The sequence below is a fragment of the Drosophila miranda genome (assembly GCF_003369915.1).
Source record: "Drosophila miranda strain MSH22 chromosome Y unlocalized genomic scaffold, D.miranda_PacBio2.1 Contig_Y1_pilon, whole genome shotgun sequence".
In the NCBI taxonomy this organism is placed as follows: Eukaryota; Metazoa; Arthropoda; class Insecta; order Diptera; family Drosophilidae; genus Drosophila; species Drosophila miranda.
In genome coordinates this window covers 34,864,866-35,153,223 of record NW_022881603.1, presented here as the reverse complement: position 1 = coordinate 35,153,223, position 288,358 = coordinate 34,864,866, and the positions used below count along the sequence as shown (strand labels likewise).

The 288,358-nt window shown below is 44.3% G+C and overlaps 14 protein-coding genes, 3 long non-coding RNA genes and 11 pseudogenes across 20 annotated transcripts; 14 read left to right on the top strand and 14 right to left on the bottom strand.

Moving 5' to 3' along the window:
- The first annotated feature begins 109,217 nt into the window (after window positions 1–109,217).
- Window positions 109,218–110,767, top strand: LOC117191760 (annotated as a pseudogene).
- Window positions 110,768–114,267: 3,500 nt separating this feature from the next.
- LOC117191637 lies at window positions 114,268–114,772 on the top strand. The gene is made up of 2 exons (XM_033396448.1): window positions 114,268–114,572; window positions 114,634–114,772. Exons 1-2 carry the CDS (start codon window positions 114,268–114,270, stop codon window positions 114,770–114,772), a joined length of 444 nt encoding a protein of 147 aa, XP_033252339.1.
- Window positions 114,773–114,782: 10 nt separating this feature from the next.
- On the top strand, window positions 114,783–120,932 carry LOC117191755 (annotated as a pseudogene).
- Window positions 120,933–136,765: 15,833 nt separating this feature from the next.
- On the bottom strand, window positions 136,766–137,045 carry LOC117191765. The gene is made up of 2 exons (XR_004474062.1): window positions 137,006–137,045; window positions 136,766–136,946 (listed from the first exon to the last, which is right to left on the bottom strand). It is a non-coding gene; the product is annotated as an uncharacterized LOC117191765 (long non-coding RNA).
- Window positions 137,046–138,892: 1,847 nt separating this feature from the next.
- LOC117191761 lies at window positions 138,893–151,616 on the top strand. Of its 2 annotated transcripts, XM_033396535.1 has the most exons (3): window positions 138,893–138,965; window positions 139,036–139,350; window positions 150,671–151,616. In XM_033396535.1, the coding sequence occupies exons 2-3, from the start codon at window positions 139,121–139,123 to the stop codon at window positions 151,392–151,394; spliced, it is 954 nt and encodes a 317-aa protein (XP_033252426.1). In that variant the 5' UTR covers window positions 138,893–138,965; window positions 139,036–139,120; the 3' UTR covers window positions 151,395–151,616. The 2 variants fall into 2 exon arrangements, with proteins under 2 accessions (XP_033252426.1, XP_033252427.1); XM_033396536.1 differs by lacking the exon at window positions 138,893–138,965 and having other exon boundaries at window positions 138,984–139,350.
- A 1,240-nt stretch (window positions 151,617–152,856) lies between these two features.
- Window positions 152,857–154,542, bottom strand: LOC117191759 (TWiK family of potassium channels protein 18-like). The gene is made up of 6 exons (XM_033396534.1): window positions 154,163–154,542; window positions 153,750–154,101; window positions 153,458–153,696; window positions 153,258–153,384; window positions 153,115–153,211; window positions 152,857–153,060 (listed from the first exon to the last, which is right to left on the bottom strand). The coding sequence occupies exons 1-6, from the start codon at window positions 154,465–154,467 to the stop codon at window positions 153,029–153,031; spliced, it is 1,152 nt and encodes a 383-aa protein (XP_033252425.1). The 5' UTR covers window positions 154,468–154,542; the 3' UTR covers window positions 152,857–153,028.
- Window positions 154,543–155,193: 651 nt separating this feature from the next.
- Window positions 155,194–163,313, top strand: LOC117191756 (annotated as a pseudogene).
- LOC117191758 lies at window positions 158,924–160,862 on the bottom strand (annotated as a pseudogene).
- LOC117191762 lies at window positions 163,084–164,743 on the bottom strand. Its single transcript, XM_033396537.1, has 2 exons — window positions 164,644–164,743; window positions 163,084–164,573 (listed from the first exon to the last, which is right to left on the bottom strand). The coding sequence occupies exon 2, from the start codon at window positions 163,929–163,931 to the stop codon at window positions 163,338–163,340; it is 594 nt and encodes a 197-aa protein (XP_033252428.1). The 5' UTR covers window positions 163,932–164,573; window positions 164,644–164,743; the 3' UTR covers window positions 163,084–163,337.
- A 14,820-nt stretch (window positions 164,744–179,563) lies between these two features.
- On the top strand, window positions 179,564–182,160 carry LOC117191757 (annotated as a pseudogene).
- A 16,282-nt stretch (window positions 182,161–198,442) lies between these two features.
- Window positions 198,443–200,364, top strand: LOC117191763 (annotated as a pseudogene).
- LOC117191764 lies at window positions 200,152–201,615 on the bottom strand (annotated as a pseudogene).
- Window positions 201,616–213,751: 12,136 nt separating this feature from the next.
- Window positions 213,752–215,848, top strand: LOC117189533 (annotated as a pseudogene).
- A 57-nt stretch (window positions 215,849–215,905) lies between these two features.
- On the top strand, window positions 215,906–216,681 carry LOC117189549 (phospholipase A2-like). Its single transcript, XM_033394695.1, has 2 exons — window positions 215,906–216,211; window positions 216,267–216,681. The coding sequence occupies exons 1-2, from the start codon at window positions 215,943–215,945 to the stop codon at window positions 216,538–216,540; spliced, it is 543 nt and encodes a 180-aa protein (XP_033250586.1). The 5' UTR covers window positions 215,906–215,942; the 3' UTR covers window positions 216,541–216,681.
- Window positions 216,682–216,921: 240 nt separating this feature from the next.
- LOC117189550 (phospholipase A2 large subunit-like) lies at window positions 216,922–217,651 on the bottom strand. The gene is made up of 2 exons (XM_033394696.1): window positions 217,330–217,651; window positions 216,922–217,261 (listed from the first exon to the last, which is right to left on the bottom strand). The coding sequence occupies exons 1-2, from the start codon at window positions 217,572–217,574 to the stop codon at window positions 217,018–217,020; spliced, it is 489 nt and encodes a 162-aa protein (XP_033250587.1). The 5' UTR covers window positions 217,575–217,651; the 3' UTR covers window positions 216,922–217,017.
- A 262-nt stretch (window positions 217,652–217,913) lies between these two features.
- LOC117189526 (transcription elongation factor SPT5-like) lies at window positions 217,914–222,115 on the bottom strand. Its single transcript, XM_033394668.1, has 12 exons — window positions 222,012–222,115; window positions 221,503–221,902; window positions 221,308–221,432; window positions 221,114–221,251; window positions 220,594–221,044; window positions 220,451–220,521; window positions 220,231–220,397; window positions 219,997–220,169; window positions 219,686–219,939; window positions 219,412–219,607; window positions 219,028–219,346; window positions 217,914–218,963 (listed from the first exon to the last, which is right to left on the bottom strand). Exons 2-12 carry the CDS (start codon window positions 221,872–221,874, stop codon window positions 217,987–217,989), a joined length of 3,243 nt encoding a protein of 1,080 aa, XP_033250559.1. The 5' UTR covers window positions 221,875–221,902; window positions 222,012–222,115; the 3' UTR covers window positions 217,914–217,986.
- Window positions 222,116–228,619: 6,504 nt separating this feature from the next.
- Window positions 228,620–234,986, top strand: LOC117189525 (annotated as a pseudogene).
- A 3,273-nt stretch (window positions 234,987–238,259) lies between these two features.
- Window positions 238,260–243,831, bottom strand: LOC117189534 (annotated as a pseudogene).
- A 1,918-nt stretch (window positions 243,832–245,749) lies between these two features.
- LOC117189540 lies at window positions 245,750–249,721 on the bottom strand. Its single transcript, XM_033394680.1, has 2 exons — window positions 249,623–249,721; window positions 245,750–248,139 (listed from the first exon to the last, which is right to left on the bottom strand). Exons 1-2 carry the CDS (start codon window positions 249,633–249,635, stop codon window positions 247,106–247,108), a joined length of 1,047 nt encoding a protein of 348 aa, XP_033250571.1. The 5' UTR covers window positions 249,636–249,721; the 3' UTR covers window positions 245,750–247,105.
- Window positions 249,722–250,034: 313 nt separating this feature from the next.
- On the top strand, window positions 250,035–251,821 carry LOC117189535 (protein 60A-like). The gene has a single exon (XM_033394670.1). The coding sequence runs from the start codon at window positions 250,222–250,224 to the stop codon at window positions 251,599–251,601; it is 1,380 nt and encodes a 459-aa protein (XP_033250561.1). The 5' UTR covers window positions 250,035–250,221; the 3' UTR covers window positions 251,602–251,821.
- Window positions 251,779–255,422, bottom strand: LOC117191636 (annotated as a pseudogene).
- On the bottom strand, window positions 254,121–255,138 carry LOC117189547 (partner of Y14 and mago-like). Its single transcript, XM_033394693.1, has one exon. It carries the CDS (start codon window positions 255,077–255,079, stop codon window positions 254,468–254,470), a length of 612 nt encoding a protein of 203 aa, XP_033250584.1. The 5' UTR covers window positions 255,080–255,138; the 3' UTR covers window positions 254,121–254,467.
- A 7,457-nt stretch (window positions 255,423–262,879) lies between the features above and the next one.
- On the top strand, window positions 262,880–277,080 carry LOC117189537 (protein ALP1-like). 2 transcript variants are annotated; one of them, XM_033394674.1, is made up of 5 exons: window positions 262,880–263,108; window positions 275,741–275,809; window positions 275,872–276,271; window positions 276,344–276,446; window positions 276,534–277,080. In XM_033394674.1, exons 1-5 carry the CDS (start codon window positions 262,992–262,994, stop codon window positions 277,075–277,077), a joined length of 1,233 nt encoding a protein of 410 aa, XP_033250565.1. In that variant the 5' UTR covers window positions 262,880–262,991; the 3' UTR covers window positions 277,078–277,080. The 2 variants fall into 2 exon arrangements, with proteins under 2 accessions (XP_033250565.1, XP_033250564.1); XM_033394673.1 differs by having other exon boundaries at window positions 262,881–263,108; window positions 276,528–277,080.
- On the top strand, window positions 263,085–264,657 carry LOC117189544. 2 transcript variants are annotated; one of them, XM_033394689.1, is made up of 4 exons: window positions 263,085–263,177; window positions 263,240–263,639; window positions 263,712–263,814; window positions 263,894–264,657. In XM_033394689.1, exons 2-4 carry the CDS (start codon window positions 263,312–263,314, stop codon window positions 264,264–264,266), a joined length of 804 nt encoding a protein of 267 aa, XP_033250580.1. In that variant the 5' UTR covers window positions 263,085–263,177; window positions 263,240–263,311; the 3' UTR covers window positions 264,267–264,657. The 2 variants fall into 2 exon arrangements, with proteins under 2 accessions (XP_033250580.1, XP_033250579.1); XM_033394688.1 differs by having other exon boundaries at window positions 263,888–264,657.
- Window positions 264,415–264,966, bottom strand: LOC117189557. The gene is made up of 2 exons (XM_033394704.1): window positions 264,762–264,966; window positions 264,415–264,703 (listed from the first exon to the last, which is right to left on the bottom strand). Exons 1-2 carry the CDS (start codon window positions 264,787–264,789, stop codon window positions 264,429–264,431), a joined length of 303 nt encoding a protein of 100 aa, XP_033250595.1. The 5' UTR covers window positions 264,790–264,966; the 3' UTR covers window positions 264,415–264,428.
- LOC117189603 lies at window positions 274,655–275,255 on the top strand. The gene is made up of 2 exons (XR_004473477.1): window positions 274,655–274,778; window positions 274,838–275,255. It is a non-coding gene; the product is annotated as an uncharacterized LOC117189603 (long non-coding RNA).
- A 2,821-nt stretch (window positions 277,081–279,901) lies between the features above and the next one.
- On the bottom strand, window positions 279,902–280,461 carry LOC117189604. The gene is made up of 2 exons (XR_004473478.1): window positions 280,379–280,461; window positions 279,902–280,319 (listed from the first exon to the last, which is right to left on the bottom strand). It is a non-coding gene; the product is annotated as an uncharacterized LOC117189604 (long non-coding RNA).
- A 3,314-nt stretch (window positions 280,462–283,775) lies between these two features.
- LOC117189548 (partner of Y14 and mago-like) lies at window positions 283,776–284,873 on the bottom strand. Its single transcript, XM_033394694.1, has one exon. It carries the CDS (start codon window positions 284,810–284,812, stop codon window positions 284,201–284,203), a length of 612 nt encoding a protein of 203 aa, XP_033250585.1. The 5' UTR covers window positions 284,813–284,873; the 3' UTR covers window positions 283,776–284,200.
- Window positions 284,874–288,358: the final 3,485 nt, after the last annotated feature.

The window sequence follows — 288,358 nt, the reverse complement described above, 5'->3', positions numbered from 1 at the left end:
TAGATCTCAGAGACTACAAAAGCTAGAGCAACCAAATTTGGTATCCACACTCCTAATATATCGGACCGAGACGAGTTTGTTTCAAAAATTTCGCCACACCCCCTTCCGCCCCCGCAAAGGACGAAAATCTGGGATATTCAAAAATCTCAGAGACTATTAAGGCTAGAGTAACCAAATTTAGTATCCGCACTCCTGTTAGATCTTACTATAAAACGTGTATCTCAAAATTTCGCCCCACCCCCTTCCGCCCACACAAAGGACGAAAATCTGTTGCATCCACAATATTGCACATTCGAGAAAACTAAAAACACGCAGAATCATAGATAATGATCATATCTATCAGATTGCTGAATCTGGATCAGATCAGATTATTTTTATAGCCAATAGGAACAAATCAATTTGCAGTGGCTACGCAGCGCCCGACGTCACGCTCAGACTGATTTTCTGTCTCTCTCGCACGCACTCTTTGTCGTGTCGTTTAATATTAGCGGCGTCTGCCGGAGGAGAGCCATACTGACTTAGTATCGGGTATAACCGTAGAGTTGCGGTGTCCGCAGCAACTCACAACGTTCCCCTCGTTATACCCGATACTCAAAATGAGTATTGGGGTATATTAGATTTGTGGTAAAAGTGGATGTGTGTAACGTCCAGAAGGAATCGTTTCCGACCCCATAAAGTATATATATTCTTGATCAGCATCAATAGCGAGTCGATTGAGCCCTGTCTGTCTGTCCGTCGTCCGTCCGTCTGTCCGTCTGTCCGTCCCCTTCAGCGCTAGTGCTCAAAGACTATAAGAGCTAGAGCAACGATGTTTTGGATCCAGACTTCTGTGATATGTTCACTGCTACAAAAATATTTCAAAACTTCGCCCCGCCCACTTCCGCCCCCACAAAGGACGAAAATCTGTGCATCCACAATTTTAAAGATATGAGAAAACCAAAAACGTAGAATTGTAGAGAATGACCATATCTTTAAGACGCGGAATCTGAATTGGAGCGTATTATTATTATAGCCAGCATCAAGAAAACAATTTCATTTTTTCTCGCCCTGTCTCTCTCTAACACACACGTAGCATAGCGGCTTTGCTTAGAGTAAAACATTAGCGCCTAGATCTCAGAGACTACAAAAAGCTAGAGCAACCAAATTTGGTATCCACACTCCTAATATATCGACCGAGACGAGTTTGTTTCAAAATTTCGCCACACCCCTCCGCCCCCGCAAAGGACGAAAATCTGGGATATTCAAAAATCTCAGAGACTATTAAGGCTAGAGTAACCCAAATTGGTATCCGCACTCCTGTTAATCTTACTATAAAACGTGGATCTCATTTCGAACAAATTCAATCTCAGAGACTATTAAGGCTAGAGTAACCAAATTTGGTATCCGCACTCCTGTTAGATCTTACTATAAAACGTGTATCTCAAATTTCGCCCCACCCCTTCCGCCCACACAAAGGACGAAAATCTGTTGCATCCACAATATTGCACATTCGAGAAAACTAAAAACGCAGAATCATAGATAATGATCATATCTATCAGATTGCTGAATCTGGATCAGATCAGATTATTTTTATAGCCAATAGGAACAAATCAATTTGCAGTGGCTACGCAGCGCCCGACGTCACGCTCAGACTGATTTTCTGTCTCTCTCGCACGCACTCTTGTCGTGTCGTTTAATATTAGCGGCGTCTGCCGGAGGAGAGCCATACTGACTTAGTATCGGGTATAACTGTAGAGTTGCGGTCTCCGCAGCAACTCACAACGTTCCCCTCGTTTTTTCTGCTTTATACCCGATTCTCAAAATGAGTATTGGGTATATTAGATTTGTGGTAAAAGTGGATGTGTGTAACGTCCAGAAGGAATCGTTTCCGACGCCATAAAGTATATATATTCTTGATCAGCATCAATAGCCGAGTCGATTGAGCCCTGTCTGTCTGTCCGTCCGTCCGTCTGTCCGTCTGTCGTCTGTCGTCCCTTCAGGCGCCTAGTGCTCAAAGACTATAAGAGCGAGAGCAACGATGTTTTGGATCCAGACTTCTGTGATATGTCACTGCTACAAAAATATTTCAAAACTTCGCCCGCCCACTTCCGCCCCCACAAAGGACGAAAATCTGTGGCATCCACAATTTTAAAGATATGAGAAAACCAAAAACGTAGAATTGTAGAGAATGACCATATCTTTAAGACGCGGAATCTGAATTGGAGCGTATTATTATTATAGCCAGCATCAAGAAAACAATTTCATTTTTTCTCGCCCTGTCTCTCTCTAACACACACGTAGCATAGGAGGCTTTGCTTAAAGTAAAACATTAGCGCCTAGATCTCAGAGACTACAAAGCTAGAGCAACCAAATTTGGTATCCACACTCCTAATATATCGGACCGAGACGAGTTTTGTTTCAAAATTTCGCCACACCCCCTTCCGCCCCCGCAAAGGACGAAAATCTGGGATATTCAAAAATCTCAGAGACTATTAAGGCTAGAGTAACCAAATTTTGGTATCCGCACTCCTGTTAGATCTTACTATAAAACGTGTATCTCAAAATTTCGCCCCACCCCTTCCGCCCACACAAAGGACGAAAATCTGTTGCATCCACAATATTGCACATTCGAGAAAACTAAAAACGCAGAATCATAGATAATGACCATATCTATCAGATTGCTGAATCTGGATCAGATCAGATCATTTTTATAGCCAATAGGAACAAATCAATTTGCAGTGGCTACGCAGCGCCCGACGTCACGCTCAGACTGATTTTCTGTCTCTCTCGCACGCACTCTTTGTCGTGTCGTTTAATATTAGCGGCGTCTGCCGGAGGAGAGCCATACTGACTTAGTATCGGTATAACCGTAGAGTTGCGGTGTCCGCAGCAACTCACAACGTTCCCCTCGTTATACCCGATACTCAAAATGAGTATTGGGGTATATTAGATTTGTGGTAAAAGTGGATGTGTTTAACGTCCAGAAGGAATCGTTTCCGACCCATAAAGTATATATATTCTTGATCAGCATCAATAGCCGAGTCGATTGAGCCCTGTCTGTCTGTCCGTCTGTCCGTCTGTCCGTCCGTCGTCTGTCCGTCCTTCAGCGCCTAGTGCTCAAAGACTATAAGAGCGAGAGCAACGATGTTTTGGATCCAGACTTCTGTGATTTGTCACTGCTACAAAAATATTTCAAAAACTTCGCCCCGCCCACTTCCGCCCCCACAAAGGACGAAAATCTGTGGCATCCACAATTTTAAAGATATGAGAAAACCAAAAACGTAGAATTGTAGAGAATGACCATATCTTTAAGACCGCGGAATCTGAATTGGAGCGTATTATTATTATAGCCAGCATCAAGAAAACAATTTCATTTTTTCTCGCCCTGTCTCTCTCTAACACACACGTAGCATAGGCGGCTTTGCTTAAAGTAAAACATTAGCGCCTAGATCTCAGAGACTACAAAAGCTAGAGCAACCAAATTTGGTATCCACACTCCTAATATATCGGACCGAGACGAGTTTGTTTCAAAATTTCGCCACACCCCCTTCCGCCCCCGCAAAGGACGAAAATCTGGGGATATTCAAAAATCTCAGAGACTATTAAGGCTAGAGTAACAAATTAGGTATCCGCACTCCTGTTAGATCTTACTATAAAACGTGTATCTCAAAATTTCGCCCCACCCCTTCCGCCCACACAAAGGACGAAAATCTGTTGCATCCACAATATTGCACATTCGAGAAAACTAAAAACGCAGAATCATAGATAATGATCATATCTATCAGATTGCTGAATCTGGATCAGATCAGATTATTTTTATAGCCAATAGGAACAAATCAATTTGCAGTGGCTACGCAGCGCCCGACGTCACGCTCAGACTGATTTTCTGTCTCTCTCGCACGCACTCTTTGTCGTGTCGTTTAATATTAGCGGCGTCTGCCGGAGGAGAGCCATACTGACTTAGTATCGGGTATAACTGTAGAGTTGCGGTCTCCGCAGCAACTCACAACGTTCCCCTCGTTTTTTCTGCTTTTTATACCCGATTCTCAAAATGAGTATTGGGGTATATTAGATTTGTGGTAAAAGTGGATGTGTGTAACGTCTAGAAGGAATCGTTTCCGACCCCATAAAGTATATATATTCTTGATCAGCATCAATAGCCGAGTCGATTGAGCCCTGTCTGTCTGTCCGTCCGTCCGTCTGTCCGTCTGTCCGTCCCCTTCAGCGCCTAGTGCTCAAAGACTATAAGAGCTAGAGCAACGATGTTTTGGATCCAGACTTCTGTGATATGTCACTGCTACAAAAATATTTCAAAACTTCGCCCCGCCCACTTCCGCCCCACAAAGGACGAAAATCTGTGGCATCCACAATTTTAAAGATATGAGAAAACCAAAAACGTAGAATTGTAGAGAATGACCATATCTTTAAGACGCGGAATCTGAATTGGAGCGTATTATTATTATAGCCAGCATCAAGAAAACAATTTCATTTTTTCTCGCCCTGTCTTTCTCTAACACACACGTAGCATAGGCTGCTTTGCTTAGAGTAAAACATAAGCGTCTAGATCTCAGAGACTACAAAAGCTAGAGCAACCAAATTTGGTATCCACACTCCTAATATATCGGACCGAGACGAGTTTGTTTCAAAATTTCGCCACACCCCCTTCCGCCCCCGCAAAGGACGAAAATCTGGGGATATTCAAAATTCTCAGAGACTATTAAGGCTAGAGTAACCATATTTGGTATCCGCACTCCTGTTAGATCTTACTATAAAACGTGTATCTCAAAATTTCGCCCCACCCCTTTCCGCCACACAAAGTCTGGGGATATTCAAAAATCTCAGAGACTATTAAGGCTAGAGTAACCAAATTTGGTATCCGCACTCCTGTTAGATCTTACTATAAAACGTGTATCTCAAAGTTTCGCCCACCCCTTTCCGCCCACACAAAGGACGAAAATCTGTTGCATCCACAATATTGCACATTCGAGAAAACTAAAAACGCAGAATCATAGATAATGACCATATCTATCAGACTGCTGAATCTGGATCAGATCAGATCATTTTTATAGCCAATAGGAACAAATCAATTTGCAGTGGCTACGCAGCGCCCGACGTCATGCTCAGACTGATTTTCTGTCTCTCTCGCACGCACTCTTTGTCGTGTCGTTTAATATTAGCGGCGTCTGCCGAGGAGAGCCATACTGACTTAGTATCGGGTATAGAGTTGCGGTGTCCGCAGCAACTCACAACGTTCCCCCTCGTTATACCCGATACTCAAAATGAGTATTGGGGTATATTAGATTTGTGGTAAAAGTGGATGTCTTTAACGTCCAGAAGGAATCGTTTCCGACCCATAAAGTATATATATTCTTGATCAGCATCAATAGCCGAGTCGATTGAGCCCTGTCTGTCTGTCCGTCTGTCCGTCTGTCCGTCCGTCCGTCTGTCCGTCCCCTTCAGCGCCTAGTGCTCAAGACTATAAGAGCGAGAGCAACGATGTTTTGGATCCAGACTTCTGTGATATGTCACTGCTACAAAAATATTTCAAAACTTCGCCCCGCCCTTTTCCGCCCCACAAAGGACGAAAATCTGTGGCATCCACAATTTTAAAGATATGAGAAAACCAAAAACGTAGAATTGTAGAGAATGACCATATCTTTAAAACCGCGGAATCTGAATTGGAGCGTATTATTATTATAGCCAGCATCAAGAAAACAATTTCATTTTTTCTCGCCCTGTCTCTCTCTAACACACACGTAGCATAGGAGGCTTTGCTTAAAGTAAAACATTAGCGCCTAGATCTCAGAGACTACAAAAGCTAGAGCAACCAAATTTGGTATCCACACTCCTAATATATCGGACCGAGACGAGTTTGTTTCAAAATTTCGCCACACCCCCTTCCGCCCCGCAAAGGACGAAAATCTGGGGATATTCAAAATCTCAGAGACTATTAAGGCTAGAGTAACCAAATTAGGTATCCGCACTCCTGTTAGATCTTACTATAAAACGTGTATCTCAAAATTTCGCCCCACCCCTTTCGCCCACACAAAGGACGAAAATCTGTTGCATCCACAATATTGCACATTCGAGAAAACTAAAAACGCAGAATCATAGATAATGACCATATCTATCAGACTGCTGAATCTGGATCAGATCAGATCATTTTTATAGCAATAGGAACAAATCAATTTGCAGTGGCTACGCAGCGCCCGACGTCACGCTCAGACTGATTTTCTGTCTCTCTCGCACGCACTCTTTGTCGTGTCGTTTAATATTAGCGGCGTCTGCCGGAGGAGAGCCATACTGACTTAGTATCGGGTATAACTGTAGAGTTGCGGTCTCCGCAGCAACTCACAACGTTCCCCCTCGTTTTTTTCTGCTTTTTATACCCGATTCTCAAAATGAGTATTGGGGTATATTAGATTTGTGGTAAAAGTGGATGTGTGTAACGTCTAGAAGGAATCGTTTCCGACCCCATAAAGTATATATATTCTTGATCAGCATCAATAGCCGAGTCGATTGAGCCTGTCTGTCTGTCCGTCCGTCCGTCTGTCCGTCTGTCCGTCCCCTTCAGCGCCTAGTGCTCAAAGACTATAAGAGCTAGAGCAACGATGTTTTGGATCCAGACTTCTGTGATATGTCACTGCTACAAAAATATTTCAAAACTTCGCCCCGCCACTTCCGCCCCACAAAGGACGAAAAATCTGTGGCATCCACAATTTTAAAGATATGAGAAAACCAAAAACGTAGAATTGTAGAGAATGACCATATCTTTAAGACCGCGGAATCTGAATTGGAGCGTATTATTATTATAGCCAGCATCAAGAAAACAATTTCATTTTTTCTCGCCCTGTCTTTCTCTAACACACACGTAGCATAGGCTGCTTTGCTTAGAGTAAAACATAAGCGTCTAGATCTCAGAGACTACAAAAGCTAGAGCAACCAAATTTGGTATCCACACTCCTAATATATCGGACCGAGACGAGTTTGTTTCAAAATTTCGCCACACCCCCTTCCGCCCCCGCAAAGGACGAAAATCTGGGATATTCAAAATTCTCAGAGACTATTAAGGCTAGAGTAACCATATTTGGTATCCGCACTCCTGTTAGATCTTACTATAAAACGTGTATCTCAAAATTTCGCCCCACCCCTTTCCGCCACACAAAGTCTGGGGATATTCAAAAATCTCAGAGACTATTAAGGCTAGAGTAACCAAATTTGGTATCCGCACTCCTGTTAGATCTTACTATAAAACGTGTATCTCAAAGTTTCGCCCCACCCCTTTCCGCCCACACAAAGGACGAAAATCTGTTGCATCCACAATATTGCACATTCGAGAAAACTAAAAACGCAGAATCATAGATAATGACCATATCTATCAGACTGCTGAATCTGGATCAGATCAGATCATTTTTATAGCCAATAGGAACAAATCAATTTGCAGTGGCTACGCAGCGCCCGACGTCATGCTCAGACTGATTTTCTGTCTCTCTCGCACGCACTCTTTGTCGTGTCGTTTAATATTAGCGGCGTCTGCCGGAGGAGAGCCATACTGACTTAGTATCGGGTATAGAGTTGCGGTGTCCGCAGCAACTCACAACGTTCCCCCTCGTTATACCCGATACTCAAAATGAGTATTGGGGTATATTAGATTTGTGGTAAAAGTGGATGTCTTTAACGTCCAGAAGGAATCGTTTCCGACCCCATAAAGTATATATATTCTTGATCAGCATCAATAGCCGAGTCGATTGAGCCCTGTCTGTCTGTCCGTCTGTCCGTCTGTCCGTCCGTCCGTCTGTCCGTCCCTTCAGCGCCTAGTGCTCAAAGACTATAAGAGCGAGAGCAACGATGTTTTGGATCCAGACTTCTGTGATATGTCACTGCTACAAAAATATTTCAAAACTTCGCCCCGCCCTTTTCCGCCCCCACAAAGGACGAAAATCTGTGGCATCCACAATTTTAAAGATATGAGAAAACCAAAAACGTAGAATTGTAGAGAATGACCATATCTTTAAAACCGCGGAATCTGAATTGGAGCGTATTATTATTATAGCCAGCATCAAGAAAACAATTTCATTTTTTCTCGCCCTGTCTCTCTCTAACACACACGTAGCATAGGAGGCTTTGCTTAAAGTAAAACATTAGCGCCTAGATCTCAGAGACTACAAAAGCTAGAGCAACCAAATTTGGTATCCACACTCCTAATATATCGGACCGAGACGAGTTTGTTTCAAAATTTCGCCACACCCCCTTCCGCCCCGCAAAGGACGAAAATCTGGGGATATTCAAAAATCTCAGAGACTATTAAGGCTAGAGTAACCAAATTAGGTATCCGCACTCCTGTTAGATCTTACTATAAAACGTGTATCTCAAAATTTCGCCCCACCCCTTTCGCCCACACAAAGGACGAAAATCTGTTGCATCCACAATATTGCACATTCGAGAAAACTAAAAACGCAGAATCATAGATAATGACCATATCTATCAGACTGCTGAATCTGGATCAGATCAGATCATTTTTATAGCCAATAGGAACAAATCAATTTGCAGTGGCTACGCAGCGCCCGACGTCACGCTCAGACTGATTTTCTGTCTCTCTCGCACGCACTCTTTGTCGTGTCGTTTAATATTAGCGGCGTCTGCCGGAGGAGAGCCATACTGACTTAGTATCGGGTATAACGTAGAGTTGCGGTGTCCGCAGCAACTCACAACGTTCCCCCTCGTTATACCCGATACTCAAAATGAGTATTGGGGTATATTAGATTTGTGGTAAAAGTGGATGTGTTTAACGTCCAGAAGGAATCGTTTCCGACCCCATAAAGTATATATATTCTTGATCAGCATCAATAGCCGAGTCGATTGAGCCCTGTCTGTCTGTCCGTCTGTCCGTCCGTCCGTCTGTCCGTCCCTTCAGCGCCTAGTGCTCGAAGACTATAAGAGCTAGAGCCACGATGTTTTGGATCCAGACTTCTGTGATATGTCACTGCTACAAAAATATTTCAAAACTTCGCCCCGCCCACTTCCGCCCCCACAAAGGACGAAAATCTGTGGCATCCACATTTTTAAAGATACTATAAAGCCCAAAAAACAGAATCGTAGAGGATGGCTATATGTTCTAGAGTGTAAAATCTCTACCAGATCGTATAATTATTATAGCCAGAATCAAGAAAACAATTTCATTCTTTCTCGCTCTGTCTCTCTCTAACACACAGGTTTCATGGTCGGCTTTGCCAATTGCAAAATATGAGTTCAAGGGTCTCAGAACCTATAAGAGCCAGAGCAACCAAATTTGGTATCCACACTCCTGTGATATCGGACCTTGACCGTTTCGTGTCCAAATTTCGCCACACCCCTTCCGCCCCCGCAAAGGATGAAAATCTGGGGATATTCACAAATCTCAGAGACTATTAAGGCTAGAGTAACCAAATGTGGTATCCGCACTCCTGTTAGATCTCACTATAAAACGTATATCTCAAAATTTCGCCGCACCCCCTTCCGCCCCCACAAAGCACGAAAATCTGTTGCATCCACAATATTGAGAATACGAGAAAACTAAAAACGCAGAATCATAGATAATGATCATATATATCAGATTGCTGAATCTGGATCAGATCAGGTCATTTTTATAGCCACAAGGAACAAATCAATTTGCACTGGCTACGCAGCACCCGACGTCACGCTCAGACTGTCTCTCTCGCACGCACTCCTTGTCGTGTCGTTTAATATTAGCGGCGTCTGCCGGAGGAGAGCCATACTGACTTAGTATCGGGTATAACTGTAGAGTTGCGGTCTCCGCAGCAACTCACAACGTTCCCCCTCGTTTTTTTCTGGTTTTTATACCCGATTCTCAAAATGAGTATTGGGGTATATTAGATTTGTGGTAAAAGTGGATGTGTGTAACGTCTAGAAGGAATCGTTTCCGGCCCCATAAAGTATATATATTCTTGATCAGCATCAATAGCCGAGTCGATTGAGCCCTGTCTGTCTGTCCGTCCGTCCGTCTGTCCGTCTGTCCGTCCCCTTCAGCGCCTAGTGCTCAAAGACTATAAGAGCTAGAGCAACGATGTTTTGGATCCAGACTTCTGTGATATGTCACTGCTACAAAAATATTTCAAAACTTCGCCCCGCCCACTTCCGCCCCCACAAAGGACGAAAATCTGTGGCATCCACAATTTTAAAGATATGAGAAAACCAAAAACGTAGAATTGTAGAGAATGACCATATCTTTAAGACCGCGGAATCTGAATTGGAGCGTATTATTATTATAGCCAGCATCAAGAAAACAATTTCATTTTTTCTCGCCCTGTCTTTCTCTAACACACACGTAGCATAGGCTGCTTTGCTTAGAGTAAAACATAAGCGTCTAGATCTCAGAGACTACAAAAGCTAGAGCAACCAAATTTGGTATCCACACTCCTAATATATCGGACCGAGACGAGTTTGTTTCAAAATTTCGCCACACCCCTTCCGCCCCCGCAAAGGACGAAAATCTGGGGATATTCAAAATTCTCAGAGACTATTAAGGCTAGAGTAACCATATTTGGTATCCGCACTCCTGTTAGATCTTACTATAAAACGTGTATCTCAAAATTTCTCCCCACCCCTTTCCGACCACACAAAGTCTGGGGATATTCAAAAATCTCAGAGAGTATTAAGGCTAGAGTAACCAAATTTGGTATCCGCACCCCTGTTAGATCTTACTATAAAACGTGTATCTCAAAGTTTCGCCCCACCCCTTTCCGCCCACACAAAGGACGAAAATCTGTTGCATCCACAATATTGCACATTCGAGAAAACTAAAAACGCAGAATCATAGATAATGACCATATCTATCAGACTGCTGAATCTGGATCAGATCAGATCATTTTTATAGCCAATAGGAACAAATCAATTTGCAGTGGCTACGCAGCGCCCGACGTCACGCTCAGACTGATTTTCTGTCTCTCTCGCACGCACTCTTTGTCGTGTCGTTTAATATTAGCGGCGTCTGCCGGAGGAGAGCCATACTGACTTAGTATCGGGTATAGAGTTGCGGTGTCCGCAGCAACTCACAACGTTCCCCCTCGTTATACCCGATACTCAAAATGAGTATTGGGGTATATTAGATTTGTGGTAAAAGTGGATGTGTTTAACGTCCAGAAGGAATCGTTTCCGACCCCATAAAGTATATATATTCTTGATCAGCATCAATAGCCGAGTCGATTGAGCCCTGTCTGTCTGTCCGTCTGTCCGTCTGTCCGTCCGTCCGTCTGTCCGTCCCCTTCAGCGCCTAGTGCTCAAAGACTATAAGAGCGAGAGCAACGATGTTTTGGATCCAGACTTCTGTGATATGTCACTGCTACAAAAATATTTCAAAACTTCGCCCCGCCCACTTCCGCCCCACAAAGGACGAAAATCTGTGGCATCCACAATTTTAAAGATATGAGAAAACCAAAAACGTAGAATTGTAGAGAATGACCATATCTTTAAGACCGCGGAATCTGAATTGGAGCGTATTATTATTATAGCCAGCATCAAGAAAACAATTTCATTTTTTCTCGCCCTGTCTCTCTCTAACACACACGTAGCATAGGCGGCTTTGCTTAAAGTAAAACATTAGCGCCTAGATCTCAGAGACTACAAAAGCTAGAGCAACCAAATTTGGTATCCACACTCCTAATATATCGGACCGAGACGAGTTTGTTTCAAAATTTCGCCTCACCCCCTTCCGCCCCCGCAAAGGACGAAAATCTGGGGATATTCAAAAATCTCAGAGACTATTAAGGCTAGAGTAACCAAATTAGGTATCCGCACTCCTGTTAGATCTTACTATAAAACGTGTATCTCAAAATTTCGCCCCACCCCCTTCCGCCCACACAAAGGACGAAAATCTGTTGCATCCACAATATTGCACATTCGAGAAAACTAAAAACGCAGAATCATAGATAATGACCATATCTATCAGATTGCTGAATCTGGATCAGATCAGATTATTTTTATAGCCAATAGGAACAAATCAATTTGCAGTGGCTACGCAGCGCCCGACGTCACGCTCAGACTGATTTTCTGTCTCTCTCGCACGCACTCTTTGTCGTGTCGTTTAATATTAGCGGCGTCTGCCGGAGGAGAGCCATACTGACTTAGTATCGGGTATAACCGTAGAGTTGCGGTGTCCGCAGCAACTCACAACGTTCCCCTCGTTATACCCGATACTCAAAATGAGTATTGGGGTATATTAGATTTGTGGTAAAAGTGGATGTGTTTAACGTCCAGAAGGAATCGTTTCCGACCCCATAAAGTATATATATTCTTGATCAGCATCAATAGCCGAGTCGATTGAGCCCTGTCTGTCTGTCCGTCTGTCCGTCCGTCCGTCTGTCCGTCCCCTTCAGCGCCTAGTGCTCAAAGACTATAAGAGCTAGAGCAACGATGTTTTGGATCCAGACTTCTGTGATATGTCACTGCTACAAAAATATTTCAAAACTTCGCCCCGCCCACTTCCGCCCCCACAAAGGACGAAAATCTGTGGCATCCACATTTTTAAAGATACTATAAAGCCAAAAAAGCAGAATCGTAGAAGATGGCTATATGTTCTAGAGTGTAAGATCTCAACCAGATCGTATAATTATTATAGCCAGAATCAAGAAAACAATTTCATTCTTTCTCGCTCTGTCTCTCTCTAACACACAGGTTTCATGGTCGGCTTTGCCAATTGCAAAATATGAGTTCAAGGATCTCAGAACCTATAAGAGCCAGAGCAACCAAATTTGGTATCCACACTCCTGTGATATCGGACCTTGACCGTTTCGTGTCCAAATTTCGCCACACCCCCTTCCGCCCCCGCAAAGGATGAAAATCTGGGGATATTCACAAATCTCAGAGACTATTAAGGCTAGAGTAACCAAATTTGGTATCCGCACTCCTGTTCGATCGCACTAAAAAACGTATATCTCAAAATTTCGCCGCACCCCCTTCCGCCCCCACAAAGCACGAAAATCTGTTGCATCCACAATATTGAGAATACGAGAAAACTAAAAACGCAGAATCATAGATAATGATCATATATATCAGATTGCTGAATCTGGATCAGATCAGGTCATTTTTATAGCCACAAGGAACAAATCAATTTGCACTGGCTACGCAGCACCCGACGTCACGCTCAGACTGTCTCTCTCGCACGCACTCCTTGTCGTGTCGTTTAATATTAGCGGCGTCTGCCGGAGGAGAGCCATACTGACTTAGTATCGGGTATAACTGTAGAGTTGCGGTCTCCGCAGCAACTCACAACGTTCCCCCTCGTTTTTTTCTGGTTTTTATACCCGATTCTCAAAATGAGTATTGGGGTATATTAGATTTGTGGTAAAAGTGGATGTGTGTAACGTCCAGAAGGAATCGTTTCCGACCCCATAAAGTATATATATTCTTGATCAGCATCAATAGCCGAGTCGATTGAGCCCTGTCTGTCTGTCCGTCCGTCCGTCTGTCCGTCTGTCCGTCCCCTTCAGCGCCTAGTGCTCAAAGACTATAAGAGCTAGAGCAACGATGTTTTGGATCCAGACTTCTGTGATATGTCACTGCTACAAAAATATTTCAAAACTTCGCCCCTCCCTCTTCCGCCCCCACAAAGGACGAAAATCTGTGGCATCCACAATTTTAAAGATATGAGAAAACCAAAAACGTAGAATTGTAGAGAATGACCATATCTTTAAGACCGCGGAATCTGAATTGGAGCAAATTATTATTATAGCCAGCATCAAGAAAACAATTTCATTTTTTCTCGCCCTGTCTTTCTCTAACACACACGTAGCATAGGCTGCTTTTCTTAGAGTAAAACATAAGCGTCTAGATCTCAGAGACTACAAAAGCTAGAGCAACCAAATTTGGTATCCACACTCCTAATATATCGGACCGAGACGAGTTTGTTTCAAAATTTCGCCACACCCCCTTCCGCCCCCGAAAAGGACGAAAATCTGGGGATATTCAAAAATCTCAGAGACTATTAAGGCTAGAGTAACCATATTTGGTATCCGCACTCCTGTTAGATCTTACTATAAAACGTGTATCTCAAAATTTCGCCCCACCCCTTTCCGCCCACACAAAGTCTGGGGATATTCAAAAATCTCAGAGACTATTAAGGCTAGAGTAACCAAATTTGGTATCCGCACTCCTGTTAGATCTTACTATAAAACGTGTATCTCAAAGTTTCGCCCACCCCTTTCCGCCCACACAAAAGACGAAAATCTGTTGCATCCACAATATTGCACATTCGAGAAAACTAAAAACGCAGAATCATAGATAATGACCATATCTATCAGACTGCTGAATCTGGATCAGATCAGATCATTTTTATAGCCAATAGGAACAAATCAATTTGCAGAGGCTACGCAGCGCCCGACGTCCCGCTCAGACTGATTTTCTGTCTCTCTCGCACGCACTCTTTGTCGTGTCGTTTAATATTAGCGGCGTCTGCCGGAGGAGAGCCATACTGACTTAGTATCGGGTATAACCGTAGAGTTGCGGTGTCCGCAGCAACTCACAACGTTCCCCCTCGTTATACCCGATACTCAAAATGAGTATTGGGGTATATTAGATTTGTGGTAAAAGTGGATGTGTTTAACGTCCAGAAGGAATCGTTTCCGACCCCATAAAGTATATATATTCTTGATCAGCATCAATAGCCGAGTCGATTGAGCCCTGTCTGTCTGTCCGTCTGTCCGTCTGTCCGTCCGTCCGTCTGTCCGTCCCCTTCAGCGCCTAATGCTCAAAGACTATAAGAGCTAGAGCAACGATGTTTTGGATCCAGACTTCTGTGATATGTCACTGCTACAAAAATATTTCAAAACTTCGCCCCGCCCACTTCCGACCCCACAAAGGACGAAAATCTGTGGCATCCACATTTTTAAAGATACTATAAAGCCAAAAAAGCAGAATCGTAGAAGATGGCTATATGTTCTAGAGTGTAAGATCTCAACCAGATCGTATAATTATTATAGCCAGAATCAAGAAAACAATTTCATTCTTTCTCGCTCTGTCTCTCTCTAACACACAGGTTTCATGGTCGGCTTTGCCAATTGCAAAATATGAGTTCAAGGATCTCAGAACCTATAAGAGCCAGAGCAACCAAATTTGGTATCCACACTCCTGTGATATCGGACCTTGACCGTTTCGTGTCCAAATTTCGCCACACCCCCTTCCGCCCCGCAAAGGATGAAAATCTGGGGATATTCACAAATCTCAGAGACTATTAAGGCTAGAGTAACCAAATTTGGTATCCGCAGTCCTGTTAGATCTCACTATAAAACGTATATCTCAAAATTTCGCCTCACCCCCTTCCGCCCCCACAAAGCACGAAAATCTGTTGCATCCACAATATTGAGAATACGAGAAAACTAAAAACGCAGAATCATAGATAATGATCATATATGTCAGATTGCTGAATCTGGATCAGATCAGGTCATTTTTATAGCCAAAAGGAACAAATCAATTTGCACTGGCTACGCAGCACCCGACGTCACGCTCAGACTGATTTTCTGTCTCTCTCGCACGCACTCCTTGTCGTGTCGTTTAATATTAGCGGCGTCTGCCGGAGGAGAGCCATACTGACTTAGTATCGGGTATAACTGTAGAGTTGCGGTCTCCGCAGCAACTCACAACGTTCCCCTCGTTTTTTTTCTGGTTTTTATACCCGATACTCAAAATGAGTATTGGGGTATATTAGATTTGTGGTAAAAGTGGATGTGTGTAACGTCCAGAAGGAATCGTTTCCGACCCCATAAAGTATATATATTCTTGATCAGCATCAATAGCCGAGTCGATTGAGCCCTGTCTGTCTGTCCGTCCGTCCGTCTGTCCGTCTGTCCGTCCCCTTCAGCGCCTAGTGCTCAAAGACTATAAGAGCTAGAGCAACGATGTTTTGGATCCAGACTTCTGTGATATGTCACTGCTACAAAAATATTTCAAAACTTCGCCCCGCCCACTTCCTCCCCACAAAGGACGAAAATCTGTGGCATCCACAATTTTAAAGATATGAGAAAACCAAAAACGTAGAATTGTAGAGAATGACCATATCTTTAAGGCCGCGGAATCTGAATTGGAGCGTATTATTATTAAAGCCAGCATCAAGAAAACAATTTCACACAAACAAAACACACACGTAGCATAGGCTGCTTTGCTTAGAGTAAAACATAAGCGTCTAGATCTCAGAGACTACAAAAGCTAGAGCAACCAAATTTGGTATCCACACTCCTAATATATCGGACCGAGACGAGTTTGTTTCAAAATTTCGCCACACCCCCTTCCGCCCCCGCAAAGGACGAAAATCTGGGGATATTCAAAAATCTCAGAGACTATTAAGGCTAGAGTAACCATATTTGGTATCCGCACTCCTGTTAGATCTTACTATAAAACGTGTATCTCAAAATTTCGCCCCACCCCTTTCCGCCCACACAAAGTCTGGGATATTCAAAAATCTCAGAGACTATTAAGGCTAGAGTAACCAAATTTGGTATCCGCACTCCTGTTAGATCTTACTATAAAACGTGTATCTCAAAGTTTCGCCCCACCCCTTTCCGCCCACACAAAGGACGAAAATCTGTTGCATCCACAATATTGCACATTCGAGAAAACTAAAAACGCAGAATCATAGATAATGACCATATCTATCAGACTGCTGAATCTGGATCAGATCAGATCATTTTTATAGCCAATAGGAACAAATCAATTTGCAGTGGCTACGCAGCGCCCGACGTCACGCTCAGACTGATTTTCTGTCTCTCTCGCACGCACTCTTTGTCGTGTCGTTTAATATTAGCGGCGTCTGCCGGAGGAGAGCCATACTGACTTAGTATCGGGTATAACCGTAGAGTTGCGGTGTCCGCAGCAACTCACAACGTTCCCCCTCGTTATACCCGATACTCAAAATGAGTATTGGGGTATATTAGATTTGTGGTAAAAGTGGATGTGTTTAACGTCCAGAAGGAATCGTTTCCGACCCCATAAAGTATATATATTCTTGATCAGCATCAATAGCCGAGTCGATTGAGCCCTGTCTGTCTGTCCGTCTGTCCGTCCGTCCGTCTGTCCGTCCCCTTCAGCGCCTAGTGCTCAAAGACTATAAGAGCTAGAGCAACGATGTTTTGGATCCAGACTTCTGTGATATGTCACTGCTACAAAAATATTTCAAAACTTCGCCCCGCCCTTTTCCGCCCCACAAAGGACGAAAATCTGTGGCATCCACATTTTTAAAGATACGATAAAGCCAAAAAAACAGAATCGTAGAGGATGGCTATATGTTCTAGAGTGTAAAATCTCAACCAGATCGTATAATTATTATAGCCAGAATCAAGAAAACAATTTCATTCTTTCTCGGTCTGTCTCTCTCTAACACACAGGTTTCATGGTCGGCTTTGCCAATTGCAAAATATGAGTTCAAGGATCTCAGAACCTATAAGAGCCAGAGCAACCAAATTTTGTATCCACACTCCTGTGATATCGCACCTTGACCCCCTTCCGCCCCGCAAAGGATGAAAATCTGGGGATATTCACAAATCTCAGAGACTATTGAGGCTAGAGTAACCAAATTTGGTATCCGCACTCTTGTTAGATCTCACTATAAAACGTATATCTCAAAATTTCGCCCCACCCCTTTCCGCCCCCACAAAAGACGAAAATCTGTGTCATCCACAATATTGAGAATACAAGAAAACTAAAAACGCAGAATCATAGATAATGATCATTTATATCAGATTGCTGAATCTGGATCAGATCAGGTCATTTTTATAGCCACAAGGAACAAATCAATTTGCACTGGCTACGCAGCACCCGACGTCACGCTCAGACTGATTTTCTGTCTCTCTCGCACGCACTCCTTGTCGTGTCGTTTAATATTAGCGGCGTCTGCCGGAGGAGAGCCATACTGACTTAGTATCGGGTATAACTGTAGAGTTGCGGTCTCCGCAGCAACTCACAACGTTCCCCTCGTTTTTTTCTGGTTTTTATACCCGATTCTCAAAATGAGTATTGGGGTATATTAGATTTGTGGTAAAAGTGGATGTGTGTAACGTCCAGAAGGAATCGTTTCCGACCCCATAAAGTATATATATTCTTGATCAGCATCAATAGCCGAGTCGATTGAGCCCTGTCTGTCTGTCCGTCCGTCCGTCTGTCCGTCTGTCCGTCCCCTTCAGCGCCTAGTGCTCAAAGACTATAAGAGCTAGAGCAACGATGTTTTGGATCCAGACTTCTGTGATATGTCACTGCTACAAAAATATTTCAAAACTTCGCCCCGCCCACTTCCTCCCCCACAAAGGACGAAAATCTGTGGCATCCACAATTTTAAAGATATGAGAAAACCAAAAACGTAGAATTGTAGAGAATGACCATATCTTTAAGGCCGCGGAATCTGAATTGGAGCGTATTATTATTAAAGCCAGCATCAAGAAAACAATTTCACACAAACAAAACACACACGTAGCATAGGCTGCTTTGCTTAGAGTAAAACATAAGCGTCTAGATCTCAGAGACTACAAAAGCTAGAGCAACCAAATTTGGTATCCACACTCCTAATATATCGGACCGAGACGAGTTTGTTTCAAAATTTCGCCACACCCCCTTCCGCCCCCGCAAAGGACGAAAATCTGGGGATATTCAAAAATCTCAGAGACTATTAAGGCTAGAGTAACCATATTTGGTATCCGCACTCCTGTTAGATCTTACTATAAAACGTGTATCTCAAAATTTCGCCCCACCCCTTTCCGCCCACACAAAGTCTGGGGATATTCAAAAATCTCAGAGACTATTAAGGCTAGAGTAACCAAATTTGGTATCCGCACTCCTGTTAGATCTTACTATAAAACGTGTATCTCGAAATATCGCCCCACCCCTTTCCGCCCACACAAAAGACGAAAATCTGTTGCATCCACAATATTGCACATTCGAGAAAACTAAAAACGCAGAATCATAGATAATGACCATATCTATCAGACTGCTGAATCTGGATCAGATCAGATCATTTTTATAGCCAATAGGAACAAATCAATTTGCAGTGGCTACGCAGCGCCCGACGTCACGCTCAGACTGATTTTCTGTCTCTCTCGCACGCACTCTTTGTCGTGTCGTTTAATATTAGCGGCGTCTGCCGGAGGAGAGCCATACTGACTTAGTATCGGGTATAACCGTAGAGTTGCGGTGTCCGCAGCAACTCACAACGTTCCCCCTCGTTATACCCGATACTCAAAATGAGTATTGGGGTATATTAGATTTGTGGTAAAAGTGGATGTGTTTAACGTCCAGAAGGAATCGTTTCCGACCCCATAAAGTATATATATTCTTGATCAGCATCAATAGCCGAGTCGATTGAGCCCTGTCTGTCTGTCCGTCTGTCCGTCTGTCCGTCCGTCCGTCTGTCCGTCCCCTTCAGCGCCTAATGCTCAAAGACTATAAGAGCTAGAGCAACGATGTTTTGGATCCAGAGTTCTGTGATATGTCACTGCTACAAAAATATTTCAAAACTTCGCCCCGCCCACTTCCGACCCCACAAAGGACGAAAATCTGTGGCATCCACATTTTTAAAGATACTATAAAGCCAAAAAAGCAGAATCGTAGAAGATGGCTATATGTTCTAGAGTGTAAGATCTCAACCAGATCGTATAATTATTATAGCCAGAATCAAGAAAACAATTTCATTCTTTCTCGCTCTGTCTCTCTCTAACACACAGGTTTCATGGTCGGCTTTGCCAATTGCAAAATATGAGTTCAAGGATCTCAGAACCTATAAGAGCCAGAGCAACCAAATTTGGTATCCACACTCCTGTGATATCGGACCTTGACCGTTTCGTGTCCAAATTTCGCCACACCCCCTTCCGCCCCCGCAAAGGATGAAAATCTGGGGATATTCACAAATCTCAGAGACTATTAAGGCTAGAGTAACCAAATTTGGTATCCGCACTCCTGTTAGATCTCACTATAAAACGTATATCTCAAAATTTCGCCCCACCCCCTTCCGCCCCCACAAAGCACGAAAATCTGTTGCATCCACAATATTGAGAATACGAGAAAACTAAAAACGCAGAATCATAGATAATGATCATATATGTCAGATTGCTGAATCTGGATCAGATCAGGTCATTTTTATAGCCAAAAGGAACAAATCAATTTGCACTGGCTACGCAGCACCCGACGTCACGCTCAGACTGATTTTCTGTCTCTCTCGCACGCACTCCTTGTCGTGTCGTTTAATATTAGCGGCGTCTGCCGGAGGAGAGCCATACTGACTTAGTATCGGGTATAACTGTAGAGTTGCGGTCTCCGCAGCAACTCACAACGTTCCCCTCGTTTTTTTCTGGTTTTTATACCCGATACTCAAAATGAGTATTGGGGTATATTAGATTTGTGGTAAAAGTGGATGTGTGTAACGTCCAGAAGGAATCGTTTCCGACCCCATAAAGTATATATATTCTTGATCAGCATCAATAGCCGAGTCGATTGAGCCCTGTCTGTCTGTCCGTCTGTCCGTCCGTCCGTCTGTCCGTCCCCTTCAGCGCCTAATGCTCAAAGACTATAAGAGCTAGAGCAACGATGTTTTGGATCCAGACTTCTGTGATATGTCACTGCTACAAAAATATTTCAAAACTTCGCCCCGCCCACTTCCGACCCCACAAAGGACGAAAATCTGTGGCATCCACATTTTTAAAGATACTATAAAGCCAAAAAAGCAGAATCGTAGAAGATGGCTATATGTTCTAGAGTGTAAGATCTCAACCAGATCGTATAATTATTATAGCCAGAATCAAGAAAACAATTTCATTCTTTCTCGCTCTGTCTCTCTCTAACACACAGGTTTCATGGTCGGCTTTGCCAATTGCAAAATATGAGTTCAAGGATCTCAGAACCTATAAGAGCCAGAGCAACCAAATTTGGTATCCACACTCCTGTGATATCGGACCTTGACCGTTTCGTGTCCAAATTTCGCCACACCCCCTTCCGCCCCCGCAAAGGATGAAAATCTGGGGATATTCACAAATCTCAGAGACTATTAAGGCTAGAGTAACCAAATTTGGTATCCGCAGTCCTGTTAGATCTCACTATAAAACGTATATCTCAAAATTTCGCCCCACCCCCTTCCGCCCACACAAAGCACGAAAATCTGTTGCATCCACAATATTGAGAATACGAGAAAACTAAAAACGCAGAATCATAGATAATGATCATATATGTCAGATTGCTGAATCTGGATCAGATCAGGTCATTTTTATAGCCAAAAGGAACAAATCAATTTGCACTGGCTACGCAGCACCCGACGTCACGCTCAGACTGATTTTCTGTCTCTCTCGCACGCACTCCTTGTCGTGTCGTTTAATATTAGCGGCGTCTGCCGGAGGAGAGCCATACTGACTTAGTATCGGGTATAACTGTAGAGTTGCGGTCTCCGCAGCAACTCACAACGTTCCCCCTCGTTTTTTTCTGGTTTTTATACCCGATTCTCAAAATGAGTATTGGGGTATATTAGATTTGTGGTAAAAGTGGATGTGTGTAACGTCCAGAAGGAATCGTTTCCGACCCCATAAAGTATATATATTCTTGATCAGCATCAATAGCCGAGTCGATTGAGCCCTGTCTGTCTGTCCGTCCGTCCGTCTGTCCGTCTGTCCGTCCCCTTCAGCGCCTAGTGCTCAAAGACTATAAGAGCTAGAGCAACGATGTTTTGGATCCAGACTTCTGTGATATGTCACTGCTACAAAAATATTTCAAAACTTCGCCCCGCCCACTTCCGCCCCCGCAAAGGACGAAAATCTGTGGCATCCACAATTTTAAAGATATGAGAAAACCAAAAACGTAGAATTGTAGAGAATGACCATATCTTTAAGGCCGCGGAATCTGAATTGGAGCGTATTATTATTAAAGCCAGCATCAAGAAAACAATTTCACACAAACAAAACACACACGTAGCATAGGCTGCTTTGCTTAGAGTAAAACATAAGCGTCTAGATCTCAGAGACTACAAAAGCTAGAGCAACCAAATTTGGTATCCACACTCCTAATATATCGGACCGAGACGAGTTTGTTTCAAAATTTCGCCACACCCCCTTCCGCCCCCGCAAAGGACGAAAATCTGGGGATATTCAAAAATCTCAGAGACTATTAAGGCTAGAGTAACCATATTTGGTATCCGCACTCCTGTTAGATCTTACTATAAAACGTGTATCTCAAAATTTCGCCCCACCCCTTTCCGCCCACACAAAGTCTGGGGATATTCAAAAATCTCAGAGACTATTAAGGCTAGAGTAACCAAATTTGGTATCCGCACTCCTGTTAGATCTTACTATAAAACGTGTATCTCAAAGTTTCGCCCCACCCCTTTCCGCCCACACAAAGGACGAAAATCTGTTGCATCCACAATATTGCACATTCGAGAAAACTAAAAACGCAGAATCATAGATAATGACCATATCTATCAGACTGCTGAGTCTGGATCAGATCAGATCATTTTTATAGCCAATAGGAACAAATCAATTTGCAGTGGCTACGCAGCGCCCGACGTCACGCTCAGACTGATTTTCTGTCTCTCTCGCACGCACTCTTTGTCGTGTCGTTTAATATTAGCGGCGTCTGCCGGAGGAGAGCCATACTGACTTAGTATCGGGTATAACCGTAGAGTTGCGGTGTCCGCAGCAACTCACAACGTTCCCCTCGTTATACCCGATACTCAAAATGAGTATTGGGGTATATTAGATTTGTGGTAAAAGTGGATGTGTTTAACGTCCAGAAGGAATCGTTTCCGACCCCATAAAGTATATATATTCTTGATCAGCATCAATAGCCGAGTCGATTGAGCCCTGTCTGTCTGTCCGTCTGTCCGTCCGTCCGTCTGTCCGTCCCTTCAGCGCCTAGTGCTCAAAGACTATAAGAGCTAGAGCAACGATGTTTTGGATCCAGACTTCTGTGATATGTCACTGCTACAAAAATATTTCAAAACTTCGCCCCGCCCTTTTCCGCCCCCACAAAGGACGAAAATCTGTGGCATCCACATTTTTAAAGATACGATAAAGCCAAAAAAACAGAATCGTAGAGGATGGCTATATGTTCTAGAGTGTAAAATCTCAACCAGATCGTATAATTATTATAGCCAGAATCAAGAAAACAATTTCATTCTTTCTCGGTCTGTCTCTCTCTAACACACAGGTTTCATGGTCGGCTTTGCCAATTGCAAAATATGAGTTCAAGGATCTCAGAACCTATAAGAGCCAGAGCAACCAAATTTTGTATCCACACTCCTGTGATATCGCACCTTGACCGTTTCGTGTCCAAATTTCGCCACACCCCCTTCCGCCCCCGCAAAGGATGAAAATCTGGGGATATTCACAAATCTCAGAGACTATTAAGGCTAGAGTAACCAAATTTGGTATCCGCACTCTTGTTAGATCTCACTATAAAACGTATATCTCAAAATTTCGCCCCACCCCTTTCCACCCCCACAAAGGACGAAAATCTGTTGCATCCACAATATTGAGAATACGAGAAAACTAAAAACGCAGAATCATAGATATTGATCATATATATCAGATTGCTGAATCTGGATCAGATCAGGTCATTTTTATAGCCAAAAGGAACAAATCAATTTGCACTGGCTACGCAGCACCCGACGTCACGCTCAGACTGATTTTCTGTCTCTCTCGCACGCACTCCTTGTCGTGTCGTTTAATATTAGCGGCGTCTGCCGGAGGAGAGCCATACTGACTTAGTATCGGGTATAACTGTAGAGTTGCGGTCTCCGCAGCAACTCACAACGTTCCCCCTCGTTTTTTTCTGGTTTTTATACCCGATACTCAAAATGAGTATTGGGGTATATTAGATTTGTGGTAAAAGTGGATGTGTTTAACGTCCAGAAGGAATCGTTTCCGACCCCATAAAGTATATATATTCTTGATCAGCATCAATAGCCGAGTCGATTGAGCCCTGTCTGTCTGTCCGTCTGTCCGTCCGTCCGTCTGTCCGTCCCCTTCAGCGCCTAGTGCTCAAAGACTATAAGAGCTAGAGCAACGATGTTTTGGATCCAGACTTCTGTGATATGTCACTGCTACAAAAATATTTCAAAACTTCGCCCCGCCCACTTCCTCCCCCACAAAGGACGAAAATCTGTGGCATCCACAATTTTAAAGATATGAGAAAACCAAAAACGTAGAATTGTAGAGAATGACCATATCTTTAAGGCCGCGGAATCTGAATTGGAGCGTATTATTATTATAGCCAGCATCAAGAAAACAATTTTATTTTTTCTCGCCCTGTCTCTCTCTAACACACACGTAGCATAGGCGGCTTTGCTTAAAGTAAAACATTAGCGCCTAGATCTCAGAGACTATAAAAGCTAGAGCAACCAAATTTGGTATCCACACTCCTAATATATCGGACCGAGACGAGTTTGTTTCAAAATTTCGCCACACCCCCTTCCGCCCCCGCAAAGGACGAAAATCTGGGGATATTCACAAATCTCAAAGACTATTAAGGCTAGAGTAACCAAATTAGGTATCCGCACTCCTGTTAGATCTTACTATAAAACGTGTATCTCAAAATTTCGCCCCACCCCCTTCCGCCCACACAAAGGACGAAAATCTGTTGCATCCACAATATTGCACATTCGAGAAAACTAAAAACGCAGAATCATAGATAATGACCATATCTATCAGATTGCTGAATCTGGATCAGATCAGATCATTTTTATAGCCAAAAGCAACAAATCAATTTGCAGTGGCTACGCAGCGCCCGACGTCACGCTCAGACTGATTTTCTGTCTCTCTCGCACGCACTCTTTGTCGTGTCGTTTAATATTAGCGGCGTCTGCCGGAGGAGAGCCATACTGACTTAGTAACGGGTATAACCGTAGAGTTGCGGTGTCCGCAGCAACTCACAACGTTCCCCCTCGCTATACCCGATACTCAAAATGAGTATTGGGGTATATTAGATTTGTGGTAAAAGTGGATGTGTTTAACGTCCAGAAGGAATCGTTTCCGACCCCATAAAGTATATATATTCTTGATCAGCATCAATAGCCGAGTCGATTGAGCCCTGTCTGTCTGTCCGTCTGTCCGTCTGTCCGTCCGTCCGTCTGTCCGTCCCCTTCAGCGCCTAGTGCTCAAAGACTATAAGAGCTAGAGCAACGATGTTTTGGATCCAGACTTCTGTGATATGTCACTGCTACAAAAATATTTCAAAACTTCGCCCCGCCCACTTCCGCCCCCACAAAGGACGAAAATCTGTGGCATCCACATTTTTAAAGATACTATAAAGCCAAAAAAGCAGAATCGTAGAAGATGGCTATATGTTCTAGAGTGTAAGATCTCAACCAGATCGTATAATTATTATAGCCAGAATCAAGAAAACAATTTCATTCTTTCTCGCTCTGTCTCTCTCTATCACACAGGTTTCATGGTCGGTTTTGCCAATTGCAAAATATGAGTTCAAGGATCTCAGAACCTATATGAGCCAGAGCAACCAAATTTGGTATCCACACTCCTGTGATATCGGACCTTGACCGTTTCGTGTCCAAATTTCGCCACACCCCCTTCCGCCCCCGCAAAGGATGAAAATCTGGGGATATTCACAAATCTCAGAGACTATTAAGGCTAGAGTAACCAAATTTGGTATCCGCACTCCTGTTAGATCTTACTATAAAACGTGTATCTCAAAATTTCGCCACACCCCTTTCCGCCCACACAAAGTCTGGGGATAATCAAAAATCTCAGAGACTATTAAGGCTAGAGTAACCAAATTTGGTATCCGCACTCCTGTTAGATCTTACTATAAAACGTGTATCTCAAAGTTTCGCCCCACCCCTTTCCGCCCACACAAAGGACGAAAATCTGTTGCATCCACAATATTGCACATTCGAGAAAACTAAAAACGCAGAATCATAGATAATGACCATATCTATCAGACTGCTGAATCGGGATCAGATCAGATCATTTTTATAGCCAATAGGAACAAATCAATTTGCAGTGGCTACGCAGCGCCCGACGTCACGCTCAGACTGATTTTCTGTCTCTCTCGCACGCACTCTTTGTCGTGTCGTTTAAAATTAGCGGCGTCTGCCGGAGGAGAGCCATACTGACTTAGTATCGGGTATAACCGTAAAGTTGCGGTGTCCGCAGCAACTCACAACGTTCCCCCTCGTTATACCCGATACTCAAAATGAGTATTGGGGTATATTAGATTTGTGGTACAAGTGGATGTGTTTAACGTCCAGAAGGAATCGTTTCCGACCCCATAAAGTATATATATTTTTGATCAGCATCAAAAACCGAGTCGATTGAGCCCTGTCTGTCTGTCCGTCTGTCCGTCCGTCCGTCTGTCCGTCCCTTCAGCGCCTAGTGCTCAAAGACTATAAGAGCTAGAGCAACGATGTTTTGGATCCAGACTTCTGTGATATGTCACTGCTACAAAAATATTTCAAAACTTCGCCCCGCCCACTTCCGCCCCCACAAAGGACGAAAATCTGTGGCATCCACATTTTTAAAGATACTATAAAGCCAAAAAAACAGAATCGTAGAGGATGGCTATATGTTCTAGAGTGTAAAATCTCAACCAGATCGTATAATTATTATAGCCAGAATCAAGAAAACAATTTCATTCTTTCTCGCTCTGTCTCTCTCTAACACACAGGTTTCATGGTCGGCTTTGCCAATTGCAAAATATGAGTTCAAGGATCTCAGAACCTATAAGAGCCAGAGCAACCAAATTTGGTATCCACACTCCTGTGATATCGCACCTTGACCGTTTCGTGTCCAAATTTCGCCACACCCCCTTCCGCCCCCGCAAAGGATGAAAATCTGGGGATATTCACAAATCTCAGAGACTATTAGGGCTAGAGTAACCAAATTTGGTATCCGCACTCTTGTTAGATCTCACTATAAAACGTATATCTCAAAATTTCGCCCCACCCCTTTCCGCCCCCACAAAGGACGAAAATCTGTTGCATCCACAATATTGAGAATACGAGAAAACTAAAAACGCAGAATCATAGATAATGAACATATATATCAGATTGCTGAATCTGGATCAGATCAGGTCATTTTTATAGCCAAAAGGAACAAATCAATTTGCACTGGCTACGCAGCACCCGACGTCACGCTCAGACTGATTTTCTGTCTCTCTCGCACGCACTCCTTGTCGTGTCGTTTAATATTAGCGGCGTCTGCCGGAGGAGAGCCATACTGACTTAGTATCGGGGATAACTGTAGAGTTGCGGTCTCCGCAGCAACTCACAACGTTCCCCCTCGTTTTTTTCTGGTTTTTATACCCGATACTCAAAATGAGTATTGGGGTATATTAGATTTGTGGTAAAAGTGGATGTGGACGTCCAGAAGGAATCGTTTCCGACCCCATAAAGTATATATATTCTTGATCAGCATCAATAGCCGAGTCGATTGAGCCCTGTCTGACTGTCCGTCCGTCCGTATGTCCGTCTGTCCGTCTGTCCGACTGTCCGTCCCCTTCAGCGCCTAGTGCTCAAAGACTATAAGTGCTAGAGCAACGATGTTTTGGATCCAGACTTCTGTGATATGTCACTGCTACAAAAATATTTCAAAACTTCGCCCCGCCCACTTCCGCCCCCACAAAGGACGAAAATCTGTGGCATCCACAATTTTAAAGATATGAGAAAACCAAAAACGTAGAATTGTAGAGAATGACCATATCTTTAAGACCGCGGAATCTGAATTGGAGCGTATTATTATTATAGCCAGCATCAAGAAAACAATTTCATTTTTTCTCGCCCTGTCTCTCTCTAACACACACGTAGCATAGGAGGCTTTGCTTAAAGTAAAACATTAGCGCCTAGATCTCAGAGACTACAAAAGCTAGAGCAACCAAATTTGGTATCCACACTCCTAATATATCGGACCGAGACGAGTTTGTTTCAAAATTTCGCCACACCCCCTTCCGCCCCCGCAAACGACGAAAATCTGGGGATATTTAAAAATCTCAGAGACTATTAAGGCTAGAGGAACCAAATTAGGTATCCGCACTCCTGTTAGATCTTACTATAAAACGTGTATCTCAAAATTTCGCCCCACCCCCTTCCGCCCACACAAAGGACGAAAATCTGTTGCATCCACAATATTGCACATTCGAGAAAACTAAAAACGCAGAATCATAGATAATGACCATATCTATCAGACTGCTGAATCTGGATCAGATCAGATCATTTTTATAGCCAATAGGAACAAATCAATTTGCAGTGGCTACGCAGCGCCCGACGTCACGCTCAGACTGATTTTCTGTCTCTCTCGCACGCACTCTTTGTCGTGTCGTTTAATATTAGCGGCGTCTGCCGGAGGAGAGCCATACTGACTTAGTATCGGGTATAACCGTAGAGTTGCGGTGTCCGCAGCAACTCACAACGTTCCCCCTCGTTATACCCGATACTCAAAATGAGTATTGGGGTATATTAGATTTGTGGTAAAAGTGGATGTGTTTAACGTCCAGAAGGAATCGTTTCCGACCCATAAAGTATATATATTCTTGATCAGCATCAATAGCCGAGTCGATTGAGCCCTGTCTGTCTGCCCGTCTGTCCGTCCGTCCGTCTGTCCGTCCCCTTCAGCGCCTAGTGCTCAAAGACTATAAGAGCTAGAGCAACGATGTTTTGGATCCAGACTTCTGTGATATGTCACTGCTACAAAAATATTTCAAAACTTCGCCCCGCCCTTTTCCGCCCCACAAAGGACGAAAATCTGTGGCATCCACATTTTTAAAGATACGATAAAGCCAAAAAAACAGAATCGTAGAGGATGGCTATATGTTCTAGAGTGTAAAATCTCAACCAGATCGTATAATTATTATAGCCAGAATCAAGAAATCAATTTCATTCTTTCTCGCTCTGTCTCTCTCTAACACACAGGTTTCATGGTCGGCTTTGCCAATTGCAAAATATGAGTTCAAGGATCTCAGAACCTATAAGAGCCAGAGCAACCAAATTTGGTATCCACACTCCTGTGATATCGCACCTTGACCGTTTCGTGTCCAAATTTCGCCACACCCCCTTCCGCCCCCGCAAAGGATGAAAATCTGGGGATATTCACAAATCTCAGAGACTATTAAGGCTAGAGTAACCAAATTTGGTATCCGCACTCTTGTTAGATCTCACTATAAAACGTATATCTCAAAATTTCGCCCCACCCCTTTCCGCCCCCACAAAGGACGAAAATCTGTTGCATCCACAATATTGAGAATACGAGAAAACTAAAAACGCAGAATCATAGATAATGAACATATATATCAGATTGCTGAATCTGGATCAGATCAGGTCATTTTTATAGCCAAAAGGAACAAATCAATTTGCACTGGCTACGCAGCACCCGACGTCACGCTCAGACTGATTTTCTGTCTCTCTCGCACGCACTCCTTGTCGTGTCGTTTAATATTAGCGGCGTCTGCCGGAGGAGAGCCATACTGACTTAGTATCGGGTATAACTGTAGAGTTGCGGTCTCCGCAGCAACTCACAACGTTCCCCCTCGTTTTTTTCTGGTTTTTATACCCGATACTCAAAATGAGTATTGGGGTATATTAGATTTGTGGTAAAAGTGGATGTGTTTAACGTCCAGAAGGAATCGTTTCCGACCCCATAAAGTATATATATTCTTGATCAGCATCAATAGCCGAGTCGATTGAGCCCTGTCTGTCTGTCCGTCTGTCCGTCTGTCCGTCCGTCCGTCTGTCCGTCCCCTTCAGCGCCTAGTGCTCAAAGACTATAAGAGCTAGAGCAACGATGTTTTGGATCCAGACTTCTGTGATATGTCACTGCTACAAAAATATTTCAAAACTTCGCCCCGCCCACTTCCGCCCCCACAAAGGACGAAAATCTGTGGCATCCACATTTTTAAAGATACTATAAAGCCAAAAAAGCAGAATCGTAGAAGATGGCTATATGTTCTAGAGTGTAAGATCTCAACCAGATCGTATAATTATTATAGCCAGAATCAAGAAAACAATTTCATTCTTTCTCGCTCTGTCTCTCTCTAACACACAGGTTTCATGGTCGGCTTTGCCAATTGCAAAATATGAGTTCAAGGATCTCAGAACCTATAAGAGCCAGAGCAACCAAATTTGGTATCCACACTCCTGTGATATCGGACCTTGACCGTTTCGTGTCCAAATTTCGCCACACCCCCTTCCGCCCCCGCAAAGGATGAAAATCTGGGGATATTCACAAATCTCAGAGACTATTAAGGCTAGAGTAACCAAATTTGGTATCCGCACTCCTGTTAGATCTCACTATAAAACATATATCTCAAAATTTCGCCCCACCCCCTTCCGCCCCCACAAAAAACGAAAATCTGTTTCATCCACAATATTGAGAATACGAGAAAACTAAAAACGCAGAATCATAGATAATGACCATATTTATCAGATTGCTGAATCTGGATCAGATCAGGTCATTTTTATAGCCAAAAGGAACAAATCAATTTGCACTGGCTACGCAGCACCCGACGTCACGCTCAGACTGATTTTCTGTCTCTCTCGCACGCACTCCTTGTCGTGTCGTTTAATATTAGCGGCGTCTGCCGGAGGAGAGCCATACTGACTTAGTATCGGGTATAACTGTAGAGTTGCGGTCTCCGCAGCAACTCACAACGTTCCCCCTCGTTTTTTTCTGGTTTTTATACCCGATACTCAAAATGAGTATTGGGGTATATTAGATTTGTGGTAAAAGTGGATGTGTGTAACGTCCAGAAGGAATCGTTTCCGACCCCAAAAAGTATATATATTCTTGATCAGCATCAATAGCCGAGTCGATTGAGCCCTGTCTGTCTGTCCGTCCGTCCGTCTGTCCGTCTGTCCGTCCCCTTCAGCGCCTAGTGCTCAAAGACTATAAGAGCTAGAGCAACGATGTTTTGGATCCAGACTTCTGTGATATGTCACTGCTACAAAAATATTTCAAAACTTCGCCCCGCCCACTTCCGCCCCCACAAAGGACGAAAATCTGTGGCATCCACAATTTTAAAGATATGAGAAAACCAAAAACGTAGAATTGTAGAGAATGACCATATCTTTAAGACCGCGGAATCTGAATTGGAGCGTATTATTATTATAGCCAGCATCAAGAAAACAATTTCATTTTTTCTCGCCCTGTCTCTCTCTAACACACACGTAGCATAGGCGGCTTTGCTTAGAGTAAAACATAAGCGTCTAGATCTCAGAGACTACAAAAGCTAGAGCAACCAAATTTGGTATCCACACTCCTCATATATCGGACCGAGACGAGTTTGTTTCAAAATTTCGCCACACCCCTTCCGCCCCCGCAAAGGACGAAAATCTGGGGATATTCAAAAATCTCAGAGACTATTAAGGCTAGAGTAACCAAATTTGGTATCCGCACTTCTGTTAGATCTTACTATAAAACGTGTATCTCAAAATTTCGCCCCACCCCTTTCCGCCCACACAAAGGACGAAAATCTGTTGCATCAACAATATTGCACATTCGAGAAAACTAAAAACGCAGAATCATAGATAATGACCATATCTATTAGATTGCTGAATGTGGATTAGATCAGATCATTTTTATAGCCAATAGGAACAAATCAATTTGCAGTGGCTACGCAGCGCCCGACGTCACGCTCAGACTGATTTTCTGTCTCTCTCGCACGCACTCTTTGTCGTGTCGTTTAATATTAGCGGCGTCTGCCGGAGGAGAGCCATACTGACTTAGTATCGGGTATAACCGTAGAGTTGCGGTGTCCGCAGCAACTCACAACGTTCCCCCTCGTTATACCCGATACTCAAAATGAGTATTGGGGTATATTAGATTTGTGGTAAAAGTGGATGTGTTTAGCGTCCAGAAGGAATTGTTTCCGACCCCATAAAGTATATATATTCTTGATCAGCATCAATAGCCGAGTCGATTGAGCCCTGTCTGTCTGTCCGTCTGTCCGTCTGTCCGTCCGTCCGTCTGTCCGTCCCCTTCAGCGCCTAGTGCTCAAAGACTATAAGAGCTAGAGCAACGATGTTTTGGATCCAGACTTCTGTGATATGTCACTGCTACAAAAATATTTCAAAACTTCGCCCCGCCCACTTCCGAACACACAAAGGACGAAAATCTGTTGCATCCACAATATTGCACATTCGAGAAAACTAAAAACGCAGAATCATAGATAATGACCATATCTATCAGATTGCTGAATCTGGATCAGATCAGATCATTTTTATAGCCAATAGGAACAAATCAATTTGCAGTGGCTACGCAGCGCCCGACGTCACGCTCAGACTGATTTTCTGTCTCTCTCGCACGCACTCTTTGTCGTGTCGTTTAATATTAGCGGCGTCTGCCGGAGGAGAGCCATACTGACTTAGTATCGGGTATAACCGTAGAGTTGCGGTGTCCGCAGCAACTCACAACGTTCCCCCTCGTTTTGTTTGTTCTCTGTTACAAAAATATTTCCAAACTTCGCCCCGCCCACTTCCGCCCCCACAAAGTACGAAAATCTGTGGCATCCACATTTTTAAAGATACTATAAAGCCATAAAGCAGAATCGTAGAAGATGGCTATATGTTCTAGAGTGTAAGATCTCAACCAGATCGTATAATTATTATAGCCAGAATCAAGAAAACAATTTCATTCTTTCTCGCTCTGTCTCTCTCTAACCCACAGGTTTAATGGTCGGCTTTGCCAATTGCAAAATATGAGTTCAAGGATCTCAGCACCTATAAGAGCCAGAGCAACCAAATTTGGTATCCACACTCCTGTGATATCTGACCTTGACCGTTTCGTGTCCAAATTTCGCCACACCCCCTTCCGCCCCCGCAAACGACGAAAATCTGGGGCATCCACAAATCTCAGAGACTATTAAGGCTAGAGTAACCAAATTTGGTATCCGCACTTCTGTTAGATCTTACTATAAAACGTGTATCTCAAAATTTCGCCCCACCCCTTTCCGCCCACACAAAGGACGAAAATCTGTTGCATGCACAATATTGCACATTCGAGAAAACTAAAAACGCAGAATCATAGATAATGACCATATCTATCAGATTGCTGAATCTGGATCAGATCAGATCATTTTTATAGCCAATAGGAACAAATCAATTTGCAGTGGCTACGCAGCGCCCGACGTCACGCTCAGACTGATTTTCTGTCTCTCTCGCACGCACTCTTTGTCGTGTCGTTTAATATTAGCGGCGTCTGCCGGAGGAGAGCCATACTGACTTAGTATCGGGTATAACCGTAGAGTTGCGGTGTCCGCAGCAACTCACAACGTTCCCCCTCGTTATACCCGATACTCAAAATGAGTATTGGGGTATATTAGATTTGTGGTAAAAGTGGATGTGTGTAACGTCCAGAAGGAATCGTTTCCGACCCCATAAAGTATATATATTCTTGATCAGCATCAATAGCCGAGTCGATTGAGCCCTGTCTGTCTGTCCGTCTGTCCGTCTGTCCGTCCGTCCGTCTGTCCGTCCCCTTCAGCGCCTAGTGCTCAAAGACTATAAGAGCTAGAGCAACGATGTTTTGGATCCAGACTTCTGTGATATGTCACTGCTACAAAAATATTTCAAAACTTCGCCCCGCCCACTTTCGCCCCCACAAAGGACGAAAATCTGTGGCATCACCATTTTTAAAGATACGATGAAGCCAAAAAAACAGAATCGTAGAGGATGGCTATATGTTCTAGAGTGTAAAATCTCAACCAGATCGTATAATTATTATAGCCAGAATCAAGAAATCAATTTCATTCTTTCTCGCTCTGTCTCTCTCTAACACACAGGTTTCATGGTCGGCTTTGCCAATTGCAAAATATGAGTTCAAGGATCTCAGAACCTATAAGAGCCAGAGCAACCAAATTTGGTATCCACACTCCTGTGATATCGCACCTTGACCGTTTCGTGTCCAAATTTCGCCACACCCCCTTCCGCCCCCGCAAAGGATGAAAATCTGGGGATATTCACAAATCTCAGAGACTATTAGGGCTAGAGTAACCAAATTTGGTATCCGCACTCTTGTTAGATCTCACTATAAAACGTATATCTCAAAATTTCGCCCCACCCCTTTCCGCCCCCACAAAGGACGAAAATCTGTTGCATCCACAATATTGAGAATACGAGAAAACTAAAAACGCAGAATCATAGATAATGAACATATATATCAGATTGCTGAATCTGGATCAGATCAGGTCATTTTTATAGCCAAAAGGAACAAATCAATTTGCACTGGCTACGCAGCACCCGACGTCACGCTCAGACTGATTTTCTGTCTCTCTCGCACGCACTCCTTGTCGTGTCGTTTAATATTAGCGGCGTCTGCCGGAGGAGAGCCATACTGACTTAGTATCGGGTATAACTGTAGAGTTGCGGTCTCCGCAGCAACTCACAACGTTCCCCCTCGTTTTTTTCTGGTTTTTATACCCGATACTCAAAATGAGTATTGGGGTATATTAGATTTGTGGTAAAAGTGGATGTGGACGTCCAGAAGGAATCGTTTCCGACCCCATAAAGTATATATATTCTTGATCAGCATCAATAGCCGAGTCGATTGAGCCCTGTCTGACTGTCCGTCCGTCCGTATGTCCGTCTGTCCGTCTGTCCGACTGTCCGTCCCCTTCAGCGCCTAGTGCTCAAAGACTATAAGTGCTAGAGCAACGATGTTTTGGATCCAGACTTCTGTGATATGTCACTGCTACAAAAATATTTCAAAACTTCGCCCCGCCCACTTCCGCCCCCACAAAGGACGAAAATCTGTGGCATCCACAATTTTAAAGATATGAGAAAACCAAAAACGTAGAATTGTAGAGAATGACCATATCTTTAAGACCGCGGAATCTGAATTGGAGCGTATTATTATTATAGCCAGCATCAAGAAAACAATTTCATTTTTTCTCGCCCTGTCTCTCTCTAACACACACGTAGCATAGGAGGCTTTGCTTAAAGTAAAACATTAGCGCCTAGATCTCAGAGACTACAAAAGCTAGAGCAACCAAATTTGGTATCCACACTCCTAATATATCGGACCGAGACGAGTTTGTTTCAAAATTTCGCCACACCCCCTTCCGCCCCGCAAAGGACGAAAATCTGGGGATATTTAAAAATCTCAGAGACTATTAAGGCTAGAGTAACCAAATTAGGTATCCGCACTCCTGTTAGATCTTACTATAAAACGTGTATCTCAAAATTTCGCCCCACCCCCTTCCGCCCACACAAAGGACGAAAATCTGTTGCATCCACAATATTGCACATTCGAGAAAACTAAAAACGCAGAATCATAGATAATGACCATATCTATCAGATTGCTGAATCTGGATCAGATCAGGTCATTTTTATAGCCAAAAGGAACAAATCAATTTGCACTGGCTACGCAGCACCCGACGTCACGCTCAGACTGATTTTCTGTCTCTCTCGCACGCACTCCTTGTCGTGTCGTTTAATATTAGCGGCGTCTGCCCGAGGAGAGCCATACTGACTTAGTATCGGGTATAACTGTAGAGTTGCGGTCTCCGCAGCAACTCACAACGTTCCCCTCGTTTTTTTCTGGTTTTTATACCCGATACTCAAAATGAGTATTGGGGTATATTAGATTTGTGGTAAAAGTGGATGTGTGTAACGTCCAGAAGGAATCGTTTCCGACCCCAAAAAGTATATATATTCTTGATCAGCATCAATAGCCGAGTCGATTGAGCCCTGTCTGTCTGTCCGTCCGTCCGTCTGTCCGTCTGTCCGTCCCTTCAGCGCCTAGTGCTCAAAGACTATAAGAGCTAGAGCAACGATGGTTTGGATCCAGACTTCTGTGATATGTCACTGCTACAAAAATATTTCAAAACTTCGCCCCGCCCACTTCCGCCCCACAAAGGACGAAAATCTGTGGCATCCACAATTTTAAAGATATGAGAAAACCAAAAACGTAGAATTGTAGAGAATGACCATATCTTTAAGACCGCGGAATCTGAATTGGAGCGTATTATTATTATAGCCAGCATCAAGAAAACAATTTCATTTTTTCTCGCCCTGTCTCTCTCTAACACACACGTAGCATAGGCGGCTTTGCTTAGAGTAAAACATAAGCGTCTAGATCTCAGAGACTACAAAAGCTAGAGCAACCAAATTTGGTATCCACACTCCTCATATATCGGACCGAGACGAGTTTGTTTCAAAATTTCGCCACACCCCTTCCGCCCCCGCAAAGGACGAAAATCTGGGGATATTCAAAAATCTCAGAGACTATTAAGGCTAGAGTAACCAAATTTGGTATCCGCACTTCTGTTAGATCTTACTATAAAACGTGTATCTCAAAATTTCGCCCCACCCCTTTCCGCCCACACAAAGGACGAAAATCTGTTGCATCAACAATATTGCACATTCGAGAAAACTAAAAACGCAGAATCATAGATAATGACCATATCTATTAGATTGCTGAATGTGGATTAGATCAGATCATTTTTATAGCCAATAGGAACAAATCAATTTGCAGTGGCTACGCAGCGCCCGACGTCACGCTCAGACTGATTTTCTGTCTCTCTCGCACGCACTCTTTGTCGTGTCGTTTAATATTAGCGGCGTCTGCCGGAGGAGAGCCATACTGACTTAGTATCGGGTATAACCGTAGAGTTGCGGTGTCCGCAGCAACTCACAACGTTCCCCCTCGTTTTGTTTGTTCACTGCTACAAAAATATTTCCAAACTTCGCCCCGCCCACTTCCGCCCCCACAAAGTACGAAAATCTGTGGCATCCACATTTTTAAAGATACTATAAAGCCAAAAAAGCAGAATCGTAGAAGATGGCTATATGTTCTAGAGTGTAAGATCTCAACCAGATCGTATAATTATTATAGCCAGAATCAAGAAAACAATTTCATTCTTTCTCGCTCTGTCTCTCTCTAACCCACAGGTTTAATGGTCGGCTTTGCCAATTGCAAAATATGAGTTCAAGGATCTCAGCACCTATAAGAGCCAGAGCAACCAAATTTGGTATCCACACTCCTGTGATATCTGACCTTGACCGTTTCGTGTCCAAATTTCGCCACACCCCCTTCCGCCCCCGCAAACGACGAAAATCTGGGGCATCCACAAATCTCAGAGACTATTAAGGCTAGAGTAACCAAATTTGGTATCCGCACTTCTGTTAGATCTTACTATAAAACGTGTATCTCAAAATTTCGCCCCACCCCTTTCCGCCCACACAAAGGACGAAAATCTGTTGCATCCACAATATTGCACATTCGAGAAAACTAAAAACGCAGAATCATAGATAATGACCATATCTATCAGATTGCTGAATCTGGATCAGATCAGATCATTTTTATAGCCAATAGGAACAAATCAATTTGCAGTGGCTACGCAGCGCCCGACGTCACGCTCAGACTGATTTTCTGTCTCTCTCGCACGCACTCTTTGTCGTGTCGTTTAATATTAGCGGCGTCTGCCGGAGGAGAGCCATACTGACTTAGTATCGGGTATAACCGTAGAGTTGCGGTGTCCGCAGCAACTCACAACGTTCCCCCTCGTTATACCCGATACTCAAAATGAGTATTGGGGTATATTAGATTTGTGGTAAAAGTGGATGTGTGTAACGTCCAGAAGGAATCGTTTCCGACCCATAAAGTATATATATTCTTGATCAGCATCAATAGCCGAGTCGATTGAGCCCTGTCTGTCTGTCCGTCTGTCCGTCTGTCCGTCCGTCCGTCTGTCCGTCCCCTTCAGCGCCTAGTGCTCAAAGACTATAAGAGCTAGAGCAACGATGTTTTGGATCCAGACTTCTGTGATATGTCACTGCTACAAAAATATTTCAAAACTTCGCCCCGCCCACTTTCGCCCCCACAAAGGACGAAAATCTGTGGCATCACCATTTTTAAAGATACGATGAAGCCAAAAAAACAGAATCGTAGAGGATGGCTATATGTTCTAGAGTGTAAAATCTCAACCAGATCGTATAATTATTATAGCCAGAATCAAGAAATCAATTTCATTCTTTCTCGCTCTGTCTCTCTCTAACACACAGGTTTCATGGTCGGCTTTGCCAATTGCAAAATATGAGTTCAAGGATCTCAGAACCTATAAGAGCCAGAGCAACCAAATTTGGTATCCACACTCCTGTGATATCGCACCTTGACCGTTTCGTGTCCAAATTTCGCCACACCCCCTTCCGCCCCCGCAAAGGATGAAAATCTGGGGATATTCACAAATCTCAGAGACTATTAAGGCTAGAGTAACCAAATTTGGTATCCGCACTCCTGTTAGATCTCACTATAAAACATATATCTCAAAATTTCGCCCCACCCCCTTCCGCCCCCACAAAAAACGAAAATCTGTTTCATCCACAATATTGAGAATACGAGAAAACTAAAAACGCAGAATCGTAGATAATGACCATATTTATCAGATTGCTGAATCTGGATCAGATCAGGTCATTTTTATAGCCAAAAGGAACAAATCAATTTGCACTGGCTACGCAGCACCCGACGTCACGCTCAGACTGATTTTCTGTCTCTCTCGCACGCACTCCTTGTCGTGTCGTTTAATATTAGCGGCGTCTGCCGGAGGAGAGCCATACTGACTTAGTATCGGGTATAACTGTAGAGTTGCGGTCTCCGCAGCAACTCACAACGTTCCCCCTCGTTTTTTTCTGGTTTTTATACCCGATACTCAAAATGAGTATTGGGGTATATTAGATTTGTGGTAAAAGTGGATGTGTGTAACGTCCAGAAGGAATCGTTTCCGACCCCAAAAAGTATATATATTCTTGATCAGCATCAATAGCCGAGTCGATTGAGCCCTGTCTGTCTGTCCGTCCGTCCGTCTGTCCGTCTGTCCGTCCCCTTCAGCGCCTAGTGCTCAAAGACTATAAGAGCTAGAGCAACGATGTTTTGGATCCAGACTTCTGTGATATGTCACTGCTACAAAAATATTTCAAAACTTCGCCCCGCCCACTTCCGCCCCCACAAAGGACGAAAATCTGTGGCATCCACAATTTTAAAGATATGAGAAAACCAAAAACGTAGAATTGTAGAGAATGACCATATCTTTAAGACCGCGGAATCTGAATTGGAGCGTATTATTATTATAGCCAGCATCAAGAAAACAATTTCATTTTTTCTCGCCCTGTCTCTCTCTAACACACACGTAGCATAGGCGGCTTTGCTTAGAGTAAAACATAAGCGTCTAGATCTCAGAGACTACAAAAGCTAGAGCAACCAAATTTGGTATCCACACTCCTCATATATCGGACCGAGACGAGTTTGTTTCAAAATTTCGCCACACCCCTTCCGCCCCCGCAAAGGACGAAAATCTGGGGATATTCAAAAATCTCAGAGACTATTAAGGCTAGAGTAACCAAATTTGGTATCCGCACTTCTGTTAGATCTTACTATAAAACGTGTATCTCAAAATTTCGCCCCACCCCTTTCCGCCCACACAAAGGACGAAAATCTGTTGCATCAACAATATTGCACATTCGAGAAAACTAAAAACGCAGAATCATAGATAATGACCATATCTATTAGATTGCTGAATGTGGATTAGATCAGATCATTTTTATAGCCAATAGGAACAAATCAATTTGCAGTGGCTACGCAGCGCCCGACGTCACGCTCAGACTGATTTTCTGTCTCTCTCGCACGCACTCTTTGTCGTGTCGTTTAATATTAGCGGCGTCTGCCGGAGGAGAGCCATACTGACTTAGTATCGGGTATAACCGTAGAGTTGCGGTGTCCGCAGCAACTCACAACGTTCCCCCTCGTTATACCCGATACTCAAAATGAGTATTGGGGTATATTAGATTTGTGGGAAAAGGGGATGTGTTTAGCGTCCAGAAGGAATTGTTTCCGACCCCATAAAGTATATATATTCTTGATCAGCATCAATAGCCGAGTCGATTGAGCCCTGTCTGTCTGTCCGTCTGTCCGTCTGTCCGTCCGTCCGTCTGTCCGTCCCCTTCAGCGCCTAGTGCTCAAAGACTATAAGAGCTAGAGCAACGATGTTTTGGATCCAGACTTCTGTGATATGTCACTGCTACAAAAATATTTCAAAACTTCGCCCCGCCCACTTCCGAACACACAAAGGACGAAAATCTGTTGCATCCACAATATTGCACATTCGAGAAAACTAAAAACGCAGAATCATAGATAATGACCATATCTATCAGATTGCTGAATCTGGATCAGATCAGATCATTTTTATAGCCAATAGGAACAAATCAATTTGCAGTGGCTACGCAGCGCCCGACGTCACGCTCAGACTGATTTTCTGTCTCTCTCGCACGCACTCTTTGTCGTGTCGTTTAATATTAGCGGCGTCTGCCGGAGGAGAGCCATACTGACTTAGTATCGGGTATAACCGTAGAGTTGCGGTGTCCGCAGCAACTCACAACGTTCCCCCTCGTTTTGTTTGTTCACTGCTACAAAAATATTTCAAAACTTCGCCCCGCCCACTCCCGCCCCCCCAAAGTACGAAAATCTGTGGCATCCACATTTTTAAAGATACTATAAAGCCAAAAAAGCAGAATCGTAGAAGATGGCTATATGTTCTAGAGTGTAAGATCTCAACCAGATCGTATAATTATTATAGCCAGAATCAAGAAAACAATTTCATTCTTTCTCGCTCTGTCTCTCTCTAACCCACAGGTTTAATGGTCGGCTTTGCCAATTGCAAAATATGAGTTCAAGGATCTCAGCACCTATAAGAGCCAGAGCAACCAAATTTGGTATCCACACTCCTGTGATATCTGACCTTGACCGTTTCGTGTCCAAATTTCGCCACACCCCCTTCCGCCCCCGCAAACGACGAAAATCTGGGGCATCCACAAATCTCAGAGACTATTAAGGCTAGAGTAACCAAATTTGGTATCCGCACTTCTGTTAGATCTTACTATAAAACGTGTATCTCAAAATTTCGCCCCACCCCTTTCCGCCCACACAAAGGACGAAAATCTGTTGCATCCACAATATTGCACATTCGAGAAAACTAAAAACGCAGAATCATAGATAATGACCATATCTATCAGATTGCTGAATCTGGATCAGATCAGATCATTTTTATAGCCAATAGGAACAAATCAATTTGCAGTGGCTACGCAGCGCCCGACGTCACGCTCAGACTGATTTTCTGTCTCTCTCGCACGCACTCTTTGTCGTGTCGTTTAATATTAGCGGCGTCTGCCGGAGGAGAGCCATACTGACTTAGTATCGGGTATAACCGTAGAGTTGCGGTGTCCGCAGCAACTCACAACGTTCCCCTCGTTATACCCGATACTCAAAATGAGTATTGGGGTATATTAGATTTGTGGTAAAAGTGGATGTGTGTAACGTCCAGAAGGAATCGTTTCCGACCCCATAAAGTATATATATTCTTGATCAGCATCAATAGCCGAGTCGATTGAGCCCTGTCTGTCTGTCCGTCTGTCCGTCTGTCCGTCCGTCCGTCTGTCCGTCCCCTTCAGCGCCTAGTGCTCAAAGACTATAAGAGCTAGAGCAACGATGTTTTGGATCCAGACTTCTGTGATATGTCACTGCTACAAAAATATTTCAAAACTTCGCCCCGCCCACTTTCGCCCCCACAAAGGACGAAAATCTGTGGCATCACCATTTTTAAAGATACGATGAAGCCAAAAAAACAGAATCGTAGAGGATGGCTATATGTTCTAGAGTGTAAGATCTCAACCAGATCGTATAATTATTATAGCCAGAATCAAGAAAACAATTTCATTCTTTCTCGCTCTGTCTCTCTCTAACACACAGGTTTCATGGTCGGTTTTGCCAATTGCAAAATATGAGTTCAAGGATCTCAGAACCTATAAAAGCCAGAGCAACCAAATTTGGTATCCACACTCCTGTGATATCGGACCTTGACCGTTTCGTTTCGAAATTTCGCCACACCCCCTTCCGCCCCCGCAAAGGATGAAAATCTGGGGATATTCACAAATCTCAGAGACTATTAAAGCTAGAGTAACCAAATTTGGTATCCGCACTCCTGTTAGATCTCACTATAAAACGTATATCTCAAAATTTCGCCCCACCCCTTTCCGCCCTTACAAAGAACGAAAATCTGTTGCATCCACAATATTGCACATTCGAGAAAACTAAAAACGCAGAATCATAGATAATGATCATATATATCAGATTGCTGAATCTGGATCAGATCAGCTCATTTTTATAGCCAAAAGGAACAAATCAATTTGCACTGGCTACGCATCACCCGACGTCACGCTCAGACTGATTTTCTGTCTTTTTCGCACGCACTCCTTGTCGTGTCGTTTAATATTAGCGGCGTCTGCCGGAGGAGAGACATACTGACTTAGTATCGGGTATAACTGTAGAGTTGCGGTCTCCGCAGCAACTCACAACGTTCCCACTCGTTTTTTTCTGGTTTTTATACCCGATACTCAAAATGAGTATTGGGGTATATTAGATTTGTGGTAAAATTGGATGTGTGTAACGTCCAGAAGGAATCGTTTCCGACCCCATAAAGTATATATATTCTTGATCAGCATCAATAGCCGAGTCGATTGAGCCCTGTCTGTCTGTCCGTCCATCCGTCTGTTCGTCTGTCCGTCCCCTTCAGCGCATAGTGCTCAAAGACTATAAGAGCTAGAGCAACGATGTTTTGGATCCAGACTTCTGTGATATGTCACTGCTACAAAAATATTTCAAAACTTCGCCCCGCCCACTTCCGCCCCCACAAAGGACGAAAATCTGTGGCATCCACAATTTTAAAGATATGAGAAAACCAAAAACGTAGAATTGCATCAATAGCCGAGTCGATTGAGCCCTGTCTGTCTGTCCGTCTGTCCGTCTGTCCGTCCGTCCGTCTGTCCGTCTGTCCGTCCCCTTCAGCGCCTAGTGCTCAAAGACTATAAGAGCGAGAGCAACGATGTTTTGGATCCAGACTTCTGTGATATGTCACTGCTAAAAGAATATTTCAAAACTGTGCCCCGCCCACTTCCGCCCCCACAAAAGGCGAAAATCTGTGGCATCCACAATTTCGACGATACGAGAAAACCAAAAACGCAGAATCGTAGAAGATGACTATATCTTCTAGAGTGCAAAATCTGAACCAGATCGTATAATTATTATAGCCAGAATCAAGAAAACAATTTCATTTTTTCTCGCCCTGTCTCTCTCTAACACACACGTAGCATAGGCGGCCTTGCTTAGAGTAAAACATTAGCGCCTAGACCTCAGAGACTATAAAAGCTAGAGCAACCAAATTTGGTATCCACACTCCTAATATATCGGACCGAGACGAGTTTGTTTCAAAATTTCGCCACACCCCCTTCCGCCCCCGCAAAGGACGAAAATCTGGGGATATTCAAAAATCTCAGAGACTATTAAGGCTAGAGTAACCAAATTTGGTATCCGCACTCCTGTTAGATCTTACTATAAAACGTGTATCTCAAAATTTCGCCCCACCCCTTTCCGCCCACACAAAAGACGAAAATCTGTTGCATCCACAATATTGAGAATACGAGAAAACTAAAAACGCAGAATCATAGATAATGATCATATGTATCAGATTGCTGAATCTGGATCAGATCAGATCATTTTTATAGCCAAAAGGAACAAATCAATTTGCACTGGCTACGCAGCACCCGACGTCACGCTCAGACTGATTTTGTTGTCTCTCTCGCACGCACTCCTTGTCGTGTCGTTTAATATTAGCGGCGTCTGCCGGAGGAGATGTAGTGGCCAGTGAAGCAAACCCAGATTAAATTCCCTAATAATTTCCCAGATATAAAGCAGATTCAAATCACGCGCCAACTTGATTAGTTCGAACACCAAGGCTTTAAAAAACAGCTACTTCGAATATGGAGCTTTAATTGCTCGAATGTTCTTTTTTCGTCTCTCGAGACCGAATTCCATGGAAGGGTCCCGTTAAAGCTCGTCTATGCCGCTTAAGCCGACAGCGACGGTGACCACGCACATCGAAACCATTTTTCTCCCAAAACACTTCGGTTATGCCTGTGCCAATAGTGGCAAACTCTAGTGGAAGTTCACGTGTCCCTGTATTACATAATACCTACCAAATTACATAACTGCAAGTCGGCGGAGAATCGACTAAAAAGCAAGATCAAGCTATATTGTGTGGTGAAAGTCCAAAGTGCTACGTAGAGAAAAAGAAGGTGATTATAGAGGAAAGCAGGTTTGGTTTGAGATTACAGAATCTCTTGGTCACTGGAGGTCTGCCGTGCTTTGGGCCTCTCACGCCTAACCCCCCCACGCAACCTCCAGTGTCTTATTTTTGGCCGCTTCGAATTACCAGCGTTTCCGTTGTACGGACGATCTGTATCGACCTTTGAATGCCCTATAAGCGTATCTTGCGAGATGCAACTCAACATCCTTGATGCGGAATCGACAACGCCTAGGAATTAAAGTGGAAATTTATGTCTGCTAAAATTGTGCAGAAGATGTGAATACAAGATCAGGAATCGGAATTTAGGGTGACCTGGGTCGTGGACAACATGTGATCATCGAGTCGTGAGTACGAACATACCCGCGAAATAGCAGGGTATAGCAGCGGTGCAGCGTAATGAAAGGGAGAGCGTGATAGCTCACACGCCAAGAGCGAGCTTTCGTTCGAAGAGAATTCGGACATATGCGTGCGTATGCACACACATATAAACGTGCATTAATTTGATCATCGACATTCTCTTTGCTTTGTCTTGTTCTTTTCTTTTGCTTGCATTCTTGTGTTTGCACTTCAATTAAATTTGACTTTAAATGAAAAATCATATAAACATATACAGTTATATTAAGGAATATCTTTCCTATAGAATTAATTTCTTTATCATATGTCTTAAGTCCTTTCCTAATCCACTCAATGTTAAGCCTTGATTCACTCTGGCAATGTCGGCCAAAATATCATTCTTTAATTCTTTACTATTTTTATACCCGATACTCAAAATGAGTATTGGGGTATATTAGATTTGTGGTAAAAAGTGGATGTGTGTAACGTCCAGAAGGAATCGTTTCCGACCCCATAAAGTATATATATTCTTGATCAGCATCAATAGCCGAGTCGATTGAGCCCTGTCTGTCTGTCCGTCTGTCCGTCCGTCCGTCCGTCCGTCCGTCCCCTTCAGCGCCTAGTGCTCAAAGACTATAAAAGCTAGAGCAACGATGTTTTGGATCCAGACATCTGTGATATGTCACTGCTACAAAAATATTTCAAAACTTTGCCCCGCCCACTCCCGCCCCCACAAAGGACGAAAATCTGTGGCATCCACATTTTTAAAGATACGATAAAACCAAAAATGCAGTATCGTAGAAGATGACTATATGTTCTAGAGTGTAAAATCTCAACCAGATCGTATAATTATTATAGCCAGAATCAAGAAAATAATTTCATTCTTTCTCGCTCTCTCTCTCTCTAACACACAGGTTTCATGGTCGGCTTTGCCAATTGCAAAATATGAGTTCAAGGATCTCAGAACCTATATGAGCCAGAGCAACCAAATTTGGTATCCACACTCCTGTCATATCTGACCTTGACCGTTTCGTGTCCAAATTTCGCCACACCCCCTTCCGCCCACGCAAAGGACGAAAATCTGGGGCATCCACAAATCTCAGAGACTATTAAGGCTAGAGTAACCAAATTTGGTATCCGCACTTCTGTTAGATCTCACTATTAAACGAATATCTCAGAATTTCGCCCCACCCCCTTCCGCCCTTACAAAGAACGAAAATCTGTTGCATCCACAATATTGCAGATTCGAGAAAACTAAAAACGCAGAATCATAGATAATGACCATATCTATCAGATTGCTGAATCTGGATCAGATCAGATCATTTTTATAGCCAATAGGAACAAATCAATTTGCAGTGGCTACGCAGCGCCCGACGTCACGCTCAGACTGATTTTCTGTCTATCTCGCACGCACTCTTTGTCGTGTCGTTTAATATTAGCGGCGTCTGCCGGAGGAGAGCCATACTGACTTAGTATCGGGTATAACCGTAGAGTTGCGGTGTCCGCAGCAACTCACAACGTTCCCCCTCGTTATACCCGATACTCAAATTGAGTATTGGGGTATATTAGATTTGTGGTAAAAGTGGATGTGTTTAACGTCCAGAAGGAATCGTTTCCGACCCCATAAAGTATATATATTCTTGATCAGCATCAATAGCCGAGTCGATTGAGCCCTGTCTGTCTGTCCGTCTGTCCGTCTGTCCGTCCGTCCGTCTGTCCGTCCCCTTCAGCGCCTAGTGCTCAAAGACTATAAGAGCTAGAGCAACGATGTTTTGGATCCAGACTTCTGTGATATGTCACTGCTACAAAAATATTTCAAAACTTCGCCCCGCCCACTTCCGCCCCCACAAAGGACGAAAATCTGTGGCATCCACAATTTTTACGATACGAGAAAACCAAAAACGCAGAATCGTAGAAGATGACTATATCTTCTAGAGTGCAAAATCTGAACCAGATCGTATAATTTTATAGCCAGAATCAAGAAAAACAATTTCATTCTTTCTCGCTCTGTCTCTCTCTAACACACAGTTTCATGGTCGGCTTTTGCCAATTGCAAAAATATGAGTTCAAGGATCTCAGAACCTATAAGAGCAGAGCAACCAAATTTGGTATCCACACTCCTGTTATATCGGACCTGACCGTTTTGTGTCCAAATTTCGCCACACCCCCTTCCGCCCCCGCAAAGGACGAAAATCTGGGGCATCCACAAATCTCAGAGACTATTAAGCTAGAGTAACCAAATTTGGTATCCGCACTTCTGTTAGATCTCACTATAAAACGTATATCTCAGAATTTCGCCCCACCCCCTTCCGCCCCTCACAAAGAACGAAAATCTGTTGCATCCACAATATTGCACATTCGAGAAAACTAAAAACGCAGAATCATAGATAATGACCATATCTATCAGACTGCTGAATCTGGATCAGATCGGATCATTTTTATACCCAAAAGGAACAAATCAATTTGCACTGCTACGCGCGCCCGACGTCACGATCAGACTGATTTTCTGTCTCTCTCGCACGCACTCTTTGTCGTGTCGTTTAATATTAGCGGCGTCTGCCGGAGAAGAGCCATACTGACTAAGTATCGGGTATAACTGTAGAGTTGCGTGTCCGCAGCAACTCACAACGTTCCCCTCGTTATACCCGATACTCAAAATGAGTATTGGGGTAATTAGATTTTGTGGTAAAAAGTGGATGTGTGCGTAACGTCCAAAAGGAATCGTTTCCGACCCCATAAAGTATATATATTCTTGATCAGCATCAATAGCCGAGTCGATTGAGCCATGTCTGTCTGTCCGTCTGTCCGTCTGTCCGTCCTGTCCGTCTGTCCGTCCCCTTCAGCGCCTAGTGCTCAAAGACTATAAGAGCGAGAGCAACGATGTTTTGGATCCAGACTTCTGTGATATGTCACTGCTAAAAGAATATTTCAAAACTTGTGCCCGCCCACTTCCGCCCCCACAAAGGGCGAAAATCTTGTGGCATCCACAATTTAACGATACGAGAAAACCAAAAACGCAGAATCGTAGAAGATGACTATATCTTCTAGAGTGCAAAATCTGAACCAGATCGTATAATTATTATAGCCAGAATCAAGAAAACAATTTCATTTTTTCTCGCCCTGTCTCTCTCTAACACACACGTAGCATAGCGGCTTTGCTTAGAAGTAAAACATTAGCGCCTAGATCTCAGAGACTATCAAAAGCTAGAGCAACCAAATTTGGTATCCACACTCCTAATATATCGGACCGAGACGAGTTTGTTTCAAAATTTCGCCACACCCCCTTCCGCCCCCGCAAAGACGAAAATCTGGGGATATTCAAAAATCTCAGAGACTATTAAGGCTAGAGTAACCAAATTGGTATCCGCACTCCTGTTAGATCTCTACTATAAAACGTGTATCTCAAAATTTCGCCCCACCCCTTCCGCCCACACAAAGGATGAAAATCTGTTGCATCCACAATATTGGCACATTCGAAGAAAACTAAAAACGCAGAATCATAGATAATGACCATATCTATCAGATTGCTGAATCTGGATCAGATCAGATCATTTTATAGCCAATAGGAACAAATCAATTTGCACTGGCTACGCAGCAGCCCGACGTCACGCTCAGACTGATTTGTCTGTCTCTCTCGCACGCACTCTTGTCGTTCGTTTATTGCGGCGTCTCCGGAGGAGAGTGTGGCCAGTGAAGCAAACCAGATAATTCCCAATAATTCCAATATAAAGCAGATTCAATCACGCGCCAACTTATTAGTTCGAAACCAAGCTTTAAAAACAGCTACTTCGAATATGGAGCTTAATTGCCGAATGTTCTTTTCGTCTCTCGAGACGAATCCTGAAGGTCCGTTTAAAGCTCGTCTATGCCGCTTAAGCGACAGCGACGGTGAACACGCGGATCAATTCCATTTTTCTCCCAAAACACTTCGGTTGTGCCTTGCCAATAGTGGCAAACTCTAGTGGAAGTTCACGTGTCCCTGTAATTACATAATACCTATCAAATTACATAACTGCAAGTCGCGGAGAATCGACTAAAAAGCAAGATTCAAGCTATATTGTGTTGGTTGAAAGTGCAAAGTGCTACGTAGAGAAAAGAAGTGATTATAGAGGAAAGCAGGTTTGTTTGAGATTACAGAATCTCTTGGTCACTGGAGGTCTGCCGTGCTTTGGGCCTCTCACGCCTAACCCCCCCCACGCAACCTCCAGTGTCTTATTTTTGGCCGCTTCGAATTACCACGTTTCGTTTGTACGGACGATCTGTATCGACCTTTGAATGCCCTATAAGCGTATCTTGCGAGATGCAACTCAACATCCTTTGCGGAATCGACAACGCCTAGGGAATTAAATGAAATTTTGTCAGCTAAATGTGCAGAAGATGTGAATACAAATCAGGAATCGGAATTTAGTGACCTGGTCGTGGACAACATGTATCATCGAGTCGTGAGTACGAACATACCCGCGAAATAGCAGGGTATAGCAGCGGTGCGCGTAATGAAAGGGAGGCGTGATAGCTCACACGCCAGAGCGAGCTTCGTTCGAAGAAATTCGGAATATGCGTGCGTAGCACACACATAAAACGGCATTAATTTGATCATCGACATTCTCTTTGCTTTGTTTGTTCTTTTCTTTTGCTTGCATTCTTGTTTTTGCACTTCAATTAAATTTGACTTTAAATGAAAATCATATAAACATATACAGTTATATTAGGAATATCTTTCCTATAGAATTAATTTCTTTATCATATTCTAAGTCCTTCCTAATCCACTCAATGTTAACCTGATTCACTCTGGCAATGTCGGCCAAAATATCATTCTTTAATTCTTACTATTTTTATACCCGATACTCAAAATGAGTATTGGGGTATATTAGATTTGTGGTAAAAGTGGATGTGTTTAACGTCCAGAAGGAATCGTTTCCGACCCCATAAAGTATATATATTCTTGATCAGCATCAATAGCCGAGTCGATTGAGCCCTGTCTGTCTGTCCGCTGTCCGTCCGTATGTCCGTCTGTCGTCCGTCCGCCTTCAAGCGCCTAGTGCTCAAAGACTATAAGAGCTAGAGCAACGATGTTTTGGATCCAGACTTCTGTGATATGTCACTGCTACAAGAATATTTCAAAACTTTGCCCCGCCCACTTCCGCCCCACAAAGGGCGAAAATCTGTGGCATCCACAATTTCGACGATACGAGAAAACCAAAAACGAAGAATCGTAGAAGATGACTATATCTTCTAGAGTGCAAAATCTGAACCAGATCGTATAATTATTATAGCCAGAATCAAGAAAACAATTTCATTCTTTCTCGCTCTGTCTCTCTCTAACACACAGGTTTCATGGTCGGCTTTGCCAATTGCAAAATATGAGTTCAAGGATCTCAGAACTATAAGAGCCAGAGCAACCAAATTTGGTATCCACACTCCTGTGATATCGGACCTTGACCGTTTTGTGTCCAATTTCGCCACACCCCCTTCCGCCCCGCAAAGGACGAAAATCTGGGGCATCCACAAATCTCAGAGACGATTAAAGCTAGAGTAACCAAATTTGGTATCCGCACTTCTGTTAGATCTCACTATAAAACGTGTATCTCAGAATTTCGCCCCACCCCCTACAAAAATATTTCAAAACTTCGCCCCGCCCTTTTCCGCCCCCACAAGGACGAAAATCTGTGGCATCCACATTTTTAAAGATACGATAAAGCCAAAAAAACAGAATCGTAGAGGATGGCTATATGTTCTAGAGTGTAAAATCTCAACCAGATCGTATAATTATTATAGCCAGAATCAAGAAAACAATTTCATTCTTTCTCGCTCTGTCTCTCTCTAACACACAGGTTTCATGGTCGGCTTTGCCAATTGCAAAATATGAGTTCAAGGATCTCAGAACCTATAAGAGCCAGAGCAACCAAATTTGGTATCCACACTCCTGTGATATCGCCACCTTGACCCCTTCCGCCCCCGCAAAGGATGAAAATCTGGGGATATTCACAAATCTCAGAGACTATTAAGGCTAGAGTAACCAAATTTGGTATCCGCACTCTTGTTAGATCTCACTATAAAACGTATATCTCAAAATTTCGCCCCACCCTTTCCGCCCCCACAAAAGACGAAAATCTGAGTAAAGTGGATGTGTGTAACGTCCAGAAGGAATCGTTTCCGACCCCATAAAGTATATATATTCTTGATCAGCATCAATAGCCGAGTCGATTGAGCCCTGTCTGTCTGTCCGTCCGTCCGTCTGTCCGTCTGTCCGTCCCCTTCAGCGCCTAGTGCTCAAAGACTATAAGAGCTAGAGCAACGATGTTTTGGATCCAGACTTCTGTGATATGTCACTGCTACAAAAATATTTCAAAACTTCGCCCCGCCCACTTCCTCCCCCACAAAGGACGAAATTCTGTGGCATCCACAGTTTTAAAGATATGAGAAAACCAAAAACGTAGAATTGTAGAGAATGACCATATCTTTAAGACCGCGGAATCTGAATTGGAGCGTATTATTATTAAAGCCAGCATCAAGAAAACAATTTCATTTTTTCTCGCCCTGTCTTTCTCTAACACACACGTAGCATAGGCTGCTTTGCTTAGAGTAAAACATAAGCGTCTAGATCTCAGAGACTACAAAAGCTAGAGCAACCAAATTTGGTATCCACACTCCTAATATATCGGACCGAGACGAGTTTGTTTCAAAATTTCGCCACACCCCCTTCCGCCCCCGCAAAGGACGAAAATCTGGGATATTCAAAAATCTCAGAGACTATTAAGGCTAGAGTAACCATATTTGGTATCCGCACTCCTGTTAGATCTTACTATAAAACGTGTATCTCAAAATTTCGCCCCACCCCTTTCCGCCCACACAAAGTCTGGGTATATTCAAAAATCTCAGAGACTATTAAGGCTAGAGTAACCAAATTTGGTATCCGCACTCCTGTTAGATCTTACTATAAAACGTGTATCTCAAAGTTTCGCCCCACCCCTTTCCGCCCACACAAAGGACGAAAATCTGTTGCATCCACAATATTGCACATTCGAGAAAACTAAAAACGCAGAATCATAGATAATGACCATATCTATCAGACTGCTGAATCTGGATCAGATCAGATCATTTTTATAGCCAATAGGAACAAATCAATTTGCAGTGGCTACGCAGCGCCCGACGTCACGCTCAGACTGATTTTCTGTCTCTCTCGCACGCACTCTTTGTCGTGTCGTTTAATATTAGCGGCGTCTGCCGGAGGAGAGCCATACTGACTTAGTATCGGGTATAACCGTAGAGTTGCGGTGTCCGCAGCAACTCACAACGTTCCCCCTCGTTATACCCGATACTCAAAATGAGTATTGGGGTATATTAGATTTGTGGTAAAAGTGGATGTGTTTAACGTCCAGAAGGAATCGTTTCCGACCCCATAAAGTATATATATTCTTGATCAGCATCAATAGCCGAGTCGATTGAGCCCTGTCTGTCTGTCCGTCTGTCCGTCCGTCCGTCTGTCCGTCCCCTTCAGCGCCTAGTGCTCAAAGACTATAAGAGCTAGAGCAACGATGTTTTGGATCCAGACTTCTGTGATATGTCACTGCTACAAAAATATTTCAAAACTTCGCCCCGCCCTTTTCCGCCCCCACAAAGGACGAAAATCTGTGGCATCCACATTTTTAAAGATACGATAAAGCCAAAAAAACAGAATCGTAGAGGATGGCTATATGTTCTAGAGTGTAAAATCTCAACCAGATCGTATAATTATTATAGCCAGAATCAAGAAAACAATTTCATTCTTTCTCGCTCTGTCTCTCTCTAACACACAGGTTTCATGGTCGGCTTTGCCAATTGCAAAATATGAGTTCAAGGATCTCAGAACCTATAAGAGCCAGAGCAACCAAATTTGGTATCCACACTCCTGTGATATCGCACCTTGACCGTTTCGTGTCCAAATTTCGCCACACCCCCTTCCGCCCCCGCAAAGGATGAAAATCTGGGGATATTCACAAATCTCAGAGACTATTAAGGCTAGAGTAACCAAATTTGGTATCCGCACTCTTGTTAGATCTCACTATAAAACGTATATCTCAAAATTTCGCCCCACCCCTTTCCGTCCCCACAAAGGACGAAAATCTGTTGCATCCACAATATTGAGAATACGAGAAAACTAAAAACGCAGAATCATAGATAATGAACATATATATCAGATTGCTGAATCTGGATCAGATCAGGTCATTTTTATAGCCAAAAGGAACAAATCAATTTGCACTGGCTACGCAGCACCCGACGTCACGCTCAGACTGATTTTCTGTCTCTCTCGCACGCACTCCTTGTCGTGTCGTTTAATATTAGCGGCGTCTGCCGGAGGAGAGCCATACTGACTTAGTATCGGGTATAACTGTAGAGTTGCGGTCTCCGCAGCAACTCACAACGTTCCCCCTCGTTTTTTTCTGGTTTTTATACCCGATACTCAAAATGAGTATTGGGGTATATTAGATTTGTGGTAAAAGTGGATGTGGACGTCCAGAAGGAATCGTTTCCGACCCCATAAAGTATATATATTCTTGATCAGCATCAATAGCCGAGTCGATTGAGCCCTGTCTGTCTGTCCGTCCGTCCGTATGTCCGTCTGTCCGTCTGTCCGACTGTCCGTCCCCTTCAGCGCCTAGTGCTCAAAGACTATAAGAGCTAGAGCAACGATGTTTTGGATCCAGACTTCTGTGATATGTCACTGCTACAAAAATATTTCAAAACTTCGCCCCGCCCACTTCCGCCCCACAAAGGACGAAAATCTGTGGCATCCACAATTTTAAAGATATGAGAAAACCTAAAACGTAGAATTGTAGAGAATGACCATATCTTTAAGACCGCGGAATCTGAATTGGAGCGTATTATTATAATAGCCAGCATCAAGAAAACAATTTCATTTTTTCTCGCCCTGTCTCTCTCTAACACACACGTAGCATAGGCGGCTTTGCTTAAAGTAAAACATTAGCGCCTAGATCTCAGAGACTATAAAAGCTAGAGCAACCAAATTTGGTATCCACACTCCTAATATATCGGACCGAGACGAGTTTGTTTCAAAATTTCGCCACACCCCCTTCCGCCCCCGCAAAGGACGAAAATCTGGGGATATTCAAAAATCTCAGAGACTATTAAGGCTAGAGTAACCAAATTAGGTATCCGCACTCCTGTTAGATCTTACTATAAAACGTGTATCTCAAAATTTCGCCCCCCCCCCTTCCGCCCACACAAAGGACGAAAATCTGTTGCATCCACAATATTGCACATTCGAGAAAACTAAAAACGCAGAATCATAGATAATGACCATATCTATCAGATTGCTGAATCTGGATCAGATCAGGTCATTTTTATAGCCAAAAGGAACAAATCAATTTGCAGTGGCTACGCAGCGCCCGACGTCACGCTCAGACTGATTTTCTGTCTCTCTCGCACGCACTCTTTGTCGTGTTGTTTAATATTAGCGGCGTCTGCCGGAGGAGAGCCATACTGACTTAGTATCGGGTATAACCGTAGAGTTGCGGTGTCCGCAGCAACTCACAACGTTCCCCCTCGTTATACCCGATACTCAAAATGAGTATTGGGGTATATTAGATTTGTGGTAAAAGTGGATGTGTTTAACGTCCAGAAGGAATCGTTTCCGACCCCATAAAGTATATATATTCTTGATCAGCATCAATAGCCGAGTCGATTGAGCCCTGTCTGTCTGTCCGTCTGTCCGTCCGTCCGTCTGTCCGTCCCCTTCAGCGCCTAGTGCTCAAAGACTATAAGAGCTAGAGCAACGATGTTTTGGATCCAGACTTCTGTGATATGTCACTGCTACAAAAATATTTCAAAACTTCGCCCCGCCCACTTCCGCCCCCACAAAGGACGAAAATCTGTGGCATCCACATTTTTAAAGATACTATAAAGCCAAAAAAGCAGAATCGTAGAAGATGGCTATATGTTCTAGAGTGTAAGATCTCAACCAGATCGTATAATTATTATAGCCAGAATCAAGAAAACAATTTCATTCTTTCTCGCTCTGTCTCTCTCTAACACACAGGTTTCATGGTCGGCTTTGCCAATTGCAAAATATGAGTTCAAGGATCTCAGAACCTATATGAGCCAGAGCAACCAAATTTGGTATCCACACTCCTGTGATATCGGACCTTGACCGTTTCGTGTCCAAATTTCGCCACACCCCTTCCGCCCCCGCAAAGGATGAAAATCTGGGGATATTCACAAATCTCAGAGACTATTAAGGCTAGAGTAACCAAATTTGGTATCCGCACTCCTGTTAGATCTCACTATAAAACGTATATCTCAAAATTTCGCCCCACCCCCTTCCGCCCCCACAAAGGACGAAAATCTGTTTCATCCACAATATTGAGAATACGAGAAAACTAAAAACGCAGAATCATAGATAATGATCATATTTATCAGATTGCTGAATCTGGATCAGATCAGGTCATTTTTATAGCCAAAAGGAACAAATCAATTTGCACTGGCTACGCAGCACCCGACGTCACGCTCAGACTGATTTTCTGTCTCTCTCGCACGCACTCCTTGTCGTGTCGTTTAATATTAGCGGCGTCTGCCGGAGGAGAGCCATACTGACTTAGTATCGGGTATAACTGAAGAGTTGCGGTCTCCGCAGCAACTCACAACGTTCCCCCTCGTTTTTTTCTGGTTTTTATACCCGATACTCAAAATGAGTATTGGGGTATATTAGATTTGTGGTAAAAGTGGATGTGTGTAACGTCCAGAAGGAATCGTTTCCGACCCCAAAAAGTATATATATTCTTGATCAGCATCAATAGCCGAGTCGATTGAGCCCTGTCTGTCTGTCCGTCCGTCCGTCTGTCCGTCTGTCCGTCTGTCCGTCCCCTTCAGCGCCTAGTGCTCAAAGACTATAAGAGCTAGAGCAACGATGTTTTGGATCCAGACTTCTGTGATATGTCACTGCTACAAAAATATTTCAAAACTTCGCCCCGCCCACTTCCGCCCCCACAAAGGACGAAAATCTGTGGCATCCACAATTTTAAAGATATGAGAAAACCAAAAACGTAGAATTGTAGAGAATGACCATATCTTTAAGACCGCGGAATCTGAATTGGAGCGTATTATTATTATAGCCAGCATCAAGAAAACAATTTCATTTTTTCTCGCCCTGTCTCTCTCTAACACACACGTAGAATTGGCGGCTTTGCTTAGAGTAAAACATAAGCGTCTAGATCTCAGAGACTACAAAAGCTAGAGCAACCAAATTTGGTATCCACACTCCTCATATATCGAACCGAGACGAGTTTGTTTCAAAATTTCGCCACACCCCTTCCGCCCCCGCAAAGGACGAAAATCTGGGGATATTCAAAAATCTCAGAGACTATTAAGGCTAGAGTAACCAAATTTGGTATCCGCACTTCTGTTAGATCTTACTATAAAACGTGTATCTCAAAATTTCGCCCCACCCCTTTCCGCCCACACAAAGGACGAAAATCTGTTGCATCAACAATATTGCACATTCGAGAAAACTAAAAACGCAGAATCATAGATAATGATCATATTTATCAGATTGCTGAATCTGGATCAGATCAGGTCATTTTTATAGCCAAAAGGAACAAATCAATTTGCACTGGCTACGCAGCACCCGACGTCACGCTCAGACTGATTTTCTGTCTCTCTCGCACGCACTCCTTGTCGTGTCGTTTAATATTAGCGGCGTCTGCCGGAGGAGAGCCATACTGACTTAGTATCGGGTATAACCGTAGAGTTGCGGTGTCCGCAGCAACTCACAACGTTCCCCCTCGTTATACCCGATACTCAAAATGAGTATTGGGGTATATTAGATTTGTGGTAAAAGTGGATGTGTTTAACGTCCAGAAGGAATCGTTTCCGACCCCATAAAGTATATATATTCTTGATCAGCATCAATAGCCGAGTCGATTGAGCCCTGTCTGTCTGTCCGTCTGTCCGTCCGTCCGTCCGTCCGTCTGTCCGTCCCCTTCAGCGCCTAGTGCTCAAAGACTATAAGAGCTAGAGCAACGATGTTTTGGATCCAGACTTCTGTGATATGTCACTGCTACAAAAATATTTCAAAACTTCGCCCCGCCCCCTTCCGCCCCCACAAAGGACGAAAATCTGTGGCATCCACATTTTTAAAGATACGATAAAGCCAAAAAAACAGAATCGTAGAGGATGGCTATATGTTCTAGAGTGTAAGATCTCAACCAGATCGTATAATTATTATAGCCAGAATCAAGAAAACAATTTCATTCTTTCTCGCTCTGTCTCTCTCTAACACACAGGTTTCATGGTCGGCTTTGCCAATTGCAAAATATGAGTTCAAGGATCTCAGAACCTATAAAAGCCAGAGCAACCAAATTTGGTATCCACACTCCTGTGATATCGGACCTTGACCGTTTCGTGTCCAAATTTCGCCACACCCCCTTCCGCCCCCGCAAAGGATGAAAATCTGGGGATATTCACAAATCTCAGAGACTATTAAGGCTAGAGTAACCAAATTTGGTATCCGCACTCCTGTTAGATCTCACTATAAAACGTATATCTCAAAATTTCGCCCCACCCCTTTCCGCCCCCACAAAAGACGAAAATCTGTTGCATCCACAATATTGAGAATACGAGAAAACTAAAAACGCAGAATCATAGATAATGATCATATATATCAGATTGCTGAATCTGGATCAGATCAGGTCATTTTTATAGCCAAAAGGAACAAATCAATTTGCACTGGCTACGCAGCACCCGACGTCACGCTCAGACTGATTTTCTGTCTCTCTCGCACGCACTCCTTGTCGTGTCGTTTAATATTAGCGGCGTCTGCCGGAGGAGAGCCATACTGACTTAGGATCGGGTATAACTGTAGAGTTGCGCTCTCCGCAGCAACTCACAACGTTCCCCCTCGTTTTTTTCTGGTTTTTATACCCGATACTCAAAATGAGTATTGGGGTATATTAGATTTGTGGTAAAAGTGGATGTGTTTAACGTCCAGAAGGAATCGTTTCCGACCCCATAAAGTATATATATTCTTGATCAGCATCAATAGCCGAGTCGATTGAGCCCTGTCTGTCTGTCCGTCCGTCCGTCTGTCCGTCTGTCCGTCCCCTTCAGCGCCTAGTGCTCAAAGACTATAAGAGCTAGAGCAACGATGTTTTGGATCCAGACTTCTGTGATATGTCACTGCTACAAAAATATTTCAAAACTTCGCCCCGCCCACTTCCGCCCCCACAAAGGACGAAAATCTGTGGCATCCACAATTTTAAAGATATGAGAAAACCAAAAACGTAGAATTGTAGAGAATGACCATATCTTTAAGACCGCGGAATCTGAATTGGAGCGTATTATTATTATAGCCAGCATCAAGAAAACAATTTCATTTTTTCTCGCCCTGTCTCTCTCTAACACACACGTAGCATAGGCGGCTTTGCTTAGAGTAAAACATAAGCGTCTAGATCTCAGAGACTACAAAAGCTAGAGCAACCAAATTTGGTATCCACACTCCTCATATATCGGACCGAGACGAGTTTGTTTCAAAATTTCGCCACACCCCTTCCGCCCCCGCAAAGGACGAAAATCTGGGGATATTCAAAGATCTCAGAGACTATTAAGGCTAGAGTAACCAAATTTGGTATCCGCACTCCAGTTAGATCTTACTATAAAACGTGTATCTCAAAATTTCGCCCCACCCCTTTCCGCCCACACAAAGGACGAAAATCTGTTGCATCCACAATATTGCACATTTGAGAAAACTAAAAACGCAGAATCATAGATAATGACCATATCTATCAGATTGCTGAATGTGGATCAGATCAGATCATTTTTATAGCCAATAGGAACAAATCAATTTACAGTGGCTACGCAGCGCCCGACGTCACGCTCAGACTGATTTTCTGTCTCTCTCGCACGCACTCTTTGTCGTGTCGTTTAATATTAGCGGCGTCTGCCGGAGGAGAGACATACTGACTTAGTATCGGGTATAACCGTAGAGTTGCGGTGGCCGCAGCAACTCACAACGTTCCCCCTCGTTATACCCGATACTCAAAATGAGTATTGGGGTATATTAGATCTGTGGTAAAAGTGGATGTGTTTAACGTCCAGAAGGAATCGTTTCCGACCCCATAAAGTATATATATTCTTGATCAGCATCAATAGCCGAGTCGATTGAGCCCTGTCTGTCTGTCCGTCTGTCCGTCTGTCCGTCCGTCCGTCTGTCCGTCCCCTTCAGCGCCTAGTGCTCAAAGACTATAAGAGCTAGAGCAACGATGTTTTGGATCCAGACTTCTGTGATATGTCACCGCTACGAAAATATTTCAAAACTTCGCCCCGCCCACTTTCGCCCCCACAAAGGACGAAAATCTGTGGCATCCACATTTTTAAAGATACGATAAAGCCAAAAAAACAGAATCGTAGAGGATGGCTATATGTTCTAGAGTGTAAGATCTCAACCAGATCGTATAATTATTATAGCCAGAATCAAGAAAACAATTTCATTCTTTCTCGCTCTGTCTCTCTCTAACACACAGGTTTCATGGTCGGCTTTGCCAATTGCAAAATATGAGTTCAAGGATCTCAGAACCTATAAAAGCCAGAGCAACCAAATTTGGTATCCACCCTCCTGTGATATCGGACCTTGACCGTTTCGTGTCCAAATTTCGCCACACCCCCTTCCGCCCCCGCAAAGGATGATAATCTGGGGATATTCACAAATCTCAGAGACTATTAAGGCTAGAGTAACCAAATTTGGTATCCGCACTCCTGTTAGATCTCACTATAAAACGTATATCTCAAAATTTCGCCCCACCCCTTTCCGCCCTTACAAAAAACGAAAATCTGTTGCATCCACAATATTGCACATTCGAGAAAACTAAAAACGCAGAATCATAGATAATGATCATATATATCAGATTGCTGAATCTGGATCAGATCAGCTCATTTTTATAGCCAAAAGGAACAAATCAATTTTCACTGGCTACGCAGCACCCGACGTCACGCTCAGACTGATTTTCTGTCTTTTTCGCACGCACTCCTTGTCGTGTCGTTTAATATTAGCGGCGTCTGCCGGAGGAGAGACATACTGACTTAGTATCGGGTATAACTGTAGAGTTGCGGTCTCCGCAGCAACTCACAACGTTCCCACTCGTTTTTTTCTGGTTTTTATACCCGATACTCAAAATGAGTATTGGGGTATATTAGATTTGTGGTAAAAGTGGATGTGTGTAACGTCCAGAAGGAATCGTTTCCGACCCCATAAAGGATATATATTCTTGATCAGCATCAATAGCCGAGTCGATTGAGCCCTGTCTGTCTGTCCGTCCATCCGTCTGTTCGTCTGTCCGTCCCCTTCAGCGCCTAGTGCTCAAAGACTATAAGAGCTAGAGCAACGATGTTTTGGATCCAGACTTCTGTGATATGTCACTCCTACAAAAATATTTCAAAACTTCGCCCCGCCCCCTTCCGCCCCCACAAAGGACGAAAATCTGTGGCATCCACAATTTTAAAGATATGAGAAAACCAAAAACGTAGAATTGTAGAGAATGACCATATCTTTAAGACCGCGGAATCTGAATTGGAGCGTATTATTATTATAGCCAGCATCAAGAAAACAATTTCATTTTTTCTCGCCCTGTCTCTCTCTAACACACACGTAGCATAGGCGGCTTTGCTTAGAGTAAAACATAAGCGTCTAGATCTCAGAGACTACAAAAGCTAGAGCAACCAAATTTGGTATCCACACTCCTAATATATCGGACCGAGACGAGTTTGTTTCAAAATTTCGCCACACCCCCTTCCGCCCCCGCAAAGGACGAAAATCTGGAGATATTCAAAAATCTCAGAGACTATTAAGGCTAGAGTAACCAAATTTGGTATCCGCACTCCTGTTAGATCTTACTATAAAACGTGTATCTCAAAATTTCGCCCCACCCCTTTCCGCCCACACAAAAGACGAAAATCTGTTGCATCCACAATATTGCACATTTGAGAAAACTAAAAACGCAGAATCATAGATAATGACCATATCTATCAGATTGCTGAATCTGGATCAGATCAGATCATTTTTATAGCCAATAGGAACAAATCAATTTGCAGTGGCTACGCAGCGCCCGACGTCACGCTCAGACTGATTTTCTGTCTATCTCGCACGCACTCTGTCGTGTCGTTTAATGTTAGCGGCGTCTGCCGGAGGAGAGCCATACTGACTAAGTATCGGGTATAACTGTAGAGTTGCGGTGTCCGCAGCAACTCACAACGTTCCCCCTCGTTATACCCGATACTCAAAATGAGTATTGGGGTATATTAGATTTGTGGTAAAAGTGGATGTGTGTAACGTCCAAAAGGAATCGTTTCCGACCCCATAAAGTATATATATTCTTGATCAGCATCAATAGCCGAGTCGATTGAGCCATGTCTGTCTGTCCGTCTGTCCGTCTGTCCGTCCCCTTCAGCGCCTAGTGCTCAAAGACTATAAGAGCGAGAGCAACGATGTTTTGGATCCAGACTTCTGTGATATGTCACTGCTAAAAGAATATTTCAAAACTGTGCCCCGCCCACTTCCGCCCCCACAAAGGGCGAAAATCTGTGGCATCCACAATTTCGACGATACGAGAAAACCAAAAACGCAGAATCGTAGAAGATGACTATATCTTCTAGAGTGCAAAATCTGAACCAGATCGTATAATTATTATAGGCAGAATCAAGAAAACAATTTCATTTTTTCTCGCCCTGTCTCTCTCTAACACACACGTAGCATAGGCGGCTTTGCTTAGAGTAAAACATTAGCGCCTAGATCTCAGAGACTATAAAAGCTAGAGCAACCAAATTTGGTATCCACACTCCTAAAATATCGGACCGAGACGAGGTTGTTTCCAAATTTCGCCACACCCCCTTCCGCCCCCGCAAAGGATGAAAATCTGGGGATATTCACAAATCTCAGAGACTATTAAGGCTAGAGTAACCAAATTTGGTATCCGCACTCCTGTTAGATCTCACTATAAAACGTATATCTCAAAATTTCGCCCCACCCCTTTCCGCCCCCACAAAGGACGAAAATCTGTTGCATCCACAATATTGAGAATACGAGAAAACTAAAAACGCAGAATCATAGATAATGATCATATATATCAGATTGCTGAATCTGGATCAGATCAGATCATTTTTATAGCCAAAAGGAACAAATCAATTTGCACTGGCTACGCAGCACCCGACGTCACGCTCAGACTGATTTTGTTGTCTCTCTCGCACGCACTCCTTGTCGTGTCGTTTAATATTAGCGGCGTCTGCCGGAGGAGATGTAGTGGCCAGTGAAGCAAACCCAGATTAAATTCCCTAATAATTTCCCAGATATAAAGCAGATTCAAATCCCGCGCCAACTTGATTAGTTCGAACACCAAGGCTTTAAAAACAGCTACTTCGAATATGGAGCTTTAATTGCTCGAATGTTCTTTTTCGTCTCTCGAGACCGAATTCCATGGAAGGGTCCCGTTAAAGCTCGTCTATGCCGCTTAAGCCGACACGGCCGGTGAACACGCGGATCAATTCCATTTTTCTCCCAAAACACTTCGGTTGTGCCTGTGCCAATAGTGGCAAACTCTAGTGGAAGTTCACGTGTCCCTGTATTACATAATACCTACCAAATTACATAACTGCAAGTCGGCGGAGAATCGACTAAAAAGCAAGATCAAGCTATATTGTGTGGTGAAAGTCCAAAGTGCTACGTAGAGAAAAAGAAGGTGATTATAGAGGAAAGCAGGTTTGGTTTGAGATTACAGAATCTCTTGGTCACTGGAGGTCTGCCGTGCTTTGGGCCTCTCACGCCTAACCCCCCACGCAACCTCCAGTGTCTTATTTTTGGCCGCTTCGAATTACCAGCGTTTCCGTTGTACGGACGATCTGTATCGACCTTTGAATGCCCTATAAGCGTATCTTGCGAGATGCAACTCAACATCCTTGATGCGGAATCGACAACGCCTAGGAATTAAAGTGGAAATTTATGTCAGCTAAAATTGTGCAGAAGATGTGAATACAAGATCAGGAATCGGAATTTAGGGTGACCTGGGTCGTGGACAACATGTGATCATCGAGTCGTGAGTACGAACATACCCGCGAAATAGCAGGGTATATCAGCGGTGCAGCGTAATGAAAGGGAGAGCGTGATAGCTCACACGCCAAGAGCGAGCTTTCGTTCGAAGAGAATTCGGACATATGCGTGCGTATGCACACACATATAAACGTGCATTAATTTGATCATCGACATTCTCTTTGCTTTGTCTTGTTCTTTTCTTTTGCTTGCATTCTTGTGTTTGCACTTCAATTAAATTTGACTTTAAATGAAAAATTATATAAACATATACAGTTATATTAAGGAATATCTTTCCTATAGAATTAATTTCTTTATCATATGTCTTAAGTCCTTTCCTAATCCACTCAATGTTAAGCCTTGATTCACTCTGGCAATGTCGGCCAAAATATCATTCTTTAATTCTTTACTATTTTTATACCCGATACTCAAAATGAGTATTGGGGCATATTAGATTTGTGGTAAAAGTGGATGTGTGTAACGTCCAGAAGGAATCGTTTCCGACCCCATAAAGTATATATATTCTTGATCAGCATCAATATGCGAGTCGATTGAGCCCTGTCTGTCTGTCCGTCTGTCCGTCCGTCCGTCCGTCCGTCCGTCCGTCCGTCCGTCCGTCCCCTTCAGCGCCTAGTGCTCAAAGACTATAAAAGCTAGAGCAACGATGTTTTGGATCCAGACATCTGTGATATGTCACTGCTACAAAAATATTTCAAAACTTTGCCCCGCCCACTTCCGCCCCCACAAAGGACGAAAATCTGTGGCATCCACATTTTTAAAGATACGATAAAACCAAAAATGCAGTATCGTAGAAGATGACTATATCTTCTAGAGTGCAAAATCTGAACCAGATCGTATAATTATTATAGCCAGAATCAAGAAAACAATTTCATTCTTTCTCGCTCTGTCTCTCTCTAACACACAGGTTTCATGGTCGGCTTTGCCAATTGCAAAATATGAGTTCAAGGATCTCAGAACCTATAAGAGCCAGAGCAACCAAATTTGGTATCCACACTCCTGTTATATCGGACCTTGACCGTTTTGTGTCCAAATTTCGCCACACCCCCTTCCGCCCCCGCAAAGGACGAAAATCTGGGGCATCCACAAATCTCAGAGACGATTAAAGCTAGAGTAACCAAATTTGGTGTCCGCACTTCTGTTAGATCTCACTATAAAACGTATATCTCAGAATTTCGCCTCACCCCCTTCCGCCCTTACAAAGAACGAAAATCTGTTGCATCCACAATATTGCACATTCGAGAAAACTAAAAACGCAGAATCATAGATAATGACCATATCTATCAGACTGCTGAATCTGGATCAGATCGGATCATTTTTATACCCAAAAGGAACAAATCAATTTGCACTGGCTACGCTGCGCCCGACGTCACGATCAGACTGATTTTCTGTCTCTCTCGCACGCACTCTTTGTCGTGTCGTTTAATATTAGCGGCGTCTGCCGGAGAAGAGCCATACTGACTAAGTATCGGGTATAACTGTAGAGTTGCGGTGTCCGCAGCAACTCACAACGTTCCCCCTCGTTATACCCGATACTCAAAATGAGTATTGGGGTATATTAGATTTGTGGTAAAAGTGGATGTGTGTAACGTCCAAAAGGAATCGTTTCCGACCCCATAAAGTATATATATTCTTGATCAGCATCAATAGCCGAGTCGATTGAGCCATGTCTGTCTGTCCGTCTGTCCGTCTGTCCGTCCGTCCGTCTGTCCGTCTGTCCGTCCCCTTCAGCGCCTAGTGCTCAAAGACTATAAGAGCGAGAGCAACGATGTTTTGGATCCAGACTTCTGTGATATGTCACTGCTAAAAGAATATTTCAAAACTGTGCCCCGCCCACTTCCGCCCCCACAAAGGGCGAAAATCTGTGGCATCCACAATTTCGACGATACGAGAAAACCAAAAACGCAGAATCGTAGAAGATGACTATATCTTCTAGAGTGCAAAATCTGAACCAGATCGTATAATTATTATAGCCAGAATCAAGAAAACAATTTCATTTTTTCTCGCCCTGTCTCTCTCTAACACACACGTAGCATAGGCGGCTTTGCTTAGAGTAAAACATTAGCGCCTAGATCTCAGAGACTATAAAAGCTAGAGCAACCAAATTTGGTATCCACACTCCTAATATATCGGACCGAGACGAGTTTGTTTCAAAATTTCGCCACACCCCCTTCCGCCCCCGCAAAGGATGAAAATCTGGGGATATTCACAAATCTCAGAGACTATTAAGGCTAGAGTAACCAAATTTGGTATCCGCACTTCTGTTAGATCTCACTATAAAACGAATATCTCAAAATTTCGCCCCACCTCCTTCCGCCCCCACAAAGAACGAAAATCTGTTGCATCCACAATATTGAGAATACGAAAAAACTAAAAACGCAGAATCATAGATAATGATCATATCTATCAGATTGCTGAATCTGGATCAGATCAGATCATTTTTATAGCCAAAAGGAACAAATCAATTTGCACTGGCTACGCAGCACCCGACGTCACGCTCAGACTGATTTTGTTGTCTCTCTCGCACGCACTCCTTGTCGTGTCGTTTAATATTAGCGGCGTCTGCCGGAGGAGATGTAGTGGCCAGTGAAGCAAACCCAGATTAAATTCCCTAATAATTTCCCAGATATAAAGCAGATTCAAATCACGCGCCAACTTGATTAGTTCGAACACCAAGGCTTTAAAAACAGCTACTTCGAATATGGAGCTTTAATTGCTCGAATGTTCTTTTTCGTCTCTCGAGACCGAATTCCATGGAAGGGTCCCGTTAAAGCTCGTCTATGCCGCTTAAGCCGACAGCGACGGTGAACACGCGGATCAATTCCATTTTTCTCCCAAAACACTTCGGTTGTGCCTGTGCCAATAGTGGCAAACTCTAGTGGAGGTTCACGTGTCCCTGTATTACATAATACCTACCAAATTACATAACTGCAAGTCGGCGGAGAATCGACTAAAAAGCAAGATCAAGCTATATTGTGTGGTGAAAGTCCAAAGTGCTACGTAGAGAAAAAGAAGGTGATTATAGAGGAAAGCAGGTTTGGTTTGAGATTACAGAATCTCTTGGTCACTGGAGGTCTGCCGTGCTTTGGGCCTCTCACGCCTAACCCCCCACGCAACCTCCAGTGTCTTATTTTTGGCCGCTTCGAATTACCAGCGTTTCCGTTGTACGGACGATCTGTATCGACCTTTGAATGCCCTATAAGCGTATCTTGCGAGATGCAACTCAACATCCTTGATGCGGAATCGACAACGCCTAGGAATTAAAGTGGAAATTTATGTCAGCTAAAATTGTGCAGAAGATGTGAATACAAGATCAGGAATCGGAATTTAGGGTGACCTGGGTCGTGGACAACATGTGATCATCGAGTCGTGAGTACGAACATACCCGCGAAATAGCAGGGTATAGCAGCGGTGCAGCGTAATGAAAGGGAGAGCGTGATAGCTCACACGCCAAGAGCGAGCTTTCGTTCGAAGAGAATTCGGACATATGCGTGCGTATGCACACACATATAAACGTGCATTAATTTGATCATCGACATTCTCTTTGCTTTGTCTTGTTCTTTTCTTTTGCTTGCATTCTTGTGTTTGCACTTCAATTAAATTTGACTTTAAATGAAAAATCATATAAACATATACAGTTATATTAAGGAATATCTTTCCTATAGAATTAATTTCTTTATCATATGTCTTAAGTCCTTTCCTAATCCACTCAATGTTAAGCCTTGATTCACTCTGGCAATGTCGGCCAAAATATCATTCTTTAATTCTTTACTATTTTTATACCCGATACTCAAAATGAGTATTGGGGTATATTAGATTTGTGGTAAAAGTGGATGTGTGTAACGTCCAGAAGGAATCGTTTCCGACCCCATAAAGTATATATATTCTTGATCAGCATCAATAGCCGAGTCGATTGAGCCCTGTCTGTCTGTCCGTCTGTCCGTCCGTCCGTCCATCCGTCCGTCCGTCCCCTTCAGCGCCTAGTGCTCAAAGACTATAAAAGCTAGAGCAACGATGTTTTGGATCCAGACATCTGTGATATGTCACTGCTACAAAAATATTTCAAAACTTTGCCCCGCCCACTTCCGCCCCCACAAAGGACGAAAATCTGTGGCATCCACATTTTTAAAGATACGATAAAACCAAAAATGCAGTATCGTAGAAGATGACTATATCTTCTAGAGTGCAAAATCTGAACCAGATCGTATAATTATTATAGCCAGAATCAAGAAAACAATTTCATTCTTTCTCGCTCTGTCTCTCTCTAACACACAGGTTTCATGGTCGGCTTTGCCAATTGCAAAATATGAGTTCAAGGATCTCAGAACCTATAAGAGCCAGAGCAACCAAATTTGGTATCCACACTCCTGTTATATCGGACCTTGACCGTTTTGTGTCCAAATTTCGCCACACCCCCTTCCGCCCCCGCAAAGGACGAAAATCTGGGGCATCCACAAATCTCAGAGACGATTAAAGCTAGAGTAACCAAATTTGGTATCCGCACTTCTGTTAGATCTCACTATAAAACGTATATCTCAGAATTTCGCCTCACCCCCTTCCGCCCTTACAAAGAACGAAAATCTGTTGCATCCACAATATTGCACATTCGAGAAAACTAAAAACGCAGAATCATAGATAATGACCATATCTATCAGACTGCTGAATCTGGATCAGATCGGATCATTTTTATACCCAAAAGGAACAAATCAATTTGCACTGGCTACGCTGCGCCCGACGTCACGATCAGACTGATTTTCTGTCTCTCTCGCACGCACTCTTTGTCGTGTCGTTTAATATTAGCGGCGTCTGCCGGAGAAGAGCCATACTGACTAAGTATCGCGTATAACTGTAGAGTTGCGGTGTCCGCAGCAACTCACAACGTTCCCCCTCGTTATACCCGATACTCAAAATGAGTATTGGGGTATATTAGATTTGTGGTAAAAGTGGATGTGTGTAACGTCCAAAAGGAATCGTTTCCGACCCCATAAAGTATATATATTCTTGATCAGCATCAATAGCCGAGTCGATTGAGCCATGTCTGTCTGTCCGTCTGTCCGTCTGTCCGTCCGTCCGTCTGTCCGTCTGTCCGTCCCCTTCAGCGCCTAGTGCTCAAAGACTATAAGAGCGAGAGCAACGATGTTTTGGATCCAGACTTCTGTGATATGTCACTGCTAAAAGAATATTTCAAAACTGTGCCCCGCCCACTTCCGCCCCCACAAAGGGCGAAAATCTGTGGCATCCACAATTTCGACGATACGAGAAAACCAAAAACGCAGAATCGTAGAAGATGACTATATCTTCTAGAGTGCAAAATCTGAACCAGATCGTATAATTATTATAGCCAGAATCAAGAAAACAATTTCATTTTTTCTCGCCCTGTCTCTCTCTAACACACACGTAGCATAGGCGGCTTTGCTTAGAGTAAAACATTAGCGCCTAGATCTCAGAGACTATAAAAGCTAGAGCAACCAAATTTGGTATCCACACTCCTAATATATCGGACCGAGACGAGTTTGTTTCAAAATTTCGCCACACCCCCTTCCGCCCCCGCAAAGGATGAAAATCTGGGGATATTCACAAATCTCAGAGACTATTAAGGCTAGAGTAACCAAACTTGGTATCCGCACTTCTGTTAGATCTCACTATAAAACGAATATCTCAAAATTTCGCCCCACCTCCTTCCGCCCCCACAAAGATCGAAAATCTGTTGCATCCACAATATTGAGAATACGAAAAAACTAAAAACGCAGAATCATAGATAATGATCATATATATCAGATTGCTGAATCTGGATCAGATCAGATCATTTTTATAGCCAAAAGGAACAAATCAATTTGCACTGGCTACGCAGCACCCGACGTCACGCTCAGACTGATTTTGTTGTCTCTCTCGCACGCACTCCTTGTCGTGTCGTTTAATATTAGCGGCGTCTGCCGGAGGAGATGTAGTGGCCAGTGAAGCAAACCCAGATTAAATTCCCTAATAATTTCCCAGATATAAAGCAGATTCAAATCACGCGCCAACTTGATTAGTTCGAACACCAAGGCTTTAAAAACAGCTACTTCGAATATGGAGCTTTAATTGCTCGAATGTTCTTTTTCGTCTCTCGAGACCGAATTCCATGGAAGGGTCCCGTTAAAGCTCGTCTATGCCGCTTAAGCCGACAGCGACGGTGAACACGCGGATCAATTCCATTTTTCTCCCAAAACACTTCGGTTGTGCCTGTGCCAATAGTGGCAAACTCTAGTGGAAGTTCACGTGTCCCTGTATTACATAATACCTACCAAATTACATAACTGCAAGTCGGCGGAGAATCGACTAAAAAGCAAGATCAAGCTATATTGTGTGGTGAAAGTGCAAAGTGCTACGTAGAGAAAAAGAAGGTAATTATAGAGGAAAGCAGGTTTGGTTTGAGATTACAGAATCTCTTGGTCACTGGAGGTCTGCCGTGCTTTGGGCCTCTCACGCCTAACCCCCCCCACGCAACCTCCAGTGTCTTATTTTTGGCCGCTTCGAATTACCAGCGTTTCCGTTGTACGGACGATCTGTATCGACCTTTGAATGCCCTATAAGCGTATCTTGCGAGATGCAACTCAACATCCTTGATGCGGAATCGACAACGCCTAGGAATTAAAGTGGAAATTTAAATTGTGCAGAAGATGTGAATACAAGATCAGGAATCGGAATTTAGGGTGACCTGGGTCGTGGACAACATGGGATCATCGAGTCGTGAGTACGAACATACCCGCGAAATAGCAGGGTATAGCAGCGGTGCAGCGTAATGAAAGGGAGAGCGTGATAGCTCACACGCCAAGAGCGAGCTTTCGTTCGAAGAGAATTCGGACATATGCGTGCGTATGCACACACATATAAACGTGCATTAATTTGATCATCGACATTCTCTTTGCTTTGTCTTGTTCTTTTCTTTTGCTTGCATTCTTGTGTTTGCACTTCAATTAAATTTGACTTTAAATGAAAAATAATATAAACATATACAGTTATATTAAGGAATATCTTTCCTATAGAATTAATTTCTTTATCATATGTCTTAAGTCCTTTCCTAATCCACTCAATGTTAAGCCTTGATTCACTCTGGCAATGTCGGCCAAAATATCATTCTATAATTCTTTACTATTTTTATACCCGATACTCAAAATGAGTATTGGGGTATATTAGATTTGTGGTAAAAGTGGATGTGTGTAACGTCCAGAAGGAATCGTTTCCGACCCCATAAAGTATATAAATTCTTGATCAGCATCAATAGCCGAGTCGATTGAGCCCTGTCTGTCTGTCCGTCTGTCCGTCCGTCCGTCCGTCCGTCCGTCCCCTTCAGCGCCTAGTGCTCAAAGACTATAAAAGCTAGAGCAACGATGTTTTGGATCCAGACATCTGTGAAATGTCACTGCTACAAAAATATTTCAAAACTTTGCTCGCCCACTTCCGCCCCCACAAAGGACGAAAATCTGTGGCATCCACATTTTTAAAGATACGATAAAACCAAAAATGCAGTATCGTAGAAGATGACTATATGTTCTAGAGTGTAAAATCTCAACCAGATCGTATAATTATTATAGCCAGAATCAAGAAAATAATTTCATTCTTTCTCGCTCTCTCTCTCTAACACACAGGTTTCATGGTCGGCTTTGCCAATTGCAAAATATGAGTTCAAGGATCTCAGAACCTATAAGAGCCAGAGCAACCAAATTTGGTATCCACACTCCTGTCATATCTGACCTTGACCGTTTCGTGTCCAAATTTCGCCACACCCCCTTCCGCCCACGCAAAGGACGAAAATCTGGGGCATCCACAAATCTCAGAGACTATTAAGGCTAGAGTAACCAAATTTGGTATCCGCACTTTTGTTAGATCTCACTATAAAACGTATATCTCAGAATTTCGCCTCACCCCCTTCCGCCCTTACAAAGAACGAAAATCTGTTGCATCCACAATATTGCACATTCAAGAAAACTAAAAACGCAGAATCATAGATAATGACCATATCTATCAGATTGCTGAATCTGGATCAGATCAGATCCTTTTTATAGCCAATAGGAACAAATCAATTTGCAGTGGCTACGCAGCGCCCGACGTCACGCTCAGACTGATTTTCTGTCTATCTCGCACGCACTCTTTGTCGTGTCGTTTAATATTAGCGGCGTCTGCCGGAGGAGAGCCATACTGACTTAGTATCGGGTATAACCGTAGAGTTGCGGTGTCCGCAGCAACTCACAACGTTCCCCCTCGTTATACCCGACACTCAAATTGAGTATTGGGGTATATTAGATTTGTGGTAAAAGTGGATGTGTTTAACGTCCAGAAGGAATCGTTTCCGACCCCATAAAGTATATATATTCTTGATCAGCATCAATAGCCGAGTCGATTGAGCCCTGTCTGTCTGTCCGTCTGTCCGTCTGTCCGTCTGTCCGTTCTTCCGTCTGTCCGTCTGTCCGTCCCCTTCAGCGCCTAGTGCTCAAAGACTATAAGAGCGAGAGCAACGATGTTTTGGATCCAGACTTCTGTGATATGTCACTGCTACAAGAATATTTCAAAACTTTGCCCCGCCCACTTCCGCCCCCACAAAGGGCGAAAATCTGTGGCATCCACAATTTCGACGATACGAGAAAACCAAAAACGAAGAATCGTATAAGATGACTATATCTTCTAGAGTGCAAAATCTGAACCAGATCGTATAATTATTATAGCCAGAATCAAGAAAACAATTTCATTCTTTCTCGCTCTGTCTCTCTCTAACACACAGGTTTCATGGTCGGCTTTGCCAATTGCAAAATATGAGTTCAAGGATCTCAGAACCTATAAGAGCCAGAGCAACCAAATTTGGTATCCACACTCCTGTGATATCGGACCTTGACCGTTTTGTGTCCAAATTTCGCCACACCCCCTTCCGCCCCCGCAAAGGACGAAAATCTGGGGCATCCACAAATCTCAGAGACGATTAAAGCTAGAGTAACCAAATTTGGTATCCGCACTTCTGTTAGATCTCACTATAAAACGTTTATCTCAGAATTTCGCCTCACCCCTTCCGCCCTTACAAAGAACGAAAATCTGTTGCATCCACAATATTGCACATTCGAGAAAACTAAAAACGCAGAATCATAGATAATGACCATATCTATCAGACTGCTGAATCTGGATCAGATCGGATCATTTTTATACCCAAAAGGAACAAATCAATTTGCACTGGCTACGCTGCGCCCGACGTCACGATCAGACTGATTTTCTGTCTCTCTCGCACGCACTCTTTGTCGTGTCGTTTAATATTAGCGGCGTCTGCCGGAGAAGAGCCATACTGACTAAGTATCGGGTATAACTGTAGAGTTGCGGTGTCCGCAGCAACTCACAACGTTCCCCCTCGTTATACCCGATACTCAAAATGAGTATTGGGGTATATTAGATTTGTGGTAAAAGTGGATGTGTGTAACGTCCAAAAGGAATCGTTTCCGACCCCATAAAGTATATATATTCTTGATCAGCATCAATAGCCGAGTCGATTGAGCCATGTCTGTCTGTCCGTCTGTCCGTCTGTCCGTCCGTCCGTCTGTCCGTCTGTCCGTCCCCTTCAGCGCCTAGTGCTCAAAGACTATAAGAGCGAGAGCAACGATGTTTTGGATCCAGACTTCTGTGATATGTCACTGCTAAAAGAATATTTCAAAACTGTGCCCCGCCCACTTCCGCCCCCACAAAGGGCGAAAATCTGTGGCATCCACAATTTCGACGATACGAGAAAACCAAAAACGCAGAATCGTAGAAGATGACTATATCTTCTAGAGTGCAAAATCTGAACCAGATCGTATAATTATTATAGCCAGAATCAAGAAAACAATTTCATTTTTTCTCGCCCTGTCTCTCTCTAACACACACGTAGCATAGGCGGCTTTGCTTAGAGTAAAACATTTGCGCCTAGATCTCAGAGACTATAAAAGCTAGAGCAACCAAATTTGGTATCCACACTCCTAATATATCGGACCGAGACGAGTTTGTTTCAAAATTTCGCCACACCCCCTTCCGCCCCGCAAAGGATGAAAATCTGGGGATATTCACAAATCTCAGAGACTATTAAGGCTAGAGTAACCAAATTTGGTATCCGCACTCCTGTTAGATCTCACTATAAAACGTATATCTCAAAATTTCGCCCCACCTCCTTCCGCCCCCACAAAGGACGAAAATCGGTTGCATCTACAATATTGAGAATACGAGAAAACTAAAAACGCAGAATCATAGATAATGACCATATCTATCAGATTGCTGAATCTGGATCAGATCAGATCATTTTTATAGCCAATAGGAACAAATCAATTTGCACTGGCTACGCAGCACCCGACGTCACGCTCAGACTGATTTTGTTGTCTCTCTCGCACGCACTCCTTGTCGTGTCGTTTAATATTAGCGGCGTCTGCCGGAGGAGATGTAGTGGCCAGTGAAGCAAACCCAGATTAAATTCCCTAATAATTTCCCAGATATAAAGCAGATTCAAATCACGCGCCAACTTGATTAGTTCGAACACCAAGGCTTTAAAAACAGCTACTTCGAATATGGAGCTTTAATTGCTCGAATGTTCTTTTTCGTCTCTCGAGACCGAATTCCATGGAAGGGTCCCGTTAAAGCTCGTCTATGCCGCTTAAGCCGACAGCGACGGTGAACACGCGGATCAATTCCATTTTTCTCCCAAAACACTTCGGTTGTGCCTGTGCCAATAGTGGCAAACTCTAGTGGAAGTTCACGTGTCCCTGTATTACATAATACCTACCAAATTACATAACTGCAAGTCGGCGGAGAATCGACTAAAAAGCAAGATCAAGCTATATTGTGTGGTGAAAGTGCAAAGTGCTACGTAGAGAAAAAGAAGGTGATTATAGAGGAAAGCAGGTTTGGTTTGAGATTACAGAATCTCTTGGTCACTGGAGGTCTGCCGTGCTTTGGGCCTCTCACGCCTAACCCCCCCACGCAACCTCCAGTGTCTTATTTTTGGCCGCTTCGAATTACCAGCGTTTCCGTTGTACGGACGATCTGTATCGACCTTTGAATGCCCTATAAGCGTATCTTGCGAGATGCAACTTAACATCCTTGATGCGGAATCGACAACGCCTAGGAATTAAAGTGGAAATTTATGTCAGCTAAAATTGTGCAGAAGATGTGAATACAAGATCAGGAATCGGAATTTAGGGTGACCTGGGTCGTGGACAACATGTGATCATCGAGTCGTGAGTACGAACATACCCGCGAAATAGCAGGGTATAGCAGCGGTGCAGCGTAATGAAAGGGAGAGCGTGATAGCTCACACGCCAAGAGCGAGCTTTCGTTCGAAGAGAATTCGGACATATGCGTGCGTATGCACACACATATAAACGTGCATTAATTTGATCATCGACATTCTCTTTGCTTTGTCTTGATCTTTTCTTTTGCTTGCATTCTTGTGTTTGCACTTCAATTAAATTTGACTTTAAATGAAAAATCATATAAACATATACAGTTATATTAAGGAATATCTTTCCTATATAATTAATTTCTTTATCATATGTCTTAAGTCCTTTCCTAATCCACTCAATGTTAAGCCTTGATTCACTCTGGCAATGTCGGCCAAAATATCATTCTTTAATTCTTTACTATTTTTATACCCGATACTCAAAATGAGTATTGGGGTATATTAGATTTGTGGTAAAAGTGGATGTGTGTAACGTCCAGAAGGAATCGTTTCCGACCCCATAAAGTATATATATTCTTGATCAGCATCAATAGCCGAGTCGATTGAGCCCTGTCTGTGTGTCCGTCTGTCCGTCCGTCCGTCCGTCCGTCCGTCCGTCCGTCCGTCCGTCCCCTTCAGCGCCTAGTGCTCAAAGACTATAAGAGCTAGAGCAACGATGTTTTGGATCCAGACTTCTGTGATATGTCACTGCTACAAAAATATTTCAAAACTTCGCCCCGCCCACTTCCGCCCCCACAAAAGACGAAAATCTGTGGCATCCACATTTTTAAAGATACGATAAAACCAAAAACGAAGAATCGGTGAGGATGACCATATCTTCTACAGTGCAAAATCTGAACCAGATCGTATAATGATTATAGCCAGAATCAAGAAAACAATTTCATTCTTTCTCGCTCTGTCTCTCTCTAACACACAGGTTTCATGGTCGGCTTTGCCAATTGCAAAATATGAGTTCAAGGATCTCAGAACCTATAAGAGCCAGAGCAACCAAATTTGGTATCCACACTCCTGTGATATCGGACCTTGACCGTTTCGTGTCCAAATTTCGCCACACCCCCTTCCGCCCCCGCAAAGGACGAAAATCTGGGGCATCCACAAATCTCAGAGACTATTAAGGCTAGAGTAACCAAATTTGGTATCCGCACTTCTGTTAGATCTCACTATAAAACGTATATCTCAGAATTTCGCCCCACCCCCTTCCGCACCCACAAAGGACGAAAATCTGTTGCATCCACAATATTGCACATTCGAGAAAACTAAAAACGCAGAATCATAGATAATGACTATATCTATCAGATTGCTGAATCTGGATCAGATCGGATTATTTTTGTAGCCACAAGCAAGAAATCAATTTTCAGTGGCTACGCAGCGCCCGACGTCACGCTCAGACTGATTTTCTGTCTCTCTCGCACGCACTCTTTGTCGTGTGGTTCAATATTAGCGGCGTCTGCCGGAGGAGAGCCATACTGACTTAGTATCGGGTATAACTGTAGAGTTGCGGTGTCCGCAGCAACTCACAACGTTCCACCTCGTTATATAATTAATATTGTTCCACAGCTACCGAAGCAGTTCATTGGGCCCAGCGAGCTCGTCAAGGAAAGTGTTTGAATTTGGTAATGATCATTAATTTCGTATTGAATGGAAATGCTGACCTTCGTGAGTAAAAAGGCTCAGTTTGCTATGAATTGTATTTTATATTCTTAAGTTAATGAACCTTTTGTTATATATGAATCTTTTGAATCTTGATTAATAGAACTATTTTGAATTAACATGAATTTGGAATAAATAACAACCATTCTGTCTAAGTACATAATGCCAATGATGCATCGAGTGTAATAATGCAGCGGTAGTTACGTTAGGGGCCATGCCAACATCGTTCCACGCATTGCCGAAGGTAGGGAGGGTATAGAGGAACTAGTGATCTCCTACACCTAGGATCACTAAATTAAATACGCGACTACCGGATTCCTTCTTGCCATCTATGCCGACCGGGGATTGATTACATTTGTTTTTTGTTTTTTTTGATCAAAGTAGATTCTGTGTCAGTGCACTTAAATTTTTATAATATGGCGAGAACAAGGAAGTATAGGGATAGGAAAGACCCCGACCCCATCCGGCGAGCTGAGCCCAGAGCGCAGTATAGTGCACTAACCCCGATTCCCTTTCCTGCTGAGGCTGCATTGCCAACAAGATTTAACCAGCCCGTAGCCGTAACATTATAAAATGGCGCCCAACGTGGGCCGAAGACGAAACGACGTGTTATAATCGGAAAAGTGTAGAAAAGATACGATTATTTCCAGATGAGGATAATTCCGAACGGTTGGAGTAACCTTCGTGCTTCACGGTTAAGCTCTGTTAATACATCCATTAGCCTGTTAATTAGAAAATTCGGTATATCGTGTAGACGTGTAGTCAGCTTTTGGAATGGAGATTTCAATTCGACTGAGTAGGGATTGGTCTACCAAGAAATGACGGCGTGAACTGTATAGATGTCTGAAGAAAATATTTTAGTAGAATAAAGATGTTAGTGCCGTGTATCTGAGCTGTGGAATTTGCGATTGCAATTCAGGATTTTGTATTGATCGACCCAACCAGACGCACGACCACTTTCAACTTTATAGGAACATGACTTGTTCGGTACTTGGAATGGCGGGTCTTAGAGAAACTTTGAGTTCCCGACGAGTATCAAACATAGTCTAATAGGAACCTTTAATATCCATTTAATTCAATAATCATAGAGGCAGAAGAGAGGAGTTACACATCGATGTAGAATTGGCATTTGTGGAAAAGACAGAAAATATTTTGCTGATTGGGAAAAAAAAAATTAAGAGGAAATATGGCCAGTAAAGATAATAGCTTTGAAACTGCATTAAATCAGCATGGCTATTGTCGCATTTGCCACGATAAACTTGAGAAAGATCAATTGTTTGCCACGACACCGTGTCAACATCAATTTCACCATTCCTGTTTGACCGATTGGCTTAAGAGTTCACCGAGTTGTCCAACCTGTCGCGGACTATGCACTACAGAATTGGTAGTTCGGGGAAATGTTGATTTGGCGACGGAATTAAATAACGCGGACCTTGCAGAGGTAGGAGATTCGAACACTGAAGGAATTCCCCTCGATGCGCCAGGGCCAAGTGGAAGTAGATTTCGAGGTAGAGGCAGAGTCGCTATTCCCAAGTCAAATATAGTAACGAGATCTAAGCAAAGGGAGGGAAATCCTACCCCTACAGACCCAACTAGCCAATCGCTGAATTCATCTAACGCCATGGATAAAAGTGAAATTGTTAATTTGGTAAGGTCAATGATGGGCACCCAACAAAAGACGTTGTTGGAGAAGCTAACCGCTCATATAGAGACAGCATTGAGCCATCAGCTGAGTTCGTTTCAATTGAGATCGGGACTTGCGGAGCAGGCTTCGAATTATCAGCATGTACCAGCAGACGTTAGGAGTAGAGCAAGCCAAGAGGCAGACTTAAGGAATACTAGCAATCGCTCTTCAGTTTCAATTTCACCAGAAAAGGTAGGACATGTTATTCAAAACTGGAAAGTAAAGTTTGACGGTAGTAAGGACGGTCTATCGGCCACAGAATTTATTTACCGGGTACGTTCCTTGACGGCACAGACCCTGGGAAACAATTTCCACCTGGTTTGCGATCATTTGCACTTATTGTTATCCGCAAAAGCAGGTGATTGGTTCTGGCAGTTCCATCGTAAACATGAAGAGTTCGCGTGGGAGACTTTTTGTCTGGCATTTAGGGATAAATATGACGATGCTGCCACTGATGTCGACATATGGCGTAGAATCGCGAAACGAAAGCAAGGGGAAAATGAACCTTTTGATTCCTATCAGAATAGTATAGAAGAGTTGGTGCATAGACTCGAGCGTAGCCTACCAGAATGCGACCTTGTTAAGCTGTTGATTGACAATTCGAAAAGTACACTTCATCACGAGTTACTACATTTGAATATCACTTCGATAAAGAAATTACTTTTAGAGGTTAAAAAGCACGAACAATTTTATTCGGAACTTCGAAACCCTTCTTACAAAACGCCTTTTGTAAGCCGGCGCAACATCTCCGAGATCTCTCCGGAGAGGGAACACCTTGAGGAGCCTGAACCAATAATATCAGCGATCATGCGTAATAAGATGTCCTGCTGGAATTGTGATAAGATAGGGCATAGATGGGATGATTGTGTGGAACCTAGAAGCATATTTTGTTACGGTTGTGGAACCAAGAATGTTTACAAGCCACGTTGCTCTAAGTGCCATCCTTCGGAAAACCGGCTGCGGGATGTGTCAACGAACCCCCTGTAGGCACATCCGTACCAAAACATAGCGAAAGCATCAGTCAGACTATAGATGAGGGTTTAGCTAAAACCGCTATGGACTCAGGATTTTTATCGGATAAACGACCAACTAGATATTTACCCTTACATGTAAGACTGTCAAATTACAAGGAAGCTAGAAATAGGATATTTGGCGATCTTTGTACCATATCAACTACGACAAAATCTAAAAGATCTACCCTTCGATTACGCAAATTTTGGAAAACAGTTGTTAGCACTCGACAATGCTTAATTGCTTCCATATTCAGTACGGGAGATAATCGTCTGTACACACCCATCACGATTGAAGACAAGGTTTACAACGCCTTGTTAGATTCTGGAGCGTCGGTTAGTTGCGTTGGCAACAATGCCGCCAGTGCTCTCCTTAACCATCCGAAATCACGTAAGTGTTCGGGAAGGGTTAAAACAGCCAGCGGAACCAAATGCTCGGTTGAGGGCATTTTCACAGCGACTATTACATATCGTAGTCTCACGGAAAGTATAGATTTTTTCATCATACCAAACTTAACCCAAGAGGTTTACTTAGGAATTAACTTTTTTAGGAAATTTAAACTTGCTGATCGACTCATGAGCGAAAGTGTCTCTGAGTTAGATATAGGTCCCACGGAGGATGAGGAAAGCTGTTACACAAACTTTCTAGTAAAGAGCAGGAGAGACTGCAAGGTGTCGTCGAAATTTTTCCTTCGTACGAACGAGACGGATTGGGCAGAACCAGCATTATTTCGCACTCGATCGACGTAGGTGATGCTAAGGCGATTAAACAAAGACACTGGCCAATCTCCCCTGCGCGCGAAAAACTTATGTTTGCTGAGGTAGATAACATGTTAGCTCTCGATATCATAGAACCTTCTTGCAGTCCTTGGAGTAGTAATTGTGTTCTTGTTCAAAAAGGTGATAAGGTTCGGTTGTGTTTAGACTCTCGCGAGATCAATAAATACACGAGGAAGGATGCTTACCCCTTACCACATATTGACGGGATCTTAAGCCGCTTACCTCCAGCGCGGTATATAACTGGTCTTGATATGAAACATGCTTTCTGGCAAATACCATTGGACGAGCCATCACGACCGTATACTGCGTTTACCGTTCCGAATCGTCCACTGTACCAATATAAGGTGGTCTGACAAATGCACCTCAGACCTTATGCCGCTTAATGGACCATGTCATACCCCCACATTTACGGAATCGAGTTTTTGTATATCTCGATGACTTGCTTGTTCTATCGGATGACTTTGATTCGCACTTGATTCTTTTGCAAGAAATCGCACTATGCTTAAGAAAAGCGAATATCACTATCAACGTTCGAAAATCTAAATTCTGCATGAGAGAGATTAAATATCTCGGTTTCAGAATTTCGGATGGTCAGATCAAGACTGATTCATTGAAGATTCAGGCAATCAACGACTTCCCAATTCCAACAACGGTAAAGCAGTTACGACGGTTTCTCGGTTTATCCGGATGGTATCGACGTTTCGTCGAGAATTATGCCTCCGTGAGCTATCCATTGACCGAGATGCTTAAGAAACAGAATACTTCCTTAATATGGAATGAAACCGCAACCAATGCTTTTGAAGAATTGAAACGAAGATTAACATCAGCTCCAATCCTCAGAACTCCTGATTTTTCTAAGAAATTCATCTTATTGTGTGATGCTAGTTCTTTTGGTCTCGGGTGCGTCCTAGCTCAAGAGAATGAAGAAGGCTTCGAAATGCCAATTGGATACATGTCGGTTAAGTTATCCAAAGCTCAACGGAATTATTCCGTTACAGAACTAGAATGTCTAGCAGTTATTAAGGGAATTAAGAAATTTCGAGCTTACATAGAAGGCCAGGAATTCTTAGTAATAACCGACCATGCAGCATTGCAGTGGTTGATGCGACAAAAGGATTTGTCTGGAAGGCTCGCGCGATGGGCTATACAGTTACAGGGTTTTGATTTTTGCATTGAACACCGGAAGGGTTCACAAAATGTTATTGCTGACACTCTGTCAAGGCAAAATGAATCGTCAGTAGATGAGTTTATAGATCTAGGGCCGATCATCGATTTAGAGTCCGAGCATTTCACTTCGTTGGAATATCTTGATTTAATTGAACGCATTCAGCAGAACCAAGAGAAACTTCCAGATTTAAAAATAACAGATGGCTATGTATACAAACGCACCGAAGCTTCGATTGGAGATTCTGAATCTGACCACCAGTCGTGGAAATTATGGGTACCCTCTGGCCTAGTCAGTAGTGTTATCAAACAAACCCATGATTCTCCTAGCGCATCACATGGCGGGATGGGTAAAACCGTTGAAAAACTTAAGAGATACCTGTTCTGGCCCAAGATGTTGGTTCCAATCCGAGAGTATGTGAATAATTGTGTCATTTGTAAACAGACCAAAAGTCCCAATATAGTATTACGACCACCATTGGGAAAGCCAATGCAATCAGAGAGACCGTTTCAACGACTCTACATGAATCTGTTAGGTCCATACCCTCGTTCAAAGGCAGGGAATATCGGATTATTAATAATCGTGGATCATTGTACAAAATTCCATTTCCTCTGTCCAATGAAACGATTCACTTCCGGAAAGATTTGCGAGTACTTAGAAAATTCCATTTTCTTTACGTTTGGAGTGCCGGAATCCATCTTAACGGACAATGGTTCTCAATTTCGATCAGGATTCTTTGAGGCTTTTCTAACTCGATTTTCAATTAAACATATTTGTACCGCTTTTTATTCGCCTCAAGCGAATGCAAGCGAGCGCTTAAACCGATCGGTTTTGGCGGCGATCCGTGCGTACGTGGGGAAAGATCACACTACCTGGGATCAACGACTGAATGAGATTAACGGTGCTATTCGATCCAGTCTACATACAACCACCGGATATTCTCCTTACTTCCTTACGTTTGGGCAAAACATGATTTTGAATGGCAAGGATTACGAATTGCTCAGGAAACTTAACTTGCTATCAGATGATTCTAGAGTTAATTACCCCGATGCTCTGCAGTTGACAAGGTATGCAGCAAAGTTCAACAATGCAAAGGCTCATGCAACCAACGCGAGGGTATACAATTTGAGGAGTAGAAACATACAATTCAACGTCGGAGATCAGGTTTACGTTCGCAATTTCTCCCAAAGCAACGCGTCTAAACAATTCAGCCATAAATTAGCGCAGGTGTTTGTGACAGCAACAGTAACGAAAAAGCTAAGTCCTGTTTATTACGAATTATCGAACGAGAAAGGAAAGAAAATGGGAGTATACCACGTAAAAGATATTCCAAACCGCTAATTCACTGTCCTTCTTTTCGATTACGATCCCTGTCGATCACTCCGGGACATAATCTTGTGGTGGAGAGTGTAGTGGCCAGTGAAGCAAACACAGATTAAATTCCCTAATAATTTCCCAGATATAAAGCAGATTCAAATCACGCGCCAACTTGATTAGTTCGAACACCAAGGCTTTAAAAACAGCTACTTCGAATATGGAGCTTTAATTGCTCGAATGTTCTTTTTCGTCTCTCGAGACCGAATTCCATGGAAGGGTCCCGTTAATGCTCGTCTATGCCGCTTAAGCCGACAGCGACGGTGAACACGCGGATCAATTCCATTTTCTCCCAAAACACTTCGGTTGTGCCTGTGCCAATAGTGGCAAACTCTAGTGGAAGTTCACGTGTCCCTGTATTACATAATACCTACCAAATTACATAACTGCAAGTCGGCGGAGAATCGACTAAAAAGCAAGATCAAGCTATATTGTGTGGTGAAAGTGCAAAGTGCTACGTAGAGAAAAAGAAGGTGATTATAGAGGAAAACAGGTTTGGTACATTCACTGAATTCCGAATCTGTTACAGAATCTCTTGGTCACTGGAGGTCTGCCGTGCTTTGGGCCTCTCACGCCTAACCCCCCCACGCAACCTCCAGTGTCTTATTTTTGGCCGCTTCGAATTACCAGCGTTTCCGTTGTACGGACGATCTGTATCGACCTTTGAATGCCCTATAAGCGTATCTTGCGAGATGCAACTCAACATCCTTGATGCGGAAGCGACAACGCCTAGGAATTAAAGTGGAAATTTATGTCAGCTAAAATTGTGCAGAAGATGTGAATACAAGATCAGGAATCGGAATTTAGGGTGACCTGGGTCGTGGACAACATGTGATCATCGAGTCGTGAGTACGAACATACCCGCGAAATAGCAGGGTATAGCAGCGGTGCAGCGTAATGAAAGGGAGAGCGTGATAGCTCACACGCCAAGAGCGAGCTTTCGTTCGAAGAGAATTCGGACATATGCGTGCGTATGCACACACATATAAACGTGCATTAATTTGATCATCGACATTCTCTTTGCTTTGTCTTGTTCTTTTCTTTTGCTTGCATTCTTGTGTTTGCACTTCAATTAAATTTGACTTTAAGTGAAAAATCATATAAACATATACAGTTATATTAAGGAATATCTTTCCTATAGAATTAATTTCTTTATCATATGTCTTAAGTCCTTTCCTAATCCACTCAATGTTAAGCCTTGATTCACTCTGGCAATGTCGGCCAAAATATCATTCTTTAATTCTTTACTATTTTTATACCCGATACTCAAAATGAGTATTGGGGTATATTAGATTTGTGGTAAAAGTGGATGTGTGTAACGTTCAGAAGGAATCGTTTCCGACCCCATAAAGTATATATATTCTTGATCAGCATCAATAGCACAGTCGATTGAGCCCTGTCTGTCTGTCCGTCTGTCCGTCCGTCCGTCCGTCCCCTTCAGCGCCTATTGCTCAAAGACTATAAGAGCTAGAGCAACGATGTTTTGGATCCAGACTTCTGTGATATGTCACTGCTACAAAAATATTTCAAAACTTCGCCCCGCCCACTTCCGCCCCCACAAAGGACGAAAATCTGTGGCATCCACAATTTCGACGAAACGAGAAAACCAAAAACGCAGAATCGTAGAAGATGACTATATCTTCTAGAGGGCAATCTGAACCAGATCGTATAATTATTATAGCCAGAATCAAGAAAACAATTTCATTCTTTCTCGCTCTGTCTCTCTCTAACACACAGGTTTCATGGTCGGTTTTGTCAATTGCAAAATATGAGTTCAAGGATCTCAGAACCTATAAGAGCCAGAGCAACCAAATTTGGTATCCACACTCCTGTGATATCGGACCTTGACCGTTTCGTGTCCAAATTTCGCCACACCCCCTTCCGCCCCCGCAAAGGACGAAAATCTGGGGCATCCACAATTCTCAGAGACTATTAAGGCTAGAGTAACCAAATTTGGTATCCGCACTTCTGTTAGATCTCACTATAAAACGTATATCTCAGAATTTCGCTCCACCCCCTTCCGCCCCCGCAAAGGACGAAAATCTGGGGCATCCACAAATCTCAGAGACTATTAAGGCTAGAGTAACCAAATTTGGTATCCGCACTTCTGTTAGATCTCACTATAAAACGTATATCTCAGAATTTCGCCCCACCCCCTTCCGCCCCCACAAAAGACGAAAATCTGTTGCATCCACAATATTGCACATTCGAGAAAACTAAAAACGCAGAATCATAGATAATGACCATATCTATGAGATTGCTGAATCTGGATCAGATCAGATCATTTTTATAGCCAATAGGAACAAATCAATTTGCAGTGGCTGCGCAGCGCCCGACGTCACGCTCAGACTGATTTTCTGTCTCTCTCGCACGCACTCTTTGTCGTGTCGTTTAATATTAGCGGCGTCTGCCGGAGGAGAGCTATACTGACTTAGTAGAGTTGCGGTGTCCGCAGCAACTCACAACGTTCCCCCTCGTTTTTTTCTGGTTTTTATACCCGATACTCAAAATGAGTATTGGGGTATATTAGATTTGTGGTAAAAGTGGATGTGTGTAACGTCCAGAAGGAACCGTTTCCGACCCCATAAAGTATATATATTCTTGATCAGCATCAATAGCCGAGTCGATTGAGCCATGTCTGTCTGTCCGTCCGTCCGTCTGTCCGTCCCCTTCATCGCCTAGTGCTCAAAGACGATAAGAGCTAGAGCAACGATGTTTTGGATCCAGATTTCTGTGATATGTTACTGCTACAAAAATATTTCAAAACTTCGCCCCGCCCACTTCCGCCCCCACAAAGGACGAAAATCTGTGGCATCCACATTTTTAAAGATACGATAAAACCAAAAACGCAGAATCGGTGAGGATGACCATATCTTCTACAGTGCAAAATCTGAACCAGATCGTATAATGATTATAGCCAGAATCAAGAAAACAATTTCATTCTTTCTCGCTCTGTCTCTCTCTAACACACAGGTTTCATGGTCGGTTTTGTCAATTGCAAAATATGAGTTCAAGGATCTCAGAACCTATAAGAGCCGGAGCAACCAAATTTGGTATCCACACTCCTGTCATATCGGACCTTGACCGTTTCGTGTCCAAATTTCGCCACACCCCCTTCCGCCCCCGCAAAGGACGAAAATCTGGGGCATCCACAAATCTCAGAGACTATTAAGGCTAGAGTAACCAAATTTGGTATCCGCACTTCTGTTAGATCTCACTATAAAACGCATATCTCAGAATTTCGCCCCACCCCCTTCCGCCCCCACAAAAGACGAAAATCTGTTGTTGCATCCACAATATTGCACATTCGAGAAAACTAAAAACGCAGAATCATAGATAATGACTATATCTATCAGATTGCTGAATCTGGATCAGATCGGATCATTTTTTTAGCCAAAAGCAAGAAATCAGTTTTCAGTGGCTACGCAGCGCCCGACGTCACGCTCAGACTGATTTTCTGTCTCTCTCGCACGCACTCTTTGTCGTGTCGTTTAATATTAGCGGCGTCTGCCGCAGGAGAGCCATACTGACTTAGTATCGGGGATAACTGTAGAGTTGCGGTGTCCGCAGCAACTCACAACGTTCCCCCTCGTTTTTTGTTAATATTTGTCTGAACTAGATTTATAGGAACGTGCTTAAAGCTAGTTAATATATAGGATAACTTTACAATGCCGGTAGACCGAAGCCCGGATTATAGGATTCAGCCAAAAGAGAGCGAAACCGTTTGCTGTGTATGCACGCAAGAAGTCGAATACCCAGGCCAACTATTAGCTACCAGCTGTAACCATTATTTCCATCACACCTGCTTTAGTGCACGTTCAGAAAATAAGAAAGTCTGTCCAGTGTGCAGAACTGCGCTGAGCAAATCGACCCTTAATTTGGCAGAAGAACTAGAAGCAGCTCAAGCCTCAGGCAACCAACCAGGGGCAGTTGAAGTGACCAGATCCCGTTCGAAAACACTTAAATCACAGCAAAACCAATTATCCGCTGCCAATATGCAGAGTGGGGTCCGAAGTGTTAGCCAACCCGAAGGGCCTAGTGTGTCCGGTCCAATGGCCGCTCCAGATCGTCCTAGAGGCCAACCGCCAAATTCTCCGGCAGCAGTGGTGTCAGCTTCAGCAGCTCGAACGGGTCTGCCAGCCACGGATGGTAGCTTGCAACAGACCATTGCGGACGCAGTGACAGCCGCACTAGCACAGCACACTCAAATGCTAGCTAACGCGATTGAAGCGGGGTTTCAAAGATTGTCGCTCCAGAATGCAGCTCCAGTTCTAACGGAAAGGGTACACCCAGCCCATAGGCAGTCCTCTCCCGTTAGGTCAAATCAATCCCTTGAGCAACTCTTTAGGTTATCCGCCAGGGAAAACGCAGCATTGCCAAACTCAGCGTCCGAGCGACCGACTAACTTGTCAGCCCCACCCGAGTCGCAGCAATCACATCAGTTGCGCGCGGATCGGATTAGCCAGATAATCGCGAACTGGAAGTTGAGATTCTCAGGGCGCTCCTCTATGTCAATAGATGATTTTTTGTATCGCGTCGAAGCTCTGACCAGCCAGACATTAGATAGCAATTTTGAATTGTTATCTCGCTACGCGAGCAACCTGTTCGAAGGAAGCGCGGGTGAATGGTACTGGAGGTATCATAAAAGCGTACCAAGAGTGCGCTGGATTGATCTCTGTATTGCTCTGAGATCGCAGTTTTCGGACGGCAGAACAGATTTAGAAATCAGAACCGCGATCACCCAGAGGAAGTAGAAAGTCAACGAACCGTTTGACAGTTTTTATGAGGCCATAGTGGCGCTTGCAGACAAGCTCGTGCAGCCGATGACCGAGCAGTCCTTGTTAGAGGTGTTGCGAGCAAATCTGCTCAATGAGATACAACATGAGATTTTATATGTGCCCATACCGAACATTGTGCAGTTGCGACAAGTGGTCCGCAAGCGTGAAAGGTTCATCGAAAATACTGCTAAGCCAATCCCGGCTAATCGACGATTTGTTCCTCGCAATCAGGTGAACGAAATGGCCATCCAGACAGAAGGTCTGGCAGAAGCCGATTCGGAAGAAGCTGACGCTTTTGATATCGACGCGATGACGCTTTCTTGCTGGAATTGCAATAAACAAGGCCACCGATATCAAGAGTGCGAAGCAGAGCGTAAAGTATTCTGTTATGGATGTGGTAAGCGGGACACATATAAACCATCGTGCCGAAAATGTAGCTCGTCAAAAAACGAGTTGGCTCGTGCACCGATATCGAGTGCACGCAAGTTAGTGTCGAAGGCAACGAATACGGAGTAACCAGGGCTACGTCAAGCTCACTCCCCCTACCTCCTGACATGATAACGACCACTATGATTCCAGTACAGGACGACGATCAGGAAACGACCCCTGCGCCTAGCAAAACTCGAGACCGTAAGCGTAGGAAGCTGTTCCGCACGCAGAGTAAAAATGCGCGCAGAGCATTATTAGCCTCTGTTATTAGTAATATCACTGACCTACGACCCTACGCCAATGTCACTCTGTTTGGCAAGACGATAAGTGGATTAATGGACACAGGCGCCTCAATCAGCTGCCTTGGGGGTAAATTTGCAGAAGAGTTATCTCGAACAAACCCTGAGGTCAAGCCGATGAAGTCAGCCGTGCGAACCGCAGATGGGAAAAAGCAAGTTATTCTAGGTAGGATCTCCACACTCATTTGCTTTCGTGGAAATTTCAAACGAATATGCCTTTATCTTGTACCATCGTTATCGCAGGAGTTTTATCTAGGAATAGACTTTTGGAGAAGCTTTAATCTACTGCCGTTCTTCTTAATGAGCAAAGCGAATAATAACAGTTTGGCGGCTTTAAACTTTGACAACCTTTGTCGGAATTACAGCAGAAGGAACTAGTAGCGATAGTACAGATGTTCCCTTCGTTTGCCGAAAAAGGAGTAGGAAATACAAACTGGCTTACACACGACATAGAAATTTCCGAGACTCGGCCCATAAAACAACGCCACTACGCAGTGTCGCCTGCAGTCGAAAAATGTATATACGAAGAGTTGGACCGAATGTTAGGCCTTGGGGTGATTGAAGAATCAGATAGCCCGTGGTCTTCCCCGGTAGTAATTGTGCGTAAGCCAGGTAAGGTTCGCCTTTGCCTTGATAGCCGGAAAGTTAACGGAGTAACAGTCAAAAATGCTTACCCTATGCCCCTCATTGATGGCATTTTAAGTAGACTTCCAAAAGCGCAGTTCATTTCAAGCATCGATCTTAAAGATGCTTACTGGCAGATTCCGCTTACTCCAAGGGCTCGGGAGAAGACGGCTTTTGCTGTGCCTGGGAGGCCGCTATATCAATTCACGGTGATGCCGTTTGGTTTATGCAATGCCCCACAGACCATGTCCAAACTGATGGATAAAGTTATCCCACCATCTTTGCGAAATGAGATTTTCATTTATCTCGACGACTTATTGGTGATTTCGGAGTCCTTCGAGAAGCACATGTCCGTGTTGAAAGCGCGGGCCGACCGACTGTCTCAAGCTGGACTGACGATAAACGTAGAGAAGAGCAAATTTTGCCTGAAGGAAGTGAAATACCTGGGCCACGTGATAGGGTATGGGATGATACAAACGGATCCCGAAAAAGTTGCTGCTATTCGGGAGTTTCCAGTGCCTCGATCGGTGAAGCAAGTGCGACGATTTTTGGGAACCACTGGATGGTACCATAAATTTATTAAAAACTATGCCGGAATTGCTGCCCCAATATCAGATACACTAAAGCAACGTCGATCGTTTGTATAGACCAACGAAGCGCAAAGGGCGTTTGAAAGTTTAAAAGACCAAATGTGCGAGGCACCAGTCCTACATAGCCCCGACTTTACCATTCCATTTGCCATTCATTGCGATGCCAGCCACACCGGAGTTGGCGGCGTGTTAATGCAAACGGATAGCGATGGTAATGACATCCCAATCGCATTCATGTCTCGCAAGCTGAATCAGTGTCAGCGAAACTATTCAGTCACGGAGAAAGAGTGTTTGGCAGCCATAATGTGTGTGAAGAAGTTTCGAGCTTATGTGGAAGGACACGAGTTCTCCATCCATACCGACCATGCATCATTGAAGTGGCTAATGTCACAATCGGACCTAAGTTCTAGATTGTCAAGATGGGCTCTCAAATTGCATGGATCTAACTTCAAAATTTTCCACCGCAAAGGTAGCCAAAATGTTGTCCCAGATGCTCTGTCGCGTGTGCACACCGAAGATCTATCGGCATTCAGCTGCGATGGATTGGTAGACCTGCAGTCTGATTGCTTCAAGTCGGCAGAATATTTGGAACTGATTCGAAAAATTAAAGGCAACCAGACACAGATGCCAGACATTAAGGTGATCGATAATCTCATATATCGGCGAGCAGAACACGCGGCTGCTGATCAGATCGCTGACGACCTGTGTTGGAAGCTGTGGGTTCCAACGGAGCTGGTGTCCGATGTACTAAAACAGAGTCACGAACAGTCGCTAGCAGCTCATAGCGGCATTAATAAAACGTTGGAGAGAGTTCGACGTTATTATTATTGGCCAAGTTTAGTAACCGATGTGAGAGCGTTCATAAACAGCTGTTCGGTCTGCAAGTGCACCAAGTACCCGAATCGTTCGTTACGACCCCCATTAGCTCTAGTGAAGGAAACTCAACGAGTGTTTCAGAAGTTGTTTGTGGATTTCCTGGGTCCGTATCCAAGAAGCAAATCCGGAAATATCGGTATCTTCGTTGTTTTGGACCATCTTTCAAAATATCCGTTTTTAAAACCCGTAAAGAAATTTACAGCGGAGGCGATAACTCGATTCATGGAAGAGGACCTATTCCATTGCTTCGGGGTACCCGAAGTGGTTGTGTCCGACAATGGAGTACAATTTAAGTCCCATCACTTCAATTCGCTGTTGAAAAAGTACAATGTGCAGCATTTTTATACGGCTGTGTACGCACCTCAAGCCAACGCATCGGAACGCGTTAACAGATCCGTTATTGCCGCCATTAAAGCTTACATCAAGCCAGATCAAACTAATTGGGATGAGCAGCTTAGTTCTATTAGTTGTGCCTTACGATCTAGTCTGCATTCAGCCCTAAACGACAGCCCCTAACGGGTTGCATTTGGACAGCACATGATCACCAATGGAGACACCTATCAGCTCTTACGAAATTTGCAGGTTTTAGAAGATCGTACCGTGAGTTTTGGTCGAGAAGATTCGTTTGATGTGATTCGAAAAACAGCCCAACAAACAATACAAAAACAACACCAACGAAACGAACAGCAGTACAACCGTCGAAGTCGTGAAGTGGCGTTCAAAGTTGGCCAGGAGTTGGAAGATCCCCAAGGTAGACTTATCGGAAAATACCACGCTAAAGACATAAAGCAGTGACCATCCTAATACAGGTTAACGGTTTTCCTCCAAGCGTCTATCACCCTTTGATGTGATTAACACCAAAGTGTGATCTTGGCCGGGGGGATTTGTAGTGGTCGCTTGTCGGGCGGATAGGAAAGCATATTTGTGTTCTTCGCCTGAAAGTATGCCCGATGGTATTTGTACAATTTATATATTTATGTATATTATATATATAAATATATTTATGTATATTATATTATTTATACAAGTATATATCACACCTCACCGAGATATTAATTATTAATTATTAAGTTTAGTCCCCATAGTTAGTGTATAGTTAGGTTGGCTTAATTTCTTGTTGTGGTGTTACATGTTAAATGTTCCTGGTCGTGTCGGGGCTAGCGCCATCTAGGGTTGACATTAAGAATATGCTTAAAAACGAACAAAAATCTCCCCACCATGTCCATAACCATTCAAGGTGAATGGCGAAGGATCGTGCAAAGGCAGATCCGGAGAACAAAATTTTTGTTGGTCAGTAGATCCGCCCAAATCTTTCTTTCTCCTCGTGGCCGTACAAGCATTCAGTTGCGCGGTGAGAAAAAAAAATAATAAAAATAAAATTAAACCGCCGTAAATAACCGTGGTGTGAAACCAAAGTGCACTCGATCGGGAAAAAAGAACCCAAGAAAGCAGATTGGGCTCTAATCGAAAACGTGAGTACCGGCCTTCGACAGTGCTAGGAGCCTCGAAGTTAGATTTTCCGACTTTTTCTGTAGTTTCCGCTTGGAGGTGAGCAGCCCCAACACAAAAAAAAAACACCTGGAGAAAGAAGGAATTAGCACCTCAACCCCATCCCCCTATTTTCGCAGTGCCAGTTCCAACCGGGTAAATATGTGCATGGAGTAACTGTTAGAAAAAGTAGCCTGATCAGTATTTTCAAATTCCACATTAGAATCGGCACTTAGTTTGGGAATTATCCAAAAGATGCCGCCCGAGCTTTAAGCCCCCGCACTACGAACCAGCTGATCCACCAAGTCGCGGGCAGTGAACTTTGGCTGCGCGAGACGAGGACAGCCGTCTGAACGGGCTTAGTGCGGCGAATTGGCGTAACCGTTTCGCATTCAAAACCGGGCCAAGAAACGGAAACCGGTGCTTGCAGTCAGCGTAGGACCGAAGCCGCTTAAATGTTCCTACCGGGCGGGAAAAAATAGTGCACCACGTGTGTACATAACCTCCCGGCGACCCCTAGTGGTATCGCCTCTCTTGTTCTTCTCGTGATTCGGCCTAGCTGTTCCAAACGTTTATTTAAAGTGCAGTGGAGGCCAGCGTTTGTCTTATGTGCACGTTAGTGTCATTATGTAGGCTGAATGAAAACTGTAAGAGATGTGCTCACATACATACATATGTATACACCGCCCACTGAAAGCCACTGAGGCCAGTAAGATCCCACCGTGACTCGCATTCCCTTGAACCTCGCAGTCCGTTGATATGTCTGTTTTTGTGTAGTTGGATATACTTAGTGTTAATTGTAGACAGAAAAAAAAAAAAAACCAGAAAAAAAAACCCACCAACACATGGAAAGTTTGAAAATGCATTTGATAAAAGTTTAAAAGTTTGAGCTTAAAAGCGTCCGCTCGGCCGGGTCCCATCCGCGAGCTTATGCCATGCAGCACGCGCTGTACGATTTTGTTTTTGGTTTACAGGTAAAAGTTTAATGCACCCACACACAGCCACACGCCCAGCTACGAAAGATCTTTCGCCGCGGGAACACAAACAAAAACTGAGTGAGCTTTATAATATACCAACAACATTACATTTTATTGCCTCCCAAAATTCCGCGAGCGTGGCAAAAGCTTCGTTCTTTTTTGCTAGAGCTGTTTGTCGGTCGTTGACCTCACACTTTTAAAGTAGTCACAGCTGATTGGCCTTCTGCCTTTACAATACGCTTGGTAAAACGAATAGTATGTCCAACTACTCCCTGAAGCCGATGTGCTGGGACATGTGTACCTATATTGCGCTTTAGTATTATCTTTCTATTTAAGGAAAAATCATTAGTTTATATCGCACTATAAAATATCGTATATGCACTTATAACTATTTACACTTATCGTATTTATTTATCTAAATATTCCCTAGTAATAATAGCTATATCTCTTGTGACGCTTTTCGTTCCTCCTTTTGTCCATTTAGCCTTGTCTTGGAGTTCTCGGTTAGTGTTTCTTTTTTCTTGTAACATGAATATAGTATCTGAATATAGTTTCTAATAAAATGATTGTTAAGATGAATATGTGCTAGACGTTACCGCATTTGGGGGAACCATGCCGCTCGTGAGCGAAATGGGATGACCAATACCGGACACTCCAGGGATCCTGATATTATTATTGGCTCTTTCAGGATCATGGTAGGGTGGGCGTGGCACGACTCTGTGCCAGCAAAACAGAGATGTCCGCCGCGGTGGTAGATCCCTACTCCTTCTCTGCACTATCTTTGCCCCACTATACTTTCCGTACCCCTAACGATCCTTTCCTTGTCTGTCCCCCTCCCATTCCCAAAAAGAGTACGCGAATTTTAATAAAATAATACCAGCAGGAGCGAAGCAACCTAACTGGAGGGTTACCCCAAAGAACCCATCCCCATTTCCGACCAGAGATCAGCCGTGGAAGCGAGCGCGTACTCCTTCTCAGTTAGCCGACCACCAGCTTCATCGTGCGAAGATTCTCTTCGTTACTCGTTACAGTAATACTTATTTTATTTGGCGCCCAACGTGGGGCCGAAAGGCCTGAAGCAGGGTTGACGTAATTGTAAACGTTACAAAGCGGAGTTACATTAACTTATATGGTTGTGTGTGACCCCAGCCAAACTTGACCCCGAAGCAGAAAAATTGTTGAGAAAGTCCATAACACCTGCGAGCAGTGCATAGTCATGCACTGGCTTAAGACTTTTGTTCCCTGTTTCCCAACCCCCTTCCTTAAAGCCTTCCTTTTGTCCTGGAATTGGATCCTGTGATGGTGGATGCTTATTAGTTTCCGATAACGTTTAGCCCGCATCGGAGTATGATCCATAACCCTTGTTTGATGGTAAGCTGCTCTGGAATCGATAATAGCTTCACCATAGCTTTATTGCCGAGCAGTATATGCCATAGCAGTGAAATCTAGATGGATTCACTGGTATGTGGAAGTTGGCTGGACACAGGGTTATTAGTGGAGTAAATCTACGACCTGCCGCTACACAGAAGCGTATTAGTGAATACATTCGCCCGTATCCCTTGGAAATTGACAGGTACCTTAGGTAGCTTTGGTTCAGTTGTCGCCGGAGTCAGCTAGAAGAATCAAAAAAATTTTTTTGTTGTCGCTCAACTCGAATCGGGGTTATTAGGGTGCCTCCGTCTTTTGTTTCTCTCTCTACTTTCTAGTGATTGGTCTATTCGTGCGCCAATTTATACAGCAGGTTATCGCCGGCCGAACGTGGTACCCCTGGCGCTGGTGCGTTTCTTCGTGCTACGCTTCCGGCCCGGACCGATAATGGCTGCGGAAAAGGTATAGGTCGTAGCAAGCAGAGACTATTACAAACTCCCCGTAACCGCTTCGGTAATGTTTCCTCGATGGGCGGCTGACGAACACCGTCGTGATCCTGGTATGGGCACGCGGGCAAGAACGTCGTCCGTCCCTATGTTTAGGCGTTCGCCCCAGACAGGAAGTGGCCTAGAGCTACTACTTGGGTCACGATTGCCGAAGATACCTTTTCTTTATTTCCCCCTTTTTCGCTCTACCACGCATAGTTATTGGCCACCTTTCGGAGGGAAAGGGTTGCATGGTTTCCCCCAAAATCTCTCTATCAAAGATCGCTTTTTTTGCTTTCCCCGTTATTATTGTTTTTATACCCGATACTCAAAATGAGTATTGGGGTATATTAGATTTGTGGTAAAAGTGGATGTGTGTAACGTCCAGAAGGAATCGTTTCCGACCCCATAAAGTATATATATTCTTGATCAGCATCAATAGCCGAGTCTATTGGGCCCTGTCTGTCTGTCTGTCTGTCCGTCTGTCCGTCTGTCCGTCCGTCCGTCTGTCCGTCCCCTTCAGCGCCTAGTGCTCAAAGACTATAAGAGCTAGAGCAACGATGTTTTGGATCCAGACTTCTGTGATGTCACTGCTACAAAAATATTTCAAAGCTTCGCCCCGCCCACTTCCGCCCCCACAAAGGACGTGGGGAGTATCTGTGGCATCCACAATTTTAAAGATATGAGAAAACCAAAAACGTAGAATTGTAGAGAATGACCATATCTTTAAGACTGCGGAATCTGAATTGGATCGTATTATTATTATAGCCAGCATCAAGAAAACAATTTCATTTTTTCTCGCCCTGTCTCTCTCTAACACACACGTAGCATAGGCGGCTTTGCTTAGAGTAAAACATTAGCGCCTAGATCTCAGAGACTATAAAAGCTAGAGCAACCAAATTTTTTATCCACACTCCTAATATATCGGACCGAGACGAGTTTGTTTCAAAATTTCGCCACACCCCCTTCCGCCCCCGCAAAGGACGAAAATCTGGGGATATTCAAAAATCTCAGAGACTATTAAGGCTAGAGTAACCAAATTTGGTATCCGCACTTCTGTTAGATCTTACTATAAAACGTGTATCTCAAAATTTCGCCCCACCCCCTTCCGCCCACACAAAGGACGAAAATCTGTTGCATCCACAATATTGCAATAACGCAGAATCATAGATAATGACCATATCTATCAGATTGCTGAATCTGGATCAGATCAGATCATTTTTATTGCCAATAGGAACAAATCAATTTGTAGTGGCTACGCAGCGCCCGACGTCACGCTCAGACTGATTTTCTGTCTCTCTCGCACGCACTCTTTGTCGTGTCGTTTAATATTAGCGGCGTCTGCCGGAGGAGAGCCATACTGACTTAGTATCGGGTATAACCGTAGAGTTGCGGTGTCCGCAGCAACTCACAACGTTCCCCCTCGTTATTCCCGATACTCAAAATGAGTATATTAGATTTGTGGTAGCCCTGTCTGTCTGTCCGTCCGTCCGTCTGTCCGTCCCCTTCAGCGCCTAGTGCTCAAAGACTATAAGAGCTAGAGCAACGATGTTTTGTATCCAGACTTCTGTGATATGTCACTGCTACAAAAATATTTCAAAACTTCGCCCGGCCCACTTCCGCCCCCACAAAGAACGAAAATCTGTGGCATCCACATTTTTAAAGATACGATAAAGCCAAAAACGCAGAATCGTAGAGGATGACTATATGTTCTAGAGGGTAAAATCTCATCCAGATCGTATAATTATTATAGCCAGAATCAAGAAAACATTTCATTCTTTCTCGCTCTGTCTCTCTCTAACACACAGGTTTCATGGTCGGCTTTGCCAATTGCAAAATATGAGTTCAAGGATCTCAGAACCTATAAGAGCCAGAGCAACCAAATTTTGTATCCACCCTCCTGTGATATCGGACCTTGAACGTTTCGTGTCCAAATTTCGCCACACCCCCTTCCGCCCCCGCAAAGGACGAAAATCTGGGGCATCCACAAATCTCAGAGACTATTAAAGCTAGAGTAACCAAATTTGGTATCCGCACTTCTGTTAGATCTCACTATAAAACGTATATCTCAGAATTTCGCCCCACTCCCTTCCGCCCCCACAAAGGACGAAAATCTGTTGCATCCACATTATTGCACATTCGAGAAAACTAAAAACGCAGAATCATAGATAATGACCATATCTATCAGACTGCTGAATCTGGATCAGATCGGATCATTTTTATACCCAAAAGGAACAAATAAATTTTCACTGGCTACGCAGCGCCCGACGTCACGATCAGACTGATTTTCTGTCTCTCTCGCACGCACTCTTTGTCGTGTCGTTTAATATTAGCGGCGTCTGCCGGAGGAGAGCCATACTGACTAAGTAGAGTTGCGGTGTCCGCAGCAACTCACAACGTTCCCCCTCGTTATACCCGATACTCAAAATGAGTATTGGGGTATATTAGATTTGTGGTAAAAGTGGATGTGTGTAACGTCCAGAAGGAATCGTTTCCGACCCCATAAAGTATATATATTCTTGATCAGCATCAATAGCCGAGTCGATTGAGCCCTGTCTGTCTGTCCGTCTGTCCGTCCGACCGTCCGTCCGTCCGTCCGTCCGTCCACTTCAGCGCCTAGTGCTCAAAGACTATAATAGCTAGAGCAACGATGTTTTGGATCCAGACTTCTGTGATATGTCACTGCTACAAAAATATTTCAAAACTTCGCCCCGCCCACTTCCGCCCCCACAAAGGACGAAAATCTGTGGCATCCACATTTTTAAAGATACGATAAAACCAAAAACGCAGAATCGTAGAGGATGACTATATGTTCTAGAGTGTAAAATCTCAACCAGATCGTTTAATTATTATAGCCAGAATCAGGAAAACAATTTCATTCTTTCTTGCTCTGTCTCTCTCTAACACACAGGTTTCATGGTCGGTTTTGTCAATTGCAAAATATGAGTTAAGGATCTCAGAACCTATAAGAGCCAGAGCAACCAAATTTGGTATCCACACTCCTGTGATATCGGACCTTGACCGTTTCGTGTCCAAATTTCGCCACACCCCCTTCCGCCCCCGCAAAGGAAGAAAATCTGGGGCATCCACAAATCTCAGAGACTATTAAGGCTAGAGTAACCAAATTTGGTATCCGCACTTCTGTTAGATCTCACTATAAAACGTATATCTCAGAATTTCGCCCCACCTCCTTCCGCCCCCACAAAGGACGAAAATCTGTTGCATCCACAATATTGCACATTCGAGAAAACTAAAAACGCAGAATCATAGATAATGACTATATCTATCAGATTGCTGAATCTGGATCAGATCGGATCATTTTTGTAGCCAAAAGCAAGAAATCAATTTGCACTGGCTACGCAGCGCCCGACTTCACGCTCAGACTGATTTTCTGTCTCTCTCGCACGCACTCTTTGTCGTGTGGTTCAATATTAGCGGCGTCTGCCGCAGGAGAGCCATACTGACTTAGTATCGGGTATAACTGTAGAGTTGCGGTGTACGCAGCAACTCACAACGTTCCCCCTCGTTTTTTTCTGGTTTTTATACCCGATACTCAAAATGAGTATTGGGGTATATTAAATTTGTGGTAAAAGTGGATGTGTGTAACGTCCAGAAGGAATCGTTTCCGACCCCATAAAGTATATATATTCTTGATCAGCATCAATAGCCGAGTCGATTGAGCCCTGTCTGTCTGTCCGTCCGTCCGTCTGTCCGTCTGTCCGTCCCCTTCAGCGCCTAGTGCTCAAAGACTATAATAGCTAGAGCAACGATGTTTTGGATCCAGACTTCTGTGATATGTCACTGCTACAAAAATATTTCAAAACTTCGCCCCGCCCACTTCCGCCCCCACAAAGGACGAAAATCTGTGGCATCCACAATTTTAAAGATATGAGAAAACCAAAAACGTAGAATTGTAGAGAATGACCATATCTTTAAGATTGCGGAATCTGAATTGGATCGTATTATTATTATAGCCAGCATCAAGAAAACAATTTCATTTTTTCTCACCCTGTCTCTCTCTAACACACACGTAGCATAGGCGGCTTTGCTTAGAGTAAAACATTAGCGCCTAGATCTCAGAGACTACAAAAGCTAGAGCAACCAAATTTGGTATCCACACTCCTAATATATAGGACCGAGACGAGTTTGTTTCAAAATTTCGCCACACCCCCTTCCGCCCCCGCAAAGGACGAAAATCTGGGGATATTCAAAAATCTCAGAGACTATTAAGGCTAGAGTAACCAAATTTGGTATCCGCACTCCTGTTAGATCTTACTATTAAAGGTGTATCTCAAAATTTCGCCCCACCCCCTTCCGCCCACACAAAGGACGAAAATCTGTTGCATCCACAATATTGCACATTCGAGAAAATTAAAAACGCAGAATCATAGATAATGACCATATCTATCAGATTGCTGAATCTGGATCAGATCAGATCATTTTTATAGCCAATATGAACAAATCAATTTGCAGTGGCTACGCAGCGCCTGACGTCACGCTCAGACTGATTTTCTGTCTCTCTCGCACGCACTCTTTGTCGTGTCGTTTAATATTAGCGGCGTCTGCCGGAGGAGAGCCATACTGACTTAGTATCGGGTATAACCGTAGAGTTGCGGTGTCCGCAGCAACTCACAACGTTCCCCCTCGTTTTTTGTTAATATTTGTCTGAACTAGATTTATAGGAACGTGCTTAAAGCTAGTTAATATATAGGATAACTTTACAATGCCGGTAGACCGAAGCCCGGATTATAGGATTCAGCCAAAAGAGAGCGAAACCGTTTGCTGTGTATGCACGCAAGAAGTCGAATACCCAGGCCAACTATTAGCTACCAGCTGTTACCATTATTTCCATCACACCTGCCTTAGTGCACGTTCAGAAAATAAGAAAGTCTGTCCAGTGTGCAGAACTGCGCTGAGCAAATCGACCCTTAATTTGGCAGAAGAACTAGAAGCAGCTCAAGCCTCAGGCAACCAACCAGGGGCAGTTGCAGTTACCAGATCCCGTTCGAAAACACTTAAATCACAGCAAAACCAATTATCCGCTGCCAATATGCAGAGTGGGGTCCGAAGTGTTGGCCAACCCGAAGGGCCTAGTGTGTCCGGTCCAATGGCCGCTCCAGATCGTCCTAGAGGCCAACCGCCAAATTCTGCGGCAGCAGTGGTGTCAGCTTCAGCAGCTCGAACGGGTCTGCCAGCCACGGATGGTAGCTTGCAACAGACCATTGCGGACGCAGTGACAGCCGCACTAGCACAGCACACTCAAATGCTAGCTAACGCGATTGAAGCGGGGTTTCAAAGATTGTCGCACCAGAATGCAGCTCCAGTTCTAACGGAAAGGGTACACCCAGCCCATAGGCAGTCCTCTCCCGTTAGGTCAAATCAATCGGCATACACTACCTTCGAGCAACTCTTTAGGTTATCCGCCAGGGAAAACGCAGCATTGCCAAACTCAGCGTCCGAGCGACCGACTAACTTGTCAGCCCCACCCGAGTCGCAGCAATCACATCAGTTGCGCGCGGATCGGATTAGCCAGATAATCGCGAACTGGAAGTTGAGATTCTCAGGGCGCTCCTCTATGTCAATAGATGATTTTTTGTATCGCGTCGAAGCTCTGACCAGCCAGACATTAGATAGCAATTTTGAATTGTTATCTCGCTACGCGAGCAACCTGTTCGAAGGAAGCGCGGGTGAATGGTACTGGAGGTATCATAAAAGCGTACCAAGAGTGCGCTGGATTGATCTCTGTATTGCTCTGAGATCGCAGTTTTCGGACGGCAGAACAGATTTAGAAATCAGAACCGCGATCACCCAGAGGAAGCAGAAAGTCAACGAACCGTTTGACAGTTTTTATGAGGCCATAGTGGCGCTTGCAGACAAGCTTGTGCAGCCGATGACCGAGCAGTCCTTGTTAGAGGTGTTGCGAGCAAATCTGCTCAATGAGATACAACATGAGATTTTATATGTGCTCATACCGAACATTGTGCAGTTGCGACAAGTGGTCCGCAAGCGTGAAAGGTTCATCGAAAATACTGCTAAGCCAATCCCGGCTAATCGACGATTTGTTCCTCGCAATCAGGTGAACGAAATGTCCATCCAGACAGAAGGTCTGGCAGAAGCCGATTCGGAAGAAGCTGACGCTTTTGATATCGGCGCGATGACGCTTTCTTGCTGGAATTGCAATAAACAAGGCCACCGATATCAAGAGTGCGAAGCAGAGCCTAAAGTATTCTGTTATGGATATGGTAAGCAGGACACATATAAACCATCGTGCCGAAAATGTAGCTCGTCAAAAAACGAGTTGGCTCGTGCACCGATATCGAGTGCACGCAAGTTAGTGTCGAAGGCAACGAATACGGAGTAACCGGGGCTACGTCAAGCTCACTCCCCCTACCTCCTGACATGATAACGACCACTATGATTCCAGTACAGGACGACGATCAGGAAACGACCCCTGCGCCTAGCAAAACTCGAGACCGTAAGCGTAGGAAGCTGTTCCGCACGCAGAGTAAAAATGCGCGCAGAGCATTATTAGCCTCTGTTATTAGTAATATCACTGACCTACGACCCTACGCCAATGTCACTCTGTTTGGCAAGACGATAAGTGGATTAATGGACACAGGCGCCTCAATCAGCTGCCTTGGGGGTAAATTTGCAGAAGAGTTATCTCCAACAAACCCTGAGGTCAAGCTGATGAAGTCAGCCGTGCGAACCGCAGATGGGAAAAAGCAAGTTATTCTAGGTAGGATCTCCACACTCATTTGCTTTCGTGGAAATTCCAAACGAATATGCCTTTATCTTGTACCATCGTTATCGCAGGAGTTATATCTAGGAATAGACTTTTGGAGAAGCTTTAATCTACTGCCGTTCTTCTTAATGAGCAAAGCGAATAATAACAGTTTGGCGGCTATAAACTTTGACAACCTTTGTCGGAATTACAGCAGAAGGAACTAGTAGCGATAGTACAGATGTTACCTTCGTTTGCCGAAAAAGGATTAGGAAAGACAAACTGGCTTACACACGACATAGAAATTTCCGAGACTCGGCCCATAAAACAACGCCACTACGCAGTGTCGCCTGCAGTCGAAAAATGTATATACGAAGAGTTGGACCGAATGTTAGGCCTTGGGGGGATTGAAGAATCAGATAGCCCGCGGTCTTCCCCGGTAGTAATTGTGCGTAAGCCAGGTAAGGTTCGCCTTTGCCTTGATAGCCGGAAAGTTAACGGAGTAACAGTCAAAAATCACCACAACGGACCTTCTACAGGTCCAAGTGAGCTTGGGAGGGTTTCATCACTCCCCCAGGCTACCGCCTGAACCTAACAGTCAAAAATGCTTACCATATGCCCCTCATTGATGGCATTTTAAGTAGACTTCCAAAAGCGCAGTTCATTTCAAGCATCGATCTTAAAGATGCTTACTGGCAGATTCCGCTTACTCCAAGGGATCGGGAGAAGACGGCCTTTGCTGTGCCTGGGAGGCCGCTATATCAATTCACGGTGATGCCGTTTGGTTTATGCAATGCCCCACAGACCATGTCCAAACTGATTGATAAAGTTATCCCACCATCTTTGCGAAATGAGATTTTTATTTATAAGTCGTCGATTATTGGTGATTTCGGAGTCCTTCGAGAAGCACATGTCCGTGTTGAAAGCGCTGGCCGACCGACTGTCTCAAGCTGGACTGACGATAAACGTAGAGAAGAGCAAATTTTGCCTGAAGGAAGTGAAATACCTGGGTCACGTGATAGGGTATGGGATGATACAAACGGATCCCGAAAAAGTTGCTGCTATTCGGGAGTTTCCAGTGCCTCGATCGGTGAAGCAAGTGCGACGATTTTTGGGAACCACTGGATGGTACCATAAATTTATTAAAAACTATGCCGGAATTGCTGCCCCAATATCAGATACACTAAAGCAACGTCGATCGTTTGTATAGACCAACGAAGCGCAAAGGGCGTTTGAAAGTTTAAAAGACCAAATGTGCGAGGCACCAGTCCTACATAGCCCCGACTTTACCATTCCATTTGCCATTCATTGCGATGCCAGCCACACCGGAGATGGCGGCGTGTTAATGCAAACGGATAGCGATGGTAATGACATCCCAATCGCATTCATGTCTCGCAAGCTGAATCAGTGTCAGCGAAACTATTCAGTCACGGAGAAAGAGTGTTTGGCAGCCATAATGTGTGTGAAGAAGTTTCGAGCTTATGTGGAAGGACACGAGTTCTCCATCCATACCGACCATGCATCATTGAAGTGGCTAATGTCACAATCGGACCTAAGTTCTAGATTGGCAAGATGGGCTCTCAAATTGCAGGGGTTTAACTTCAAAATTTTCCACCGCAAAGGTAGCCAAAATGTTGTCCCAGATGCTCTGTCGCGTGTGCACACCGAAGATCTATCGGCATTCAGCTGCGATGGATTGGTAGACCTGCAGTCTGATTGCTTCAAGTCGGCAGAATATTTGGAACTGATTCGAAAAATTAAAGGCAACCAGACACAGATGCCAGACATTAAGGTGATCGATAATCTCATATATCGGCGAGCAGAACACGCGGCTGCTGATCAGATCGCTGACGACCTGTGTTGGAAGCTGTGGGTTCCAACGGAGCTGGTGTCCGATGTACTAAAACAGAGTCACGAACAGTCGCTAGCAGCTCATAGCGGCATTAATAAAACGTTGGAGAGAGTTCGACGTTATTATTATTGGCCAAGTTTAGTAACCGATGTGAGAGCGTTCATAAACAGCTGTTCGGTCTGCAAGTGCACCAAGTACCCGAATCGTTCGTTACGACCCCCATTAGCTCTAGTGAAGGAAACTCAACGAGTGTTTCAGAAGTTGTTTGTGGATTTCCTGGGTCCGTATCCACGAAGCAAATCCGGAAATATCGGTATCTTCGTTGTTTTGGACCATCTTTCAAAATATCCGTTTTTAAAACCCGTAAAGAAATTTACAGCGGAGGCGATAACTCGATTCATGGAAGAGGACCTATTCCATTGCTTCGGGGTACCCGAAGTGGTTGTGTCCGACAATGGAGTACAATTTAAGTCCCATCACTTCAATTCGCTGTTGAAAAAGTACAATGTGCAGCATTTTTATACGGCTGTGTACGCACCTCAAGCCAACGCATCGGAACGCGTTAACAGATCCGTTATTGCCGCCATTAAAGCTTACATCAAGCCAGATCAAACTAATTGGGATGAGCAGCTTAGTTCTATTAGTTGTGCCTTACGATCTAGTCTGCATTCAGCCCTAAACGACAGCCCCTAACGGGTTGCATTTGGACAGCACATGATCACCAATGGAGACACCTATCAGCTCTTACGAAATTTGCAGGTTTTAGAAGATCGTACCGTGAGTTTTGGTCGAGAAGATTCGTTTGATGTGATTCGAAAAACAGCCCAACGAACAATACAAAAACAACACCAACGAAACGAACAGCAGTACAACCTTCGAAGTCGTGAAGTGGCGTTCAAAGTTGGCCAGGAGTTGGAAGATCCCCAAGGTAGACTTATCGGAAAATACCACGCTAAAGACATAAAGCAGTGACCATCCTAATACAGGTTAACGGTTTTCCTCCAAGCGTCTATCACCCTTTGATGTGATTAACACCAAAGTGTGATCTTGGCCGGGGGATTTGTAGTGGTCGCTTGTCGGGCGGATAGGAAAGCATATTTGTGTTCTTCGCCTGAAAGTATGCCCGATGGTATTTGTACAATTTATATATTTATGTATATTATATATATAAATATATTTATGTATATTATATTATTTATACAAGTATATATCACACCTCACCGAGATATTAATTATTAATTATTAAGTTTAGTCCCCATAGTTAGTGTATAGTTAGGTTGGCTTAATTTCTTGTTGTGGTGTTACATGTTAAATGTTCCTGGTCGTGTCGGTGCTAGCGCCATCTAGGGTTGACATTAAGAATATGCTTAAAAACGAACAAAAATCTCCCCACCATGTCCATAACCATTCAAGGTGAATGGCGAAGGATCGTGCAAAGGCAGATCCGGAGAACAACATTTTTGTTGGTCAGTAGATCCGCCCAAATCTTTCTTTCTCCTCGTGGCCGTACAAGCATTCAGTTGCGCGGTGAGAAAAAAAAATAATAAAAATAAAATTAAACCGCCGTAAATAACCGTGGTGTGAAACCAAAGTGCACTCGATCGGGAAAAAAGAACCCAAGAAAGCAGATTGGGCTCTAATCGAAAACGTGAGTACCGGCCTTCGACAGTGCTAGGAGCCTCGAAGTTAGATTTTCCGACTTTTTCTGTAGTTTCCGCTTGGAGGTGAGCAGCCCCAACACAAAAAAAAAAACACCTGGAGAAAGAAGGAATTAGCACCTCAACCCCATCCCCCTATTTTCGCAGTGCCAGTTCCAACCGGGTAAATATGTGCATGGAGTAACTGTTAGAAAAAGTAGCCTGATCAGTATTTTCAAATTCCACATTAGAATCGGCACTTAGTTTGGGAATTATCCAAAAGCTACAGCCCGAGCTTTAAGCCCCCGCACTACGAACCAGCTGATCCACCAAGTCGCGGGCAGTGAACTTTGGCTGCGCGAGACGAGGACAGCCGTCTGAACGGGCTTAGTGCGGCGAATTGGCGTAACCGTTTCGCATTCAAAACCGGGCCAAGAAACGGAAACCGGTGCTTGCAGTCAGCGTAGGACCTAAGCCGCTTAAATGTTCCTACCGGGCGGGAAAAAATAGTGCACCACGTGTGTACATAACCTCCCGGCGACCCCTAGTGGTATCGCCTCTCTTGTTCTTCTCGTGATTCGGCCTAGCTGTTCCAAACGTTTATTTAAAGTGCAGTGGAGGCCAGCGTTTGTCTTATGTGCACGTTAGTGTCATTATGTAGGCTGAATGAAAACTGTAAGAGATGTGCTCACATACATACATATGTATACACCGCCCACTGAAAGCCACTGAGGCCAGTAAGATCCCACCGTGACTCGCATTCCCTTGAACATCGCAACCGTTGATATGTCTGTTTTTGTGTAGTTGGATATACTTAGTGTTAATTGTAGACAGAAAAAAAAAAAAACCAGAAAAAAAAACCCACCAACACATGGAAAGTCTGAAAATGCATTTGAGAAAAGTTTAAAAGTTTGAGCTTAAAAGCGTCCGCTCGGCCGGGTCCCATCCGCGAGCTTATGCCATGCAGCACGCGCTGTACGATTTTGTTTTTGGTTTGCAGGTAAAAGTTTAATGCACCCACACACAGCCACACGCCCAGCTACGAAAGATCTTTCGCCGCGGGAACACAAAAAAAAACTGAGTGAGCTTTATAATATACCAACAACATTACATTTTATTGCCTCCCAAAATTCCGCGAGCGTGGCAAAAGCTTCGTTCTTTTTTGCTAGAGCTGTTTGTCGGTCGTTGACCTCACACTTTTAAAGTAGTCACAGCTGATTGGCCTTCTGCCTTTACAATACGCTTGGTAAAACGAATAGTATGTCCAACTACTCCCTGAAGCCGATGTGCTGGGACATGTGTACCTATATTGCGCTTTAGTATTATCTTTCTATTTAAGGAAAAATCATTAGTTTATATCGCACTATAAAATATCGTATATGCACTTATAACTATTTACACTTATCGTATTTATTTATCTAAATATTCCCTAGTAATAATAGCTATATCTCTTGTGACGCTTTTCGTTCCTCCTTTTGTCCATTTAGCCTTGTCTTGGAGTTCTCGGTTAGTGTTTCTTTTTTCTTGTAACATGAATATAGTATCTGAATATAGTTTCTAATAAAATGATTGTTAAGATGAATATGTGCTAGACGTTACCGCATTTGGGGGAACCATGCCGCTCGTGAGCGAAATGGGATGACCAATACCGGACACTCCAGGGATCCTGATATTATTATTGGCTCTTTCAGGATCATGGTAGGGTGGGCGTGGCACGACTCTGTGCCAGCAAAACAGAGATGTCCGCCGCGGTGGTAGATCCCTACTCCTTCTCTGCACTATCTTTGCCCCACTATACTTTCCGTACCCCTAACGATCCTTTCCTTGTCTGTCCCCCTCCCATTCCCAAAAAGAGTACGCGAATTTTAATAAAATAATACCAGCAGGAGCGAAGCAACCTAACTGGAGGGTTACCCCAAAGAACCCATCCCCATTTCCGACCAGAGATCAGCCGAGCAACTCACAACGTTCCCCCTCGTTTTCTTCTTGGCATGGCAAATTAAATGCTGAAAATTAATTGTGCAAGTCTGCTGTCTGAAGGATATGCATCGTGACTCAGCCTGTGTCTAATGAGCCCCCGAACAGACAGATGATTGACAGATGGAACGTAATACTAAAAGAAGTCGGAACTGTACGGAAAAGTAACGAGGGGGAACGTTGTGAGTTGCTGCGTACACCGCAACTCTACAGTTATACCCGATACTAAGTCAGTATGGCTCTCCTGCGGCAGACGCCGCTAATATTGAACCACACGACAAAGAGTGCGTGCGAGAGAGACAGAAAATCAGTCTGAGCGTGACGTCGGGCGCTGCGTGGCCACTGCAAATTGATTTCTTGCTTTTGGCTACAAAAATGATCCGATCTGATCCAGATTCAGCAATCTGATAGTTATAGTCATTATCTATGATTCTGCGTTTTTAGTTTTTTCGAATGTGCAATATTGTGGATGCAACAGATTTTCGTTCTTTGTGGGGGCGGAAGGGGGTGGGGCGAAATTCTGAGATAAACGTTTTATAGTGAGATCTAACAGAAGTGCGGATACCAAATTTGGTTACTCTAGCCTTAATAGTCTCTGAGATTTGTGGATGCCCCAGATTTTCGTCCTTTGCGTGGGCGGAAGGGGGTGTGGCGAAATTTGGACACGAAACGGTCAAGGTCCGATATCACAGGAGTGTGGATACCAAATTTGGTTGCTCTGGCTCTTATAGGTTCTGAGATCCTTGAACTCATATTTTGCAATTGGCAAAGCCGACCATGAAACCTGTGTGTTAGAGAGAGACAGAGCGAGAAAGAATGAAATTGTTTTCTTGATTCTGGCTATAATAATTATACGATCTTGTTGAGATTTTACACTCTAGAACATATAGTCATCCTCTACGATTCTGCGTTTTTGGTTTTATCGTATCTTTAAAAATGTGGATGTCACAGATTTTCGTCCTTTGTGGGGGCGGAAGTGGGCGGGGCAAAGTTTTGAAATATTTTTGTAGCAGTGACATATCACAGTCTTATAGTCTTTGAGCACTAGGCGCTGAAGGGGACGGACGGACAGACAGACAGGGCTCAATCGACTCGGCTATTGATGCTGATCAAGAATATATATACTTTATGGGGTCGGAAACGATTCCTTCTGGACGTTACACACATCCACTTTTACCACAAATCTAATATACCCCAATACTCATTTTGAGTATCGGGTATAAAAATAGGGAAATTCCGCTCAGCGGTAGTCCTTACATTTCAGTTTCCCACAGAAAAGCGGTTTCCATAAGTGTTTTCCAAACAATTCCAGATGCCCATGACGCATTTTAGTGCTTAACTAGAAGGCCAAGAAAAAGTGGAAAGAGCCACTTCCAAGAAATAAATATATGTAGGTAACAATAAAATTGCTGATCGGAGTAGGGGCTTAATCGACTACAATGCATCCATTTCCTTGATATAGCATCAAATTTATATCGATTGTTTTGATCTTCCACCAGTCCAATATACCCATGACCCATGGGGCAGAGACAAAAAACAGGCCAGCCCAGAACTACAATACATTAATTAGCGAGCAGTTTCCGCCGTCTTCAGCTTTGATCTTTATTTGCGGCTAATCTATGGATTTTTGGGTAAGCAGACCCCAGCATAAATGTCTTGAAAGGCTATTCAAAGAGCAATTATAATTAAAATATCTACGCAATGCAGAACAGATATTTTGTGCAATAGAAACTGACTTTACGGCCTGATGGACCCCAGACAGCGAAGGCGCATTGCGCTTTGCCATCCAAAAATATCGCGGAAAAACTCGTCAAGATTGCCATTTAATTGCCGACTACAAACCGGACCGGACTGCACTCCGCCGCACTCTTCACTGCCCGGGCCCCGATAGTCCTAATTGAGCTGTACCTCCCCTGTATCTTCTCCTCTGAGATCATCTTAATCATTGTACGAATATCAAGAACATGCTCGCTCGTAGACATTCCATTTGGCAGGGAGCAGCTTTTTATCTCGGTTCCGCCCCTGTGTTTTTCTTTTCGCATCCCGTCTTGTGTATTTTTGTTAGACCCCCCCGTCTGCCCAACGAGTCTTTTCCCAGTGTTTTTATACCCGATGCTCAAAATAAGTATTGGGGTATATTAGTTTTGTGGTAAAAGTAGATGTGTGTAACGTCCAGATGGAATCGTTTCCGACCCCATAAAGTATATATATTCTTGATCAGCATCACTGCTACAAAAATATTTCAAAACTTCGCCCACTTCCGCCCCCACAAAGGACGAAACCAAAAACGCAGAATCGTAGAGGATGACTATATGTTCTAAAGTGTAAAATCTCAACCAGATCGTATAATTATTATAGCCAGAATCAAAAAAACAATTTTATTCTTTCTCGCTCTGTCTCTCTCTAACATACAGGTTTCATGGGCGGTTTTGCCAATTGCAAAATATGAGTTCAAGGATCTCAGAACCTATAAGAGCCAGAGCAACCAAATTTGGTATCCAAGCTCCTGTGATATCGGAACTTGACCATTTTGTGTCAAAATTTCGCCACACCCCCTTCCGCCCCCACAAAAAACGAAAATCTGTTGCATCCACAATATTGCAGATTCGAGAAAACTAAAAACGCAGAATCATAGATAATGACCATATCTATCAGGTTGCTGAATCTGGATCAGATCAGATCATTTTTATAGCCAAAAGGAATAAATCAATTTGCACTGGCTACGCAGCGCCCGACGTCACGCTCAGACTGATTTTCTGTCTCTCTCGCACGCACTCCTTGTCGTGTCGTTTAATATTAGCGGCGTCTGCCGGAGGAGAGCCATACTGACTTAGTATCGGGTATAACTGTAGAGTTGCGGTGTCCGCAGCACCTCAACGTTCCCCCTCGTTCATTCTGCTATCTACATTTTTTTGTTCGCCTGCTGATTTTAAGGGCGATTACAACATCAGCAACAATCCATTACAAGCAAAAGCACTTCCCGCAACACACACCTGGTACCCAGCATATGTACAATGTTGTGAAGAGATCTATGTGACTTGTACAATTTATTCCTTCATTCTTTTTCTATCTAACGACAAATATTAGAGCTGTTTCGACTCGCTCACTCCGCCGGGGCGCTACTTACTGAGGAAAACAGTGGAAACAGCGAGTGCATGGAACCAAAATTTCACATTCTAATAGATAAGTCCGTTCACTAAGAAATTACAAGAATCTCCGTTTCATTTGAAGCACAGCTACCCTTCTTTCATTCATTCAGTAGTTGCCAGCTTAATTATTACTATTTATATGAATATTTTCTCTTGATTAATCCGCACGCATATTCACACGCATGAATTCACTACGCAATGCGGAATGGAATGGAATCTCTGATCGCCTGGAAATTCTGTGTAGCATAGCATGTACATACATATGTACATATGTACTCGTAAACTACGAGTAGGTGCAAAATGGTATCCAAACTCTGTCCGGACAGCACTAAAACAATGTATCAAGATCTTTACGAGTATGCGTTGCAGATCGTATATTGCACGATAATACCAGACTAGACTATAAAAATAAAACACCTACTCGTACAGGCAAGGCAGCATACTCGTACGGGCACACACATGAACACTCATTCGTACGTTCCGAATCCGTCCATTGCTCGCAAAGATTTATGGCCGCTAAGGCTAAGCACTTTGATAATATAGCCAGCGTTTTGTTTATTTACCACTTTGTGTGTTTGGGCTAAAATGCGAGTAATCACGAATATATTTAGCGATAGGTGTGCAGGAAATCCTTTGGGGCGTCACTCAAGCCCTCATATCGTATATTTACAGCTCTACTGCGGTCCCATCGTCTCCCCAAACGCACAATGCCAATGGGGGCCAGGCGCAGGACACTCGGCTCGAAGCATGTCCAAGCAAACGCCAGTGGAACGCCGGAAGGAGAAGCCAGCATTTCAACGATTCAAGGATCACTGCCGCCACTTCACGGCCTTCATGTTCAGCAATGTGGGCATCATGCTGCTAGTCACCTTCTACACGATTGGCGGCGCCTTTATATTCCAGGCCATCGAAATCTTCAAAAACGAGCGACTCTGGTCGGAGAAGCCGAATCGGTTCATCGAGCGCAATGTCAGCGGGGAGTGCCTCACGCGCATCTGGGAGTTGACGGCCGAAAACATTAGTTTCTTCGACCACAAGGCCTACAGGAAACGGTGACATATAGCTAACAACTGAGCAAATCATAAACTAAACTAGACTATTCTACGCTTTTAGTGTCAATGACGTACTTCTGGAGTACCAGCGGGCGATTGTTAAGAAGCAACTGAAGGGACCCGATGTGGAGCAATGGAGCTTCTCGGGGGCCTTTCTCTATTCGCTGACCGTCATCACAACGATCGATATGGTAACATAACAACCCACTCCGAGTGGGGTAAGCTGGCGACCATTCTGTATGCGATAATCGGGATGCCTTTGTTCCTGCTCTACCTCTCAAACATTGGCGATGTGCTGGCCAAGTCCTTCAAGTGGATTTACTCCAAGGTCTGCCTGTGCCGCATATGTCCTGGAGTGGCCAAGCGCCGGATAATACGGGAGAGACGAAAGATGCGACATCTTGCGCGGGCGGTGAGTGAGAGCGTCTCTCATCAAGTGGGATATCATCACACATATAATTTCAGCTCCAAATGCACCACATGGAGAGTGGCGGCGGAAGCAGTAGCTACTCCAGCAGCAGCTCTACCACCAACAGCAACAGCAACAGCAGCAGTAGCACCGACTACACGAAGAGCTCTTATCACAGCTCCAGCATCGTGGATGTGGCGTACAGCGGATCCGATTCGGATATTGAGCGAGAGATACGCGGCAGCACGGATGAGATAACTGTCCCTCTGACAGTCTGCATTTTTGTCATGGTCGGGTAAGAGCTGCAGACTTCTTAAAATGCTGCCACACACAGATCCCTTAAACACGCTGCACTCCTTCTCTTTCAGGTACATTCTGTGGGGTGCCTTGCTCTTCGGTCGCTGGGAGGACTGGAACTACTTGGATGGCAGTTACTTTTGCTTAATCTCGCTCAGCAGTATTGGATTTGGTGATTTGGTGCCAGGCGACCGGGTGGTAAGATCATCACGAATACAAATAAGAACCGTCTATGAACTTTCTCTTGATAGATAACCGCCGATAGGGACAAAGTTGAGGTCAGCTTTATTCTCTGTGCCGTATATCTATTGCTGGGAATGGCCGTGATTGCCATGTGCTTCAATTATAGTCATTATCTATGATTCTGCGTTTTTAGTTTTTTCGAATGTGCAATATTGTGGATGCAACAGATTTTCGTTCTTTGTGGGGGCGGAAGGGGGTGGGGCGAAATTCTGAGATAAACGTTTTATAGTGAGATCTAACAGAAGTGCGGATACCAAATTTGGTTACTCTAGCCTTAATAGTCTCTGAGATTTGTGGATGCCCCAGATTTTCGTCCTTTGCGTGGGCGGAAGGGGGTGTGGCGAAATTTGGACACGAAACGGTCAAGGTCCGATATCACAGGAGTGTGGATACCAAATTTGGTTGCTCTGGCTCTTATAGGTTCTGAGATCCTTGAACTCATATTTTGCAATTGGCAAAGCCGACCATGAAACCTGTGTGTTAGAGAGAGACAGAGCGAGAAAGAATGAAATTGTTTTCTTGATTCTGGCTATAATAATTATACGATCTGGTTGAGATTTTACACTCTAGAACATATAGTCATCCTCTACGATTCTGCGTTTTTGGTTTTATCGTATCTTTAAAAATGTGGATGTCACAGATTTTCGTCCTTTGTGGGGGCGGAAGTGGGCGGGGCAAAGTTTTGAAATATTTTTGTAGCAGTGACATATCACAGATGTCTGGATCCAAAACATCGTTGCTCTAGCTCTTATAGTCTTTGAGCACTAGGCGCTGAAGGGGACGGACGGACGGACGGACGGACGGACGGGCGGACGGACGGACAGACAGACAGGGCTCAATCGACTCGGCTATTGATGCTGATCAAGAATATATATACTTTATGGGGGCGGAAACGATTCCTTCTGGACGTTACACACATCCACTTTTACCACAAATCTAATATACCCCAATACTCATTTTGAGTATCGGGTATAAAAATAGGGAAATTCCGCTCAGCGGTAGTCCTTACATTTCAGTTTCCCACAGAAAAGCGGTTTCCATAAGTGTTTTCCAAACAATTCCAGATGCCCATGACGCATTTTAGTGCTTAACTAGAAGGCCAAGAAAAAGTGGAAAGAGCCACTTCCAAGAAATAAATATATGTAGGTAACAATAAAATTGCTGATCGGAGTAGGGGCTTAATCGACTACAATGCATCCATTTCCTTGATATAGCATCAAATTTATATCGATTGTTTTGATCTTCCACCAGTCCAATATACCCATGACCCATGGGGCAGAGACAAAAAACAGGCCAGCCCAGAACTACAATACATTAATTAGCGAGCAGTTTCCGCCGTCTTCAGCTTTGATCTTTATTTGCGGCTAATCTATGGATTTTTGGGTAAGCAGACCCCAGCATAAATGTCTTGAAAGGCTATTCAAAGAGCAATTATAATTAAAATATATACGCAATGCAGAACAGATATTTTGTGCAATAGAAACTGACTTTACGGCCTGATGGACCCCAGACAGCGAAGGCGCATTGCGCATTGCCATCCAAAAATATCGCGGAAAAACTCGTCAAGATTGCCATTTAATTGCCGACTACAAACCGGACCGGACTGCACTCCGCCGCACTCTTCACCGCCCAGCACCCGATAGTCCTAATTGAGCTGTACCTCCCCTGTATCTTCTCCTCTGAGATCATCTTAATCATTGTACGAATATCAAGAACATGCTCGCTCGTAGACATTCCATTTGGCAGGGAGCAGCTTTTTATCTCGGTTCCGCCCCTAATGTGTTTTTGTTTTCGCATCCCGTCTTGTGTATTTTTGTTAGACCCCCCCGTCTGCCCAACGAGTCTTTTCCCAGTGTTTTTATACCCGATACTCAAAATAAGTATTGGGGTATATTAGTTTTGTGGTAAAAGTAGATGTGTGTAACGTCCAGATGGAATCGTTTCCGACCCCATAAAGTATATATATTCTTGATCAGCATCACTGCTACAAAAATATTTCAAAACTTCGCCCCGCCCACTTCCGCCCCCACAAAGGACGAAACCAAAAACGCAGAATCGTAGAGGATGACTATATGTTCTAAAGTGTAAAATCTCAACCAGATCGTATAATTATTATAGCCAGAATCAAAAAAACAATTTTATTCTTTCTCGCTCTGTCTCTCTCTAACATACAGGGTTCATGGGCGGTTTTGCCAATTGCACAATATGAGTTCAAGGATCTCAGAACCTATAAGAGCCAGAGCAACCAAATTTGGTATCCAAGCTCCTGTGATATCGGAACTTGACCATTTTGTGTCAAAATTTCGCCACACCCCCTTCCGCCCCCACAAAAAACGAAAATCTGTTGCATCCACAATATTGCAGATTCGAGAAAACTAAGAACGCAGAATCATAGATAATGACCATATCTATCAGGTTGCTGAATCTGGATCAGATCAGATCATTTTTATAGCCAAAAGGAACAAATCAATTTGCACTGGCTACGCAGCGCCCGACTTCACGCTCAGACTGATTTTCTGTCTCTCTCGCACGCACTCCTTGTCGTGTCGTTTAATATTAGCGGCGTCTGCCGGAGGAGAGCCATACTGACTTAGTATCGGGTATAACTGTAGAGTTGCGGTGTCCGCAGCAACTCAACGTTCCCCCTCGTTCATTCTGCTATCTACATTTTTTTGTTCGCCTGCTGATTTTAAGGGCGATTACAACATCAGCAACAATCCATTACAAGCAAAAGCACTTCCCGCAACACACACCTGGTACCCAGCATATGTACAATGTTGTGAAGAGATCTATGTGACTTGTACAATTTATTCCTTCATTCTTTTTCTATCTAACGACAAATATTAGAGCTGTTTCGACTCGCTCACTCCGCCGGGGCGCTACTTACTGAGGAAAACAGTGGAAACAGCGAGTGCATGGAACCAAAATTTCACATTCTAATAGATAAGTCCGTTCACTAAGAAATTACAAGAATCTCCGTTTCATTTGAAGCACAGCTACCCTTCTTTCATTCATTCAGTAGTTGCCAGCTTAATTATTACTATTTATATGAATATTTTCTCTTGATTAATCCGCACGCATATTCACACGCATGAATTCACTACGCAATGCGGAATGGAATGGAATCTCTGATCGCCTGGAAATTCTGTGTAGCATAGCATGTACATACATATGTACATATGTACTTGTAAACTACGAGTAGGTGCAAAATGGTATCCAAACTCTGTCCGGACAGCACTAAAACAATGTATCAAGATCTTTACGAGTATGCGTTGCAGATCGTATATTGCACGATAATACCAGACTAGACTATAAAAATAAAACACCTACTCGTACAGGCAAGGCAGCATACTCGTACGGGCACACACATGAACACTCATTCGTACGTTCCGAATCCGTCCATTGCTCGCAAAGATTTATGGCCGCTAAGGCTAAGCACTTTGATAATATAGCCAGCGTTTTGTTTATTTACCACTTTGTGTGTTTGGGCTAAAATGCGAGTAATCACGAATATATTTAGCGATAGGTGTGCAGGAAATCCTTTGGGGCGTCACTCAAGCCCTCATATCGTATATTTACAGCTCTACTGCGGTCCCATCGTCTCCCCAAACGCACAATGCCAATGGGGGCCAGGCGCAGGACACTCGGCTCGAAGCATGTCCAAGCAAACGCCAGTGGAACGCCGGAAGGAGAAGCCAGCATTTCAACGATTCAAGGATCACTGCCGCCACTTCACGGCCTTCATGTTCAGCAATGTGGGCATCATGCTGCTAGTCACCTTCTACACGATTGGCGGCGCCTTTATATTCCAGGCCATCGAAATCTTCAAAAACGAGCGACTCTGGTCGGAGAAGCCGAATCGGTTCATCGAGCGCAATGTCAGCGGGGAGTGCCTCACGCGCATCTGGGAGTTGACGGCCGAAAACATTAGTTTCTTCGACCACAAGGCCTACAGGAAACGGTGACATATAGCTAACAACTGAGCAAATCATAAACTAAACTAGACTATTCTACGCTTTTAGTGTCAATGACGTACTTCTGGAGTACCAGCGGGCGATTGTTAAGAAGCAACTGAAGGGACCCGATGTGGAGCAATGGAGCTTCTCGGGGGCCTTTCTCTATTCGCTGACCGTCATCACAACTATCGATATGATAACATAACAACCCACTCCGAGTGGGGTAAGCTGGCGACCATTCTGTATGCGATAATCGGGATGCCTTTGTTCCTGCTCTACCTCTCAAACATTGGCGATGTGCTGGCCAAGTCCTTCAAGTGGATTTACTCCAAGGTCTGCCTGTGCCGCATATGTCCTGGAGTGGCCAAGCGCCGGATAATACGGGAGAGACGAAAGATGCGACATCTTGCGCGGGCGGTGAGTGAGAGCGTCTCTCATCAAGTGGGATATCATCACACATATAATTTCAGCTCCAAATGCACCACATGGAGAGTGGCGGCGGAAGCAGTAGCTACTCCAGCAGCAGCTCTACCACCAACAGCAACAGCAACAGCAGCAGTAGCACCGACTACACGAAGAGCTCTTATCACAGCTCCAGCATCGTGGATGTGGCGTACAGCGGATCCGATTCGGATATTGAGCGAGAGATACGCGGCAGCACGGATGAGATAACTGTCCCTCTGACAGTCTGCATTTTTGTCATGGTCGGGTAAGAGCTGCAGACTTCTTAAAATGCTGCCACACACAGATCCCTTAAACACGCTGCACTCCTTCTCTTTCAGGTACATTCTGTGGGGTGCCTTGCTCTTCGGTCGCTGGGAGGACTGGAACTACTTGGATGGCAGTTACTTTTGCTTAATCTCGCTCAGCAGTATTGGATTTGGTGATTTGGTGCCAGGCGACCGGGTGGTAAGATCATCACGAATACAAATAAGAACCGTCTATGAACTTTCTCTTGATAGATAACCGCCGATAGGGACAAAGTTGAGGTCAGCTTTATTCTCTGTGCCGTATATCTATTGCTGGGAATGGCCGTGATTGCCATGTGCTTCAATTATAGTCATTATCTATGATTCTGCGTTTTTAGTTTTTTCGAATGTGCAATATTGTGGATGCAACAGATTTTCGTTCTTTGTGGGGGCGGAAGGGGGTGGGGCGAAATTCTGAGATAAACGTTTTATAGTGAGATCTAACAGAAGTGCGGATACCAAATTTGGTTACTCTAGCCTTAATAGTCTCTGAGATTTGTGGATGCCCCAGATTTTCGTCCTTTGCGTGGGCGGAAGGGGGTGTGGCGAAATTTGGACACGAAACGGTCAAGGTCCGATATCACAGGAGTGTGGATACCAAATTTGGTTGCTCTGGCTCTTATAGGTTCTGAGATCCTTGAACTCATATTTTGCAATTGGCAAAGCCGACCATGAAACCTGTGTGTTAGAGAGAGACAGAGCGAGAAAGAATGAAATTGTTTTCTTGATTCTGGCTATAATAATTATACGATCTGGTTGAGATTTTACACTCTAGAACATATAGTCATCCTCTACGATTCTGCGTTTTTGGTTTTATCGTATCTTTAAAAATGTGGATGTCACAGATTTTCGTCCTTTGTGGGGGCGGAAGTGGGCGGGGCAAAGTTTTGAAATATTTTTGTAGCAGTGACATATCACAGATGTCTGGATCCAAAACATCGTTGCTCTAGCTCTTATAGTCTTTGAGCACTAGGCGCTGAAGGGGACGGACGGACGGACGGACGGACGGACGGACAGACGGACAGACAGACAGGGCTCAATCGACTCGGCTATTGATGCTGATCAAGAATATATATACTTTATGGGGTCGGAAACGATTCCTTCTGGACGTTACACACATCCACTTTTACCACAAATCTAATATACCCCAATACTCATTTTGAGTATCGGGTATAAAAATAGGGAAATTCCGCTCAGCGGTAGTCCTTACATTTCAGTTTCCCACAGAAAAGCGGTTTCCATAAGTGTTTTCCAAACAATTCCAGATGCCCATGACGCATTTTAGTGCTTAACTAGAAGGCCAAGAAAAAGTGGAAAGAGCCACTACCAAGAAATAAATATATGTAGGTAACAATAAAATTGCTGATCGGAGTAGGGGCTTAATCGACTACAATGCATCCATTTCCTTGATATAGCATCAAATTTATATCGATTGTTTTGATCTTCCACCAGTCCAATATACCCATGACCCATGGGGCAGAGACAAAAAACAGGCCAGCCCAGAACTACAATACATTAATTAGCGAGCAGTTTCCGCCGTCTTCAGCTTTGATCTTTATTTGCGGCTAATCTATGGATTTTTGGGTAAGCAGACCACAGCATAAATGTCTTGAAAGGCTATTCAAAGAGCAATTATAATTAAAATATCTACGCAATGCAGAACAGATATTTTGTGCAATAGAAACTGACTTTACGGCCTGATGGACCCCAGACAGCGAAGGCGCATTGCGCTTTGCCATCCAAAAATATCGCGGAAAAACTCGTCAAGATTGCCATTTAATTGCCGACTACAAACCGGACCGGACTGCACTCCGCCGCACTCTTCACTGCCCGGGACCCGATAGTCCTAATTGAGCTGTACCTCCCCTGTATCTTCTCCTCTGAGATCATCTTAATCATTGTACGAATATCAAGAACATGCTCGCTCGTAGACATTCCATTTGGCAGGGAGCAGCTTTTTATCTCGGTTCCGCCCCTAATGTGTTTTTCTTTTCGCATCCCGTCTTGTGTATTTTTGTTAGACCCCCCCGTCTGCCCAACGAGTCTTTTCCCAGTGTTTTTATACCCGATACTCAAAATAAGTATTGGGGTATATTAGTTTTGTGGTAAAAGTAGATGTGTGTAACGTCCAGATGGAATCGTTTCCGACCCCATAAAGTATATATATTCTTGATCAGCATCACTGCTACAAAAATATTTCAAAACTTCGCCCCGCCCACTTCCGCCCCCACAAAGGACGAAACCAAAAACGCAGAATCGTAGAGGATGACTATATGTTCTAAGGTGTAAAATCTCAACCAGATCGTATAATTATTATAGCCAGAATCAAAAAAACAATTTTATTCTTTCTCGCTCTGTCTCTCTCTAACATACAGGTTTCATGGGCGGTTTTGCCAATTGCAAAATATGAGTTCAAGGATCTCAGAACCTATAAGAGCCAGAGCAACCAAATTTGGTATCCAAGCTCCTGTGATATCGGAACTAGACCATTTTTTGTCAAAATTTCGCCACACCCCCTTCCGCCCCCACAAAAAACGAAAATCTGTTGCATCCACAATATTGCAGATTCGAGAAAACTAAAAACGCAGAATGATAGATAATGACCATATCTATCAGGTTGCTGAATCTGGATCAGATCAGATCATTTTTATAGCCAAAAGGAACAAATCAATTTGCACTGGCTACGCAGCGCCCGACGTCACGCTCAGACTGATTTTCTGTCTCTCTCGCACGCACTCCTTGTCGTGTCGTTTAATATTAGCGGCGTCTGCCGGAGGAGAGCCATACTGACTTAGTATCGGGGATAACTGTAGAGTTGCGGTGTCCGCAGCAACTCAACGTTCCCCCTCGTTCATTCTGCTATCTACATTTTTTTGTTCGCCTGCTGATTTTAAGGGCGATTACAACATCAGCAACAATCCATTACAAGCAAAAGCACTTCCCGCAACACACACCTGGTACCCAGCATATGTACAATGTTGTGAAGAGATCTATGTGACTTGTACAATTTATTCCTTCATTCTTTTTCTATCTAACGACAAATATTAGAGCTGTTTCGACTCGCTCACTCCGCCGGGGCGCTACTTACTGAGGAAAACAGTGGAAACAGCGAGTGCATGGAACCAAAATTTCACATTCTAATAGATAAGTCCGTTCACTAAGAAATTACAAGAATCTCCGTTTCATTTGAAGCACAGCTACCCTTCTTTCATTCATTCAGTAGTTGCCAGCTTAATTATTACTATTTATATGAATATTTTCTCTTGATTAATCCGCACGCATATTCACACGCATGAATTCACTACGCAATGCGGAATGGAATGGAATCTCTGATCGCCTGGAAATTCTGTGTAGCATAGCATGTACATACATATGTACATATGTACTCGTAAACTACGAGTAGGTGCAAAATGGTATACAAACTCTGTCCGGACAGCACTAAAACAATGTATCAAGATCTTTACGAGTATGCGTTGCAGATCGTATATTGCACGATAATACCAGACTAGACTATAAAAATAAAACACCTACTCGTACAGGCAAGGCAGCATACTCGTACGGGCACACACATGAACACTCATTCGTACGTTCCGAATCCGTCCATTGCTCGCAAAGATTTATGGCCGCTAAGGCTAAGCACTTTGATAATATAGCCAGCGTTTTGTTTATTTACCACTTTGTGTGTTTGGGCTAAACTGCGAGTAATCACGAATATATTTAGCGATAGGTGTGCAGGAAATCCTTTGGGGCGTCACTCAAGCCCTCATATCGTATATTTACAGCTCTACTGCGGTCCCATCGTCTCCCCAAACGCACAATGCCAATGGGGGCCAGGCGCAGGACACTCGGCTCGAAGCATGTCCAAGCAAACGCCAGTGGAACGCCGGAAGGAGAAGCCAGCATTTCAACGATTCAAGGATCACTGCCGCCACTTCACGGCCTTCATGTTCAGCAATGTGGGCATCATACTGCTAGTCACCTTCTACACGATTGGCGGCGCCTTTATATTCCAGGCCATCGAAATCTTCGAATACGAGCGACTCAGGTCGGAGAAGCCGAATCGGTTCATCGAGCGCAATGTCAGCGGGGAGTGCCTCACGCGCATCTGGGAGTTGACGGCCGAAAACATTAGTTTCTTCGACCACAAGGCCTACAGGAAACGGTGACATATAGCTAACAACTGAGCAAATCATAAACTAAACTAGACTATTCTACGCTTTTAGTGTCAATGACGTACTTCTGGAGTACCAGCGGGCGATTGTTAAGAAGCAACTGAAGGGACCCGATGTGGAGCAATGGAGCTTCTCGGGGGCCTTTCTCTATTCGCTGACCGTCATCACAACGATCGATATGGTAACATAACAACCCACTCCGAGTGGGGTAAGCTGGCGACCATTCTGTATGCGATAATCGGGATGCCTTTGTTCCTGCTCTACCTCTCAAACATTGGCGATGTGCTGGCCAAGTCCTTCAAGTGGATTTACTCCAAGGTCTGCCTGTGCCGCATATGTCCTGGAGTGGCCAAGCGCCGGATAATACGGGAGAGACGAAAGATGCGACATCTTGCGCGGGCGGTGAGTGAGAGCGTCTCTCATCAAGTGGGATATCATCACACATATAATTTCAGCTCCAAATGCACCACATGGAGAGTGGCGGCGGAAGCAGTAGCTACTCCAGCAGCAGCTCTACCACCAACAGCAACAGCAACAGCAGCAGTAGCACCGACTACACGAAGAGCTCTTATCACAGCTCCAGCATCGTGGATGTGGCGTACAGCGGATCCGATTCGGATATTGAGCGAGAGATACGCGGCAGCACGGATGAGATAACTGTCCCTCTGACAGTCTGCAATTTTGTCATGGTCGGGTAAGAGCTGCAGACTTCTTAAAATGCTGCCACACACAGATCCCTTAAACACGCTGCACTCCTTCTCTTTCAGGTACATTCTGTGGGGTGCCTTGCTCTTCGGTCGCTGGGAGGACTGGAACTACTTGGATGGCAGTTACTTTTGCTTAATCTCGCTCAGCAGTATTGGATTTGGTGATTTGGTGCCAGGCGACCGGGTGGTAAGATCATCACGAATACAAATAAGAACCGTCTATGAACTTTCTCTTGATAGATAACCGCCGATAGGGACAAAGTTGAGGTCAGCTTTATTCTCTGTGCCGTATATCTATTGCTGGGAATGGCCGTGATTGCCATGTGCTTCAATCTGATGCAGGTAAGTGATCGTATTCTGTCGTTTAATGGATCTAATGATTATTCTTTATGATAGGAGGAGGTCGTACACAACATACGAGCTATTAAGCGGGGATTCAAAGCCTGCTTCCGTTGTCGCAGCTCTTAGAGGCCTCTGGTCCGGGTCTTGGGTTCCCAATTACAATTACGTTTTATCGTACTAAATTATAATTATTTAAATTTATTATCTTTAGGTAGATTTGTACATATAGTAGGGCTAACTACGACTAAGTAGGACTAAAAAAAATGTTTCTTCATGAAAGGGACATTTAATACGCTGCTACACCCTAAGACATATTGCAATTAACTTGAAGGGCGAACAGTAAATTTTGAAAACGTAGACAAATCAGCGGCAATAAATCACGTGCGCTTCATCCATTTCATTGGCTTTTTATTTACCGTATCTAAACGCTATTGTCTTGCCAGCAAAGCCTTCACCTCGTGGTCTAGTTGCAGCTGAGGGCTGGCGGACAGCTCTATGTAGTTAGGCACTGTGGAGGAACGCCTATCCATGCAGGCCTCCTGAAACTGTTGGACCAACTCTTCGGCTATGTTCCATTGGGCAAACCGCCTGCGCACTTCTATATGCATGCTCGGATTTGGACCCTTCGTTGCAGATAGTGGTTGCCGTTTCTTGTTTTGCACCGGCGACCATTTCGTCGGCTTGGCTTTGCCGGTATTGTCGGTCTTACGACGCGCGTAAGTGCGCTCCGGCGGCTTCACCCGTATTGAGCTTCTCAGAGGTGGGCTTGCGTTCAAATTAGAGTTGGGTGTGCTCGACACACTCATCCTCGCGTCTGTGATGCTCAAAACTTCAGGCGGCAGAAGCGGAGGATGGGATTCTAAGCTGGAGTTCGAATAGGACTGGTTCACATGAAGAGATACGTCCTGTATCTCGGATTCGAATGGAATTGCTTGGCAACGCGCTGGCTCTGGTGTCAGCTCAACGGTTTTGTCGGCAGCGCGGATTCGACGAATAGAAAGTGAAGTTGGAATTGCTTGGCAACGCGCTGGTTCTGGTGTCAGCTCAACGGTTTTGTTGGCAGAAAGTGAAGTTGGAGTGCTCCTTGCCAGAGGTGGTGGTAGTGTAGACGAAATCATCCTCTTCGGTGCTCGCACCGGCGGACTGCTCACAGGTTGAACGGTCGGGTATACAGCATAATGTTTTGGAGGGTGATCCGGTCTTTGACAATCTGCGGTATGAACAGCTCCGTGTCATACCCCGGGCACTCCACCATCACCACGGCCCTTCCCGACAGCAACTGAATTGTGAATGATAGCTCCGCCCGCGGACTTTTGCTCACCACCGCCGGCAACGACGGATTCGATTTTGGTGGTGTGGGTGCCATTGTAATGAATTAACGTACGCCTTCCGATGGAGATAATTTTTACCAAAATTAATATCAATGTTGTAGCAAACTATTTGTGTGATGGCTGTGTATAAGAACGATGTAAGCAACTAGAAAGAACAACTAGAATGAAGTAAAACAAACTGTGAACTTACTGGAATGTTTCCGACTGAATTTGTTGGTCAAAAAAGAGAGGCTTCGATTGTGCTCGGTGATGGAATTTTTATAATTATTATAGGGCTGCAACATCGATAGTTTTTTTTATATGGTTTTATCTCAGAAAAACGTCTGGTGCAGTGCAATGCTAGGACTCTATGACTAGTCTGTGCTATCCTACTCGTATTTTCTGTTTTAATTAAATTATCACCTATAAATTAAATATATATGTAATGAAAACATATCGATAGTTAATGATATCGCACTATCGGCAGTCGATAGTACCACTAACCATACAGTATATAGATGGCCAGTTCATACAACGAAAGCGTCACACACTGGCTAGCGCGTTCAGTACCCCAGAGTGACGTCATCATGAGAGAGAGAGCGCAGAGAGAACATCTTTGCATGTGTTAGTGCACACGCAATATGTGTCGACAAAAATATGTGATTGTATGCTTTTTCAGATTTTTTGAACTCTCTCAGGTCTGGTTCTGTTTTGCCACCAGCATGTTTTAGTGTATGGGTGCACATGCATTCTCACGTACTTTGCGTGTGTGTGTTTAGTATTGCTGGCCGCTAGAACTGAAATTTGAGTTTGGTTCTTGTTTTGGGTCTTTTGATGGACTGACCTACCGCCACAAAATAAATGAAGAACGGGCAGGGGGTGGGGGTATGGTACACTAGGGCGCGGGAAATGAAATAAAAGCTGTTATTTGTTTGATTTATACCACAAAATATAAAATATTACAATAATATAATTACACATTTATTTCCTTATTTTAAACAGGTTTATTATAAATTATAAAAATTATGCAAACGCCGTCGGTTCTCGACTTTTTTGTTTATTATAACTAAAACAATGATGTATCTAAATATACAATATAAGAAAAAATATATATATACTTAAATAAATATGCATAAATATAAATGGAATTGGTTTTACATATATGTATTTCAAATCAATTGTCAATCGCGCGCTTTCCGACGGGAATCCGCAAAGCAAAATTTAGATGCCGGTCGCACCTTGAATACTCTCATGGACAATACCCATAAATTTTCTAATTCAATTATAAAATATCTTATGTACATACATATGTACATAAATATTAAAGTTTATTACATTCGGATATTTTATTTTGATATATTTAATCAGCATTTCGAGACAAAGTCTCACAAATTCAATTTAAACGAGGGGGAACGTTGTGAGTTGCTGCGGAGACCGCAACTCTACATTTATACCCGATACTTAGTCAGTAGGGCTCTCCTCCGGCAGACGCCGCTAATATTAAACGACACGACAAAGAGTGCGTGCGAGAGAGAAAGAAAATCAGTCTGAGCGTGCCGTCGGGCGCTGCGTGGCCACTGCAAATTGATTTCTTGCTTTTGGCTACAAAAATGATCCGATCTGACCCAGATTCAGCAATCTGATAGATATGGGCATTTTCTATGATTCTGCGTTTTTAGTTTTCTCGAATGTGCAATATTGTGGATGCAACAGATTTTCGTCCTTTGTGGGGGCGGAAGGGGGTGGGGCGAAATTCGGAGATATACATTTTATAGTGCGATCTAACAGAAGTGCGGATACCAAATTTGGTTACTCTAGCCTTAATAGTCTCTGAGATTTATGGATGCCCCAGATTTTCGTCCTTTGCGGGGGCGGAAGGGGGTGTGGCGAAATGTGGACACGAAACGGTCAAGGTCCGATATCACAGGAGTGTGGATACCAAATTTGGTTGCTCTGGCTCTTATAGGTTCTGAGATCCTTGAACTCATATTTTGCAATTGGCAAAACCGCCCATGAAACCTGTATGTTAGAGAGAGACAGAGCGAGAAAGAATAAAATTGTTTTTTTGATTCTGGCTATAATAATTATACGATCTGGTTGAGATTTTACACTTTAGAACATATAGTCATCCTCTACGATTCTGTGTTTTTGGCTTCGTCCTTTGTGGGGGCGGAAGTGGGCGGGGCGAAGTTTTGAAATATTTTTGTAGCAGTGACATATCACAGAAGTCTGGATCCAAAACATCGTTGCTCTAGCTCTTATAGTCTTTGAGCACTAGGCGCTGAAGGGGACGGACAGACGGACGGACGGACAGACGTACAGACAGACAGGGCTCAATCGACTCGGCTATTGATGCTGATCAAGAATATATATACTTTATGGGGTCGGAAACGATTCCATCTGGACGTTACACACATCTACTTTTACCACAAAACTAATATACCCCAATACTTATTTTGAGTATCGGGTATAAAAACACTGGGAAAAGACTCGTTGGGCAGACGGGGGGGTCTAACAAAAATACACAAGACGGGATGCGAAAAGAAAAACACATTAGGGGCGGAACCGAGATAAAAAGCTGCTCCCTGCCAAATGGAATGTCTACGAGCGAGCATGTTCTTGATATTCGTACAATGATTAAGATGATCTCAGAGGAGAAGATACAGGGGAGGTACAGCTCAATTAGGACTATCGGGTCCCGGGCAGTGAAGAGTGCGGCGGAGTGCAGTCCGGTCCGGTTTGTAGTCGGCAATTAAATGGCAATCTTGACGAGTTTTTCCGCGATATTTTTGGATGGCAATGCGCAATGCGCCTTCGCTGTCTGGGGTCCATCAGGCCGTAAAGTCAGTTTCTATTGCACAAAATATCTGTTCTGCATTGCGTAGATATTTTAATTATAATTGCTCTTTGAATAGCCTTTCAAGACATTTATGCTGGGGTCTGCTTACCCAAAAATCCATAGATTAGCCGCAAATAAAGATCAAAGCTGAAGACGGCGGAAACTGCTCGCTAATTAATGTATTGTAGTTCTGGGCTGGCCTGTTTTTTATCTCTGCCCCATGGGTCATGGGTATATTGGACTGGTGGAAGATCAAAACAATCGATATAAATTTGATGCTATATCAAGGAAATGGATGCATTGTAGTCGATTAAGCCCCTACTCCGATCAGCAATTTTATTGTTACCTACATATATTTATTTCTTGGAAGTGGCTCTTTCCACTTTTTCTTGGCCTTCTGGTTAAGCACTAAAATGCGTCATGGGCATCTGGAATTGTTTGGAAAACACTTATGGAAACCGCTTTTCTGTGGGAAACTGAAATGTAAGGACTACCGCTGAGCGGAATTTCCCTATTTTTATACCCGATACTCAAAATGAGTATTGGGGTATATTAGATTTGTGGTAAAAGTGGATGTGTGTAACGTCCAGAAGGAATCGTTTCCGACCCCATAAAGTATATATATGCTTGATCAGCATCAATAGCCGAGTCGATTGAGCCCTGTCTGTCCGTCCGTCCGTCCGTCCGTCTGTCCGTCCCCTTCAGCGCCTAGTGCTCAAAGACTATAAGAGCTAGAGCAACGATGTTTTGGATCCAGACTTCTGTGATATGTCACTGCTACAAAAATATTTCAAAAGTTCGCCCCGCCCACTTCCGCCCCCACAAAGGACGAAACCAAAAACGCAGAATCGTAGAGGATGACTATATGTTCTAAAGTGTAAAATCTCAACCAGATCGTATAATTATTATAGCCAGAATCAAAAAAACAATTTTATTCTTTCTCGCTCTGTCTCTCTCTAACATACAGGTTTCATTGACGGTTTTGCCAATTGCAAAATATGAGTTCAAGGATCTCAGAACCTATAAGAGCCAGAGCAACCAAATTTGGTATCCACACTCCTGTGATATCGGACCTTGTCTTTTTCTCGTCCAAATGTCCCCGCAAAGGAAGAAAATCTGGGGCATCCACAAATCTCAGAGACTATTAAGGCTAGAGTAACCAAATTTGGTATCCGCACTTCTGTTAGATTTCACTATAAAACGTATATCTCCGAATTTCGCCCCACCCTCTTCCGCCCCCACAAAAGACGAAAATCTGTTGCATCCACAATATTGCACATTCGAGAAAACTAAAAACGCAGAATCATAGAAAATGGCCATATCTATCAGATTGCTGAGTCTGGGTCAGATCGGATCATTTTTGTAGCCAAAAGCAAGAAATCAATTTGCAGTGGCCACGCAGCGCCCGACGGCACGCTCAGACTGATTTTCTTTCTCTCTCGCACGCACTCTTTGTCGTGTCGTTTAATATTAGCGGCGTCTGCCGGAGGAGAGCCCTACTGACTAAGTATCGGGTATATTTGTAGAGTTGCGGTCTCCGCAGCAACTCACAACGTTCCCCCTCGTTTAGTCTGTGTTTGAATTCGGAATCTCTTTTAGTCACGAGTACGACACAATATGTTTTCGCTGTAAATAATGCAAACGTCGATTGCAAATTGGTTTTAATTAAGTATATACATATATGTATATTTTTTCTTATATTATATACAGTATGTCAAGAAACTCTTTACACACTGAAAATAAATTAAATTTTTTGACTTTGGATAAGAAAATAATGGCCTTTGGTTCAAATTTATCAAATTTTTTTAATTCATAACCATTCAGGGATTAATTATAAAGTAGTTAGTGAAAAAAAAATAACAAAACTATAAATAGGTAACTTAAAAAATAACAAAAACAATGATTACTCATTTTTGACACTGTCAAGAAAGTCGTTTAATATTAGCGGCGTCTGCCGGAGGAGAGCCCTACTGACTAAGTATCGGGTATAAATGTAGAGTTGCGGTCTCCGCAGCAACTCACAACGTTCCCCCTCGTTTAAATTGAATTTGTGAGACTTTGTCTCGAAATGCCGATTAAATATATCAAAATAAAATATACGAATGTAATAAACTTTAATATTTATGTACATATGTATGTACATAAGATATTTTATAATTGAATTAGAAAATTTATGGGTATTGTCCATGAGAGTATTCAAGGTGCGACCGGCATCTAAATTTTGCTTTGCGGATTCCCGTCGGAAAGCGCGCGATTGACAATTGATTTGAAATACATATATGTAAAACCAATTCCATTTATATTTATGCATATTTATTTAAGTATATATATATTTTTTCTTATATTGTATATTTAGATACATCATTGTTTTAGTTATAATAAACAAAAAAGTCGAGAACCGACGGCGTTTGCATAATTTTTATAATTTATAATAAACCTGTTTAAAATAAGGAAATAAATGTGTAATTATATTATTGTAATATTTTATATTTTGTGGTATAAATCAAACAAATAACAGCTTTTATTTCATTTCCCACGCCCTAGTGTACCATTCTTCATTTATTTTGTGGCGGTAGGTCAGTCCATCAAAAGACCCAAGACAAGAACCAAACTCAAATTTCAGTTCTAGCGGCCAGCAATACTAAACACACACACGCAAAGTACGTGAGAATGCATGTGCACCCATACACTAAAACATGCTGGTGGCAAAACAGAACCAGACCTGAGAGAGTTCAAAAAAATCTGAAAAAGCATACAATCACATATTTTTGTCGAAACATATTGCGTGTGTACTAACACATGCAAAGATGTTCTCTCTGCGCTCTATCTCTCATGATGACGTCACTCTGGGGTACTGAACGCGCTAGCCAGTGTGTGACGCTTTCGTTGTATGAACTGGCCATCTATATACAGTATGGTTAGTGTTACTATCGACTGCCGATAGTGCGATATCATTAACTATCGATATGTTTTCATTACATTTATATTTAATTTATAGGTGATAATTTAATTAAAACAGAAAATACGAGTAGGATAGTACAAACTAGTCATAGAGTCCTAGTCCTAGTAACTATCGATGTTGCAACCCTATAATAATTATAAAAATTCCATCACTGAGCACAATCGAAGCAAAGATTATACAATACCAAGATGTTGCATGAGCGACCAAAAAGCTGTTCTATGGCGGGTCCTAATGCTAGGACCCAAATGGTACGATGGAGCGCGCGGGGTTTCAATTCCCTTTTCGCCTGTACTTCGTCTCTACCGCGACCCCGCTTCCCCTCGGTTTCGTCTGTTCGGAAATGCCTTCACCGTCGAAGCGGTGTTCGCGGATCGCCGATGTCTTTGGAGCGGCACAGTGGGACCTTTGGCCGTCTCAGCTTGCTAAATTAGTTAGTTAGTCAATAAATATTTGCACACTGAAAAAATGTTAAACTTTGAGTGCTTATATCTCCTAAACTAAAACTATCTTGAAAATTCGATTGGCAAATTCTCTATTAGATGCGTACATTAAATTTATCTAAAGCACTCATACAATTTTTTGACTATTTCGGCTGAGTCCCCACTGTGCCGCGCCAAAGACATCAGCGACCACGCTGCCCTACGGTTTCGGCACGCAGGCACTGACATGCTTTCAGTGCGCTTGTGTGTGAAGCTAAAAGCCGTATATGCTGCGGGCGAAACCGGTTTATGGCCGTGCCGACCTAGGACATACACACATATACACAACTACAAGCATATTTCTGGGTTGGCTAGAGCTCGTGCTGACTGAGGCATTGACGAAGCCGAGTAGCACTTCGGAGGCGAAGGTAGCGTAAAAGAGAATTGAAGTACTAGCCCCGCGCGACCGTACCATGAAGCGTCAAACGAAAATTGAACGACGGGGAACGTTGTGAGTTGCTGCGGACACCGCAACTCTACGGTTATACCCGATACTAAGTCAGTATGGATCTCCTCCGGCAGACGCCGCTAATATTAAACGACACGACAAAGAGTGCGTGCGAGAGAGACAGAAAATCAGTCTGAGCGTGACGTCGGGCGCTGCGTAGCCACTGCAAATTGATTTGTTCCTATTGGCTATAAAAATGATCTGATCTGATCCAGATTCAGCAATCTGATAGATATGGTCATTATCTATGATTCTGCGTTTTTAGTTTTCTCGAATGTGCAATATTGTGGATGCAACAGATTTTCGTCCTTTGTGTGGGCGGAAGGGGGTGGGGCGAAATTTTGAGATACACGTTTTATAGTAAGATCTAACAGGAGTGCGTATACCAAATTTGGTTACTCTAGCCTTAATAGTCTCTGAGATTTTTGAATATCCCCAGATTTTCGTCCTTTGCGGGGGCGGAAGGGGGTGTGGCGAAATTTTGAAACAACCTCGTCTCGGTCCGATATATTAGGAGTGTGGATACCAAATTTGGTTGCTCTAGCTTTTGTAGTCTCTGAGATCTAGGCGCTAATGCTTTACTCTAAGCAAAGCCGCCTATGCTACGTGTGTGTTAGAGAGATACAGGGCGAGAAAAAATGAAATTGTTTTCTTGATGCTGGCTATAATAATGATACGATCCAATTCAGATTCCGCAGTCTTAAAGATATGGTCAATCTCTACAATTCTACGTTTTTGGTTTTCTCATATCTTTAAAATTGTGGCTGCCACAGATTTTCGTCCTTTGTGGGGGCGGAAGTGGGCGGGGCGAAGTTTTGAAATATTTTTGTAGCAGTGACATATCACAGAAGTCTGGATCCAAAACATCGTTGCTCTAGCTCTTATAGTCTTTGAGCACTAGGCGCTGAAGAAGACGGACAGACGGACAGACGGACGGACGGACAGACAGACAGGGCTCAATCGACTCGGCTATTGATGCTGATCAAGAATATATATACTTTATGGGGTCGGAAACGATTCCTTCTGGACGTTACACACATCCACTTTTACCACAAATCTAATATACCCCAATACTCATTTTGAGTATCGGGTATAAAAAGCATTTGTTCCTCATGCGACATCTTGGTATTGTATAGTCTTTGATCGAAGCCTCCCTTTTTTGACCAACAAATTCAAATTTTATCATAATTTTCCAAAAAACAGTCGGAAACATTCCAGTAAGTTCACAGTTTGTTTTACTTCATTCTAGTTGTTCTTTCTAGTTGCTTACATCGTTCTTTTACACAGCCATCACACAAATAGTTTGCTACAACATTGATATTAATTTTGGTAAAAATTATCCCCATCGGAAGGCGTACGTTAATTCATTACAATGGCACCCACACCACCAAAATCGAATCCGTCGTTGCCGGCGGTGGTGAGCAAAAGTCCGCGGGCGGAGCTATCATTCACAATTCAGTTGCTGTCGGGAAGGGCCGTGGTGATGGTGGAGTGCCCGGGGTATGACACGGAGCTGTTCATACCGCAGATTGTCAAAGACCGGATCACCCTCCAAAACATTATGCTGAATAGACGGTGCTGCAGTGAGTCCAGCTTGACCACATACCCGACACAGAATCAAAAAAACAATTTTATTCTTTCTCGCTCTGTCTCTCTCTAACATACAGGTTTCATTGACGGTTTTGCCAATTGCAAAATATGAGTTCAAGGATCTCAGAACCTATAAGAGCCAGAGCAACCAAATTTGGTATCCACACTCCTGTGATATCGGACCTTGTCTGTTTCTCGTCCAAATGTCCCCGCAAAGGAAGAAAATCTGGGGCATCCACAAATCTCAGAGACTATTAAGGCTAGAGTAACCAAATTTGGTATCCGCACTTCTGTTAGATTTCACTATAAAACGTCTATCTCCGAATTTCGCCCCACCCTCTTCCGCCCCCACAAAAGACGAAAATCTGTTGCATCCACAATATTGCACATTCGAGAAAACTAAAAACGCAGAATCATAGAAAATGGCCATATCTATCAGATTGCTGAATCTGGGTCAGATCGGATCATTTTTGTAGCCAAAAGCAAGAAATCAATTTGCAGTGGCCACGCAGCGCCCGACGGCACGCTCAGACTGATTTTCTTTCTCTCTCGCACGCACTCTTTGTCGTGTCGTTTAATATTAGCGGCGTCTGCCGGAGGAGAGCCCTACTGACTAAGTATCGGGTATATTTGTAGAGTTGCGGTCTCCGCAGCAACTCACAACGTTCCCCCTCGTTTAGTCTGTGTTTGAATTCGGAATCTCTTTTAGTCACGAGTACGACACAATATGTTTTCGCTGTAAATAATGCAAACGTCGATTGCAAATTGGTTTTAATTAAGTATATACATATATATTTTTTCTTATATTATATACAGTATGTCAAGAAACTCTTTACACACTGAAAATAAATTAAATTTTTTGACTTTGGATAAGAAAATAATGGCATTTGGTTCAAATTTATCAAATTTTTTTAATTCATAACCATTCAGGGATTAATTATAAAGTAGTTAGTGAAAAAAAATAACAAAACTATAAATAGGTAACTTAAAAAATAACAAAAACAATGATTACTCATTTTTGACACTGTCAAGAAAGTCGTTTAATATTAGCGGCGTCTGCCGGAGGAGAGCCCTACTGACTAAGTATCGGGTATAAATGTAGAGTTGCGGTCTCCGCAGCAACTCACAACGTTCCCCCTCGTTTAAATTGAATTTGTGAGACTTTGTCTCGAAATGCCGATTAAATATATCAAAATAAAATATCCGAATGTAATAAACTTTAATATTTATGTACATAAGTATGTACATAAGATATTTTATAATTGAATTAGAAAATTTATGGGTATTGTCCATGAGAGTATTCAAGGTGCGACCGGCATCTAAATTTTGCTTTGCGGATTCCCGTCGGAAAGCGCGCGATTGACAATTGATTTGAAATACATATATGTAAAACCAATTCCATTTATATTTATGCATATTTATTTAAGTATATACATATATATTTTTTCTTATATTGTATATTTAGATACATCAGTGTTTTAGTTATAATAAACAAAAAAGTCGAGAACCGACGGCTTTTGCATAATTTTTATAATTTATAATAAACCTGTTTAAAATAAGGAAATAAATGTGTAATTATATTATTGTAATATTTTATATTTTGTGGTATAAATCAAACAAATAACAGCTTTTATTTCATTTCCCACGCCCTAGTGTACCATTCTTCATTTATTTTGTGGCGGTTGATCAGTCCATCAAAAGACCCAAAACAAGAACCAAACTCAAATTTCAGTTCTAGCGGCCAGCAATACTAAACACACACACGCAAAGTACGTGAGAATGCATGTGCACCCATACACTAAAACATGCTGGTGGCAAAACAGAACCAGACCTGAGAGAGTTCAAAAAAATCTGAAAAAGCATACAATCACATATTTTTGTCGAAACATATTGCGTGTGTACTAACACATGCAAAGATGTTCTCTCTGCGCTCTCTCTCTCATGATGACGTCACTCTGGGGTACTGAACGCGCTAGCCAGTGTGTGACGCTTTCGTTGTATGAACTGGCCATCTATATACTGTATGGTTAGTGGTACTATCGACTGCCGATAGTGCGATATCATTAACTATCGATATGTTTTCATTACATTTATATTTAATTTATAGGTCATAATTTAATTAAAACAGAAAATCCGAGTAGGATAGTACAAACTAGTCATAGAGTCCTAGTCCTAGTAACTATCGATGTTGCAACCCTATAATAATTATAAAAATTCCATCACTGAGCACAATCGAAGCAAAGATTATACAATACCAAGATGTTGCATGAGCGACCAAAAAGCTGTTCTATGGCGGGTCCTAACATTAGGACCCAAATGGTACGATGGAGCGCGCGGGGTTTCAATTCCCTTTTCGCCTGTACTTCGTCTCTACCGCGACCCCGCTTCCCCTCGGTTTCGTCTGTTCGGAAATGCCTTCACCGTCGAAGCGGTGTTCGCGGATCGCCGATGTCTTTGGAGCGGCACAGTGGGACCTTTGGCCGTCTCAGCTTGCTAAATTAGTTAGTTAGTCAATAAATATTTGCACACTGAAAAAATGTTAAACTTTGAGTGCTTATATCTCCTAAACTAAAACTATCTTGAAAATTCGATTGGCAAATTCTCTATTAGATGCGTACATTAAATTTATCTAAAGCACTCATACAATTTTTTGACTATTTCGGCTGAGTCCCCACTGTGCCGCGCCAAAGACATCAGCGACCACGCTGCCCTACGGTTTCGGCACGCAGGCACTGACATGCTTTCAGTGCGCTTGTGTGTGAAGCTAAAAGCCGTATATGCTGCGGGCGAAACCGGTTTATGGCCGTGCCGACCTAGGACATACACACATATACACAACTACAAGCATATTTCTGGGTTGGCTAGAGCTCGTGCTGACTGAGGCATTGACGAAGCCGAGTAGCACTTCGGAGGCGAAGGTAGCGTAAAAGAGAATTGAAGTACTAGCCCCGCGCGACCGTACCATGAAGCGTCAAACGAAAATTGAACGAGGGGGAACGTTGTGAGTTGCTGCGGACACCGCAACTCTACGGTTATACCCGATACTAAGTCAGTATGGCTCTCCTCCGGCAGACGCCGCTAATATTAAACGACACGACAAAGAGTGCGTGCGAGAGAGACAGAAAATCAGTCTGAGCGTGACGTCGGGCGCTGCGTAGCCACTGCAAATTGATTTGTTCCTATTGGCTATAAAAATGATCTGATCTGATCCAGATTCAGCAATCTGATAGATATGGTCATTATCTATGATTCTGCGTTTTTAGTTTTCTCGAATGTGCAATATTGTGGATGCAACAGATTTTCGTCCTTTGTGTGGGCGGAAGGGGGTGGGGCGAAATTTTGAGATACACGTTTTATAGTAAGATCTAACAGGAGTGCGTATACCAAATTTGGTTACTCTAGCCTTAATAGTCTCTGAGATTTTTGAATATCCCCAGATTTTCGTCCTTTGCGGGGGCGGAAGGGGGTGTGGCGAAATTTTGAAACAACCTCGTCTCGGTCCGATATATTAGGAGTGTGGATACCAAATTTGGTTGCTCTAGCTTTTGTAGTCTCTGAGATCTAGGCGCTAATGCTTTACTCTAAGCAAAGCCGCCTATGCTACGTGTGTGTTAGAGAGAGACAGGGCGAGAAAAAATGAAATTGTTTTCTTGATGCTGGCTATAATAATGATACGATCCAATTCAGATTCCGCAGTCTTAAAGATATGGTCAATCTCTACAATTCTACGTTTTTGGTTTTCTCATATCTTTAAAATTGTGGATGCCACAGATTTTCGTCCTTTGTGGGGGCGGAAGTGGGCGGGGCGAAGTTTTGAAATATTTTTGTAGCAGTGACATATCACAGAAGTCTGGATCCAAAACATCGTTGCTCTAGCTCTTATAGTCTTTGAGCACTAGGCGCTGAAGGGGACGGACAGACGGACAGACGGACGGACGGACAGACAGACAGGGCTCAATCGACTCGGCTATTGATGCTGATCAAGAATATATATACTTTATGGGGTCGGAAACGATTCCTTCTGGACGTTACACACATCCACTTTTACCACAAATCTAATATACCCCAATACTCATTTTGAGTATCGGGTATAAAAAGCATTTGTTCCTCATGCGACATCTTGGTATTGTATAGTCTTTGATCGAAGCCTCCCTTTTTTGACCAACAAATTCAAATTTTATCATAATTTTCCAAAAAACAGTCGGAAACATTCCAGTAAGTTCACAGTTTGTTTTACTTCATTCTAGTTGTTCTTTCTAGTTGCTTACATCGTTCTTTTACACAGCCATCACACAAATAGTTTGCTACAACATTGATATTAATTTTGGTAAAAATTATCCCCATCGGAAGGCGTACGTTAATTCATTACAATGGCACCCACACCACCAAAATCGAATCCGTCGTTGCCGGCGGTGGTGAGCAAAAGTCCGCGGGCGGAGCTATCATTCACAATTCAGTTGCTGTCGGGAAGGGCCGTGGTGATGGTGGAGTGCCCGGGGTATGACACGGAGCTGTTCATACCGCAGATTGTCAAAGACCGGATCACCCTCCAAAACATTATGCTGAATAGACGGTGCTGCAGTGAGTCCAGCTTGACCACATACCCGACCCAGAATCAAAAAAACAATTTTATTCTTTCTCGCTCTGTCTCTCTCTAACATACAGGTTTCATTGACGGTTTTGCCAATTGCAAAATATGAGTTCAAGGATCTCAGAACCTATAAGAGCCAGAGCAACCAAATTTGGTATCCACACTCCTGTGATATCGGACCTTGTCTGTTTCTCGTCCAAATGTCCCCGCAAAGGAAGAAAATCTGGGGCATCCACAAATCTCAGAGACTATTAAGGCTAGAGTAACCAAATTTGGTATCCGCACTTCTGTTAGATTTCACTATAAAACGTATATCTCCGAATTTCGCCCCACCCTCTTCCGCCCCCACAAAAGACGAAAATCTGTTGCATCCACAATATTGCACATTCGAGAAAACTAAAAACGCAGAATCATAGAAAATGGCCATATCTATCAGATTGCTGAATCTGGGTCAGATCGGATCATTTTTGTAGCCAAAAGCAAGAAATCAATTTGCAGTGGCCACGCAGCGCCCGACGGCACGCTCAGACTGATTTTCTTTCTCTCTCGCACGCACTCTTTGTCGTGTCGTTTAATATTAGCGGCGTCTGCCGGAGGAGAGCCCTACTGACTAAGTATCGGGTATATTTGTAGAGTTGCGGTCTCCGCAGCAACTCACAACGTTCCCCCTCGTTTAGTCTGTGTTTGAATTCGGAATCTCTTTTAGTCACGAGTACGACACAATATGTTTTCGCTGTAAATAATGCAAACGTCGATTGCAAATTGGTTTTAATTAAGTATATACATATATATTTTTTCTTATATTATATACAGTATGTCAAGAAACTCTTTACACACTGAAAATAAATTAAATTTTTTGACTTTGGATAAGAAAATAATGGCCTTTGGTTCAAATTTATCAAATTTTTTTAATTCATAACCATTCAGGGATTAATTATAAAGTAGTTAGTGAAAAAAAAATAACAAAACTATAAATAGGTAACTTAAAAAATAACAAAAACAATGATTACTCATTTTTGACACTGTCAAGAAAGTCGTTTAATATTAGCGGCGTCTGCCGGAGGAGAGCCCTACTGACTAAGTATCGGGTATAAATGTAGAGTTGCGGTCTCCGCAGCAACTCACAACGTTCCCCCTCGTTTAAATTGAATTTGTGAGACTTTGTCTCGAAATGCCGATTAAATATATCAAAATAAAATATCCGAATGTAATAAACTTTAATATTTATGTACATATGTATGTACATAAGATATTTTATAATTGAATTAGAAAATTTATGGGTATTGTCCATGAGAGTATTCAAGGTGCGACCGGCATCTAAATTTTGCTTTGCGGATTCCCGTCGGAAAGCGCGCGATTGACAATTGATTTGAAATACATATATGTAAAACCAATTCCATTTATATTTATGCATATTTATTTAAGTATATATATATTTTTTCTTATATTGTATATTTAGATACATCAGTGTTTTAGTTATAATAAACAAAAAAGTCGAGAACCGACGGCTTTTGCATAATTTTTATAATTTATAATAAACCTGTTTAAAATAAGGAAATAAATGTGTAATTATATTATTGTAATTTTTTATATTTTGTGGTATAAATCAAACAAATAACAGCTTTTATTTCATTGCCCACGCCCTAGTGTACCATTCTTCATTTATTTTGTGGCGGTTGATCAGTCCATCAAAAGACCCAAAACAAGAACCAAACTCAAATTTCAGTTCTAGCGGCCAGCAATACTAAACACACACACGCAAAGTACGTGAGAATGCATGTGCACCCATACACTAAAACATGCTGGTGGCAAAACAGAACCAGACCTGAGAGAGTTCAAAAAAATCTGAAAAAGCATACAATCACATATTTTTGTCGAAACATATTGCGTGTGTACTAACACATGCAAAGATGTTCTCTCTGCGCTCTCTCTCTCATGATGACGTCACTCTGGGGTACTGAACGCGCTAGCCAGTGTGTGACGCTTTCGTTGTATGAACTGGCCATCTATATACTGTATGGTTAGTGGTACTATCGACTGCCGATAGTGCGATATCATTAACTATCGATATGTTTTCATTACATTTATATTTAATTTATAGGTGATAATTTAATTAAAACAGAAAATACGAGTAGGATAGTACAAACTAGTCATAGAGTCCTAGTCCTAGTAACTATCGATGTTGCAACCCTATAATAATTATAAAAATTCCATCACTGAGCACAATCGAAGCAAAGATTATACAATACCAAGATGTTGCATGAGCGACCAAAAAGCTGTTCTATGGCGGGTCCTAACATTAGGACCCAAATGGTACGATGGAGCGCGCGGGGTTTCAATTCCCTTTTCGCCTGTACTTCGTCTCTACCGCGACCCCGCTTCCCCTCGGTTTCGTCTGTTCGGAAATGCCTTCACCGTCGAAGCGGTGTTCGCGGATCGCCGATGTCTTTGGAGCGGCACAGTGGGACCTTTGGCCGTCTCAGCTTGCTAAATTAGTTAGTTAGTCAATAAATATTTGCACACTGAAAAAATGTTAAACTTTGAGTGCTTATATCTCCTAAACTAAAACTATCTTGAAAATTCGATTGGCACATTCTCTATTAGATGCGTACATTAAATTTATCTAAAGCACTCATACAATTTTTTGACTATTTCGGCTGAGTCCCCACTGTGCCGCGCCAAAGACATCAGCGACCACGCTGCCCTACGGTTTCGGCACGCAGGCACTGACATGCTTTCAGTGCGCTTGTGTGTGAAGCTAAAAGCCGTATATGCTGCGGGCGAAACCGGTTTATGGCCGTGCCGACCTAGGACATACACACATATACACAACTACAAGCATATTTCTGGGTTGGCTAGAGCTCGTGCTGACTGAGGCATTGACGAAGCCGAGTAGCACTTCGGAGGCGAAGGTAGCGTAAAAGAGAATTGAAGTACTAGCCCCGCGCGACCGTACCATGAAGCGTCAAACGAAAATTGAACGAGGGGGAACGTTGTGAGTTGCTGCGGACACCGCAACTCTACGGTTATACCCGATACTTAGTCAGTAGGGCTCTCCTCCGGCAGACGCCGCTAATATTAAACGACACGACAAAGAGTGCGTGCGAGAGAGAAAGAAAATCAGTCTGAGCGTGACGTCGGGCGCTGCGTAGCCACTGAAAATTGATTTCTTGCTTTTGGCTACAAAAATGATCCGATCTGATCCAGATTCAGCAATCTGATAGATATGGTCATTATCTATGATTCTGCGTTTTTAGTTTTCTCGAATGTGCAATATTGTGGATGCAACAGATTTTCGTCCTTTGTGTGGGCGGAAGGAGGTGGGGCGAAATTTTGAGATACACGTTTTATAGTAAGATCTAACAGGAGTGCGTATACCAAATTTGGTTACTCTAGCCTTAATAGTCTCTGAGATTTTTGAATATCCCCAGATTTTCGTCCTTTGCGGGGGCGGAAGGGGGTGTGGCGAAATTTTGAAACAACCTCGTCTCGGTCCGATATATTAGGAGTGTGGATACCAAATTTGGTTGCTCTAGCTTTTGTAGTCTCTGAGATCTAGGCGCTAATGCTTTACTCTAAGCAAAGCCGCCTATGCTACGTGTGTGTTAGAGAGAGACAGGGCGAGAAAAAATGAAATTGTTTTCTTGATGCTGGCTATAATAATGATACGATCCAATTCAGATTCCGCAGTCTTAAAGATATGGTCAATCTCTACAATTCTACGTTTTTGGTTTTCTCATATCTTTAAAATTGTGGATGCCACAGATTTTCGTCCTTTGTGGGGGCGGAAGTGGGCGGGGCGAAGTTTTGAAATATTTTTGTAGCAGTGACATATCACAGAAGTCTGGATCCAAAACATCGTTGCTCTAGCTCTTATAGTCTTTGAGCACTAGGCGCTGAAGGGGACGGACAGACGGACAGACGGACGGACGGACAGACAGACAGGGCTCAATCGACTCGGCTATTGATGCTGATCAAGAATATATATACTTTATGGGGTCGGAAACGATTCCTTCTGGACGTTACACACATCCACTTTTACCACAAATCTAATATACCCCAATACTCATTTTGAGTATCGGGTATAAAAAGCATTTGTTCCTCATGCGACATCTTGGTATTGTATAGTCTTTGATCGAAGCCTCCCTTTTTTGACCAACAAATTCAAATTTTATCATAATTTTCCAAAAAACAGTCGGAAACATTCCAGTAAGTTCACAGTTTGTTTTACTTCATTCTAGTTGTTCTTTCTAGTTGCTTACATCGTTCTTTTACACAGCCATCACACAAATAGTTTGCTACAACATTGATATTAATTTTGGTAAAAATTATCCCCATCGGAAGGCGTACGTTAATTCATTACAATGGCACCCACACCACCAAAATCGAATCCGTCGTTGCCGGCGGTGGTGAGCAAAAGTCCGCGGGCGGAGCTATCATTCACAATTCAGTTGCTGTCGGGAAGGGCCGTGGTGATGGTGGAGTGCCCGGGGTATGACACGGAGCTGTTCATACCGCAGATTGTCAAAGACCGGATCACCCTCCAAAACATTATGCTGAATAGACGGTGCTGCAGTGAGTCCAGCTTGACCACATACCCGACCCAGAATCAAAAAAACAATTTTATTCTTTCTCGCTCTGTCTCTCTCTAACATACAGGTTTCATTGACGGTTTTGCCAATTGCAAAATATGAGTTCAAGGATCTCAGAACCTATAAGAGCCAGAGCAACCAAATTTGGTATCCACACTCCTGTGATATCGGACCTTGTCTGTTTCTCGTCGAAATGTCCCCGCAAAGGAAGAAAATCTGGGGCATCCACAAATCTCAGAGACTATTAAGGCTAGAGTAACCAAATTTGCTATCCGCACTTCTGTTAGATTTCACTATAAAACGTATATCTCCGAATTTCGCCCCACCCTCTTCCGCCCCCACAAAAGACGAAAATCTGTTGCATCCACAATATTGCACATTCGAGAAAACTGAAAACGCAGAGTCATAGAATATGGCCATATCTATCAGATTGCTGAATCTGGGTCAGATCGGATCATTTTTGTAGCCAAAAGCAAGAAATCAATTTGCAGTGGCCACGCAGCGCCCGACGGCACGCTCAGACTGATTTTCTTTCTCTCTCGCACGCACTCTTTGTCGTGTCGTTTAATATTAGCGGCGTCTGCCGGAGGAGAGCCCTACTGACTAAGTATCGGGTATATTTGTAGAGTTGCGGTCTCCGCAGCAACTCACAACGTTCCCCCTCGTTTAGTCTGTGTTTGAATTCGGAATCTCTTTTAGTCACGAGTACGACACAATATGTTTTCGCTGTAAATAATGCAAACGTCGATTGCAAATTGGTTTTAATTAAGTATATACATATATATTTTTTCTTATATTATATACAGTATGTCAAGAAACTCTTTACACACTGAAAATAAATTAAATTTTTTGACTTTGGATAAGAAAATAATGGCCTTTGGTTCAAATTTATCAAATTTTTTTAATTCATAACCATTCAGGGATTAATTATAAAGTAGTTAGTGAAAAAAAAATAACAAAACTATAAATAGGTAACTTAAAAAATAACAAAAACAATGATTACTCATTTTTGACACTGTCAAGAAAGTCGTTTAATATTAGCGGCGTCTGCCGGAGGAGAGCCCTACTGACTAAGTATCGGGTATATTTGTAGAGTTGCGGTCTCCGCAGCAACTCACAACGTTCCCCCTCGTTTAGTCTGTGTTTGAATTCGGAATCTCTTTTAGTCACGAGTACGACACAATATGTTTTCGCTGTAAATAATGCAAACGTCGATTGCAAATTGGTTTTAATTAAGTATATACATATATATTTTTTCTTATATTATATACAGTATGTCAAGAAACTCTTTACACACTGAAAATAAATTAAATTTTTTGACTTTGGATAAGAAAATAATGGCCTTTGGTTCAAATTTATCAAATTTTTTTAATTCATAACCATTCAGGGATTAATTATAAAGTAGTTAGTGAAAAAAAAATAACAAAACTATAAATAGGTAACTTAAAAAATAACAAAAACAATGATTACTCATTTTTGACACTGTCAAGAAAGTCGTTTAATATTAGCGGCGTCTGCCGGAGGAGAGCCCTACTGACTAAGTATCGGGTATAAATGTAGAGTTGCGGTCTCCGCAGCAACTCACAACGTTCCCCCTCGTTTAAATTGAATTTGTGAGACTTTGTCTCGAAATGCCGATTAAATATATCAAAATAAAATATACGAATGTAATAAACTTTAATATTTATGTACATATGTATGTAGTAGTTTAAGTTGCTTGATGGCAACGAGTAACATTTATTTAATAAGTATGTTGGACTTAAAATTATAACAGCTCCAAGTTTTACAAGTATGTTTGTGAATAATTATATGCGTGTACGTCTGATGCGTGGCTGAACTGACAACTGACTATCTCTCTCTCTTGCTATCGGCTCTCTCAGAGCCGATTACTGCTCTATCCCGACGACACGACGAAAACACGACCGCTTCGTGTCTCTCTCTTTCCTTCGTTTCCTACATTCGGCTGTCCTGACGGACCATTCGCCTCGGATGGGTCTAGCCAAGGTTTCATATATTCTGAAACTGTAGAGGTCTTATAGGGACCCTCAGTATCCCCAATCTTCTCGACTTCGTACCTTCCATGATTCTTTACCCTAACCACCTTATACGGCCCTAGATACTTTCCTTTTAGCTTTAATCCAGTACCATACTGAGTACGCTTGATAGCTACTAGCTCATTAACCTCATACTGTCTATCTAGTTTCCTTTTTAAGTCAAAACTCTTCTTGTTTTCCTGCTGTAACCGTGCAATGTTTTCAGCTACTTCCTTTCTAATTTTTTCGCGGTCCTTGTTCAACTCTTCGATAAGTGATTCTTCCAATATCTGTTAAACATTTCTCCTGGCCGATCAGTTCAAGATTTCCAAATTTCAAAAATACCCTCCTGCGAATTAAACACAAATCTGCTCCAGTATCAATCAATCCTTGGAATACCAAATTCGCGTACTTAATATCCTTTAATTCCAAACCTGATGGAGTGAAAATACCTGACGGCTTATTGACGACTTCCTTATCTCGAATAATGTTCGTATTCGATCTCTTTTCACAATCGGTTTCGACCTTGACATTACAGCTTGCAGCACGGTGTCCTGGTTGGCCACATTTGAAACAACAAAAATCATTTTTGGGACAATCTTTCCTCAAATGCGATTTGTCTCCACACTTCAAACATTTCCTAAAATTCTCTGCCATCGACCCTTTCACCGAACTCTCACTTTTATTACTCAGCGGCCAATTCTTACTCATCGGCTTGGATCCGCCTCTAGCTTTCTGGTAAACATCGATCTGAAATTTAAGCTCCTTTAAGTTTCTAGCTTGGTACAGCATTGCCTTACTTGCCCTAGCGTCTGGTATACCATCCACAAAATATTCGATTAAACTCTCATCATCTAGTTTAATTGGCTTGGCTATCTCCATTAACGCATACAAAAACTCATGCAACGACTCTCCTTTTTTCTGCTGGCGCTTTTGCAACATTCTATGTACTTCTACGGACGACAGTTTAACACTAAACTCATCCAACAGAGTTGCCTTCAACGAATTCCAGTTACGAATATCACGCAAACTACGAACGAAAGATTTTGCTGCACCAACTAACAACTGCTTGGCATAAATGAATAATTGTAATTGACTCCATTGAACAGTAGCTGCGCATTCTTCTAATTCCTCTATCCATTGATTGATGTCGGGGTTATTAGAACCAGAAAATTGTGACACACTACCTTCCACGTCTTTACGCGTAAACCAAGATTTATACTCTGCCTGTCGCGTACCTGGTTGAACTGCTACGGTATCATCCTCTGCTGTTACTACGGACTCATCCTCTGACTCTTCTTCATCCTCAACTGGAAAGCCGTGATGTATTAATAGTCTATCTTGCAAATCGCGCTTTCGTCCCGTCGTCTGCAACGCAAGCTCTCTTAACTTCTCTCGCAAATGTGCGACTCTCAGTGTCATTATCTCTTCAACTTGCATCGTGACGATTTAAATACAAAATAATTGATATTAGCTTATATCTAAGAAAATGTAATTAAATCAACTTAAACAACCTTATTACTGCTGGCCTGTTAACAATTTTCCAGTTAACATCGATTTCGAAAACGCCTTTAAAGTCGTCACTGTTAACGATCGCTTCTCTGTTAACGCTCACCTTACTATGGGTTTACCCTTGTTAACTCTCGCTTCTGCGCAGAACTTTCCAGACTCCAAATTTGACGCACACACACCACCACATCCAGATCTCGCTTGCCTGTCGATGTCGCTGTTGCCGTCCTCTCTTTGTTGCCTTGCCTTGCTCTCGCCGTTCGCCGGTAACTCGTTGTCGCTTCCCGAATCGTCGCTGCTTCTGCTGTTACAAAATGAACTGCTGCTTGTCTTTTCTTGTAGTTGTAGTCTCCGTCCGACGCAGTGCAACACAACAACAATCAATGTTCTTTGATTCTTGCTGTTTGCTGCCGTCGTTTTGTCGCTTCTGCTTCCTTTGGAACGAACGCACTCAGATTGTCGTCTCTGTGCCGCTTGTCTCCTTGTAGCTCTAGCCTCTCAGACGCAATGCACAACAACAACAACGAAGGTTTTGATTCTTGCTGTGTTTGCTGCCGTCTGCCGTCGTTTTGTCGCTTCTGCTCTCTTTGGAACGAACGCGCTCAGATTGTCGTCTCTGTGCCGCTTGTCTCCTTGTAGCTCTAGCCTCGTGTTCGCCAAAATTTCCAAATACACGCACAAATCTCACTTGCAAATGTTGTTGTCTTGGGCTTATTTTCGGACGAGCCCCCAATTTGTAGTAGTTTAAGTTGCTTGATGGCAACGAGTAACATTTATTTAATAAGTATGTTGGACTTAAAATTATAACAGCTCCAAGTTTTACAAGTATGTTTGTGAATAATTATATGCGTGTACGTCTGATGCGTGGCTGAACTGACAACTGACTATCTCTCTCTCTTGCTATCGGCTCTCTCAGAGCCGATTACTGCTCTATCCCGACGACACGACGAAAACACGACCGCTTCGTGTCTCTCTCTTTCCTTCGTTTCCTACATTCGGCTGTCCTGACGGACCATTCGCCTCGGATGGGTCTAGCCAAGGTTTCATATATTCTGAAACTGTAGAGGTCTTATAGGGACCCTCAGTATCCCCAATCTTCTCGACTTCGTACCTTCCATGATTCTTTACCCTAACCACCTTATACGGCCCTAGATACTTTCCTTTTAGCTTTAATCCAGTACCATACTGAGTACGCTTGATAGCTACTAGCTCATTAACCTCATACTGTCTATCTAGTTTCCTTTTTAAGTCAAAACTCTTCTTGTTTTCCTGCTGTAACCGTGCAATGTTTTCAGCTACTTCCTTTCTAATTTTTTCGCGGTCCTTGTTCAACTCTTCGATAAGTGATTCTTCCAATATCTGTTAAACATTTCTCCTGGCCGATCAGTTCAAGATTTCCAAATTTCAAAAATACCCTCCTGCGAATTAAACACAAATCTGCTCCAGTATCAATCAAACCTTGGAATACCAAATTCGCGTACTTAATATCCTTTAATTCCAAACCTGATGGAGTGAAAATACCTGACGGCTTATTGACGACTTCCTTATCTCGAATAATGTTCGTATTCGATCTCTTTTCTTGTCCGGTTTCGACCTTGACATTACAGCTTGCAGCACGGTGTCCTGGTTGGCCACATTTGAAACAACAAAAATCATTTTTGGGACAATCTTTCCTCAAATGCGATTTGTCTCCACACTTAAAACATTTCCTAAAATTCTCTGCCATCGACCCTTTCACCGAACTCTCACTTTTATTACTCAGCGGCCAATTCTTACTCATCGGCTTGGATCCGCCTCTAGCTTTCTGGTAAACATCGATCTGAAATTTAAGCTCCTTTAAGTTTCTAGCTTGGTACAGCATTGCCTTACTTGCCCTAGCGTCTGGTATACCATCCACAAAATATTCGATTAAACTCTCATCATCTAGTTTAATTGGCTTGGCTATCTCCATTAACGCATACAAAAACTCATGCAACGACTCTCCTTTTTTCTGCTGGCGCTTTTGCAACATTCTATGTACTTCTACGGACGACAGTTTAACACTAAACTCATCCAACAGAGTTGCCTTCAACGAATTCCAGTTACGAATATCACGCAAACTACGAACGAAAGATTTTGCTGCACCAACTAACAACTGCTTGGCATAAATGAATAATTGTAATTGACTCCATTGAACAGTAGCTGCGCATTCTTCTAATTCCTCTATCCATTGATTGATGTCGGGGTTATTAGAACCAGAAAATTGTGACACACTACCTTTCACGTCTTTACGCGTAAACCAAGATTTATACTCTGCCTGTCGCGTACCTGGTTGAACTGCTACGGTATCATCCTCTGCTGTTACTACGGACTCATCCTCTGACTCTTCTTCATCCTCAACTGGAAAGCCGTGATGTATTAATAGTCTATCTTGCAAATCGCGCTTTCGTCCCGTCGTCTGCAACGCAAGCTCTCTTAACTTCTCTCGCAAATGTGCGACTCTCAGTGTCATTATCTCTTCAACTTGCATCGTGACGATTTAAATACAAAATAATTGATATTAGCTTATATCTAAGAAAATGTAATTAAATCAACTTAAACAACCTTATTACTGCTGGCCTGTTAACAATTTTCCAGTTAACATCGATTTCGAAAACGCCTTTAAAGTCGTCACTGTTAACGATCGCTTCTCTGTTAACGCTCACCTTACTATGGGTTTACCCTTGTTAACTCTCGCTTCTGCGCAGAACTTTCCAGACTCCAAATTTGACGCACACACACCACCACATCCAGATCTCGCTTGCCTGTCGATGTCGCTGTTGCCGTCCTCTCTTTGTTGCCTTGCCTTGCTCTCGCCGTTCGCCGGTAACTCGTTGTCGCTTCCCGAATCGTCGCTGCTTCTGCTGTTACAAAATGAACTGCTGCTTGTCTTTTCTTGTAGTTGTAGTCTCCGTCCGACGCAGTGCAACACAACAACAATCAATGTTCTTTGATTCTTGCTGTTTGCTGCCGTCGTTTTGTCGCTTCTGCTTCCTTTGGAACGAACGCACTCAGATTGTCGTCTCTGTGCCGCTTGTCTCCTTGTAGCTCTAGCCTCTCAGACGCAATGCACAACAACAACAACGAAGGTTTTGATTCTTGCTGTGTTTGCTGCCGTCTGCCGTCGTTTTGTCGCTTCTGCTCTCTTTGGAACGAACGCGCTCAGATTGTCGTCTCTGTGCCGCTTGTCTCCTTGTAGCTCTAGCCTCGTGTTCGCCAAAATTTCCAAATACACGCACAAATCTCACTTGCAAATGTTGTTGTCTTGGGCTTATTTTCGGACGAGCCCCAATTTGTAGTAGTTTAAGTTGCTTGATGGCAACGAGTAACATTTATTTAATAAGTATGTTGGACTTAAAATTATAACAGCTCCAAGTTTTACAAGTATGTTTGTGAATAATTATATGCGTGTACGTCTGATGCGTGGCTGAACTGACAACTGACTATCTCTCTCTCTTGCTATCGGCTCTCTCAGAGCCGATTACTGCTCTATCCCGACGACACGACGAAAACACGACCGCTTCGTGTCTCTCTCTTTCCTTCGTTTCCTACATTCGGCTGTCCTGACGGACCATTCGCCTCGGATGGGTCTAGCCAAGGTTTCATATATTCTGAAACTGTAGAGGTCTTATAGGGACCCTCAGTATCCCCAATCTTCTCGACTTCGTACCTTCCATGATTCTTTACCCTAACCACCTTATACGGCCCTAGATACTTTCCTTTTAGCTTTAATCCAGTACCATACTGAGTACGCTTGATAGCTACTAGCTCATTAACCTCATACTGTCTATCTAGTTTCCTTTTTAAGTCAAAACTCTTCTTGTTTTCCTGCTGTAACCGTGCAATGTTTTCAGCTACTTCCTTTCTAATTTTTTCGCGGTCCTTGTTCTAGGGACCGCCTAGCCTCTCAGACGCAATGCACAACAACAACAACGAAGGTTTTGATTCTTGCTGTGTTTGCTGCCGTCTGCCGTCGTTTTGTCGCTTCTGCTCTCTTTGGAACGAACGCGCTCAGATTGTCGTCTCTGTGCCGCTTGTCTCCTTGTAGCTCTAGCCTCGTGTTCGCCAAAATTTCCAAATACACGCACAAATCTCACTTGCAAATGTTGTTGTCTTGGGCTTATTTTCGGACGAGCCCCCAATTTGTAGTAGTTTAAGTTGCTTGATGGCAACGAGTAACATTTATTTAATAAGTATGTTGGACTTAAAATTATAACAGCTCCAAGTTTTACAAGTATGTTTGTGAATAATTATATGCGTGTACGTCTGATGCGTGGCTGAACTGACAACTGACTATCTCTCTCTCTTGCTATCGGCTCTCTCAGAGCCGATTACTGCTCTATCCCGACGACACGACGAAAACACGACCGCTTTGTATCTCTATCTTTCCTTCGTTTCCTACATGTATGTACATAAGATATTTTATAATTGAATTAGAAAATTTATGGGTATTGTCCATGAGAGTATTCAAGGTGCGACCGGCATCTAAATTTTGCTTTGCGGATTCCCGTCGGAAAGCGCGCGATTGACAATTGATTTGAAATACATATATGTAAAACCAATTCCATTTATATTTATGCATATTTATTTAAGTATATATATATTTTTTCTTATATTGTATATTTAGATACATCATTGTTTTAGTTATAATAAACAAAAAAGTCGAGAACCGACGGCGTTTGCATAATTTTTATAATTTATAATAAACCTGTTTAAAATAAGGAAATAAATGTGTAATTATATTATTGTAATATTTTATATTTTGTGGTATAAATCAAACAAATAACAGCTTTTATTTCATTTCCCACGCCCTAGTGTACCATTCTTCATTTATTTTGTGGCGGTAGGTCAGTCCATCAAAAGACCCAAAAGAAGAACCAAACTCAAATTTCAGTTCTAGCGGCCAGCAATACTAAACACACACACGCAAAGTACGTGAGAATGCATGTGCACCCTTACACTAAAACATGCTGGTGGCAAAACAGAACCAGACCTGAGAGAGTTCAAAAAAATCTGAAAAAGCATACAATCACATATTTTTGTCGAAACATATTGCGTGTGTACTAACACATGCAAAAATGTTCTCTCTGCGCTCTCTCTCTCATGATGACGTCACTCTGAGGTACTGAACGCGCTAGCCAGTGTGTGACGCTTTCGTTGTATGAACTGGCCATCTATATACTGTATGGTTAGTGGTACTATCGACTGCCGATAGTGCGATATCATTAACTATCGATATGTTTTCATTACATTTATATTTAATTTATAGGTGATAATTTAATTAAAACAGAAAATACGAGTAGGATAGTACAAACTAGTCATAGAGTCCTAGTCCTAGTAACTATTGATGTTGCAACCCTATAATAATTATAAAAATTCCATCACTGAGCACAATCGAAGCAAAGATTATACAATACCAAGATGTTGCATGAGCGACCAAAAAGCTGTTCTATGGCGGGTCCTAACATTAGGACCCAAATGGTACGATGGAGCGCGCGGGGTTTCAATTCCCTTTTCGCCTGTACTTCGTCTCTACCGCGACCCCGCTTCCCCTCGGTTTCGTCTGTTCGGAAATGCCTTCACCGTCGAAGCGGTGTTCGCGGATCGCCGATGTCTTTGGAGCGGCACAGTGGGACCTTTGGCCGTCTCAGCTTGCTAAATTAGTTAGTTAGTCAATAAATATTTGCACACTGAAAAAATGTTAAACTTTGAGTGCTTATATCTCCTAAACTAAAACTATCTTGAAAATTCGATTGGCAAATTCTCTATTAGATGCGTACATTAAATTTATCTAAAGCACTCATACAATTTTTTGACTATTTCGGCTGAGTCCCCACTGTGCCGCGCCAAAGACATCAGCGACCACGCTGCCCTACGGTTTCGGCACGCAGGCACTGACATGCTTTCAGTGCGCTTGTGTGTGAAGCTAAAAGCCGTATATGCTGCGGGCGAAACCGGTTTATGGCCGTGCCGACCTAGGACATACACACATATACACAACTACAAGCATATTTCTGGGTTGGCTAGAGCTCGTGCTGACTGAGGCATTGACGAAGCCGAGTAGCACTTCGGAGGCGAAGGTAGCGTAAAAGAGAATTGAAGTACTAGCCCCGCGCGACCGTACCATGAAGCGTCAAACGAAAATTGAACGAGGGGGAACGTTGTGAGTTGCTGCGGACACCGCAACTCTACGGTTATACCCGATACTTAGTCAGTAGGGCTCTCCTCCGGCAGACGCCGCTAATATTAAACGACACGACAAAGAGTGCGTGCGAGAGAGAAAGAAAATCAGTCTGAGCGTGACGTCGGGCGCTGCGTAGCCACTGAAAATTGATTTCTTGCTTTTGGCTACAAAAATGATCCGATCTGATCCAGATTCAGCAATCTGATAGATATGGTCATTATCTATGATTCTGCGTTTTTAGTTTTCTCGAATGTGCAATATTGTGGATGCAACAGATTTTCGTCCTTTGTGTGGGCGGAAGGGGGTGGGGCGAAATTTTGAGATACACGTTTTATAGTAAGATCTAACAGGAGTGCGTATACCAAATTTGGTTACTCTAGCCTTAATAGTCTCTGAGATTTTTGAATATCCCCAGATTTTCGTCCTTTGCGGGGGCGGAAGGGGGTGTGGCGAAATTTTGAAACAACCTCGTCTCGGTCCGATATATTAGGAGTGTGGATACCAAATTTGGTTGCTCTAGCTTTTGTAGTCTCTGAGATCTAGGCGCTAATGCTTTACTCTAAGCAAAGCCGCCTATGCTACGTGTGTGTTAGAGAGAGACAGGGCGAGAAAAAATGAAATTGTTTTCTTGATGCTGGCTATAATAATGATACGATCCAATTCAGATTCCGCAGTCTTAAAGATATGGTCATTCTCTACAATTCTACGTTTTTGGTTTTCTCATATCTTTAAAATTGTGGATGCCACAGATTTTCGTCCTTTGTGGGGGCGGAAGTGGGCGGGGCGAAGTTTTGAAATATTTTTGTAGCAGTGACATATCACAGATGTCTGGATCCAAAACATCGTTGCTCTAGCTCTTATAGTCTTTGAGCACTAGGCGCTGAAGGGGACGGACAGACGGACAGACGGACGGACGGACAGACAGACAGGGCTCAATCGACTCGGCTATTGATGCTGATCAAGAATATATATACTTTATGGGGTCGGAAACGATTCCTTCTGGACGTTACACACATCCACTTTTACCACAAATCTAATATACCCCAATACTCATTTTGAGTATCGGGTATAAAAAGCATTTGTTCCTCATGCGACATCTTGGTATTGTATAGTCTTTGATCGAAGCCTCCCTTTTTTGACCAACAAATTCAAATTTTATCATAATTTTAAAAAAAAAAGTCGGAAACATTCCAGTAAGTTCACAGTTTGTTTTACTTCATTCTAGTTGTTCTTTCTAGTTGCTTACATCGTTCTTTTACACAGCCATCACACAAATAGTTTGCTACAACATTGATATTAATTTTGGTAAAAATTATCCCCATCGGAAGGCGTACGTTAATTCATTACAATGGCACCCACACCACCAAAATCGAATCCGTCGTTGCCGGCGGTGGTGAGCAAAAGTCCGCGGGCGGAGCTATCATTCACAATTCAGTTGCTGTCGGGAAGGGCCGTGGTGATGGTGGAGTGCCCGGGGTATGACACGGAGCTGTTCATACCGCAGATTGTCAAAGACCGGATCACCCTCCAAAACATTATGCTGAATAGACGGTGCTGCAGTGAGTCCAGCTTGACCACATACCCGACCGTTCAACCTGTGAGCAGTCCGCCGGTGCGAGCACCGAAGAGGATGATTTCGTCTACACTACCACCACCTCTGGCAAGGAGCACTCCAACTTCACTATCTGCCAACAAAACCGTTGAGCTGACACCAGAACCAGCGCGTTGCCAAGCAATTCCAACTTCACTTTCTATTCGTCGAATCCGCGCTGCCGACAAAACCGTTGAGCTGACACCAGAGCCAGCGCGTTGCCAAGCAATTCCATTCGAATCCGAGATACAGGACGTATCTCTTCATGTGAACCAGTCCTATTCGAACTCCAGCTTAGAATCCCATCCTCCGCTTCTGCCGCCTGAAGTTTTGAGCATCACAGACGCGAGGATGAGTGTGTCGAGCACACCCAACTCTAATTTGAACGCAAGCCCACCTCTGAGAAGCTCAATACGGGTGAAGCCGCCGGAGCGCACTTACGCGCGTCGTAAGACCGACAATATCGGCAAGGCCAAGCCGCCGACGAAATGGTCGCCGGTGCAAAACAAGAAACGGCAACCACTATCTGCAACGAAGGGTCCAAATCCGAGCATGCATATAGAAGTGCGCAGGCGGAACTTCCTTGAGGACACACACAAGACTATTGAGCCCTACGACCTGCAAAATGCTATCAGCTCGCTTGTTGTCCAAAAGGAAATCATCCAAAGGCAGGTCACTGCCAAGACAAAAAAAAACAGTTTGATGCGCTGAAAGGCACGGCCTTCGATCTGCTGACAACGTCCGCACAAGGGAACATAGCGGAAGAGTTGGTCCAACAGTTTCAGGAGGCCTGCATGGATAGGCGTTCCTCCACAGTGCCCAACTACATAGAGCTGTCCGCCAGCCCTCAGCTGCAACTAGACCACGAGGTGAAGGCTTTGCTGGCAAGACAAAAGCGTTTAGATCGGGTAAATAAAAAGCCAATGAAATGGATGAAGCGCACGTGATTTATTGCCGCTGATTTGTCTACGTTTTCAAAATTTACTGTTCGCCCTTCAAGTCAATTGCATTATGTCTTAGGGTGTAGCAGCGTATTAAATGTCCCTTTCATGAAGAAACATATTCTTTTTATACCCGATACTCAAAATGAGTATTGGGGTATATTAGATTTTTGGTAAAAGTGGATGTGTGTAACGTCCAGAAGGAATCGTTTCCGACCCCATAAAGTATATATATTCTTGATCAGCATCAATAGCCGAGTCGATTGAGCCCTGTCTGTCTGTCCGTCCGTCCGTCTGTCCGTCTGTCCGTCCCCTTCAGCGCCTAGTGCTCAAAGACTAAAAGCTAGAGCAACGATGTTTTGGATCCAGACATCTGTGATATGTCACTGCTACAAAAATATTTCAAAACTTCGCCCCGCCCACTTCCGCCCCCACAAAGAACGAAAATCTGTGGCATCCACAATTTTAAAGATATGGGAAAACCAAAAACGTAGAATTGTAGAGAATGACCATATCTTTAAGACTGCGGAATCTGAATTGGATCGTATTATTATTATAGCCAGCATCAAGAAAACAATTTCATTTTTTCTCGCCCTGTCTCTCTCTAACACACACGTAGCATAGGCGGCTTTGCTTAGAGTAAAACATTAGCGCCTAGATCTCAGAGACTACAAAAGCTAGAGCAACCAAATTTGGTATCCACACTCCTAATATATCGGACCGAGACGAGTTTGTTTCAAAATTTCGCCACACCCCCTTCCGCCCCCGCAAAGGACGAAAATCTGGGGATATTCAAAAATCTCAGAGACTATTAAGGCTAGAGTAACCAAATTTGGTATACACACTCCTGTTAGATCTTACTATAAAACGGGTATCTCAAAATTTCGCCCCACCCCCTTCCGCCCACACAAAGGACGAAAATCTGTTGCATCCACAATATTGCACATTCGAGAAAACTAAAAACGCAGAATCATAGATAATGACCATATCTATCAGATTGCTGAATCTGGATCAGATCAGATCATTTTTATAGCCAATAGGAACAAATCAACTTGCAGTGGCTACGCAGCGCCCGACGTCACGCTCAGACTGATTTTCTGTCTCTCTCGCACGCACTCTTTGTCGTGTCGTTTAATATTCGCGGCGTCTGCCGGAGGAGAACCATACTGACTTAGTATCGGGTATAACCGTAGAGTTGCGGTGTCCGCAGCAACTCACAACGTTCCCCCTCGTTAGTCCTACTTAGTCGTAGTTAGCCCTACTATATGTACAAATCTACCTAAACATAATAAATTTAAATAATTATAATTTAGTACGATAAAACGTAATTGTAATTGGGAACCCAAGACCCGGACCAGAGGCCTCTAAGAGCTGCGACAACAGAAGCAGGCTTTGAATCCCCCCTTAATAGCTCGTATGTTGTGTACGACCTCCTCCTATCATAAAGAATAATCATTAGATCCATTAAACGACAGAATACGATCACTTACCTGCATCAGATTGAAGCACAGATTGGCCATTCCCAGCAATAGATTGTACGGCACAGAGAATAAAGCTGAACTCAACTTTGTCCCTATCGGCGGTTATCTATCAAGAGAAAGACGGTTCTTATTTGTATTCGTGATGATCTTACCACCCGGTCGCCTGGCACCAAATCACCAAATCCAATACTGCTGAGCGAGATTAAGCAAAAGTAACTGCCATCCCAGTAGTTCCAGTCCTCCCAGCGACCGAAGAGCAAGGCACCCCACAGAATGTACCTGAAAGAGAAGGAGTGCAGCGTGTTTAAGGGATCTGTGTGTGGCAGCATTTTAAGAAGTCTGCAGCTCTTACCCGACCATGACAAAAATGCAGACTGTCAGAGGGACAGTTATCTCATCCGTGCTGCCGCGTATCTCTCGCTCAATATCCGAATCGGATCCGCTGTACGCCACATCCACGATGCTGGAGCTGTGATAAGAGCTCTTCGTGTAGTCGGTGCTACTGCTGCTGTTGCTGTTGCTGTTGGTGGTAGAGCTGCTGCTGGAGTAGCTACTGCTTCCGCCGCCACTCTCCATGTGGTGCATTTGGAGCTGAAATTATATGTGTGATGATATCCCACTTGATGAGAGACGCTCTCACTCACCGCCCGCGCAAGATGTCGCATCTTTCGTCTCTCCCGTATTATCCGGCGCTTGGCCACTCCAGGACATATGCGGCACAGGCAGACCTTGGAGTAAATCCACTTGAAGGACTTGGCCAGCACATCGCCAATGTTTGAGAGGTAGAGCAGGAACAAAGGCATCCCGATTATCGCATACAGAATGGTCGCCAGCTTACCCCACTCAGAGTGGGGTGTTATGTTACCATATCCGATCGTTGTGATGACGGCCAGCGAATAGAGAAAGGCTCCCGAGAAGCTCCATTGCTCCACATCGGGTCCCTTCAGTTGCTTCTTAACAATCGCCCGCTGGTACTCCAGAAGTACGTCATTGACACTAAAAGCGTAGAATAGTCTAGTTTAGTTTATGATTTACTCAGTTGTTAGCTATATGTCACCGTTTCCTGTAGGCCTTGTGGTCGAAGAAACTAATGTTTTCGGCCGTCAACTCCCAGATGCGCGTGAGGAACTCCCCGCTGACATTGCGCTCTATGAACTGATTCGGCTTCTCCGACCTGAGTCGCTCGTATTCGAAGATTTCGATGGCCTGGAATATAAAGGCGCCGCCAATCGTGTAGAAGGTGACTAGCAGTATGATGCCCACATTGCTGAACATGAAGGCCGTGAAGTGGCGGCAGTGATCCTTGAATCGTTGAAATGCTGGCTTCTCCTTCCGGCGTTCCACTGTCGTTTGCTTGGACATGCTTCGAGCCGAGTGTCCTGCGCCTGGCCCCCATTGGCATTGGGCGTTTGGGGAGACGATGGGACCGCAGTAGAGCTGTAAATAGTAATAATTAAGCTGGCAACTACTGAATGAATGAAAGAAGGGTAGCTGTGCTTCAAATGAGACGGAGATTCTTGTAATTTCTTAGTGAACGGACTTATCTATAAGAATGAGAAATTTTGGTTCCATACAGGCAAGGCAGCATACTCGTACGGGCACACACATGAACACTCATTCGTACGTTCCGAATCCGTCCATTGCTCGCAAAGATTTATGGCCGCTAAGGCTAAGCACTTTGATAATATAGCCAGCGTTTTGTTTATTTACCACTTTGTGTGTTTGGGCTAAACTGCGAGTAATCACGGATATATTTAGCGATAGGTGTGCAGGAAATCCTTTGGGGCGTCACTCAAGCCCTCATATCGTATATTTACAGCTCTACTGCGGTCCCATCGTCTCCCCAAACGCCCAATGCCAATGGGGGCCAGGCGCAGGACACTCGGCTCGAAGCATGTCCAAGCAAACGACAGTGGAACGCCGGAAGGAAAAGCCAGCATTTCAACGATTCAAGGATCACTGCCGCCACTTCACGGCCTTCATGTTCAGCAATGTGGGCATCATACTGCTAGTCACCTTCTACACGATTTGCGGCGCCTTTATTTTCCAGGCCATCGAAATCTTCGAATACGAGCGACTCAGGTCGGAGAAGCCGAATAGGTTCATCGAGCGCAATGTCAGCGGGGAGTGCCTCACGCGCATCTGGGAGTTGACGGCCGAAAACATTAGTTTATTCGACCACAAGGCCTACAGGAAACGGTGACATATAGCTAACAACTGAGCAAATCATAAACTAAACTAGACTATTCTACGCTTTTAGTGTCAATGACGTACTTCTGGAGTACCAGCGGGCGATTGTTAAGAAGCAACTGAAGGGACCCGATGTGGAGCAATGGAGCTTCTCGGGGGCCTTTCTCTATTCGCTGACCGTCATCACAACGATCGGATATGGTAACATAACATCCCACTCCGAGTGGAGTAAGCTGGCGACCATTCTGTATGCGATAATCGGGATGCCTTTGTTCCTGCTCTACCTCTCAAACATTGGCGATGTGCTGGCCAAGTCCTTCAAGTGGATTTACTCCAAGGTCTGCCTGTGCCGCATATGTCCTGGAGTGGCCAAGCGCCGGATAATACGGGAGAGACGAAAGATGCAACATCTTGCGCGGGCGGTGAGTGAGAGCGTCTCTCATCAAGTGGGATATCATCACACATATAATTTCAGCTCCAAATGCACCACATGGAGAGTGGCGGCGGAAGCAGTAGCTACTCCAGCAGCAGCTCTACCACCAACAGCAACAGCAACAGCAGCAGTAGCACCGACTACACGAAGAGCTCTTATCACAGCTCCAGCATCGTGGATGTGGCGTACAGCGGATCCGATTCGGATATTGAGCGAGAGATACGCGGCAGCACGGATGAGATAACTGTCCCTCTGACAGTCTGCATTTTTGTCATGGTCGGGTAAGAGCTGCAGACTTCTTAAAATGCTGCCACACACAGATCCCTTAAACACGCTGCACTCCTTCTCTTTCAGGTACATTCTGTGGGGTGCCTTGCTCTTCGGTCGCTGGGAGGACTGGAACTACTTGGATGGCAGTTACTTTTGCTTAATCTCGCTCAGCAGTATTGGATTTGGTGATTTGGTGCCAGGCGACCGGGTGGTAAGATCATCACGAATACAAATAAGAACCGTCTTTCTCTTGATAGATAACCGCCGATAGGGACAAAGTTGAGTTCAGCTTTATTCTCTGTGCCGTACAATCTATTGCTGGGAATGGCCAATCTGTGCTTCAATCTGATGCAGGTAAGTGATCGTATTCTGTCGTTTAATGGATCTAATGATTATTCTTTATGATAGGAGGAGGTCGTACACAACATACGAGCTATTAAGCGGGGACTCAAAGCCTGCTTCCGTTGTCACAGCTCTTAGAGGCCTCTGGTCCGGGTCTTGGGTTACCAATTACAATTACGTTTTATCGTACAAAATTATAATTATTAAAATTTATCTTTAGGTAGATTTGTACATATAGTAGGGCTAACTACGACTAAGTAGGACTAAAAGGAATATGTTTCTTCATGAAAGGGACATTTAATACGCTGCTACACCCTAAGACATATTGCAATTGACTTGAAGGGCGAACAGTAAATTTTTAAAACGTAGACAAATCAGCGGCAATAAAACACGTGCGATTCATCCATTTCCGTGGCTTTTTATTTACCCGATCTAAACGCTTTTGTCTTGCCAGCAAAGCATTCACCTCGTGGTCTAGTTGCAGCTGAGGGCTGGCGGACAGCTCTATGTAGTTGGGCACTGTGGAGGAACGCCTATCCATGAAGGCCTCCTGAAACTGTTGGACCAACTCTTCGGCTATGTTCCCTTGGGCGGACGTTGTCAGCAGATCGAAGGCTGTTTTGTCTTGGCAGTGACCTGCCTTTGGATGATTTCCTTTTGGACAACAGGCGAGCTGATAGCATTTTGCAGGTCGTAGGGCTCAATAGTCTTGTGTGTGTCCTCAAGGAAGTTCCGCCTGCGCACTTCTATATGCATGCTCGGATTTGGACCCTTCGTTGCAGATAGTGGTTGCCGTTTCTTGTTTTGCACCGGCGACCATTTCGTCGGCGGCTTGGCTTTGCCGATATTGTCGGTCTTACGACGCGCGTAAGTGCGCTCCGGCGGCTTCACCCGTATTGAGCTTCTCAGAGGTGGGCTTGCGTTCAAATTAGAGTTGGGTGTGCTCGACACCCTCATCCTCGCGTCTGTGATGCTCAAAACTTCAGGCGGCAGAAGCGGAGGATGGGATTCTAAGCTGGAGTTCGAATAGGACTGGTTCACATGAAGAGATACGTCCTGTATCTCGGATTCGAATGGAATTGCTTGGCAACGCGCTGGCTCTGGTGTCAGCTCAACGGGTTTGTCGGCAGCGCGGATTCGACGAATAGAAAGTGAAGTTGGAATTGCTTGGCAACGCGCTGGTTCTGGTGTCAGCTCAACGGTTTTGTTGGCAGAAAGTGAAGTTGGAGTGCTCCTTGCCAGAGGTGGTGGTAGTGTAGACGAAATCATCCTCTTCGGTGCTCGCACCGGCGGACTGCTCACAGGTTGAACGGTCGGGTATACAGCATAATGTTTTGGAGGGTGATCCGGTCTTTGACAATCTGCGGTATGAACAGCTCCGTGTCATACCCCGGGCACTCCACCATCACCACGGCCCTTCCCGACAGCAACTGAATTGTCCGCTCCGCCCGCGGACTTTTGCTCACCACCGCCGGCAACGACGGATTCGATTTTGGTGGTGTGGGTGCCATTGTAATGAATTAACGTACGCCTTCCGATGGAGATAATTTTTACCAAAGTTAATATCAATGTTGTAGCAAACTATTTGTGTGATGGCTGTGTATAAGAACGATGTAAGCAACTAGAAAGAACAACTAGAATGAAGTAAAACAAACTGTGAACTTACTGGAATGTTTCCGACTGTTTTTGGAAAATTATGATAAAATTTGAATTTGTTGGTCAAAAAAGAGAAGCTTCGATTGTGCTCGGTGATGGAATTTTTATAATTATTATAGGGCTACAACATCGATAGTTTTTTTTATATGGTTTTATCTCAGAAAAACGTCTGGTGCAGTGCAATACTAGGACTCTATGACTAGTTTGTACTATCCTACTCGTATTTTCTGTTTTAATTAAATTATCACCTATAAATTAAATATAAATGTAATGAAAACATATCGATAGTTGATGATATCGCACTATCGGCAGTCGATAGTACCACTAACCATACAGTATATTGATGGCCAGTTCATACAACGAAAGCGTCACACACTGGCTAGCGCGTTCAGTACCCCCGAGTGACGTCATCATGAGAGAGAGAGCGCAGAGAGAACATCTTTGCATGTTTAGTACACACGCAATATGTTTCGACAAAAATATGTGGTTGTATGCTTTTTCAGATTTTTTGAACTCTCTCAGGTCTGGTTCTGTTTTGCCACCAGCATGTTTTAGTGTATGGGTGCACATGCATTCTCACGTACTTTGCGTGTGTGTGTTTAGTATTGCTGGCCGCTAGGACTGAAATTTGAGTTTGGTTCTTGTTTTGGGTCTTTTGATGGACTGACCTACCGCCACAAAATAAATGAAGAATGGGCAGGGGGTGGGGGTATGGTACATTTTTATAGCCAATAGGAACAAATCAATTTGCAATGGCTACGCAGCGCCCGACGTCACGCTCAGACTGATTTTCTGTCTCTCTCGCACGCAGTCTTTGTCGTGTCGTTTAATATTAGCGGCGTCTGCCGGAGGAGAACCATACTGACTTAGTATCGGGTATAACCGTAGAGTTGCGGTGTCCGCAGCAACTCACAACGTTCCCCCTCGTTAGTCCTACTTAGTCGTAGTTAGCCCTACTATATGTACAAATCTACCTAAAGATAATAAATTTAAATAATTATAATTTAGTACGATAAAACGTAATTGTAATTGGGAACCCAAGACCCGGACCAGAGGCTTCTAAGAGCTGCGACAACAGAAGCAGGCTTTGAATCCCCCCTTAATAGCTCGTATGTTGTGTACGACCTCCTCCTATCATAAAGAATAATCATTAGATCCATTAAACGACAGAATACGATCACTTACCTGCATCAGATTGAAGCACATGGCAATCACGGCCATTCCCAGCAATAGATATACGGCACAGAGAATAAAGCTGACCTCAACTTTGTCCCTATCGGCGGTTATCTATCAAGAGAAAGCTCATAGACGGTTCTTATTTGTATTCGTGATGATCTTACCACCCGGTCGCCTGGCACCAAATCACCAAATCCAATACTGCTGAGCGAGATTAAGCAAAAGTAACTGCCATCCAAGTAGTTCCAGTCCTCCCAGCGACCGAAGAGCAAGGCACCCCACAGAATGTACCTGAAAGAGAAGGAGAGCAGCGTATTTAAGGGATCTGTGTGTGGCAGCATTTTAAGAAGTCTGCAGCTCTTACCCGACCATGATAAAAATGCAGACTGTCAGAGGGACAGTTATCTCATCCGTGCTGCCGCGTATCTCTCGCTCAATATCCGAATCGGATCCGCTGTACGCCACATCCACGATGCTGGAGCTGTGATAAGAGCTCTTCGTGTAGTCGGTGCTACTGCTGCTGTTGCTGTTGCTGTTGGTGGTAGAGCTGCTGCTGGAGTAGCTACTGCTTCCGCCGCCACTCTCCATGTGGTGCATTTGGAGCTGAAATTATATGTGTGATGATATCCCACTTGATGAGAGACGCTCTCACTCACCGCCCGCGCAAGATGTCGCATCTTTCGTCTCTCCCGTATTATCCGGCGCTTGGCCACTCCAGGACATATGCGGCACAGGCAGACCTTGGAGTAAATCCACTTGAAGGACTTGGCCAGCACATCGCCAATGTTTGAGAGGTAGAGCAGGAACAAAGGCATCCCGATTATCGCATACAGAATGGTCGCCAGCTTACCCCACTCAGAGTGGGTTGTTATGTTACCATATCCGATCGTTGTGATGACGGCCAGCGAATAGAGAAAGGCTCACGAGAAGCCCCATTGCTCCACATCGGGTCCCTTCAGTTGCTTCTTAACAATCGCCCGCTGGTACTCCAGAAGTACGTCATTGACACTAAAAGCGTAGAATAGTCTAGTTTAGTTTATGATTTGCTCAGTTGTTAGCTATATGTCACCGTTTCCTGTAGGCCTTGTGGTCGAAGAAACTAATGTTTTCGGCCGTCAACTCCCAGATGCGCGTGAGGAACTCCCCGCTGACATTGCGCTCTATGAACTGATTCGGCTTCTCCGACCTGAGTCGATCGTATTCGAAGATTTCGATGGCCTGGAATATAAAGGCGCCGCCAATCGTGTAGAAGGTGACTAGCAGTATGATGCCCACATTGCTGAACATGAAGGCCGTGAAGTGGCGGCCCGGATCCTTGAATCGTTGAAATGCTGGCTTCTCCTTCCGGCGTTCCACTGGCGTTTGCTTGGACATGCTTCGAGCCGAGTGTCCTGCGCCTGGCCCCCATTGGCATTGGGCGTTTGGGGAGACGATGGGACCGCAGGATAGCTGTAAATATACGATATGAGGGCTTGAGTGACGCCCCAAAGGATTTCCTGCACACCTATCGCTAAATATATCCGTGATTACTCGCAGTTTAGCCCAAACAAACAAAGTGGTACATAAACAAAACGCTGGCTATATTATCAAAGTGCTTAGCCTTAGCGGCCATAAATCTTTGCGAGCAATGGACGGATTCGGAACGTACGAATGAGTGTTCATGTGTGTGCCCGTACGAGTATGCTGCCTTGCCTGTATGGAACCAAAATTTCTGATTCTTATAGATAAGTCCTTTCACTAAGAAATTACAAGAATCTCCGTCTCATTTGAAGCACAGCTACCCTTCTTTCATTCATTCAGTAGTTGCCAGCTTAATTATTACTATTTATATGAATATTTTCTCTTGATTAATCCGCACGCATATTCACACGCATGAATTCACTACGCAATGCGGAATGGAATGGAATCTCTGATCGCCTGGAAATTCTGTGTAGCATAGCATGTACATACATATGTACATATGTACTCGTAAACTACGAGTAGGTGCAAAATGGTATCCAAACTCTGTCCGGACAGCACTAAAACAATGTATCAAGATCTTTACGAGTATGCGTTGCAGATCGTATATTGCACGATAATCCCAGACTAGACTATAAAAATAAAACACCTACTCGTACAGGCAAGGCAGCATACTCGTACGGGCACACACATGAACACTCATTCGTACGTTCCGAATCCGTCCATTGCTCGCAAAGATTTATGGCCGCTAAGGCTAAGCACTTTGATAATATAGCCAGCGTTTTGTTTATTTACCACTTTGTGTGTTTGGGCTAAACTGCGAGTAATCACGGATATATTTAGCGATAGGTGTGCAGGAAATCCTTTGGGGCGTCACTCAAGCCCTCATATCGTATATTTACAGCTCTACTGCGGTCCCATCGTCTCCCCAAACGCCCAATGCCAATGGGGGCCAGGCGCAGGACACTCGGCTCGAAGCATGTCCAAGCAAACGACAGTGGAACGCCGGAAGGAAAAGCCAGCATTTCAACGATTCAAGGATCACTGCCGCCACTTCACGGCCTTCATGTTCAGCAATGTGGGCATCATACTGCTAGTCACCTTCTACACGATTTGCGGCGCCTTTATTTTCCAGGCCATCGAAATCTTCGAATACGAGCGACTCAGGTCGGAGAAGCCGAATAGGTTCATCGAGCGCAATGTCAGCGGGGAGTGCCTCACGCGCATCTGGGAGTTGACGGCCGAAAACATTAGTTTATTCGACCACAAGGCCTACAGGAAACGGTGACATATAGCTAACAACTGAGCAAATCATAAACTAAACTAGACTATTCTACGCTTTTAGTGTCAATGACGTACTTCTGGAGTACCAGCGGGCGATTGTTAAGAAGCAACTGAAGGGACCCGATGTGGAGCAATGGAGCTTCTCGGGGCCTTTCTCTATTCGCTGACCGTCATCACAACGATCGGATATGGTAACATAACATCCCACTCCGAGTGGAGTAAGCTGGCGACCATTCTGTATGCGATAATCGGGATGCCTTTGTTCCTGCTCTACCTCTCAAACATTGGCGATGTGCTGGCCAAGTCCTTCAAGTGGATTTACTCCAAGGTCTGCCTGTGCCGCATATGTCCTGGAGTGGCCAAGCGCCGGATAATACGGGAGAGACGAAAGATGCGACATCTTGCGCGGGCGGTGAGTGAGAGCGTCTCTCATCAAGTGGGATATCATCACACATATAATTTCAGCTCCAAATGCACCACATGGAGAGTGGCGGCGGGAGCAGTAGCTACTCCAGCAGCAGCTCTACCACCAACAGCAACAGCAACTGCAGCAGTAGCACCGACTACACGAAGAGCTCTTATCACAGCTCCAGCATCGTGGATGTGGCGTACAGCGGATCCGATTCGGATATTGAGCGAGAGATACGCGGCAGCACGGATGAGATAACTGTCCCTCTGACAGTCTGCATTTTTGTCATGGTCGGGTAAGAGCTGCAGACTTCTTAAAATGCTGCCACACACAGATCCCTTAAACACGCTGCACTCCTTCTCTTTCAGGTACATTCTGTGGGGTGCCTTGCTCTTCGGTCGCTGGGAGGACTGGAACTACTTGGATGGCAGTTACTTTTGCTTAATCTCGCTCAGCAGTATTGGATTTGGTGATTTGGTGCCAGGCGACCGGGTGGTAAGATCATCACGAATACAAATAAGAACCGTCTTTCTCTTGATAGATAACCGCCGATAGGGACAAAGTTGAGTTCAGCTTTATTCTCTGTGCCGTACAATCTATTGCTGGGAATGGCCAATCTGTGCTTCAATCTGATGCAGGTAAGTGATCGTATTCTGTCGTTTAATGGATCTAATGATTATTCTTTATGATAGGAGGAGGTCGTACACAACATACGAGCTATTAAGCGGGGACTCAAAGCCTGCTTCCGTTGTCACAGCTCTTAGAGGCCTCTGGTCCGGGTCTTGGGTTCCCAATTACAATTACGTTTTATCGTACAAAATTATAATTATTTAAATTTATCTTTAGGTAGATTTGTACATATAGTAGGGCTAACTACGACTAAGTAGGACTAAAAGGAATATGTTTCTTCATGAAAGGGACATTTAATACGCTGCTACACCCTAAGACATATTGCAATTGACTTGAAGGGCGAACAGTAAATTTTTAAAACGTAGACAAATCAGCGGCAATAAATCACGTGCGCTTCATCCATTTCATTGGCTTTTTATTTACCCGATCTAAACGCTTTTGTCTTGCCAGCAAAGCATTCACCTCGTGGTCTAGTTGCAGCTGAGGGCTGGCGGACAGCTCTATGTAGTTGGGCACTGTGGAGGAACGCCTATCCATGCAGGCCTCCTGAAACTGTTGGACCAACTCTTCGGCTATGTTCCCTTGGTCGGACGTTGTCAGCAGATCGAAGGCCGTGCCTTTCAGCGCATCAAACTGCTGTTTTGTCTTGGCAGTGACCTGCCTTTGGATGATTTCCTTTTGGACAACAGGCGAGCTGATAGCATTTTGCAGGTCGTAGGGCTCAATAGTCTTGTGTGTGTCCTCAAGGAAGTTCCGCCTGCGCACTTCTATATGCATGCTCGAATTTGGACCCTTCGTTGCAGATAGTGGTTGCCGTTTCTTGTTTTGCACCGGCGACCATTTCGTCGGCGGCTTGGCTTTGCCGATATTGTCGGTCTTACGACGCGCGTAAGTGCGCTCCGGCGGCTTCACCCATATTGAGCTTCTCAGAGGTGGGCTTGCGTTCAAATTAGAGTTGGGTGTGCTCGACACACTCATCCTCGCGTCTGTGATGCTCAAAACTTCAGGCGGCAGAAGCGGAGGATGGGATTCTAAGCTGGAGTTCGAATAGGACTAGTTCACATGAAGAGATACGCCCTGTATCTCGGATTCGAATGGAATTGCTTGGCAACGCGCTGGCTCTGGTGTCAGCTCAACGGTTTTGTCGGCAGCGCGGATTCGACGAATAGAAAGTGAAGTTGGAATTGCTTGGCAACGCGCTGGTTCTGGTGTCAGCTCAACGGTTTTGTTGGCAGAAAGTGAAGTTGGAGTGCTCCTTGCCAGAGGTGGTGGTAGTGTAGACGAAATCATCCTCTTCGGTGCTCGCACCGGCGGACTGCTCACAGGTTGAACGGTCGGGTATACAGCATGTTTTGGAGGGTGATCCGGTCTTTGACAATCTGCGGTATGAACAGCTCCGTGTCATACCCCGGGCACTCCACCATCACCACGGCCCTTCCCGACAGCAACTGAATTGTGAATAATAGCTCCGCCCGCGGACTTTTGCTCACCACCGCCGGCAACGACGGATTCGATTTTGGTGGTGTGGGTGCCATTGTAATGAATTAACGTACGCCTTCCGATGGAGATAATTTTTACCAAAATTAATATCAATGTTGTAGCAAACTATTTGTGTGATGGCTGTGTATAAGAACGATGTAAGCAACTAGAAAGAACAACTAGAATGAAGTAAAACAAACTGTGAACTTACTGGAATGTTTCCGACTGTTTTTGGAAAATTATGATAAAATTTGAATTTGTTGGTCAAAAAAGAGAGGCTTCGATTGTGCTCGGTGATGGAATTTTTATAATTATTATAGGGCTACAACATCGATAGTTTTTTTTATATGGTTTTATCTCAGAAAAACGTCTGGTGCAGTGCAATACTAGGACTCTATGACTAGTTTGTACTATCCTACTCGTATTTTCTGTTTTAATTAAATTATCACCTATAAATTAAATATAAATGTAATGAAAACATATCGATAGTTGATGATATCGCACTATCGGCAGTCGATAGTACCACTAACCATACAGTATATAGATGGCCAGTTCATACAACGAAAGCGTCACACACTGGCTAGCGCGTTCAGTACCCCAGAGTGACGTCATCATGAGAGAGAGAGCGCAGAGAGAACATCTTTGCATGTGTTAGTACACACGCAATATGTTTCGACAAAAATATGTGATTGTATGTGTTCGGAGCAGAACCCAGCCGATTAGCTGCTTGCCAAATAGCACCTACATAATTCTTGGCCCTCAGCCGCTTATTTTGTTTGTTACTTATGTCTATGTCACTCATTTGTTTGTTAAAGCTCTGCGCTTGCTTGCCCTGCTAAACGCTCTCTGCCAGCTCGCTCTTCGCTATCTCCGCTTTGCGTCTGCCTAACGACGTCGGCCGAGCGAAGCTGCGCTTAGCGATCGGAGCGGCAATGTAAAGGGCAGGCAAGCCACACTTGCAATTTGGATGTCACGCATTAAAGAACATATCGTAATTTTATTTCTGCGCCGAGTTTTATTTAATTCGAAATAATTAGTCGGCCGATTGGGGATAAAAAACATTATCTCCACATAAAATTTGGTGACCCAGACGTGATATCTGAGTTGCAGTGTCAATTAATAATCATTCGCGATCGACATTCGTTAGCCATAGCAAATTTTCGGCGGTTAAGCACAATTCGGTGCTAAAACACACTTACATACACCTACATACACGCATTGCTGGCTATTAATTTCTCTGTCGCGACAATTCGGTCAGTGCAGTGCGGTAGGCAGTGCAGCGAACTCACTAATACACACAAGCGGAGTACAAAGCGGAATCGGACAGCTCGCACAGCCGCACAGCTAAAGGCATTAGCTATAATCCCTTTGCTTTCGGTTCCCACGTTTATACGTATACAGGGTGTCTTTTTCGGTCGTGCTGAGTGACTCTTTTAAAACCTCAACATGGCAGCACCTGAGCCTACCAATGTCGCGAACGCAGCAATGCCGAGTGATGTAGATTTCTACAAGCACAAGGCCGAGTCCATCGCGCGCCAACTAAAGGCCATGGATCGCTTTCTCACCAAGGAAGAGCTTGCCGAGTTAGATGAGGCAGAACTTCGAGCTCGCTTAGAGCAGATCGAGCGAATGAATGCGGATTTCGATGCCGCTCAAACGAGCCTTGAAAGGCTGGATTTCCTGCAGTTAGCCCATGATGCCCGGCTGGACTTTTCGAATGTTTATGTCAAGGTTAGGTCCAGGCTGTCGCGGGAGTTGATGGCTGCTCGCACGGTAAATGTTGCCAATTCAACGGCTCGGCATACTCTCGAGGGGAATTCGTCGTTGTTCGCCTATAATAGTATAGGCCGTTCTCGAATGCCCGAGTTGCAGCTTCCGCGATTCAGTGGGAGCTACATGGATTGGCCAGAATTCCACGCAATGTTTTCGACAATGGTGCACAAAGACCATCGTATACCAATCATCGAAAAATTCCAATATCTTCGTGGATGTCTAGATGGTGCTGCGCTGGATACGATTCGTTCCTTGGAACTTTCTGAGGAGAATTACGACAAGGCGTTGAATTTACTAATGTTGCGATTCGATAATAAACTGTTACATTTTTAGGCACACGTCAAGGCTATTTTCGGACTGCAAGGGGTGGAGAAGGGCTCGGCTATCGGCTTACGCGCGCTCAGCGATAAAATCAATTCGCACTTGCGTGCACTTCAGACCTTGGCGACCCCGCAGGAGATTTCCGATGGGTTGCTGATCTTCATCATAGGCACGAAATTGGACAAGGAGGTGAAGAAGCGCCATTTATGTCTAAACTGCCTCAACAAAGGCCATTCATTGCAACGCTGCAAGTCAGGGGCATGTAGAAATTGCCAAGCCAAGCATCACACACTGCTCCACATGCAGTCGGGCGCAGACGCTGAGTTGCCGTCGCCGAGCACGGAATCGACCCAGCATGATCCTGCAAGTGCCCTAGTAGCAAGCAAATATATTAGCCCTCCCCCCTCGAGTCAAAAATCTCTGCCTAGCCAAAACGTGCTGCTAGCTACTGCAATCGTATATGTCAGGGGCCGTTTTGGATCGCTTATTCCATGTCGTGCCATTTTAGATTCCGCTTCTCAGGTTAACTTTATAACATCGAGACTCGCCAATCAGCTGCAGTTAGATCCTCACCCGTCTCACGTTAAAATCGCCGGTATTGGAGAGTCAATTCTACCATCCAGCAAGGCTGTGGACATCGTCCTGCAATCTCAAGACGAAAGCTATCGCGGTTTCCTCTCTGCAATTATCACTGCCTCAATCACAGGAATGCAGCCTAACTTCGGCCTAGACGCAAAGGATTGGCCAATGCCAAATAATCTAAAACTGGCTGATCCTAATTTCGCCAAGCCCCAGCGTGTCGATCTGTTGATAGGTGCTGGTTTGTTTTTCGAATTAATGTGCGTTGGACAGATTCGACTGTCAGACCAATTGCCAACATTGCAGAAGACGAAACTTGGCTGGATAGTGTCAGGAAGTATTAAATACTCTGAGAAAGCCCGTGCGGCGCTAGAAGCCGTTGAAGATCCCCCTGTCATCTCCGCTTGCGAGACTAATTTGTGCGATATTGTAAGGCGGTTTTGGGAAGTCGATGGAGATTATTCGCCCTCATCAATTTCGGAGGAAGATGTTCATTGCGAACAGCATTTCGTCACAAACTGCATTCGCCTAGAGTCCGGAGCTTACTCCGTGCGTTTGCCAACCAAATTCAGTCTAGAGGAATTAGGAGAATCGTATCAGCAGGCGCTACGTAGATTTCTCAATTTGGAGAGGAAGCTAGCAAAAAATGCACAGCTTAAGGCAAAATATATGGAGTTTCTTCAGGAGTATCGTGATTTAGGACACATGTCGCCAGCTTCGCGGCAGTCAGACCTCCCGCAGTACTTCTTGCCTCACCATTGCGACCACAAGCAGGATAGTACAACCACCAAATTACGCGTAGTGTTCGATGGATCTGACAAAACAGCGTCTGGAGTATCACTGAATGATGCGCTTATGGCTGGACCCACCATCCAACCTAAAATTCTGATAACTCTGCTTCGTTTCCGCTTTTTTAAAGTCGCCTTGTGTGGCGATATCTGCAAAATGTACCGCTGTGTACGCGTTTCCCATCCCGATACGCACGTGCAGTGCATCCTATGGCGCAATGACCCGAAGGAGGAGATTCAGGTGTTCAAGTTGGAGACTGTTACTTACGGAACCAAACCTGCCGCTTTCTTAGCAATTCGTGCTATGCATCAATTGGCAAATGATGAAGAGTTGCGTTTTCCGCTTGGCGCTGATGTTGTTCGAAGAGATTTCTATGTCGATGATCTCATATCTGGAGGGGACAGCATTGATTCTGTCATCAAGATTCGTCAGCAGGTAAAGGAGCTACTTTCGAAAGGATGTTTTCCCATACGTAAATGGTGTTCCAATGAACCCGCTGCTTTGGAAGGCGTATCGGAGGCGGATCGCGAAAAGTTCCTTACCTTTCATGACGGGACTGAAGTAACCAAGGCGCTTGGTCTAGTTTGGGATCCCACCACGGACAATCTTCTGTTTAGCTTCGCTCACGTCGGAACCGCTGCAGGCCCAATATCGAAGCGTTCGGTCCTGTCTACACTAGCTAGGTTCTACGATCCTCTAGGGCTCATCTCTCCCATCATCACAAAAGCTAAAATATTTATGCAGTCGCTATGGAACGAAAGCCTAAAGTTGAATTGGGACGAAAGCCTGCCCCAGGATCTACATACGACTTGGATTGAGCTGACTTCGCAGTTGTCGATGGTTAAAAACTTTAAGTTTCCACGTTACGTGCTTCGGCAGCAAGCCAGATTAGAAACGCTCTCTGCCAGCTCGCTCTTCGCTATCTCCGCTTTGCGTCTGCCTACCGACGTCGGCCGAGCGAAGCTGCGCTTAGCGATCGGAGCGGCAATGTAAAGGGCAGGCAAGCCACACTTGCAATTTGGATGTCACGCATTAAAGAACATATCGTAATTTTATTTCTGCGCCGAGTTTTATTTAATTCCAAATAATTAGTCGGCCGATTGGGGATACAAAACATTATCTCCACAGTATGCTTTTTCAGATTTTTTGAACTCTCTCAGGTCTGGTTCTGTTTTGCCACCAGCATGTTTTAGTGTATGGGTGCACATGCATTCTCACGTACTTTGCGTGTGTGTGTTTAGTATTGCTGGCCGCTAGAACTGAAATTTGAGTTTGGTTCTTGTTTTGGGTCTTTTGATGGACTGACCTACCGCCACAAAATAAATGAAGAATGAGCAGGGGGTGGGGGTATGGTACACTAGGGCGCGGGAAATGAAATAAAAGCTGTTATTTGTTTGATTTATACCACAAAATATAAAATATTACAATTATATAATTACACATTTATTTCCTTATTTTAAACAGGTTTATTATAAATTATAAAAATTATGCAAACGCCGTCGGTTCTCGACTTTTTTGTTTTTATAACTAAAACAATGATGTATCTACATATATAATATAAGAAAAAATATATTTATGTATACTTAATGAAAACCAATTTGCAATCGATTTTTGCATTATTTACAGCGAAAACATATTGTGTTCGTAATCGTGACTAAAAGAGATTCCGAATTCAAACACAGACTAAACGAGGGGAACGTGGTGTGTTGCTGCGGAGACCGCAACTCTACATTTATACCCGATACTTAGTCAGTATGGTTCTCCTCCGGCAGACGCCGCTAATATTAAACGACACGACAAAAAGTGCGTGCGAGAGAGACAGAAAATCAGTCTGAGCGTGACGTCGGGCGCTGCGTAGCCAGTGCAAATTGATTTGTTCCTTTTGGCTATAAAAATGATCTGATCTGATCCAGATTCAGCAATCTGATAGATATGGTCATTATCTATGATTCTGCGTTTTTAGTTTTGTCGTATCGTCGAAATTGTGGATGCCACAGATTTACTTTTGTGAACAATTTTTCCTGACACAGTTTTAATTGTAGTGTTATTGTCTTCTTTTGCTGTTTCTTTTTTAAATCTTGCAGACAATTTTGATCCTAACCGTGTGTTTATTTTTACGAATATTTCTTGACCTGGTGAGTATAGTATTATCGGTTTTTTTTTCTTGTTGTGATTTTTCAAATCCGAGTCCTGTTTGTTTTTAAGTTTGTCAATATTATTTTGTCGGCTTATTTCGTATTGGTCAGGATTTGTTGTTACGTTTCTACCAAAGAATACTTCTAACGGTTTTCTGTTGGTTACTGAGTGTATCGAGAAATTGAACTCGTAAATGGCCTGATTCAGTAATTCTTGAAATGTGCTATAGATTCCTTTACTTTTTAAACACCGCATTATTTCTGAGAGGGTTGAATGGAATCTTTCTACCTGTCCATTTACTGAGCTTTTGTAGGGTGGAGCTGTAAATATATGAATTCCCAATTGGTCTTTCATCATAAACGTTATGGAAGCTGAATTTAAGGATTTTTCATTGTCAATTACTAAATTTTTTGGTACGCCGAAATAAAACAGAATATCATGCAGGGATGGTTTTATATCTTCGATGGATTTGGATTTAATGATTCTTCCTTGGGCTAATTTGGAAAATTTGTCTATTGCTGTCAAAACTAAATTTCTTTCTGTGGAATAAATATCAATGTGAATAGTGTGACCTGGGTATTGTGGTATTGGTGTTTCCACGATTTCGGGATTAGTGGGGTGTCTGTCGTATTTTACTTCCTTACAAATCTGACACTGCTTTACTATAGTGGAAATTTTCTGTTTCATTTTTGGAAAATAGAATTTTTCGATGAGTTGTTTTTGATTTTCTACGGCATTCCTGTGGGCCCTGTTGTGAACTTTTAAGATCTCTTCTTCTTGTTGGCTTTCGTTACTTAGATCTTCTACTCTACTTTGTGTGAATCTAACTTTGTATTGGAAGAAATTTGATGGGTATATTTTTTGGATTTGTCCCATAATATGTTCGGTTGTTTGAATTCCATTAATAACGGATGTGTTAAGGTTTTTTATTAATATTTGTAATAAATCAGCTTCGGTGAATGTGTTTTGTGTAATTTCATGTCGATGAAATGTTGTAAATGGTATACTAAATTTGTAATTATTTTCGTTTCCTGGAATAATAAAGATTTGGTTTTTAAAAGCATTTATTGGTATAACCATACTATGAATTAACCTTTCGGAGGAACTTTGGCTACTATGTTGAGTCGTGATGGAGTTTATCTCCTTGATTCTGGACAAAGAGTCAGCTACTACATTGGCTTTTCCTGGTTTGTAGATTAGCTGATAGTCGTACTCTTCCAAAAATGTTCTCCATCGTTTTATTCTCGCGTTTCCATTCCAATCGCTCACGGAATGGGTTAAGGGTTGATGGTCGGTGTAAATTTTTACCTTTGCTCCCCCATAGAGATAATTTCTCAAAGACTTCAATGACCATATTATTGCTAGCATTTCTTTTTCGTTTGCTGCACAATTTTCTTCGGCTTTCGAAAGGGTTCGAGAAATGAAGGATATTGGTTTGTCATTTTGAGCAAGAACTGCTCCTAATGCGAAATTTGAGGCATCTGTTGTGAGTTGAAACTCTTTATTGAAATCTGGGTATTGTAAAATGACTTCTGTCGAAATGAGGGTGTTCTTGAGTTTTTTGAAAGCTTCCATGGCCTCTGGGTCAAGGTGAATGATTTTTTTGCTCGAATTGTTTTTAGATACGCGGCCATCTTCCCCTCTTAATAATGAGGTAAGTGGTTTGGCTAGCATTGCATAGTCCTTTATGAATCTTCTATAGTAACCGGACAATCCTAGGAAGGATCTGAGATCCTTTAATGTTTTCGGACAAGGATACTTGGAAATGGCTTCCACCTTTGCAGGATTGGTTTCTATGCCTCTATCGGAAATAATAAATCCTAAAAATTCTACTTTATTTTTCAAGAACTCGCATTTGTCGAGTTGGCATTTAATATTGGCTTGTTCAAGGGTATCGAATATGGTCGCGAGATTGTTAGCATGTGTTTTTTCATCTTTCACAAAAATAATTATGTCGTCAATATAAATATAGCAGATTTCACCAATATGTGGTCGTAGGATATCGTCAAGGGTGCGTTGGAATATTGCCGGTGCATTTTTTAGTCCAAAGGGGAGACGTGTGAATTCGTATTTACCGTTGTTGATGGAGAATGCAGTTTTTTCGATATCTGATTATACCCGATACTCAAAATGAGTATTGGGGTATATTAGATTTGTGGTAAAAGTGGATGTGTGTAACGTCCAGAAGGAATCGTTTCCGACCCCATAAAATATATATATTCTTGATCAGCATCAATAGCCGAGTCGATTGGGCCCTGTCTGTCTGTCCGTCCGTCCGTCTGTCCGTCTGTCCGTACCCTTCAGCGCCTAGTGCTCAAAGACTATAAGAGCTAGAGCAACGATGTTTTGGATCCAGACTTCTGTGATATGTCACTGCTACAAAAATATTTCAAAACTTCGCCCCGCCCATTTCCGCCCCCACAAAAGACGAAAATCTGTGGCATCCACAATTTTAAAGATATGAGAAAACGAAAAACGTAGAATTGTAGAGAATGACCATATCTTTAAGACTGCGGAATCTGAATTTTATCGTATTATTATTATAGCCAGCATCAAGAAAACAATTTCATTTTTTCTCGCCCTGTCTCTCTCTAACACACACGTAGCATAGGCGGCTTTGCTTAGAGTAAAACATTGGCGCCTAGATCTCAGAGACTACAAAAGCTAGAGCAACCAAATTTGGTACCCACACTCCTAATATATCGGACCGAGACGAGTTTGTTTCAAAATTTCGCCACACCCCCTTCCGCCCCCGCAAAGGACGAAAATCTGGCGATATTCAAAAATCTATTAAGGCTATTAAGGCTAGAGTAACCAAATTTGGTATCCGCACTTCTGTTAGATCTTACTATAAAACGTTTATCTCAAAATTTCGCCCCACCCCCTTCCGCCCACACAAAGGACGAAAATCTGTTGCATCCACAATATTGCACATTCGAGAAAACTAAAAACGCAGAATCATAGATAATGACCATATCTGGATCAGATCAGATCATTTTTATAGCCAATAGGAACAAATCAATTTGCAGTGGCTACGCAGCGCCCGACGTCACGCTCAGACTGATTTTCTGTCTATCTCGCACGCACTCTTTGTCGTGTCGTTTAATATTAGCGGCGTCTGCCGGAGGAGAGCCATACTGACTTAGTATCGGGTATAACCGTAGAGTTGCGGTGTCCGCAGCAACTCACAACGTTCCCCCTCGTTTTAATAGAATTTGATGGAAACCACTTTTAAGATCTAGTACTGAAAAGAACTTGTTGTTTCCTAGTTGTGCTAAAACTTCATTTATCTTTGGAATGGGATATTTATCGGCAACAGTAACTAAATTTAGTTTCCTGTAGTCGATGACTACTCTGAATTTTTATACCCGATACTCAAAATGAGTATTGGGGTATATTAGATTTGTGGTAAAAGTGGATGTGTAACGTCCAGAAGGAATCGTTTCCGACCCCATAAAGTATATATATTCTTGATCAGCATCAATAGCCGAGTCGGTTGGGCCCTGTCTGTCTGTCTGTCTGTCCGTCTGTCCGTCTGTCCGTCCGTCCGTCTGTCCGTCTGTCCGTCCCCTTCAGCGCCTAGTGCTCAAAGACTATAAGAGCTAGAGCAACGATGTTTTGGATCCAGACTTCTGTGATATGTCACTGCTACAAAAATATTTCAAAACTTCGCCCCGCCCACTTCCGCCCCCACAAAGGACGAAAATCTGTGGCATCCACATTTTTAAAGATACGATAAAACCAAAAACGCAGAATCGTAGAGGATGATGTATGTTCTAGAGTGTAAAATCTCAACCAGATCGTATAATTATTATAGCCAGAATCAAGAAAACAATTTCATTCTTTCTCGCTCTGTCTCTCTCTAACACACAGGTTTCATGGTCGGCTTTGCCAATTGCAAAATATGAGTTCAAGGATCTCAGAACCTATAAGAGCCAGAGCAACCAAATTTGGTATCCACACTCCTGTGATATCGGACCTTGACCGTTTCGTGTCCAAATTTCGCCACACCCCCTTCCGCCCCCGCAAAGGACGAAAATCTGGGGCATCCACAAATCTCAGAGACTATTAAGGCTAGAGTAACCAAATTTTTTTTTTTTTTTTTTTTTTTCAATCTCTTCAACCGCCTCAAAGGCCTGGCAGGTAGTAATCGTCTGGCGAGCATACTATGGTGTCTAATTAGCCTGTCACTGTATCTGCTGGTGTGCCTTCCAATCTGCTCCTCTACTGTATGCAGATTCAAATCCCGATGTAGGGTGGAGCCGCGCACGTACCAAGGGCAGTTCGTTATTTGCCTCATGGCGCGATTCTGCAAGACCTGTATCCGTTTATAGTTCGATTTGGCAGCTATACCCCAAATCTGCACACCGTAGAGCCAGATCGGGGCTACACAGTGTACATAAACTGCTCTTTTGGCTCTCAGTGACATGGTGCTTCTTCTGTTAATCAGCCACCGCAATTGCTACATTCTTTGCCCACATTTACGAGCCGTAGCTTTCAAGTGTGGACCAAAAGTAAGACGCTTATCAAGGGTGATACCGAGATACTTTGCTTGCTCTGGTTGGTCCAAAGTTACGCCTTCAAACTTTATGGGTGGGGTGTGGTCTATGAGCGCTTTCAGGGTGAAGCATGGATTGGTGGTCTTCAGTGGGTTGACTTTTAAATTCCATCTTTTGCACCAAGCTGCCAAAGAGTAGAGGTACTCTTGGAGACCATCTGCTGCCTCAAGGCGGCACTTGGAGCTGTAGAGCAGTGGCTATATCGTCCGCGTAGGTAGCAAGCAGAGCCTTACGGGGGGCCTCCATATGTTGCTCGCTTGGGGAGGGTAGATCTGCAGTATAGATAGAGTAAAGCAGCGGGCCAAGGACGCTGCCCTGTGGAACTCCAGCTCTCATTTGGCAAGGTGTTGAATGTGTGTTCCTGAACCTGACCATAAACTGACGTCCTTCCAAGTATGATCGTAGGACACCGTAGTATGGTGCTGGGAACAGTTTTTTAATTTTGCTCAGTAGGCCGATATGCCAAACTCTATCGAAGGCTTGCTGCATATCAATGAAGACTGCATTGCAGTATTCTAGATCATCATAGGCCTGTAGGATGTGTCCTGCCAATCTGTGGACTTGCTCCACTGTGCCGTGTCCCTCCCGAAAGCCAAACTGGTGATCCGGCAAGATACGGCATTCCTTGATTATACTACCAAGACGATTGGCAAGAAGCCTCTCCCATACCTTAGATAAGGAAGACAAAAGACTTATTGGCCGATACGACTCAGGGTCGTCCTCCGGTTTTCCAGGCTTATGGATCATCAGGATTGTTGCTATCTTCCACTGCTTAGGGAAAAACTGCATCCTTAACATGGCGTTAAAAATGAGCACTATGTAGAGTATCGCCCGAGTAGGCAATGCTTTCAGTGTGGAATTGCACACTCTGTCAATGCCAGGAGCCTTCTTCCTCGGTAGGAACTTGATGACTTCAACAATCTCCTCAGCCCTGGCTGGTTTAATGGGTAAGGCCATTTGTAGAGGTGTTTGCAGACTATCTTTTGTCTCTTTGTACTGCGCCTCCGTGGCGAATTGGTAATGGGTGAACCTGTCCCCTAAATGATGTGCAAACGAATTGGCCTGCTCTTCTTCGTTTCTAGCAAGTTCACCGTTGGGACACCGGATGGGAATCTGTCTGAACGGTTGTCTCTTAAGAGACTTAGTGGTCTTCCAAAGCGAATATCCAGCATCCACGGTGTAATCCATGGAAGCAAGCTTTTGTTCAAAGAAGTTGCTTCGAAGTTCTCTCAGGGTGTTTCGAAGTTGCTTGGCAGCCCGGTTCCATAGAATTCGGTCCCATGGGTCTTGAGATCGGATTGCGCGTCTGCGAAGTCTCCTTTTTTGTGACAAAAGCTCTCTGGCCTCTCTTGTAAGAACTATTCCATAGGCGGCGCTTGTCGGAGGATGCGAGGGCGTTGAGGCAGCAGCAGCCATGTGTATACTCTCTGTGATGTTATCTACAGCCATCTCGATATCTTCCTCAGAGTTTAGCGTGACGTTCAGTTGAATCGACCTCTCCAAATGTTGCCTAAATGCGAGCAGATCAGTGTGCTTGGTGACTAGATGAGGGCTTGGATTTTCTATAATGCCATCTGTTTTAATGCTGATGACTAAGGCCAGATGGTCGGAGTCCAGATCCCAGCTCTGACTTATTGTTGCTCGAGAATCCGGAATACCATGATGTACTGCGAAGTCTATGCAGGACGGCGTGTGATTGAGTACATATGGGTACCTGGTTGGTGATCCAGTTGCAAGGATCTTAGCGCCAGTAGCAGAGATGGCTTCCGCTAGCTCTCGCCCCCTAGGGGAATTGTAAGTGTCTCCCCACAGCCAGTGTCTGGCATTCCAGTCACCACCAACCAAATACCTTTGCCCGCAAGCACGGAGTGCATCGATGTAATGTCTTTCCTCAATCCTGACTCTGGGAGGGCAGTAAATGGCGCTGAACTCCACATCGCCCAGTCCTGTGGCTACTTTTACTGCTGACATTTGCATGCTGCGTGTCTCAATGACCCTTTGTGGAAAATGACGAAGCGAAGTCTGAACTAAAACCGCAAGTCCACCAACGCTATTATTATTCCGCGATGGCTTGAAGGCTGGATAGAAGGCATATCCATGTATTTTTACAGCTGCCCCTCTTTTAATTCTGATCTCCGTCAAAAGAAGAATGTCAACGCTATTCTTGTGCGCGAAGAGCTCAACTTCTTTTGCTTTCCCTGAAATGCCGTTAGCATTCCAGATGAGAACCTTTAGTGGGTTCATTGAGATGCTGAAACGTTGTTCTGGAGCTGAAGATTAGATCCAGCCCATTGCTTAATCGTGTTGGCCAATTCAAAAACCATTTTTTCAAGTTTTTCAAGGCGTTGATTGGCTTGACTATTATGCTGCTGCTGTTCTTGCTGCTGTTGCTGTAGCCACATAAGAAACTGCTGCTGCTGCTGCTGTTGGAGCTGTTGTTGCCATTGTTGAAATTTTGTCTGCTGTTGTTGTAGCAGTGCATGAACTTCATATGAATTCTGTTGCTGGTTATTCAATCCTTGTGGCTGATGCGCTTGTAGACTATGAAAACGACGCTGAGCAGGTGTAGCAGGTATTGCATTTGAATTACCATTTGCTACGGCAGCATAGGAGGCTCCTGTTTAACTTCTAGTGCCTACCAAAGGTTGGTGCTGAACAATATTTCGCTGGTTCTGCTGTATTGTTGGTCTATTAGCCCCCTTTTTGTGACTAGACTGCAAGGTAGGAAACTGTTGCTGGTCTCCAGGAAGTGTGGTAGAGTAAGCATATGCCACTTGATTATTTAAGGGGACATGACCCGTCCTGTTCGTATTAATTGCCTTCTTTGCGGAGCCCATTGATCGGCGTAGAAACTCCTGATACCATTGGCATCCTTTGTAACTGGCCATATGGCTTCCAGAGCAGTGAATGCAGGTTGGCTGTGCATCTAGGGGGCGTGTGCATTGTGAGGTTTGGTGATTTTCACCGCATCTGGCACAGTTGTGATGTCGGCGGCAGTATTTGGCTGTGTGGCCGAAATCCTGGCATCGACGACATTGAGCAATCTCTGTGGATTTTCGCATCCTTTCAATCCTTATTTTTTGGCGGCAAAGGGTCTTGACTTGGTTAATTTCGTTAATTTTTGCACAAGGCTTAATATTAATGAAAAAATATTAAGTTTTTCGTCCTTGTTAGTCCTTGAGCTTGGATTATGGATGTGAAGGACCTCGAAGCCCAACATTTTAAAATCGGCGGTAATATCATTGTTTAGGGTGCAATGATGTAGGTCTCTTACAACAATTCTATGAGGCTTTTCAGTCTGCAATTGGTATGTGTGGAATTCTATTCCAATGGCATCGAAACAATCCACAATTGCTCTATAGGTATCACTGTCTTTGGGGAGGATTCTGACCGTTTTCCCCTGGTTAGCTTTGACGACAACGTTATTCAAATTTGCAACGTCCTTTATGACATCAAATAAGTCATTTAAGTTGCTAATATTGACAACTATTTGCGGTGGTTTTGGAGGGCCTTTAAGCTGATTACCAGAGCTCGTTGATTCTCCTTGAAGACACTGGTCTGTATTAACTGCTTCATAAAGGTGTTCATCCAGTTGGTCATTTCCAGCGTCTGCATCTACATTCATCCGAACTTCCTCATTATTACTATCACTTGGGATGTTCGTGTCAAGAATGGAAAATCTGTTGTTGGTGTTTGCCTGTTGGCTTGTAGTGGGGGGCAAGCCCAGGTCCCGGCCGCCGCTCCCTTGTTTAGATTTAGATGACAAAGTCTGATCGTTTTTTCTTTTGCCCGTTCTCCGTTTTTGAGCATCCAGAAGTCGTTCGGCAGCAGTGCGAAGTGTTTTTGCCTCAGTGTCGTCGGGGCATGTGGATATGGAGTTTTCTTGGCTATCAAAGCTTAGTGCAGGGCAGATACTGCTTATTGTAGCAGTTGCCATGGTGTAGGTGGTGTTGTTGGTGGCACTAGTGAATGTTACTGTTGTTGTGGTTTCTGTGCATGTAGAGCGTTCAGCCTCTGAACGGTACTCAGAACGAATCTCAGAAGGTAATTTGCCTGATATTAGAAGCATTCTCTCATGATCAGTCCGCTTATTTCTAAGCCGAGAGTCAGATGAACTATTCGCATTCATTATACCGTAGCTGATAAGCGAAGTTTTTATTGCCCCTCTTGTGCGGCTGTGCGCAGACTGAGGGGAATGTCTTGCCCGAAGGGCAGTGAATACAGTTGTAAAAACGTTCACAAATGTGTTTTTTGTTTTTGTCCAATTGCCGACACCGCACAAAGCAGCACCCGAATTTACGATGTATGCTATTTTTAGCACACAAGAGAATGCTCCGCTAAAGCAGAATAAAGAAAACAACTTTGCACAAGCGCGACACAACCGATCTCTATGAAAGTTGATTCGAGACTAACCAAATTTGGTATCCGCACTTCTGTTAGATCTCACTATAAAACGTATATCTCAGAATTTCGCCCCACCCCATTCCGCCCCCACAAAGGACGAAAATCTGTTGCATCCACAATATTGCAGATTCGAGAAAACTAAAAACGCAGAATCATAGATAATGACCATATCTATCTGACTGCTGAATCTGGATCAGATCGGATTATTTTTATACCCAAAAGGAACAAATCAATTTGCACTGGCTACGCAGCGCCCGACGTCACGCTCAGACTGATTTTCTGTCTCTCGTGTTTTATTATCGTTTGTTTGTCGTGTCGTTTATTATTAGCGGCGTCTGCCGGAGGAGAGCCATACTGACTTAGTATCGGGTATAGCTGTAGAGTTGCGGTGTCCGCAGCTATCGTTCATTCTGCTATCTACATTTTTTTGTTCGCCTGCTGATTTTAAGGGCGATTACAACATCAGCAACAATCCATTACAAGCAAAAGCACTTCCCGCAACACACACCTGGTACCCAGCATATGTACAATGTTGTGAAGAGATATATGTGACTTGTACAATTTATTCCTTCATTCTTTTCTATCTAACGACAAATATTAGAGCTGTTTCGACTCGCTCACTCCGCCGGGGCGCTACTTACTGAGGAAAACAGTGGAAACAGCGAGTGCATGGAACCAAAATTTCACATTCTAATAGATAAGTCCTTTCACTAAGAAATTACAAGAATCTCCGTTTCATTTGAAGCACAGCTACCCTTCTTTCATTCATTCAGTAGTTGCCAGCTTAATTATTACTATTTATATGAATATTTTCTCTTGATTAATCCGCACGCATATTCACACGCATGAATTCACTACGCAATGCGGAATGGAATGGAATCTCTGATCGCCTGGAAATTCTATGTAGCATAGCATGTACATACATATGTACTCGTAAACTACGAGTAGGTGCAAAATGGTATCCAAACTCTGTCCGGACAGCACTAAAACAATGTATCTAGATCTTTACGAGTATGCGTTGCAGATCGTATATTGCACGATAATCCCAGACTATACTATAAAAATAAAACACCTACTCGTACAGGCAAGGCAGCATACTCGTACGGGCACACACATGAACACTCATTCGTACGTTCCGAATCCGTCCATTGCTCGCAAAGATTTATGGCCGCTAAGTCTAAGCACTTTGATAATATAGCCAGCGTTTTGTTTATTTACCACTTTGTGTGTTTGGGCTAAACTGCGAGTAATCACGGATATATTTAGCGATAGGTGTGCAGGAAATCCTTTGGGGCGTCACTCAAGCCCTCATATCGTATATTTACAGCTCTACTGCGGTCCCATCGTCTCCCCAAACGCCCAATGCCAATGGGGGCCAGGCGCAGGACACTCGGCTCGAAGCATGTCCAAGCAAACGACAGTGGAACGCCGGAAGGAGAAGCCAGCATTTCAACGATTCAAGGATCACTGCCGCCACTTCACGGCCTTCATGTTCAGCAATGTGGGCATCATACTGCTAGTCACCTTCTACACGATTGGCGGCGCCTTTATATTCCAGGCCATCGAAATCTTCGAATACGAGCGACTCAGGTCGGAGAAGCCGAATAGGTTCATCGAGCGCAATGTCAGCGGGGAGTGCCTCACGCGCATCTGGGAGTTGACGGCCGAAAACATTAGTTTCTTCGACCACAAGGCCTACAGGAAACGGTGACATATAGCTAACAACTGAGCAAATCATAAACTAAACTAGACTATTCTACGCTTTTAGTGTCAATGACGTACTTCTGGAGTACCAGCGGGCGATTGTTAAGAAGCAACTGAAGGGACCGATGTGGAGCAATGGAGCTTCTCGGGAGCCTTTATCTATTCGCTGACCGTTATCATAACGATCGGATATGGTAACATAACACCCCACTTCGAGTGGGGTAAGCTGGCGACCATTCTGTATGCGATAATCGGGATGCCTTTGTTCCTGCTCTACCTCTCAAACATTGGCGATGTGCTGGCCAAGTCCTTCAAGTGGATTTACTCCAAGGTCTGCCTGTGCCGCATATGTCCTGGAGTGGCCAAGCGCCGGATAATACGGGAGAGACGAAAGATGCGACATCTTGCGCGGGCGGTGAGTGAGAGCGTCTCTCATCAAGTGGGATATCATCACACATATAATTTCAGCTCCAAATGCACCACATGGAGAGTGGCGGCGGAAGCAGTAGCTACTCCAACAGCAGCTCTACCACCAACAGCAACAGCAACAGCAGCAGTAGCACCGACTACACGAAGAGCTCTTATCACAGCTCCAGCATCGTGGATGTGGCGTACAGCGGATCCGATTCGGATATTGAGCGAGAGATACGCGGCAGCACGGATGAGATAACTGTCCCTCTGACAGTCTGCTTTTTTGTCATGGTCGGGTAAGAGCTGCAGACTTCTTAAAATGCTGCCACACACAGATCCCTTAAACACGCTGCACTCCTTCTCTTTCAGGTACATTCTGTGGGGTGCCTTGCTCTTCGGTCGCTGGGAGGACTGGAACTACTTGGATGGCAGTTACTTTTGCTTAATCTCGCTCAGCAGTATTGGATTTGGTGATTTGGTGCCAGGCGACCGGGTGGTAAGATCATCACGAATACAAATAAGAACCGTCTATGAGCTTTCTCTTGATAGATAACCGCCGATAGGGACAAAGTTGAGGTCAGCTTTATTCTCTGTGCCGTATATCTATTGCAGGGAATGGCCGTGATTGCCATGTGCTTCAATCTGATGCAGGTAAGTGATCGTATTCTGTCGTTTAATGGATCTAATGATTATTCTTTATGATAGGAGGAGGTCGTACACAACATACGAGCTATTAAGCGGGGATTCAAATCCTGCTTCCGTTGTCGCAGCTCTTAGAGGCCTCTGGTCCGGGTCTTGGGTTCCCAATTACAATTACGTTTTATCGTACAAAATTATAATTTTTTAAATTTATTATCTTTAGGTAGATTTGTACATATAGTAGGGCTAACTACGACTAAGTAGGACTAAAAAGAATATGTTTCTTCATGAAAGGGACATTTAATACGCTGCTACACCCTAAGACATATTGCAATTGACTTGAAGGGCGAACAGTAAATTTTGAAAACGTAGACAAATCAGCGGCAATAAATCACGTTGTGAAGGCATAAGCCTCCACAACACTGACCACGACACCATACCCTGAAGGGACTGCCCCGACGGCTTGTTATCTAATTTCATTATTATCTCAGTTCATTATCACTATTATCCGATTTTATTACTTCTATTATTATTAGTATTACCAAGACAAGCAACAATGAATCCTTATTTTCACCTATTAAAGTAAGAAATAGGCTAAGAAACCCGAAAACAGTAGCCCTTTTTACTTATTAGAACTAAGAGAACCAACACGTAAGAGAGACGCACACTACGACCACGCAGCGAAAAGAGACGCACACCACGGCTATACGAAGGCGAAGAGAACCAACACGAAAGAGATACGCTCTTACGCCCACGCAGCCAACGAAAGGAAGAGAACGGCTATACGCAGACGAAAAGAGACAACATGAAAGAGAGCGAAGCGGCAGAGAAGCCACCGATCGGTCTTACGCCCACGCAGCCAAGGAAAAGAGCCGACGGCGAAGCAGGCAATACACCCACGCAGCCATATACCCACGCAGCCGAGGCCGGCAGCCGAAGGCGGCGCAGCAGCGAAGCGGCAGAGAATCTGCGAAAAAGAAAAGCCGAGGCCTGGCACGGTCCAGCGCGAGCCAAGCTCGAGAGTGATCTCCGAGGGCTGAGCCAGACCGGTTGTGCGGCGGAAGCCAAAAGAGATGTGAAAAACTAGCCGTGTTCGCACGCACGCGGTGAATAAAACCAGCTGTGACCGCACCCACGCGGTGTGCAAAGGAAGCCACCGAAGTGACGAGGACCCGCCGTGGGAGAACAGGACCCAAAGAAGGTACACAAGGGTGAGCCACCTCACGTATGTGAGCTCTGGGGGGGATAGATCGGTGCAGTAGGCAGGTATAAGCAGAACATTCCCGCAGTTTCTTTACATATCTATGCCCACATGTTGTTTATGATATTTTTTTTGGCGTTTATTTCCCCGCTGCAGGCGCGGGATTTTAAGTAGGGAAATGATCCGAAAACAATAAAGACACCAACCTCAACCCAATCTCTGTCTCAGAACATTCGCCCGTAGGAGTCACTCACCCCCCTCCCCCTCTCTTCCCTTTTCCCGGGAGGCCCGGCGAAGTGGATGTGAGTCGTGGATTCATGCGGCATTCACCAAGCTGGGTTTTCCCTCTCCTATACCTTTCTCCCCTAGGGACCCGGCGATGCTGGATGTGAGTCGTGGATTCACGCGGCATTCGCAAAGCTGGGTTCCCTCTACTACACCCTCGCCCGGGGACCCGGCGACGCAGATGTGAGTCGTGGATCATGCGGCATCTGCTAGGCTGGGCTCCCCTCTCCCACACCTTTCCGATCCCTGACCCAAACCCCGTCTCCCGCCACACATGACCCCCAACGCACGTCTCTGCAGCTCCCAAGCACGGCTTCACCCACGCCTCGTGGCCGGGCCAGGCCCAAACATCCCACGATCCACCCCACGGGCGCGCTTTCGCCACGAGCGGCTCTCCCCTTAGGTCCTCACACAACAAATTTTGCTGTGGGGAAGGACCGGGCCCTGGACAGACTGAGAAGCTGTACCTTGGCCTGAGAACTTCCTTACAGATGGCGCCCGAGCAGGGACTCACGAGGGGAGAGTCGGTGAGCATAGGGAATACAGTGGGTAACTTTAATATTCGGCATTTTTTTTTCAACTTCAAACGCGGGAGCGTTATGATTTGGGGCTGCATTTCGACAAAAGGAGTAGGGAATCTGGTTTTTATTGAAGGGATAATGAACCAGGAACAATATCTAAAAATGTTGAGAGAAAATTTAAAGCAGTCGGCGCAGAAAATGGGCATTTCCGAAACATTCAAGTTATATTAGGACAATGACCCGAAACATAAGGCCCATAAGATAAGGTCCTGGCTGCTTTACAACTGCCCAAAGGTCATAGATACGCCACCCCAATCACCTGATCTAAGCCCCATCGAAAATTTGTGGAGTGAGCTGGACCGCCGTGTGCATAAGACACCAATATCGTCCATACCCGAGCTGAAGAAACGGCTTCAAGAAGAGTGGGCCAAAATTGGTCATGAATATACACAAAATATAATAAAAAATATGCCAAAACGCCTAGCCGATACCATAAATAATAATGGCTATCACAGAAAATATTAAATTAAGTTATTTTTCTAGATTAAGTAGTTATTTTTTAGTTGTATAAGGTAATGCCGAATATTAATGTAACGCATATTTTGAGGCTTTTTTTGTTTAATTATATTTTCTATCTTCATTTAAAATAAAATCATTATTATATATACCTCTCTGAAAAGGTAAAACTTCAAGCTTTATTCCCTCATTAAAATTTTTTATTTTTTTGTAGTTTAATGCATTTTATTCGCGTTTGAAGTTGAAAAAAAAAATGCCGAATATTAAAGTTACCCACTGTAAGTGAAAAGCAGTTAAAAGTGAAAAGGGAACCAAGCAACAGCCAACAATTAAAAGGCAAGACCCACAAAAGCAAAACAGCAAACGATGCTTAGGAGCCACGGATCAGGAAAAGCAGCAGGAGAAAAGGAAGGAAAACTTAAAATCAGTGATTAGCAGCCAAAAATCAGAGTCCCGGCGAATAGCCAGCACCAATCTTTGATCCCTCGACTTACAAACATATGTATGTATGTACAGCTGGGGCTGGTTTCTCTAATACCCCCCAAGCAACAGCCGCCGGCACGTGTCCCAGACGCGCCGGCGAAAACCACGCGGAAAAAAAACCACGCGGCCAGCCACCTACGCGACAGAAAGAGACGGGGAGAGACGCCGAAGACACAGCACCACGTGCCGGGAGAAAATGGCCGCGGACGGCGCCTAAAACTTTGGCACGCGACGGCGACAAAGCGGCACCAGCGACAGAGTAGCAAAGCAGCAGCAGCGGCGCAGCGGCAGAGCAGCAAAGCAGCAGTGATAGAGCAAGGAGGCAGCGGCAGAGAGGAGAAGCAGCAGCGACAGAGCAACGTGGCAGCGGCAGAGCGGAGAAGGCGCAGCGACAGAGCAGCGAGGCAGTGACAGAGCAGCGAGACAGTGAACGAGCAGCCAGGCAGTGACAGAGCAACGAGACAGTGACAGAGCAGCCAGGCAGTGACAGAGCAGCGAGACAGTGACAGAGCAGCCAAACAGTGACAGAGCAGCGAGGCAGTGACAGAGCAGCGAGACAGTGACAGAGCAGCCAAGGAGTGACAGAGCAGCCAAGCAGCGAAGCAGCGGTAGAACAACGGAGCAGCGAGGGACAGCCGGCGATCGCAGAGGAGCAGCTACATGGCAGAGGAGCCCTCGGCCACAAAGCCATGGCCACGGCCAATATAAGGCGGAGCAGGGACACCGGTCAGGACAGTTGTTACCGAGCAGTCAGACAGTCATTACCGAGCAGTCAGGTAGTTGTTACCGAGCAGTCACACAGTTACCACCGAGCAGTCAGACAGAACCTTTCCCTGTACCGCGCCACGTATCCTTCGACAGGATCATCCAACCCAGTGCTGTGTATCCTAGTACAGGATCACCGATCTAGTACCGTGCCGCGTGCCCTTCGAACAGGATCCCTCACCCCAGTGCCGTGTATCCCAGCATAGGATCACCGATCCAGTACCTCGCCACGTATCCTTCGACAGGATCCCCCCACCCCAGTGCCGTGTATCCTAGTATAGGATCCCCGATCCAGTACCGTGCCGCGTGTCCTTCGAACAGGACTCTCCACCCAGTGCCGCGTATCCTAGTATAGGAGCCCTGACCCAGTACCGTGCTGATAACGACTCACACCGGTGCCATTATTAGTGGAACAGGATCAGGATGAACATCCGCTGGATAGCGTCCCGCAGGAAGGACGAGCTGCAGAGCCTGGCTAAGGAGTTTGGACTAGGAGAAACCTAGACGGTGGAGGATCTACGGAGCCGGATCACCGCATTCATCGCACGCCCTGGGCACCCCGAAGCCGTGCAGGCAAGGCTGGATGAATTGGCTACGCACTTTGGGAACATACCGAGCCCCAGGGACCACCGGAGTCCAGCCACGTCACCCGGGCCAGAGAGCCGGACGAAGATGGAAGACAGCAAGGAGGGACCAAAACTGCGATTAAGTGTACCCGAGCTGCCCAGCACGAGCCAAGGATCCACCCACGGATACCGCGAGTCAGCAACCGAGACACCGGCCGCCCAGGACGAGCAACCACAACGAGCTGCCCAAGGACCACTCCAAGGAACCAGACCAGAGGCGTCCAGCAAGAACCACGCGCCAGTACCCACTACCGCTGGACCCCTGGCCACGCCTAGCCACCAGACAACCACGGAAGGAGAACATCCACGTCTTCCTCAGGGACATCGGGTCTCACGCCCCGGAGGGGGTGAGATCTCGTACTCGTTACTGGCGGACAAACTCCGGAAATGGGGATTTACTTTCGACGGCAACGCGGACCCACTAGCGTTCATCGAAAGGCTCGAGGAGCGAGTGGAATCATAAGGCGGGAGCCCAGAGCAGTTGCCGCGAGCCATCTCCGGTCTCCTTACAGGTAAGGCCGAAGGATGGTTCCGAACTTTTCAGATGCAGGGACAGAATTGGACAGACTTTCGGAAAGAATTCCTAGAATTCTTCCTGCCCCCCAGATACTTCCAGCGGCTGGAAGACACCATACGAAGTCGGGAACAGAAGCCCAAGGAATCCTTCCGGGATTACCTTATCGAGTTGCGTCTGATGATGCAACGAGCCCAGTATACTCGGGAACAGGAACTCGAGCGGATCTACGAAAATCTCCGTCCGGAGTATCAAATGTACACGCGCAGACAAGATTTCCGATCACTCACAGAATTGACCCAGCTCGTCTCGGCCTACGAAACCGCACGGGACCGAGACGCACTCCGCAGCATCGGGACCACGCAGAACCATCGACCCCGTGCCGCCGATACCGGCAGTGGAACCAACCCACAACGAGGCAACACACACGAGACACCCGGGAAAACCGAGATCGCCAACCGAGGAATCGGCCAGGAGCAAGAGCAGGCGATCGATGTACAACGAGCCTGCCGGAACTGCGGGGAAAACGGCCATTTCAGTGGTGGGTGCACAAACCGACAGAAGCTGTTCTGTTGGGAATGTGGCCGGGGTCCGGCCCATCAACTGCTGCCGGAAACCAGCGTCGGGAAACGGGTCGGGTCTCCGCCCAACTGGGACATGGACGGAGGCGCGCACCCAGGAACAGGAGAAAACCACCCATTAAGAATGACCGGAGGAAGGATCGCTGCCCTGGTGGACATCAATGGGAGAGCATTTGCGGCCACCCTCGACACTGGAGCCACACGATCCTTCATCAGTGAGCGGCTGGCGAAGGAGATAGAGACGACCGAGAACAGGCGAGAGGTGAGGACCAGGATCCGCCTGGCAGACGGAACCAGGAAGGAGATCAACCAAGCGATAGCAGTCACAGTGCGCCTGGATCAGCAAGAAACACAGGTATCTCTTCTTATACTCCCCACGGTATTAGACGACTTCATCTTGGGGCTCGACTTCCTCTGTGGCATCCGCGCAAGGATCCACTGCGGACGGGCATATCTACAGCTGAAGTTGCAGCAGAAACCCGCCGGGACGATACCATCATGCACCGCCCAGCCACGCCCACGGTCTGTCACGTTTGCGGACTCCACTGCCATCCGAGACCAGCCGCAGACCAACACCCCACAGCCAACCACGAACCATCCAACCGCAGTGACAGCAAAGCCCTACCAGACAAGATCAAGACACAACCCCAGGACTACGCCACCACAACAGGACACGAAGAAAGCTACGACGGAAAGAACTGCGACACCGATGGAACCAACCATGGCCAGTTCCCCAGCACGAACCCCGACACCAACAGGAAAACGCAACAAAACGAAGACTTTGGCAGAGACAGCTACGGCTCCACTGGATCAATCCAGGGCCAGCTCGTCGAACCAGGAGTCACCAACAGGACACAGCAGGAAACAAAGGACTTGGGCAGAGACAGCTACGGCTCCACTGGATCACTCCAGGGCCAGCTCGTCGAACCAGGAGTCACCAACAGGACACAGCAGGAAACAAAGGACTTGGGCAGAGACAGCTACGGCTCCACTGGATCAATCCAGGGCCAGCTCATCGAGCCAGGAGTCACCAACAGGACACAGCAGGAAGCAAGGGACTTGGGCAGAGACAGCTGCGGCTCCACTGGATCAATCCAGGGCCAGCTCGTCGAACCAGGAGTCACCAACAGGACACAGCAGGAAGCAAGGGACTTGGGCAGAGACAGCTACGGCTCCACTGGATCAATCCAGGGCCAGCTCATCGAACCAGGAGTCACCAACAGGACACAGCAGGAAGCAAGGGACTTGGGCAGAGACAGCTACGGCTCCACTGGATCACTCCAGGGCCAGCTCGTCGAACCAGGAGTCACCAACAGGACACAGCAGGAAACAAAGGACTTGGGCAGAGACAGCTACGGCTCCACTGGATCAATCCAGGGCCAGCTCATCGAACCAGGAGTCACCAACAGGACACAGCAGGAAGCAAGGGACTTGGGCAGAGACAGCTACGGCTCCACTGGATCAATCCAGGGCCAGCTCATCGAACCGGGAGTCACCACGTAGTAACCCAACACGACAGACATCACGTAAGCCACGAACCCCGATACCACAGGACGAGATCACAGAAACCCCGACGACGGACTACCAACTGGAGCCATTAGCCGACGCCGAGATAGCTCGGGAACGCAACCCGTTTCGCCCAGCCGACTCGGATGACTACGAGAACGCGATCTTGGCCACCATTACCGCCCTGGAACTGGAGGACCTATCGCCGTGGCAGCAAGCCCTATACCCCACAACAAAACCCCACGGAACGAGCCAACAGGACGATCAAAACCATGATCGCCCAGTACATCGATGGAGACCAGCGGACATGGGACGAGCTGCTGCCCGAACTCAGCCTAGCCATCAACAGCAGCACATCGGACACCACAGGCTTCAGCCCAGCATTCATCGTACTCGGCCGGGAACCTCGGTTGCCTGGAGCCTTGTACGAAGAGGCGACCCCAGGACTAGGCGAAGTGACAGAGATCCCAACCGACAAGGCCAAGCGACACAAGGAAATCTTCGCCATCGTACAGGAAAATACCCAGCAGGCATCACAGACGCAGAGCAGGAACTACAACCTACTTCGACGCGAATGGAGACCCACGATCGGGACGCTCGTGATGCTACGCCAACATCACCTGTCCAAAGCGGCGGACAACTTCGCTGCCAAACTGGCTCCCAAATATGAGGGGCCTTACAAAGTAGTAAAATTTATTTCTCCCACCACGACTCCAGAAGCATCCAGGAAGACAACGACGAACGGCCGGACTAGCCGACCTCAAGGCCTACCACGACAACGAGCACACATTCACCAGCGAAGACAACGAAGACAACGATGACGACCCCAGCACCAGGAAAACTGCGAGTTCATGAGGGCCACTTATGGTAGTGCGCTGCCGTAATGTCCTCGAGCGACGCACAGCCTCTAGAGGCAGAGGATGGCACGGAGGGGCATCCTAGGAGTGCGTCGCCGCCCAGCTCAAGGCAACCACGGTCCACGACCAGCCAACCACAAGCAAGACACCACTCCCCGACCCCGCAAGCAGAACCGGGCAACACCACGCAGCATGGACCATCAACAGGAGAACCCAAACGGCCCGATCCCGGACACCAGCTGGGACGACGGGTGGCACGCCAGACTGCAGGAGTGGGACGCGCAGGAGGAGGCGGCAGCCCCGGAAAGAGGGGAGAATCCCGATTGGCAGCCGCTGGACCACGCACCAATGAAGTGGCTATCGCCAGTTCCCACCGACCACAATGCCCCGAACCCGCAACCGACGAGCTGCACGGCCCGAGAGGCCGAACCAGGAAACCCGAGCCAACCAAAGGAGGACAGCGACCTGTGATTGGGCTTGGAAGAGGCAGAGGCGGGCGGACTGCTCACAGCGTTCGAGGAGATGCCCGAGCTAAACGCGCAGCAGGAGGAGCAGGAATGGCCAATCGCCCCAGTAAGCACGCCTGACCGCCGCATCCCGCAAAGCCTGCTGGAAGGCGCCAGCGCTCAGGCAAACACGGCGCGTCACGGGCGCAGCCGGATCCGCAGCCTAGAACACCACCACGGCCAACGCTTCCGCGGATGCATCAGCGGAAATTTGGTGCGCATTTCACCGCGCCCCACCCCGAAGTAGGAAGGGAGTGTGAAGGCATAAGCCTCCACAACACTGACTACGACACCATCCCTGAAGGGACCTCCCCGACGGCTTGTTATCTAATTTCATTATTATCTCAGTTCATTATCACTATTATCCGATTTTATTACTTCTATTATTATTAGTATTACCAAGACAAGCAACAATGAATCCTTATTTTCACCCATTAAAGTAAGAAATAGGCTAAGAAACCCGAAAACAGTAGGCCTTTTTATACCCGATACTCAAAATGAGTATTGGGGTATATTAGATTTGTGGTAAAAGTGGATGTGTGTAACGTCCAGAAGGAATCGTTTCCGACCCCATAAAGTATATATATTCTTGATCAGCATCAATAGCCGAGTCGATTGAGCCCTGTCTGTCTGTCCGTCCGTCCGTCCGTCCGTCCGTCCGTCCGTCCGTCCGTCCGTCCGTCCGTCCGTCCGTCCGTCCGTCCGTCCGTCCCCTTCAGCGCCTAGTGCTCAAAGACTATAAAAGCTAGAGCAACGATGTTTTGGATCCAGACATCTGTGATATGTCACTGCTACAAAAATATTTCAAAACTTTGCCCCGCCCACTTCCGCCCCCACAAAGGACGAAAATCTGTGGCATCCACATTTTTAAAGATACGATAAAACCAAAAACGCAGAATCGTAGAAGATGACTATATGTTCTAGAGTGTAAAATCTCAACCAGATCGTATAATTATTATAGCCAGAATCAAGAAAACAATTTCATTCTTTCTCGCTCTGTCTCTCTCTAACACAGGTTTCATGGTCGGCTTTGCCAATTGCAAAATATGAGTTCAAGGATCTCAGAACCTATAAGAGCCAGAGCAACCAAATTTGGTATCCACACTCCTGTGATATCGGACCTTGACCGTTTCGTGTCCAAATTTCGCCACACCCCCTTCCGCCCCGCAAAGGACGAAAATCTGGGGCATCCACAAATCTCAGAGACTATTAAGGCTAGAGTAACCAAATTTGGTATCCGCACTTCCGTTAGATCTCACTATAAAACGTATATCTCAGAATCTCGCCCCACCTCCTTCCGCCCCCACAAAGAACGAAAATCTGTTGCATCCACAATATTGCACATTCGAGAAAACTAAAAACGCAGAATCATAGATAATAACTATATCTATCAGATTGCTGAATCTGGATCAGATCGGATCATTTTTGTAGCCAAAAGCAAGAAATCAATTTGCAGTGGCCACGCAGCGCCCGACGTCACGCTCAGACTAATTTTCTGTCTCTCTCGCACGCACTCTTTGTCGTGTGTTTCAATATTAGCGGCGTCTGCCGCAGGAGAGCCATACTGACTTAGTATCGGGTATAACTGTAGAGCTGCGGTGTACGCAGCAACTCACAACGTTCCCCCTCGTTACTTATTAGAACTAAGAGAACCAACACGTAAGAGAGACGCACACTACGGCCACGCAGCGAAGGGAGACGCACACCACGGCTATACGAAGGCGAAGAGAACCAACACGAAAGAGATTCGCTCTTACGCCCACGCAGCCAACGCAAGGAAGAGAACGGCTATACGCAGACGAAAAGAGACAACATGAAAGAGAGCGAAGCGGCAGAGAAGCCGCCGATCGGTCTTACGCCCACGCAGCCGAGGAAAAGAGCCGACGGCGAAGCAGGCAATACACCCACGCAGCCATACACCCACGCAGCCGAAGGCGGCGCAGCAGCGAAGCGGCAGAGAAGCTGCGAAAAAGAAAAGCCGAGGCCTGGCACGGTCCAGCGCGAGCCAAGCTCGAGAGTGATCTCCGAGGGCTGAGCCAGACCGGTTGTGCGGCGGAAGCCAAAAGAGATGTGATAAACTAGCCGTGACCGCGCCGTGTACGCAATAAGCCGTGTTCGCCCTCACGCGGTGAATAAAACCAGCTGTGACCGCACCCACGCGGTGTGCAAAGGAAGCCACCGAAGTGACGAGGACCCGCCGTGGGAGAACAGGACCCAAAGAAGGGACACAAGGGTGAGCCACCTCACGTATGTGAGCTCTGGCGGGGATAGATCGGTGCAGTAGGCAGGTATAAGCAGAACATTCCCGCAGTTTCTTTACATATCTATGCCCACATGTTGTTTATGATATTTTTTTTGGCGTTTATTTCCCCGCTGCAGGCGCGGGATTTTAAGTAGGGAAATGATCCGAAAACAATAAAGACACCAACCTCAACCAATCTCTGTCTCAGAACATTCGCCCTTAGGAGTCACTCACCCCCCCTCCCCCTCTCTTCCCTTTTCCCGGGAGGCCCGGCGAAGTGGATGTGAGTCGTGGATTCATGCGGCATTCACCAAGCTGGGTTTTCCCTCTCCTATACCTTTCTCCCCTGGGGACCCGGCGATGCTGGATGTGAGTCGTGGATTCACGCGGCATTCGCAAAGCTGGGTTCCCTCTCCTACACCCTCGCCCGAAGGACCCGGCGACGCAGATGTGAGTCGTGGATCATGCGGCATCTGCTAGGCTGGGCTCCCCTCTCCCACACCTTCCCGATCCCTGCCCCAACCCCCGTCTCCCGCCACACATGACCCCCAACGCACGTCTCTGCAGCTCCCAAGCACGGCTTCACCCACGCCTCGTGGCCGTGACCATTTCGTCGGCGGCTTGGCTTTGCCGATATTGTCGGTCTTACGACGCGCGTAAGTGCGCTCCGACGGCTTCACCCGTATTGAGCTTCTCAGAGGTGGGCTTGCGTTCAAATTAGAGTTGGGTGTGCTCGACACACTCATCCTCGCGTCTGTGATGCTCAAAACTTCAGGCGGCAGAAGCGGAGGATGGGATTCTAAGCTGGAGTTCGAATAGGACTGGTTCACATGAAGAGATACGTCCTGTATCTCGGATTCGAATGGAATTGCTTGGCAACGCGCTGGCTCTGGTGTCAGCTCAACGGTTTTGTCGGCAGCGCGGATTCGACGAATATAAAGTGAAGTTGGAATTGCTTGGCAACGCGCTGGTTCTGGTGTCAGCTCAACGGTTTTGTTGGCAGAAAGTGAAGTTGAAGTGCTCCTTGCCAGAGGTGGTGGTAGTGTAGACGAAATCATCCTCTTCGGTGCTCGCACCGGCGGACTGCTCACAGGTTGAACGGTCGGGTATACAGCATAATGTTTTGGAGGGTGATCCGGTCTTTGACAATCTGCGGTATGAACAGCTCCGTGTCATACCCCGGGCACTCCACCATCACCACGGCCCTTCCCGACAGCAACTGAATTGTGAATGATAGCTCCGCCCGCGGACTTTTGCTCACCACCGCCGGCAACGACGGATTCGATTTTGGTGGTGTGGGTGCCATTGTAATGAATTAACGTACGCCTTCCGATGGAGATAATTTTTACCAAAATTAATATCAATGTTGTAGCAAACTATTTGTGTGATGGCTGTGTATAAGAACGATGTAAGCAACTAGAAAGAACAACTAGAATGAAGTAAAACAAACTGTGAACTTACTGGAATGTTTCCGACTGTTTTTGGAAAATTATGATAAAATTTGAACTTGTTGGTCAAAAAAGAGAGGCTTCGATTGTGCTCGGTGATGGAATTTTTATAATTATTATAGTGCTACAACATCGATAGTTTTTTTTATATGGTTTTATCTCAGAAAAACGTCTGGTGCAGTGCAATACTAGGACTCTATGACTAGTTTGTACTATCCTACTCGTATTTTCTGTTTTAATTAAATTATCACCTATAAATTAAATATAAATGTAATGAAAACATATCGATAGTTGATGATATCGCACTATCGGCAGTCGATAGTACCACTAACCATACAGTATATAGATGGCCAGTTCATACAACGAAAGCGTCACACACTGGCTAGCGCGTTCAGTACCCCAGAGTGACGTCATCATGAGAGAGAGAGCGCAGAGAGAACATCTTTGCATGTGTTAGTACACACGCAATATGTTTCGACAAAAATATGTGATTGTATGCTTTTTCAGATTTTTTGAACTCTCTCAGGTCTGGTTCTGTTTTGCCACCAGCATGTTTTAGTGTATGGGTGCACATGCATTCTCACGTACTTTGCGTGTGTGTGTTTAGTATTGCTGGCCGCTAGAACTGAAATTTGAGTTTGGTTCTTGTTTTGGGTCTTTTGATGGGCAGGGGGTGGGGGTATGGTACACTAGGGCGCGGGAAATGAAACAAAAGCTGTTATTTGTTTGATTTATACCACAAAATATAAAATATTACAATAATATAATTACACATTTATTTCCTTATTTTAAACAGGTTTATTATAAATTATAAAAATTATGCAAACGCCGTCGGTTCTCGACTTTTTTGTTTTTATAACTAAAACAATGATGTATATACATATATAATATAAGAAAAAATATATATCTACTTAATGAAAACCAATTTTCAATCGATGTTTGCATTATTTACAGCGAAAACATATTGTGTTCGTACTCGTGACTAAAAGAGATTCCGAATTCAAACACAGACTTAACGAAGGGGGAACGTTGTGAGTTGCTGCGGAGACCGCAACTCTACATTTATACCCGATACTAAGTCAGTATGGCTCTCCTCCGGCAGACGCCGCTAAGATTAAACGACACGACAAAGAGTGCGTGCGAGAGAGACAGAAAATCAGTCTGAGCGTGCCGTCGGGCGCTGCGTGGCCACTGCAAATTGATTTCTTGCTTTTGGCTACAAAAATGATCCGATCTGACCCAGATTCAGCAATCTGATAGATATGGTCATATTCTATGATTCTGCGTTTTTAGTTTTCTCGAATGTGCAATATTGTGGATGCAACAGATTTTCGTCATTTGTGGGGGCGGAAGGGGGTGGGGCGAAATTCGGAGATATACGTTTTATAGTGAGATCTAACAGAAGTGCGGATACCAAATTTGGTTACTCTAGCCTTAATAGTCTCTGAGATTTGTGGATGCCCCAGATTTTCGTCCTTTGCGGGGGCGGAAGGGGGTGTGGCGAAATTTGGACACGAAACGGTCAAGGTCCGATATCACAGGAGTGTGGATACCAAATTTGGTTGCTCTGGCTCTTATAGGTTCTGAGATCCTTGAACTCATATTTTGCAATTGGCAAAACCGCCCATGAAACCTGTATGTTAGAGAGAGACAGAGCGAGAAAGAATAAAATTGTTTTTTTGATTCTGGCTATAATAATTATACGATCTGGTTGAGATTTCCTCTATGATTCTGCGTTTTTGGTTTCGTCCTTTGTGGGGGCGGAAGTGGGCGGGGCGAAGTTTTGAAATATTTTTGTAGCAGTGACATATCACAGAAGTCTGGATCCAAAACATCGTTGCTCTAGCTCTTATAGTCTTTGAGCACTAGGCGCTGAAGGGGACGGACAGACGGACGGACGGACAGACGTACAGACAGACAGGGCTCAATCGACTCGGCTATTGATGCTGATCAAGAATATATATACTTTATGGGGTCGGAAACGATTCCATCTGGACGTTGCACACATCTACTTTTACCACAAATCTAATATACCCCAATACTTATTTTGAGTATCTGGTATAAAAACACTGGGAAAAGACATGTTCTTGATATTCGTACAATGATTAAGATGATCTCAGAGGAGAAGATACAGGGGAGGTACAGCTCAATTAGGACGATCGGGTCCCGGGCAGTGAAGAGTGCGGCGGAGTGCAGTCCGGTCCGGTTTGTAGTCGGCAATTAAATGGCAATCTTGACGAGTTTTTCCGCGATATTTTTGGATGGCCATCAGGCCGTAAAGTCAGTTTCTATTGCACAAAATATCTGTTCTGCATTGCGTAGATATTTTAATTATAATTGCTCTTTGAATAGCCTTTCAAGACATTTATGCTGGGGTCTGCTTACCCAAAAATCCATAGATTAGCCGCAAATAAAGATCAAAGCTGAAGACGGCGGAAACTGCTCGCTAATTAATGTATTGTAGTTCTGGGCTGGCCTGTTTTTTATCTCTGCCCCATGGGTCATGGGTATATTGGACTGGTGGAAGATCAAAACAATCGATATAAATTTGATGCTATATCAAGGAAATGGATGCATTGTAGTCGATTAAGCCCCTACTCCGATCAGCAATTTTATTGTTTCCTACATATATTTATTTCTTGGAAGTGGCTCTTTCCACTTTTTCTTGGCCTTAGTTAAGCACTAAAATGCGTCATGGGCATCTGGAATTGTTTGGAAAACACTTATGGAAACCGCTTTTCTGTGGGAAACTGAAATGTAAGGACTACCGCTGAGCGGAATTTCCCTATTTTTACTTTTCCGTACAGTTCCGACTTCTTTTAGTATTACGTTCCATCTGTCAATCATCTGTCTGTTCGGGGGCTCATTAGACACAGGCTGAGTCACGATGCAGATCCTTCAGACAGCAGACTTGCACAATTAATTTTCAGCATTTAATTTGCCATGCCAAGAAGAAAACGAGGGGGAACGTTGTGAGTTGCTGCGGACACCGCAACTCTACAGTTATACCCGATACTAAGTCAGTATGGCTCCCCTCCGGCAGACGCCGCTAATATTAAACGACACGACAAAGAGTGCGTGCGAGAGAGACAGAAAATCAGTCTGAGCGTGACGTCACGCGCTGCGTGGCCACTGCAAATTGATTTGTTTCCTTTGGCTATAAAAATGATCTGGTCTGATCCAGATCTTACTCTAGCCTTAATAGTCTCTGAGATTTGTGGATGCCCCAGATTTTCGTCCTTTGCGGGGGCGGAAGGGGGTGTGGCAAAATTTGGACACGAAACGGTCAAGTTCCGATATCACAGGAGTGTGGATACCAAATTTTGTTGCTCTGGCTCTTATAGGTTCTGAGATCCTTGAACTCATATTTTGCAATTGGCAAAACCGCCCATGAAACCTGTATGTTAGAGAGAGACAGAGCGAGAAAGAATAAAATTGTTTTTTTGATTCTGGCTATAATAATTATACGATCTGGTTGAGATTTTACAATTTAGAACATATAGTCACCAAATTTGGTATCCGCACTTCTGTTAGATCTCACTATAAAACGTATATCTCCGAATTTCGCCCCGCCCCCTTCCGCCCCCACAAAGGACGAAAATCTGTTGCATCCACAATATTGCAGATTCGAGAAAACTAAAAACGCAGAATCATAGAAAATGACCATATCTATCAGATTGCTGAATCTGGGTGAGATCGGATCATTTTTATAGCCAAAAGGAACAAATCAATTTGCACTGGCTACGCAGCGCCCGACGTCACGCTCAGACTGATTTTCTGTCTCTCTCGCACGCACTCTTTGTCGTGTCGTTTATTATTAGCGGCGTCTGCCGGAAGAGAGCCATACTCACTTAGTATCGGGTATAACTGTAGAGTTGCGGTGTCCGCAGCAACTCACAAAGTTCCGCCTCGTTCATTCTGCTATCTACATTTTTTTGTTCGCCTGCTGATTTTAAGGGCGATTACAACATCAGCAACAATCCATTACAAGCAAAAGCACTTCCCGCAACACACACCTGGTACCCAGCATATGTACAATGTTGTGACTTGTACAATTTATTCCTTCATTCTTTTTCTATCTAACGACAAATATTAGAGCTGTTTCGACTCGCTCACTCCGCCGGGGCGCTACTTACTGAGGAAAACAGTGGAAACAGCGAGTGCATGGAACCAAAATTTCACATTCTAATAGATAAAAAATTACAAGAATCTCCGTTTCATTTGAAGCACAGCTACCCTTCTTTCATTCATTCAGTAGTTGCCAGCTTAATTATTACTATTTATATGAATATTTTCTCTTGATTAATCCGCACGCATATTCACACGCATGAATTCACTACGCAATGCGGAATGGAATGGAATCTCTGATCGCCTGGAAATTCTATGTAGCATAGCATGTACATACATATGTACTCGTAAACTACGAGTAGGTGCAAAATGGTATCCAAACTCTGTCCGGACAGCACTAAAACAATGTATCTAGATCTTTACGAGTATGCGTTGCAGATCGTATATTGCACGATAATCCCAGACTAGACTATAAAAATAAAACACCTACTCGTACAGGCAAGGCAGCATACTCGTACGGGCACACACATGAACACTCATTCGTACGTTCCGAATCCGTCCATTGCTCGGAAAGATTTATGGCCGCTAAGGCTAAGCACTTTGATAATATAGCCAGCGTTTTGTTTATTTACCACTTTGTGTGTTTGGGCTAAACTGCGAGTAATCACGGATATATTTAGCGATAGGTGTGCAGGAAATCCTTTGGGGCGTCACTCAAGCCCTCATATCGTATATTTACAGCTCTACTGCGGTCCCATCGTCTCCCCAAACGCCCAATGCCAATGGGGGCTGGCGCAGGACACTCGGCTCGAAGCATGTCCAAGCAAACGACAGTGGAACGCAGGAAGGAGAAGCCAGCATTTCAACGATTCAAGGATCACTGCCGCCACTTCACGGCCTTCATGTTCAGCAATGTGGGCATCATACTGCTAGTCACCTTCTACACGATTGGCGGCGCCTTTATATTCCAGGCCATCGAAATCTTCGAATACGAGCGACTCAGGTCGGAGAAGCCGAATAGGTTCATCGAGCGCAATGTCAGCGGGGAGTGCCTCACGCGCATCTGGGAGTTGACGGCCGAAAACATTAGTTTCTTCGACCACAAGGCCTACAGGAAACGCTGACATATAGCTAACAACTGAGCAAATCATAAACTAAACTAGACTATTCTACGCTTTTAGTGTCAATGACGTACTTCTGGAGTACCAGCGGGCGATTGTTAAGAAGCAACTGAAGGGACCGATGTGGAGCAATGGAGCTTCTCGGGAGCCTTTATCTATTCGCTGACCGTCATCACAACGATCGGATATGGTAACATAACACCCCACTCCGAGTGGGGTAAGCTGGCGACCATTCTGTATACGATAATCGGGATGCCTTTGTTCCTGCTCTACCTCTCAAACATTGGCGATGTGCTGGCCAAGTCCTTCAAGTGGATTTACTCCAAGGTCTGCCTGTGCCGAATATGTCCTGGAGTGGCCAAGCGCCGGATAATACGGGAGAGACGAAAGATGCGACATCTTGCGCGGGCGGTGAGTGAGAGCATCTCTCATCAAGTGGGATATCATCACACATATAATTTCAGCTCCAAATGCACCACATGGAGAGTGGCGGCGGAAGCAGTAGCTACTCCAGCAGCAGCTCTACCACCAACAGCAACAGCAGCAGTAGCACCGACTACACGAAGAGCTCTTATCACAGCTCCAGCATCGTGGATGTGGCGTACAGCGGATCCGATTCGGATATTGAGCGAGAGATACGCGGCAGCACGGATGAGATAACTGTCCCTCTGACAGTCTGCATTTTTGTCATGGTCGGGTAAGAGCTGCAGACTTCTTAAAATGCTGCCACACACAGATCCCTTAAACACGCTGCATTCCTTCTCTTTCAGGTACATTCTGTGGGGTGCCTTGCTCTTCGGTCGCTGGGAGGACTGGAACAACTTGGATGGCAGTTACTTTTGCTTAATCTCGCTCAGCAGTATTGGATTTGGTGATTTGGTGCCAGGCGACCGGGTGGTAAGATCATCACGAATACAAATAAAACCGCCGATAGAGACAAAGTTGAGGTCAGCTTTATTCTCTGTGCCGTATATCTATTGCTGGGAATGGCCGTGATTGCCATGTGCTTCAATCTGATGCAGGTAAGTGATCGTATTCTGTCGTTTAATGGATCTAATGATTATTCTTTATGATAGGAGGAGGTCGTACACAACATCGCAGCTCTTAGAGGCCTCTGGTCCGCGTCTTGGGTTCCCAATTACAATTACGTTTTATCGTACAAAATTATAATTATTTAAATTTATTATCTTTAGGTAGATTTGTACATATAGTAGGGCTAACTACGACTAAGTAGGACTAAAAAGAATGTTTTTTCATGAAAGGGACATTTAATACGCTGCTACACCCTAAGACATATTGCAATTGACTTGAAGGGCGAACAGTAAATTTTGAAAACGTAGAGAAATCAGCGGCAATAACTCACGTGCGCTTCATCCATTTCATTGGCTTTTTATTTACCCGATCTAAACGCTTTTGTCTTGCCAGCAAAGCCTTCACCTCGTGGTCTAGTTGCAGCTGAGGGCTGGCGGACAGCTCTATGTAGTTGGGCACTGTGGAGGAACGCCTATCCATGCAGGCCTCCTGAAACTGTTGGACCAACTCTTCGGCTATGTTCCCTTGGGCGGACGTTGTCAGCAGATCGAAGGCCGTGCCTTTCAGCGCATCAAACTGTTTTTTTGTCTTGGCAGTGACCTGCCTTTGGATGATTTCCTTTTGCACAACAGGCGAGCTGATAGCATTTTGCAGGTCGTAGGGCTCACCGGCGACCATTTCGTCGGCGGCTTGGCTTTGCCGATATTGTCGGTCTTACGACGCGCGTAAGTGCGCTCCGGCGGCTTCACCCGTATTGAGCTTCTCAGAGGTGGGCTTGCGTTCAAATTAGAGTTGGGTGTGCTCGACACACTCATCCTCGCGTCTGTGATGCTCAAAACTTCAGGCGGCAGAAGCGGAGGATGGGATTCTAAGCTGGAGTTCGAATAGGACTGGTTCACATGAAGAGATACGTCCTGTATCTCGGATTCAAATGGAATTGCTTGGCAACGCGCGGGCTCTGGTGTCAGCTCAACGGTTTTGTCGGCAGCGCGGACTCGACGAATAGAAAGTGAAGTTGGAATTGCTTGGCAACGCGCTGGTTCTGTTGTCAGCTCAACGGTTTTGTTGGCAGAAAGTGAAGTTGAAGAGCTCACAGGTTGAACGGTCGGGTATGTGGTCAAGCTGGACTCACTGCAGCACCGTCTATTCAGCATAATGTTTTGGAGGGTGATCCGGTCTTTGACAATCTGCGGTATGAACAGCTCCGTGTCATACCCCGGGCACTCCACCATCACCACGGCCCTTCCCGACAGCAACTGAATTGTGAATGATAGCTCCGCCCGCGGACTTTTGCACACCACCGCCGGTAACGACGGATTCGATTTTGGTGGTGTGGGTGCCATTGTAATGAATTAACGAACGCCTTCCGATGGGGATAATTTTTAACAAAATTAATATCAATGTTGTAGCAAACTATTTGTGTGATGGCTGTGTAAAAGAACGATGTAAGCAACTAGAAAGAACAACTAGAATGAAGTAAAACAAACTGTGAACTTACTGGAATGTTTCCGACTGTTTTTGGAAAATTATGATAAAATTTGAATTTGTTGGTCAAAAAAGAGAGGCTTCGATTGTGCTCGGTGATGGAATTTTTATAATTATTATAGGGTGGCAGCATCGATAGTTTTTATACCCGATACTCAAAATGAGTATTGGGGTATATTAGATTTCTGGTGAAAATGGATGTGTGTAACGTCCAGAAGGAATCGTTTCCGACCCCATAAAGTATATATATTCTTGATCAGCATCAATAGCCGAGTCGATTGAGCCATGTCTCAAAACAATTTCATTTTTTCTCGCCCTGTCTCTCTCTAACACACACGTAGCATAGGCGGCTTTGCTTAGAGTAAAACATTAGCGCCTAGATCTCAGAGACTACAAAAGCTAGAGCAACCAAATTTGGTATCCACACTCCTAATATATCGGACCGAGACGAGTTTGTTTCAAAATTTCGCCACACTCCCTTCCGCTCACGCAAAGGACGAAAATCTGGGGATATTCAAAAATCTCAGAGACTATTAAGGCTAGAGTAACCAAATTTGGTATCCGCACTCCTGTTAGATCTTACTATAAAACATGTATCTCAAAATTTCACCCCACCCCCTTCCGCCCACACAAAGGACGAAAATCTGTTGCATCCACAATATAGCAGATTCGAGAAAACTAAAAACGTGGAACGTTGTAAGTTGCTGCGGACACCGCAACTCTACAGTTATACCCGATACTAAGTCAGTATGGCTCCCCTCCGGCAGACGCCGCTAATATTAAACGACACGACAAAGAGTGCGTGCGAGAGAGACAGATAATCAGTCTGAGCGTGACGTCGGGGGCTGCGTAGCCACTGCAAATTGATTTGTTCCTTTTGGCTACAAAAATGATCCGATCTGATCCAGATTCAGCAATCTGATAGGTATGGTCATTATCTATGATTCTGCCTTTTTAGTTTTCTCGAATTTGCCATATTGTGGATGCAACAGATTTTCGTCCTTTGTGGGGGCGGAAGGGGGTGGGGCGAAATTCGGAGATTTACGTTTTGTAGTGAAATCTAACAGAAGTGCGGATACCAAATTTGGTTACTCTAGCCTTAATAGTCTCTGAGATTTGTGGATGCCCCAGATTTTCGTCCTTTGCGGGGCGGAAGGGGGTGTGGCGAAATTTGGACACGAAACGGTCAAGGTCCGATATCACAGGAGTGTGGATACCAAATTTGGTTGCTCTGGCTCTTATAGGTTCTGAGATCCTTGAACTCATATTTTGCAATTGGCAAAACCGACTATGAAACCTGTGTGTTCGACAGAGACAGAGCGAGAAAGAATGAAATTGTTTTCTTGATTCTGGCTATAATAATTATACGATCTAGTTGAGATTTTACACTCTAGAACATATAGTCATCCTCTACGATTCTGCGTTTTTGGTTTTATCGTATCTTTAAAAATGTAGATGCCACAGATTTTCGTCCTTTGTGGGGGCGGAAGTGGGCGGGGCGAAGTTTTGAAATATTTTTGTAGCAGTGACATATCACAGAAGGCTGGATCCAAAACATCGTTGCTCTAGCTCTTATAGTCTTTGAGCTGAAGGGGACGGACGGACGGACGGACGGACGGACGGACGGACGGACGGACAGACGGACAGACAGACAGGGCTCAATCGGCTCGGCTATTGATGCTGATCAAGAATATATATACTTTATGGGGTCGGAAACGATTCCTTCTGGACGTTACACACATCCACTTTTACCACAAATCTAATATACCCCAGTACTCATTTTGAGTTTTGGGTATAAAAACAAACAAAACGAGGGGGAACGTTGTGAGTTGCTGCGGACACCGCAACTCTACGGTTATACCCGATACTAAGTAAGTATGGCTTTCCTCCGGCAGACGCCGCTAATATTAAACGACACGACAAAGAGTGCGTGCGAGAGGGACAGAAAATCAGTCTGAGCGTGACGTCGGGCGCTGCGTAGCCACTGAAAATTGATTTGTTCCTATTGGCTATAAAAATGATCTGATCTGATCCAGATTCAGCAATCTGATAGATATGGTCATTATCTATGATTCTGCGTTTTTAGTTTTCTCGAATGTGTAATATTGTGGATGCAACAGATTTTCGTTCTTTGTGTGGGCGGAAGGGGGTGGCGCGAAATTTTGAGATACACGTTTTATAGTAAGATCTAACAGGAGTGCGGATACCAAATTTGGTTACTCTAGCCTTAATAGTCTCTGAGATTTTTAAATATCCCCAAATTTTCGTCCTTTGCGGGGGCGGAAGGGGGTGTGGCGAAATTTTGAAACAAACTCGTCTCGGTCCGATATATTAGGAGTGTGGATACCAAATTTGGTTGCTCTAGCTTTTGTAGTCTCTGAGATCTAGGCGCTAATGTTTTACTCTAAGCAAAGCCGCCTATGCTACGTGTGTGTTAGAGAGAGACAGGGCGAGAAAAAATGAAATTGTTTTCTTGATGCTGGCTATAATAATAATACGATCCAATTCAGATTCCGCAGTCTTAAAGATTTGGTCATTCTCTACAATTTCTCATATCTTTAAAATTGTGGATGCCACAGATTTTCGTCCTTTGTGGGGGCGGAAGTGGGCGGGGTGAAGTTTTGAAATATTTTTGTAGCAGTGACATATCACAGAAGTCTGGATCCAAAACATCGCTGCTCTAGCTCTTATAGTCTTTGAGCACTAGGCGCTGAAGGGGACGGACAGACGGACAGACGGACGGACGGACAGACAGACAGGGCTCAATCGACTCGGCTATTGATGCTGATCAAGAATATATATACTTTATGGGGTCGGAAACGATTCCTTCTGGACGTTACACACATCCACTTTTACCACAAATCTAATATACCCAATACTCATTTTGAGTATCGGGTATAAAAACAAATGAGTGCGGCGCTCCCCAAATGCCAACTGGGAGCAATCCCAAGCTCGGAAAGGCAGCGGCCCAAAGGCCTGGCCCAACCGGCTCTATAGTAGGGAATAACTGCAAGGTGGAAGGTGCCTGTGCGAACCCGAGGGGGTCCCATCCCGAATCCGGTGTGGGTGGCAAGGTAACTCCCGAAGCTGACACCTTGGAAGGAAAGCTAAGCAATATTGCGGCTGCCCGACCTTCTGGTAAAGCGGAGGGGGTTGACTTGCCGTCGACAAGCGCCCAAGCCAGACGCTACACATATGCCGAAAAGATTAGTGCAGGGCACATACTCCGTCGGCAACACGCCAGCAGTGAAGCCAGCCCATCAGCCGACTGGCTGAAGAAGGTGGAATGGGCTTCGGCCGTGCTCCCGGAGTTCACCTTGGAACAGAAAAAGGTGGCTCCCCAAGCCAAGAGGCAGCGCTCGCAGGAGACACCGGGACCGGTAGCAAAGCGCTCCAGAGTGCTGCCAAATGTCTCCTTTGCGCAGATTGCCAAGGAGAGGACGCTAATTGGTGTCCTCGACAGAGGCAGCGCAGAGGGTAGAATCCCAAGGAGTCAGTGGAAGTGGGTGGAAGCGGCACTGGCCGACCGCTGCTTCGAACTCCTTGACAAAGACCCTGGACCTCCGCCAGTCTGCAAGGACATCGGGTGGTTCCAGGGCAATGTTAAGATAATTGCCTGCGAAGACGAGCGCTCTGTAAAGCTTTATAAAGCGGCGGTAGCGCAGGTCGGCGAGGTCTATGCTGGGGCGAAACTCGTCGCAGTCGACTGGAGCGAGGTGCCCAGCAGACCGAGGGCCAGAATTTGGGTGCCGGCTACCTTTAAGGAGCCAGAACGCATCCTCAAGATGCTGCAGAGATGCAACCCGGGACTACCAACCTCAGATTGGAAGGTAGCCAAGGTTGAGACGACACAAGGGCCGACTAACCAGGCAGTGCTCGTTCTCAATAAAGAGTCGCTGGCCCCGATAGAGGCAGCAAAAGGAGAGCTAAACTTCGGCTTCAGCTCGGTCACCATCAAGGTGTACAAATCGGACGCGGCGGCCGCGGGGCTTCCTGTCGTCAACCCAGACGTGCAGGATGTCGCTGCGGAGCTCGAAGCGCCTGACGACGAGCTGGAGCCAGACCAGGAAGGCTTCTCCTCAGAGACAGAGCTGATGCTCGACTTTGAGTCAATGTGCCGAGAGAGAGTCTCAGATGACTCGGACGCGGACATCACGGTGGTGGAGAATCTTGAAGATGGTCCTAAGGATCCTTCAAATAAATCTCCACCACTGTAAAGCAGCATCGGCTGCTCTCATACTCCGCCTAGACGCAAGCGGAGCCGACGTAGTCCTGATCCAGGAGCCTTGGGTGGTAGGAGGCAAGGTCTGTGGATTGGGGACGAGGGAATACAAGATCATTGTATCCCAAAATGAAGGTAAAATCCGTACCTGCATACTTGCTAGAAAGCACCTAAATATCTTTCTGCTCCATAATTATAGCGATGGCGATAACACGGCGGTAAGCCTAGAACTAAAAGGGAATCATCTCAGGCTGGTGGCGTCCTATATGGCCCACGAGGAGGATGATCCTCCGAACGACCTTGTTCGCAAAATAGCCAGCGACAGCGAAAGGACGGACAAAGACTAGGTTGCGATGCCAACGCCCACCAAACCCAATGGGGGAGCACGGACACGAATGTAAGGGGTGAGTCACTGTTCAGCTTCATCCTGAACTCAAATTTATTCATATGCAATCGGGGTAACGACCCCACATTTATAATTAAAAATCGGCAGGAGGTCATTGACCTCACGCTAGTGTCAAGCAAACTGCTGGACACAATCAAGAGCTGGAGAGTCCTAGGAGACCACTCCTTCTCGGACCACAGGTATATCGAGACGATATTATCCTTCGATATTCCCAAACCAACCGACTATATCAACCCCAGAAAAGCCAACTGGGAAAAATATAACACAACCCTGGAGGAGCTACTCCCTCCTAACGCCCCTAACTGCCCGAACACTGAAGACAACCTAAACCGTCTTGTGAACAGGTTTACGGATGCGTGCAACAAAGCCTTCAAGGCAGCATGCCCTTCTACCAGACCAAGGGGAAGAAGAAACCCCCCTGGTGGTCTAAGCAACTAGACACCCTTCGTAAAACTTGTAGGACTCTATTCAATAGAGCCACAAGAACTAAGGAGGATACTCACTGGGCAGACTATAAAACCAGTCTAGCACTATACAAAAAGGAAACGAGGAAGGCTAAAAGAGCCTCCTGGCAAAAATATTGCTCCGAAATCGAGGAAACTTCGGAGGCCGCAAGACTCCGGAAAGTTCTCTCAAAAACTACCCCCTCGGTAGGTTACCTCAAAAAGAATGATGGCACGTGGACCAACTCTAGTGAGGAGTCCCTAAACATTCTGCTCGACACGCATTTCCCCGGATGCACATCCACCGAGCCGTCACACCTCCCAGGAGAGGGATCGGTAGAATCGATGGACCATATCCTTACAAAACGGAACATAAGTTGGGCAGTAAACAGCTTCAACCCGTTTAAATCGCCAGGCCCGGACCAGGTAATCCCGGCCCAACTTCAGAAGGCCGGGGAGACGGCCATCAACTGGCTACATAGTATCTTCAGGAAGATACTGGCGCTATGTACAATACCGCAAGCGTGGCTTAAGGCTAGGATAGTTTTCATCCCTAAAGCAGGCAAAGCCTCACACTCAACCCCGAAAGACTTTAGACCAATCAGTTTATCGTCTTTCCTACTCAAAACCTTTGAGAGTCCCCAGCTGTACTCAAGTGCGCAGCATGCCTACCGGAAAGGAAAATCCACGGAAACGGCACTTCACGAAGTGATCTCGAGTGTAGAAAAATCCCTGCATCTCAAAGAATACTCACTAATAGCTTTTCTCGATATCGAGGGAGCCTTCAACAACGTCACACCGGGCTCCATTACAGAAGCCCTGATCAATTGCTCATACGCAGGACGGTGACATCATCGATGCGATCGTCCACCCAGTCAAGGTATGTCAACAGAGGAACCCCGCAAGGGGGAGTTCTGTCTCCTCTTCTATGGAACATTGCAGTCAATAAGATTCTATGCGACCTGGAAGAGGGGGGCTGTAAAGTAGTGGCATACGTGGATGACATTGCAATTATCTTTGCGGGGAAATACCCCCAAACACTATGCGACCTAATGACCGCAAAGCTTGCTCGATTGTCCAAATGGACAGAATCGCGCGGATTGGGACTAAATCCATCGAAAACGGAACTCGTGTTATTCACAAAAAAATACAAGGTCCCGCCCCTCAACCCCCCAACAATAAACGGATACAGGCTCTCCTTCAGCGACAGTGCCAGTTACTTAGGGTTGGTAATTGACAAAAAGCTTAGCTGGAACCTGAATGTCAAGGATAGAGTGAGGAAGGCAACGACAGCACTCTATACTTGCAAAAAAGCTATCGGCCTAAAGTGGGGCATGAACCCAAGCATAGTCCGATGGATATATCTGGCAATAGTCAGACCTATAATACTCTACGGAGTTACTGTCTGGTGGCCTGCCCTAACAAAAAGGACAATCACCAATCAGCTGGGCAAGGTTCAGCGAACAGCCGCCCTCTGCATCAGTGGAGCTCTTCGAACTACACCAAATGATGCGCTAAACGCCATGTTATGCCTTCAGAGCCTTGACTTTTGCAGGAAAGGAGCGGGCAGAAATGGCTGACTCTGAACAATGGGTACCCCAGAACATAGGTCACTCATCTATACTAAATAAAAACAACATGGTCCCAGCAAGAACGGACTATCAAGTTCCAATTGAGCACACGGAGACTCCATTCAGCATAATCATCCCTCATAGAGACGATTGGCTCGAGGGACTCCCCGGCCCAGACGGGGCCATAAGCATCTTCACGGATGGCTCAAAACTGGACGGCAGGGTTGGAGGAGGAATCTACTCTGAACAACTTAACATAAGGCAATCTTTCAGGCTTCCGGATCACTGTAGCGTCTTCCAAGCGGAAGTTACAGCAATCAGGGAGGCTCTGTACTGTCTTCACACGGTTACCACCACGGCAACCAATCTAAACATCTACAGCGACAGCCAAGCTGCGATCAGATCACTTAACGCGATCTCCTCGAACTCGGCTACTGTGGCGAAGTGCCGCAGATCTCTTCACGAGATGGCTCAGCAATTTCCTATCAGCCTTATATGGGTCCCGGGCCACCGGGATATCGAAGGCAACTGCATAGAGGACGAGCTGCCCAGATCTGGCACTACAACCCCCCTTCTCCAAGATAAGGAGGATATTTGTATGCCTATGGCCACCTGCAAGCTCATCATAAAGGAGCAGTACACGCGACTAATAGACAACAAGTGGCAAATAGGGCCACGTTGTCGCACAGCTCGGCAAACATGGCCGACCATAGATAAGAAGCGCACCTCAGAGCTCTGCAAACTAGGCAGGACACTGGCTAGTAGGCACCCACGCAAACAGGCTGTGTGCCCCATACAATGATTTCTGCCGCAGCTGCAGAGACGAGGACGAGGAGGAAACAGTGGAACACCTGTTCTGTTCCTGTCCAGCTCTCAGCAGAAGGAGGCTGCATCACTTGGGCTCTGCCTTTCTGAACGACATCTCGGAGATGTCCACGCTATGTCCCAGAAAGATCGTCAACTTTATCAGGGCATCTGGATGGGACAACTGTTGACATGAAGTCTCATCTGCAGGGAGGGAATGATCCCAAGCGGTATCACAACGTGCCGAAACCGGCCTAAGTGTGCTGGGCTCCGAGCGAGCTTGGCGGCCGTCTCTACCTAACCTAACCTAACCTAATGATATCGCACTATCGGCAGTCGATAGTACCACTAACCATACTGTATATAGATGGCCAGTTCATACAACGAAAGCGTCACACACTGGCTAGCGCGTTCAGTACCCCAGAGTGACGTCATCATGAGAGATAGAGCGCAGAGAGAACATCTTTGCATGTGTTAGTACACACGCAATATGTTTCGACAAAAATATGTGATTGTATGCTTTTTCAGATTTTTTGAACTCTCTCAGGTCTGGTTCTGTTTTGCCACCAGCATGTTTTAGTGTATGGGTGCACATGCATTCTCACGTACTTTGCGTGTGTGTGTTTAGTATTGCTGGCCGCTAGAACTGAAATTTGAGTTTGGTTCTTGTTTTGGGTCTTTTGATGGACTGACCTACCACCACAAAATAAATGAAGAATGGGCAGGGGGTGGGGGTATGGTACACTAGGGCGCGGGAAATGAAATAAAAGCTGTTATTTGTTTGATTTATACCACAAAATATAAAATATTACAATAATATAATTACAAATTTATTTCCTTATTTTAAACAGGTTTATTATAAATTATAAAAATTATGCAAACGCCGTCGGTTCTCGACTTTTTTGTTTATTATAACTAAAACAATGATGTATCTAAATATACAATATAAGAAAAAATATATATATACTTAAATAAATATGCATAAATATAAATGGAATTGGTTTTACATATATGTATTTCAAATCAATTGTCAATCGCGCGCTTTCCGTCGGGAATCCGCAAAGCAAAATTTAGATGCCGGTCGCACCTTGAATACTCTCACGGACAATACCCATACATTTTCTAATTCAATTATAAAATATCTTATGTACATACATATGTACATAAATATTAAAGTTTATTACATTCGTATATTTTATTTTGATATATTTAATCGGCATTTCGAGACAAAGTCTCACAAATTCAATTTAAACGAGGGGGAACGTTGTGAGTTGCTGCGGAGACCGCAACTCTACAGTTATACCCGATACTAAGTCAGTATGGCTCTCCTCCGGCAGACGCCGCTAATATTAAACGACACGACAAGGAGTGCGTGCGAGAGAGACAGAAAATCAGTCTGAGCGTGACGTCGGGTGCTGCGTAGCCAGTGCAAATTGATTTGTTCCTTTTGGCTATAAAAATGATCTGATCTGATCCAGATTCAGCAATCTGATATATATGATCATTATCTATGATTCTGCGTTTTTAGTTTTCTCGTATCGTCGAAATTGTGGATGCCACAGATTTTCGCCCTTTGTGGGGGCGGAAGTGGGCGGGGCAAAGTTTTGAAATATTTTTGTAGCAGTGACATATCACAGAAGTCTGGATCCAAAACATCGTTGCTCTCGCTCTTATAGTCTTTGAGCACTAGGCGCTGAAGGGGACGGACACACGGACAGACGGACAAACGGACAGACGGACAGACAGACATGGCTCAATCGACTCGGCTATTGATGCTGATCAAGAATATATATACTTTATTGGGTCGGAAACGATTCCTTTTGGACGTTACACACATCCACTTTTACCACAAATCTAATATACCCCAATACTCATTTTGAGTATCGGGTATAAAAAAAGAAGCATAGTCCAAAAATGTATAATTTTAACGTCAAAAATAGATAAATATGCAGACTGGTTTAAATTTTTCGATCCGTGCTTTGTACACCGAAATCATCTGCTCAATCAGTTTGTATTGATTTTAATTAGAAAAAATTGTAAATGGTTAACAGATAGGATGATAGGGAATCAAAATGCAAAATCATACGAGAAGAAGCTCAAAATTTGGCGGCAGTAGGATTTTTTATTTCATTTTATAAAATGTATGTAAGTTAACGACAAAGTTGCCAAAACACCAGCAACCGACACGAGCCGCTCCAGATCGCCAAAACTGCTGGATCAGCGTCTGGACGATATCCGCCAACGGCGAGGGATTCCGAGAAATACCTCGCCACGGCTGAACTGCTGTCGTTGCATCGCTGCAACATTCCGCGGTCGCGAACCCACAGTAAGAATAGGGCCTCAAAATATATTGAAAAGTAGTCTTTAATTATTCGTCAAATAAAGAACACGGACTTCGTCCGCAAGAAAACTCAATACGTTGAATTTATTAATATAAAAATTTAACTTGTATAAGTTTATTATATTTTGCTTATTTTTATACCCGATACTCAAATTGAGTATTGGGGTATATTAGATTTGTGGTAAAAGTGGATGTGTGTAACGTCCAGAAGGAATCGTTTCCGACCCCATAAAGTATATATATTCTTGATCAGCATCAATAGCCGAGTCGATTGAGCCATGTCTGTCTGTCCGTCTGTCCGTTTGTCCGTCTGTCCGTCCGTCCGTCTGTCCGTCCCCTTCAGCGCCTAGTGCTCAAAGACTATAAGAGCTAGAGCAACGATGTTTTGTATCCAGACTTCTGTGATATGTCACTGCTACAAAAATATTTCAAAACTTCGCCCCGCCCACTTCCGCCCCCACAAAGGACGAAAATCTGTGGCATCCACATTTTTAAAGATACGATAAAACCAAAAACGCAGAATCGTAGAGGATGACTATATGTCTTAGAATGTCAGATCTCGACCAGATCGTGTAATTATTATAGCCAGAATCAAGAAAACAATTTCATTCTTTCTCGCTCTGTCTCTTTCTAACACACAGGTTTCATGGTCGGTTTTGCCAATTGCAAAATATGAGTTCAAGGATCTCAGAACCTATAAGAGCCAGAGCAACCAAATTTGGTATCCACACTCCTGTGATATCGGACCTTGGCCGTTTCGTGTCCCTTCCGCCCCCGCAAAGGACGAAAATCTGGGGCATCAACAAATCTCAGAGACTATTAAGGCTAGAGTAACCAAATTTGGTATCCGCACTTCTGTTAGATCTCACTATAAAACGTATTTCTCAGAATTTCGCCCCACCCCCTTCCGCCCCCACAAAGGACGAAAATCTGTTGCATCCACAATATTGCACATTCGAGAAAACTAAAAACGCAGAATCATAGAAAATGACCATATCTATCAGATTGCTGAATCTGGGTGAGATCGGATCATTTTTATAGCCAAAAGGAACAAATCAATTTGCACTGGCTACGCAGCGCCCGACGTCACGCTCAGACTGATTTTCTGTCTCTCTCGCACGCACTCTTTGTCGTGTCGTTTAATATTAGCGGCGTCTGACGGAGGAGAGCCATACTGACTTAGTATCGGGTATAACTGTAGAGTTGCGGTGTCCGCAGCAACTCACAACGTTCCCCCTCGTTTATTTTCATTTATATGTTTGTACATATATGTATCTAACAGATTTAATTTTAGGCGGGGAACATGGATGTGACTTAATTACTTAAAAGTCTTGAAATTAAGTCATATCAAGTCGACTCAAAGGTCAGATTAAATTTTGACCCCATTTAATATATAATGGCCTCCTCGTGGTGTTCCCTGGGTACCGATCTTCAATCGGGAGCCAATTTGAGCGGCGACTTTAAGTACATAGTATGTATGTATTTACGTATATATGTATATGTAGTTACATATATGAACAACTTAAGGCATATCCTCTATATATAGAAAATCAATCATCATTGTTTTAGTTATAATAAACAAAAAAGTCGAGAACCGACGGGGTTTGCATAATTTTTATAATTTATAATAAACCTGTTTAAAAAAAGGAAATAAATGTGTAATTATATTATTGTAATATTTTATATTTTGTGGTATAAATCAAACAAATAACAGCTTTTATTTCATTTCCCGCGCCCTAGTGTACCATACCCCCACACCCTGCCCATTCTTCATTTATTTTGTGGTGGTAGGTCAGCTCATCAAAAGACCCAAAACAAGAACCAAACTCAAATTTCAGTTCTAGCGGCCAGCAATACTAAACACACACACGCAAAGTACGTGAGAATGCATGTGCACCCATACACTAAAACATGCTGGTGGCAAAACAGAACCAGACCTGAGAGAGTTCAAAAAATCTGAAAAAGCATACAATCACATATTTTTGTCGAAACATATTGCGTGTGTACTAACACATGCAAAGATGTTCTCTCTGCGCTCTCTCTCTCATGATGACGTCACTCTGGGGTACTGAACGCGCTAGCCAGTGTGTGACGCTTTCGTTGTATGAACTGGCACATCTATATACTGTATGGTTAGTGGTTGTATGAACTGGCACATCTATATACTGTATGGTTAGTGGTACAACACAACAAGGCAAAACTTCCCATCTCTAAGAAAATATAATGATATTTACAAATTCTTTGAAAAAGAAAACATCAGACTAATTGACTTCATCGACGAAATTGATGTAAAGCTATAAACAGTACTCCAACATCTTCTATTCTTTGACTTGGCAATTTCCACCTTCAAAAGGCGGGCGGCCAAATAATCCCACGCTACTCACGGGTAGCATGGTAACTTAAACACTAAAAAAAAAAAAAAAAAAAAAAAAAAAAAATCGGACGATTTTCCCATTCGTCAAATTTTTGTTCGAAATGCAAACAGAAAGCAATGGAAAACGTAAATGACCAAAGAAGAAAGCCAATCGCTTCATGCGAAACGCCAAGGGCTTTGCCAAACAGGGAATCTTCGGCCTCGGGACGCATATAGACGATGAGCAGTTTGTTACTTCATCAACATTCTGGATGCCATGAAGGCTGGGTTCGACGATGTGGAGGAGCGCGGTGAGTAAAAATTGTTTCTTTGTCAGTCGCATTACTTATTTACTTCCTGTGCAGTGAACATGGCCAACAATGTGTTTGAGCAGACGAAAGATCAGGAGATCCACTTGGCCTCCAATCAAATTGTGTCCAAGGCGTTGGAATCGCTTATTGGATTTGTGGACAACGAGCAGCTGGAGCGATACTTCAACAAATTTGGGGACAGCCTGCGCCCCTTGTGCTCGGATAGATTTGCTTCGCATGTCCTGCAGAAGATGCTTGAAATTGCCTTTTTGCGCGGCCTGGGCAAGGCAGCTGCCCAGGAAGTCAGCGATGGTCCGACCACAACAAAGCGAGCTAAGCCAGATGCCGCACAAATCAAGGAGGAATACAATTTGGAAACTGAGCTCAGCGACGACCACAGAGAGAAGTGTCGCCAGTTCGTGGTGCGGATCTCGAAGTTCATGCTCAACAACTTGGAGGACTTTGTGTGGGACAACTGCGCCAGTCACATCATGAGAACTGCGATACTGTGCCTAGTGGGCATGCACGTTCCGAAAATAGCTTTCGAGAAAGGAGGGGCTGAGATGGCCAAGCATCGCAAGCTGTATACAGTGCCCGAGGACTGGCACGAGGTGATGAAAGAGTTTCCCCAACGCCTAGAAATGTGGCCACAATTCGTTGACTTCCCTTATCAGGAGCACTCATCCGCCTTATTAGGCGTCATCTGCCTAAACTTGAGTGTGGCCGACAAAAGTTTTCTAAAGCACTTCGGCAAGAAAATATTATTGCAAAGCCTATTGAAGGCTAACGAAGAAAATGACGATGCCGTTGAGAAAAAGACGGACGCAAAAATCGAAATTGAAGACGATGATGGTGAGGAGAAGCCGACGGAAGAGAAAGAAGAGAGCGCGGAGGAGAAAAAGGACGATCCTGTCCTGCCGAAAGTGTTTCACCATCAGAGCTCCGTCATCCTTCTAGAGACTATTCTACGCGTGGCGGGTGCCAAGCTGCTGACCCAGCTATATGCGATGCTGTTCAGTGGCCGTGTCAGTTACCTCGCCAAACAGCAACAGACAAACTTTTCTGTCCAGCGACTTCTTCAGAACATAAAATAGGTAACAGACTTCGAGTCAATTTTTGCAGAGCTTCAGCCCCACGTGGAAGAGCTCCTGAAAATGGGATACACTGGCGTGGTATCTGCCTTGAGTGCCGCCTGGGGTCCAAACAGGCCCAGATGATAGCCGTTCTACAGAGTTCGCTTCATGTCAGTGGCGACAAAGAGAAGTCTAAGCTGTTCTTTAACTGCCTTATTAAACTGAAACCCTCTGAGATTTTGGGCAGCGATGAGTCGGGATTTGTCCATCTGCATGGCTCGCTGATTGCTCAGCATGTACTGCAGTTCAACAAACCCATTTTCCTGGTCAACTGCATCCTCGATCTGCCAGCCGCCCAACTAGCCCAGATCTTTAACAAGAGCCCAACGGCTCCCACATAGTCGATGCCTTCATGCAGAGAAAGTTCATTGGCGAGAAACCGCGTGAGCGCCTGATCCGTCAGCTAGATGGCTTCTATGTAGACTTGGCCATTACCCGCCACGGATCCCGTGTCCTCGAGCAGTGCTTCAAAGCCTCGCAGGAGACGCAGAAGCTGCGCATTGCTAAGGAGCTCATCACGAAGGCTAACATGCTGAAGGGTTCGCCCTTTGGGCGCCTCATCTACGCAAAGTATCGCCTGGAAACTTACAACCTCTCGCCCACTCAGTGGCAGGCGAGCTTGTCAAAGCAGCTGGATTCGGAGCAGCCCGAGACAAAGCGGAAGCCAGCAAAGACAGCAGCCGATGCGTTTAAGTATATACTAAGCTAGGATTTTGACTTGTTGACAAAATAAAATGTAATTCCACACATGGATAGTGTACTAGGGCTGTTGCTTGACTTTTCAACAGCAACTGATAAGCTATTGCATTGCGCGGTGCGATGCTTAGTTTCAATGAGTCCGACAAAGCTGAAGCATGTGGCTGACCACCACTTGGGCCTTTGCGGATGAGGCCATCTTCGAGGACGAGGACATTTACAACCAGGCGCTGCCGCCAGTGCCACACACGGGAATTACGGCTCCAGGCACCAACTGGTGCGGGCCAGGCAACACGGCTGCCAACTTCGATGACCTGGAAAGAGAGCGGGAGACGGACAAGTGCTGTAGGGCCCACGACCATTGTGAGGAGATAATCGAGTCGCACAGCAAACTGCACGGACTTCCCACCAACACGAATTGGCCGCCGTAGGCTCAGTGGAAAATCGATATCATGTCATGACTTGACTGCTTTTTTTTACAGCCTCAAGTGTACCTGCGAGCAAGAGTTTATCAACTGCCTTCAGGCGGTCAACAGTCTCACCTCCAACACATTGGGCCGAATCTACTATGGCAGCCGGAGAAATTGCTTCGCCAAAGGATATCCCAAAACCAGCTGCAAACAGTACCAGGAAGGCACGTTTCGCAAGCGCTGTATACGATATAACGTTGACAAGGCCTCGGCAAAGATCTGGCAGTTCTATGACATGCCATTACACATTACACAATCCAACACACAAAAGCCTGACCTGTCCTGACCATGATAATTTTTCTGATGTTAGCTGATAAGTTCATTTGTTAGAATTTAAAAGTTTTAACCAGCTAAATCAGGGGCGTACCTAGAGGGGGATTGCTCGGCATGCATATTATAGATTTTGATAGATGTGGTACAAAAAAACGAAAACGGTTTTATTGGTTTTAAAAATATTCTCTAAGAAGATGAATACCTATTTTAAAACGTTTTAGTCTATTTTCGCAGTATTTTCGTTGGCACTCAGAAGGTAGTATCTCTTAAACAAGACTTCATCAGCTTCTTTCAGCGTCGAAAAATACCATTACAAATTTGCATTTTCCATTCATATCATATCTAGGGAGTGATTATACAAAACTCAAGCTTTCGAAATTCGAAGTAATGGAATTTTGATTTGAATAGAATCGCAGGCTTATGTATTTGTAAATAATCGGAGGCCTTATCGCTGGCTAATGCCATAGTTCAATCTTATTTGCTCTGGGCATCAACATGTGTAGAAGGCCAGGTCGTAAAACTGCCAGCGTTTCGGCTGTGTTTCATCCACTTTATAGTTCAGGCAGCGCTTCTCGAACATCTCCACCTGATTCTCTCGACACGAGACGGTCGGATGACCATAGGCAAAGCAGACTTCTTTGGTCCGAAAGTATATGCGGCCTAATGTCAACGAATGTCCGTTGCGCAGGGAAGTGAGGCAATTTCGAACGGCTGATTCGCAGGTACAGAAGAAGCTGGAAGCGGAAAGAAAAGCATCCGTTAGCGAGAGGTAAAACGTATAGATCCGAGTGTTAAATCTTACATGGGGAAGATCCCATCGTTGCTCAGGCCATAGTCTTCCTGCTGCGGTGATATTTTTTCCTTGCAGTTGTCGTGCGAGCGACAGCATATGTCTAGCTCCCTTTCGATGCCCAGATCATCGTAATTGATCGCTATATTGCCTGGACCACACCATTTCGTGCCCGGTACAATTATGCCCAGGCCAAGAATGACATCGAAGGCACCGGCAAGCGCCAATACAGCAGCTACAAAATGTTGAAGGTGCATAATAGACAAAAGTAATCAGACGACTTATCAAAGGGGATTTTCGCAAAGAAGAAATTCGTCAACTGGATCGTCGCTACGGCTACAGTCGAATAATAAACACAGATTACGATTAAAGCCACCAGATCCGTTTTCTATAAATTAATGTACATATATTGTATTGAAGAATAGGAGATGCAAAGATTTGTGTATAACTTTTAGAGGTTTTATTTAGACAAGAATTCACAATTGGAGACTTTATTTTAGAAAGAATTTATGTTCCGTTCCAAACCTCTCTAGGCACAGACCGGCTATTCCCAGTATATTTTATATTATATTCTGTTATATATGAAAAATTTTGAATAATTCGTGTTCCATTGTACAATATGGCTACACTTGTGGGGATAAACATTCACTTTTTTAGAGTTTTCAGGATTTAATCAATGGATTTCATCTTGCAGAGATGATTAACTGGTATCATCTTGACCTCGTCGTTTATCTTGCAGACGAGCACGTCGCCTTCCTGCTTGGACAGTACCCGGCCGACCGACTCCCGTTCCTCGCCATAGATCACCTTGAACTCATCGCCACTGTTGGGCGGCACAGGTGCCAAGTGCTCGCTGACAATGGAGACGCTGCGGTCTTCCTGGCACAAGAATACAGAGCACACACCATTGGAAACAGTGCGGATAATGCCTGTTTGTCCAACAAGATCGGTGTCGTCATGCGTATGAATCCTAACTTCAATATCGGTTGTGCACCAGTCGCCCATCGACGAGTCCAGGCTGGCCCCCGGTGTCTGGGGATTGTACGGAGATTGTGGTATACCACCGGGAGTGTTTGGTGAATAAGTCGATGGCGATGGGGTATTCAAGTAGCCAACTGGATAAGGCGAAGGAGCAGGACTGGGACTTGGATTGAATGGGCTGTAGCTTCTATCCGATCCGTATAGAGTACCAGGCGTTTGGGGGGCGAACTGAGATGTCATCTGATAGCCGGGAGTACTTGGATTGTAGCCGGGGCTTGGGCTGGGCTCCTCCAGCGAATAATCGAAATCGTTGTTTCGCGCCGGTGTGGTGTTTGCTGTCGGATCCCAAGCACCATGGCGTGGCGTCATGCTGCCATCGTGCGACGGTGTCATTGTGCCATAAGGAGTACGAGTATCTGTGTCCCAGTTCGGCGTTTGACTTCCGACCAAGGGGGTCTTAGATCCTGCCGCAGTGTAGCTTGGCGTTTGTGCCCCGTAGCCGGGCGTACGAGCTGGCGTGCGCCCATATGTGGAGACGCTTCCCTCCTTGCCGGGAACCCCAACGATGGCAATATGATTGCGATCGACCGATATCGTTTGACATGAAGTATGGAGCTCCACACGAGCTGTGGCCTCAGTTGCGTCCTTAACAATTCCCACAGCACCTGCAGAGATCACGAACAAGTCATATACATAATGATAAATGTACTTCTCAACAAAGAAAAATACCTTTATAGGGTCCGCCACTAATCTTGATGGTTTTACCCAGAATTTCGCGATCACGAGTCACGCGGAAACCACCTCTACCGCCGCGCGCCCCTCCGCGGGCTCCGCCTCGTCCGCCAGACGGATGCATGGGTGATTGAATACGTGGTGACATGAATCCAAGTCCGCCCATCGAACCAGCAGGATTAACGTTGGTCTTGCTGCCTCCAGCCAACTGCAAGTGCCGTGTCTTGCACACAAATATGCCTCCGTTTTCTGTATACATGCGGCAATGAAGGAACGCCAAGCTGCGATACAAGTGCTTGATTTCTCCGGAACGTCCCTGCGAATTATAATCCGATTATTATTGTTATGAGAAATACTTCCAATGGACTCGTTGGTACTCACAGCATGAGGTCCCTCCATAACCTTAACAATGTCGCGACGGCGAATCTGATTTTGGTCAGCATCCAGGGCCACAGTGTTGCGGTTCTCTCGTCGCTTATGCAAAGCGGTTGGCTTGCATTCAATGCACTTTCCATTCATGCCCAGTACATGAAAGTTCTCACGCTCCAAACGCACAATAACACCCACATTCTGAGAGCTGATTTAAAAAATTCCCATTATTCCCATACCTGTTAGAGTCTGATGTGCATTGGAAAATAGTGCACCTTAAACTTACTCAAGTTGCACCAAATCGCCCCATTGGAACTGGCCCAGACAGTCAACGCCTGTAGCCACATCAGAGCAGAGCTGCAGATCCCGTGGCAAAACCTCCAATTCGTGATTGGTCAAATCAGAGACGAGCACCACTCGCAAGGGCTCTACACGGATAATAAGTCCAGTTTCGCCCTCATATCGACCTGCCAGCACCCTGGCGTGGTCTCCAGTTTTAAAATACTTGCGCAGCTCACTCGCTTTAAAAATTAAAGGATCCTAAACAAAAAACCATTGTTTAGTGGTGTACACAGTATGAGGAATCGCATGACGTACCTTTAGATCCTGATGCTTGGGCATAACCGTGATCATGGTGCCGTCAATGGCCACAATCTTCGCCTGCAAGTTCTCCAAGTCTCCCACGCAGACCTCAACATTGTCCCCCATGGAGAACGAGTGAGTCGAAGTGGGGTCATCCTTGACATTGCCCAAAAGTTCCAGATTCACCTCTGTTAGGGCACAGTAATGTTATTATGTGACAAAGGACGTTGGATTTTTGATATGAATTACCTTCTGGAGATTCTTCGAAGCGCTCTAGCTCGGCTAAGGTGGGCTTTACGCCGTCTGATAGAATGGCTGACATGGTGAAGTTCTTGTAGAGAAAGCCCTTTCGCGAATACCGATTACCCTCAAAGAGTAGAAAATCGCCATCTGAGTGAACCTCACCACCAATTGCCCTAGAAAACAAGTCGTTTATAAGGATTGGAATGGACAGCTGGGGATTCTGTACCTCACGGCTTCTGGATCAAACGGTTTTGCTACAGGCCGGCGTTTCTTCTTGCGCTTGCCATCGTCAGTTTCCTACAAGAGGAATTTAGTAAATTTTGGGATTAGGTTGGACCACCCAATTTCAACCATTTGCATTTCAATTACTGTTGCTGTTGTCCTCAAGGCACCACGCATTCTTGTATAGTCGATGCGGGGTAGGAGTTTCAGATGAACTTGATTTTGGGCCAGATCGACGTAGTCCACCTGCGCAATATCGTCCTTGTAGAGTCCTCGCTTTAGGCGCACCCACTGCTTGACCTTGAGGCCGACCTGTTCCTTGACCACCTTTAAAACATCCGTCATTTCCTTGATGGGCACCATCTCTTGTTTCCATTTGCCCATCCGAAGATTTCCCACATTATCGATTGCGGTTTTGACGTGGGTCTGCTTATAGGCTTCCAGATAAATGTATCCCTTAACGCCCTCGGGAGCAATAATCGATTTGATCTGGATTGGGTCGTCCGTATTTAGGTATGTTAAGAACTTTCGCATCAACAGTAAGGCGGTGGCCTTCTCCTCTCCAATGCGGCACTTAACCATCCATAAATTGGGATCCCTATGCGGATTCGAAATATACGTAGTAATGTCGAGTATGTATATGTATAGTATATCCTATTCAACTCACTTAATGCCAGGCAGTAGGGTCTGCTGGGTGATCTCATCGGACATCTCTTCCCCGCCATCGCCAAAGTGTCGTTTTGCAATGGATTCGTCAGCATATTTTTTTCTCAGGTACTCTTCGATCTCATCTTCCTTTTGAGTGCTTTAATACAATATATATAATGCAATTTGTCCATATTTAATTTCAGGTATACTTACTCCCATAGATTTGTACCTCGCCGCCTTATTTCGATGTCCCTGGCCGTTGGACCGAGTTCATCAATCTCGTTTCCAACAATTCCTATCTCATTGGCACCTTCCTCCCATTCGTCATCCTCGTCGACCTTTTGATGGTGAGAGCCAGATTCAAGGATTAGACTACAAATTTGAATTTGCAAGCTCTCGCGTACAAACCTCGTCGTCCACCTCCGCCTCGTCTATGATGAAGCCACCAAAACGTTCCTTTTTCTTTTTCTTTCGTGGATGATCGTCATTCTCTTCTTCTTCGTATTCCTCGGAGTCAATATCTTCTCCAGGCGGCTCCTCCTCTTCCTCCCCCGATTCGTCGCTTTTCGGCCGGTTTCCACGACCCTGTGGGGAGTCGGACCTAGAGCCCGAATGAGCCGACCGAGATCGGGATCTTGAGCGCGAGGATCTGGACATAGACCTTGACCTGGACCTCGAACGCTGGCCAGACTTGGATCTGACGCTGCGCTGCGACTTGTTTGAAATCGATCCATCTTCTGAACCACTGTCCGACATATTGCTGACTTCGGAGTCCGACATTCTACATAAAATCTGTAAACGTGTGCGACTGCGAGCAAGCACATCCCAAAAAAACACATTTAAAACAAATCGTGAGGATCTGAACGTTGAAATATTGGACGATGGTGTGCCGTGGCAAGAGAAAAACATAGACTTACGGTAGGTACACTTAGTTTTACAGCATCTGCGCCCGGAAATTTTCATAAAATCTAAATTTTCCAAAAATTTTTGATGCCACGCTAGAGATGGCAGCAGTGTAGCAGTGTGACCGTATAAAGATATTAAAGTGTTGTTGAATACGGAGTTAGCGGAGTTCAGGTGGATAATATAGTAGTCTTTTTTAAGGATATAAAATATAAGATGAATCTAAAAGAAGAATTAGTATTATTATTGTTAGTTTTATTTGCCGCGGCTTAGATGAAGCTGATATCCTGTTTAAATAAAGGGGGTTTGATTGGGCTAACTTTACGGTATATTTTGTAAATGAGACAGTATACTTTGGTATATCTCTGACACTATTCTTGATCGATAGGTCCGTAAAAGTATTTTTTAGGATTGTCCAGTTTTTTTTTAAAGACTAACCCTCTTGTCCAATGCACCAATTTAGAAACCGTGTAGAAACGCACCTATCAGCACCGAATTCCTGATCGTTTCCCGTCAAAATCTCAATTTGTTCAAAAATGTCCGAAAAAATGCATGTCAAAAAGTGGATAACGGAGGTTTTTCACACTGGCGCTTCTAAGGAACTTATATGAAAATAAAACGCATAAATTTTTCTAATTTAACTTGTAGCAACTGTGTTACCTTGTAAGGACATGACTTTAGTGCAAATTGTTGTTGATCGTTTTTGTTTAAACCTCATTTTACAAACAATCCAGTAACAAAGAGTAATTCAAATTAACTAGTCTTGTAGGAAATTGATCTATCAATCGGATCAAATTATGAATTCAGGTATGGAAGTCCTGGCCAGCTAGTTATATCAGATCGAATATCAACATCGAGGAATATGGTTTTTAATCCTTGGCGACGAACGATTAACCCAATGTAGACCATGGGGGTATTTTAATATTCCACCGAAATGAATGAAAATTGAATCATTTTAGCGCAGTTCAGGTGAAAGACTTCGTGTTTTTTTAAGTTCACAGAAAAGATGGAATGGATCTACAAGAAGAATTAACATTTAGTAATATTTTTTTCGCCAATTGCCTCAAGTCGTTGAACTGTTTATATAAAGGGGTCTTCAGTAGGCTAAGTTCGTTTTTTCATCGGTATAAGTAATTATTACGGTTTAAAAACAAATTGTGGGCTCTTTAACGTTAATAATTACAATTGATTTATTACATTGTAAGATATGAATATTAGTTTATAAGATTTGAATATTAGTTTAAGATTTACTCATCGATTGTATTATAAGAAATACCAATGTACTCGCCAACACACATTCATTCGAATACGACGATCAAGAAAGAAGAACATATAATAAAACCGTGCTATTAAAAGTTTACATATCAGAAGTGGGGTTTGGCAAAAAAAAAAAAAAAAAAAACTCTGCGATGAACAATGCAGACATAAGAGCGAAAACCAAAAGTGAACTTAGCGACATATTGCGTAGCGACATAACGTATATTTTGATCAAGATGCCAACATACACCAATTACGTACAGCAGTGAAAAAAATCATGGAAGACACGCATGAGCTAGGAAATACGGCGCCAAGCGCAGACGAGACTATGCAGGCAGACATTTTTGCAGTCCCGGTTGAGCGCGAGATAGATAGAGACAACCGTAGTGCACAACACGCAGTAAAAGCGAGAAGCATTCATGCCGCGACAAGACAACGCTTGTTCGAAATTGACCATGCGATCAGATGAATACGAAGAAGAATCGCGCCGTTTGCAGCAGTTGGAACAATTGTACGTTTCTCGCAAGCGCTTAGCTGATCTCAAATTAAGCATATTGAAAACGGAGAAAGAGGCTATGGAGTTGGAAACGCCGAGAGATTGCATCGACTTGACACACATTGAGGCGTTGATGCGTCCATTTTCTGGAGATGACGACCAGGCTGTAACCAGTTGGATAAGTAACTTTGAGGACATTATGAATTTCCATGGTGTATCCGAGTCCAAATGCTGGATATTAGCGAAGCGGCTGCTAGGTGGATCGACGAAGGCGTACATCGACCATGTGGCGCCTTTGACTTGGCAATTGATGCGAGCAGAATTGCTCAACGTCTTTGAGCAGAAAGTGACAGCGTGGGACATTGGAAAGCGACTGGAGGCACGGAAAATTGCAAATAAGGAAAGCGCATTGCAATATTTCGTCGCAATGTGCAGCATAGCGTCGCAAGCAGACATGGCCACGAGCGATGTGGTCAAATTCATCGTGGAGGCACTGCAGGACAAGTCGGGCATGGCAGCATCCATGCTATATTGCAGCACACTCAACGAGTTGCGTGACAAGATGGTCACCTATGGTAAGGTCAGAAGAGCTCCTGGCGTCGTAGCAATTCGTAGCGAAGGTATGACAAAGGGAAAACTAAATGTGAGTATGGCAGTTGGGCAGCAGCAAGGTGGTGGCGCAATGCGTTGCTACAACTGTCGGCAATTTGGGCACGTTATGAAGGAATGCAGTCAGCCAAAGAGACCGAATGGGGCATGTTTTAACTGTTGGAGTACCAGCCACCTATATTCGCAGTGCCCGAAACGAAAGATGGCCACTAGGGTAGCTGCAGTTCAAGATGAGGAGCGACCAGGAGAAAAAAACAACGACGATTTAGCGGCTGTCCAATTAATCACTTTATGACTTCCGTTTGGTGAACAAAGAGGCGTCAGTATTTTTAGTCTATTTGATACAGGTAGCCCTGTAAGTTTTATTCATAAGTCTTTGATACCGAAGTCGGCTATAGTTGAAGCCTATAATGAAGTTAGGAAATACTATGGACTAGGAGGACAACAAATTCCCATATGGTGAAAATTTAAGTGCCATATTGAATTTTGAACAAAGAAATATATCGTTTTATTAAACATCGTAGATGATAACATGCTGCCTTTGCCGGTATTGTTGGGACGCGATGCCCTTAAAGTTATTGAAATAAAATTTGTTCATAGGAAAAATATCAATGCGAAGCAACACACATCATTAAGTTCGTTAAAGCAAAAAGCTATTAGTTTTACCTGCGCGTCTTTATTCACCGAACGTAAAAATAATATTAACATAAGACTATATGATAAGTTAGATGGTAATCAATCAGAAAGAAGCGAGCTAATCAAACGTTCTAATCCATTTAAAAATCAGACACAAGAAAACTCAAGGAATGACAAAATGGCCATCGAGAATATGAATCAAGGCGACGAATTCAGTAACTTTTGTGCGGCGGTAGAGATTGATGAAGAGGAACATATTAACGTAGGTTTCGAATTTGGCCCCACTCTTGCAGAAAAGTGTAGGGAAGTTATTAAGACATACTATTTACACAAAGAATTTGACTTTAAAGCACCACCAAAGTATCAGATGCAGATTCGTGTAACAGAAACAACACCATTTCATTGTACTCCGCGTCGTTTATCCTACCATGAGAGAGAGAAAGTTGCTGAAATAGTAGATGATCTGTTAGAAAAGAAAGTAGTCCGTCATAGTGAGTCTCCTTATGCTTCCCCGTTGGTCCTAGTAAAAAAAAATCAGGAGAACTTCGAATGTGTGTCGATTACCGTGGTCTGAACAAACGAATTGTTAAAGATAATGTCCCATTGCCCCTTATTGAGGACTGTCTTGAGTTTTTAGAAAACAAGTGCTGTTTTTCCATTATAGATTTGAAAAGTGGGTATCATCAAATAGGCGTAGAAGAAAAATCAGTTCCGTATACATCGTTTGTGACACCGCAAGAACAGTATGAGTACTTGAGAATGCCCTTTGGGTTAAAAAATGGATCCGCTATTTTTCAGAGATTTATTTCGGAGCTCTTGAGAGACTTTATTAGGAACAAAAGCATTGTAGTGTACATGGATGATATATTAGTAGCGACTAAAACAGTTGAAGAACACATGGATATATTAAAAAGACTATGAATTCGGTTTAGCGAGCAAAATTTAGAGATAAATCTAAAAAAGTGTAGGTTTGTCAATCGAAACATCGATTTCCTGGGGTATAAAGTTAATCAAAACGGAATAGTTCCTAGTGATTCCCATATCGAGGCCTTAAAAAAATACCCAGTCCCTCAAAATGTAAAAGCACTGCACTCATGCTTGGGATTCTTTTCGTATTTTCGACGTTTCATGTTGTCATTTGCGACGACAGCTAAGCCTTTGGTGCAGTTGTTAAAAGAAGGTGGTCCGTTTCCCATGAATAGAGAACAGGTGAAGACGTTTGAAACTCTTAAGAATGCGTTGGCAAATCCTCCGGTATTAGCCATTTTTAGCCCAAATAGAGAAACGGAATTACATACAGACGCAAGTTCATACGGTTATGGCGCAATACTGATGCAAAGACAAGATGATGGGAAGATGCACCCTGTGTCCTATTATTCCGGCAAAACAACAGAAAGAGAATCACGTTATCATAGTTTCGAACTAGAGACATTGGCTATAATTTATGCATTGAGGCGTTTTAGAGCATATTTGGAGCATAGGTCCTTCAAAATAATCACGGATTGTAATTCGTTAGTACAGACGTTAACCAGAAAGTCAATTAGTCCTAAGATAGCACGGTGGTCCCTAGAGTTAGAGAACTATGATTACTCCATTATGCACAGACCTGGGGCCAGTATGGCGCACGTTGATGCGCTGAGCAGACAAGATCAAGTGACGAATATGTTAGAGGATGGTTATAGAGTCAAATACGATTTAGAAAAGTCTAATTTAGAAAAAGATGAGAGTAGAAAGCAATATACAAGGAATAGTGTAAGTAGAGACAACACTGGTAGTGAGCATAGAGGTACCGTAGAGAACCCTGTGATTAAGTGTAGAGAATTAAATATCAATAGAGAGCGTAGTAGTACCGTACAGAACCCTGCGATTGAGGGTGGAGAATCAGGTGCAGTAGGAAGTAGATTGGGAAATAGGTGGAAGTCTGATGATAGGGAGAACCTTGGTGCTGATTGTAGAGATAACATAGAGAATAGTGAATATAGGGAAGAGGATGGAATTCAGTAGGAATTCAGATAAAGAGAAAAAATGTGTTGAGAATACAGTAGAGAGGGACAAGTTAGAGTTTCAGGAGGAAAGATTACTAAAATCATTGATAGTTGGAGTAGTAGGTGCAACGCCAGAAGATGTTGATTTGATATTGCAAACAGAACAGATGCGAGACAAGGAAGTAGTTAGGATTCGAAAAATGCTAGAGGATGGAATTGAAGTAGATTTTGAAATGATAGATGGTATTGTTTACAAGAGGAGTTGTGAAAACAAACTATGTTTCTATGTACCAATGTGTATGGAAGAGCAGTTGATAAGGCGGTCACACGAAAAACTAGGACATCTGGCCGCAGAGAAGTGCGTGAGTGACCTTTTGAGGACCTACTGGTTTCCGTCAATGAGAAGTAAAGTGGCAAGGTTCATCAGAAACTGTCTACCGTGTATACTACACTCGATGCCTAAAACAATCCATAACAGAACGCTCCATAGTATCCCAAAGTCGTGTGTTCCTTTTCATACCCTACATGTTGATCATTTGGGTCCGTTGCCGAGTATTAGATCTAAGCGAAAACACCTCCTTGTGGTAATAGATGCATTCACTAAGTTTGTCAAATTGTTCCCGGTTAATAGTACCAGCACGCGGGAAGCGAAGGATGCCTTAAGTAAATATTTTGATTTCTATAGTCGCCCTACTAGGATAATATCAGATCGTGGGACCTGTTTCACCTCGTTAGAGTTCTCTAGTTTTCTGCAGGAGAGAGGGATAGAGCACATTAAGGTAGCTACAGGTGCACCGCAGGCGAATGGCCAAGTGGAGCGGGTGAATCGTGTTCTTACTCCTATGTTAGGAAAACTGTCAGAGCCCCTTGAGCAAGCCGATTGGTATAGGTTGATGAGCAAGGTAGAGCACGCCATTAATAACTCCGTTAACAGCAGTACGAAAAAGACACCTAGCACATTGTTATTTGGAATACCCCAGAAAGGACCCGTTGTAGATGAATTAACCGAATACCTAGAGGAGAAGTTAGCGTCAGAACTTAGAGAGTTGGAAACTATAAGAGAAATAGCAAGTGAGAACATACGGTTGTCGCAGAAAAGAAATGAGAAGATGTATGCCCATAAACATAGAGCCCCATTAAAGTATGAACTATGTAGCAGTCCGGCATGTGGACACAACACCGGGGATCAATAAGAAATTCGCACCAAAGTATCGAGGACCGTGCAGGATCAATAGAGTATTGGATAATGATCGTTATGAGGTTGTCGACATTGAGGACTGTCAGTTGACGCAAATGCCATTCCGAAGAATATTAGAACCAGCAAGGCTTAAACCCTGGGTAGAGTGTAAGGATAAAACCATGGTCTCATGTTGTTAATCGATGAAATATGTTAAGTAAGACAATACCGAATAAGAAATGTTTAACCAACTGTATGCCTTAATGTGTAGATCGTGGGCGATCTGTAGTCAGGTTGCCCGAATGTAAGATATGAATATTAGTTTATAAGATTTGAATATTAGTTTAAGATTTACTCATCGATAGTATTATAAGAAATACCAATGTACTCGATATATCGATACTTGTCCTCGACAAGTATCGATATGCCAACACACATTCATTCGAATACGCCGATCTAGAAAGAAGAACATAAAACCGTGCTATTAAAAGTTTACAACATTGAACCTGTGCTTCTGTGCAAAAGGCAAAATAACATTCTGTTGTGTCGAAAGGTTCTTAAATATTTATATCAACCCCTCACATCTGGCGCAGACTTATGTATGTATGTGCGAATACATATGTATGTGCTATGTGCATAGTATATGAGGTGTAGAAAATTCTGTTCCCTTCCACCTGTGAAGATCGAATAACATTGTTGTGTCAAATCAATATCCAATTCAATGCGCGAAAATACATACATATGTACATATGTATATGTATATCAATTATATCTGTTGCAGGTTGAAGAGTTTCTTGAATCGCCCACTGCGTGGTAACTGTGGACATGAACACTGCGGAAGCCAGCGTCAACCAAAGCCATCATGCGACGCCGCCCACCAGCAATGAGCGTAAGTTTTTTGCTGCATTTTCTCCAAGCTCGTGCAACGTCATTGATTTTCTTTTGAGCAGCTGTCTGCGAGGACTACGTTCTTCATGTGCATATGCCGAACAAAAGTTTCAAGGCAGTTCGGTTCAACGAAAACGAAACCGTGTGCAATGTCATCAAAAAGACAGTTGAGGACCTTAGCAGGGATGTCCGAGTGCCAAGTATTCAGCGATACGCATGCCGAATGCTCAATATGATCACTAAAGAGGAACTGTGGCTGGCCAGGACAACCCCAATGCGCAAGGTTCTGACACACATCTTGTCTCCCGGCTGCTCAAACGTGGACTGTCCCAACAACGATGCTGCCAAAGCGGAGCTTGGCGAGGGAAAACTGCAGTATCAGGACCATGGCAGAAGAGTCATTACCAACAGAGTGTGGCGAGTGGAACTGAGAGTCCGCTATGTGCCAAACAGTATTCAAGATCTGTTCGACGAGGATAAAGCCACATGCTTTTACTACTTCGATCAGGTGCATAATTCACATATCAATCAATACAGTTCAGCCTTTTTAAAAACGTTTTTGGCCGTGGCAGGTGAAAGAAGACTTCATTCATGCCAATCTAACGTCGGTGGATACTGATCTGGCTGTGCAGCTGTGTTGCTTGGGAATTCGTCACTTCTTTAAGAACATTACTATGAAAGCACCGGACAAGAAGCAGAACATTGATTACATTGAAAAGGAAATCGGATTTAAGAGTTTTCTTCCGCAATCTGTGATAAACACAACAAAGCCAAAGAATCTTAAGAAAATGATACAAGTCGGTATAAAAAGGTCTATAACTATAACGATATTGAGTACTTGACGCGGTATGTATTGAACAGAATTTACATATGTAATCAGAATATAATGATATAATAAACATTGCAGGTTCTTCGATCTTTTGAAAAATATTTATTTAACGAACTATGAGCACTTTGCGGTTACCTTGAGCTCGGCCTGGAATATATCTGGTATTCTGCACGTTGGTCCTCACATTGGTAAATGTTTAACACATATATTCACACATAGATATTCCATATCTTCTTCGTTCGATTGCAGGAATCTCTTACCAGACTCATCCACAAGCAAGCTTGACGAATGTGGCTCAGTTCAAAGATGTCGTTGCCATCAAAACCTGCACTCTACCAAAGGAAAAGATGCCCAAGCCCATGGACCATACCCCTGAAACTGAGTCAAATAATTTAAATTGCAATTGCCAGAAAATCAAAACTCAAATCAAAATCTCTGCGTCCAATAATGTAGAAGATCTGGTTATAACCTGCAATGGAAATAATGTGAGTTAACGATTGGCACCATTGTCATTGTAGATTATTATATATCTTACTTTCAGACTGCCGAAAGCATTGCCGACCTTATTGACGGATATTGCAGGTTGCTCTCAAAAGACCTAGAATTTACAATTTGGCAACGAGAGACGAGCACATCGAGCGATGACAGCACAGCGACAAAGACCAATGATCTCCCGATCGAGCCAGCCCAAGCCCAAGCCGCGTCGAGTCCGAGAAAACCAATGCTGACGGATGATTATGCTGAAATTGGTTTATTGGAAGTAGAGGGTGATTACTCAACTCCCACTGTCCGAAATTACGAGCTGGATAGAGCCCATATCACTCCGAGTGCTAAGATTGGAGTTGGTCAGTTCGGAGATGTTTATGTGGGCACCTACACTCTCCCCAAGGCTGCCAAGGGCAAGCACTCGGATGCAAATGGCAAAGATAATAGGGGCGATCCAAAATCGAGCAATGGCAGACCAGACGTTATTCAAGTTGCGATAAAAACCTGTAAAGCAAACGAAGATCCAGAAAATACGGAGAACTTCCTGGCCGAAGCTTGTGTGTGCATTCATCTTTATTCATTGATATTCCATGTCCCTTAACCTGGTATTTCATTTTAGATATTATGCAGAAATTCGACCACCCACACATTATACGTTTGATTGGAATATGTAGCGTAATGCCAATTTGGATAGTCATGGAGCTGGCAAAGCTTGGCGAGCTGCGGGCCTATCTAAAGGCAAACAGCGACAGGTGCTTAACCACACTGAAACATAATCAAACTTTGATTGCCTTTATTAACAATTAATAAAATTCATTAGATTAACGCATGGAACCCTGCTTAAATACTGCTACCAGCTATCCACGGCCCTTAGCTATTTGGAATCTAAAAAATTCGTACACAGAGATATTGCGGCACGCAATGTACTCGTTAGCTCTCCCACGTGTGTTAAGGTGGGTACATTATATGGTATTCTTTCAGTCAAAGCTTAAACCGTGCCAACTCTCTCATCCAGCTGGCTGATTTTGGGTTATCTCGGTGGGTTTCCGACCAGTCTTATTATCACTCCACTCCCACAGGTAAGCCACAGTCATTATAATTAGCCATTTTCATTATAATTTAATGGGATATATTTGTTTTTAGTTGCCTTGCCTATTAAGTGGATGTCTCCCGAATCGATCAACTTTCGAAGATTTACGACTGCCAGCGATGTGTGGATGTTTGGTATGTACCTTCGTATCTATTTATCTGTAATATTTGTAGATATGAATGAACTGTTGTTTAGGTGTTTGCATCTGGGAGATACTTATGCTGGGCGTAAAGCCGTTTCAAGGCGTGAAGAACGGTGACGTGATTTCGAAGCTGGAAAACGGAGAGCGGCTACCTCTGCCGCCAAACTGCCCCCCTCGATTGTACTCGCTAATGTCGCAGTGCTGGGCCTACGAACCATTAAAAAGACCCAATTTTAAGCGCATCAAGGAGACATTGAAGTAAGTTTATACCCAACGCCCATCACTACCAACTAGTTAGAAATGCTAATTGTTTATTTCAGTGAAATTCTGATGGAGGATAGTATTAGCACATCCGAGACACTGAAACGGGAACACCGAAGATTGGTAACCATGTCCTGGGTGGGCAGTGAGGAGTCTGACATTCCGCCGTTGAAGCCAGCAAGAGCAATGCATTACTCTGGTAGGCCACAGTTATAAAAAATAGAAAAGTCGCGGGATTTGTACTGAGTTATTTTATATTCACATTTGTAGATATGTCAAGCATGATATCTAAGGTGGATGAGGCAACGGGAATACCTCAAACATATATCATTGCACAGGATCCTGCGGTGCTGGCCAGGCTGATGATGGAGAACCAAAAGCGAGGGATCAATCCTGCAGCTTACACCACGCCCGCTTCGGTATTTATTACTCTAGCTGTAGAAATAGATTAGAGAAAATCTAACGTTTCACTTAAGACTACCAAGCTTCCAGCAGCCGATCTGTTGAAGCTTGACCCTATCGCCGTATCTGAAAAGCAAAAATTGCAATATTCCACTAACGCAAATTCTACTCAAGCACCAAACCCCCTAACCGCCCTTGACCCATCCACTGTAGCAAATACCCTTGCTTATGCTAGGCCACCGCCGCAAGGAATATTTTCCGGAAGTCTGCCCTCAAAGAGTAGTTTCGTTGTTTGTCCACCGCACATGGAAGAGCAAATGCAAATGAATATGTCTAATCCGTCAATTTCGAAAATAGCAGAAAATAACCCTTGCGGCAGCACGTCAGAGCGTTCGAGGAGCATGGAGCGAAACACGTACTTTCACGCCTATCGCCAACGAATGAAGAACTCAATTGAATGTGAATCGCTTCCCGAAGAAATTTACGATTTTGGAGGAGCCGGACTCAAGACCTGCGTATCTGTACGGCAGAATCCGAATTTTAGTCCATCGATGAACGTGTGCGCAGTGGACTTCAGCCAAACAACAACTTTAGATGGCATGGGATTAGAGCCACAGATGATGAGTGGCATGGCAGTCGACCCTCCTTTTGGCCTTGTGTATCATAATAGCATAGATGAAGGCCGAAATCAGTGCGAATGGGATCGTCAGTGGATGCTTACTGGCCCTCAAAATGTAACACTCGATGGCAGTTTGGAGGGAGCTGTCTGCATGGCGACCTTACACGCTGACGCTGTGAGCAATCAGGTTGGGACCTATCTTGGACACGTTGGCAGCAAGGCGTTCGCATTTTATTACATTTTTCTTTTGTAATTCTGTACTTATGCTGCGATATTATTTGGAATATTCTATATAACTTTTTGCGTTGCCTTTGATTTGTTTTTCATTATTTAACTTGATGGACGCAATTGAGGCCAAGTGATAACCGTCGAATATTTATCTTTTCAGTCTATTCAAAACGTTTTGGACGAAAGGCAAAGGCAGCAGCGCAAAGATAGCAACAGCGATGGGAAATGGTTATATCAGGATGAGTTGCTGGTAAGCTTTCAGAACCTTCCGAACAATAAGCCCTCTCAAATTGCTCTCCTTTTCAGCGGAGGCGATCCAGCTCTATTCCCCATGCGGCCAGCAACGAGCAGCCGCCGCACATGTTTAAGCTAGACTTAATGTCAACCGGACCATCTAGCCTACCCGACTGCTTGAATGCAAATTCCCGACCTATGACGCCAAACACTAATCAGCTATCGCTAAAGTCGAACAACTCATCCGCGGATCACTTGTCTACACTGGCTGCTGGTGAAGAGCAGACCGGTTCAAGCTCCAGAAACATTGGCACTTCGCCCGCCAGTCGACCAATCAACCGTGCAAAAGACGAAGTGTACTGCGCAACAACTTTGGTGGTCAAGTCCATAATGGTGCTATCGCAGGGTGTTGAAAAGGCCAATACAGAAGGTTATCTGGATTTGGTTAAGAATGTGGGCGTTGAGCTAAGAAACTTGCTCACATCGGTGGACAAAATATCTGTGCTGTTCCCAGCGCAGGCTCTCAAGTAAGCCTACACTGCGCTGCAGTCCATCAGAACCCTTAATTCAATTCATTATACTCCTTTACCTTCACAGTGAAGTGCAAATGGCACATAAAGTTCTATCCAAAGACATGCACGAGCTCGTTTCTGCGATGCGATTGGCTCAGCAATATAGCGATACGACTCTAGACACTGAATATCGAAAGTAGGTGATATTGGCCCTTCACAAGACTTGTGAAATTCAAGTAATTTCTATTCATATTTCAGGTGTATGCTATCTGCCGCCCATATATTGGCGATGGATGCCAAGAACCTTTTTGATGTCGTTGACTTGATTCGGCAGCGGTATCAGCACATATTCCCGCCAGTCACCCCAAAAGAATTGACTAATTCATACTGCCTTGAGGCGCATTCAATGTCCATGGCAACGGAGCCCACAAACGAGCTGTGTGGCTATATCAAAGCAAGCACGTCTGGAGAACCTCTCCAAAATGCAGACAGCTCTGCAGGAAACTGTACGGGAATTTATGATAATGACTTACATCTATGTTTGAGCTCACAATTGCAGTTGCAAAACAGTAGCGCCGTGGGAGATCGGAATGCTGTGGGCAGCTTGCAGAGGGAAATAAGCATGGGCTTAGATACGACAAGGGCTTCAAACGAACCTCTACGGATTGTAAAGGACGCTCTCAGTAGCCCTACAGAACACATGTATTGTAACACGTCTACTGTCCATGGCCATGCGTAATTTCAAGTGCTTAAGCGCTGTGTGTGTCTATCTATAATCAGCACGACTGCATGAAACTGATGTACATATATTATAAATCCAAATATGTATACACTAAAATAACTTTTCTATTCGCGAACTATTCGAGAAATTTGCTAATATAGTTACTCACATAGTACTCCCTCAAGATTGACGAGACCGGCCGGCCGCATTCTCTCCTCGTCATGTAGTCAAAATAATTTTATAACAAAAGACGCGTTTATGATTTTAGATGCCTATTTACGATATTTATAGATAATCAACCCAACCTAATACAACTAAATGTTCATTTTATAATAATTATTTCGGGTTTTAAGATATTTATATAATGTGATTTAAATTTGATCAATATAATGATAATGCTTCACTCATTGCACATTATGTTGGTGCTAGATTCAATAAAAAAAATAAAATATTTAACTGAACTACTAAACAAATGGCTGGCTAATAGTGGCTGAATGTGATTAATTAATGATGTGGATAGCGTCGATGGCAAATAAAACAAAAATTGGATCTGCTTGGTGAATAAATAACTATTAGCCCTTCCCTAGTAACAAAAATACCCATAACAGAATGACGGATTAAAATACAGCTAACATCTGAGTACGGCGGTTGATTTTAAATGCTGATTTAATATATGAATCCGTATACATATAAAACACGGATGCATCACCTTTTTAAATTTAATAAGTTAACACCGTGTCAATTTATATACCTAATTTATAATTCGGAAAGATATAAATATTAGAAAATATCTCGGGAGTTTGACAATAGTTATTGAACAGGAGAACAATTTACAATTTCGGGCGGCAACATATTATTGGTATGAAAAGTGCTTTGTACTATGTATACATATAATGCCAAGTATTGTAAAAAATTGAGTACGATTCAAACTGAATGAGATTACTTGTAAATATGTGTTCGAAAAAATTCGCTAGCTAGGCTTAAATCGCAAACGGCTTAAGAATATATTGTACGTTCGATCCATTCCTCCAATGTAAACGTGGCTGTTTCATTTTTCTCAGTATCCCTCTCCTTGAATATTTCTGCAAGAAATTAATTGGAATGAGCATTGATATAAAGGAATTTTTATGGGGAATCTGTTACCTATGTATGTTTTTATTTTAACTGCACACATGATGAAATCATCAAAGGCAATTTGTCCGTCTCTGGAGCCATATCGATGTCCCAAAACGTTCAGAACCCGATTGTTTAAGTGATAGCCAGCTGAATTAAGTGCCTCCCGAAGCTGAAAACCTGAGACCCTTCCTGTGTTTTCAACGTCGTAGACCTTGAAGATGGCCTTCCATTTGGCAATGTCCGAAAGCAAAGTCTCAAACTCTTCGAATCCTAGCTTTCCAGATTTATCAGCATCCAACATAGCCACCATGGAGCGACAAACGTCCTTGGAAAAGCCGTGAGTCTCATCGACAATTGCTGTGATAATTTGATAATATAATTGACATTTGCTTTCAGGTTGCTTTCCAGTTTTCTTACCGCCTGATGTAACGGCGACACCATCCGATGGGCTATCCCCCATCAGCCTCTTACTCGATGGATCATTGGATCCCAGCGTTTCTTCGAATGGCGTGCCTTTTAAGAATGGGCCACATATCAACGACAAAAGTCCACAAGCGCCGCCGCCGTCTTCGCCTGGGCCTGCCTGAGTCTCAAATGCATTGTTATTGGAAAATCGATTATATACAATTGGCTTTGGCAAGTCTAAGGGAAAAGTACAGCACAAATTAGCATATATACAAAGTTAAGTCTTTGTGTAAATAAATTTAATCTTACCATCCCTCATCGAGTGGTCCAGTATTCGTTTCAGTTCCATCCAATCCACTTCCATATCTTTGCCGGCGATGCTGTCAAACAAGCGTCGCAAGCTCTCTTTCTGTGGATCCAATGGCTTTGGTGTTGGGTATCCTGGTGTTATCTTTAAACCAAAGCAAAACATTATCCAGTGATATTGTTTAGGACTATTTACTTACCGTATAGGTACATGAAAAAATACATTAAAGACAGGATTAAATATAGACCGGTACGGTAATCTCAGTAATTCAAAAAGTTAAAGCACTTCTAATACAAGTTTTCTGGAATCAATATATGTATTACTCCGATAATAGTTCAATAGTTCGGTAACCACACGATAAGGCTAACGTATAGTTCAACGCTCTATAATTATATTGGAAATTGCAATATAATACTCCATTAAATCAGTCTAGATCTGAGATAAAGTTTTTCAAGGGGTTCGGGCAGACGTGCTTTAATCAGTGGTTTTTTTTTTATTATTCTGTAATGAATACTGTGTGAGCATTGGGGGCCAGAGATAAGCTCCGCTACAACTGAAATATATGGAAATATAAAGGTAATGTCAGGGCCAAGGGGAATGTGTAGAGTTGAGGTTAAACCAAAATAAAAACGAGGGGGAACGTTGTGAGTTGCTGCGGACACCGCAACTCTACATTTATACCCGATACTAAGTCAAAATGGCTCTCCTCCGGCAGACGCCGCTAATATTAAACGACACGACAAAGAGTGCGTGCGAGATAGACAGAAAATCAGTCTGAGCGTGACGTCGGGCGCTGCGTGGCCACTGCAAATTGATTTCTTGCTTTTGGCTACAAAAATGCTCCGATCTGATCCAGATTCAGCAATCTGATAGATATGGTCATTATCTATGATTCTGCGTTTTTAGTTTTCTCGAATGTGCAGTATTGTGGATGCAACAGATTTTCGTCCTTTGTGGTGGCGGAAGGGGGTGGGGTGAAATTTTGAGATAAAAGTTTTATAGTGAGATCTAACAGGAGTGCGGATACTAAATTTGGTTACTCTAGCGTTCATAGTCTCTGAGATTTGTGAATATCCCCAGATTTTCGTCCTTTGCGTGGGCGGAAGGGGGTGTGGCGAAATTTTGAAGCAAACTCGTCTCGGTCCGATATATAAGGAGTGTGGATACCAAATTTGGTTTCTCAAGCTTTTATAGTCTCTGAGATCTAGGCGCTAATGTTTTACTCTAAGCAAAGCCGCCTATGCTACGTGTGTGTTAGAGAGAGACAGGGCGAGAAAGAATGAAATTGTTTTCTTGATGCTGGCTATAATAATAATACGATCCAATTCAGATTCTGCAGTCTAAAAGATATGGTCATTCTTTACGATTCTGCGTTTTTGGTTTTCTCGTATCTTTAAAATTGTGGATGCCACAGATTTTCGTTCTTTGTGGGGGCGGAAGTGGGCGGGGCGAAGTTTTGAAATGTTCTTGTAGCAGTGACATATCACAGAAGTCTGGATCCAAAACATCGTTGCTCTACCTCTTATAGTCTTTGAGCACTAGGCGCTAATAGGGACGGACAGACGGACAGACGGACGGACGGACAGACAGACAGGGCTCAATGGACTCGGCTATTGATGCTGATAAAGAATATATATACTTTATGGGGTCGGAAACGATTCCTTCTGGACGTTACACACATCCACTTTTACCACAAATCTAATATACCCCAATACTCATTTTGAGTATCGGGTATAATAAACTAATTGGGGAGCTACAAATACTTGCACTAAAAACAAATATTTGTTTTATATATACTGTGTCTTCACATACCCATATTGCACATTAGTTGCTTTTAAAAAAAAAAAACCCCGCAAATGTAGCAACCCGCATTATTTCTAATATACAAACTCATTTTCTACATGTACGCACTCCATGTTATTTTGGGTTTCGGAGAACACTCGAAGGATGAACTCCCCCTCCTCGTTCGGATCAAAAGTAGAAGGCACAATTAGATAGTGTCCGGGAGGCAACTTAAGGCGAGCACACACCTAAGACAAACCGAAATTACTGGAGTTAGATATATAATAAATAATAGAATACATACTTCTCTGGTATTAATGAAATGGGGAGAACGTCCCACCGACGACTTATACCGAAAGAAGTTGAGGCCTTGTGGCCGGCTCTCCAGTTCACGTTCGTTTAGGTTGTAAATGGCAAAACCAATGGTCAGACATTCCATTCCCATGTTGCGCTTTGATCTGCGATTTTTCTGCATTAGACCAACAATAACTGTGCAGTGTCCCTCCTCGTCGTCCTCATCAGGGTCCACCAAAGTAATAATATATTGGGGATTGTGCCAGAAAGTATCCAGGAAGTTTCGGCACCCTCCAGCTGTAACTCCTGGTGTCCATTCTCCCTCGTACATGGACATCTCCCACTTGCGCTTGCCACTTTGCTGTTGGTCCTCCGTTAAAGAGTCCGGGGACAAATTGCAAATCTGGAAAAGGATTAACAAACATATTTTACAATTCAAAACGAGGGGGAACGATGTGAGTTGCTGCGGAGACCGCAACTCTACAGTTATACCCGATACTAAGTCAGTATGGCTCTCCTCCGGCAGACGCCGCTAATATTAAACGACACGACAAGGAGTGCGTGCGAGAGAGACAGAAAATCAGTCTGAGCGTGACGTCGGGTGCTGCGTAGCCAGTGCAAATTGATTTGTTCCTTTTGGCTATAAAAATTATCTGATCTGATCCAGATTCAGCAATCTGATAGATATGGTCATTATCTATGATTCTGCGTTTTTAGTTTTCTCGAATGTGCAATATTGTGGATGCAACAGATTTTCGTCCTTTGTGTGGGCGGAAGGGGGTGGGGCGAAATTTTGAGATACACGTTTTATAGTAAGATCTAACAGGAGTGCGGATACCAAATTTGGTTACTCTAGCCTTAATAGTCTCTGAGATTTGTGAATATCCCCAGATTTTCATCCTTTGCGGGGGCGGAAGGGGGTGTGGCGAAATTTTGAAACAAACTCGTCTCGGTCCGATATATTAGGAGTGTGGATACCAAATTTGGTTGCTCTAGCTTTTATAGTCTCTGAGATCTAGGCACTAATGTTTTACTCTAAGCAAAGCCGGCTATGCTACGTGTGTGTTAGAGAGAGACAGGGCGAGAAAAAATGAAATTGTTTTCTTGATTCTGGCTATAATAATTATACGATCTGGTTCAGATTTTGCACTCCAGAAGATATAGTCATCTTCTACGATTCTGCGTTTTTAGTTTTCTCGTATCGTCGAAATTGTGGATGGCACAGATTTTCGCCCTTTGTGGGGGCGGAAGTGGGCGGGGCGAAGTTTTGAAATATTCTTGTAGCAGTGACATATCACAGAAGTCTGGATCCAAAACATCGTTGCTCTCGCTCTTATAGTCTTTGAGCACTAGGCGCTGAAGGGGACGGACAGACGGACAGACAGACATGGCTCAATCGACTCGGCTATTGATGCTGATCAAGAATATATATTCTTTATGGGGTCGGAAACGATTCCTTTTGGACGTTACACACATCCACTTTTACCACAAATCTAATATACCCCAATACTCATTTTGAGTATCGGGTATAAAAATCCTAGACAGAGTAAGTTCCTACCTCGATTTGATCGAAATGGTGAAGGAAATCTTGGAATGACATCCAGAACTCGCCATCTCTATCGAAAGTGAGACCAATTTCCTGCTTCTGATCTTCAGGAATATATCGCCAATCAGCGGAACTGTCACTCCAAGGACCATTCCACTCGGCTTCGTTGCCCCATGGGTTGCGCATGCGTATCATTGGAATCTTACCCTGCCGATTCGGTGTTACTATATCTATGAAGCAGACCTGCAAATACATATTCCAAAGATGAAATTTGCTTTCCCACAAATAACCTTTTTATCATCATTTACTACCTTGGTAATGGAGTACGCGTGTGCACGAATAAACCCCTGAGGAGTTTCCGCCTCTAGCACATTGGGATCCGGCTCAATTGAACAGCCCATCATTGAATTTCGGTCGGCTGCCTTTTGTAATATGGTAAAGAGATTATCGGGCGTTTCCTTCAGGTCGTACCACTCGCTGACACCGCCAGTAAAGTCTTCCAAGGCTTCACACGTGCTACCGCCTTTCAGAGCCTCATAGGAACCATGAAGTCTGAGAATTCAATAAATAAATAAACGCTGGCAGGGGTAAAGTTATACGATTTCTCATACTTGGCATAGGCTTTCTCCAAGAGGGCACTCCAGAATTCGTTTTTCTCGGTAGAATGCATGTACACCAGCTCCCCCCGAGAGGTTGGCAAACGGTCATCAATAGTCACATCTACCTATTTACCTGTTTTAATTGGTTCATAAATAATTATTAGTTGACTTTTAATCCGATACGTAGTGGTTGTATGATTAAAATTACCGTATTGCCAGAAACGGAAGTGAAATATGCCAGCATAGTTCTCCTCGAAACTCTGCTCGGGTGGAATAACGCGAAAGAATAGATTCGGTTCCTGCGTTAAGTTGGCGGTGGCAGCCAGGAGCCAGCAATCTCCGAGCTCTCCCTGTTGGACATCAAATCGGGAGAAACCCTCTACAAAAAACTGTGGGTTGTCTGCGATTTCCTAAAAAAAACATATATACATATTTATCCAATCATATTAGTAATTAAAAGGAAATTATCATTGTATTTCCGATCACTTACATGGGGCCGCAACCACTCGATGTGACGATCTGGGCGACGAGAAAACATTAGGGACTCATTACCAGCCGGGAAGATGGGGTCTTCAAAGAGTGATCCCCTGGACAGACAGCTGTTCAAGATTGTTTCATAGTTCTGCACCTCAGAGTAGGGTCCCAGATTCGAGCTTGTTTCCCCCAACTAGAAAATCACATATTGCCATTATCCTTTGACTCATTTTAGTATGTACCATAACTTAAATTTTGATACAAAATAATTAATACAATGTATGTACAGTGTAATTATGTTTAATTCGAGGATTAATTTGGCAGCACATTATCTCTCAAATGGAATTGTGTCAATGCCATGGCAGTAGCTTCAACATGTACTTACGTTCCCATAGAACACAGTTGGAGATGATTGCAATGGTTGCTAACGCCCGTAACGAACGATTGAATGGAATGTATTTATTTAAGAGTTAAGAGTGTGAATACATGCATGTGGATTTCAGCGTGTATGTGTATGTGGTTATCTCTATTCAGAACATATGTACTTCTATTTGATTTAATCTAAGGATTTGAACTTACGACTCTCATGTTCTTGATGCTGGGAAGCACGCGCTTGGTGTCCGCTTCCTTTTTGATAAATATCTCGTTTATCACAGAGCCAACCACATCTTTGGCGGCCCCCATTGCAGCATCACCAGCGGCATTCAGAAATTCCTGACCGGCTTGTCTCAAGAATCCCTTTAGATCGTCCATCTTCCCTTTTTAGTTTTCTAGTAGTAGGAACAAGTATTGACAGAGAAATCTTAGAAAGGGACTTAAATTTTATTTAAAATATCAGTGTGCAAAAGATTAAACGAGGTGGAACGTTGTGAGTTGCTGCGGACACCGCAACTCTACAGTTATACCCGATACTAAGTCAGTATGGCTCTCCTGCGGCAGACGCCGCTAATATTGAACCACACGACAAAGAGTGCGTGCGAGAGAGACAGAAAATCAGTCTGAGCGTGACGTCGGGCGCTGCGTAGCCACTGAAAATTGATTTCTTGCTTTTGGCTACAAAAATGACCCGATCTGATCCAGATTCAGCAATCTGATAGATATGGTCATTAACTATGATTCTGCGTTTTTAGTTTTTTCGAATGTGAAATATTGTGGATGCAACAGATTTTCGTCTTTTGTGGGGGCGGATGGGGTGGGGCGAAATTCTGAGATATACGTTTTATAGTGAGATCTAACAGAAGTGCGGATACCAAATTTGGTTACTCTAGCCTTAATAGTCTCTGAGATTTGTGGATGCCCCAGATTTTCGTCCTTTGCGGGGGCGGAAGGGGGTGTGGCGAAATTTGGACACGAAACGGTCAAGGTCCGATATCACAGGAGTGTGGATACCAAATTTGGTTGCTCTGGCTCTTATAGGTTCTGAGATCCTTGAACTCATATTTTGCAATTGACAAAACCGACCACGAAACCTGTGTGTTACAGAGAGACAGAGCGAGAAAGAATGAAATTGTTTTCTTGATTCTGGCTATAATAATTATACGATCTGGTTGAGATTTTACACTCTAGAACATATAGTCATCCTCTACGATTCTGCGTTTTTGGTTTTATCGTATCTTTAAAAATGTGGATGCCACAGATTTTCGTCCTTTGTGGGGGCGGAAGTGGGCGGGGCGAAGTTTTGAAATATTTTTGTAGCAGTGACATACATATCACAGAAGTCTGGATCCAAAACATCGTTGCTCTAGCTCTTATAGTCTTTGAGCACTAGGCGCTGAAGGGGACGGACGGACGGACGGACAGACGGACAGACAGACAGGGCTCAATCGACTCGGCTATTGATGCTGTCACACATCCACTTTTACCACAAATCTAATATACCCCAATACTCATTTTGAGTATCGGGTATAAAAACGATTCGTAGACACAGAAAAATCCACATTTTTATCTGGTTATTTACAGTTATTAATGTTGGCCATTTGTTTGGCCCTCACATGATAGCCCAGCCCAGCAACGCACCCACGTAAATGCGAATATGGGTTAACCACTTTCCAAAAGTGATATAAATTCCCAACATGGGAGGGGCTTCAATTACATTACTTCAATTCACGCAACGAGCATTAGGTGTATTCTTTGGAGAGCAAGAGCTCATTCGCAGCTCCCAGCCAAATATAATTTATACGGATATAAATATATATATATAATGTCTCTCTGCTTGTATGTCGACAATACATATATGCTAGTTTGTGTGACATCATTCGGAAGCATGAGATGCCTCTAGTGACTCAAAGGGTGTGTGCCATTCGACCAGTGGACCTGAATGCCCACTCCTATCCTTTGATTGCACTGACATTGAACTTGAACAGCCTGTCGTAATAATAAAATGTCGCTTTAATCCAACACAATATGCTAGTTGATGTATGCATAGATCTGTTCCTTAATGGCTACATATATGTACGTACGTATGCTTGAATACATACATATGTAATATATAAAAGCATTGGAAATTCTACTGCGAAATCGAAACAGGTTTAGTAATTAATACATTTTTTGTGTCTGGCTCATTCTTGTGACCAGCATTCTTGTGGCAGGAGAGACTACATTCACATAAACTATTTTGTTACAATAAACATATTCTCTTATTTATAATGGACCTTGATTTTCTCCGAAAAACGATTTGAATCTTTCACCAAACAATACGACGGTTGGAAACGAAACGTACCGAAGCGAAGCGTATGTTTTTTTTTTTTTTTTTTTTTTTAAACGATTTAAGTTACCAAGCTACCCGTGAGTAGCGTGGGATTATTTGGCCGCCCGCCTTTTGAAGGTGGAAATTGCCAAGTCAAAGAATAGAAGATGTTGGAGTACTGTTTATAGCTTTACATCAATTTCGTCGATGAAGTCAATTAGTGTTTGGTACGCGCTGATGTTTTCTTTTTCAAAGAATTTGTAAATATCATTATATTTTCTTAGAGATGGGAAGTTTTGCCTTGTTGAGGGCCCCGTTTCTGCTGTCTGTCAGGAGCGCAACACGAGGAAAATTGTACAAAATAGCATGGTCTAATGCCTTCTCGATAGCAAGGAGCTCGGCGGACAACGAGGAAAGGGTTTTGTGCGTGTAATAGATATCTAAAAAACCTGTCCTATCGTGCAGGAAAGCGGCGCTGGAATGCCCATCTGCGACTGATCATCCGTGTAATAGATTTCAAAACCACCCTTTTTCAGCTGATCCTTCTTTTCCCCGTGGAGCAGCATGATACCTGCCTGTTCTATAGCGTGCTTGTTGGGTGCAGAACCCTTGAAAAATTCTAAGTCGGAGCTAATTTTAGTGCAAAATGAAGCTGTGTTCTCGAAAACCTCAACTCTATCTATTATGCTGCCAAACTCCCGATATGCCTTAGCGTAGCCCGTGTTTAAATCCCTATTTGCTGACACTGTTTCACTTGCTGGGAGATTAAATGCAAACACCTTAACCAACTCTTTCGCCGCCAGGAATCTCATCCTGTAGTCCGGGGGAAGTTCTCCTGCCATGTGATATATGATAGGAACGGGAGTGCAGATTATCAGACCCAGCGACTTTCTGAGGTGATGGTTGCAGTGGGATTTGATTTTGGCCAAGGCAGATTTGGACAGGTTGCAGAATGATGAGCACGCGTACTCTAGCCTACTTCTGACAAATGCCTTGTAAAATATAAGCCCTCTTTTGGGGCTGATACCATAGTGACACCCACTGAGTAATCTGAGAAACTCACAGTTTCTGTTCGATTCCGAGATGGCCAGATCAATGTGACCAGAGGCTGAGTTGTTTGCTGAGATAGTCCTGCCTAGGTATTTGATCTGCTCTACTTGTCTGATCTCAACTCCTTGATGCGAGATATTTAGCGCAGCTCTACGATTGTTGAAGTAAATCACTTTAGACTTCACCGGATTGAATGACAGGTTTAGCCTATTGCATTTTTCTTCGAACTTATCTATACTGTCTTCCAGCACACCTTTCGCAATGGATACGTCTTTATGAAAACAAACTATGAAAAAGTCATCAGCATACTGAAACAGTAAGCAGTTATGACTGTTAATATCATGTAGTTCGGCTGTGTAAAGGTTAAAAAGGGTTGGGCTGAGACAGCTACCCTGGCTAACACCTCTGTTCACCTCTACCTCGCTTTTACCCTTTATGAGAATTCGTCTGTTAAGGAAGCTGGAGATCCAAGCCGTGAGGCGCCGTGAGGCGCCGTGAGGCGCCACTCAGCCATACTTTATTTATAATTTCAAAAATGTCTTGTTTTTTCCCACTTGGTAGCTTTTGAAGCATCCTGAACGAGATGCCATCAGGGCCTCTAGCCGAATTGGGGTTCCTGGTTTTTAGGAAGTCCAGGAATTCTTCCAGTTCCAGGGGTTCCGGGTCGTCTGGTCCTAACAAAGGGGCAGGAATTTTCTTAGGGGGCCTACTGTTTGACGTGGATGGGGTTACTTTAACCATATTGAGAAAGTTTTTGTCATCTTCGTTCGTCCATTTGTTCCCTACATTTTTGATTTGACCGTATTTTTTGATGTTCTTCACCCTGCTCCACATAGAGGGCGATGAGGAGACCTCTTCTATAAACTTGGAAAAGTTGCGCTTTCTAAGATTTTTTACGTGATTTTGTAGATTTTTGTCAGCTTCTAAGGTTGCTCTGGCATCAGCCAATTTTTTGGTGAGGTAGAATTTTTGCCTGCAAGCGTTTCTCACGCGAAAAAGTTTTTCCGTTTCCTCGTTCCACCATTTCTTAGCAACGTACTTGTTCTTGCTTGGGAATGTGACCGTGTTTTTTAAGGTCAGGGATTTCACTTTTTCATTGAGCTCCTCCAGATTTGAGAAATCACTTGCACCCAGAATCCGGGCTATTCTGTTGTGAAGGATCTTCTTGCCTTGGAGGGGGGCATTTAGGCCTTGCACTGATAATACAATTGGGACTTGCCAGTTAATAGTTCCATTTCTGTAGTTCGAAAAAGAAAGGTCAAGAACGGAGAATTGAGATGGGCTCCTGGAGAAGGTTGGCGAACCGTCGTTTAGGCAGATAAATCCGGCCTCCCGGGTGGAATTCTCAATGCTGCGACCCTTGCGATCACAGATCGGACTTCCCCAGATAGAAGACCTAGCGTTGAAGTCCCCGCCCACTATTGAGGGTATGTCAAGCGAAGCCGCGAATTCGAAAAACTTTTTTGTGCCCGATTTAAACTGTGAAACTGTTGTTGATGGCGGTGCATATATGCTAAAAATATTGAAATTGCTCTTGAGGTTTCTATTTCAAAATTATTGTCGTTCTCTATTTTTAAAATGCTGAATTGAATGTTTTTCCTGACGTAGATGCCAACCCCGCCGTAGCCGTCCTCTCTGGGCCTGCAGAAAAAGTTATAGTCTAAAATGCTGCAGTCCGCGTTGTTCAACACCCAAATCTCTGAGAGGATGGCAATATCTATTGCGTTCTTGTCTAGGAACATTGAGAGGAGCTGTTTGTTGTTGTTGTGTGTCAGACTTTGAATATTTAGCTGAAGAATCTTCATTGTTGGATGTTTTGAGAACCAACTGCCATCCCTTGGGCAATCTGACGCCTATCTAGTTCTGCGTTGGAAGCATTGACAAATTCTCTAATTTCCTTAATAATTTTATTCGCTAAAGAATCCCCTTTAATGATGTTGTTTGGATCAATCAGGAACGCTGTGAGTTTGGCTCCTATGCCACGTATGAAGATCTCACAAATATCTCGCTCATTTGGACGTAGTCTGAGTTTATTGAGTTCTTCCACTCTGCCATGTTGGCTGCTGCCTTGGCCGCCTCTGCGTTCCGGGCGGCAACCCTATTGGATTTTGTCACTTCCGCGAAAGAGGTGACAGAATGAATTTCCCTGGCGGACTCTAAGCTGTTATTTAAGAATTCAGGGGAGCGGTTAGATTGCCAACTGGGTCTTCCCCTTGATCCCTTAGGTTGGGGGAAGTTCTATCAAAAAGGATCGGATATCTAGCCTTGACCTCAGCTCTAGTTAGGTTTTCCAGTGTCATACACTTTTGAATGGCGTACGCTTTTTCTGGCCTCACACTGCGGGTGGGTGGCAGCATGTTCCCCCTTGCAGTTAGCACAGACCAGCCCTGAGCAGATAATATCTTTGCTGTGATCTTGTCCGCATTTGAAACATTTCGCTCCACTCTTGCAATGTTGCGCCAGATGGCCAAACCTAAAACACCTGAAACATTGAATAAGCTGAACAAAAGGTTTCACTTCTACTTTAGAATATAGAAAATTGATTTTGGTTGGTAACTGCTCTCCTCTGAACCAGAGTTTCACCCTGCCAGTAGGTACACGTTCCCCCGATGCTCTATCCCTTCGCGTAATCCGAACTATCTCCTCAATTGGGATATCCGAGGTTACAAGCTCCGCTAGCTGTTCCTCCGAGTAGTGCCCGGGGATCCCAAAAATTAACCCTGCTTTTTGGACGAAGTGCCTAAAGATTCGGGTTGAGTACCCTTGAGCAGCGAAAACACTGTTTTCCACTAGCCCGTTTGCACACTCCGCCGACCCGCACACAATCTTGCACCTGCCATAGCCCATTCTAGCAACCTCCTCGATATCGCTAATGCCCTGTTTCAGCAGCAGATCGGATAGATCAAACTGGTTTATAGCAATTCTGGCATTATTCGCACTCATTTTGTCGATACAAACAAAGTATGGGCCTTTATGCCCCTCATAATACTTGTTAACGATGATTTTGCGGTTACTTCCGTTTTTCGTACTCACGGAAGCCACACAAACCGCGTCAGTCTTCTCTCTCTCTTTTGTCGTAGAAATGTTTGATGTCATGCTTGTTGTTGTGTTCGTGCAAATGTTTGTCGACACGTTCGTCGACAAGTTTGGTTTCTTGCACAGCAGTTTAGAAGCCAAAAGCTGCGGAGCCGTTTTTGCCGCCATCTTTACTCCTACCCGCATGGCGGATTTAGCTTCTCCTTCCCTTTTTTTCAGCGCTTCCATGCGAATTTTAACTCCCGTCGCCTTCTCCGTGGCCATCCTTGTCTTTCCTATGCTTGCCATGCTTCTCAGGGTCCAGACGGAGTTCCAAAGTTCCAAGGTTTTAAGAGTTATTCCGGAACGCCATGCAGTAAATTCCAGGTTTTTCGACTTAATTGATGAAGCTTTGGGAATAACTTCGCGCCGTCTACGTAGGCGTGTGAGGCACCCCCAGAAGCTTCGGAAAATGTCTTTTTGATTAAAACTATCAGCGAACGTCTTGAAATATGTTAATTTTTTCCTTCCCCAAACAATTTTAGGTACGCGCCATACCAGTGAACCGCCAAGTTTTGCGAAGCTTATCTTAAAATATTTATTTTTGCAAGGGTGTGTGGAGGCAGTACAGTAATCAGCTGACTCCAAGGGCTGCAGTGTGCTTCTACTTCAGCCCTGGCAGCTAAAAACACTCAATTTATTTAACTGGCATTCGTTTTTAAATATTTGTCTCTTGTTTTCATCAAACAAACTATATTATGCAGATTTACGTGTCGTTTTTAAAGCGTATTAGGAAAATAAAAGAAGTTGAAAGGAACTGAAAAAAATGGCATTGTTCAATGTCTGTCCAGCCCTGAAGATCGCACTGCCAACTGATCCAAAATGTAAAGAAAAATGCATCTTCAAGATTAAGATACAATGTTGCGCCAAATGGCCAAACCTAAAACACCTAAAACATTGAATAAGCTGAACAAAAGGTTTCACTTCTACTTTAGAATATAGAAAATTGATTTTGGTTGGTAACTGCTCTCCTCTGAACCAGAGTTTCACCCTGCCAGTAGGTACACGTTCCCCCGATGCTCTATCCCTTCGCGTAATCCGCACTATCTCCTCAATTGGGATATCCGAGGTTACAAGCTCCGCTAGCTGTTCCTCCGAGTAGTGCCCGGGGATCCCAAAAATTAACCCTGCTTTTTGGACGAAGTGACTAAAGATTCGGGTTGAGTACCCTTGAGCAGCGAAAACACTGTTTTCCACTAGCCCGTTTGCACACTCCGCCGACCCGCACACAATCTTGCACCTGCCATAGCCCATTCTAGCAACCTCCTCGATATCGCTAATGCCCTGTTTCACCAGTAGATCGGATAGATCAAACTGGTTTATAGCAATTCTGGCATTATTCGCACTCATTTTGTCGATACAAACAAAGTATGGGCCTTTATGCCCCTCATAATACTTGTTAACGATGATTTTGCGGTTACTTCCGTTTTTCGTACTCACGGAAGCCACACAAACCGCGTCAGTCTTCTCTCTCTCTTTTGTCGTGGAAATGTTTGATGTCATGCTTGTTGTCGTGTTCGTGGACATGTTTGTCGACACGTTCGTCGACAAGTTTGGTTTCTTGCACAGCAGTTTAGAAGCCAAAAGCTGCGGAGCCGTTTTTGCCGCCATCTTTACTCCTACCCGCATGGCGGATTTAGCTTCTCCTTCCCTTTTTTTTCAGCGTTTCCATGCGAATTTTAACTCCCGTCGCCTTCTCCGTGGCCATCCTTGTCTTTCCTATGCTTGCCATGCTTCTCAGGGTCCAGACGGAGTTCCAAGAGCCGTTTTAAGAGTTATTCCGGAACGCCATGCAGTAAATTCCTGGTTTTTCGACTTAATTGATGAAGCTTTGGGAATTTCTTCGCGCCGTCTACGTAGGCGTGTGAGGCACCCCCAGAAGCTTCGGAAAATGTCTTTTTGATTAAAACTATCAGCGAACGTCTTGAAATATGTTAATTTTTTCCTTCCGCAAACAATTTTAGGTACGCGCCATACCAGTGAACCGCCAAGTTTTGCGAAGCTTATTTAAAGCGTTTTTAAAGCGTATTAGGAAAATAAAAGAAGTTGAAAGGAACTGAAAAAAATGGCATTGTTCAATGTCTGTCCAGCCCTGAAGATCGCACTGCCAACTGATCCAAAATGTAAAGAAAAATGCATCTTCAAGATTAAGATACACACAACAATCTGATTCTGTATACAAGTGCGTCAGAATTTTCCACATCTTCTGCTCATTAAAAAACGATTAAAAACTAATAAATGTTTATGGACAACTAAATGCCACCGTGCACGAGATAGCTCCAGTACACATTAACCAATTACTGTGATCCTTCCGGAGCATGAGCATCATGTTTTCGAGTGTGAGGAATACTTCGGAATCTGTAGCGGCTCTCGCTTCACTGAGACTGGGACTTGTTCTGATTATATTCGTTTCTACGACGCCAACTGTGATTGACGCCACCCAGTCAGGGATCTATATAGACAATGGCAAAGATCAGACGATCATGCACCGCGTGCTAAGCGACGATGACAAGCTGGATGTTTCGTACGAGATCCTAGAGTTCCTGGGCATAGCCGAGCGTCCTACCCACCACAGCAGCCATCAGCTGTCCTTGAGAAAGTCTGCACCGAAATTCTTGCTAGACGTCTACCACCGCATCACGGAAGAGGAAGGCTTGGGAGGCGGCCATACCGACGATGAAACTGTGCACAGCCATCGCTCAAAGCGCAACGCTGACATGTCCGATGAAAGAAACGCAGATGGAGAGGAAAATTTCATTACGGACCTCGACAAGCGTGCCATCGATGAGAGCGATATTATAATGACTTTTTGGACCCCACGCAATCACAACGTGGAGGAGCTACGTCACGAACACGGCCGCCGCCTGTGGTTCGACGTCTCCAAGGTGCCGAGCGACAACTATCTGGTGATGGCGGAGTTGCGTATCTACCAGAACTCCAACGAAGGCAAATGGCTCACAGCAAACAAGCAATTCACGATCACTGTGTACTCCATGGGACTGGGAGAGTCGGGTCAGAATAAGATGGAAGCACTGTCCTCGGTGAATACCACTGGCGACTACGTCGGCTGGCTGGAACTGAACGTGACTGAGGGCCTGCACGAGTGGCTGGTACATTCCAAGGAGAACCACGGCATATATATCGGGGCACACGCTGTTAACCGACCCGATCGAGAAGTCAAACTGGACGACGTTGGACTGATCCATCGCAAAGTGGATGACGAATACCAGCCATTTATGATTGGATTCTTTAGGGGGCCCGAACTGATCAAGACTACCTCGCACAGCAGTCACCACAGAAGCAAGCGAAGCACGCTGCATCAGCGCAAGAAAAAGAAGTCGGTGCCAGTTCATCCCTTTTTGGATGTCCCCATCGAGAATACACGCAGCTGCCAGATGCAGACCCTCTACATCGACTTCAAGGATTTGGGCTGGCACGATTGGATAATCGCCCCAGAGGGCTATGGGGCGTTCTATTGCAGCGGCGAATGCAATTTCCCTCTCAACGCACACATGAATGCCACCAATCATGCCATTGTGCAGACACTGGTGCATCTGCTGGAGCCCAAGAAGGTGCCAAAGCCTTGCTGTGCCCCGACGAGGCTGGGGGCCTTGCCTGTGCTATATCATCTCAATGACGAGAATGTCAACCTCAAGAAGTATAGAAATATGATTGTGAAATCCTGCGGGTGCCATTGAATCCCATTTGTAATCTAATCTAAGCTTTTTAAAGCATTTCTGTGTAGATGTCTGTACTAATCTCGAATATTTTTATAGAAATATTAAACGCAGTGCCAGTGTGTCGTGTTGTAGTATATATATCAATCTAAACTGAAACAGTTTCTAAAACCTCATAGCATTGATTGTGCAGGATCTCTATATTAAATTCGACTTCACATTCATTTGGAGTGATTGATCACTGTGTCAGATGTTATAGAACATACATGTTTCATAAAAAAATAATTCATTGGCATTAACTCAAAAAAATAACACTTCAACTTTCTTAAACAAAAGGAGCACATCATTAAATGATTATTTGATCCATAATTAAATTTCCAACTCTTGTCAATTAGACTGGATGTTAAACGGCCGTCAAAGTTTGGCATGCTAACACTTAACGATCGGCAAGCATCGCTAGAAGAGAGTTGTCAAATTCATTTCTATACTCACATAATTTCATACACTGGAATAACATTTCGAAAGTATTCCTTCAATGTAAATTCTCCGTTAATAGTTTTTGCTCGGCTTATGCTTAGCATTTCATCCTCATTCTTTTTATACAGAATCACGAAAATGTGTCGATTGGGCGTCTCGATGGGTCTGGCAAACTTTCCTAGTACGGATTCGATGAAGGGAGTACTGGTGCTCCTGTAGAAATCCTCACAGGATTCTTTGGTGTGCAGAACGAAGAACTGTCGCTCAACAAAGTGCGAATTGATATCAAAATGTGGTAATGTCCGTCGTTTCAGCAGATCTTCTTTGCTATCTTATATTTCCTGATTCCAGCTAAAGTGGCGATTAACAGTCAGCAGATAAGAGGTTGGCAGCTTTATAATGGGCTGATAATAAATAGGCGGAGTCTTTGAAAATCCGACGTGCTTTCATGACCAACTCGGCTGCAGTTTTTGGCATAACCATCCAGATCCATTCATCTATATAGACATTGACGTTATCATTTTGACTCAGACTTATTTGGGAAGACCTCATTCTGCTCGGACCTAAAATAAGGATACATTTAAATAATCAGTTACTTTAATATGTGACAAGCCAACTTACTAGCAAACATAGCCACTGCTAGGGGAATAACCACGGTGGCGTATAAAATGTAGTTTTTCTGCTTGGTGCAGACAACCCAGGGACTGCGAAAATTACGAGCCGAGCTGCTAAATGGCTCTAGAAAGTCCCGCAGCACTGTGTTGGGATGCAAGTGCACTTTCTCTGAATATGCCGACTTGAGACACGATTTTCCCACATCTAGCACGCAGATATTTGGATACATGCCGCCGGTTAGGGCCGCCTTTACCACGTGCCAATTTCCCGACAACAAATTAAGATTTTGAATGCTAAGCACGCCACGGAAATGAATCATGTGTGCCGCTCGTAGGGAGGACACAATATAGGAGCGGATGAAACTCAGCTGCTCCATCAGTTCGTTCAGAATAAAGTCGTATTCGTTGGTTAAATACAGAATCAGCATCTTGCTCTTTTGCCGATTCTGCCACTCCTGAAACAATCTCAGGAATATAAAGTGGTCCGAAAACTGATTGTCTGCCAGGCGACTACGTTCATTCTTGATGAGATTTTGAATATAAATCGTGAATCGATCCCACAAGTTGTCAATGTCCTCAGTGAAGGGAATACTCAGCGGATTCGTCGTCGAGAGCGAGGTCACTATGGTCAGTATTGGATCCAGGCATTGAAGAAGAATCCCATAAATTAAAAGGCGTCCGAGTTGGCAAGGGACTGGTATATCTAGGAGCCGGCAGCCAAGCCATGTGAGATCTTCGACCTCGTTCAAGGCCTCAATTTTTTTCAGGAACTGCACGGCATGGTGCACATTAATGAATGGCGGTGGGGCAATGGTATAGCCTAGGTATTCACTGACCATCTTGTTCGGCGACAATGCTTTCACCGTCAAACAGATCTTGTCCAGCTGTATTCTTTGAAGCAGGGGTGTGCTATTTTCACTGAGCGAATTGTATGCGCATTTGGATAACAATCTAAAGCATTGTGAATCAGCAGCAGCTCCTGCAAAAAAACAGAATGTAAATCAAGAGTTATGTTCTGAAAGAACGGGGAACCTTTACCGTCGACGATGGATTCCCTTCTCAAGAGACAGTCTTTGGCCACCCTTTCGTATCGATTCGCAGCGCAGTAGCTTCCGCTATTGTAAATGGTATACTGTTTGCAAGCAGTGTCGATGAGGTACTTGAACGGCACCTGAAGAGCCAACGACTCAATTATATCTGTGGCCAACACCACTTTGTCAGTGTCGTCGCGAGCATTAACCACATCGTCAATGTACTCCCCGCCCATATTTTCGTGCAGCAAGAATATTGAGAATTCTTGCAGTTTGCCGCTCATGTAATGACTGAGAAGCATATAGTTCAGTTTAACAATATGATAATAGGTGGGCAAAATGACCAATATGTTGCCTGAAAAGAGATGGAGATTCATTCAAATAGATAAGCGATACCTAAACATAGCCATATCAAATATTTAGTTGTATCCATAAAAGAGAGTTGATTTATTAAATCTGATTTACAATGCTGTTTCCTAGACAAAACCACCCGGCGATTCCTCCAATCAAATCAAATGAACAACGTTACAAGACAGATGCACAATGATACAATTATCTGATACATAATTCTAAAATGGCATTTCTTAAGCTATAACTAATATGTAGAACTATTTAACAGGCATAAGTGAGTGTGGTGTGCTGGTTTGTGTGTTTCCGGGCAGAGCGGCGCGACATCTTCAGGTCAGTGTGTTCTCTTTAAATTTAAGTGTAAACATTAGAAATGCCTGGTGGCTGAGGCAGAGTTGAGTTGAGCTCGATATTTCGCTATGATTGTGGCTTTGGCTGCACTGCGTCGCTGTTTTCCAATGCCGATAGCTGCTTTAGGATTTCGGCTTTCTTTTTTACCTTGTCGAGCTGGTCTTTGTCCAACTTTTTATGCTCGCCGGCCTGAATTCTGCTCTCGATTTGTTCGATTTCGCCGATTTTCTTGCGAAGCTTTTTTAATTGTTTCTCAGTATCGACATCTTCGGGTACGTTAAGCTTCAATTTATCCGCCAGAGCGTTTGATATCACATTGACGTTCGTCTTGCTGTCAGACGAAGGTTGGCAAACCTTAAGCGGCGACCCGCCACTGGAACCACTGGGGCCACTTAGGGCAACTGCAACTCCTTCCTTGTCCTTGTCCAGCTTCTTTGTTCTCGTCCTCTCCTGCTTCTCGCGCTCTTTCTTTGACTCTGCCGCCAGAATGGGACACATGCCAGGCGGCACTCCAGTCTGTCTTTGGGCGACAAACTGCTTGCCCTTGCTCTCGTACAGCGGCACCTCCTCCTGCGGCACGTACCCATCTTTTACACGACGCGCCTTGCGCCAAGTGCCATCTGGACGCTTTGTGGCCGGGATAAATTTCCCCTCGCTGCTTTGCTGGTAAGTGCTCATTTTTTACGTTTCAACCAAAGCCTGCTACCCTGGTTCTATATTCAAAAAAAAAAAAACAATGCTAAATGGCAAAGGGCGATATGTATCGATGTATACGATACATAGGCACATTGGAGATGGAACTATTGCGAGGGCCATCACAGCTCACGATTAGTCATATAACCATTATTATATGGAATATACTACCGTTAACTAAACAGCAGAGAATGGAAATACCCCTCGCTGGATACCGTCTTTTTATAAGTAGAGAATAAAATAGTAGTTGGCTTACCTGACGGATATTCCGGCTTGGTTCGCAACAAGTAAAATAAATCTATGATAAGATCGTAGTCCACAAAATCGGGCTTGGTGCTTGTTTGAGATGCCAAGCTTTTTTAGCACTTATGTGTTTCAAAATGAAAAGAGATTTTGGCTTAAACTTTATAATTCGTATTTAATCTTGGTGGCTTAGCGGAAGCCGATTGCTTGCTATTGCAAGATAAACTTTATGCGAGATCGATATGCAACCAATGCGCAGAGGGTTAGCATAGAACTAAACTATAGACGACGGCGTTAGATCAAAGTGATTGCCGAAGTGGCGGCAGCAGATCAAAGTAGTTGCCGAAGTGGCGGCGGCAGAGAGCCCCTTTAGCGGGAGAGCGCAGCATCTCTGCAGAACGTCAACGTTTTACAACATAGGCGGCTCTCTCTGCTCATACAATACTAATGTTAAAGTTACGGTTACTCTTCAGCGGCTGGCCCGAACATACTCCCCCCGTTGGGAGCTAGTCTCTCAACAGATTCCTTAAGGGGCAGCAAACATAGCCGAGTGACGGCCCTCCTGATGTTTCCTGAGGATGTCTTCAGGTCAGCGACGCGACACACTCCGTCCTTGCCCACAACGACATCGACCACTCTAGCCAGTGGCCAACGCATTGGAGGAAGATTTTTCACCAGAACGAGGTCGATCTTGCAGATGTTTTGCGCGGGGGTACGCCACTTCGCGCGCTCTTGCAAAAGAGTGAGATACTCTTCGCGCAAACGGCTCCAAAATATTTGCTGTAGTTGGGTGACCCCCTGCCAGCCATCCAGACGATTGTAGTTCAGCTTCGTTAGGTCAGGCTCGAGGATTTGCTCATGGGGCCGCCTAAAAGCAAATGAGCAGGAGTCAAAACGTCTAAATCATCAGGATTTTCTGAAAGCGAGAGCAAAGGGCGAGAGTTAACAATTGCAGTGATCTGACAGATCAGAGTGCGCAGCTCGTCGAAGCTAAGCACAGATGGTCCAACTGAGCGGTACAGGTGATATTTTGCGGTCTTCACGGCCGCTTCCCACAACCCGCCAAAATGCGGAGAGCGAGGTGGGATGAAACGCCAGTCGATCGAGTCAGCCAAGCAGGATTCGTGGACCTCCTTCATATGCGGTTCGCTCAGACAAAGCTTCTTTAGCTCCAGAAGCTCGTTCTTGGCCCCAACGAAGTTTGTCGCATTGTCCGACCAAATTTGACTTGGCCTTCCTCGAGTGGAAGTAAAACGCTTTAGTGCGCCTAGAAACGATGCGGTGGTCAAATCCTTTACGAGCTCCATGTGTATAGCCTTAGAAGTGAAGCAGATGAATACGCTAATGTAGCACTTGATCGGAGGCCTCGTGCGGATTTCTGATCGGTAGAAAAAAGGTCCACAGTAATCTACTCCAGTGACTTCAAAAGCTCGAGATCCTTCCAAACGTTCCTTAGGTAGGTCTCCCATAATGTGTTCAACCATGCGCGGCCTAGTCCTGAAGCATCTCACACATCTGTTGACGACCCTTGACACTGCCTTAACACCTCCAATGGGCCAATATTCCAGCCGAATTTTGGATAGCAAGGCGCGAGGTCCGGCATGGAGGTTTCTTTCATGATAATATCTTATCAGCGCAAAGGTAATGGAATGTCCCTTTGGCAGAATGAGCGGGTGCTGAGCGTCAAATCCTAGCGATGAGTTGTCAAGACGACCTCCAACTCTAAGTAGTCCAGAAAGATCGATGAACGGGTTGAGCGAACTAATAGAACTGGATTTCATGACTTGACCATTGCGCCGAATCTCCTTTATGTCCATCCACAAATTTGCCAGCTGAATGTGTCGAATTAGAAGATGCGTTCCTTGCCGAATATCAGAAACGGTGAGTCCTGGATGCCTAAGACGATGTATAAATTTATGCATGTAGGCGAATGTGCGCTGCATGCGAAAGAATGAATTCGCAAATTTGCATCCGGACGTGAGATCGGCATGTGGAGACGTGATTAGCAATCCTCTCTTGCGAAGCTCCAAAGTTGCTATGTTTTTAGTAGGAGATACAGGCCACTTATCCTTGGAGCCTAGCAAAAAGGATGGGCCGTGAAACCATAGCTCTGACTGGATAAGATGGTTGGGAAGCGAGCCTCTCGAGAGAATATCAGCAGGATTTAAAGATGTGGGAACATAGCGCCATTTCATGGCTGCCGTCAACTCCTGAATTGATGCCACTCGATTTGCCACGAAAACTTGAAGTTTAGCTGGCTCGTCCCTAATCCAAGATAATGCTGTTGACGAATCCGACCAGCAATAGAACCGACCTGTAAAGATTCCATGTCCTTTACATTCTGAATAATTTTCGCAAGCAAATGGGCTCCACTTAATTCCAGCTTAGGAATCGATATAGTCTTTAGCGGCGCCACTCGCGACTTTGAGCACAAAACGTGGCTCGAAGACTGGGCTTCCCTGGACACGACGTACACGCAAGCGCCATATGCTTCTAAGCTGGCATCACAGAATCCGTGAACTTCTGTAGCCACACTAGAACGAAGAACCAAGCGAGGAAATGAGATCCGAGAAATGCTTGCCAAACTATTTCTCAAGTCCATCCAAGTTGAATGCAACGCTGAGGGTACGCTTTCATCCCAATCCAAATTTTCTCTCCAAAGCTGCTGAAGGAAGATTTTGCACCTGACAATGACTGGATTTATCAATCCAAGGGGGTCGTAGAACCGCGCAATCGTAGATAAAACCGACCGCTTTGATGGCTTTGAGTTTGTGTCCAGTCCCACGCTAAGCCGAGAGTTTTGGCAATGTCGCTTCCATCATTAAACTTTAGGAACTTCTCTATGTCATCTTCAGGGGTTCCCTCAAGTACTTCCTGGTGACTGGAGCACCATTTCCTAAGTGTAAAATTACCACGGGACAGTAAAGCTGATGTTTGGTGCATCTTGTCCATGACCGGTGCGACCGAATTACCGCCCGAAATAAGGTCATCCACGTAAAACTCCTGCCGCAGAGCAGCTGAGCCAAGAGGGTAGGACTCACCCTCGTCAATGGCCAGCTGGTGCATTGCGCGGACCGCTAAAAATGATGCAGCCCTCGTCCCGTATGTGACGGTGTCTAATGTGTAGACTTGAACCTCGGACTCGATGGAATCTCGCCATAGGATGCACTGATACAAATTGTCGGGTGGAGACACTCGTACGCAGCGGTACATTTTACAAATGTCCCCAGTGAGAGCGACTGGATATGTTCGAAAGCGAATCAATATGTTATACAATTCAGGCTGAATAACAGGGCCTGTCATCATCACATCATTTAGAGAATATCCAGTTGATGTAGCTGCGGATCCGGAATACCGCTCCTTGAGTGTAGGATTACGCTCCAGTTTTCGCTCCAGACTGATGAACCGTCGATAAGCCTGAGCATAAGATTCTCCTAAACGATCAGTATTGTTATTTAGCGGCAGACGAACTGCATCCTCCCCGGATGGCAACCGTGAAAGGTGGCTTACGAAATGTGCTTCACAATCGTCTTCTTCTTTGGTATTCAACCCAGCCTCCACACAATTCTCGACTTCCCAAAACATACGAAGAGTTTTATCCAACCTTGCTTCCATCTCAGCTATCGAATCTGGTCAATTGTGCGTAGCCAAAAGCGCCGAGCTTGATACCTTCTGTCCACCGCGAGATGCGATCCACCCAAGCCGGGTCTTCTGCAGAAGAGGCAGTCCATCGGTGAGTTTGATTTGCCCTACGCAGAGGAGATCATAAAAAACGCTCGCACCAATGAGAAGATCAACCCGTTGAGGATTGAAAAATGCAGGATCAGCAAGCTGAATGTTAGATGGAATACGCCAATCGGATACATTACTGTCATACTTGGTTGAGAATCGGTAATCGTGGGGGCGATGAGAGCAGTAAGTGTAGTTGTGTAAGCAGAGGTGCGAGAATGCATACAAATGCTTATGGTGGATCCCTCAGTACAAACGCTGGTATCGCCCAGGCCAGACACAAGTGCAGGCGATTGCGGTCTCCTAAGCTGAAGCTGCTGGGCGAAACTGGATGTGACGAGATGCAGCTGCGATCCTGAATCTAAGATGGCACGACAAGGAACTAAAACGCCAGACCGATTCTTTACGAGAACCACGGCTGTAGCCAGAAGCACGACATCAGAGTGAAGACCTTGGGCAGCAAGAGAGGTAAACGAAGGTAGAGACGAGCTGCTAGCAGAATTTTGAGCAACGGAAAGAGTGTCCGGTTGAACGGCCAGATCGGGAGGAGTAATACATGGGCAGCCTTGTGTTGTGGGCTGTATACTATCGAAGTGCAACAAACTATGATGCCTACCGCCGCATACTCGACATTTTCCACTATTGCACTAGGCAATTGAAGCATAGGGAAAGCTTCTTCACTTTTTTGTGGCGCAGCAGCGGTGAGAGATTTCCGAATATCTTGCACGAGTATATTCCATGGCCCGCTGAGTGGCAAAAGACGCATACAGACGGGTCGGCGGAAGAGTTGGAAGCTACAAACGTTTTCTTAATGGTTTTTTCCCACCTGATCGCTACTAGCGTGTGTCGCTGTAGCATATTCCAATCGCTCCATTTTCTGGCAGCGTTGCTGCAAGAATTCGAAGAATTCCTCTGCGGTAGGTAAAGCATCCGACGATGTGTGCTCCTCCCATTTGGTTTGCGTCTTCGAATACAACTTCTGCAGCAGCATGTTGATGTCCATGAATCCTGAAATCTCCTCAGCAGTTCCCAATGTCTGCAACGCTCGCATGTGTAAATTGACTGCATCCGAAAACTCCCGAAGCCTTTTAGCAGAAGGCGAGTCTACCCTCTTTAGCCCAACAATCTTCTTGATGTGTGCCTGGAAAACAAGTCTTTTGTTATTAAAGCGTTTATTAAGTATATCCAGAGCCGCACGATAATTGGCACTGGAGAGTTTTAGCGATGGAACCGAATCCAAAGCCGCATCAGCGAGGCAAGAGCGAAGGTGTTGGAATTTCTCGATGTCACTGAGATCCGCATCCGCTTCAATCACCGATTTGAACATTGCCATAAAATCCGAGAACTCGACGTATCCACCAGAAAACTTAGGCACCTTCAGCTCAGGAAGTCGCTGCTTGTGAGCCATGATGATGGTACTATGTCCGGAATGGCTTGGCAGAGTCGTAGAATGGGCAGCGGCGTGTGACTGGCTTACTTCAACAGCAGCCAGCAACTCAGCTTTCAACGATATGAAAAGAGAATCGAAGATTTCGCGCAGCTCACTCCCAATTTCGTTTTGATCGAGAGCCTCCAACTCATTATGGGCCTTATTAAATTCCTCTCGAGTTTCTGCCAACATATCAAGGCGCACCTCGACTTCCGCGGCGGTCAGCTTATCGATTTTATTCCCCGCGAAGGATTCACCAAGCCTGTGCAATCGATCATATAATGACTGACTTTTACGCTTATACAGACTCAGTCTGGAATCAGCCACCACAATATTTCCGCCCGCGCCTGTATTCGGATCGTTGTCCATGTTAACCGTTGTGCAATTCGACACAACAACGGAAAATGAAATACCGCTTAAGCGACGATGTATAGACGCGAGAGCGAGAATGCAAGACACGAAAAGTCAAGAACCGCGGCTGCAGCTGCGCAGAGAATGAGAGATTCGACGCTTAAAGTACCGGAATTTGTCTATAAATATTCCAGCCGCACTCTCACCGAATTTTCACTTTAAACTGTTTTTCAACGTGCACCCAAATGTATTTGTTGGTAGTTAAACTACCCAACAACAAAATATTGTATAAATAATAAGTGTTTTAACGGAACGCGATTAAGCAATGGTTTTATATCACGTCGGGGTCACCAATGTTTGAGATGCCAAGCTTTTTTAGCACCTATGTGTTTCAAAATGAAAAGAGATTTTGGGTTAAACTTTATAATTCGTATTTAATCTTGGTGGCATAGCGGAAGCCGATTGCTTGCTATTGCCAGATAAACTTTATGCGAGATCAATATGCAACCAATGCGCAGAGGGGTTAGCATAGAACTAAACTATAGACGACGGCGTTAGATCAAAGTGATTGCCGAAGTGACGGCAGCAGATCAAAGTAGTTGCCGAAGTGGCGGCGGCAGAGAGCCCCTTTAGCGGGAGAGCGCAGCAGCTCTGCAGAACGTCAACGTTTTACAACAAGGCGGCTCTGTCTGCAATACAATACTAATGTTAAAGTTACGGTTATTCTTCAGCGGCTGGCCCGAACAGTGCTTTTAATTTCATTGCCCCGCAGGCTGAAATTGTTCAGGACGTCAATGCACTCATTGTTTTCCTTTGATGCGGCCACTGTGATCGCGTTCTGGTGCTGCTCATCCACAACGTACGGATCAGCACCCATAAACAGCAAGACGCGTAGGTGGTTAGCATTGTTCCGCTGAGACGCAATGAGCACGGCAGTCTTGCCGCTGGTCGAATGGCGATAGTTGACGGGCACCAAGTCGTAATTGACGGCATACAGAAATGGACGAATAGAAAGATCAGTGCCGAGCTCCTCGTAGGCATCCAAACATTTATCCATTTTCTCATTTCTGGCGGTTTTGGTTCTGTACACCTCTGGAGTCTCCTTGTAAATGTCCTGCCCTTGTGAATGCCAGCCTCTGAAATACGGCTGTGAATATCACCCAAATAAGAAATGCGGGTCGCCGGTTTTTGGGCTCCTTTCGGCATCAATTCTGTCCCTTCTCCAAAATAGTCGTTAAATTTCTTCACGTCGGCCATTTGACATAGCAGTATGACTCGAAGATTTTGGTGCAAGGTCAGGGCATTTCGCAATTCACTGAGCAATCGTCGATATAGGGATCATGCCTGTGCACATCGTTAACAATGAAGTGGCTGATGTTCAGGCATTTCTGGCTTGTCAGAGAACGTAACACATACTGCGCCGTGGAGCATATAATGTGCGTTCCCGAGCTGAACTCCCACAGTCTCACCCAAATCCTCGGCGAAGTAATGAGCCAGGCGCTTGCTATTGTACATTGCCAAAACGTTTTCATTCTCGATGCAAATTATCTTCGCATTTGTTTTCTTAGACGCTCAATCTTCAAAAATGATTATTGGCATATACAGCGATTTGTCCCACGAGAGATCTGCACTGAACACAATGGTGTTTTGCTGAAATTTTGGGGCCTCATCTACCATTTCCGACGATCATGGCGCCTACGCCGCGTGTCAAGGACGATACCCAGCGCAATTTACTGAACAAATTTCCCGGCTATCCGTTCATCGACAACGTCATACGATGCAAATTATCTTCGCATTTGCGATACTGACTTAGTATCGGGTATAACTGTAGAGTTGCGGTGTCCACAGCAACTCACAACGTTCCCCCTCGTTATTTTTTTTTGTTGAACTATTTTGTTTAAACCTTGCTTTAGTCAAAATACAATAAAAGCAAGAACTAAAAACTAAAATTATGTGGGCAGAACTAATGGTCTTATAGGCTCTGCACACTGAGCCCATCCCGGGGAATGGTGGGATTTTTTGACAGATGTGAAACTCCGATTCACACTGCCACCATCCACCATCCACCATCCGTCAAAAACAGCTGATGCCAATAACAAGTTCATTAAATTTGCGCGGAAGATTTATTAATTCTTGGTTCTTATAATGGATGATGAAGATATAGCAATTATTTCGGCTGTGGTTCAACAGCAAAATATTTTCTTGCACCAACTAATAATGTTGCTGTCAATGAATAATGATGATGACGATGATGACTTTAACATTGACGAGGATGAGATGACCCAGATGACTGCCATAAAAACACAAAAGCCAGGAAGATTATGGTCGTTTGTGAGTACTTCTACTAACTTCAACCATAGTTTAAAGTACAAGGACATATTTTATGGTTTTAGAAGCGGTTCGGGACATTTTGATAGAAAGATGTACCAGAAAACAACGAGGCGTTTTTCAAAGAGAGTTTCCGAATGGAGAGGCCCTGCTTTGATATTTTAGTGAATCGGCTTGAAGTGCTGCGAAAGAAGGACACCAACTGCCGAGCTGCAATTCCTTTGGAAAAGCGCATCGCCATTGCGCTATACACTTTGGACTCGTCCTCTGAGTACCGAACAGTTGGCAGGCTTTTCGGTGTAGCTCCAAACAGTGTGTGTAATATCCTGCACGAGTTTTGCAGAGCACTTATCGACGAGTTTTCGAAGGAGTACATGTCGCCCAATTACCTAACTTCCGACAAAATTGATGAGTGCGTAAAGGGATTCGAGGCAATTGGGTTTCCTCAGTGCCTAGGTGCAATTGGTAGGAAATCAATAAGAACTTCAGCAATATGTTTACATATAAATTGGTTTTTAAACTTCCTTTTTATTCTAGATGGATGCCACATCGAAATAAAACCACCAGCACCTGAGGCAGTAGACCACCATAACTATAAGGGCTGGTATTCCACAGTCTTGTTTGCCCTAGTGGATTATAGGTATGCAAATATCTTGCACAAAAATATGTATTTAGCATTATGTCCTAAATTATTTAAATCCGATTCTTTTTAGATACAGATTTACATATGTAAATATCGGCTCTGCAGGAAGGTGCAATGACTCGATGATATACCAGAAGTCAAGCCTTGCAAAACATATCGAAGCATCGGCATTACTCCAAGAGAAAGCCAAGGAAATAAGCGGAGTAAACGTCCCTGTAATGCTTATCGGGGACTGGGCATTTAGGTTTTCTAAAAAGCTGATGAAACCTTACCCGTTTTCCACAGTCGCCTCTTTGGAACAGCGCACGTTTAACTACAACCTTTCCAAAGCTAGGCGAGTGGTGGAAAATGCATTTGGGCATTTAAAAGCCAGATTTCAAATAATCGGAAAAGGTCTTGATAGCCACCACAAAAATAATAGCGCTGTTGTATTTTACACAATATATTAAATATGCACAACAGCGCGATTAATGAAAATTGGGAGCTTGCAACAAATGAGCAGCGCGAACAGCCCGATACCAGCAACAGTTCTGCTGACTTTAATCAGTCAGCAGAACAGATACGATCTGCAATCGCAAAATATTGTGTAGACCGTAATGAAAATTAAAAACTTATTTATTTTTATTTTTTAAAACTTCTAATAAGTCGTTCTGGAATTTTGTTTGGGTGCTGATCAAGTCCTGCACCATCTTCTCCTGCCTAACGTCGTGCTCCTCCTTCTTTCTGTGGTGGTCCTTTTGTTGTTCGAGACGCTCCTGGGCGATCTCTGCCAGCCACGAAATGTCGGTCTTTTTCTTTTTCTTTGGCGGACGCCCAGACAAGGTGCTGGAGCTACAAGATCCGTCCAGGTCCATCTCAATAATATCCGAAAAGTACTCATCAGGATCTGCAATGAACACCTTAAATGAAATATATTTTTTTAGCAATAAATTAATAAAACTTACTGTCGTTGTCCAATGTGCTCTGCTCCATGTTGTTTGCACTCAAGATGCCAAATCAGCGAACTTCAGTTCAGCGCCCTGAATGTGACGGTCAACCGGCGGTAATCTGATATCTTGCACATGCCGCAAGATCAGCATTATCGCTTATGCCAAGTCGGCTTACCGACTGTAGCTTTGTAGCTCTAAGTACATCTAGTTTGTAGCTTTGCATTCTTTGGCAATTAAATAATTTTGATTCAGCTTATGTCCCAGCTTGCTGGTGGCTCCTAGTTTTAGTTCTGTTCTTATAACGAAAGCTAACGCTTGTTAATAAACCTTGCTCCGGCAACCAGCCGTAGACACTTTGAATTATTAATTCTATACCACTGTACCACAAGGCCAGTGATAAGAGAGACAGTTATCTCTCCAACATAATCTTCATAAAGGATTCTATACCACGGAACCCGCACGAGGACCACCGCATCAAGCAGCTAAGGCTACTTGGACATACGGACAACTTAATTTACACATGTGAATTTTTGCGTGGTCCGCGCAAATCTTCAATTTTCTCCTTCCATATGTCAATCAGCAGGCTCTCAAGCGCGGCACTCCATTTCACCCTGCCGCCTGCTGTTGTTCTCTTGTTTGCTGCATTGTGTAATAATATTATATATTATAAACAATAAAAAAACAAATATATCTATTCAACGTACCACTGGAGGAGTTTTCTGGCACTAAATCCATTTTATTAATAAGTTTTTCGAAAATTTGGTCTGCTGTCCTTCCGAGCTGTTCTGTTGTTGTTTTTTGTTAATTTTGTCACAATCATTGTTTACGTTATCGCAGTGAATACCATTTTTCCATTGTGAATGCTAATTATTCAGAGTTGCATTTGAAAACCATCGGCTAACTATCGCATAGAAACGTGCGGTTTAGGAACATCCAAAATGGATGGTGGACTAACTGGACTAACCTTACGGACCATCCCAGAAATGGATGGTGGATGGTCGTCAGTGTGAACAGCCTATTACGGACCATCCCCGAAATGGATGGTGGATGGTCGTCAGTGTGAATAGCCTATTAGTAAGCCAGAATTATTCAACGGAATCTCTAAATTGAGCAATATGAACGACTATCCTCTTTCGTTTTTTTGTCTTGACCTATTTCGCTAAAACCTTTTTTTTTACGAAAAATCCAATAAAAGCAATTATTTAGAATAAGCCAGTTAAGTAGAAAATTGAATCATTAATCAGTTGAAAATTTGTGGGCATGGCTAAATATTCTGTATAGCTGAGAATATTCGACAGAATATCAAAATTGAGGAACATATATACAACTTGAGCTCGTCAGTATATTTACGGTATATTTTTAAAGTAAGACGTGTTGGACAGAATTTCGCTGCCGTTGCAAGGGAAGTTCTTGTACCGAAAAGTAAAAACGCAACCATTCATATGTATGGTTTATTTGTGACTAATAAATGCTCTGCTCGCAGGCAGATAGAGACCGAAACGAAAGGGAGAACAAAAAGGTAGATAAGAGAACGTTGCTTCGTTACGTCTCTCACTCATACATACGTCTACATACTCATATGTCTGTCAATACATGCGTGCATTGCTAGAGATGGTCAAGATATCTGCAATCATATCTGTTGTACTAGCATACTTTAACTTAACTTGACCTTCTTCTACAATCTGTCGTACAAAGTGATATCTAATATCAATATGCTTGGTCCTTGAGTGATGCACTGGGTTCCTAGCCAGCTCTTGTGCGCTCAGATTATCGCCATATAAGGTAGTTGAGGTAGCTTCATCTCCACAGCCAATTTCAATGATTAAGCGACGTAAGAATATGGACTCCTTACACGCAGCCGACAGTGCCATGTATTCTGCCTCCGTGCTGCTAAGTGCCACGCTGCGTTGTTTCTCAGATCGCCAAGAAATTGGGCCACCTGCCAAAAAATAAACATAGCCCGTATACGACTTCCGGTTAGTTCGATCGCCGCCCCAATCCGCATCCACATATCCAGTAAGTGGCTGGTGACACCCTTTGTAGTATAGTTTGAAGTTCATCGTCGCTGCCAAGTACCTCAGAACGTGCTTCACACCAGCCAGATGCTCTGCGTGCGGATCTTTGTTCCTCTGGGCCAACTTTGCAACTGAATGCAAAATGTCCGGTCTGGTTGTGAGTGCCAGCCACATCAGCTCACCAATCATGGATTGATACATGACAGGATCAACCTTTTGACACTGCTCATTAGTACAATCCACCTGGAACCCCGCATCCAACGGAGTAGCCACTGGTCTACATTTGTCCATGTCGTGAGCTTGCAATAGTTCCCTGATGTATTGCGAGTGGCCTATGGTGATAGGCCCAAGCTCACCTTCACGGTGCAACTTCATGCTTAAAAACAGCTCTGGAACACCTTTGTCGATACATTCGAACGCATTTGAAATAGCCGATTTGATACCGAGCATGTCCTCTTTGGACTGACATGCTATAAGTAAATCGTCAACATATACCAAGATTAACGATAAGTTACCTTTCCCTCTCTGCTGGTAGAGGCACGGCTCGTTGTCACAGGAAACAAAACCCAGATTAGTCAGGACGCCATTCAGCTTCGAATTCCATTCCCTTCCTAACTGCTTCAATCCATATATTGCCTTTTTATGCAGCATAGCCTTCGCTGGATAAGCTCGATCAATGTACCCTTGTGGTTGCTTCATGTACACCGTATCGCTCAGGTCACTGTTGAGGTATGCCGTACATACATCCATTTGGTTGACATATAATTTCAATTCTGCTGCTAGCGCAAGAATAAATCGCACGCTCTCCAGTCTGCAGACTGGAGAAAATGTTTCCGCATAGTTTATGCCGTACTGCTGGGAGCAACCTTTTGCCACCAGCCGCGCCTTGAAACGTTCGATTTGACCATCTTTGTCGCGTTTCAGGCTATATACCCATTTGCATCCAACTGCTCGTTGTCCTGCCGGTAAGTCTGCCAACTGCCATGTCTCGTTTGCCATTAATGCCTCATATTCGCGTTGCATCGCTTCGGACCAATGTGATGCATGAATACTGATCAACGCCTCCTCGTAGGATACTGGAATCTTTACGTTGCTGGCAACCAGAGCACCAAGAATGTTGTACTCCTTTCTCGGACGGCCAGGTTTGCCGGTCCGAATCAGCCTTGGTCTGCCAGGTCCAACGCGAGGAGCTGGCTCATCTGACTCAACCTTTTCTGTTGCGCTCTCGTACCCATCAGTACCGCTGCTACTTTGATTCTCCCCGTCAACGCTTGCACCATGGCTGCTGTCTCCACCGCTGCTGTCAATGTCATCAGTATCGCCGCCTGACTGCATGCTAACCTCTGCCTTCGGAAGTTCGAATGTGACTGTATCCTTGTCGTCTTGGATCTCGTCAAAGAGAACATCTCGCCTCTCAATCACCTGATGAGACACAGGGTCATACAGTCGATAGCCCTTAGCCGCTACTGAATATCCAATCATGCGATATTCTTTGCCTTTTGGTTGAAGTTTACTCTTCCTTGGACCCTTGTCCAAAGCTACTGCAACGGAGCCAAAAACCTTTAGATGACCAACAAAAGGTTTCTTACCATTCCACGCTTCCATAGGCGTCATACTGGTCAGCGCCTTGGTCGGTGATCGATTCCGTACATACACAGCTGCGTTGACTGCCTCAGCCCACAAGGATTCGCCTAATCCTGACTGGACCAGCATACATCTTGACATTTCCACCAGAGTGCGGTTTGCCCTCTCAGCAACGCCGTTTTGCTGTGGAGTGTACGCCACTGTCAGCTGCCTCTCAATCCCATTAGTTTTCCGAAATTCATCAAACGATTTGTTGACAAATTCACCGCCATTGTCGCTCCGGATACATTTGAGACTTTTTCCCGTTTGCCGTTCAACCAGGGTTTTGAACTCGACGAACTTCTGGAAGACTTCATCCTTTGTCCGCAGGAAATACACAAATATACGCCTTGATTTGTCATCGATGAAGGTTAGAAAATACTTTGATCCAGCAAGCGACTGTGTGCCAAAGGGCCCGCACACATCTGCATGAACTAGTTCCAATATATCTTGAGCTCTACTGGTGGTTGCAACAGGAAATGGTTGCGCATGAATCTTGCTGACCATACATGTTTTGCAATTCATATTCCCCGGGAAAACCATATTTTCAATGCCGCGCACCATTCCTTTGCTGATCAAATCTTTCATACTACTGATGTTCAAGTGGCCGTACCGTTTATGCCACAGGGCACCATCAGCCTTAACCGCCGCAAAACAGTTGTTTTGTTTTCCTCGAAACATATACAAGTTTCCAACTCTGTTCGCCTTTACAATGCATTCGCCATTTTGGATAACTCGTGCATATTCTTGTCCAAAAGTGACGAAACATTTATTCTGTACAGCGCTGCTCACCGAGAAATAGTTTCCATTCATTTCGGGCACATAGAGAACATTCTTTAACAGCAGCGTGCATATCTCTGGCTTCAGCTCTACTTCCCCTTTTCCTTCAGCTTTTAGGAAACCGGAGTCAGCCAGACCAATCATTTCTGTGTGTTTCTCGAACTTTGTGAATAACTGTTTCTCACAACACATGTGGCTTGTGGCACCACTATCCAAACACCACATACTCTTTTTCAAATTATCTGCGTCCAACGCATTTAATAGACTGCACTGCTTGTTCTCCACTCTTGCTGCCCTTTCCACATTTGCGCTCTCCTTCTTACACTGAGTCTTCATATGCCCGCGCTCACCACACTTGAAACATATCATTGTATTGTTTCTCTTCTTTAGCGCTCTGTGCGCGGCCGGCTTATGTACTGCGGTATATGCCTTTGCGTATTCCTTTTGATCTTCTGTGTTTCCCTTTCGTTCGCCTTCTACCTTCAAAAGGAAAGTCGGCAGACTGTCGCGCGTCTCTATGGCGACAACGAAATTTTCGAATTGTTCTGGAAGGCTTGACAACAAAACAATTGAGCGCAGTTCATCATTTAGCTCGATTCCTACTGACCCAAGGCCATCAAGAATATCCACGAACTCATTAATGTAGCTTGAAACGCTTTGCCTTTGGTCCATGCGCTTGCTTAGCAATTTCTTGTACAGTTGAACCTTTCGTACAGGTCCACTTGGTTGATGAACACTCTTTAATTTGTTCCATGCTTCGGACGACTTACTGCAATTTTTAATGTATCCCAACTGTGAAGTTTTCACACTCAATGTGATCATGGCCAGCGCCTTTTCATCCTTGGCCTGCCAATTCACACCTTCGGGAACATTCGTTGGTAGCAGGTCAACAGATGCCACACTCCACAATTCAGCGTGCACCAACACAGACCGCATTTGAATACACCAGGAGTCATAATTTCCCTCCTCTAATTTGTCTATTTGATACATCACGCTCATTGCTGATTATCGTTTAGTCTCTGAGTCACACCGATGTTAATAGTTCGTAACTAAAACAATCACTTTACTTTTAATTTACAAAATCCGAACCTGGGCCCATAACCTGTTGGACAGAATTTCGCTGCCGTTGCAAGGGAAGTTCTTGTACCGAAAAGTAAAAACGCAACCATTCATATGTAAGGTTTATTTGTGACTAATAAATGCTCTGCTCGCAGGCAGATAGAGACCGAAACGAAAGGGAGACCAAAAAGGGAGATAAGAGAACGTTGCTTCGTTACGTCTCTCACTCATACATACGTCTACATACTCATATGTCTGTCAATACATGCGTGCATTGCTAGAGATGGTCAAGATATCTGCAATCATATCTGTTGTACTAGCATACTTTAACTTAACTTGACCTTCTTCTACAATCTGTCGTACAAAGTGATATCTAATATCAATATGCTTGGTCCGTGAGTGATGCACTGGGTTCCTAGCCAGCTCTTGTGCGCTCAGATTATCGCCATATAAGGTAGTTGAGGTAGCTTCATCTCCACAGCCAATTTCAATGATTAAGCGACGTAAGAATTTGGACTCCTTACACGCAGCCGACATTGCCATTTATTCTGCCTCCGTGCTGCTAAGTGCCACGCTGCGTTGTTTCTCAGATCGCCAAGAAATTGGGCCACCTGCCAAAAAATAAACATAGCCCGTATACGACTTCCGGTTAGTTCGATCGCCGCCCCAATCCGCATCCACATATCCAGTAAGTGGCTGGTGACACCCTTTGTAGTATAGTTTGAAGTTCATCGTCGCTGCCAAGTACCTCAGAACGTGCTTCACACCAGCCAGATGCTCTGCGTGCGGATCTTTGTTCCTCTGGGCCAACTTTGCAACTGAATGCAAAATGTCCGGTCTGGTTGTGAGTGCCAGCCACATCAGCTCACCAATCATGGATTGATACGTGACAGGATCAACCTTTTGACACTGCTCATTAGTACAATCCACCTGGAACCCCGCATCCAACGGAGTAGCCACTGGTCTACATTTGTCCATGTCGTGAGCTTGCAATAGTTCCCTGATGTATTGCGAGTGGCCTATGGTGATAGGCCCAAGCTCACCTTCACGGTGCAACTTCATGCTTAAAAACAGCTCTGGAACACCTTTGTCGATACATTCGAACGCATTTGAAATAGCCGATTTGATACCGAGCATGTCCTCTTTGGACTGACATGCTATAAGTAAATCGTCAACATATACCAAGATTAACGATAAGTTACCTTTCCCTCTCTGCTGGTAGAGGCACGGCTCGTTGTCACAGGAAACAAAACCCAGATTAGTCAGGACGCCATTCAGCTTCGAATTCCATTCCCTTCCTGACTGCTTCAATCCATATATTGCCTTTTTATACAGCATAGCCTTCGCTGGATAAGCTCGATCAATGTACCCTTGTGGTTGCTTCATGTACACCGTATCGCTCAGGTCACTGTTGAGGTATGCCGTACATACATCCATTTGGTTGACATATAATTTCAATTCTGCTGCTAGCGCAAGAATAAATCGCACGCTCTCCAGTCTGCAGACTGGAGAAAATGTTTCCGCATAGTTTATGCCGTACTGCTGGGAGCAACCTTTTGCCACCAGCCGCGCCTTGAAACGTTCGATTTGACCATCTTTGTCGCGTTTCAGGCTATATACCCATTTGCATCCAACTGCTCGTTGTCCTGCCGGTAAGTCTGCCAACTGCCATGTCTCGTTTGCCATTAATGCCTCATATTCGCGTTGCATCGCTTCGGACCAATGTGATGCATGAATACTGATCAACGCCTCCTCGTAGGATACTGGAATCTTTACGTTGCTGGCAACCAGAGCACCAAGAATGTTGTACTCCTTTCTCGGACGGCCAGGTTTGCCGGTCCGAATCAGCCTTGGTCTGCCAGGTCCAACGCGAGGAGCTGGCTCATCTGACTCAACCTTTTCTGTTGCGCTCTCGTACCCATCAGTACCGCTGCTACTTTGATTCTCCCCGTCAACGCTTGCACCATGGCTGCTGTCTCCACCGCTGCTGTCAATGTCATCAGTATCGCCGCCTGACTGCATGCTAACTTCTGCCTTCGGAAGTTCGAATGTGACTGTATCCTTGTCGTCTTGGATCTCGTCAAAGAGAACATCTCGCCTCTCAATCACCTGTTGAGGCACAGGGTCATACAGTCGATAGCCCTTAGCCGCTACTGAATATCCAATCATGCGATATTCTTTGCCTTTTGGTTGAAGTTTACTCTTCCTTGGACCCTTGTCCAAAGCTACTGCAACGGAGCCAAAAACCTTTAGATGACCAACAAAAGGTTTCTTACCATTCCACGCTTCCATAGGCGTCATACTGGTCAGCGCCTTGGTCGGTGATCGATTCCGTACATACACAGCTGCGTTGACTGCCTCAGCCCACAAGGATTCGCCTAATCCTGACTGGACCAGCATACATCTTGACATTTCCACCAGAGTGCGGTTTGCCCTCTCAGCAACGCCGTTTTGCTGTGGAGTGTACGCCACTGTCAGCTGCCTCTCAATCCCATTAGTTTTCCGAAATTCATCAAACGATTTGTTGACAAATTCACCGCCATTGTCGCTCCGGATACATTTGAGACTTTTTCCCGTTTGCCGTTCAACCAGGGTTTTGAACTCGACGAACTTCTGGAAGACTTCATTCTTTGTCCGCAGGAAATACACAAATATACGCCTTGATTTGTCATCGATGAAGGTTAGAAAATACTTTGATCCAGCAAGCGACTGTGTGCCAAAGGGCCCGCACACATCTGCATGAACTAGTTCCAATATATCTTGAGCTCTAATGGTGGTTGCAACAGGAAATGGTTGCGCATGAATCTTGCTGACCATACATGTTTTGCAATTCATATTCGCCGGGAAAACCATATTTTCAATGCCGCGCACCATTCCTTTGCTGATCAAATCTTTCATATTACTGATGTTCAAGTGGCCGTACCGTTTATGCCACAGGGCACCATCAGCCTTAACCGCCGCAAAACAGTTGTTTTGTTTTCCTCGAAACATATACAAGTTTCCAACTCTGTTCGCCTTTACAATGCATTCGCCATTTTGGATAACTCGTGCATATTCTTGTCCAAAAGTGACGAAACATTTATTCTGTACAGCGCTGCTCACCGAGAAATAGTTTCCATTCATTTCGGGCACATAGAGAACATTCTTTAACAGCAGCGTGCATATCTCTGGCTTCAGCTCTACTTCCCCTTTTCCTTCAGCTTTTAGGAAACCGGAGTCAGCCAGACCAATCATTTCTGTGTGTTTCTCGAACTTTGTGAATAACTGTTTCTCACAACACATGTGGCTTGTGGCACCACTATCCAAACACCACATACTCTTTTTCAAATTATCTGCGTCCAACGCATTTAATAGACTGCACTGCTTGTTCTCCACTCTTGCTGCCCTTTCCACATTTGCGCTCTCCTTCTTACACTGAGTCTTCATATGCCCGCGCTCACCACACTTGAAACATATCATTGTATTGTTTCTCTTCTTTAGCGCTCTGTGCGCGGCCGGCTTATGTACTGCGGTATATGCCTTTGCGTATTCCTTTTGATCTTCTGTGTTTCCCTTTCGTTCGCCTTCTTCCTTCAAAAGGAAAGTCGGCAGACTGTCGCGCGTCTCTATGGCGACAACGAAATTTTCGAATTGTTCTGGAAGGCTTGACAACAAAACAATTGAGCGCAGTTCATCATTTAGCTCGATTCCTACTGACCCAAGGCCATCAAGAATATCCACGAACTCATTAATGTAGCTTGAAACGCTTTGCCTTTGGTCCATGCGCTTGCTTAGCAATTTCTTGTACAGTTGAACCTTTCGTACAGGTCCACTTGGTTGATGAACACTCTTTAATTTGTTCCATGCTTCGGACGACTTACTGCAATTTTTAATGTATCCCAACTGTGAAGTTTTCACACTCAATGTGATCATGGCCAGCGCCTTTTCATCCTTGGCCTGCCAATTCACACCTTCGGGAACATTCGTTGGTAGCAGGTCACCAGATGCCACACTCCACAATTCAGCGTGCACCAACACAGACCGCATTTGAATACACCAGGAGTCATAATTTCCCTCCTCTAATTTGTCTATTTGATACATCACGCTCATTGCTGATTATCGTTTAGTCTCTGAGTCACACCGATGTTAATAGTTCGTAACTAAAACAATCACTTTACTTTTAATTTACAAAATCCGAACCTGGGCCCATAACCTGTTGGACAGAATTTCGCTGCCGTTGCAAGGGAAGTTCTTGTACCGAAAAGTAAAAACGCAACCATTCATATGTAAGGTTTATTTGTGACTAATAAATGCTCTTCTCGCAGGCAGATAGAGACCGAAACGAAAGGGAGAACAAAAAGGGAGATAAGACAACGTCGCTTCGTTACGTCTCTCACTCATACATACGTCTACATACTCATATGTCTGTCAATACATGCGTGCATTGCTAGAGATGGTCATTCTTCAACAAGACGGTATGTTTCGGTATATTTCTGAGGGTCACACTGGTCCCACTTGACGCGTACCAAATTTGACATCTACGGAAAGCGGCGCAAGATTGTGTGAAAAAGTTGCGGTTTGTAAATTCGTTTGATCGAAATGAACGAAATTATTAAAGATAAGTTTATTCCGCAGCAACTGCTGTACTTCATGGCTGGCCGGCGATGCTGCCAACAATTCCCATGCACATTTCGGTCGTCAGAGCACGACATTTTCATGCGATAAGCCAGCTCTTTGGGCTTGCGGGCGCAATGCGTGTTTAATAATGGCGAAATTATCAAAGTATTCAAGCAAGCTTGCCGCCATTACTTGGAGGAGCCGAAAATAATGACATTCTCGCCTTCGACGGCAATAAACATGCTAACCAGGTTGGGACGATCAGGCAACTTGGGAAAAGATGAACTGAAATTGAGCTCAGATTACATTCCACAGCGTGGGTGTGTTGCTGAAATTGTTGGGCCTCATCTACCATTTCCGACGATCATGGCGCCTACGCCGCGTGTCAAGGACGATACCCAGCGCAATTTACTGAACAAATTTCCCGGCTATCCGTTCATCGACAACGTCATACGATGCAAATTATCTTCGCATTTGCGATACTGACTTAGTATCGGGTATAACTGTAGAGTTGCGGTGTCCACAGCAACTGACAACGTTCCCCCTCGTTTTTTTTTTGTTGAACTATTTTGTTTAAACCTTGCTTTAGTCAAAATACAATAAAAGCAAGAACTAAAAACTAAAATTATGTGGGCAGAACTAATGGTCTTATAGGCTCTGCACACTGAGCCCATCCCGGGGGAATGGTGGGATTTTTTGACAGATGTGAAACTCCGATTCACACTTCCACCATCCACCATCCGTCAAAAACAGCTGATGCCAATAACAAGTTCATTAAATTTGCGCGGAAGATTTATGAATTCTTGGTTCTTATAATGGATGATGAAGATATAGCAATTATTTCGGCTGTGGTTCAACAGCAAAATATTTTCTTGCACCAACTAATAATGTTGCTGTCAATGAATAATGATGATGACTAACATTGACGAGGATGAGATGACCCAGATGACTGCCATAAAAACACAAAAGCCAGGAAGATTATGGTCGTTTGTGAGTACTTCTACTAACTTCAACCATAGTTTAAAGTACAAGGACATATTTTATGGTTTTAGAAGCGGTTCGGGACATTTTGGGAGAAAGATGTACCAGAAAACAACGAGGCGTTTTTCAAAGAGAGTTTCCGAATGGAGAGGCCCTGCTTTGATATTTTAGTGAATCGGCTTGAAGTGCTGCGAAAGAAGGACACCAACTGCCGAGCTGCAATTCCTTTGGAAAAGCGCATCGCCATTGCGCTATACACTTTGGACTCGTCCTCTGAGTACCGAACAGTTGGCAGGCTTTTCGGTGTAGCTCCAAACAGTGTGTGTAATATCCTGCACGAGTTTTGCAGAGCACTTATCGACGAGTTTTCGAAGGAGTACATGTCGCCCAATTACCTAACTTCCGACAAAATTGATGAGTGCGTAAAGGGATTCGAGGCAATTGGGTTTCCTCAGTGCCTAGGTGCAATTGGTAGGAAATCAATAAGAACTTCAGCAATATGTTTACATATAAATTGGTTTTTAAACTACCTTTTTATTCTAGATGGATGCCACATCGAAATAAAACCACCAGCACCTGAGGCAGTAGACCACCATAACTATAAGGGCTGGTATTCCACAGTCTTGTTTGCCCTAGTGGATTATAGGTATGCAAATATCTTGCACAAAAATATGTATTTAGCAAGTTGGCTTAATGTCCTAAATTATTTAAATCAGATTCTTTTTAGATACAGATTTACATATGTAAATATCGGCTCTGCAGGAAGGTGCAATGACTCGATGATATACCAGAAGTCAAGCCTTGCAAAACATATCGAAGCATCGGCATTACTCCAAGAGAAAGCCAAGGAAATAAGCGGAGTAAACGTCCCTGTAATGCTTATTGGGGACTCGGCATTTAGGTTTTCTAAAAAGCTGATGAAACCTTACCCGTTTTCCACTGTCGCCTCTTTGGAACAGCGCACGTTTAACTACAACCTTTCCAAAGCTAGGCGAGTGGTGGAAAATGCATTTGGGCATTTAAAAGCCAGATTTCGAATAATCGGAAAAGGTCTTGATAGCCACCACAAAAATAATAGCGCCATAATAATGAGCTGTTGTATTTTACACAATATATTAAATATGCACAACAGCGCGATTAATGAAAATTGGGAGCTTGCAACAAATGAGCAGCGCGAACAGCCCGATACCAGCAACAGTTCTGCTGACTTTAATCAGTCAGCAGAACAGATACGATCTGCAATCGCAAAATATTGTGTAGACCGTAATGAAAATTAAAAACTTATTTATTTTTATTTTTTAAAACTTCTAATAAGTCGTTCTGGAATTTTGTTTGGGTGCTGATCAAGTCCTGCACCATCTTCTCCTGCCTAACGTCGTGCTCCTCCTTCTTTCTGTGGTGGTCCTTTTGTTGTTCGAGACGCTCCTGGGCGATCTCTGCCAGCCACGAAATGTCGGTCTTTTTCTTTTTCTTTGGCGGACGCCCAGACAAGGTGCTGTAGCTACAAGATCCGTCCAGGTCCATCTCAATAATATCCGAAAAGTACTCATCAGGATCTGCAATGAACGGCAGGGTGAAATGGAGTGCCGCGCTTGAGAGCCTGCTGATTGACATATGGAAGGAGAAAATTGAAGATTTGCGCGGACCACGCAAAAATTCACATGTGTAAATTAAGTTGTCCGTATGTCCAAGTAGCCTTAGCTGCTTGATGCGGTGGTCCTCGTGCGGGTTCCGTGGTATAGAATTCTTTATGAAGATTATGTTGGAGAGATAACTGTCTCTCTTATCACTGGCCTTGTGGTACAGTGGTATAGAATTAATAATTCAAAGTGTTTACGGCTGGTTGCCGGAGCAAGGTTTATTAACAAGCGTTAGCTTTCGTTATAAGAACAGAACTAAAACTAGGAGCCACCAGCAAGCTGGGACATAAGCTCAATCAAAATTATTTAATTGCCAAAGAATGCAAAGCTACAAAATATATGTACTTAGAGCTACAAAGCTACAGTCGGTAAGCCGACTTGGCATAAGCGATAATGCTGATCTTGCGGCATGTGCAAGATATCAGATTACCGCCGGTTGACCGTCACATTCAGGGCGCTGAACTGAAGTTCTCTGATTTGGCATCTTGAGCGCAAACAACATGGAGCAGAGCACATTGGACAACGACAGTAAGTTTTATTAATTTATTGCTAAAAAAATATATTTCATTTAAGGTGTTCATTGCAGATCCTGATGAGTACTTTTCGGATATTATTGAGATGGACCTGGACGGATCTTGTAGCTCCAGCACCTTGTCTGGGCGTCCGCCAAAGAAAAAGAAAAAGACCGACATTTCGTGGCTGGCAGAGAGCGCCCAGGAGCGTCTCGAACAACAAAAGGACCACCACAGAAAGAAGGAGGAGCACGACGTTAGGCAGGAGAAGATGGTGCAGGACTTGATCAGCACCCAAACAAAATTCCAGAACGACTTATTAGAAGTTAAAAAAAATAAAAATAAATAAATTTTTAATTTTCATTACGGTCTACACAATATTTTGCGATTGCAGATCGTATCTGTTCTGCTGACTGATTAAAGTCAGCAGAACTGTAGCTGGTATCGGGCTGTTCGCGCTGCTCATTTTTTGCAAGCTCCCAATTTTCATTAATCGCGCTGTTGTGCATATTTAATATATTGTGTAAAATACAACAGCTCATTATTATGGCGCTATTATTTTTGTGGTGGCTATCAAGACCTTTTCCGATTATTCGAAATCTGGCTTTTAAATGCCCAAATGCATTTTCCACCACTCGCCTAGCTTTGGAAAGGTTGTAGTTAAACGTGCGCTGTTCCAAAGAGGCGACAGTGGAAAACGGGTAAGGTTTCATCAGCTTTTTAGAAAACCTAAATGCCGAGTCCCCGATAAGCATTACAGGGACGTTTACTCCGCTTATTTCCTTGGCTTTCTCTTGGAGTAATGCCGATGCTTCGATATGTTTTGCAAGGCTTGACTTCTGGTATATCATCGAGTCATTGCACCTTCCTGCAGAGCCGATATTTACATATGTAAATCTGTATCTAAAAAGAATCGGATTTAAATAATTTAGGACATTAAACGAACTTGCTAAATACATATTTTTGTGCAAGATATTTGCATACCTATAATCCACTAGGACTATGGAATACCAGCCCTTATAGTTATGGTGGTCTACTGCCTCAGGTGCTGGTGGTTTTATTTCGATGTGGCATCCATCTAGAATAAAAAGGAAGTTTAAAAACCAATTTATATGTAAACATATTGCTGAAGTTCTTATTGATTTCTTACCAATTGCACCTAGGCACTGAGGAAACCCAATTGCCTCGAATCCCTTTACGCACTCATCAATTTTGTCGGAAGTTAGGTAATTGGGCGACGTATACTCCTTCGAAAACTCGTCGATAAGTGCTCTGCAAAACTCGTGCAGGATATTACACACACTGTTTGGAGCTACACTGAAAAGCCTGCCAACTGTTCGGTACTCAGAGGACGAGCCCAAAGTGTATAGCGCAATGGCGATGCGCTTTTCCAAAGGAATTTAGGAATTTTCCTAAAACCATAAAATATGTCCTTGTACTTTAAACTATGGTTGAAGTTAGTAGAAGTAAAGTCATCATCATTATTCATTGACAGCAACATTATTAGTTGGTGCAAGAAAATATTTTGCTGTTGAACCACAGCCGATATAATTGCTATATCTTCATCATCCATTATAAGAACCAAGAATTAATAAATCTTCCGCGCAAATTTAATGAACTTGTTATTGGCATCAGCTGTTTTTGACGGATGGTGGATGGTGGCAGTGTGAATCGGAGTTACACATCTGTCAAAAAATCCCACCATTCCCCCGGGATGGGCTCAGTGTGCAGAGCCTATAAGACCATTAGTTCTGCCCACATAATTTTAGTTTTTAGTTCTTGCTTTTATTGTATTTTGACTAAAGCAAGGTTTAAACAAAATAGTTCAACAAAAAAAAACGAGGGGGAACGTTGAGTTGCTGTGGACACCGCAACTCTACAGTTATACCCGATACTAAGTCAGTATCGCAAATGCGAAGATAATTTGCATCGTATGACGTTGTCGATGAACGGATAGCCGGGAAATTTGTTCAGTAAATTGCGCTGGGTATCGTCCTTGACACGCGGCGTAGGCGCCATGATCGTCGGAAATGGTAGATGAGGCCCAAAAATTTCAGCAACACACCCACGCTGTGGAATGTAATCTGAGCTCAATTTCAGTTCATCTTTTCCCAAGTTGCCTGATCGTCCCAACATGGTTAGAATGTTTATTGCCGTCGAAGGCGAGAATGTCATTATTTTCGGCTCCTCCAAGTAATGGCGGCAAGCTTGCTTGAATACTTTGATAATTTCGCCATTATTAAACACGCATTGCGCCCGCAAGCCCAAAGAGCTGGCGTATCGCATGAAAATGTCGTGCTCTGACGACCGAAATGTGCATGGGAATTGTTGGCAGCATCGCCGGCCAGCCATGAAGTACAGCAGTTGCTGCGGAATAAACTTATCTTTAATAATTTCGTTCATTTCGATCAAACGAATTTACAAACCGCAACTTTTTCACACAATCTGGCGCCGCTTTCCGTAGATGTCAAATTTGGTACGCGTCAAGTGGGACCAGTGTGACCCTCAGAAATATACCGAAACATACCGTCTTGTTGAAGAATGACCATCTCTAGCAATGCACGCATGTATTGACAGACATATGAGTATGTAGACGTATGTATGAGTGAGAGACGTAACGAAGCGACGTTCTCTTATCTCCCTTTTTGTTCTCCCTTTCGTTTCGGTCTCTATCTGCCTGCGAGCAGAGCATTTATTAGTCACAAATAAACCTTACATATGAATGGTTGCGTTTTTACTTTTCGGTACAAGAACTTCCCTTGCAACGGCAGCGAAATTCTGTCCAACAGGTTATGGGCCCAGGTTCGGATTTTGTAAATTAAAAGTAAAGTGATTGTTTTAGTTACGAACTATTAACATCGGTGTGACTCAGAGACTAAACGATAATCAGCAATGAGCGTGATGTATCAAATAGACAAATTAGAGGAGGGAAATTATGACTCCTGGTGTATTCAAATGCGGTCTGTGTTGGTGCACGCTGAATTGTGGAGTGTGGCATCTGGTGACCTGCTACCAACGAATGTTCCCGAAGGTGTGAATTGGCAGGCCAAGGATGAAAAGGCGCTGGCCATGATCACATTGAGTGTGAAAACTTCACAGTTGGGATACATTAAAAATTGCCGTAAGTCGTCCGAAGCATGGAACAAATTAAAGAGTGTTCATCAACCAAGTGGACCTGTACGAAAGGTTCAACTGTACAAGAAATTGCTAAGCAAGCGCATGGACCAAAGGCAAAGCGTTTCAAGCTACATTAATGAGTTCGTGGATATTCTTGATGGCCTTGGGTCAGTAGGAATCGAGCTAAATGATGAACTGCGCTCAATTGTTTTGTTGTCAAGCCTTCCAGAACAATTCGAAAATTTCGTTGTCGCCATAGAGACGCGGGACAGTCTGCCGACTTTCGATGTTCTATGCGTAAAACTGAAGGAAGAAGGCGAACGAAAGGGAAACACAGAAGATCAAAAGGAATACGCAAAGGCATATACCGCAGTACATAAGCCGGCCGCGCACAGAGCGCTAAAGAAGAGAAACAATACAATGATATGTTTCAAGTGTGGTGAGCGCGGGCATATGAAGACTCAGTGTAAGAAGGAGAGCGCAAATGTGGAAAGGGCAGCAAGAGTGGAGAACAAGCAGTGCAGTCTATTAAATGCGTTGGACGCAGATAATTTGAAAAAGAGTATGTGGTGTTTGGATAGTGGTGCCACAAGCCACATGTGTTGTGAGAAACAGTTATTCACAAAGTTCGAGAAACACACAGAAATGATTGGTCTGGCTGACTCCGGTTTCCTAAAAGCTGAAGGAAAAGGGGAAGTAGAGCTGAAGCCAGAGATATGCACGCTGCTGTTAAAGAATGTTCTCTATGTGCCCGAAATGAATGGAAACTATTTCTCGGTGAGCAGCGCTGTACAGAATAAATGTTTCGTCACTTTTGGACAAGAATATGCACGAGTTATCCAAAATGGCGAATGCATTGTAAAGGCGAACAGAGTTGGAAACTTGTATATGTTTCGAGGAAAACAAAACAACTGTTTTGCGGCGGTTAAGGCTGATGGTGCCCTGTGGCATAAACGGTACGGCCACTTGAACATCAGTAGTATGAAAGATTTGATCAGCAAAGGAATGGTGCGCGGCATTGAAAATATGGTTTTCCCGGGGAATATGAATTGCAAAACATGTATGGTCAGCAAGATTCATGCGCAACCATTTCCTGTTGCAACCACCAGTAGAGCTCAAGATATATTGGAACTAGTTCATGCAGATGTGTGCGGGCCCTTTGGCACACAGTCGCTTGCTGGATCAAAGTATTTTCTAACCTTCATCGATGACAAATCAAGGCGTATATTTGTGTATTTCCTGCGGACAAAGGATGAAGTCTTCCAGAAGTTCGTCGAGTTCAAAACCCTGGTTGAACGGCAAACGGGAAAAAGTCTCAAATGTATCCGGAGCGACAATGGCGGTGAATTTGTCAACAAATCGTTTGATGAATTTCTGAAAACTAATGGGATTGAGAGGCAGCTGACAGTGGCGTACACTCCACAGCAAAACGGCGTTGCTGAGAGGGCAAACCGCACTCTGGTGGAAATGTCAAGATGTATGCTGGTCCAGTCAGGATTAGGCGAATCCTTGTGGGCTGAGGCAGTCAACGCAGCTGTGTATGTACGGAATCGATCACCGACCAAGGCGCTGACCAGTATGACGCCTATGGAAGCGTGGACTGGTAAGAAACCTTTTGTTGGTCATCTAAAGGTTTTTGGCTCCGTTGCAGTAGCTTTGGACAAGGGTCCAAGGAAGAGTAAACTTCAACCAAAAGGCAAAGAATATCGCATGATTGGATATTCAGTAGCGGCTAAGGGCTATCGACTGTATGACCCTGTGTCTCATCAGGTGATTGAGAGGCGAGATGTTCTCTTTGACGAGATCCAAGACGACAAGGATACAGTCACATTCGAACTTCCGAAGGCAGAAGTTAGCATGCAGTCAGGCGGCGATCCTGATGACATTGACAGCAGCGGTGGAGACAGCAGCCATGGTGCAAGCATTGACGGGGAGAATCAAAGTAGCAGCGGTACTGATGGGTACGAGAGCGCAACAGAAAAGGTTGAGTCAGATGAGCCAGCTCCTCGCGTTGGACCTGGCAGACCAAGGCTGATTCGGACCGGCAAACCTGGCCGTCCGAGAAAGGAGTACAACATTCTTGGTGCTCTGGTTGCCAGCAACGTAAAGATTCCAGTATCCTACGAGGAGGCGTTGATCAGTATTCATGCATCACATTGGTCCGAAGCGATGCAACGCGAATATGAGGCATTAATGGCAAACGAGACATGGCAGTTGGCAGACTTACCGGCAGGACAACGAGCAGTTGGATGCAAATGGGTATATAGCCTGAAACGCGACAAAGATGGTCAAATCGAACGTTTCAAGGCGCGGCTGGTGGCAAAAGGTTGCTCCCAGCAGTACGGCATAAACTATGCGGAAACATTTTCTCCAGTCTGCAGACTGGAGAGCGTGCGATTTATTCTTGCGCTAGCAGCAGAATTGAAATTATATGTCAACCAAATGGATGTATGTACGGCATACCTCAACAGTGACCTGAGCGATACGGTGTACATGAAGCAACCACAAGGGTACATTGATCGAGCTTATCCAGCGAAGGCTATGCTGCATAAAAAGGCAATATATGGATTGAAGCAGTCAGGAAGGGAATGGAATTCGAAGCTGAATGGCGTCCTGACTAATCTGGGTTTTGTTTCCTGTGACAACGAGCCGTGCCTCTACCAGCAGAGAGGGAAAGGTAACTTATCGTTAATCTTGGTGTATGTTGACGATTTACTTATAGCATGTCAGTCCAAAGAGGACATGCTCGGTATCAAATCGGCTATTTCAAATGCGTTCGAATGTATCGACAAAGGTGTTCCAGAGCTGTTTTTAAGCATGAAGTTGCACCGTGAAGGTGAGCTTGGGCCTATCACCATAGGCCACTCGCAATACATCAGGGAACTATTGCAAGCTCACGACATGGACAAATGTAGACCAGAGGCTACTCCGTTGGATGCGGGGTTCCAGGTGGATTGTACTAATGAGCAGTGTCAAAAGGTTGATCCATAAGTGAGTGTGGTGTGCTGGTTTGTGTGTTTCCGGGCAGAGCGGCGCGACATCTTCAGGTCAGTGTGTTCTCTTTAAATTTAAGTGTAAACATTAGAAATGCCTGGTGGCTGAGGCAGAGTTGAGTTGAGCTCGATATTTCGCTATGATTGTGGCTTTGGCTGCACTGCGTCGCTGTTTTCCAATGCCGATAGCTGCTTTAGCATTTCGGCTTTCTTTTTTACCTTGTCGAGCTGGTCTTTGTCCAACTTTTTATGCTCGCCGGCCTGAATTCTGCTCTCGATTTGTTCGAATTCGCGGATTTTCTTGCGAAGCTTTTTTAATTGTTTCTCAGTATCGCCATCTTCGGGTACGTTAAGCTTCAATTTCTCCGCCAGAGCGTTTGATATCACATTGACGTTCGTCTTGCTGTCAGACGAAGGTTGGCAAACCTTAAGCGGCGACCCGCCACTGGAACCACTGGGGCCACTTAGGGCAACTGCAACTCCTTCCTTGTCCTTGTCCAGCTTCTTTGTTCTCGTCCTCTCCTGCTTCTCGCGCTCTTTCTTTGACTCTGCCGCCAGAATGGGACACATGCCAGGCGGCACTCCAGTCTGTCTTTGGGCGACAAACTGCTTGCCCTTGCTCTCGTACAGCGGCACCTCCTCCTGCGGCACGTACCCATCTTTTACACGACGCGCCTTGCGCCAAGTGCCATCTGGACGCTTTGTGGCCGGGATAAATTTCCCCTCGCTGCTTTGCTGGTAAGTGCTCATTTTTTACGTTTCAACCAAAGCCTGCTACCCTGGTTCTATATTCAAAAAAAAAAAAACAATGCTAAATGGCAAAGGGCGATATGTATCGATGTATACGATACATAGGCACATTGGAGATGGAACTATTGCGAGGGCCATCACAGCTCACGATTAGTCATATAACCATTATTATATGGAATATACTACCGTTAACTAAACAGCAGAGAATGGAAATACCCCTCGCTGGATACCGTCTTTTTATAAGTAGAGAATAAAATAGTAGTTGGCTTACCTGACGGATATTCCGGCTTGGTTCGCAACAAGTAAAATAAATCTATGATAAGATCGTAGTCCACAAAATCGGGCTTGGTGCTTGTTTGAGATGCCAAGCTTTTTTAGCACTTATGTGTTTCAAAATAAAAAGAGATTTTGGCTTAAACTTTATAATTCGTATTTAATCTTGGTGGCTTAGCGGAAGCCGATTGCTTGCTATTGCAAGATAAACTTTATGCGAGATCGATATGCAACCAATGCGCAGAGGGGTTAGCATAGAACTAAACTATAGACGACGGCGTTAGATCAAAGTGATTGCCGAAGTGGCGGCAGCAGATCAAAGTAGTTGCCGAAGTGGCGGCGGCAGAGAGCCCCTTTAGCGGGAGAGCGCAGCATCTCTGCAGAACGTCAACGTTTTACAACATAGGCGGCTCTCTCTGCTCATACAATACTAATGTTAAAGTTACGGTTACTCTTCAGCGGCTGGCCCGAACATACTCCCCCCGTTGGGAGCTAGTCTCTCAACAGATTCCTTAAGGGGCAGCAAACATAGCCGAGTGACGGCCCTCCTGATGTTTCCTGAGGATGTCTTCAGGTCAGCGACGCGACACACTCCGTCCTTGCCCACAACGACATCGACCACTCTAGCCAGTGGCCAACGCATTGGAGGAAGATTTTTCACCAGAACGAGGTCGATCTTGCAGATGTTTTGCGCGGGGGTACGCCACTTCGCGCGCTCTTGCAAAAGAGTGAGATACTCTTCGCGCAAACGGCTCCAAAATATTTGCTGTAGTTGGGTGACCCACTGCCAGCCATCCAGACGATTGTAGTTCAGCTTCGTTAGGTCAGGCTCGAGGATTTGCTCATGGGGGCCGCCTAAAAGCAAATGAGCAGGAGTCAAAACGTCTAAATCATCAGGATTTTCTGAAAGCGAGAGCAAAGGGCGAGAGTTAACAATTGCAGTGATCTGACAGATCAGAGTGCGCAGCTCGTCGAAGCTAAGCACAGATGGTCCAACTGAGCGGTACAGGTGATATTTTGCGGTCTTCACGGCCGCTTCCCACAACCCGCCAAAATGCGGAGAGCGAGGTGGGATGAAACGCCAGTCGATCGAGTCAGCCAAGCAGGATTCGTGGACCTCCTTCATATGCGGTTCGCTCAGACAAAGCTTCTTTAGCTCCAGAAGCTCGTTCTTGGCCCCAACGAAGTTTGTCGCATTGTCCGACCAAATTTGACTTGGCCTTCCTCGAGTGGAAGTAAAACGCTTTAGTGCGCCTAGAAACGATGCGGTGGTCAAATCCTTTACGAGCTCCATGTGTATAGCCTTAGAAGTGAAGCAGATGAATACGCTAATGTAGCACTTGATCGGAGGCCTCGTGCGGATTTCTGATCGGTAGAAAAAAGGTCCACAGTAATCTACTCCAGTGACTTCAAAAGCTCGAGATCCTTCCAAACGTTCCTTAGGTAGGTCTCCCATAATGTGTTCAACCATGCGCGGCCTAGTCCTGAAGCATCTCACACATCTGCTGACGACCCTTGACACTGCCTTAACACCTCCAATGGGCCAATATTCCAGCCGAATTTTGGATAGCAAGGCGCGAGGTCCGGCATGGAGGTTTCTTTCATGATAATATCTTATCAGCGCAAAGGTAATGGAATGTCCCTTTGGCAGAATGAGCGGGTGCTGAGCGTCAAATCCTAGCGATGAGTTGTCAAGACGACCTCCAACTCTAAGTAGTCCAGAATGATCGATGAACGGGTTGAGCGAACTAATAGAACTGGATTTCATGACTTGACCATTGCGCCGAATCTCCATTATGTCCATCCACAAATTTGCCAGCTGAATGTGTCGAATTAGAAGATGCGTTCCTTGCCGAATATCAGAAACGGTGAGTCCTGGATGCCTAAGACGATGTATAAATTTATGCATGTAGGCGAATGTGCGCTGCATGCGAAAGAATGAATTCGCAAATTTGCATCCGGACGTGAGATCGGCATGTGGAGACGTGATTAGCAATCCTCTCTTGCGAAGCTCCAAAGTTGCTATGTTTTTAGTAGGAGATACAGGCCACTTATCCTTGGAGCCTAGCAAAAAGGATGGGCCGTGAAACCATAGCTCTGACTGGATAAGATGGTTGGGAAGCGAGCCTCTCGAGAGAATATCAGCAGGATTTAAAGATGTGGGAACATAGCGCCATTTCATGGCTGCCGTCAACTCCTGAATTGATGCCACTCGATTTGCCACGAAAACTTGAAGTTTAGCTGGCTCGTCCCTAATCCAAGATAATGCTGTTGACGAATCCGACCAGCAATAGAACCGACCTGTAAAGATTCCCATGTCCTTTACATTCTGAATAATTTTCGCAAGCAAATGGGCTCCACTTAATTCCAGCTTAGGAATCGATATAGTCTTTAGCGGCGCCACTCGCGACTTTGAGCACAAAACGTGGCTCGAAGACTGGGCTTCCCTGGACACGACATACACGCAAGCGCCATATGCTTCTAAGCTGGCATCACAGAATCCGTGAACTTCTGTAGCCACACTAGAACGAAGAACCAAGCGAGGAAATGAGATCCGAGAAATGCTTGCCAAACTATTTCTCAAGTCCATCCAAGTTGAATGCAACGCTGAGGGTACGCTTTAATCCCAATCCAAATTTTCTCTCCAAAGCTGCTGAAGGAAGATTTTGCACCTGACAATGACTGGATTTATCAATCCAAGAGGGTCGTAGAACCGCGCAATCGTAGATAAAACCGACCGCTTTGATGGCTTTGAGTTTGTGTCCAGTGCGGACAAGGCAAAAAGCAGCTGATCCGAAGCAGGGTCCCACGCTAAGCCGAGAGTTTTGGCAATGTCGCTTCCATCATTAAACTTTAGGAACTTCTCTATGTCATCTTCAGGGGTTCCTCAAGTACTTCCTGGTGACTGGAGCACCATTTCCTAAGTGTAAAATTACCACGGGACAGTAAAGCTGATGTTTGGTGCATCTTTTCTGAGCCCGTTGCGACCGAATTACCGCCCGAAATAAGGTCATCCACGTAAAACTCCTGCCGCAGAGCAGCTGAGCCAAGAGGGTAGGACTCACCCTCGTCAATGGCCAGCTGGTGCATTGCGCGGACCGCTAAAAATGATGCAGCCCTCGTCCCGTATGTGGCGGTGTCTAATGTGTAGACTTGAACCTCGGACTCGATGGAATCTCGCCATAGGATGAACTGATACAAATTGTCGGGTGGAGACACTCGTACGCAGCGGTACATTTTACAAATGTCCCCAGTGAGAGCGACTGGATATGT

Excerpts from the sequence above, each read along its gene's own strand:
- LOC117189535 (XM_033394670.1), top strand. The coding sequence starts at position 250,222 with ATGAGCATCATGTTTTCGAGTGTGAGGAATACTTCGGAATCTGTAGCG.
- LOC117189549 (XM_033394695.1), top strand. The coding sequence starts at position 215,943 with ATGTGGCTGACCACCACTTGGGCCTTTGCGGATGAGGCCATCTTCGAG. Across the intron at positions 216,212-216,266 it reads ACCAACACGAATTGGCCGCC|CCTCAAGTGTACCTGCGAGC; the intron begins GTAGGCTCAGTG and ends TTTTTTTTACAG.
- LOC117189548 (XM_033394694.1), bottom strand. The coding sequence starts at position 284,812 with ATGAGCACTTACCAGCAAAGCAGCGAGGGGAAATTTATCCCGGCCACA.
- LOC117191761 (XM_033396535.1), top strand. The coding sequence starts at position 139,121 with ATGGCACCCACACCACCAAAATCGAATCCGTCGTTGCCGGCGGTGGTG. Across the intron at positions 139,351-150,670 it reads AGTGAGTCCAGCTTGACCAC|ATACCCGACCGTTCAACCTG; the intron begins ATACCCGACCCA and ends CAGCTTGACCAC.
- LOC117191762 (XM_033396537.1), bottom strand. The coding sequence starts at position 163,931 with ATGAGTGTGTCGAGCACACCCAACTCTAATTTGAACGCAAGCCCACCT.
- LOC117189537 (XM_033394673.1), top strand. The coding sequence starts at position 262,992 with ATGGATGATGAAGATATAGCAATTATTTCGGCTGTGGTTCAACAGCAA. Across the intron at positions 263,109-275,740 it reads ATGACGATGATGACTTTAAC|ATTGACGAGGATGAGATGAC; the intron begins ATTGACGAGGAT and ends ATGATGACTAAC. Across the intron at positions 276,272-276,343 it reads TCAGTGCCTAGGTGCAATTG|ATGGATGCCACATCGAAATA; the intron begins GTAGGAAATCAA and ends TTTTTATTCTAG.
- LOC117189547 (XM_033394693.1), bottom strand. The coding sequence starts at position 255,079 with ATGAGCACTTACCAGCAAAGCAGCGAGGGGAAATTTATCCCGGCCACA.
- LOC117189557 (XM_033394704.1), bottom strand. The coding sequence starts at position 264,789 with ATGGAGCAGAGCACATTGGACAACGACA. Across the intron at positions 264,704-264,761 it reads GAGCACATTGGACAACGACA|ATCCTGATGAGTACTTTTCG; the intron begins GTAAGTTTTATT and ends TGTTCATTGCAG.
- LOC117189550 (XM_033394696.1), bottom strand. The coding sequence starts at position 217,574 with ATGCACCTTCAACATTTTGTAGCTGCTGTATTGGCGCTTGCCGGTGCC. Across the intron at positions 217,262-217,329 it reads AACGATGGGATCTTCCCCAT|CTTCTTCTGTACCTGCGAAT; the intron begins GTAAGATTTAAC and ends TTCCGCTTCCAG.
- LOC117191637 (XM_033396448.1), top strand. The coding sequence starts at position 114,268 with ATGTCCAAGCAAACGCCAGTGGAACGCCGGAAGGAGAAGCCAGCATTT. Across the intron at positions 114,573-114,633 it reads CACAAGGCCTACAGGAAACG|TGTCAATGACGTACTTCTGG; the intron begins GTGACATATAGC and ends CTACGCTTTTAG.
- LOC117191759 (XM_033396534.1), bottom strand. The coding sequence starts at position 154,467 with ATGTCCAAGCAAACGACAGTGGAACGCCGGAAGGAGAAGCCAGCATTT. Across the intron at positions 154,102-154,162 it reads CACAAGGCCTACAGGAAACG|TGTCAATGACGTACTTCTGG; the intron begins GTGACATATAGC and ends CTACGCTTTTAG. Across the intron at positions 153,061-153,114 it reads TGTGCTTCAATCTGATGCAG|GAGGAGGTCGTACACAACAT; the intron begins GTAAGTGATCGT and ends TCTTTATGATAG.
- LOC117189544 (XM_033394688.1), top strand. The coding sequence starts at position 263,312 with ATGGAGAGGCCCTGCTTTGATATTTTAGTGAATCGGCTTGAAGTGCTG. Across the intron at positions 263,640-263,711 it reads TCAGTGCCTAGGTGCAATTG|ATGGATGCCACATCGAAATA; the intron begins GTAGGAAATCAA and ends TTTTTATTCTAG. Across the intron at positions 263,815-263,887 it reads TTTGCCCTAGTGGATTATAG|ATACAGATTTACATATGTAA; the intron begins GTATGCAAATAT and ends GATTCTTTTTAG.
- LOC117189526 (XM_033394668.1), bottom strand. The coding sequence starts at position 221,874 with ATGTCGGACTCCGAAGTCAGCAATATGTCGGACAGTGGTTCAGAAGAT. Across the intron at positions 221,252-221,307 it reads CGAGGTACAAATCTATGGGA|CACTCAAAAGGAAGATGAGA; the intron begins GTAAGTATACCT and ends ATTGTATTAAAG. Across the intron at positions 220,170-220,230 it reads CTTCGAAGAATCTCCAGAAG|AGGTGAATCTGGAACTTTTG; the intron begins GTAATTCATATC and ends GTGCCCTAACAG.